Raw genomic sequence first — 288,358 nt, 5'->3', positions numbered from 1 at the left:
TGAAGTGTTCGGGCGTCCGTCATGCTTTTCGTCGTTCACATCTTCTCGGCCTTCTGAGAACATTTTGTACCACCGATAAACGTTGCTTTGGTCCAAAGTAGCTTCTCCGTATGACACAGTCAACATTCGGAATGCATCCGCGCACTTAATTACGTTTTTCACAAAAAATTTTATACAAGTTCTTTGATCCATGTTTTTGAATAGGTAAAAATCGAAAACGAGCCGAAACACGTGCAAGCAAAGCAGCTGTCAACAATTAACAGAACATTCAAAAGGTCAAACTCGTCGGCATGAGTCAGAGACATGAGTACCAACATATCACCGCAAAAGAATCGAAATTCGAATATACGTAACGTAAGCGAAAATTCAAAATTCGCGATACTTTTTGAACACACTTCGTTTTTCATTAATCCTATGACCAGACGATCATAGCGTGGCTCTATAGGCAGCATCTTTTCTTTCTACGGCAGCATGACAATCCGCGTCGTAACAACTGTTTTTTCGGGCTCGCCGGAATGCGATTTCTTCTTCGGCGGCGGTGCGTAGAGAGCGAGAAATGTTGTTCCATTGCTCGTGCATGCCGGACTGTTGGGCAGTACTCTCTGAGAGCAGGAGTGAGAGTGGAGTGGCGAATCATCTGGCTGCCTTCTGTGGTTGTAGTTTTTCAATGTCAAACATTCTTTGCGTAGGTAGATGCACTTTTTTTGCTGCACAGAGGCGTATGCGTAGTTTGGCTGTAACGAGGTAATGATTCGAGTCGGTGTTGTGTCCTCGGATCGAACGTACATCTAATACACTAGAAACGTGTCTTCCATCTTTCACAACATGATCGATCTGGTTTCGCGTTTTTCGATCAGGAAACAGCCAGGTGCTGCAGACTACCATGTTTCGGGCCCCGACGAAGTCGATCAGCCTCTGTCCGTTACTGGATGTTTCGTTGTGCAGGCCGAATTTTCCGACTGTGGGACCAAAAATTCCCTCCTTGCCCACCCTGCCGTTGAAGTCGCCAAGCACGATTTTTATGTTGTGGCGAGAGCCGCGCTCATAGGAACGTTCCAGGCGCTCATGAAAAGAATCTTTGGGCACATCGCCCTTTTTTCCATCGGCGCGTGGGCGTAATTGAGCGAGATGTGTGAAAAATCGCGCTTTGGTGCGGATTATTGTGAGACGCTCGTCCACCGGAGTGAACGACAGTACTTGGCGACGAAGTCTCTCTCCCACAACAAATCCGACACCGAATTTGTGCTCTTTTACATGGCAGCTGTAGTAAACGTCACAAGGTCCTATGTTTTTCTTGTCCTGCCCTGTCCATCGCATCTCTTGAATGGCAGTGATGTCAGCTTTTACTCTCATGAGGACATCAACCAGCCAGTCACAGGCACCTTCCCCATTAAGGGACCGGACATTCCAGGTGCATGCCCTCAAATCGTAGTCCTTAGTTCGTTTACAGGGATTGTCATCAGTATAATAAGTTCTCATCCGAGGTTGTGTTCGTGTTTTCATTGGGGGGGATTTTTATGTGACGGATGCCAAAGCCTGCGCACAACCAGCTAACCTGCGATGCGTCGCCATCTCATGTTAGCTCACTCTCGAACGGGTGTTCGAAAGCTACCCAGAGGATAACAAAGGATACTAATCGCGGAAGTTGGTAGCTACTTGAACCATATGCAGAAAAATCGTCCTGGCCACTCCCAAGTGAATGGCGCTCAGTAACTTCTGAGTAATTATGGCTGTATTATTTGTACTACTGAGGAAATTCAGCAAGTGGGTTAATACAGAGTGAAATGGCGAAACATATATACTGAGAATATATTACAATAAAAAACGAGGAATAAAATTTAATAAAAAAATGTTTGTAGAAATGGATTTTATACTCCTGCCGCTAGTTTATAAAATATGCCTGGCGTTTCCCACTCATTCTCCTCCCATGGAATACTTCAGTTCTTTATTAAAGCCTCATCTCATTTCCACTGTAGTCTATTTCAGAATACAATGCGTTCATTATTACGTAAGCGAAAGAAAGCAAAAAGGAATTCAATCGAATATTCATAAATCTCACATATAAATTCCGCAGCTGAATTAAAATTTAATTGAAAATTTTCTGAGCTGAAGAGAAGTGAAACTTAACAGCGACAAATGGCAATTTAAAACGCGTAATATTCAATTAATAACAACATTTGACGTGGCCAACAACAACAAAAAGTATGATGTGAACCACCAACAACAACAAATTATAGCAAACTATTATCCAGCAGCAATCTGTCGAACTATTAGTAGTACGAATGCAACAAGTTTTATGACGCTCAGCAACTCGCAGCAGCAGCAAACAACAAAGTATTCATCACCAAATTGCTTGATCGGTGGAGTGCCTGCAACAGCAGCTCTAGTGGACAATGCGAAACCGCAACAGAGGGTAGACCAAACTGTTGTTGATGTTGGATGTCATCACACACACACACACACGCATCCGCTTGTATATGTATGCAGTATACTTCACATCAGGGGCCATTTGATGTTCATTGATGACCGGTGATTGGTGATTGGTGATTTTTAAAACATTTCAACATAAATTTTTATAGTCTATAATTATTTGAGCTACAGTTTCGCGACGACACCAGTGGTAGCAACATGAAAGGAGCAACAAATGATTGCAGTCGCCTGCTATTCTTGTAAAATATGATCACTGCTTGCTGCAGCAACTTTTGAGTTTGATTATAAGAATTGTAGCAACACTATAGGAACTCGATTTTCCACATGCAGCATTGGAAAGTAGTCGTTTATTTTCCGTACTGCATAGATAATTGCCACCGCTGCCACCACCAATTGAAGATCAGAAATGTTGAATCATAATCATCACAAAAGCGTACGATAATCAAAGGATGATCCGTGAATAATGTTTTAATAGCGGCAATTCGAACGCATCATTCACAATTTGTCGGTTTAGGAGAGTAAATTTGAGTGGTTTGATTATCACTTTAATTGTGCTTTTTAAATGTTACTTACGGATGTGAAGATAAGTTTACGTTTGGCGGCGAGGTTAGTTGAAAAGAGGAGTGGAGCTCAGCACTCGCTGAATTCGACTTGGGTAACTATTTCTATAGTAATGGGTGTGGTTGTAAAGAAGAAAAGTTAAATTGAAAGTAATTGATGTGACCTGCTGAGAAGGGTACATTTATTCAGCATTGAAAAAGGATCGTAAAATTGGGAAATCCAGTTTTGTCTCTTTTAACTCTACATGTTAAAGTAAATCCGCTTAATGCGAGCTGAAGCAGTGGCATTAGTGGTAAAAGTATGTTGCTTCCTGTTTAACAGTAAAGTGTCTTGGGCGGCCGCCTGCGCCGAAAACGTTGCTGCGTGACTACCATCCGTTTGTAACCGCGTTCGAAAACTCGGACTCAAAACACCAAATGACAGAAAAAGTTGTTTTCTAATAGCGGTCGCTCCTAAATAGCAAATCCCCGAGAGTATTTCTGCCATGAAAATGCTTGCCAAAAATATTCTCATTCATCATTCATTCATAAAACTGTAGGTCCCTCCATTTGTGAAAAAAAAACATCAGGACGAACACTACAATTAGGAAGAGGAGCTCGGCCAAACAGCTAATAAAAGCTTTTAGGAGTGGATAAGTATTTGAGCTCCAGAGGTATGGTCGTCGGACTGCAATACCTTTCATTATTGCATTTAGGGCGTTGCTGCGGTAAGTTTTAACACAAAGCTCTGGACGCTCTGAGGTCCACTATCACGGAAATGATGACAATAATAGACAAAGCTGTGTTACCTCCTGCATGTAACACAGGCACTCAGGTACCGACTGGAGTAGATTATTCCAGCTGATCGAGCTGTATAATTTTTAACCACGGCATGCACTCGCTTTGTACTAAGATGCATGTGAATATGGTTATTTTTGAGTACAGATAAATTATATTTATTTGGAACTTCAATATTCCTGATTTGCAAACCAATAAATCCTTTGTTCGGTGTTTGGCCGATCTTCTGCTCCAATTTGGGGTGTGCGTCTACGTGTAGGCGAGGTCTACAGTCTTATACCACTTCCAATTAGAAGCTTTTTCAAGGCAGAAAAGCACACGGGGGCGGGCAAGCGTCGACCGCCATTAGAAAAACCTACAGCTTCTTCAGACAAAACAAAAATCATTAGGTGCTTAATCAGGACGGGTGACTCATTAAACTCTCTTGTGGGAGCCGATATTGCCTTGGTGAAGGATAACTCGTCTGGTTGGTTATCCTTAATTCTCCGAAAACTTCTGGTAATGGTTGTGTGCGAGTACCTCTCAAAATTAACTCTTTTAAGTTTCTCTAATAGCACGTAACCAGATTTTCCGAAAAAAAGGTGCTTGTGTTAAGCTCGTGGGCACTGTTTTCGCAATTTAACGGATGGCTCCAGCACAGACCACGTTTGCGGCTCTGGCGTCTACGTGGAATCCAGTGGGACAAAACTACACTTTGCTCTTGGAATGAACGCTTCTGTTTTTCAAGCAGAGGAGTATACTGTTCAAGAAGCGATGAATTTTGTTGTGGAAAATAGATGGAGAAGAAGATCTGAAGATCCGCAGGGACAGCAAAGCTGCGCTCACGGCCTTAGACAGCCCCCCAACCACTTCAAAGGTAGTTGAGTCCTGTAATTCCAGACTGATCTACGTCGGTAGACATAATATGCTGATGCTAACATGGGTTCCGTGACAAGATCTCTGACTCCTAAGCTATGATGGGCTCTGAGGCCAACTTCTTTGGCCCGGACCCCATTCTGCCACTCCCTTTTGCAGCCATCAAATCCACGGTTGGCAAACGGGTTACTCTAACCCACAAGCGAGCTTGACAGGCTGAGAGAGGCTGCAGATGGACAAAACTAATGTTACCTGTAATGCCCGACCGACTGTCGCAGATTCTGCTGTCATTAGGCAGGCTGATGACGGGCCACTTTCTATGGGCAAAGCACATGAAAAAGGTGGGCATCTCCGACAGCGCACTCTGCCCAACATGTGGAGAGGAGGATGAGACGGCGGACTACTTTTTGTGCGTCTGCCCGGCATTCGGGCTTCAGGTCTTTGGCACTGATGTGTTAAGAAGCTCGATTGCTTAGATTCAATTAGATTTCTAAGATTTGTCACTGTTTACGATGTCATAGTCGTGATTTGAACCACCGCGGCTGAATTTCTTCAACACATCTTTACGCAAATCGACACGAGTCTTTTTTGACTAATTGTCAAATTATGAGGTATCCAACGAGAACAAATCTTCTAGGCGACTAAATGTTCATACAATATTGAATGATTTTGTCTCTATCTCGCAATATCTCACATAACGATCTTGCGTTATCAATTGACGCACAGTATCGATTGTTTCTGACACAACAACCGGTTTTGAACGATCTTTACGAAATTCATCCTGCAAGGATCGACGGCAACAGTGGAAGTCCTTGTATCAGCTTTTCACAGTGGCTGGGTGTGGTGCTTTAACGCCAATGGTCGAAAGTCGCATAAAGTTGATTAATGCACTCCTGTCTCGATAATCCACGTCGAAAATTATAGTAAATCATTAAGATTAATTCTTCAACTCACTGAAAAAAGCACAAGTAAAGTGCATAAGTTATTTATAACTTTATATTTATTTTATAAGTAAATTCATAGTTATAAATAAATGCTAAAATATGCCAAACTTTTCGATATAAATATCGAATTATCGTCAACATCAACAGGTGGTTTTGCAAACGCACAAAATATAAAAGTAAAAGGGTTGCCTTTCACTCATTATAATTTCAGCACATAAAACGCGTCTACCTTTCTCTAGAACAGGGGGACGAAACTCCTGTACTTAAATTCAATAGCAGGCTCCAATTACAGGCTTGCGGTCAAACACAACATACCATATCAGAGATTGCAGTACATTGTGGCTTAGTAATAATAAAATTATATAAAAGTCGCGGATATATAAGATCATGCAGGTTAGGCTGTGATGAAGAGGAGTAGTCTATGGAACACTTAATCACCAACTGTGAGGCAGAATCCTGGGCTCGTACCTACTATAGGAGGCAGACCTACAATTGCTCCCTCCTAAGGAACTGGCTCGATTCCTTGGTATACTAAATAATTATAATTAAGTAAATAGGGGCTCACAATAGATCAATCTGGTCGCAGTGCATTCAGACCTTAACCTAACCCGTACAACCTTTACCATTACCACTACCATTACGGGTTGCAATTGTCGAGATCGATGTTACTATGAAGAAGCACGAATTCGACCGTGACTGTAAGCTGCATAATAGGTACCTCCCGTTTCTGTTTCATTGGAGAAATGTTAAGTGTGTAAATAAAACAAGGATTTTTTTTGTTAAATTTTAATTGAAATTTGGAAATAATGAAACTTATTTTTTATTGAATTGATTTTATTGAATAAAATTATTATTTGAAAAATATCTCAGAGTCAAATTTTATGCATAAAGGTGCTAAGTATTTTGTTGTATTGTAATTATGTAAGCATTACTGCGGCCTATCATCTGGGCATCATCGAGAATCTGCTCAATAAAGGCGACATGCGTGACTGCGGCAACTGGCAAGGAAAAACCCTACTTAACACCATCTACAAAAATGTAGCCGCGATCATACAAAGCAGACTCAAAAATATCGAACGCTCCTTAAGAGACAAGCAAGCTGGTTTTCGCCCCCACCAAAGCGGTGTTGACCAAGCCAACACACTTGTAAGTTAGGCGTTCGACACTATCAAACGAGACGCAATATGGCTGGCACTGAGTAGAAAGGGAGTTCCCGTTAAGATAATCCTCATCAAATCCCTCTACGAGAACTCCGAACTGGCAGTGCTTCACAAAGGCGATATCAGCGATCCATTCACTACCAACGCAGGCGTAAGGCAAGGTTGTCACCTGTCGCCCCTTCTCTTCGCCCCTTCTCTTCGCCATTGTCCATGATGACGTCGTGGACCAACTGACCGTGCACAAAAAATGCTTCGTATAGAGTTTCTCTTGACATCTTGACGGACCTGGACTTCGCCGAAGACATTTGCCTCCTCTCTCCCACACTCTTTGACATCCAAGCGAAGGCGGACAAACTAGTCGCGCTGGCACGCACTGCCGGACTGCAGTCAACATCGCCAAGACCAAGGCTATGAGAGTTAACCACAATAACGCAAGGCGGATATTGGTTGACGGATGCCCGGTGGAATTTATCGGAAGCTTCTGCTACTTCGACTACATCATCAGGGCAGATGGTGGAGCAGATGAAGATGTCAACTGCTGGCTAAACGAAGCAAGGGCGGCATTCGGGCGAGTGCATACAGTAGGGGAGAGTTCGGAAATCTCCAGGCGTACTAAACTACGAATATTGGACTCATGCGTAGAGTCCGTATTGTTGTAGGGAAGCGAAACATGGCTGGTCTCTAGCACCATCACACAGAGGCTACAGTCTTTCATAAACAAATGTCTCGCATCATCTGCAGAATATTCTGGCCAAACACCATCAGAACGACGCACTGTGGAGATTAACGAACGAGGAGCCCTTCCTTAGGCAAATTAAACGCAGAAAGTGGCGATGGATAGGTCACACGTTGACAAAACCACCAGATAGCATCACAAGAATGGCACTGGGCTGGAACCCGCAAGGGAGCAGAGGCCGCGATCGACCAAAAAACACCAGGAGAAGGTCGATGTTGCGCGAACTAGCAGATGCCGACATCTCAAGGGACGGTGCAAAAACAACAGCACAGAACCGTGTACGAAGGAAGAGTCTTGTCGAGACCCTATGTTACCGAGAGGACTGAACAAGGAAAAAAGAACTATGGCCTTTTACTAGTCGGTACTATACAAAATTTCCAAATAACAGAAAGCGGACGCAAAACAAAATGCAATGACTTTTGTATTGCTCACAGGAAACTTTGCTGAATGTCTACAATATTCGCATGCTTCTCCTTTTACGCAGCACCTCGTTCACCCTCCTCTCTAAATGTTTCCACTTTTTGTCGCATGATGTATTTCCTTAGGTCTGTGAACTTCCTATGTATTAACAGTACAGGACTCCCGTTTTTTAACAAAGTAAAGAAGTGTATACAGCTTCCAAGTTATTTATTGTGTTTATTTTCCCTCATCACAACTGCAAAACATTTTTTGAGTTATGTGTAGCACATTTGGTCCTTGCTACGCATAAACCATTAAAGTGGCTGCTCCTTTGAGTGGCAACAGCGGCGCCTTTCCTGCCGCAATTGTGTTTCCCTGTGATTGAAAAACGATTTGGTTTGGGAATTGGCAAAGCTTCCATTGCAGACGATTGTTGCCAGTAGCGCAGGTATAACAAATGTAAGGCATATTGTTGCGAAATTTATGACGATTAAAAAGAATGAGGCAGCCCTTAGATGCAGTAGGCTGGCGCAGAGTTGTTTCCGTCGTTTATTTATTGTTGTTTTTTAAGTTTTCTTTTAAAATAAGTTTTCGGACTCAATGCGTACAACTGAGTATTCGTATGTTTTTTTTTCTTAATTGTGCACTGATTTGCGGTTCTTTTGAACGCCAGTCGCCGCCACCAGTTTTGTTGGCTTCTAGTTTCATGCATTCGTTTATGCCTCGGTTCCGCAATCAAAAGACTGCTTTGCGACCAGTAAACGACTGTTCGCAAATATGTTGGTGTAATGAAAAATGCATTAAGTTGTAAATACTTGGAAATTTATAACTTCATTTGTGTGGCATTTTTGTTGCATGATAATTTAATGCATGAAGAAAACTCTTTTCAATCTGATAAATCAAGTCAATAGTTGGGCTGGTAAATCAAGAGAAAGGAGGAGATAAATCGAAATATTTGGGAATACATGAAGTGAGTGTGGAACTGATCACGCTAAGCACGATTCTGGCATTCAAACGTGCCTCTCAAGTCATAGTTTTGAGAAAAAGTAGGTAAAGCCACAAAATTTTCTCGCTTTAGAGACTTCAACTTATTCTCAAAGTTAATCTTGAACCCTACACAAAGAAACGTTCGGAGGGAAGAGACTTGGTTCGAATGAAGAAGGCATTGATTGTCATCACAGTAGCTTAGTTTGAGATCGTAGTAGCGGAATAGCTTTCTGCGTGACTACCACTCGGCAAAGTCCCAGCTCGAAACCAGCGTGGGCATGAAACACTAAATTATAGAAAAGGTTATTCCTAAAGGGGTCGCCCCTTGGCAGGCAATGGCAAACTGCCAAGTGTATTTCTGCCATGAAAAAGCTGCTCGTAAAAACCATCAGCGGTTCTGAGATGGCATAAAACTGTAGGTCACCCCATTTGTGAAAGAACATCAAGACGCACACCACAAATAGGAAGAGGAACTCGATGCCACTGTTACAAGTTATCACGCGCAATTGGACCGCTATCTGTCACTCAGTGTGTTGCTAGCACAACCAATATATCATACTTCTGAGTGCTGTGCGATTTAAACAATGGAAAAATTAGTTGTACAAAGATTTTGTCTTGAATTTTGTGTCTCAAATGGAACTTCGTACGCCAAAGAGCAATGCATGTCAAAAACACAGGCATATGAGTGGTATGATGATTTCAACGAGAGCCAAGAAGTGGTAGTTGATCTGTCTCGGTCTGGTCTACGAATGAGAAAAATATCGATATAATCAAAAAGCTACCTGTCGAAAATCATCGTATGAGTCTCAGAGAATTGGGTGAAGAAGGCAACATATTTACTAGGTAAATTCATAACATTGTGGCATACATTTTGGACATGAAACGCGTCGCCACACAACCGGTTCCAACATAGCTTAATGCGGCATTGCACGAAATCATCAAAGTGTGAGAGTTTTTGGTCAAAAACTTAACGAATGTAATCAACCAAACACCGTACGCCCCAACATAACCCCGTGTGACTTCTCTTGTTCCTGAAGCTAGAATTACCTCCCTGAAAAAATATATTTATTAACGGAGTGAATTGAATGCTAAACCTCAGTTAGACTACGATTAATGTATGGCGGATTGATTCAAGCGCAGGCAAAGTTGTATTGCACTAGATGGAGCCTACTTTGAAGGAGACAAAATCAATTTTGATGAGTAAGTTGATATTTTGGGTTTTATATTAGAACTCCGTGAAATTTTATAGAGAATAGGTCTTTCAAAAATCAAACAAAAAAAAACGTTATTCCATTCCAATCGCCTCTTTGGAAAAACTTTATAATTATTACTCGGGTAGAAGATTTCTCACTGACATGAAGAGTCTTTCAAAAATGGCGACTAGGTGTCAGTAGTGAATAATTCCTAGACGATATCGATTTTTTATATCATCTGGACACTTGCCAAGTCAGACAGATGTACAATTTTACATGGTTAAAATGGGATGCTTGGGAATGAATATACCTTCAGAGGCTAGGTCCACAAAATTCATATCTGAACAAATAGAGTGTGAACATTTTTTCGTAAAAACTACTAAAGTTTTGTCGTCAGGAAGGCTTCAAGTAAGACTGCCGTTCAAAGATGGCCGTAAGTTAATCGGTAATTCCTATGAAACCGCGACTCGGCGGTTTCAGGCCCTGAAGAGAAAGACTTTGAAAGATCCAGAACTTCGTCAAATGTATCTGGACTTGATGATTAAATACATCGAATTGGGCCACAAATAATAAGATCCCGAGTGAGCCACACTACTTCACTCCGCATCAATGCGTCCTTCGCACTTAAAGTACGACGGCTAAATTACGTGTTGTTTTCGACGCGTCAAGTCGTACCTCTTCTCAAATTGCGTTGAATGAAATCTTGATGGTTGGGTCGACCATTCAAGAAGAGCTGTATTCAACTCTTCAAATTCTCATGCACACTTCAAAAACACTTGGAATCCATTGGTTGCCGAAGGAAGATTTGTTTCGGTTTGTCTTAGATGACAACTTTACCATTTTACGAGCCACTAAGCGAAATATACCTATTATCAGCTTCGGCTTGTCTTTTCGATCATCTTGGTTTACTTGGCCCAAGTTACCAAGGCAAAAATCTTATTGCAAAAGTTTTGGCTGCAAAAACTAGATTGGGATGAGTCGATTCCATTGCGGCTCGACACCAGCTGGGAAAATTTCAAAGCAATGTACTGCAGCTACCATCAATAAGCAATCTTCGGTTTGTACATACAGAGTCGAGTGCGAGCTACCAAATTCATGGTTTCGCCGACGCCTCCATTCAAGCGTATGTCTGCTGCGTATGCATACGTAGCCAATCGACTGGTGGAATGAAATGTATGCTGCTTACTTCAAAGTCTACAGTGACTCCGCTGAAGACTAAATCTTTTCCGCGTCTAGAGCACTCGGCAGCCCATCTGTTGGCCAAATTATGGTCACGAATAGCGCCAGTGTTGAGTTGGAAATTAGTTTTGAACAATCAATTCAATTTGAATGAAATAGAGGCTGTCTTCACAGTTTAGCGATAGTAGATATAGCATTGGAACGTCAAGTTACGACTTACAAACATCGAACACCCGAGATGTGTCATAAATTTAGTTTGACATTTACAAAATGGCTCGCTTTTCTCTTGAATTATCTCACTCGGAGGCCGGGCGGTAAGACTGCACCATTTTTCTTTATTTATTTTTAACAATAAACATTTTACCGCTGTATCGAATGGGATGCTAAAACACGAATCTAAGGTAAATGAATCTAAATTTTTGCATACCTATTTTATTTTAAAACAACATCAAGGCGCGTTTTTTGAAAGACACTTTACGTATGCCTCCTTCCACTTTCCCAATCAATTGAAGTCTGTTAACTCATCAGTATGGTGCATGTAATTAACGGTACTCAATCATATGTTGCATGTAATTAACGGTACTCGCATGCAAATAAGTTGAATTTGGTAAGATTTGTAGCCCAGCCACCTTTTAGTCAAGCGGAAGTGATGCGAAATATTGGCTACCGGCGCAAATGTCACTGCCACAAATTCTAATTGGCAGCAAACTGAAAAGCGTCACAAAGCGCATAAGAGTTTGAGAGAAAAATGAAAAATAAATGAAAAAGAGATGGGGAAAACACAAAGTACTAAGAAGAATATTGAGGAGCTGCAGCGGTGGCTTTCCGCAATTGCGCCAAGTGTCATGTTCATAATTAAGTTATCGCGCGGAATACTACGATTAAGCAATACTTGTCGCACAACACTAGCAACAACTACATAGAGCAGAACAGACATAATGACAATAAAAGCAACAATAAAAACGTGTTAAACTAACAAAAACAGCAAATCTGAAACCATGCAGGTACGAGCACAAAAAAGAAGCAAAGAAGAAGGAAAGTCACCAAAGCGTATTAGCCATGCACTGACGCTTCAGACACTAGGCGGGCCATTGGATCCTATGCCATGCAGCGTATACCGGTTGCGTCCGAATCGCATTTCCACTGTCGGATTAATGAATGCATGCCAAGCGCGCTGTTTTATGGTCAAACACTCATACATATTCATATCTGATGCATAGGCATACAGTCATATATGTATACATACACACACATACATGCGAGTATATATTTGTAGAAATGTCTGTTTTCTTTTTGCACTCGAATGGCACTGAAAGTTCACTCTTCTTCGGCTGTCGCTCCTGCTGCAGCTGGAGCTGGAGGATTGCTTGATTGCATTACTTGCTTGCATTTTGGTTTCTTCTTTTCATGTCGGCCTATAGTTTGTTGCTGGCTGGTTGAGATTACTTGTGTGCATACTTACATACATATAATATAGATATGTAGCATATGTACTTACATACTTGAACATTGGCGGTTGACATGTGTTGCTTATGTGCTTAACCATTTTGTTGTGCGACGAATTGTTGTTGCTGTTGTCATTTGTGCTGCAATTAAACCATGTTACAGTAGTAACAACAAAAAGTACAGGATGTAATGCATATTGGTAGCTTTAAGTACGCTGAAATCGTGCGGTTCTGAAAGGATTTTCTCTGAGGCAAATTGTAGCTGGGAATTCGTTGTCTTCCGCCTTTGTGAATTTTGAAAGTGTATTTCACCGCCAACACACTACTAGGAATGACTTCCCAAAGCAAATTAGTATGAAAGATTACAGGAATACAGGTTTCGATAAGCAGTTTAAAATACAGGGTTTTTCAGCAAGAACAATGTGTTTCAATAGGGACAAAGTCTAATATTATTCTGGGGAAAAATATCAGAAAGTACCGGGAATGCTTAAATAAAACCAGACAGAGGTAAATTTCAGGCAAATTTGTTTTATCTCCTTCAAATATAACCCGTCCGAAGCAACACACATGTGCCAACGTTTAACCCAGTCCTCCATGCACCCGACGAAGGGGTGGCCTTCAGCTCCTTCGTTGCATTCTCTTTAATCTCCTCTATCGACTAAAATCTTCTTCCACGAAGTGGTAACTTCAACTTGGGAGACAAAAGGAAGTCGCACGAGGCCATAACAGGTGAATACAGTCTTGCACGATGGTATTTACTTAGCGTTTAGTCAAATAATCCAGCACAATTTGGTGCGATGACGCGTTAGCAGCGAAATCCAAGGATTCTTTGCGCACATTTCCGGCCGTTTGCGACATACAGGCAGACTCTAATGTTCCGAGGGCACTAAAAAGTGACTGTTCGATATCGATCGAACAATTTCAAGTTTGTGCTCTTTGTCAAGGTGACATTGCACACTAAAAAAAATGATTTGCTGTTTTTTTGTTTATTCCATTCAGTTGCGAGTTAAAGGGTGTTAACAATGACAAGATGAATGAAAGAGGAAATTCGGTACATTTTACACTTTTTCTGTGACAAAGGTGAATATCCAAGCGAGGCCGCTGAAATTGTGAATGGTGTTTATGGTGTCGTTACTGTAACAGCTAATAAGGTGCAAGTGTAAACTACAAAAGCTGACGTACCTGAGCATACAGGGGCCATGAGAACTACTCCAACTGCTGGCATGGAAGCGCTTTTAAATTTACCACCGCTACATTAGGCAATACAAGAGGAAGCTACTATGCAAGCACTCTCTTTTCATATGAAAGGAAAACTTGAACCAGGAGATCTTACTGGACATTTCAATATCTTGAACAGTGTTCAACATGGAGTATGCATAACCCAGGCGAGTGACCACACGGAACCCGTACTCAATTTTGTAAAGAGATTCAAGGTTATCTTCCCGTCTAGAGGAGAGTGGAACACTAACCCACTGACTCACAAAAATGGTACACAGATGGTTCCAAAACGCTCCAAGGAGGAGCAGGAATAGTTAGACCTAGAGCGCACAAATCTCTAACACTAAGTACAGAAACCACAATTTTCCATGCGGAGCTCTTCGCCATAATGGAAACAGTGGAAATCATATTCAAAAGAGGGTTCGAGAAGGTAAAAACTAAAATACTTTCGGACAGCCAATTGGTGATCAAAACCTTGAATAGCTTCACATTCAAGTCAAAGGTCCTAATAGAGTGCAACAATGCACGAAACAACAAGGCCACTCATAATCAAGTCCTGATACCCAAGGACATGGGGGACACGAAGGGAACGAGAAGGCAGACTTTTATGCCAAAAAAAAGGGGCACAAGGGCTATTTAACAAAAATAATATAAAACAGGTGACAAAAAATGGATCCAAACTAAAATCAAGGAGCACTGGAACGGCACAAGTGTTTGAACTTCAATGCCAACAGAGCAAAATCTGCTCTAACCCTAGATAAAAAGGGTCTCAGATTTCTCTGTTTTTTATTTTTTTTTATACTTTTAATTTAAATTTTTTTATTTATATTTTACATTTTTTTTTATCTTTAATTTTTACAGATTTATTGCAGCTGGAGATCTCAATGCAAAACACATTGATTGGAGCTCAAGACTCACCAACAAAAAGGGGCGTATTCTTATTAACGCAATTAATAAAAACAATTGCAGGTTTATAAGTACTGGAGAACCCACCTATTGGCCAGCTGACGTAAAGAAAATTCCAGACTTGATCGATTTCTGCATAACCAAAAACATAAGCCATAACCAATTTACAATTCAGTCGTGCTATGAACTTTTTTCGGACCACTCGCCGATTTTACTGGAATATGTAAGTTATATTAAATCTATAGATACATATTTTCACATACTTAATGACAGAACCAACTGGAAAAAATTCCGCCACCATATTGACGATCAACTTATATCAAATGTGATATTAAAAGCGCAACTTGACAGAGAACATGCCATTATCCATTTCAACGACGTAGTACTAGAAGCAGGGATCAGATCGGCACCAAAGCAAACAAATAGAACAAATACACCAACAACTGACATTGCTATTAAGAAGCAAATTATAAAAAAAAGGAAGTTAAAAAAATGATGGCAAAAAACAAGATCACCTGACGACAAAAGAAAACTAAACTTAACTACAAAAATTCTAAAAGATACCTTAAATATGATAAATAACAAAGAAATCGAAAACTGTTTGAAGAATCTGACTCCCTATCAATATACAAACTACTCTTTATGGAAATGTACTAAAAAATTAAAAACTCAAATAAAACATCAACCACCATTAAAAAAAAGATGACAATTCATGGGCTGTTACAAAAGAGGAAAAAGCGAAAACATTGGCAAATTACTTCGAAAAAGTTCTATCAAATGACGAAGAAAAGAAAATCAACAACCAAACCAACTTCTACTATGATTTTACAAAAATAAAAAATACGAATACACACGAAATAATAGCTTGCACCAAAAAAGGAATAAAACATAAAAAAGCACCCGGGTATGACATGATTACAGGAAAAGCATTAGCGGAGCTACCAACCAATGCATATACACTAGGGCGGGTCGATTTAAAAATCGCTCATTGCTCTGTGAAAATCGTATTCTAGGGATCAAAATAAGAAACTTTGCCGAAGGAACCATCTCTAAAACGAATTCTGATGTCCCCCAATTTGGGTCGAACGAAAAATCCCACTTTGACCCATTTAGAGTGCTCCAATCGAGTCCAAATGTATGACCGACCCCCACTAACTTTGGACGGCCGATCCACCCACGCCAGTGGCACATCCCCTGGAACTCCCCTGGGGGGTTCCCCATACAATCATTTCAAAATATCACCATATTTGGCCTTTACATGGGAAAAAAAACTAAGAAGTTCGACCCAAATTGGAGGACATCAGAATTCGTTTTAGAGGTATGGTTCCTTCGGCAAAGTTTATTATTTTGATCCCTAGAATATGATTTTCACAGAGCAATGGGCGATTTTTATGCCTCCCCACAAAACGACCCGGCCTAATGTATATACTTGCGAAACGTTTTTAATGCAATGTTTCGCTTACAATATTTCCGAAGCTCTGGAAAGTGGCAGAGATTATTACATTGCCAAAACCGGGTGAAGATCCAACTATCGTGCCATCATATAGACCAATAAGCTTATTACCGACAATATCTAAAATTGCTGAAAAATTACTGCAAGATCGAATAAGCCAATTTCTACACCAAAAACGTATAATACCGGTTCATCAATTTCGATCTAGAAAAAAAAAATTCGACTATTCAACAGATCCATAGAGTTACAAATAAAATCCAATCAGACCTTGAAAACAATTAATACTGTACCGCAGTATTTTTGGAGGTAGCTAAAGCGTTTGACAAAGTGTGGCACAAAGGCTTACTTCACGAAATAAAAAAAAACGCTGCCTTTTGACTACTCTCTCATCATAAAAAGCTACCGAACTGACCGAAGTTTCTATATTAAATATGACAATCAATGTTCAAATATTCATCAAATAGCTGCTGGAGTTCCGCAAGGAAGCGTTCTTGGCCCTCTACTATATGTTTTATTCACCACAGACATACCACCTCCTGACGAAACTAATTCATCAATTGCTACGTTCGCAAACGATACAATACTATTCGCATCAGACAAAAGCTTAACTATCGCTACTGAAAAACTGCAGCGATATACAAACGCAGTTAAGGAATGGTTTGATAACTGGTGCCTAAAAATAAATGAAGACAAAACCGTACAGGTTATATTTACTAACAAAACAAAATTTACTGCAGTTCCAATTAAAATAAATGACAAAGCAATTAGTTAGTGTACAAAACTATGATTAAACCAATCTGGCTGTATGGACTACGGGTGTGGGGAATGGCTAAAAAAACTCATAGCAATCTAAGATTCTTCGAATTTTGACCATGTCTGACAGGTACACGGACTTTTAATATAGCAACAGTAGACGAAGAAATCAAAAAGATAACAACAAGGCTCTTTGAAAAAATACACGCACACAGTAATGCAGAAATCAACAAACTTCTTGAAAGGGAAAGAAACACAAAAAGACGTTTAAAGAGAACCCGACCAAGCGACCTAGTATGATAAATGCTAAAAAAACATAAATATGTAAAAAATAGTTAAAATAGTTGTACAATTGTAATCATTGTATTGTATATTATTTAATTGTATATTATTTCGTTTATTTTAATTTTATCGCTTTTGACACTGGCCATTAACCGATGTATATAAATCCTGACCAAATTGTTAAACAACATACTTAATGTCGACAGATGTATAAAATAAATGGAGACTATAAAAAAACAATAACAAATTTATTTTTTCGTTTATATTTCTAATTTTTCGCGTTAAAACTCGAACATTTTGCTGTATTTTTTAATTTTTTTTATTTATATTTTAATTTTTATTTTTTTAATTTATATCTAATTTTTTGTATACTTTTAATTTTTATTTTTTTATTTACATTTTTAATTTTTCGCGTTAAAACTTAAACATTTTGCTCTACTTTTTAATTTTTTTATTTATATTTAAATTTTTTATTTTTTTAATTATATTTCTAATTTTTTTATGCTTTTAATTTTTATTTTTTCATTTATATTTCTAATTTTTCGCGTTAAAACTCGAACATTTTGCTGTACTTTTTAATTTTTTTTATTTAAATTTTAATTTTTATTTTTTTAATTTATATCTAATTTTTTGTATACTTTTAATTTTTATTTTTTTATTTACTTTTTTAATTTTTCGCGTTAAAACTCGAACATTTTGCTGCATTTTTTAATTTTTTTATTTATATTTTAATTTTTATTTTTTTAATTATATTTCTATTTTTTTTTACACTTTTAATTTTTATTTTTTTATTTACATTTTTAATTTTTCGCGTTAAAACTTGAACATTTTGCTCTGCTTTTTAATTTTTTTTTTATTTATATTGTATATAAAATTGTTGTAAAAGCCCACATATCCTTAAATAACCATAAATGCATTTCGTGTAAATAAATACGTCAGTATATGTATTTGAGTACGCCCCCGCCACCTTATAACCTCTTTTCGTTACGCTTTTTACGCTTTCATACCAGCTTAAATACCTTCAGCTTTTAGCATCATTAATGGCTTTATTTTAATAACCTTGCGTACGACATTTATGCAGACACTTTTCCACATAAATTCGTTTCCTCCAATTTCGCTACCCTCATCGTCGACATCGGTTAACTGGCAGTGTTTACTGCCTTTTATGCGCCAGGTTTATTTTACGCTTAAGTGTAAATTTTCACGTACGAACTTACGCAGCTGATTATTGCACATATAACACATTTTGTGAAAGCTGAAAGGTAGAAGAGGTGGGAGAAAAGTAAAACAAAGATGTACGAGCAACACTTGCAATCAGCAGGAAGTCGGTGTGTGGTGACATTTTTAAATAAAATATTTTCTGTAAATTGTAGAGAGAACTATGAATTTCATTTTACATGAATATAAATACAAACATACAAATATTTTTATCCTTTATGCGTAAACGTTTGCTTCTTTCAGTCCAAACATTCCATTTATGGTTTACTATATGTGTTAATATATTCGTGTGTGTGCGTGTTTGTGTATGCACATGCTATACTTACATCTGCAGAAAGTACCTCAAATTCGTTGCTTCCGTTCATATTTGGTATCACTTAATTGAAATTATTATCCTCCTGTAGTTTAATAGAGCTTCAAATTAAGTTTGCATGTGTCACAACATGATGGGTGAGTGACTCTTATCTACTAAAGGCATACACATAAGTCACACGATTACATTTTTATCTATGTAAAACCATGCACACATATATATGAAAAGCAAAGAATTGTTGCCAAAGCCATATCCATGTGATTGGCTGACTTGCTGCCACTGTGTTGGATATCAAAGTAACCTTATATAAGGTGGCGCAAAACTAATCACCCTTTCGGAAAATTTATAATTTTTGAAAATGGCGTCATACGTCATGTTTGACACTTGTGAACGAGACAACTCCCGTCATACGTCTTTTCCAGGACTTGATGTATTGTGAATATCTGGTCGGTGGTGGACTTTCCTGGTCTAAAGCGCACAGATGAGGTCCAATCCGTTGGTTGATTGTGGGCATCAGCCTTTCACACAATACGCTTGCTAGAACCTTATAGGCGATAATTAGAAGACTAATCCCGCGGTAATTGCCACAGATTGCAGGACCGCCCTTCTTATGAATTGGGCAGAGCACACTTAAATTCCAATCGGCAGACATGCTTTCATCCGACCATATTTTGCATAGAAGCTGATGCATGCACCTTACCAGCTCCTCGCCGACATGTTTGAATAGCTCAGCCGGCAGTCCGTCGGCGCCCGCGGTTTTGTTGATCTTTAGCCGCGTTATCGCTATTCCTCTCGCGACCTTCATGTTCTCTGTATCATGCGCAGTTGCCATTATTTAGCAGGTTTGAGTAGTGTTCCCTCCATAATTCAATCAAGCTCTGGATATCAACAACAGATGGCCTCTTTGTTCTTACAGGTAATCGGCCCGGTTTTGAAACCTTCTGTAAGCCGCCGAATTCGCTGGTACAAATTTCGGGCGTTTTTCCAGTTGACCAGCATCTCAAGCTCCTCGCACTCACGTATTTCGGTCTCTTGTTTCTTCATTCTTATAATACGTCTATCATCCTTTTTGAGCTCTCGGTAGCGATCTCACATGGCTCGCCTGGCGTTCGATTGCTGCGTGACCCTATAGGAAGCATCCTTTCTTTCGCTGAAAGGAAAATGCTAATGAAAGGAAAATTAGCATACACCATCATTTCGTCGACTTTTAAGCTGTCTTTGATATTGACATCATTAGCCTTGACAACCGCGCAGTTAGTTCTGCCTTTTTCAAATTGGATACAGAAGCAAAGCGAATGGGTCTGGTGGTGAACGAGGACAGAACGAAGCATCTCCTCTCATCACGAAATAATGGGCGCATTCGGGAATCGACACCCACGACACTGCTGACAGTTATAATTTCAAGGTTTTAAGAGACTTTGCTTGTCTAGAAACCAGCATTAATACCGATAACAATGCCAGCATTGAAGTCCAACGGATGATCTCTTTTGTCAATAAGTGCTACTTTGGACAATGCAGATGCATGGACGATGACAATATCCGATGAGATTTTTGGACCTTTGCACTTTGGTGACGGCGAGTAACGCAGACAATGGAACGATGAGCTGTATGACCTGAATAGACATAGCGCAGCGAATAAAGATCCAGCGGCTACGTTGGCTGAGTCATGTCGTCCGAATGGATACAAACGATCTGGCTCTGAAAGTTTCGATGCGGTACCAGCTGGTGGTAACAGAGGAAGAGGAAGGCCGCCTTTGCGTTAGAAAGATCAGGTGGAGAAGGGCTTGACTTAACTTGGTGTTTCCAATTGGCGCCGGTTAGCACGTGAAAGAAACAACTGGCGCGCTTTGTTATACTCGGCGAAAATCGCGTAAGCGGTTACCACGCCAATCACGAAGAAGAAGTTTCTAGTACTTAATAAGGCGCACCGAATGCCATTCGGGAACATCTTGGTCGCCTTTCAGAGAGTAGTCCAAATCAGATTAATAAGGTTCAATTAGATAGTACTCATATTTACAGAGTTACAACATTATCCGTTGATAAGATCTCTTTAGCGAATCCACTAACGGCTCGCACCGCGCCAAAGTGTCTACCAGCGCAAGAGCCTAATACGATTACAGAGTCAAGTAATCCGGTGACTGAATAGTAAGTTGCTCGAGTTGCGGCCTCCGTTGCCGAATGGGTTGGTGAGTGACTGCCATTCGGTAGTGCCCAGGCTCGAAACGAACTTTGGATATGAAGCACTAAATAATAGAAACATTTTTTTCTAATAGCAGTCGCCCCCCTCGGAAGGAAATTGCAAAACTTCGAATGTATTTCTACCATGACAAAGCTCGTCAAAACAATCACCTACCCAGCGGAGGTGGAAAACCCAATTCGCACACTACAAATAGGAGGAGAAGTTGGGTTGGGGAGGAGTTGGGTTATTATTCGGCTCTGAAACTGAAATGATGTTTTCAACAGCATTTTCGGGAAACTAAAACCAATATCCGCACCAAACTGCCTCTCTCTGCAGATGCAAGACTGTTTTCAAAACAATTTACGGACTTCCAATCTTCAGATTAGACCTTTTTTTGTTTTTGTTTTCATAGAAAAATGCTTTCCCCCAAATATGACAACGAAAATTAGCCAAAATTAGTCCAAATAACAGAGTTGTGGAAAAGACACACATTGTTTTATATGGGAATCCATATTTTCCTAATACATAATTTATTTCAACCAATTTTTTAACAACGCATAAGAATCATAAATATGCTGATTAGTGTAGTGCCTACGACCCCCTCACATGAGATATACCCATAACTCGAGCTCAAAAGCTAGGCTGCCAATTCTTCAACACCAACATTGTGTCTAATAGCAGCAATAACTAAAAAATACAACAAACACAATAGTCGTATAAGCAGAACAACAACATGCAGCCAATAGTTGGCTGGTCTGGCGTGAGACAGCCAGCTTGACGGCCACCAAAACTCACATTCATCAATGGATTAGCCTTATTTATGGTGGAGCGCAATTGATGAAGCTATTTCGGAGCGACTTGCTGGGCGGGGAGAGAGAAGTAAGTGAGGGGTAGAGCCAGAGTGAGGCTCAAGTTTGAGTTGGGGAAAGAAGAGGAGGAGCAAAAGTAGGCAAAAATGTGCAGAGGCACGAAAATGTGTAGCGGAGCATGGGAATGAGTGGAGGAATATGCAAAGCTTTTGGTTAATTTTTTCTTCGCAACTTTACTTTTTTTCAAGTCAAATTATTAACGATAAAATATTGTTATACTGAGAAATATGTTTTCAAGCAATTGCAGCGTGGACAGCGTACGATTTGACAGACTGAAACCACCAACAACAGGCCGAATTGTATCGCATTGAATTATGAGAATTTCGGTGGAGGAAAATATTTGCCGAAAATTCGTGCTTTTATTATATTATATTAAATATCAGATGTCATAAAAAGCAATAAAAAACTTGTATTTCTAACTTATTTTTCTGATAAATATTTCTGTATACATACATTTTTTTTTCTCTTTTTTTGCTGCAAAAAGTTAAATTGCTTATGCACACAACGTCTTTACAAGATGCAAAGAAGAAAACAAAAAAATGTAGACAGCTTTATTGCGTGAGCAAAGGAAAAAGTGTCAACTGACACAATAACAAAAATCGACTAATACCAGTACAAAAGCAGAAGGTAGTTGAACGGCAGTTAAGCGCCATAAATCGGCTTTTCTGCAGCATTTCAACAAAAGGTGAGGTTTTTCTATACACTCAGCAGGAGTACATGGCATATATTCATGTAAATATAAAATTATACATCTTTACATATCCCAATGCACTCATTCCTCATTCATGGCGTCTAAGTCCTCATTCCTTCCGTTTTTCTCAAGGCATTTTCCATATTTTCTTTATTTCGGTGACAGGAGTACATATTTATTGCCAATGACAGCACTTATGAACGCTTATGAACACATCGAAAAGTACAATATACAAGGTGATTCAAATGAAAGTTTATTTTGTCCAGCCTTAGCTAAAATCAGAGCAGGTTCTAGGTAAATATGTACATACTTTTTTAATTCTCTTATAGAGCTGTTTGGCGTGGGGTTGGGATCAACTCTACGTTTTATAGGAGCCACAAAATGGTTCCACGAAGAAAAGTAAATGGTGCAGCATAGTGGTATCACAACGGACCTGTAAGGTCTATGTGAGTTGGTCGTGCATACCGACTATCACCATAACCTAACCTAAGCAGAGCCCAAACATAGCAAGCAGAGAAGTGGCGAATCGAAGACACCCACAGTGAAACAACTCATTACAGAAATTGCGATGATTTAATGCAACGCATATATAGTGTTGGCCATGTAAGATTTGCTTTTTGAATCGGCTATAAAAAAAAACTAATCAATATTTTTTCAAACTTTTTTCTTTATTTTGAAGATTGAACATTGTCATTTATGAATGAAAAATAATATCGTTCAAATGACTGCCACGATTAGCTTTACAGTAGGCCATTCGATCAACCCAATTGTCCAACGGGCTTAAATCACAGCTCCGAGGCGGTCAATTGATATCGGAATTCAAAAACGGTAGCCAAAAGTTCGAGTGTAACTTTGGCAGTGTGACAAGTTGCACCGTCCTGTTGAAACCAAATGTCGTCCATGTCATCCTCTTCAATTTTTGGAAACAAAAACTCGTTGAGCATGTCACGGTAACGCTCGCCATTTACTGTAACCGCGGCTCCTCGCTCATTTTCGAAAAAAAATGGCCCGATAATGCCGCCAGACCAAAAACCGCATCAAACAGTGACTCGTTGTGGATGCATTTGCTTCTCTACAGTAACGTGTGGATTTTCTGAGCCCCAAATCCGACAATTTTGCTTATTGATGTAGCCACCGATGTGAAAATGAGCTTCATCAGAAAAGAAGAAGAAGACTCACCACTTTGGAAATTGGTTTTCAATATTTCCCAATTTTGTTCAAGCGTATAGCGTCCCATTTCGTAAATGTCAAACCTTTAAGTAAATTATGAAAACATTTGACATGTCATTTGTGTTACCAATCTCAAAAAAATAGGTGGTTCAAAAAGCAAACGCTATATGGCCCACCCTGCATTAACTTAATTTTTTTTATTTTCATCTCAACCTCTATATTCCTCATTTTGAGTGGATAGCTTGAAGGCATCACTCAACCATGACAAATGTTTCAGCATGTGAAGAGTAAATCGGCAAAACACAATCTTAACTCTAAGGGCTCGCGTACCACTTTTCCATATTTGCCTTCAAACTCATTTCAAAGAGGAATATTGAAAATTTTAGAATATGCAATTATATCATAAGAACAGAATTTATTACTCTTCATGATTCACGCAGTAACCGCCTAAGCGATTTTATATTAGTTGAGTATAAAAACTCGCACCTGTTGTTTTTTTCTCCTACTTATCGTCGCCAATTAAAAACATCAAACAGTTCCCACGATTGTCGGATCTACGTTACCGGCACAACTCAGATTTATATCCAGCCAAAAACCTATCACTCCAGCAGCAATCTCCCCATATTTATGGGAAATGTTTATGCCGTTACAATAACAACATTGTCGGTTCTACCTTAGTGGATCGACCCGGATTTATATCCGGCAGAATTCTTTCACTTTAGCCACATTCTCTACAATCTTTATGCAGTTAAATTACACACAACCGAAACTTTAAGTGAATCCAAGTCCTATTCAACTTGGGTTTTCCAGTCTTTCTTCTTTCTCTGTCACCAGCAGCAAGTACCAGCCTCCTTTCATATAACATGGCTTAGTCCGCGGAGCCGCAGGAACTTTATTTGCTGTACTACAGCTATGTGTCTGTAGAGCTCATACAGCTCTTCATTCTATCGTTTAGTTTATGCACCGCTACCAAAGATTCAAGTTCCCTAAATTTTCAGTAGAATGTCTCTTTCGAATAGTCCAGGGAACCGCCTTAATGAATACTAACATCAACCAAGTTTGGCGCCATAAAAAGTGGAGATTTTATTCACCGAGGAAGGAATTAACTGCTCAATTGTGTCCTTAGACTAAAGTAACAGTTATTAGTTGGAGACATTCTACGTTGTATTTCAATATTCCGATACGAAACAAATTAGAACCGTCAAAAGTGATTTAGGCAATAACCAGAGGCATCTTCACCATTAAGGGACCAGAATTTCTAGCGAACCGCAGAGAAGTTTGCTCCGAGACAGGATTTTCACTTTGACTCCCACTGAAGCTGGTGTTTAGTTGCAACCCAATGATACTTAACCGAAATCGGAAGTAGTGAATCGCTGGAACCGTAAGCAAAATAATCGTTTCTAATACTTTTGATGGCAGTCAAGGACTTTTTCTAGTTGCATTGGCTTCGGCAAACCCAAATAGAATTTGTAGTAAACAGTCAAATTTTTCTTTATTAAGGGAATAAATCATAAACGCATTTGGTCGGTTGACTTCGAGGTAGCGTTTTCTGTCAACCCATTTTTCAATGAACTTTCTGGATAACTTCTGACTCTGTCGTAGTAACGACTAGCCCAATAGACGACGAACAGACAACAAGCACGAGCCCAAACAGACGACAAGTTGATATGGAGTAACCAATAGTGGCACACCAATAGATGGTTTCGATGGAGTATAACCCAATACGCAATTAAGAGAGTAACCTGGACGGAGGTACCTGGTGTGTCTAAAAGGCATAAACACGGTTCCACCTTGATGAAATTGCTTTTAGCAGTCCCAGGGTGGAATCAGCCGAGATGGGAGGAATGTTATGGGTTAGTGGGAGCATTCCCCTACATACCACTGGTGTGACGGCACCTTTGATGATGTTTCTGACATTTTCGATTTTAACCTTGCAAAAAAAAAAAAAAAAATAGTCATCTTATGGCCAAAACTAGTCTCTCTAACAACAACCTTTTAGAGCACTCCATAAACAATCAATTCGCAGTTCTTGGGTGACTAATTTTCTTAGAAAAAATAGCTGGTTACTTAACTTTGCGCACTAGAAATCCCAAGTAAGTATTATAGTATGACGCTCCATTCTTCTGAATCCAAAAATTATTCAAGTCAACATTCAACTAAAGAGTTTTAAAGCGCTCGCCGTACACTTGACTGGAAAAAATCTACATCTCACTGTAATTTTTTACTGATGAATTGCCTTCTTGACAATCTATGGTGTAATTTTTTTCAAATAGTCATCGAGTGGGAGTTTCCACTTCTCAATAAAGGTTGTATTTCGGCAGTATTCTATCTTCAACTCAGTCTGCTCCAAAGCACAAGCTTAGAATCGGTAATGAAACAGATTGTCATTTGCGTTCGATTTCTCAGTCGATTGCAACTTGTAAAGCAGCATTCCGAAATCCTTTTTCAAAAGTCTCACCTGCCAAAATCCTCTTTGTAGGCTCCGTACGTCGATAAACCAAGTGAGAATTGTCTCACTTTTTTACAAAAACTTCAATGCTTCATTTGAGCAAAAACTTATTTACAATAAACGCACTGCTTCCGTATCACCGTTTCCCATGTTTTGGGAATGAGTTACAAATACTTCCTAATGCTGTTCAATCGATGGACGTACGCAATTCGTACCAAGGAGAGATATGGCATATGACAGACACGCAAGCTTTTGAGATGAAAAAAGCTGTGAAGCATAACATTTTTTCGAACCACCCTTTCAATACTAATAACAACAACAATAGCACTAATAATCAACAACACAAAAGCAATTTGCCTCAGCACAAAATTGATTTGTAAGAACAGCTTTAATTCTGTTAAGGGGGAAGTATTAAGATGGAAGAGGAGGCTGAGGCTTATGTGGCACAGAAAAAATGCTTTACATAAAGAAGCAAGGCATTCATGCAATCGAGACAACCAGTCGATATGGGATAGATTTGCCACTTAAGAGAATATCGAACACTTCTCTAGCAGCGATTTAGGTCCTGTGTGAACAAAATCGATCGTTGTATGTTGTTGTTGCGCGACAAGGGTGTAAAATAAGAGAAGAAATAAATATTCTATTTGCTTGCGGCAAGCTGACACAAAGTCAACACTGTAGTGAACTTATAAATGATGGAACAAAAGTTGCTTTGCAGTGCAAAATATTTTTCTGCTTACCTTCATTTTATGCGCTTGTGGCATTCCACCAAATGTGGCACGAACAGACAAGTGCAAAACAGCAAACAGCCGAAAGGGAAATACGCACACATGAAGATGACAAAATAACAGAAAGACGGAAGTGGAATTCTCAAGTAGTGAGCCTCATTTCCAAGGCAGGAGTGGTCTACGGACTGACAAATCCCAAACTTTTTTCACAAGATGAGTTTGATAATCTTCTTAGAGGATGAGTCATGTCAACAAACGTACAATGTACGAGACGAGACTAAAAGCAAACAAAAATTGTTTTCCTTGTTCACTCGGGAGCACAGGTCCTCGACAAGACTCTTCCATCGTACACAGTTCTATGCTGTTGTTTTTGCACCGTCCCATGAGATGTCGGCATCTGCTAGTTCACGCAGCATCGACCATCTCTAAGTGATGTTTGGTCGACCGCGACCTGTGAATAGAAACATACCTTGGAAGCCTAATATTGATAGATATTGGTAAAGCATGCGGTCTCTCCGACATGTACGCTATATATCCTTCTGAGTGGCTTTGAAAAGGCCACTAGTGCGGTAGCAAAGAACCACTTTTATCGAAATTTTTGTGGTTTTCCGTATCATATTTAGCCATGACATTACAGTTGGAATTTTTAAATCGCTCCGCGCCAACCCTAAGAAGTCATACAACTTAAAACCTGAGACGGATTCGACGATCCTCCGAATGAAATTTTCTTCAGCACTGAAAGCAATGATAAATATAGGGTGATTTACAAGGTTAAACTGGCTCAGCAATTGAAAACTCAGGATAATCCGTTTCATTAGCGCTTCTCAGTTTGGGTCTTGGAGCATTCCAAGATTTTGTCCGAAAAATCATCTTCTCTGACGAAGCGCATTTTCATCTTGGCGGCTGTATTAACGAGCAAAATTGCCACATCTCGTGATCGGAAAGCCCATAAGTAATAGGCGAAAAGCCACTGCATCCTCAGGGAGAGCAAGTTCGGTACGTATTTCGGAGCGATAGCATCATTCGCCCATTTTTCTTTGAAAATGCAGCTGGAAACACCATTTTGGGCTACGTTAGATGCTGCAGATACATGATAAGCGACTTTTGTGGCTGCATATTAAAGACATAAACTTAGACGATCTTTGGCTTCAGCAGAATGACGCGACAAACCCAACACAGTCCATGTCACAACCAATCGTTTGCGCACCAAGTTCGATAATCGAGTTATTAGCCATCGATCGGGGTGCAATTTGTCGCTGATAGACTGTGGAGTGCCGTAAATGATCGATGCTATGCGAACAATGCTTTAACGATTTATCCTCTTAAGGCGAGAATATATCAAATAACTGGTTAGGCAAAGCCGGGATCGTCACCAAGGTTTTGGAAAACTGAGTTAGCAGGATGTGGCACCGCAAAGCCAGCTGAGGCCTGAATGAATTCGTATACCATAAATAATGAGAACATTTTCTCTTTCGAATAAACGAAGTATCATTTTAAGAAGCCCCTATATAGACCTCCATTTTCTTTTATACAGGGTGAATATAGTCAAAAAACTTCGTAGAAGTGTTAGAAGCTTAGATTTCAACCCATTTTGCCACAATGGTGACTCAAAGTGGACCCTTGTTCAATATGCCATAGGAGCTCCATTTGCGAGATATTTGGATTTTCTGCTTCCGTTCAAAGAAAAGTGAGGCTGATATACATCAAATGCTGTTAAATACTTACAGTAAGACCGTGGGTAAAGAAACAAGCTAGTAATGTGAATGGCTTAAGAGCAATGAGTTTGATGTCGAAGTATACCCTAGCGATGGAGTAAAAAAAATGTTAGAGAAATCTGGTATGAAAGCACTTATTAGAGGTTACGAACATCGAATGTAGTCCGTACATCTGAGCTGAGCAATGACGGACAAATATGCACAGTATCAAGGGTGTCATTGATGACGCTCAGTTAAGGGAGAAGCAAACTTAGAAACACTGAAATAGGACGTTTTACCTCATCAGCTCATTATCAGCTGTAATCTTCAGAAATACTTAACATGCGAGGTGATGCTACAACCAAGATTTTTTTTGGCAAAGCATTCGAAGTTAATAGAGGAAAGGTGGACTTCTTCTATTTGTTACCTCCGACCACTTTCTAATCAAATTCCTATTGGTAGCGAGAATGGTAGAATGTGGATCATGTTCAAGTGACTCTACCAACTTGCAGGCTGTTACTGATCAACTACGATTTGGGTCAGCTCAGTGAGTGACACTGATCAACTGTGATCTGTGAACTGTGCAAGGGATCCGACTTCCGATTCCATCTTGGTACCATCAGTGAAAACAGAGGTACCGGTATGGTAAAAACACTCAATATTTTTATACCTGAGCCATACACAACTGCTACTCAATGACTACTTTCAAGAACTACATAATCGTAGGCAAGATCTTGCCATAGGTCAGTTTATTTTGGCACATAGTTCGTGAGGAAAATCTCTTTTAGCCTTACTATTTAACATAAAATAAACGAGACGAAAAATGCAGTCATATTTATTAAGCGGGGAAAATCATAAGGAAGTGAACCTGATTAAAGTGGATTATTTTATTTGTTTAAAAAGGAGGTATTATTCTCAATATTTTTGAATGAAATGAATCCGCCAATGTTGATAAGGTTTGATCGAAAGTTCCCTCAGGTGATATCAGTAGACCAGTTGAATTGTTTTTTTTTTTTTTGCATGCGCCTTCAACATCAGGTAGTCAGCAAAAAATGAAATGACGAGAAATCGTTCTATTTTATCACTACTCGTCGTTGATTTGTCGTGATATTCTAATGAATAAAACTTTGTTGCTGGTCTAGTGTTAACACCTTTAATGAATTCGCCTTGCCTCCTCAACCTCCGACAACCGACAGCATTTAAAAGCACACATTTTTAAGTTGATTTCGAGCCAATAGGAACTGTGGACACGACGGGTGCAGCCACTGGCACGTCCGTTACCACGTCACCAGCTACCGTAGTAGTTTCTGAGATCCCTTCATCTACAGCCGGTGTAACTGGCGCTTGACGCTGTGCGCGTATCAGCAAAACTTGATTCTGTTCCACGTTAGTTGGACGTCTTGTTAAAGGTTGCGGCGAAAGATATTGCGGGTTAATGCCACGTGCAGCCAAAGCTTGAGCTAAAAGATGTTGTCTGATCAATGCGTTTCCATAGCGTGGCACCTTCACTTTAACCGCTTGAAAAACAGGCTGATTGACCACACCAATACCCGGAAGACTTGCTAAGCGTTCACCATTAGTAGGTAAAAGTATACGGTATTCATCCTCATTGGACTCAGACGAATCAGGCCGGTTAATCACATTAATACCCGGCAGGCCTGGTGGACGTTGACTAGAGGTAGAAGGAAGTGGGTTGTTTGTCTCCTCACTGGAATCCAATGAACTGGTGTCGGGCTCACTGTAGATTAGGTATGGCAATTGAACGGCTTGTACACATAGCAGTGCTGCAAGAAAATTCGAGAAAAAATATTTATTTATTTTATTACGTAGCCAAAAGCAACCTCAAATGTGCAGTACCCACCAGCAGCAAATATCACCAGGAACTTCATGTTATTCTGCGCGCAAAATTAGGCCAGTTATGAGCCTTGCAATGAAAAGGAACCTCTTTATATACGAGTGTGGCCAACAATTGGCAAAATCTGGTGGGACTAAAATAAACTTACATCATCGTAAATTATCAACATCGTAATTGACAACTAACTTGCCAGCCACCAATACAATGCACTCGAAAGGGCAATAGTCCTTCACGGGAATTCAGTGTGTGGTAATATGACTTCTTTGTCTGCCGTTTCCTTCACTGTTCTTTGAAGTTGTTATGTTATTCCACTTGTGGTAGGTTATACAGGGTCTTTCAAGTTCGAGCTTCTTTTTTAGACAGATTTGCAGTAGAAGATCCACAATTTACTGCAATGAGTTTGATCGCTGCGAGCAAGGTGTTGAGATGAATCTACCTCGTCCTCAAGACAGTTTCTGCAGAACGGACTTGAGACAATCCCAAGTCTTACCGCATGAGCACCTAACGGACAATGTCCGGTAAGGATACACACCAAATTCAAGAGATGGGGCTTTGTTAGCCTTACGAGTTCCCTCGAGCGGACCCGATCTACCCGTGGCCAGAAGGATATCGCGGCCTTGCATGTTTGCGCACTAGCCCACCGCTCATTCGAGGCCCATCTTTCCAGGCGTAGACCACTGGTTCTTAAGGGAACCCCAATCCTCTCATTTCACGACGAAACCGTCTCCAAAGTTCCCTGCCTAGCCAGCTCATCAGCCCAACAGTTTCCCTCTATGCCGCTGTGAATGAGAATCCAAATAAGCCTCACATCGAAGTATTCGGATGCAGTCGAGAGAGAAGCCAGACATTCCCCGACCAATCTCGAACGCACAAACAATGAGCCCAAGGCCCTAATTGTCGCTTGGCTATCAGAGTAAATATTTACCTCCTTAATGGTAATTACCGAGGTAAGCAACCAATCCACTGCTTCCTTAATTGCGGATACCTCCACTTGGAAAACACTACAGTGGTCCGGGAGCCTAAATTTAAGTTTGATGGGAGGCTCCTTACAGAATACTCCCCCACCAACCCTTCCGTCCAACTTCGAGCCATCCGTGCCATCAGCTAGTAACTTTGTCGCAACTCAATTCAAGATGTTGTGGGTTCGCCCTCTCAGTGTATGAAATAGCGGAGGTTTGTAAACGAAAATTAAAAGTTGAGATTAGGTTAATGTAAATAGGGAAGGAAGATAATACAACGGATAATAGAAAACAACTGTTTTTTTTTTTTTTGTAAACAATGTAAAAAATTAGCCCTACGGTTACGCCAGCTCAACATCTGATTCTGTCAAATTCACTGACAGCCGAGCAGTAGGAACGCAATACTCAACATTCTCTGAACTCTCTCTCTCTGAACCGAAGTGTGGCATACAGCAACATCCATTTATTGCAAACGAAATTAGCGAAAAGAATATTAAATATAGTCGTGATATTATGCGGCAACTTACGAGGGTCATAGATTACAAGATTTGGTCATAATCGTGAGAGTAACTTCATGGCCGCCGTAGCCGAATGGGTTGGTGCGTGACTACCATTCGGAATTCACAGAGAGAACGTTGATTCGGTGAAACCAAAATTAATCAAAACATTTTTCTAATAGCGGTCGCCCCTCGGCAGGCAATGACAAACTTCCGAGTGTATTTCTGCCATGAAAAAGCTGCTCATAAAAATATCTGCCGTTCGGAGTCGGCTTGAAACTGTGGCTATCGCTTTGTGTGAAGGAGTAGAGCCTCGCTAAAAGCTGTATGGGATGTCACCGCAGCAACTATCAATCCAGGGTTTCACTACTGTCTACTGTCTTATGCATGGAGCAGAATTCGCTCGAAATCCCTGGCATGGCAAGTCTTTTGTTGCTCACAACATCTAAAACCATAACTGTAGCTGACAACGGGCACTTGTGTAGGTTTGGGACGTAGCCATCTGCCCGTCTAGTCATAACCATAACATCTCAGGCACTTCATGGTTTTTAATTTTGTTTAGAAGACGTTTTGATCGGTTAACTCACTGTTCTCGTCTTTGCTCCGACATGAACTGTCTACTGCGCCTAACTTAGGACTTATACCGGAGATATTCATGGACAACTCGACGAATGAGACTTTCAAAAGCAGTACATAAGCTCCCTCGCAAGGGCTCTCATTGGTTTCAAAGACTCCTCGTTAATGATCACTTGCACTTGTTCAATAAATTCTGCAGATCGGACAGTGTCAGAACATTCAATGTGTGTTTTTCGTTTTGCAACAGATTCCGCATTACCGCCTGATGCTTCCAATTTACGGCGAACGAATGAGCGGGAGAAAAATTAGAGATTAAGAAAGATTAACACAATTAAAGATATCTAAATCGGTGTGATTTGCACATAAAGCGACGATAACTGCATGTCTCTTCATTTCTCGAGTTAATTTATAGTTCTCCACGTCTATCTGAAAAGGGGCAAAAATAAAAATATTGGCTTCTGGAAGTTAAAGCCACTTACCATACAAGCATGTTCTCAACTACCGTATATATATACATATATAATTGCGCCTTGATGTTGGTACACAAGTTTCAAGCCGACTCCGAACGGCAGATATTTTTTTATGAGGAGCTTTTTCATGGCAGAAATACACTCGAAGGTTTCCCATTGCCTGCCGTATGCACCCCGTAATATTTGACTCAAAAGAGCCTCTGTGATGCTTAAATATCATCGAAAATTTCTTCAAAACACTCTACATCTGTGAGCGTTCACTTAGAACATAACAAATGATTTATTGTTCAAAAATTGTAGACTCCTTACGACCAACATATTTCAATGAACAGATTATGAACGCTCGTCCAAAATACGCATGCATGTGTTTAATTTTAATTTAAAAAGGAAACTCCAACTGGGAATACCCTTTATATGAGCAGCTTTTATTTTTCACAGCGAACTTATAAATACACATCCCATTACTTATGAATTGTTTATAATTATTTGCAAATTTGTTTGTTTATTCAAAGGGCCTCATAGCGATTGGTTGTGATTGCGTCACAGGTTCCGTTGAGCTGGTTTAATTTTGCCTCTTGCATGGAATCTTTTGCGCGATTTAACCGTAAATATTTCAAATGCGTTTCGTTGTTTTTCGCGACATTCATTCATGATGAATCACTATTGCTGGCTTTTTGTTATTACTTTCCAATGAAAGAACTCAATTTGTTTTTTTTTTGCAGCAGAACTCGTACGTTACTTGCTCTCGTGCGTTGGAGACTGCGGCATAGGCTTGCCGTGTGAATGTGCTATCTGGGAGAGAGAGACAGAGAGAGAGATAAAAAAGCTATTTTGGGAAGAACCTCTGGTGAGATATACAGTCAACAATTTAGCAACTCAGCGGTGATTTGCCAAAGTGTGGGCGTGATTGCAAGCCGATTTCTCCACTTTTAATACCAGGTTTCCTTGTAGCAAAAGTAAACATCTTCCTCTTCTTTATTATGGTATTAAATCCTGTTTATCCACAATTTTATGTAAAAAAAAAATACAATTTGTTTAGTTACAAATTAAAATAATTAACCCTAGAAGGACATTCATATTTTTAGTACACTAAAGACATTCTTCGTCGAAACGACGACCACTCTTTTTAAGCTTTCTTCAGATTGCACCTACACCCGAAAAGAATAAAATATAAATGCAGTATTTTACTCTAAATATTTATTTAATAGTTTTAACGCTTGTTTATTTATTTTAATATAATATAAAACTTAAAATTAAAAATATTCATATTCAATAAAAAAATTTTTTTTAGCTCATAGCCTCTGACAAACTTCAACAAAAAAGTAATATTAATCAAATCAAAATTCATTAATACTTTAAAAAGGTACATTTTATGCTTAAAACTAAAAATAAAACTCTGTTTTATAGGACTTTAACTTTATTTTGCACATGAGGCACAGAGATCAATTTTATGCTCCCCACACAAGCTTTTTTGGCATTTGGCGCATGAAGATTTGGTCATTCGACGTTTGGATGATGGACAAATCGCGCAAATATTTCTTTTTTTGCTTGCTGATACCTCTCCACTGTTTTCTGCATTCTCATCATGTTGAACTAGTCCGCTTTGTATATTTTGTCGAGCTGCCGTTTTTAAAGTTACCACATTAAGTCTTTTATATATGTAAGTGTTTTTGAATGAGAGCAGAGTGTAAACCTTTCATAAATTTTCTGCGACTAAGTGGTTTCTGTCCTAATTGGAATATATTATGGGTGTATATAACATAACTATTTATATAAGCCATATTGAGTATACCAAAAAATACTGCCTTTGGCCAGCGGTTGGTTTTTCGAGCGCAACTCATTACGCTGCACATTTGGTCGAAGGTGTCTACACCACCTTTTGTTGAATTGTAGAACTCGATCATATGTGGCGTCGACAACAAGTAAATTATTTTATTCGGTTTTGAAGTGCTACATTTTCGACCTTTGCTGACTTTCATCTCTGGAGGTATCTCTCTTTTGTTCGACCGGAATGTTTCAACCAATGTTAATTTATATGGTTCTTTTAAAAAGAGATTTAGCCCAGAAGACTGAAGTGAACCAATTATCCATGGTTACATTTCGATTTGTGCCGTAGATGCTTTTTGTTAGCTCTTTAACAAAGTTTTCTGCAAGAGGTAAATTATAATCGCTTGATCCTTTTCCTAAATATGGCTTAGCGTCTACCACGTATTTTGTTCCACTGTCACACATCATTACTATTTTGAGCCCATTTTTCGCAGGCTTGTTCGGTATGTACATTTTAAAACCACATCTACCTCTGAACGGAACTAACTGCTCCTCAATGGTCATATAGGACCCTGGAGTGTAATTCTCTCGACATTTTTGAATAAAAATATCCCATACCTTTCTTATCGGAACAAATTTGTCTGCTATCAGACCTACGCGTACTGCCTTAACATCAAACCGCAAGCAGGACATTAGAAATTTGAATCGGTTGTGAGTCATTGTGGATAGGTATTTTGATCCAGAGTAGGACAGATCAAATAACTCTGCAACATACCGATCACAGCTTCAATTTCCTCATTGTTTGTTTCTTTTCTTCCCACCGATTCAGTGGAATTAATACACGATCGTGCGCTGATTTCGACGTTGGTCCACTCAACAATTTCTTCGATTATGGCGTATGTTATAAAAAGTCTGAAAACTTTTAGTGGATCCACAATAATTTTGCACAAGCGAGCGGGACCACGTACTTGATGTACAATATTTTGTCCATATCTATGAGACGACCACTTATGCCTTTTTTTCCACGTAATATGGTTTTTGAGAAAGTAATTATATCAATCTCTTCAAGCAACAGATTCAACGGGACACCGTCTTCGTCTGCAGAAACCTCTTCAGAAGAATTTTCTTCGTCCCTTAGCTCTCCCAAGTCTGTCTCAAGCTCGCCAATGGCATAATCATCTTCATCCGAATCTATTAAGTCATCGTCTTCAGCAAGAAACTTTTCAATTTCCTTGTCATTTAAAAAGGCTTGTTTTGTCATGTCGAATTGAATTATATGTATAAAAGTTTTTAAGACAAAAAAAAATCCTAAAAACGATATATTATTTTGTTGCAAAAGTCACGCAAAAGACATTCTTCGTCGTTTCGACGACGCAATTTTTTTAAAATGGTACTTACAAGCAACTAGCACAGATGAACGTACGCTCACAACTAAAGCTCAGCAACGACTAAAGCTGTACGAAAAATTAAAGAAAAACAATGAACGGAAATTAAGATAAGCAGTTAAATGCAATCGAGCGTCGTCGAAACGACGAAGAATGTCCGTCTAGGGTTAAATAAATACCAATTATCGAAAAGATGGATGTCCAACACTCATTCCAGCGTTTCGGAGGGCGTCCGGATGGCCTCGTAGTCCTCGGTTAGCCAACCTATTGTCAGACATACGTAGCAGGTGATTTTTCCCCTTCCTTCTTCGTCTTCGGCTCCACCTAACAATGACAAAAGTAAACATATATACATATGTATGTAGATGGTGAATTTCGTTGACTTGAGGCTCGGGACAATGCAAATAAAAGTTTCGGTGAATTCACTAAATTGCTTATAAATAGTTATACCGGGCGTAGTCAGATGGATTTTCTTGAGCGAAAGCTTAAAGTTTACATAAATAATTACTCTATTTGGATAAAAATAAAAATGTGAATTTTAAGGCGCCTTTGGCTTTTTACGCAGTTTTTATTTTTTGAGTTAAAAAAAAAGTTATTTTGGTGAACAAAAAAAAAAATACGTTTTTAAACAAAAATTTTGTTAAAAAAAAATTTATATTTAAAATCAAAAAAATGTGGAACAAAATTGTAGTGAAAACAAAAATAAATAAATATATATTGATAAAAATTAACAAAAAGTTTTGGAAAAAAATATTAAAAAAAAAAATTTTAATAAAAAAAAAATAAATGAATATACTTTGAAAAGCATTATTGTGGAAAAAAAAGTTTTAGAAAAAAAATTGTATTTAAAACAATATGTATTTAAGAAAGAAAGTTTCGGTCGGAGTAACGGTTAACACCAAAAGGGAATTCGCAAAGTTGAAGCAACTAAAGCCTCCCTGTATGAACGCCGTATAATGAAATTCTCTTGAATGAGAGTTGACAGTATTGAAAAAAATTAGTTATACCCAAGGCGAACTGAGTACCTTAGGGGGCGCCATTAAAAAGGAGTTACTTTATTTTTCGTGATTTTGACAAGTGTGACGTCAGCCCCTTTCGCAATACAAAACAAACAAACAAAAGTAGAAGAAATTACCTGTTTGTGAAAAATCAGTTGTCAAGCCAATATTGTGATTCGTAACATTTAAACTAAACAAACTCATGAAAACGAGGTGCCGTGTGTTAAATTGTGAAAGCACAAATAATAAAAATACCTAAAAATTCAGTTTTTCTGCGTGTTTATGCGGATGAAGCTGTGTCAAAAACGTGTGTGTGTGTGTGCGTGGGTATAATTTCTAGTGTTTATTAGTTTCTATTGCCTTCACCTACTCTTCCTCTTTACAAACAAGTAACTTCCTTTTGTTTGTATATTCTCGTAACCTGACGTCACAGCGAATTCGGAAGGCGCAATATCTTATTCTATTGTTCTTGAGGTATAGCAAAGGATGATAGATTTACAAGGATTGCTCTTTAAATGTGATGAAAAAGAAGTTTTTAACGGGAACTTCGGCTGCCACGTCGCCACAATCACGTGGGAGATTCAGCCGAATTCTGCACGATCATTCAGATGTATTCACACACTTGTCCAATCAGTCGTTGTTCAGATAGCAACGAAGTGTCATTGGTTAACTTTTTTCGTATGTCACCAACACAATCTTGGGTTTTTTTGTACACATATCCCAAAAGACATCAGTCCATCAGCTGATTCTGTCAATTTTGCTCATAACCAAATAACGGTATGTTAAAGAGCACACCTCTAAAGATCTTTTCTCCATGGCGAATTATGCTCGATAACTTTGATGTTGCTTTCACATGCAAATTTTTCGTCAAGTGAGCACAGCCTAAAGATGAGCAGAGAAGTTGCGAATCAAAGACGGGTACTATTTCATAAGTTGTTTGAGAGATGCAGAGTTGGACTAGGCTAAAAGCGTTACTTCTAGGAGGAGGAAAATAGAAATATGGCGCATTTAAACAGGAGTAACATATATTTTATTTTGAAAATAATCAAAATTTTCTAAATTTTAGTTAAAATTTGAACACTCAACCTGACAAAAGTTTACTTAAAATTATACTGCAGTATATTGGGTAGGTATAAGGTAAAGTTTTGTTTTCAAAAAGTTTAAACATAAAACAGATTAATTTATTTCAGATAGCCGCACGGGTATTCCTCATAAATTCCACAAAGCGACTCAATTTGCCTAGCCACAAAAAAAATGAAAAAATTAAATCTAAAAATAAAAACATTTCTAGCGAGTGCAGTCAAGGGACTTATCAGTCTATCTCAACTGCTAAACTTTCTTGCAACACATTTTTTGAAGTTGTTCACTTGCTCTGAAAGGCTCTGTGCAAATCCCACCCTCGAAAAGCATAAATATGATAAACTGCGGAGTTCTACGCTTTTAATGTGTTTTTGGCGTGCAAGGCGGTAATTGCCGATAAGCAGCCAAAATGCGGAAATACGAGTATAAAATGAAGAAATGCTTTCACTCTTGTATATACAGACATATGTACCGTTAGTATGTGCAATGGTTATATAGCTGATATGTAGACTGTTCATGGGAGTTTTTGCATTTGCCAAGTCAAAATAAAAAGTGTAAAATTAAAAAAATTAATAGTAACTAAAAATGTCCAGACAAAAGGTTTTCGAAAGTGCCAACGACAGTCAGAAATTTGTTGAAAATAAAAAAAATTTGTAACATTTATAAAAAAATGTTTATGCTCCAATTATGCTAAGACTACTTATGACATGGCTAGAATAATTAATGCAAATTTCATAAAATTATGTGCTAGTCTCTTTCCCACTACCCACTAAGGCATCGCAATGTAAAATACAAATTCAATTCCGATTTCTTTGGCTTTGAACTTATTTGAGCTAACTTTTCTTTCATAATATAAGACATTTTTTTTTATTTTTTTTTCATTATTTGCATACTGTAAGCCACTCACTAAATAATACTTCTCGCAGTGCTGGCGCTACAACAAGCTCTGTGTTTTTGATTTTGGACTCTGCTATAACCTCAGTTTTTTTCCTGCGACATTCAAATCGAATTTTTTTAATACGGAGACAAAATTATTTTCAGTTATTTCGAGATCAGATATGAGTTACTAGTAATTCCAACTTCTGGCAGAAAATTGTTTATGGGTCGAGTTAGTTAAATCAATCTTATAAAGAGTCGCCTAGAAATCGTTCTGATTTTAATAAACTTTTCCCTTCCTGAGCATCTGAATATCATTTTGGAGCATTTAAAAACCTAACTTAAGTTCGGTCACATTAGATCGTTGCTTCCAAGAATACGTAGCATCACTTGGATATGAACCTTAAAGTCCACCATTTTGGTACCACTAAAGGAAGGAAAAGGAAGCAGAAAAGAGCGAAAAGCCAAAGCGAATTTCCGAGCCATAGAATGTTAATATAGTTCGGATGTTAGTGAAAACAAAAATATGACACTCAAAGGTCTTGAACCTGCATCAGATATTCCCCAAAAAATCGTACGAGTTATCTCCACGACATTAGCTCGTGCGCCAAAGGTTAATTGCGAATGTTAATTTCTAAGTAACCAGTTCATTCGAGTCGCCGCGAGCACTTATCTTACCATTTGAAATCTGATGAATACCCAAGGATGATAAATTTACCAGGTTTGACGGGTTAGCTTTGGTGAAAAATAAAATTATGCCAGCAACTGCGGCTGCAACGTCACAGGTGATTCGGCAGCCGAATTCTAGACGATAAATTCACTTTTATTCCCAGTCAAATCAGTCGTTGTTCAGATGGCAACAAAGTAACATGAGCGGGCACTGCATTGATTTTTTCTTTCTTTATCACTAACACAATCATAGTGTTTTCGTCCTCGGCCGATTGTGTTAAATTTGCTGAGAGCCGGTTAACGGTCTGATATTGGCAACACTTCAAGGCGAATTTATTATAGGTGACAGCAACCACATATAAGTAAAACCCTACATGTATTTGTTGTTGCCTTTGGTACAAGCATCAAGTCGAAATAAAATACAATAGGAATGTAAACATACCAATACATACAAACAAAGCATATCATTTTGACGTAAGCCATATCTACGGCGAAAAATTCAGCTGGGTGAATGCTGTCACCTATAATAAATCCACCTTGCAACATTTGTAGACATTTTTCCACGGAGAGATGTACTACCTAGCATACCGTATTTGCCTCTAAGCGAATTTTGACAGATATGGCGACTCAGCGCATAGATATCTGATGGATAAAGCCAGATTAGGACACTCTCCATAACTGAGAGTTCACACTTTCTTAGCCTTCACAGTTCGCTTGAGTATCTGCAATCCACGCATGGTCAGAAGGTCCTGTCGATCCTGTAAGTTCGTATTCTTACCTAGTGCTCGTTGTGTTGACATGTAACCCATCTCTTCAGATTCTCAGAAGTATTCAATAATTAGTCAAAGGAACCACACTGTAGCGGGCCCATATGCGGACCTCGATATCAAAGTACGAGTATGCGACTGAAAGGGAAGTCCGGTATTCTGCCACTATGAAGAAACAATGATTAGCGAGCTCAGGGCGCTGGTTACCGATTAACTATCGGACCAGACGTGTATTTCTTTTAAAGCTCTTGAAATGAAATGAAATGCAATAGGAAGATGTTTCCACTTGGAGCTTAAAATCTTTTGTGTACTCTATTCATCACAGTATCTCATCCAAACCCAGTTCTCTCAATAAACCTTGATTAAAGCTAGGTTGGCCTAAGCGTCCACTTCTTTTTTCTGACCGTAACAAGCCGAGATGTCCTCTATTTCTTTCCGCTATGGCACTACATTCAAGTACATTGGAGTTTCCGGTAATTGGTCACAGAAACGACTCGAGTCGGTGAATCATATTCCTTACCTATGATAATGCCAGTGAGCAGTCTCAGTTTGTCTTTACGGAGGTTTACGAAATGCTTACGTCCTTCTAATAAGAACTTTGGCTGACGTAGCCCCACAGTTTTGGGCCAGCTTACTCTCATAGTCTTGTCTCTTATCTCTTTGCTCCTAAGATATTCCTTAATGGAATCTTGTCGCACTACACCCGAACCCTGGTCCTATTAGTATCGAAGTCTCAGTCTCTCTAGCCAATACATTCGCTACTTCGTTGCTGTGTTCTGGCACCTAAGGGAATCGGATGCGATTGTGCACTCCTGTACCTATATACTATAAATGGCGCTTACGTCTTTTATTGGGTCTTTGGCCGAGTTGCTTTTCTTATTTGCTTGTTGTTCCACAAATGGAGGAACCTACAGTTTTAAGCCGCTTGAAAACGGCAAATGGTTTTTTATGAGAAGCTTTTCATGGCAGAAATACACTTGCAGGTTTGCTATTTCTATTATTTGGGTTTTTGTGTCCCAAGTTTCGAATCTGTGGACTCTCGAATAGCAGTCACGCATCAAATCATTTGACCCAGGCGGCCGAGTGCACTCCTCGTAAATTTATTCTTCTATTCACCATTTCCCCGCTCGCTATCTCTATGCTCGATCAACTTGACGAAAAATTTGCATGCGAAAACAACAACAAAGTTAATGAGTAAGATTCGCCGCTAGCGAGTATGGCTATAGCTGATTAGGCCGCACTGCCTTACCAGCATATGTAATTTAAGGCAGTTTTTTCCGCGTTGCCGACATATCTTCATTGGCTTTATCTATTTGCCACTTGCTAAGTCTTGGCGAAAATTAGAGGCCTTATTTTCTCAAAGCACTCAAGGACTAGTGGAGACTTAACCTCAAAACATGACACAGTTCTTACATCAGCCATCAACCCATTAACTGCTTCCGCGACAGCAGCTACCACCACTTAAAACCAATATTTTGTTCCAGTAGAGAAGATTTTCGATCAAACTGAACGTCCAACTTCGGCCAACAGTTGTCGCCAAATGCTGCACCCCGACGGCTGGGGAAGGTAAAAAAATGCAATCTAACAGTATTCACAAATTCAACTCATTCGCTACTTCCAAACTTTACTCCTTAAACCTGCCTCCTCTGTTGTTCCACAAATATCGGCGATTGCTTGTGAGTGAGGAGTAAATAAAGTAAAGAAAAGCAGTCAAGTCTCCAGTCAGTTTCTTTTTAAGTTTAAAACTGATTTTTTCATTTTTATCTTTTTTTTTTTTTTGTAGCAAACAAGGGTGGTTAAATTTCAAGGGCCGATGTTGAGTGTGAACCACACCTAAACGTCAACGACACCGTTGGACTTCTTTCTTTGGGGTTATTTGAAAGAAAAGGTGTACGTCGATAAGCCAGCAACAATTCAAGAGCTAAAGGATGAGATAATTCGGCACATTAACGGCATAGAACCTTAATTATGCCTTAGAGTCATCGAAAATTTGGACCATCGGATGGAGGTGTGCCGCCGAGGCCGCAGCGGCCATTTGGCCAATATTTTATTCCATACGTAATTGAGCTATACCAATATTATCAAAATAAAGAGAAATGAAAATAATTTCCTAAAAAAATGCATTTTGTTCAAAATCAACCCCGGTCCTTGAAACTTAACCACCCGTTATAACTCCTGCTTCTCCTTTTAATTAACTTTCGTTGCACAACTTCAGCGGGTTTAACTGCTCTAATGTATAGGAATTTACGCCTGGCATACATTTTATGCTGTTGAATGCTCGGCTAGGTTCAAACGCCCAGCGTTAATTTTTTGAATATGAGACAATTGCCCGTGCAGGCTAAGGCGCGCTGTTTAAAGGAGAAACGAAAGAGTGTGGTTGTGATGTGTCACAGCTGTAGTTACATCAAAGCGGGCATGTTGCAGACTTTTAGGCGCAGTGAAGTTGAAGTTAGAAAAAAATACTACCAACCCTCATTTCAAATGGCTTTCTCGCCCGTTTCTATTTACACTTTCCCGGGTTGTGAAGTTGAGGGTGTAGAGTGATGCAACTCTCCCCTACCTTCATCAGCTAACTTGCCGAGGGCAACGTTAATTTTCTAGACTACACACATTGTTCACAATTTATGAAGGTGCGTATATGTATGTATGCATGTGCTCATACTTTAATATACTCGCATTTATATACGTACTATATAATATGCATGTATGTAGGTGTAGTATGCCCTTCGAATACTTGAATATACAGCGAGAAATTCCTATTGATTTTGCAACTTCACAACAAAATAACTTTCAAAGAAAGTCACTGGCGCTATGCGAACATATTCTCGCATAAGACCAATGAATGTCCCGTAACACGTAGAAAATACCTTACATACGAGTATACCTTACATTGGCATAATTAAATGTATTCAAGTGTTAAATTTGTATGTAGGCATACGATGGGTGTGGTGCACAAATTTCCCACCTCTCCATCATCGCAACACGAGAGCGTATGTTGACGTGCATAACTTCGTTAACTCCAAAATTGACTTTTTTCTCACTTTGGTGCTTCTATTTCCCCGTACAGCATGCTCTGTTTTTCGAGTATGTGTATTTGCCAACAAATATTCCATTCCATAAACAACTAAAGGCAACTCAGCCTTTTTCCCCTTTTTACCAACTACCCAAGTGAGTGGAGTGATGATGAGTTTTAGGAGGAGAGGTCATTTCTAAACAGTAAATCGACAAAAGCATAAAAAATTTTGCTGCCGCCCAACAAATTCGAAGGAGTGATTGTGTTTATTTAGTATTTTTGCCGATTTAACTGCTTGAATAGCATTTGCTGCAACTTTTTATAACTAAATCCGATTTTAGCCTCACAATGCAGTAATTTTCCGGCTTAAGGCGTTTAGTGTGCAATTAGGGGCGAAACATGCGGCTCGGGATGAAGGAGTGAGGAAAGTAAATGGTACTATTTATAGGTTAGGCAAAAAAAATTTCGTAAAAAAAAATTGGGCTAAAAATATTCAAACAGTTTTCATGTAGTGTAGAGGACAAGACGACAACAGTTACTTTAATCTGACGTAAGCTCCCTTAGCAATACAAAACAAACAAACAAAAGTAGGAGCAATTGCATGCTTGTGAAAATTCAGTGAATGGCTTGGTAATATTGTGATTTGTGAGATTAAAACTAAACAAACTAATGCAAAAGAAGTGCGGGACTTAAATTGTTCAAGCACAAATTAATATAATGCCTCCAAATGCACTTTTTGCGGAAGACGCCGTGGCAAGAAAGTACAGGGTTGCCCATATTCGACGGACCCATCTGACAACCTTGTATCTTTTGACAGAGATGTCAGATCGCTTAATGACATACCGTGTTGGAAGCGTCAGTCCAAGCAAATTTTTACCATGGAACAGTACACGACACGGCGAATTCGGAAGGCGCAATCTTCTTCTCTATCATTCATATGTAGAGGTAAAAGTTTCTCAGAAATATTTAAATTGACATGGGGTATACGAATTTTTGTTTGTTTTTGGAAATTGACAAGTCTCCAGTAATATGTAAACGGTATTCGTGGGCCAAGATGTTTTTAAAAAAATTTAACATTCTGGAGATACAAATCGTTTGGGATTTTTTAAACAGAATATTTCATTGTTAGTTTTTTTATTTACTTCATACCAACAGAATTGTATTGAATTGATAATTTCCTAAATAAATGATTTTAGAATGCAAGTAAATAATTTAAAAAATGTAATTTCATACAAAAAATTAAAATCATTTAAATAATTTTTCATATGTCTTGCCATTCGTCAGTTTTATAAACCGTGGATTTTCGATTTCTTTATAGTTTTTGGTCTTTAACTAAAAAGAGGGTCTAAAACGTCCGGAGATAAGGAATCGCGTACAAACTATTAAGGGGACGATACCTGTAAACGGCCATATTTTCCCTGATTTTCATTAAAATTATTTAAAATGAGGAAAGCAATATATTTTTTTCAAAATTGGCTTACAGTTTATTTATACATTAAAATAATTTCAATTTTTTTTTTTTTATTTTAATAATTTAAAATTGCGGATGTACACTCAAATCTTCCAGGAAGGTCGCAGCGGGGCTTCTCAATCGGCGGGCATTGTAGCATCGGCGTCAGTGACCTGAATACAAAAAACCAACTTTTTTTTGTTTATTAATGTTATAATTTCCATATGAATTAAAAACAAAAGAAAACAAAATTTTTTTTCGACATTTTACAGGTATCTGTCTCCTTAACGACTGCTGTTTCTTTTTTCCGACACCTTCAGAGGGAATTATGTCCTGTTATGTTATGTTATGTTTTGTTATGTTATGTCATGTTATATTATGTTATGTCGACAATATCGACATGCGTGCACCATCGAACCAAATATTGCATATCACCGAAAGCTCAGAAATTTACAATAATTTTGATAAAATTGACAGTTTTTGTACACAACTAAATTCCAAAAGAAAAGTTAGATTTTTCTGATTTTGTAGTTTTATAGACTACTAGCGGACCCTCTGCCTGCTTCGCTAGGCATTTCAAAATTAGAAATGAATAATACACACTCGATTTAAATTCACTCTATGTGTATTTATTCTTTTTTTACAATATTAAATTAATGTCAATTTTAAACTCAAACTAACACAAAGCCTTTGCGTAAACTACATTTTTTGTTTTGCCCTGAGTTGTGGTATAAATAAACAGAACTGATAGCTTACCTACGCGTGAACATGATACATATAATTGTCCGTGGGAGAAGCATGGATATTCTAAGACAATTCCTTGTGTTTTGTTTATTGTCATTGCAAATGCAAGACGTATTGGAAATTGCAATCTTTTGAAGTCAAAAGCTAAATCTGGTGGAGACAGCGGAATACGCGGAATCAATACGTCTTCACCTTTGAATTTTCCTTTTAAAATTGTTGCTTCAATAAGATTCTTCATGACCTTTTTGACTGCTAATCTTGTTCCGTTACACAATCGATGCTGATTTAAATTTCTAAGTAAAATAATTGGTGCACCAACTTTCAATTGTAAGCGATGAGCGGGCCAGGTAAATCCAAGAAATTTAAAAATTCTGTTGGATAATTTACAGCGTCATCTTGATTTTTAACTGTATCAATTGATTTAAATGTTACAATCTCACCAGCACATCATTTAAAATAATCGCATTCAATTGACCAACATCCTTATTTTTCGCAGCCAGTATTGCCTTTCAGCTAACCAATTGTGATTTTGATAATTTTGCGCAATATTTGGAAAAACACTTAAAACTAATTCTTGTTTTGTGTGTGCGAAATTACAAAAATTATCTGGCAAAGTGATTAAGCCAGTAGCAGCATCAATAGGAATTTGTCCATTTCCTATCTTCAGAAGTTGTCTTGAAAATTCGTCAGCCGATGCATAATTTTGCAAATAAACTCGCAGATTTGTTTTCAAAGTCAAAGTTTTTACGTGCCTCTATAAATGTGTTGTCTTTAAACATGCTTTTAATTCATCTGCTGGTGTTGAACGGGGAATTACTGGCAAAGTTTGAAGAAAATTATCAGACAATAATATTAAAGCGCCACCAAATATTTCTTGATTATTACGTAAATCTTTCAAAGTTCTATCCAATGCTTCTACTGATTTTTTATGTCCCATTGTACATTCATCCCACACAATTAATTTGCTCGTCGGCTTTCGCGTTTTCTTTTCTTGGTTTTAGACTTTCACCACAAAAAAATTACTCAAACCCATGAACAAAGTTATGTATGGATTCAACCGCTGAATAATTTCGTATATTTTAAATCCATCTGAACTTTTACATTTGCGAATTTATATATAGTATTTAACATTTAATTTAAGTAAACGTTTCAATATTTGTCCAAAAACTTTGAACTTCGAAAAATACAGGCTTATGGTTATTAATGGAATCAAATATATTTAACGAATTTTTATTTTATCTAAATCATAAAACGTTCAAATGAAGCTCAAAATATTTTCCCAGTTTAAAAAAAAAGCAATGGGCTTTGATGCCGTGTCACGCATGCATAAAAAGGAAAGAAAAGAGAGGGCAACTATTGCGTTACGAATAATACAGTCGCATACGTCACCCGACATCGAAACAATGTTATTCATGTCTGTGTATATTCTATTCATTTGCGTGTATTCTTATTCCGTATACGTAATGTCCGTATAAGGCAAACACGCAAATATTGTATTTTTCACACTTACACAACGCACGCATACTTTTACCGATTTCTTTAAAACTTCACATAAACCATCTATGGACGTATACCAATGATCTGTGAAAGTTTGATTGAAATCGGTAAATGCGGCGACTAACGAACACAAAAAAACGTCTCCATTTTTATATATAAGAAGATTAAATATCAGTACAACAAAGTGCAAATTTCAAATGACTTAAATTCTCTTAGGACAATTTTGTTTTCCGCTGAGATGTAGAGCATTTCCTTCCATATAAAAGAAAAAGACCGAGCAAATGCACAATCCGTATAAACAAATTTCGATATTTGTGCACATTTATAAAACTAATTGTCATAAAAAATTATATATATATACTCACTCCCCCTATTTCATCTAAGATCCAAATATTTACTTCTAATAAAGAGCTTTAAATGCCTTATCCACACTTCAGTACCCTTAAAGTCAAAGACCTAGTATTGAAACAAATTGTGTGTGTATGTATGTGTACATATGTATATGTTACACATAAGTATGTTTACTAATTTTGGGGGATGCAATTTCTTTTCAAATATTTAACGTCACTCAGCGAAAGTTAAATAAACCATGATTTGAGCAGCAACCCTTAACGAAAATAAAATTCATAGAGGTTACCTCTGGCGATGAAGAACTTAATTAGCTTGTGCCAACACATAACAGAATCGAAATAGGGCTCAAGGAAATTGTTTACCCTCCTGCTGAGCAAATAAGGATGTGATGAAATATGCGGGTGGAGATTAATTTTGAATAACTAATATCATTTGAATGATATAGAGGCTGTCTTTACAGTTTAGCGTTGGAACTTCGAGTTACGATTTGCGAACTGCGAACATCCGAGATGTGGCCGAACACTAACTGAACTAAATAAGCACACAAACACGAATCACTGAATGCAACGGCAAAGGTAGATGTAGACAAATTTTTATAAAAGTCCCAACAATTGGCAAAACAGTGAAAAAAACAGTGGCGCCAAACTCTTTGCAATGCACTGCTTTTTTTCATAATAAGCCTGAATAACTTTAACGCGTTGCTCGATTGTGTATCTTTCCACGATTTAAATTGAGTTACTCTGAAATTGAAAAATGTTAAATCAAATGCAGAAGAAAACCTGACGTTTCGGTGTGGTTCACATTCAACACCGGCCCTTGAAACTTAACCACCCTTTACATACATACATACAGTGGTCACACAATTTATTCGTGCACTCAGAGATACACCTAATACTTAGCACGATTTATACAAAAGAAAAAAAATTGAATATATTCCTAAAAAGCTAATGATAATCGGAAGGCGCCAAGTCTGGTGAGTAAGCCGTATGCACCAGCGGGTCCCAATCGTACGTCTCTACCAATTCCCGGGTCGCACTTGTTCAATGTGGCGGTGCATTGTCATCAAGAAAAATTACTTTGTGACGCCGATCGGCATATTCTGGGCGTTTTCGGTGTATAGCGCCGTTCAAATCGGCCAATTGTCGTTGGTAGCGTGCACCGTCAATTCGTACCAAATCGTGCCACGCTGATCCCAGAAAACACACAGCATTGCCTTGCGGCCGAAGCGATTTAGTTTGGTTTTTTCGTAAACAAACCGCTGTTATGATGCCGGTGACATCAGCCAATCAGCTGCTTATTTCAAATTCGTTGAGAGCCGGTTAATGGTCTGCTCTTGGGCCCATCACTAAAATCTTTTCTCTATGCCTTGTGCCACCGCTGTAACAATAACAAAAAATACCGTTCATCCAACAATTTGAACTAACTGCTTGTCCTCTAGTATTTAGCACCATCTGACAGGGTTACCAAACATGCAAATATTTTACATGTACAAGTATGTATGTTTGTATGTATGTTTGTATGTGTGTATGTATGTATGTACGCAATCAATTTGCGACACAGCGCGACCACAGCATATTAACTCCAACTGACTCCTACCTTAGAGACAACAAACAACAAACGAGAATAGCTAATGCAATATTTTGCAGCTTGTAGCTGCAACTTGTTAATGTTTTTTGGCTTTGTTACGGAATTTTATTTGCATTAACACACATACCGACTCAAATATGCATATGAGACGCATTTCCATGGCGGCAATGCGTGGGTGGCTACAAGCCAGCTTGGTGAATGCCACTGCGGTGGGCGTAATGCAAATTTTCCAAAGCCCAACAACACACAGCCCATAGCATCCATTAATGCATGCAACTTAAGAGCTGTTGTTGCCTCATTGTGTGGCAGGAAGCTTACGCTTGAGCGCTCCTTCAGCCGCTTAGCAACATTGCCCTGCCGCATTGTTATTGTTATTGGCGTTGTGTGTTGTTGTTGCTGTTATTGCTTTCTGGTTGCCTTTGTGGTGATTAGCCTTTCTTGTTATTATTATTGTATATCCCTGGGTTGCGTCTGCACTGCCACCTACTCTGACTCCCCCTTTCCTAATTCCTAGTTACAATAACATTTTATTGCTACACTTGTGCATTGTAGATTGTGTGGTTGTAGTTGTTGTACGAGTATGTACTCTTGCGTACACCCATTCGCTGGTTGATGGTGTTGCTTCTTTTATTGTTGTTGTTTGTGGCTCTGTGTCTCTCAACACATTTGAAGATGAATTGTGGTGGCTGTCGCTTTCGGCGCCCTCCAAAGTCGTTGACTGACGCAATTTTTCACAAACATTTTTTTTTCTCTTTTCTTATTTTTTAATTGATGGAGTTGGCGAAATTGCTCACTGCACTGTGTGTAAATAATCCATAATTTATGAGCACATATCCACAAATGAGCATGTGGAGGTATTCAAAGGGGATATGCACCTATTTACACATATGCATACATACACACATCGCCTCGCAGGCAAGCTCATACTTGCGTTTATGTGTTTGCCCTAAAAAGGTTAGTGGAATAAGAGGAGTACGCCACAAAACGGTTGCTTTTCAATGATTATTTCATTTAACATTTTGTCGGTTTTAGGCGGAAATGCCTAGAGGAATTTTATTGTTGATCGAATGCAACTTGAACAACTGAAATATTTGACTTTAGAAGTACTAATTTTGTAGTCAGGAAAGTCTTTCGCGATTTGTAACTTAAGCTAGTTCTCTCTCCACCTTTATTTTGATTGCCTAATAATCGCACGCCCTTTGCGTTTTTGTGTACGGGTAGGCCCGGATGGCCGTTTAGATAGAAGGTATAAGATGAGCAGTAGATATAAGACAAGATGGCAAAAACTCTAAGCGAAGCCAGAACTTCGTACAAAAGTTCATACCACTTGGTTTTCTATAGCCAGTTACGACACTCCGTAACTAAGTGAGATTGTACTTGTTTTTTTTTCCTTGTTTACTCCTCTCGGGAGCATAGGGCCTCGACAAGACTCTTCCATCGTACACGGTTTTGTGCTGTTATTTTTGCGCCATCCTATGTGATGTCGGTATTTGCTAGTTCGCGCACCATAGACCTTCTCCAAGTGTTTTTTGGTCGATCGCGACCTCTGCTCCCTTGCGGGTTCCAGTTCAGTGCCATTCTCGTGATGCTATCTGGTGGTTGTCTAAATGGGTGATCTATCCATCGCCACTTTCTGCATTTGTTTTGCCTAAGGAAGGGCTCCTCGTTCGTTAATCTCCACAGTGCGTCGTTACTGATGGTGTTTGGCCAGAATATTCTGCAGATGATGCGGAGGCATTTGTTGACGAAAGATTGTAGCCTCTGTGTGATGGTGTTAGAGACCAGCCATGTTTCGCTTCCGTACAACAAAACGGACTTTACGCATGAGCCGAATATTCGTAGTTTAATGTGCTTGGAGATTTGCGATCTGTATGCATCCCCGTACAGTATGCATTCGCCCGAATGCCGCCCTTGCTTCTTTTAGCCAGCAGTTGACATCTTCATCTGACCCACCATCCGCCGTTATGATGTAGCCGAGGCAGCAGCAGCTTTCGAGAAATTCCACCGGGCATCCGTCAACCAATATCTGCCTTGCGTTACTGGGGCTAACTCGCATAGCCTTGGTCTTCGCGATGTTGACTCCCAGTCCGACAAGGCGTGCCAGCGCGACTAGTTTGTCCGCCTTCGCTTGCATGTCAGAGAGGAAGCAGATGTCATTGACGAAGTCCAGGTCCTCGAAATGTCTGGTGAAACTCCATACGATGTCTTTTTTGTGCAGGGCCAGTTGGCTCATGATGTCATCAAGGACGAAGGCGAAGAGAAGGAGCACCTGCGTTGGTAATGAATTGGATCGCTGATATCGCCTTTGTGAAGCACTGCCAGTTCGGAGTTCTCGTAGAGGGCTTTAATGAGGCGGATTATCTTGGCGGGAACTCCCTTTCTACTCGGTGTCAGCGATATTGCTTCTCGTTTGATAGTGTCGAATGTCCTCTCCACTCAACTGATCGTTCTACTATAATCCGAAGTGTGTTGGCTTGGTCAACACAGCTTCGGTGAGGGCGCAAACTAGCCTGCCATATGTTCTGTGACAAATTTTAGAATGTGTAGGGCGAGAACAAGTTCATAGAGGAAAGTTCCATTATTGTGGATTTGTTTGTATATTATTATACTCAGTTTAGTGGCAAATTTCGCTTGTTAACATTGGAGTAGGGAGCTAAGGAAAATGTCATTGCAGTGATTGAATTACAAAAGTGTGGAATAAGTGCAAGTGAGATATACGCATTGCTGAAAGAAACTTAATATTTCGTGAATTTTTGTTTGTCTGAAGTGAGAGTCAAAAAAGAAGTGGTTGTCCTTGCGTGGTTCGAACCAGTGCAGCCATAAGAGCCGTCCGAGAAAGAAATCGTAGAAATCGCCTTAGAAAGCAGAAAATCATGCCTAGGGAAATGAATGTATATCAAGATTAATTAGTGGTGATCTCCACATGAAAGCCTTCCGTCGCTCAATTGGTCATCTTTTGATAAGGCGCTTGAAGAAAATTAGACTCGGCAGATGCAAGCAGCTTCTTCGGCGGCATGCGCTCAAAATATTATTTTCACAGATGAGAAAATGTTCACTATTGAAGAAGTTCTTAATAAGAAAATCGGCAAAATCTACGCTAAAACTTCTTAGAACGCAAAAAATGTTGTTCCAAGGGCCAAATGCTGTTCAGCGTGGCACCACCCACAATCCGTAATAGTTTGGTGGGGATTGTCTTGTAAAGGCCTTACATCTCCTCATTTCTGCGAAAAAAGGGTTGAGGAGGCATTTTAGTGCAGAGGTATGTATTTCGCCCGGCTTTTGAAGCGCTGTACAAAGGAAACAAAAAATCAATTAAACAATTATCATTTGTTTATTGATTATTAATTATGACATTCAAAACTAACCCAAAAAAAAGATTAAAAATGGCAAAATTTTGCGCAGTCAAAGCAGGGGATGCAAAAAAACGGGGTTTTCTGGCGTTCCTAATTCCAACCCTCTTGGTGATCTGAAGAATAAAAATCAAACGGATTGTTAGTCATCATAGATGCCGCTATCCAATGAGCCTTGGACAAGTTCACATTTTTTCTTTTTCACAATATGGAGGCTGCTTGAAAATTTGAAAAATTGTTGTTGCATATTTTTTCAACAATTTTTTTTCGTAATATGGCTGCTGTTTGAAAAAAAAAAAATTGTTTGCATATTTTTTCTACAATTCCGATTTTTGTTTTAAATACTGCATGAAAAGTCATAGTTTCAAGCTAGAGTCATCCGATGAAGGAATGTATAAAGAACATCCTCCCCAAATTTAAAGTAAATCGGTCAATTAGAACTCGAGATATCTTTACCGCCAACTCGACAAAAGTATTTTTGAAAAAAAAAAACGCGTTGAAAGTTTTCAGAAGCTGTCCAATCGGAAGCGATGCAATGTCACCAAAAAGGCTATCATTCATGAAATAATAGGAATTTTAAACAATACTCTTAATTACGTATTCTTAAATGTCTAAACTTTGAAAATATGCAAAAAAAAAATCGATTACTTCAAAATTCTACACTAGAATGCCCCCTTAAGACCGGGACAAAAGTGTACCAGAAGGATGTCTTAGAAGGCATGGTGAAGTAGTTGAGCAGCACTTTCTTCAATGGAGAGTGTTGGATCATCCAGTAGGATTCCGTTCCAGTTCATAAGGCGTAAACCACCGCGCAGTGGCTAAAAAAATTGTATTCCTGGGTTAATAGACGCAGAAGATTGGCCGTCTGGAAGTCCAGATCCGAATCCATTACACTACAGTTTGTGGTCAGAATTGGAGAACATGACCTGTCGAAGACCTAACAGAAATTTGGACAGTCCAAATGATCTTTGGTTCGTGCAGCGACGTCAATATCCATGGGAACCGTGCCGCAATAGCTGAATGTCCTGATCGTTTGAAGGCTTGTGTAAAAGCAAATGGTGATCATTTTTAATGACAATTTAATTTTTTTATTTTGTTATTTACATGATGAAGTTAGTTTGCTTCATTAAAAAAAGTATTATAATTTCATATCTATAACGAACTTAACTTGTAAATACCGCTGTGGACAGATAAATAGCACAAATGTGAACCTTATATGTTAAATTAAGTTTTTAGTGCGAACTCTGCTTTGATCAAATAAATTTGTTTGCTTACATTTATTACCGTTCATCCTATCTACATAAGCAAAAAAAAAACGGAAAGAAAACCAAAGCCGATGTGGATAGAGCTAGAGTACGCAAGAGCAAAGCAGATCCTTTTAAGCCGGCACGGCAAATAATGCTTGAAATAAACCAAGAATCTGGTCTACAGGTGTCCAGAAAGCTTGTAGGAAGACGACTTAACGTAGCTCAGCTGTTTGGCCGCATAAGCAAAAATAACAACTCCTCTCAAAAGGACATATCGAACACCCACTTGCCTTTGCAAAAGCCCACAAAGGCAAATCTATTCAGTTTTGGAAAAACGTACTTTCGACCGACGAAACCAAAATTAATAGGATGAGTCCAGACGGGAAAACTATTGTACGTCGTCCAAAAATCAAGCGCTAAATCCTAGGTTCACAAAAAAGACGATTGCGGCGGCGGAAGCATCATGGTTTGGGGAACTTTTTCCTGGCATGGTGTTCGGCTGATGATTGTTCGCGTGGTTGGTAAAATGGATAGATTTCAATACCTGGATATACTCCAGAATAAAATGGAGCCAATTGTGTTTGAGTTTATGCCATTAAAGTGGGAATTTATGCAGGACAATGATCCAAAGCATACTGCAAGGACAGTGCAGCAATGGCTCAGAAGAGAAAAAATTAATGTAATGGATTGGACGGCGCAGAGCCTTGATCTCAATCCAATAGAAAATTTGATGATTTGTAGGTCGCAGTTGAGAAGGCTTGGTATTCGATTCCAAAGGTAAGATGCCACAAGCTTGTAGAACGCATGGAGCGACGACTTGAAGAAGTAATCAAAAACGGTGGATATAGTACAAAATACTAATCTGGTAAAACAATATTATTACTTAACTATCTGATTTGTTTACTATTTTTGCTTTTATTTGGATTTTTTTAGGATCTGCTATTTATGTGTCCAGAAGGTTTCATGAGTGATTAACGTTCTCGTAAATGAAATCTGAACTGAAATTGTTTTTGGCCATTTTTTTTTGTTTTAAAGTGGAAATAAACAAGATTTTTTATGTTTTATGTTTCTTTTTTCCCAATAAAACATAATTATTTAAAAACATATTCAACTCTTTGCTTTCAAAGTCTAAATGTGCTATTTATATGACCATGGGGGCAACTTATGGCAGGACTAAGTACAGTAGGCCGGGTCGATTTGTGGGGAGGCAAAAAAATCGCCCATTGCTCTATGAAAATCATATTCTATGGATCAAAATAAGAAACTTTGCCGAAGGAACCATACCTCTAACACGAATTCTGATGTCCCCCAATTTGGGTCGAACTTTTTAGTTTCTTTTCTCATGTAAAGGCCAAAAATGGTGATATTTTGAAATGATTGTATGGGGAACCCCCCAGGGCAGTTCCAGGGGGTGTGCCTCTGGCATGGGTGGATTGGCCGTCCAAAGTTAGTGGGGGTCGGTCATACATTTGGACTCGATTGGAGCACTCTAAATGGGTCAAAGTGGGATTTTTCGTTCGACCCAAATTGGGGGACATCAGAATTCGTTTAAGAGGGATGGTTCCTTCCGCAAAGTTTCTTATTTTAATCCCTAGAATACGATTTTCACAGAGCAATGAGCGATTTTTAAATCGACCCGCCCTAAAGTACAGACTTTACATAGGCATTAATAAGGCTGTAAGAGCTCCTGGTTCAACGACTTAAATAGATAAATATATTTTTTTCTTTTATATTGTACTATACAGTTCATAATTGCTACGGTTTTTCCCTTAGTTGGCTTAATCTATTTAAAAATATTCCCACTCAATTAATTAAGTCTATCTATATTACAAAAACAAAAAAAAAACACAAAAACTAAAAAAAAATCCGCGTTAACCTCTAAGACCTTTTAATCATTTTTTTTTATAAACTAAACATAACCCAACATCTCCCAACTCACAGCCTCACTTTGTCAAATAGCCCAAATTATGATATTCTACGCTTATTTACATATCTCGCCACTATCAATGCTTTATCATTTACGAGTATACCAGAAATATGTGTGTGCGTGTGCTTCATCACATACGAATAGAAGCATGAAAATAATATATTAAATAGAGATAAATCTGTGTGTAATAAACTCGTCGCAGATAATTAAGGTAACAATTTGAATGCAATTGTTGGTAATAACTTCGTTTGATGAAAAGTAAAATTACGCTTAATTGCCTAGTAAGTAAAGGCGGTCACGCTTTAAGCGGCACTTCCTGTCCACTATAAGTTACACACACACAGACACACTAGCCTTGCGCACCAACAGAGGCTTTGAACATCAACTCTGTCGGTATGTATGTAATTCGCTGGCTCACTCTCTTGGCCAGCCAGCCAGTAACTTACTGTAGCCAAACAGCAGTAAACTTGTTTGCTGTCAATGATGACATTAAAAGGTGACAATACAACGAATGCGTCTAAAGGCAAATGAACCTACAGACAAACTCTTAAAGAGTTTTAGGTGAATGTGGACATGTAATTTATTTATAACTACTCACAAAGCTATAAAATACGTGTATGTATGTAGATACGAGTTAAAAACAAAAAAAAACGAAAAACAAAAAACAGTCGAAAAAGGTGACAGTTGTGTGTGAGGCTTGTTAGTTGTAACCATTTTGAATTTGAACATAAAGTTTATATGGAAATAAGAACTAGACAGGGGATTTATTTGTATACATCCATACACATACGATTATGTAAACATACACATACACATACATACCTCTCTCTCTCTCTCTCTCTTACTTACACTTCTCCTCTTTTCACTGTTACCTTCTAAGGCGCTCAAATTGATGGACACTGTGAGGTTAGCTGAGGTGATCTCAGACAGACCCGAACTGGTCACTAGTGCTGCCAAGAGATAGAGATAGAGATAGAGAGAGGCAGCGTGGGGGCGTAAGTTTTTTTTTATACTTGTGATGCACTCTTTCATGAGCTGTAATAGATTGCTGGACCTGCGATCTACGATATTCCCCAATGAGGAAAGAAATGCAAAAGCAAGTCAGTTCAGTCGCGATCTATAAAATGATAGGAGGGGCACCATTTCCTGCATTAGAAGCAAGACATGCTTCAAGGCGAATTGAGTACTAAAAGTGGCGGCTTCCCAAAGCAGTTATTTTTTGCGATTTTGACAAGTCTGGCGTGAGGTCCCTTAAAATTACAAAACAAACAAAAGTAGGAGAAATTACATGTTTATGGAAATTCAGTAAGCCATTCACTGTGTAATATTGTGATTTGTGAGATTTAAACTAAACAAACTAATGAAAAGGAAGTGCCGCTTGGTAAATTGTGAAAGCATAAATTAATATAATGCCTCCAAATGCAGTTGATGCAGATAAAAGTTGCATATTCTAATCTAGAGCGAACGAAGGAAGTGAAAAGTAGTTTGTGAGTGTAAGGGTCCCTGAACATCGAGCTATTACAGCTATTACGCCGTATAACACCTAAGACTGAGTAAGAAGTGGACAGAATAAAGTTAATGCGACTGTTGAAAGAAAAATGTTAGTCAAAGATCACCCCTAGATCTTTGAATTCATGAACAGATTGAAGTAAAGTATTATCAATGCTGTAAGATGACTGGAAAACCTTTTGAGTTTTAGCGAAGGGGACATAAAAACATTTCTTAATATTTAGAAAGATGCCAGAGTTACTGCACTAGCGAACGAGCGCATTAATTTACCTTTGCAACATAGGAATATCCTCATTTTTTCAAATGGCCGGAAATATTTTCAAATCATCAGCATACAAAAGAAAGTTAGCTTATGAAAAACAGGTACAAATATTATTAATAAATGGAACGAAGAGAAGAGGCTCTAAAATACTGCCTTCTGTCACCCCTGAAGACACAATGAAAGGTTCCGAACATTCGCACTCAATCGTTACCACACATCGTATATCGGATAAATAAGATTTCAACCAATGAGAGAAAACGGAATGAAAACCAAGCGAGGCTAATTTGCGTAATAGAATTGCATGGGAAACTCTATCAAATACTTCAGAAAAGTTCGTGTAAACACAGGCGATTTGAAAACCTTCAGCAAAAGTTCCAAAGCAGTATTCACCAAAAGCAGCCAGGTTGGAAACTGTCGACCTACCCGAGATAAATCCATGCTGATTGAGCGAGATTAAGCTCTTAGTTGCAAAGTACACTTTTTCTTTTACAATTCTGCGAAAAGTTTGGAAATAATAGAAAGCTTCGAGGTCGGCCTATAGTTGCACACATCATTATTTTTCCCACTCTTGAAAGTAGGGGTGATAGTTGTAATTTTTTCGTTGATAAAAACTCCCGAAGATAGAGCTTTATTAAAAACTAATTTAAGAGGAATGACAATAGCCGGGCAGTTTTTAAGAAAAATTACGGACAGCCCATCCTTATCAGTCTGCGAAGAAGGTTTTAAACCCAAAATCCCATTCTCAATGTCCAGAGAAGCCAGGTTTAAATAGCCAAAGTTCAAAGATGAAGATGAATTATCATGACAAGGAGAAAATGAGTACGTATCATCACTAGTGAAATTATATTTGAAAAAATCGGCAAACAAATTGGCTACGTCCACAGGAGTAGATGCTAATTTGTCATTATAATGAACAGCAGAAGGGACTCGAGCGCTTGACTTTTTAGATTTAACAAATCGCCAAAAGGCCTTAGGGTTAGACTGAATATTCTCTTCAATCCGAAGAATATAGTTCCTGTATAAAAATTTATTTAAACAGTTGAATTTTTTTAAGCGATGTTTGTAATATATATAGACAGATTCTTTCTTAGTTGCTAAAAAATGCTTGTGAAGCTTATTCCGCTTATTTTTAAGTTTTTTAAATTGATAAGTGTACCATAGAAGTTTAAAAGGTTTGCATTGCTTTCGCCTGCTCCTTCTCTCCCACGTAATTCCCTTCGATTTGTTCGTTTATTCATCAACTCTGACGACAGAACGAATTCGCAACCTTATATTATACCATTTTTGGATTTGGCCGATCTGCTATGGTGAAAAACGAACTTGAACGAGTAACTCTGGCTACCACGCCTTCGGGGACTTTACAGCTAAATTGTGCTCGCTCATTTCACACACATTCGCACACTCTTTCAATCAGTCGTAGTTTGGAGGGCAACGAAGCAATATTAGCATGTACTGTGTTGTTGTTGTAAGTTTTTTCGTAAAGAAACCGCTAACATGACTCCGGTGGCATCAGCCAATCAGCTGCTTCTTTCAAATTCGCTGAGAGCTTAACATTGAGAGGTCAACGATGGGATTTCGAACGGTGACATTATTGACGGTGCTTCCATTCATTATTTGCTTCCCAAGTAAACGAAAGTCTTTACTACTTCTAAATGAGGGGGATGCGAGATTTGTGTCTTGCAGTTTTAAAGAGGCAAAAATTATGACCCGACTATTGAAGCCGAACAAACTTTCTTAGCAGATAATTTATAGAATCAGTTAAATATTTTGAAACAGAACTTTTAAGCTTTAAAGCGACCGAAGAAAATTCTGTTCTAATAAAGAGTTTTCCAATAACACCTGTTATTTATCGTGAATCACCTTGTCGGACGGCAATACAGAAATTGATGAAAAGATTCGAGCTGTTGGGACAAGTTAGTGATGTGAAGAATAAAACCCGTGCACGTCGCTCAAGAACAGCCGAAAATATTACTGTTGTAGCCGAAAGTGTTGAAGAAAACCCAGGATTGCCCATTCCTTGACGTTCTTTGGAATTAGGCATTCCAAAAATGTCATTACACCGTATTTTGCATAACGATTTGGGTCTTAAGGCTTATAAAGTCCAGTTAACACAAGAACTCAAGTCGGCCGATCATCAACAACGACGTGTCTTTGCTGATTGGGTCATTGAAATGCATGAAAATTATCCGGAATTCCATCGAAAACTCACCTTGAGTGATGAGGCCCATTTCCACCTCGGGGGCTTCGTCAAAAAAGCAGCAAAATTGTCGGATCTGGGGCTCGGACTTATTGTTCAAAATCCTCTCTATCCTCAACGTTGGAGTTTACGGTCCGCCGGAGTCATTGGACCTTACTTTTTCATAAAATGACATATAATGACATGACAAAAAACATAATTTCCAATCAGCACAAATGAAATAATTTTAAAGTAAATAAATAAACACAAAGCCAAGCAAACGCAAAATGTAAACAAACAGCGCAAACAGCTCGAATAAAAACAAAAGCATTTTTGCTTTACATTCTCTCCATTTTACGCTCTAACATTTTTGTAAACTCTTTCGCTCTTTATTCCGCTATTCAAATAACTCCTGTACTGCGCTCTTCTTCAAGTAGCTACTGTTGTTTTAAGCAAGTTTTTGTGGACCGGTTTTGCCGGCATTTTGCGCGTCTTCTGTATTACTCTACTGCTGGCATAGCCAAAACCTCTTCCTACTTCTTTGCTGCCTATTTCTTTTTATTTATTTGTCTTTGTTTTTTTGTTTTTTTTTTGTAAGCACAGTGCCAGCGCCGCTAGAGACGAAACAGTCAAAGTAACACAGGCAACAACAAACAACAATGAAACAGCACTAAAAATGCCTTCCTACGTGCTTACATTCGCTCCAACTTCTATTCATATCTCCCCATTGTTTAGTTGCGGTTTGGTTTGACTCTGATGCTTTTTGATTTTTGTTTTTGCTTGCGTTGCCTATTGTGCTCTTTATTTTAATAATGTGTTGTTTTTGCTTTCTGTTTGTTTCGTTTCTTTTTTATGCCATGCCAGGGGTAATGTTGTTGTTAGCTATTGTTTGAGCGCGTGTTAACGAACTTTGGAAATTTTGCTGTGTGTTTTTGTTGATTTTTCTTTTTTTTATTGTGTTAACATATAAGAGCAATTTCTTGCCACTTCTTGAGACTGAGAGTGGGAGGATATGGGAGAAGAAGATGATTTTCCTTTTATAGTAAAATCAAGTCGTGTTGACGCTCTTAAAATAATGCTGAGAGAGAATAGATTGAGATCTCGCTGGATTTTAAAATCTTCTTTGCGGCCAAACTACCAAATATTTTTGTAAATATACAGTGACTCACAGCTTATTTTATGCAGGTAATACTTTTTTAGAAAAAAGAAAATGACTCGATGTTTATTAAATTTAATAAAAAAAATGTATACGACTTGTAATGAGATATGCTGTACTGTTTACCACTGCAGAAAGAACAATAACAAAAGCAGAGATTGCTGAAAAAATATAGAAACAAATAGTTTTCTCATCAAAATATGCTCACAGCTTATGGTCATGCCAGTCTACTATTGCGACAAACTCAGTTAACCTCGGTGAGGACTGACTACATCATCCCGACGGTAATATTCAATAGGAATTTTGTCACTCTCTTCCATCTAAGGAGGAATGGAATAAGGGATTCTCACTAAACAACTTCGACACTACAGTCTATACAGATGGCAGTAAAATGGATTGTGGTGTTGGAGCTGGTATATATTCTCATAGACTTAAAATTGAAAAATCTGTGCATCTCCCCAATGCCTGCAGTGTCTTCCAGGCGGAAGTACTGGCAATTGGGGAAGCTTGTAGGCTACTAATCGCAGATTTCTCTTTTAAGGGCAATATCGCTATTCTTTCGGATAGCCAAGCTGCAATCCAGGCACTGGATTCAGCTACTACAAACTCTATGGTGGTGGAACAAAGTAGGAATAGTCTCACCACCTTGAGTGTAAACTATAAAGTTACCTTATTCTGGGTGCCGGGACATCGGAATATTGACTGGCAAAATCAGCAGAACGTTATGACCCACCTACAACTTCAAACAATCGTCAATATTGTTAAACATGAAACGACTGGATGCCTGGAGACTAACGGCAGTCATAACTGGCTTTTGGTCTGTCGGAGAACAAGCAGCCAAAATGAGCATCCCTCACAACACATACTGTTGTAAGCAACCGGAGAAAAAGGCAATAATCTTCCATTTGCTCTGTGAATGCCTTGCCCTATGGAAGGACAGATTGTTAACCCTGGGCCGACCACTGTTCGAGAATCTCGAACAACTGTCTGGCTTAGATGTCAACAACCTAATAAGGTTCTTAAACTGCACAGACTGGATAGAGTCATGCCGTAAATAACTGGTAAACAAGTTGGTAACGAGGTTGTGGCAACAAAATGGTGCGGAAGCGCTAGTTGGATTCTGGAAGAATCATCACAAAAACCAACCAATCAATGCTCACAGCTTAAGAGATGCAGTTCATTTTATATTTTCTCTGAGAATGCAATAACGGTGAAATGTATTTTTTCCTGTTTAGCTTGGCGTCTTAAGTCATTCTCAAAACATTTTTGTAAAGAAAAATTGAAAAAATTAAAATTAAAAAAAATGGGAAAACGGAACTCACTTCAAAAAAGGGAAGACGTTATTCGTCATTATAAAGAGGGCAAAAATCAACAAAAAATTGCAGAAATTGCTGCTATTAGCTCCTCAACTGTCCAGCACATTATAGAAAGGTTTCGCCACGAAAACAGGATAGAAGATAGGGACAGATCTGCGCCAAATAAAATATTTAATGATGCAGATAAGAGGTTGACTGCTCGCAAAGTTAAAGAAAAGTCAGATTTAAGCGCTCCAAAATTAACAAACGAAGTCGAAAACTACTAAGAAAAGATCTGTAACCCTGAAACTGTTCGTAGAGTTCTGCGCGAAGAAAATTTTCATGGAAGGACTGCCCGAAATAAGCCGTTGATTAATGCTCGTAATTGAAAACAGAGAATAGAGTTTTGCCGACTACATTTGAACAAAGACATTTCGTTCTGGGAGTCCGTTGTTTTTGCGGATGACACCAAATTTAACCTTATCAGGTCTGATGGGAAGTCCTGCGCTTTGGAGAAAACCAAACACCGCGCTTCAACCAGTTAAACACGGCGGGGACAGTGTGATGGTATGGGGTTGCCTGTCCTATTCAGGCGTCGGAAATTTAACATTTATTGAAAGAAACATGAATAGAGAGATGTATCTGGTCCTGCTAAAAGATAATTTAGTACAAAAGTGCGGATAAAATGGGCATTAGGGATCGTTTAGGTTCTACCAAGACAACGATTCCAAGCATACGTCTGGTATTGTAAAAACTTTGCTTATCTGGAACTGCCCACATGTAGTACAGACACTTGCAAAGGGTCCAGATCTCAACGTTATTGAGAATTTGTGGTCAGTGCTAGAAAATAAAATAAGAAACCACAATATTTCAAATGCTTCTGATGTGAAACGGGCACTACAGAAAGAATGTGATAAAATTAGTTCCGATTATGCAGCAAAACTTGTCGGAATCTATGAATTCCTGATCAAGGAGATCAATAAGTATTAGTCGTAATCATGAAATCGAAATATTAATGTGTTTATGTTTTTTGAATACTTTTAATTTAGTGCATCATTTACGTTGTGACTTCAAAAGTGTAACTGAATTGTTTTAATTTCGTATAAAGAAATATTTTTTGTTAACTTTTGTTATTAAATAAAACATGTTATTCAACAATAAAAACAATATACGATTTTTTTCTGTAATGCAAGTACCATAAAATATGTTTGATATTTAAATACTTTTTTTTTTGGCTGCATCAAATAAGCTGTGAGTCACTGCATGTGTGAAATCATGGTCAGGGCCGCAAGAAATCTTTACAATATTTAAATCATTTTAGGTTAGAGCTATCTAGCATTGATTTTCGACGCAATAAGCCTGGTAGATTGTTTCAGTATGAACTTCTGGACTTTAGGATTAATACAACCTGAGTTCAGCACTACTGATTCTTAACGAAGCATTTCACATTGTCCCGGAGCTACCGAAAACATTAGTTACTCGTCGCATAATCTGTTCAGCATCTGAGACGCGAGAATTTAGTTTATTCAGAACACAGCGACAGTTATCTGGCACACTTGTTTCCCCCTTTACCGAAAATGTCCTACACTTGCGCAAAAATAGCCCTATTTAGTTTAATATAAAAAAAGTTTCGAAATGCAGCTATTGAAAACCACAAAATACCCAATTGGTCAAATTATTAACCCAGCCGTACTTATCAATCAGGCAGCTTCCTTCCGCCACCTGCTTGCCATTAGCACAGCCACAAACACAAAAACCCCTAATTCAAGGTCGCACAGCTGAATAGCAAGCCAAATTTAAGAGCACCAATCACAAGAGAGCACTCAAATGCAGAAAGAGCGCGTTTCACTTGAAATAAACCAGTTTGTGCGCTCTTCATATTCAGCTCACGATTAAGCGCAGAAAAGTGGATGGCGTTGGTGCTAGTGCGGTAAAGTAGCCTAACTGGAGAGTAGAAAACTATGAGAATTGAATAATTTTTTTTAAGGATTTTTAATATTTTGTTAACACTCTTGAATGGCCAGCGTGCATAAAAGATTATTTTAATATTCTTGCTGCTTAGAAGTTGCATTTAGTGAATGCTAATATTACCATACACACCACAGAAGTCCATAGTTCATAAATCGCTATATTCCACATATGCACTCTTAGCTTTAAGATGCATTTCATTGTTTATTCACACAGTTTGCCGCTTGTTCGGCGCGCATTTAACTTGTCTAGTTAGTTTGGAAGCGACTTTCGACGTGTTTGGTTGATTCTATTAATTTCGGTGTGTTTGTGATAGAGCAAATTTTTTTGCCGCCGGTTTTTAGTTGTGTGCCGCTTATAACACCAAGTGGATAAATGGGTGTATGCGTGTAGGATATGATCGCTGAGCCTATTGCAAAGGGCTAAACGTGAATTATAAATTTTTAACAAATGTTAAATTGATTCTCAAAGTGAATTGAGTTTGAGGCTTGCAAAGACAAAAGTGTGAACGGTTAGTTGGAGTTAGAAAATTAAATGCAAACTTGATTAAAAATAAGAGAGAAATAAATAAATTTTTAATATTGATGTTCCGTAACAGGAAAATGTGTGCAAGCTTTGAAGTGAAGGAGTAGATGAGCTGTTGCACGCGGCTGTTTGATGATAAAGTAAGCCTTTAACATAAGAAAAATTTCAATTTTGAATCTACAGGCTTGACGAAAAAAATGTAGTGCTTGCAAATAAATTTTTTAAAATATCAACAAGCTAAAGATGGTTTGAAAAACAGTTTCATAGTGATTCGAAACTATTTAGAAAAATTGTTAACAAAAGAGAATTGGTATTTTATACAGTTATTTCGAACTTATCGTATTGAAATTGGGAATAAAAGAAACAAATCCTATAAATCGAGAAAAAAATTCAAAATTTTCGAGATCTCACAAATCGAAAAATATTAAAAATTGTGTGTTGCGTTCTTTTGAAAATCGGGTTTAAAATCAAACAAATTGAAAAATATAAAAAAATTGTATTACGACGGTCGAATATCTGTTTGAAAATCTTATGCAGTGAAAAATATCAAAAAACTCGATACAAATATTCGAAAATCTGTTATAAAATAATCTCAGTACGGCGATACCTTATAAACAATTTATAATAAAAATCGAAATGGTGTTTTTTAAATAAAAAAAATACAGTAATATCTTATGAAATTAGAATTTTACGGAAAAAATTATTTTTTTCTTATTAAAAAAAAAATATTTTCTTATAAAAATAATTTTTTTCTTATAAAAAAAAAATATTTTCTTATAAAAATTATTTTTCTCTTATAAAAATATTTTTTTTTATTTATTGCACCAAATACTGCGTTTGAAAATAGGTTTTTCTGTATACAGATGCAATAGTTTTTGAATTTAAAATAACAACAACACTAACGAATGGCAAATAAATTGCCTTATAAACAATTTTTTTAACTCAAAAGAATTTTTCTGCAAATGTAAATGAATAGAAATGTGGAAAAAGCTTTTGAAAATTAGCTTTTCTGGCTGAAGCAGCACTGGAAAAATATGAAAAACTAAGTGAATTTATAAAATAAACAATTTTTGAGAAAAAAATAAAAATTAATGTGCCACGATTCGCGTTCTGCTTATGCGTATGAAGGACTATTACGTAAAAGAGCGAAGAAATCTAAAACAGAAAAAAATATTATTTAACATACTAAATTAATTATTTAAAAGCATAAAAAATACTGAAAACGTAAAAATTTGTAAAGAAGACATCTAAGAAAAAAAATTTTTAAAAGCGTAAAAAAATGTGTAAGGAAGAAATAAAAAAAAAATTATTAAAAGCATAAAAAATACATAAAACGTAAAATAAAATTTTGGATTGCAAAAAAAGATAAATAAAAAATTTTAAAAAAGACATCTAACTCTATTACGTAAAAGAGCGTAGGAATCTGAAAAAAACAACTATTTTTTAATCTATCAAATTAATTATGTTATTTAAAAACATAAAAAATACTTAAAACTTAAAATAAATTTTTGGAGTGCAAACAAAAATTTAAGGAAGACATCTAAGAAAAAAAAATTATTAAAAGCATAAAAAATACTTAAAACGTAAAATAAATTTTTCAAGAAAATTTTTTTTTTTTTATGAAGGAAGACATTTAAAACAAAAAGTTAGTAAATGCATAAAAAATGCATAGTATTTAAAAATAAATTTTTCAAGTGCAAAAAAAAATGTTTTTAATGAGCGAAGACATCTAAAACCAAAAAAGTATAATGTAAAAATAAATTGTTGTAGTGCAATGAAAAAAATGGTTTGAAGGAGCGAAAACATCTAAGAAAACGAAAATTATTAAAAGCATAAAAAATGCATAATATTTAAAAATAAATTGTTGTAGTGCAAAAAACAAAAAATTTAAGAAGATTTGTTTTCAATGATTCAAAGAAAATTTGAAAAAAAAAAACTCATCAATAGTGAACATTTTCTTTGCCTGTAAAAATTTAAATTTGCGAAAAATCGGAGAAATCGCCTTGCATAATATTTCACATATAAAAATTAAAAAATTCCATTAAGAAAAACCGATAAAAAAAAATTGTCGCTGCATAATTTTCTACCTGCATAAATTCGAAGCTAAGAGAAAACGTCTAACAAAGTGAAGATTTTATATTATAAAAATTTCTAAATTTAGGTATCAAAAAGCGCTTGATGAAGTGATTTTTCATCAGAAAAAATTTAAATTTTAAGAAAAAGAAATTTAATCGTTTAAAAAAATTCTAACACTCAAACTAAAAGCGCGTAATGAAGTGAAAATTTCGCCTCTCTAATTTTTCATAAAAAAAAATTTAAATTTTACAGAAAAGCGTCTAAAAAAATTGCAACATTGAAATAATGAAAAGCGAAGCGTAAAGTGAAAATTTTGCTTCGCATTAAAAAAAATTTTAATTTTACGGTAAAGCGTCAAAAAAAATTTCAACATTCAAATAATGAAAAGCAAAGCGTAAAGGGAAAATTCTGCTTCCCAAATTTTTCATTAGAAAAATATAAATTTTGGAAAAAAGTCTAAAAAAATTTCAATATTCAAATAATAAAAAGCGCTTAATGAAGTGAAAAAATTTTAGTTATGAGGAAAATCGTCTAACAAGTATATACATTTGATTAACAAAAAACGCTTAATAAAGAGAAAATTTGTCCGAAATTATTTATTCGCCTTCAAAAATTTTTTTAAAATAAAAATTTCATTAACAAAAAGCGCTTAACGAAAAGTCGTCCTAAATAATTAATTCGCCTTCAAAAATGTTCTAAAAACTAAAAATTTCATTAATAAAAAGCGCCAAATAAAATGAAAATTTGTCCGAAATAATTTATGCACCTTCACGAATTTTAATTTTGAGAAAAATCGCCTTAAAAGTATAAAAATTTCATTAACAAAAAGCGCCAAATAAAATGAAAATTTGTCCGAAATAATTTATGCACCTTCACGAATTTTAATTTTGCGAAAAATCCCCTTAAAAGTAAAAAAATTTGGTAGAACAAAAAGCGCTTAATAAAGTGAAAATTTTCCTTACATAATTCATTCAACTGCAAAAAGTTATCAAAAATTTCAAAAGCCTTGCAAGTGTTTCACCAAAAAATGCTCTGTGTGCCACAGCAAAAAAATATACAAAACAAAAAGTGTTCCAACAACTAAAAAATCCACAACAGCAAAAGTGTTCAAAGTGCACAAAAAGTTCCTGCCGAATCAGCCCAACTAAATAATTACAAAAGCATTCGCAAGTCTGATTCATGCTCAAAAAGTGCATAGCATAAATTTTCCACAATCACTCCATTGCGCCGAAATGTACGCCCCATCACGCCAAATGCCGTCGGCTCGCGGCTACAATGCGCTGTTCTGTGCCATAATCGTCGCGTTCGCGTGCTTCTCGTCGCCATCGTCCGTTAGCGCAGTGCATCGTTACGATCAAACGCCCGTCGAAGCAAGTCCCTTCTATCGCACTTCCGCTTCAGGTGAAATGATTAGCTCATCGGCCATGACGAGCGACGCATTTCCCCACCACAATCGCTGTGAACCGATCACCATATCGATTTGCAAAAATATACCCTACAACATGACAATAATGCCGAACTTAATCGGACATACCAAGCAAGAGGAAGCCGGCTTGGAGGTGCATCAATTTGCACCGCTCGTTAAAATCGGCTGCAGTCCCGATTTGCAGCTCTTCCTTTGCTCGCTGTACGTACCCGTTTGTACGATACTCGAACAACCAATACCGCCGTGTCGTTCGTTGTGTGAATCGGCGCGCATCTGTGAAACGCTAATGAAAACTTATAATTTTAATTGGCCCGAGAATTTGGAATGTTCCAAGTTCCCCGTGAATGGCGGTGAGGCGTTATGTGTGGCTGAGAATACAACTTCGTCTACGCCGTCGCCAACGCGTAGCATACCGAAAGTGACGACGCGCAAAAATTATGCGGACGGCCCGCATCGGAATATCGGTTTCGTGTGTCCTGTGCAGTTAAAGACGCCGCAAGGAATGGGCTATGCGCTCAAAGTGGACGAGAAGGTAAGTGAAAAGGTAATACAAAATGATATAAATTAGAATTCGGTAAGACTGCGAGTTATCTTAAAAGTATTGGCAGTGACAAAAGAAAAAAAAGTTCAGGAAGGTTCAGTTAGCGTTCGAGCTGAATTTATTTCGACTTTCAATAAAAGGCACATGAACATTTTTCAATGATTTTTTTTTATTGAAAAGCGTCAACCTGTACATTAAATATAGAAAACCTTTCATTCCAATGACTTCCTAGGCTGGCTTTGCAGTAGTCCTTTCTGGCCACTCAATTAATCAGTATAATTTCGCTAGTCTCGGAGCTTCTCACATTTCAAAATTTAACCCTTTGGGGACGGAGCCGCTCAACAGGTGAGCGTTGCTGAGGACGAAAGATATTGGAGTGCGCAGTAAAGAAAATAAATACGTTGAACTAAGGCTATATTTAGCCCAAGAAAAATTTTTCATAAAATCAAAAAATAACTATAAACAAACTGGTATCACTGCTAATGTTGAAATGGCTGAGTGGATTCCTTGTTGCACGGATTTCACCTCCAACTTCCAACTACTTGACGAAGTAAAACCGTCATCATCCGTCGTATTAGATTCAAAGAAATATTCATCAGAACTGTCACTATCCAACGTATCATCTCTAGATCGCTTAGCCATCGTGCGTAGGATAAAATATAAAATACTTAAAAAGCCTGCTGGTTCCTCTGTCAATGACGCTGAGAAACTGAATCGAAGAACTGAAACTCGTTTCGACTCCACCGTCGTCTCATATCGTAAGTTTACATTATAGGGAAGATAAGACTTCATCGCTAAATCGCTAATGGCCTCTAATGCCTTTGAATAAACACGAGACTATTTTACTATATCTATGCGTTTCTTATCGCTCAGAACGATAGGCGGCACAAGCCTTGCAGCTATCAACTAATTTGGGCGGCTATAAGCCGACACGCCTCCCCAAAGGTTAAATCATCTTTTGATGTTTGGCGTTACATTCATGCCTAACTCTGTTTCACAAAAATTAGTCGAACAGGCGGCCAATTGACATAAGCCTGCCTTCTCAATTCAATTTCAATATTTCCCAACTTAGTTCAAGCGAAAACCCATCCATTCTCAAATGCCTCACCATGACCTAAATTTCCTTTCTGCTGACAAACTCAAAACATCGAAAGTTAAAATTTTAAACGCTTAACTTTGTCACTTTGCTTTAGAGACTTCAATGCGAGGAATGATCAGTAGAAATATAACCTAGTAAAATGTTGTATCAGGACTCGATTGATTTATTTATATTTGAGATCTCGCAATCTATGAATTAGATTCCACTGACTTTTGATGGACAGCAGAGGAACTCAAAACTGTTGCGCGATTTTCGTTTCCAACTTCAGATAAAGTCGGAAGCTAATTGTAATTTCTACCAAGTTGTCGATAGAAGACTTCCCTACCTTTTATTATACGAAATTGTTTTGGTATCTAACCAGTTCTTGTTCTTTAACTACAACTCATACGGACCAAATAACTCAATGCGTCCACAGTAAAGATCGCACTTCATGTTAGAGCAGCCCAAGTTTCGCTAGACTACAAACTGATAAGCTGGATTTTGTCAATTCGTATTTATGTTTATTCCTGAACCTTGAGTACCATTTTAGTGTAAGATAAATTTCGACAACATAGAAACTGATGACCTAAACTTTTTTGAAGTGAAACTTCTCAGGCGTCGATGGACGAGCGAGAATGGAGAGTAAAATTTCAAGGCCATGCAACGTTTTGGGCATTTCGTTCCGCGAGAGAGAAAAAAGATATAACGTAGAGGAAAAGGAGAGAGAGAGCTATACCTTATATATATCTTAGATACACTTTAGGCTATTTTTCCTGAGTTTCTCCTTGTGGTTGCTAATTTCCTATGATACATAACACTGCCTACTTTTTGGCGCTTGTTTGTTGGTGCAAACTTGTAGGAAATATATTTTTGGTGCCAACTTTTTACCGTTATATTTCCTTGGTGCCTACTGTTTGGGGCGTTTTTTGGTCCCAATTATTTTGGCGTTTTTTTAGTGCCTTCTTTTTGGTGCTTATTTTCCTCTTTCTTTGTCTGCCTTGAAAGTTTCACTTCTGTTGTACGCTACACGCACTTTTCTTTTTTTTTATTAGTAGTTAGTAACCGTAGTTATCCTTCATCTTGAAGCAAGTAAACAACTTAAAATCCATATAATTCAATGAGGGTTGGGATCGCAGAGATGCTCTTTAGTGCTCGTCTTTCTTATATCGTCCTTTTCCTTCTTCCCTTGAGGGTGGGAGGGTCGTGAGTATTGTAATGGCAATTGTAGGCGGGAGACAATAGTCCTCTACTCTGAGAAGCTCCGAAATGTCAGCTACGATTTTACCGTGGACGGTCCAGCGTATTTCTTAATATTTTTCCGAAATATTTTATCGAAATTCTTAATATGCAAAATTAATCATCCAATTTGTTTTTGCTAAATAAAAAAAATATTGTGAGTTTTGGAAATCTTATTTTGACCTTTACGCGCAGCGCGTAAGTGCACTAGTCTGCCATCCCAGAGGTCGTGGGTACGAATCCCACGTAAAGCACGGTCCTCGCACTTGTCCAAATTTACCTATTTTCGCTGTTTCTAAACCAAAAAACAAATCCTCCTATTCCATTCCTCAATCCCAAAAACGTATCCTTTCCATCCTTACTCCCGCACAATAGTCGGGGCATTATTTGAATTGTGGCTGCTAAGTCAACCAAAAAAATTAAAGAAAAACACACAGTTCACATTGCATCAGTTGCGCCAGCAAGAGGAAGCGGGCGACCGCGGTAATAGCGCAGACACACGAAACTTAGCGAAGTCCTCAACCATCTGTGTGATCTCCCTCAGCCAGAAAAATGTGAGACACAGATGGCGCTCCAAGCAGTAAGAAGGCGTTGTTACTAAGCAACGACAGGTGGACTTTCACACTACTTAGGACTGGTACGCTGTCAGTAATCAAAAACAAATTAACGAAAGCAACGCAAGACTGAGCCTTGTCGAGACCCTATGCGTCTGAGAGGAGTGAACAAGGAAGAAAAAACTTCTGTTAGGTGTTTGGCCGAGCTCCTATTTGTCGCGTGCGTCTTGATGTTGTTCCACAAATGGAGAGGGGCTTACAGTTTTAAACCGATTCCGAACGGCGAATAACTTTTTATGGCGAGTTTTTTCATGACACTCGCAGATTTGCCATTGCCGGACGTGGGACGAACGCTATTACATGGAAAACACGTTTCCTATCTTTTTGGAGAGCCGAACCTATGGTCTTTCTTCCCATAGAGTGATTAATTTTGCGCTACCTTGTACATACCTCATGAAGTGCACCGTTTTGTGTATTCTTCAACTTACAAAACAAATTCTTTGAATAAAATCAAAATATGATACTCAGGAGTTTCCAGATTCGACCCAATATTTTTCTTATACGAGAATGCCCGCTGGCATTCCATTTGCTTGCAAGGTAATGAAGTACCCTACAGCATAGCGTAATCCTCTAATGCGGAGGATTAACCTCATTATCGGCACTATAGTCATTTATCCAAAACAAAGGAGCACAAAGCACAAGGAATTCCTATGCAACCACACCAACACTGCCACAATCATGCTCATATGTCACTAATCAGAAACTTAATACCCATTTTCCTTGCTATTGTGCGGTGTAAAACCTTATTCCCATTTTAGTCATTGCGCAACACCACGGCAAATGCACAAAACCCTCAGGTTTGACCTCAATTCCGCTGAAGTACCTTTGCACGAACATAAAAAATTCAACAAGTTTGCAGCAGAACTACCCAACATCATATAACTATAAAAAAAAACTACCTGCCTTTCCTGGTATTCGACATACCTTAGCGACTTTCCTAGTTACCTGTGTTGTTGGCAATCAGCAGTGAATGAAGCAGCCTGCTTAGTGGCGGTGGTATGAGGAGAGATGAACAAAAAGAAGCAAGCGAAATGTTGACTTCATCCCTTAGCTGTGTTTAAAAGTGGGTACCTTTTAAATATACATACGAGTACGAACATATAGTATGTAGAAAAACACACACACGCATAGATGGTTATTTATTTATTTATTTTTTTGTATATGTGGGTAACTCTGCAAATGTATGCATCTCGGACGCACCATTGCCCGTAGCACGTGAAATTAAATATTTGTACCATGCAAATAGTCATCTATATAGTACACACACACACATTGGCATGTAGACAAATTTCGATGTGGGGAGTAGAATGAAGAAGCAAAATAAAATCAGTTTACAAATTTCGGCACCTTGTTAGAGACACTTTCATACCACACACATACATGCATATCTTCTAATGAAGTACCATTGTAGATATGTGACGGAACATTTTTGAGCCTCTCGCACACTTTTCTTTTTAATTATCACTTTTCATTCTTATCTCCAGACTCTTCCTATTTCTTCCTCATACCTTCTGGTTTCCGAAGGAGAGCAACTAACGCCCTCTTTTGGTACTGAATATACCTCAGTTTCTTCTTACTTTTATGATTTGTATTTTGTGTGATAATCATTTTTCCTTTGTGACTCCTCGCATGGGTTACCTCTACTAGACATCTCATGTGTCTTAACAGTTTTCATTCATCTATTTGAACTCTTCTTTCAGTATTTCTAAAGTAGGCCAATTTCATGGGGCTATTTAACCCCTTGCCGTGCCATTTAGCTAGACGAAATTCGGGCCCAAGTGTTCCGTGTCAACGCATGGTAAATATATCAGAATAATATAAACTACTTTGTAACAGCATTTATGAGATTCATGACTAACACTGGTGGCGTACAGATATAAACTAATATTCAATCACGACCTCGGCTCGTGATATTTACGTTTGGCCCGACGATCTATTCACGAGCCTGGCTCGTCATATTCATGTTTGGTTCAAAATTTTCATCACGAGTTAGACTCGTTATAGCACGCCAAGGGGTTAATCCTCCGTTGGGCATTCGGGTTTGAACAGACTTTTCTGACCAGACTTTTTCTACTTGGGACGTGAATTTAACACACTTCTATGATATTTGCTGACCGGCAATTTTACACAGAAACTATGCCATGTCACCGCCTATTTTTTTGTAATTGAATATGAAAGTAAAACATTCTAAATAAACTCCAATAAATTTTATTTATACTGAATGAAATGAAATTAAACTTTGGATATACTTTTTATATAAATTTTAGTAATTTTTTTTGGTATGATAAACTGTATGGCAATCACCTGCGTGTAATGGTACACAACAGGTTTTGCAGATATATCTCGTTTCGCTGCGCTTTCCTTTTGAAGAGCATACTCTACACCTTCTAGTTGGATTTGTTTTTACGCCAGTAACTATTTGTTCTAAAACGTGCTCGCTTAGTTTTCCTGAAAGCCTGGAAGGTGGATCTTTGTAAGGAGCCCTTTTAGAAGTACGAGAAGAACTGCCAGGTGGTGTGCTGCATTCATTTGAATCTACAGAAATCCATTTTCTAGCTACTTCTAGTAGAAATTTTTTGTATCTTACTTTATTTTGCGACTTTTTAGAGTAAATTATGAATGCATTAAACAAAATACAATTGATTAAAAAGAATGCTGCCTTTTTGTACCACTTTATACTTTTTCGATAAATACTGCTGTTCGCCAAATACTGGTCTGCACGGTCAACTCCTTTCATGTGTTTATTGTATTGTATTATGCACGAAGGTTTCACTTTATCATTTGTATAATTTTTATTCCGCTTTTCAGTTGATATCATAGACGCATCATGAATAGTTGATATCATGCGCACCAACCTTTTATCTTTCCATGTGATAAGAAGAATGGGTCCTTTCCGTACAAAAGTCATTTGCCCTCTCTGAAGATTCTTGGACTTTTCTATTAGTATCTTTGGCAAGCCACGGTTCTCTCGTATGGTGCCACATACAAGTATTTTCTTTTCTAATAATATAGCAGCTGTAGAAACGTTGTTGTAGTAGTTGTCTTGATATACATGATGCCAAAAACCAAAATACGGCTGCAAGAGTGATAATATAGTTTCCTGTAGTTTTTGTCCTCCACCCGAATAAATTTGAAAGTTGCAAATGTACCCAGACTCACTTTCACAAACCATTCTCAGTAAAATACCGTATTTTGTAATCTTTGCCGGATTATATGTTTTGAAGCTGAGACGTCCTCTCCATGGTATCATTGCTTCGTCAAGTGATAATTGCTGTTTCGGTGTATACATAGATTGAATTTTTGGAATAAGGTAATCCAGTAGAGGTCTAATTTTACAAAGTCTGTCTTTACTAGGTGCATTTTGTACATTATCACTGAGATGGAAAAATGTAAGGATTTGTTCGAACCTCATCCTGCTCATAGTTTTAGGGAATATTGGTGCTTCAACCAAAGGGTCCGTTGACCAGTAATCTCTCCAATAAGCTTTTTTAGTTTGCCCCATCAATATGAATAACCCAAGAAACTTCTTCATATCGTTTGTTGTAACTTCTGTCCATGGTAAAGTTTTAACAGAATTTTTATGCAATTCTTTCGTTTGGAAGTGATATAAATTGGTTTGAGAAACAACTAAATGAAAAAAGTCGTTATCAAAAAATAAATCCGTTAATTCAACGGTTACACCCGAAATGTTTGAATAATCCTCCAAAGAAGGTGTAAAGTCATTTTCATTCCAATCTTCAAATTCACTTTCACTATCGGATTCTATAGCATTTCTTTTTTGTCGTTTTGGTGGTATAATGTCAGATTCATCACTTTCGGAATCACTACAATTTATTTCGAAATCACTCGGACAATCAGATAAACTATCCGCGTATAATTCATCAAAAAGTTCTTCGCCGATACGTTCCGTCATGGTTGAAATTCTTGAAATTTTACTCAAATTGTGATAGAAATCGAAATACTAAGAAAAGTAATTTTTTTGTTATAGAGCGGACACGACTAAACCCGATACGCCAAGTGTTTGCAATATTCTAATATATCGCCCTGGGTGCCAAAAAGTGAAATAGATAATGCAAGTGCAATGACGAGTTAACTCGTCACCGGTCACCAAAGTGTTAACATTTAATTTTCTATCGATTTTTCGGATATAACCTTTTAAAAACGATCCCCGAACAGAGCGAAAAAAGGGCAGATCCTGTTGTTCAACCGAAGATTTCAAAAAAGGTATCCAACAGAGCCGTAAATCATCAATGTTTCATGGGCACCAGTAGCTCAAGGAACTGAATATTTAAATCTTAACCTCTCGATTGCAAGCTGAGTAGTAAAGGATTACCTAATAAGAGGTGTTATATTCAAAGAATTTTTTCAATATAAATGATCGGATGTTTATTTCATTATAAGGAGGAAAGTATGCCGTTAATAGTGGAAAATAACATCAGACAAATGATCATCACGGCCACGCTTACAGGACAATATCCTTCTCATTAAATTTTCCACTACCGAATTGCAAAGTGGCTGCCCTATGTCCTCGATAGCCTCACGAATTCCATCTTTGAGGTCTTGAATCGACCCTGGGCTGTTGGCGTAGACCTTCACTTTCACGTGGCCCGAAAGAAAAAGTCACAAGGTGTTAAATCACAAGATCTCGGTGGCCAATTGTGATTACCTCTTCGAGAGATAATACGGGCCGGAAACTTTTCCCGCAAAAGATCAATGGTTTCGTTGCTTGTGTGGCACGTAGCGCCGTCTTGTTGAAAATAAACGTTGTCCAGATCAATACCATCCAATTCCGGCCATACAAAATCGTTAATCATCTCTCGATAGCTCAATCCATTCACCAGTAACACATGTTATTGGAAAACCCTATTGGAAAACCCTTCTCGATAAGTAGAAGTTCAACTTGCCACAATATCCAGAACGTAGTTGAGACAAAGTTACGCGGAGCTCACGCGGCAGCTGAAGGTCTTCGTCTGCGTTGGTTGGGCACCGATAATGCCATTCAGGGGTCCTGTGTTTAGGAAAGTGGTAAGAGGCACCCGATGAATGCCCATCGGGATCCAGTAGTTACTGTTTTGTTTGGTGTTGGATCTGGTCGGTGTAGTCGGAGAGATGACTCGTTGGAGAGGTGGCTCAGGCTCTAGCAAATGTTAGCAAGGGAGTTTGTTACGTTAGCACCCAAGCAGAAATTGCGAGCTCAGGATATTGTTGTGCTCCTTGACCGGGAGGATGGAAACCTCGTTGTGAAGATGTTGCAGGGAAGACATTAGCAGATTCCGTGAAAAGACATTCGATGACCCTGAAATAGTGCATTTCGAGCGTATACTGACTAGTAGATTTATGCGTGACGGTAGGATTTCCCGGAGCAAAATCTATGTATAGTATTTATACTAGATTAGAGGGTACTTAGTTGTAGTTACTGAATGACTAAGGACGATCTCGAAGCTTTCTATTAGATCTAAAATTGTCGAAGGAATTGTAAAAGAAAATACGTACTTCGCGACTAAGAGCTTAATCTCACCCACTGAGCATGGATTCATCTCGAGTTAGTTTTTTTGCTGAAGGTTTTCAAGTCGCCTGTGTTTACACGAACTTTTCGAAAGCATTTAATAGAGTTTCTCATACAATTCTGTAACGCATATTAGCCTCGCTTGGTTTGATTCTGTTTTCTTTCAGTGGTTGAAATCTTATTTATCCGATAGACGATGTTTGGTAAGGATTGTGGGTGAATGTTCGGAACCTGTCATTGCATTTTCAGGGGTGCCACAAGGCTGTATTTTAGGGCTTCTTCTCTTCGTTCTATTTATTATTGATATTAGTACCTGCTTTTCAGTTACCAACTTTCTTCTGTGAGGCTGATGATTTGAAAATATTTTCTGCAATGAGAAAGAATGAGGATGTTCCTATGTTGCAGATGGAAATTAATGCGCTTGTTTCGGTGGTGGAGTGACTGTGGCATCTCTCTAAATATTAAGAAATGTTTTTATGTCACTTTCGCCGAAGCTCAAAATGTTTTCCAGTCGTTTTATAGCATAGATACTTGAACCTGAATACTTTACTTCAATCTGTTCATGAATTCAAAGAGGCGGGTGTGATCTTTGACTCCCATTTTTCCTTCAACAGTCAAATTAACAGACAGATTAACTTTAATGTATCCACTTTTTACTCAATCTTAGGTTTTATACTGCGTAATAGCTCAACGTTCTCGGACCACTACTCGTACACTCACAAATTGCTTTTTACTTCCTGTGTTCGCTCTAGATTAGAATATGCAACATATATCTGGAAGCCTAGCCACCAATTTGCAGTTCAGAGAATTGAACGTGTACAGAAGATGTTCCTTAAATAAGCTCTCAGGTCGTTAAAATTCTCAAATCATATCCCTTCCTATAATTCCCGTTTGATTTTAATTTACTTGCAATTTCAAAAAATCGATTTTTTGTTTATTCGATATTTCGAAAGTAAAGTTTCTTAAGAATATACTGTGAAATCATGCGGAAATTCCCAATTTTATAACTTCTACAGCCCATTTATCAAGCAGAGAGCGGTCCGCGCGCTCCTGTACCGCAAACTTAAAACTCATTTACCTCGAAACGACTGTTTTCGGCCTGGTGTTGTAAAAAAACAAAAACTATTCAATCGAATCACCTGAAATTTTAATATGTTGTTCACAACAACAACATCAATGGCTAACACCCGTAATATAATCTTATTGTTATTTCAATTATTTCGCATATTTTTGATTAAAAAACTGAAAAAACCGATTTTTAGAGTGTCAAATTCAAAACCGCGCTATTTTGTCAAATTTTTCTTTTTGTTATTCTAGTAGCGGAACATAGCTACAGTCATACTGATGAATAATTTTTTTGGTGTTTGTGTTTCAGATAAATAGAAGAGCCAAAATGGACAACACCGTCCAGCTCCAATTTTTTGGCAGGGTCAACTTCAGCGACATTTCTAAAATTATTAAAATTAAAACAGAAAAATTTTTTTTTTCTTTTTTGTATGTAAAGAAGTTAAATAAAAAGCCTAAAAAATGTAAATATCCTTTTTCATTGTTTTATTGTAAAAAAATATTCCCGAAAATACCTTAAATTTTCGAGTTCTAGACCACCGATGTGTCCAGAGTTAAGGGGTCCATTAATGTCTCTAGAGAGTAAAGACCTTTTTACTTACCTACACTCTCACTGCCTTTTGTTGTTAGCGTAATTAAAGGAGAACTTGATTGCTCATCCCTATTACGCAGCATTCATTTTCATATTCGTACTAGGTCTCAACGCAATACTTACCCATTTCATCTCAAATTTCTTAACACGAATTGTGCGCGTAATGCTACTATGGATCGCGCTCTGAAAGAATTCAATGAGATCTCGAATTCTATTGCGCTTGACTTTTCGGATTCAAACAATGAATTTTATAAATTTCTAAACTTTTTTTTAAATTTATTTTATGTTTGGCTGTAGCAATTTAAGCTCATATTAGCTCTAAGTGGCCAGTGAAAATACAAAATTATGTTTTAGATTTGAAATAAACGAAATAATAGATCTTTAGGACGCATTGCAATTCGCAATATAATCACTTCTTCTTCTTACTTGGCGCGATAACCGCTTACGCGATTTTGGCCGAATCACTACTTATTTATAATTTACAACACAATTTAATCGTTTGTTGCTTGTGTAATTTCTTCTTCTTCTTGCACACTTGTTCTCATTTTCACATTCGTCTCACGCAACTGCTCCAGTGTGACATCACATCTCTCTGATGGCTGCACTCTGGTATTCTATCATTCTTGCCTCTTTCAGTATATGTGTATGTATGCACCTCTCCATTTAGCATATCCATCATAAAACAGCTGCTCTCACAAGAAAAATGTCTCTTGAAAGCCGCTTGTAAGGCACGGCAGTTCGAGCTATTCGCTGTTTGTTTATTTTGTTCTACATATTGACTCTCGTTTTTATCCTTGCACTCCGGCCGTGTTTTCCTTTCATGTCTTTCAATTAATTTCCTTGTCAATTTTGCGTTTTCTCGCATTAGTCGACCCTTATGATGTTTCAAATCCCTGCTCTGCAGCTATTGATGTTCAACTTTCAGCATTTCTTCCCACATGTGTGTATATATGTGAACATACATAATCGTGTTGATGCATTGAAGGCAGTGCACACCAATTCATATACATACACACATATCACCCATTACATTCCCCAAAGTCTACATGATTTCAGCTCTGTCCCTCCTCTGTCGCGTCTATTTTTAACTGTCTTGTCTATATATCTATATTTGCTTTTATATTTTTTCAAAAATTTTTGTACAATCAATGAGACTCATACCTACCTACATACATATGTTTGCTCTTCGTTCATTTGGGATTATGTAGCGATTTATGTGTCTACACGGAGCCAGACCCAGACAAGCCGTGGTTTGTTAGTGTACTTACTAGTACTTACCTACTTACTCTACCTTCTTGTTGGCTCGCTCATGTGTTCATTCGAGCATACTCGCTCTCGTTGGCTCTTTGTCACTGGGATTTGTTAGTATTATTGACTCACAGTGTTGCAATACTTGCCTTTATGTTGTTGTTATATTTACGGTAACTCTTATACATACTTTCACGATTTATTATTGTCATTCATTTCATTTGTTAAATTTTATCAACGCCATTGTTGTCGTACTTACATGCATACATACGAGCACATACGTGTGTGTGAACCATATCTGTGGTTGCTCGCATCATCTAAGCTGTGTGTGAAAATTGACAGGTTGTCTCAACTCCAGCATTTGTTGGATATTTCAGTCTTTTTTTTTTTGACATTGTCAAAAAGTGTTTATGTATTTTTTAATGACGGTATTCAACGTGTGTATTAGCATGCAGACTGTGATTAGGGTGTTACTTTTAAGTATTTCGATGTTACCACAAAAGCTAGGCAGGCTTGGGGTGAATGGAATTAGTGCTCCATAGAGTTCGTATACAGTGCAAAATACCTTCTTAAGTAGAATTTTACAGTTGTCGAAAATATATTAATAAATTTTGATATTCATTAATCTAGTTAATTTGGTGAGAGCTCAAGACTACTCGGAATGGTATCTAGCTAGAATCGCATATTCTTATCGATATATTAGTTGAAATTTAGTTATGTGGAACATGAAAGCGCTTAGATAATGGCGGCTGGTATTGCTTCATAAAATGTTTTTAAATTTTTGTAAATTCCAGAAGCATTATAAAGGGTGTTTTTTATTAGTGAAAAAATTTATTTAAATTAGCGACGTTTTTTCCTAGGTCAACCAATTGAACATTTCGCGGTAGTTTTAAGGCTTGTTGGTCTAGGAAATTCATCATATACGAACAATAAGCCCAATGAAGGGCAGTTCATATGCAGTTCATATTTGGATCGCCGCAGGGCCAAGAAAGGATAGGATTTTGTTAAGCGCCAAGATTGAAAACTGGTTCAGTAACAGAAAAAATTCATTAGCTGAATAAAAAGTTTGAGATGTGCCAACGTCAGTGACTTATTTTGAGAGTTTAGTTTTCTTAACGGTGAAAGGGGGGACGATATAACAAAAAAGCTAAAATGAGAATGAAAATATTGGGAAAGGAATCGAAATGGCTCATTAAGGTCGCCATTTTTTTCCATGTTTTTGAAAAAACATACCTACCGATCCGCAAAACCTTAGAAATAACCTTAAGGTTAACTTCCACCAGAAAAAAGCATGCTTGAAATCGGCTCTGTAAGCTGTTCAACCATAAATATCCAAAAAATTGTCTACGCCTATCAAGCGTGCAAAGATTGATGTGCTTTAGAGGACTATTGTATGAGAGACGATCATAAACGAGTTCCCGCGAGTAGCACTTAAGGCGAAAAGTAAAATATGTTATGAAGTCTAGCCAGAATAGACGCACGCCCGAACAAGAATTGCAAATTGTTGAAATTTAGTTTGGAAAACATGCCCTAATTCGCAATGAGCATCCACAAGACATTTACTGAAGCGCTATTACACCCAAATAAAAATAATATTTGTTGTATTTTAATCGCCGGTGGGCTCACTGGCCATCTCGTTCGTGCGATTTGGCTCCATTAAAGTATTTGCGCTGGGGATTTGTAAACTTGCGTACCTAGGCCGAAATACAGCCATATTTACTGCACAGAGTGTGTGAAAATCGATCTTTTACATCATGTACGCACCCGTTATGGCGGTCACTTGCCCCAAATTATATTCAAACATGAATGCATAAATTTATCACTCAAATAAAGCCAATTTTATGGATATCAAAATCATTTTTCGATGCTTTATTTCCGTTTAAGCTTCCGCGCCTCTAAGAAAACTCCAGGCCAGGCGTGGCAGACCCCGGAGTAGCCGTTCTGCAGAGAATATTGCTGCTGTACCCGAGGATGTCATGGAAGCGCCGTCGAAATTGACCAGACGACGTGCCACGCAAATGATTATCAGTCGACGGTCTTTACAGCGAATTTAGGTACAAGATTTGAAGATGTTTCCGTACAAAGTCCAGACGGTGCATCAGCTGTTAGCTGCTGACCGCCAATCGCGTCTAACATACGCTCAAGCCATCCTTAATCACCACCAAGAGGAAGATGATTTTTCATCAAAAATAATCATGAGTGGTGAGGCCCATTTCCATCTTAGCGGGTACGTAAATAAGCAAAATTTACACTTCTGGGGCACTGAAAATCCGCGTATAACCCACGAAGAGCCATTACACCCGCTCAAAGTCACTGTATGGTGTGCTGTTTTCGCTGGAGGAGTTATCGGACCACACACTGCACGTGCCACAACCGATATGCTGAAGGATGCATTTCCCGGGCGCCTAATCTCCCGTTTTGGCGATTTGCACTGGCCAGCAAGATCGCCTGATTTGACCGCTCCAGACTACTTTTTGTGGGGCTTTTTGAAGTCGCGGGTTTATGTCAACAAGCCTCAGACTCTTGCAGCTCTTAAAGACAATATCCGTCAAGAATGTGAGGACCTATCGCCGGAAGTTTTGGCCAAAGTGATGGAAAATGCCATAAAAAGGGCTCAAATGGCAATCAACTGTGGCGGCGGCCATTTACATGACATCATATTCTCGACTTGATGTAAAAAAAATTTAAAACACCAAATAAAAATAATCCATAAGAAGAATCAAAGTTTTTCATTTTTTTTTTTTAAATTACAGCCAAAAAACATCACAAGGTTACTTTTGCGCCACCTTGTATTTGCGTTTTATTTCCATTCAAGCTTTAGTGACTCTAAAAAAACACCCTTGTCATGTAAATGTTTCAAAAATAGTATCTAAGATCCCTCCCTTAAACCTAACTTTTTGCGTTTGCTTCCTTTCAAGCTTCTGCGCCTTTAAAAAACCACCCTTTACATGCAAATGGATCCGGGATCCCTCTCTTAGATGAAACTTTTTTAAATGCAATAAATTAAATTTTGCTTGTTTTGAAAACTATAACTAAAACGTGGCCGCCGCCAGACAGAGTTGTTGCAAATTTCGTCTATTTATCGGCATTTTATTTTACGTTGGTCAAGATTGGCCGATCTTTTGGTGAATGCTGTTCTTACATTTCCGAAGGTTCTGCGATTTGCTGAAGTAACCTTAGAGGAAGTGGGCTCTGAACGGATGATCTCCCAAAATTCCCTAATCGAGCAATCAGCCTGGGAAAAAGGCTACTCACAATCTCCATGGTGTAGCGCGCCGTACCGTTTTGCTGCAACCTCATAACCTCCATTCCCAACTCGCTCAATATTGGCATTAAGAACTCGTTCAATATGATCTGATGGCGTTCGCCAGTAAATTGAATATTTCTCGAGTGTGACTGCGTCCTGCTGTTGCTCTCTCAAAATAAAAAAACGAAGTCGCAGTCATGAAAAAATGAAGTTGAAAATTGGGATAAAGTGCTTATCAATGGTAAGATCTGCGACACAAAGTGCCACATTTATAGTCACTTCAAAAGCTCTCACACACCGCCCCTTTTACGATTTTGGGCAAGGCGGTAACGTGTTCCAATAAAAGCTTCGCCATTTATCTTGTCCGCCAAATCGCCAACTCCAGCACTCCAGCAACTGACACATAGCAAGAGAGGAGAGAGGGCGGGGACGTTCAAGCCCAGCCGAAATTTCTCAGTTAGTTTACAATTGTTTTTTGTTTTTTTTTTGGCAATTTTTATGGCACTCTTGGTTGTTGCCATTTTTTTGCGAGCGATTGCATGTGGGCGCCAAAATGTCAGTTATTAATGGCACTCACGCGTTTACGCGACTGACTGCCTACTTGGCGTGAAAACTTTTTGCGAAGTTTTGCAAATTTTTCGTGTTTTGTTTTTTGTTTTGCTTGTTTTAGGAGTGTGTGGCTGGATGGATAGCTGTGCACATACATGCATGTGTGTGTATGCGTGTGCGCGTTGTTTGTCGTAGTGTCGAAAATGCATGTAAAATGTTTAATTACAAGCCTTTAATGACAATTTGGCGTAAAAAAGCATTTATTGCAAAAACCATTTATTTTGTCGGCATTGGGTAATGGTGAGGAGGTTTTGTCGGTGGTAACTGCTGCACCCAATGTAGTGCCAGGCGCGTGCGTACTCCGAATTTTATTAATATTAATTACTTTTTTTGTTTTCAATTTATTTTTGAATGCATAATTTTCCATTTAATACTTTGATGTTCATTTCGTTTCATTCCGTTCCATACCGTGGTATTTAATTTTTTTTTTAATTCCAAAAGATTTTATTTTATTTCACTTCATTTCTTATTTCGTATTTCACTTTATCCAAGCAACGTCTAAAGGCAACAAACTGAGTTTCCGGCCCGTTCCGCCAATAAACTGCAGGTTACTAATTTCACCACACAAGAAACGAATTGAAATCAGATATAATTTAAAACAAATACAGTTTTTAAGTGGAGAAATACTCATTTTTTATAGAATGTTATTATTGACATCAAATAGTATACAAAAACAATTTTTTTACGTATTTTTTTTTGTAGTTGTGTGCCACCAAAGTAAGCGTCTTAAGCTGTCAACAGGATTTTGGCTCTTCAGGACATCTGAAACGAAAACGTTAAACTGATTATTATTCTGTAGGTTTGTCATTCCGGCAGGTGCTACAATGGGAATTTTGTTTTGAAAAATAACAAAATGGCAGACTTTTGAAGAAAGGTATGTTTTTTGGGTGGAAATCAGACTGTAGAAAGGAAAGTTAGGGCTGAAAAGAAACGAAAGTAGCACCTGCCAGAATGACCGATTTTTGTAGCGCATCCGAATTTATTTTTCGATCTATAATTTTTTTTAAATTGTTTAAAGTTCATTTCGTTTCATTTTATTCTACTAGATTTCAGTTACCATTTTTTGTTTTGATTTTAATTTATTTAATTCCAACAGATTTGGGTTTATTTCATTACGTTTCTAATTTATCTACCTTATTCAAAGAACCTTTAGAGAAAGGAAGCTGCGATTCCGGCTAATAAATATCGATTATGAAGTTCCACTACACCACGAACAAATGGAAATCAATTGGAAACAATTTAAAACCCACTAATTTTATGTATGGTGAAATATTTTACAAAAATTTCTCAGAGCAGCAGGAGAGAATTACAGCTTTGTGCCCTTATTTATATTCTTCGCATTATCTCATTTCACCACTCATTAGTAGAGAAGGATGATAGATTACCAGCTTTGGACTTCAGCTATGGTGAAAAAGAAGTTGAGCGAGTAGCTTCGCCTGTGACGTCACCGGGGATTCGGCAGCACAGTTCTGCCCGCTCATTTCACACTCTTTGAATCATTTCATTTCGTTAAGTTTCTTTTCACATCTTTTTGTTGTTGTTGTTGTAGCAGCATAAACATTCCCCATACTTACATACAGAGAATGCTGCTGTAGTGACAGTCCTTGGCCGGATATAAGTCCGGGTCGTTTCGATAACGTAGAACCGACTGTCGTGGAAACGTACATCGTACATAACGTACAATAAAAAGGGAAGCAATGATATATAACACATCTTTTCGTTATATATCATTCCTTCCCTTTTTATTATTTAATCCCCCTTGGTTCATTTTCTTTCAGTTCCTCATTTCATTCCGTGTATTTCATCACATTTCATTTCATTTTTTTCACTATTTTGTCTCATTCCATTTCAATTCAACATCTGATTCACTCACTTTATTTATTTAATTTCACTAAGGCCCAAGTGGTTTTATTTCACCCGAATTCTTTTTTAAATTCAAATTTAATTCAATTAATTTTGTTTGCTTCATTCCACATCATTTTGTTCCATATAATTCCTTATCTTTTTCTTATTTAATTCCCTCTTGGTTCAGTTCCTCATATCGTTTCGTGTATTTCATCTCACTCATCTAATTCCTTCTTGATTTTGTCTCTGTCCTAATATACTTCTTTTCGTCTCGATTCAAGACAATTGACACACTTGAATATTTATTTCATTTCACTTAGTCTCAATTGATTTTATTTCACTCCAGTTCTTCTTTTCATTCAAATTTAATTCATTTCAGTTCATTCTTTTGCCCCCATTTCACCTCATTCCAATATATTCCGTTTAGTTTCACCTCATAATTTAATAAAGTTCTTTCATTTCATTTTGTTTGTTTCATTCCACATAATTTTGTTTCATATAGTTCCGTCTCTTTGTGATTCATTTCCTTTCGTTTTCCCATTTGTAAATATATTTCGGGTCGGTTCTCCTTATTCAACTTAATTCCTTCATTTCATTTCGTTCAGTTCATCTCATCTTATCTCATCTCATCTCATCTCATCTCATCTCATCTCATCTCATCTCATCTCATCTCATCTCATCTCATCTCATCTCATCTCATCTCATCTCATCTCATCTCATCTCATCTCATCTCATCTCATCTCATCTCATCTCATCTCATCTCATCTCATCTCATCTCATCTCATCTCATCTCATCTCATCTCATCTCATCTCATCTCATCTCATCTCATCTCATCTCATCTCATCTCATCTCATCTCATCTCATCTCATCTCATCTCATCCCATCCCATCTCAACTCATCTCATCTCATCTCATCTCATCCCACCCCATCCCATGTCATCTCATCTCATCTCATCTCATCCCATCTCATCTCATCTCATCTCATCTCATCTCATCTCATCTCATCTCATCTCATCTCATCTCATCTCATCTCATCTCATCTCATCTCATCTCATCTCGTCTCGTCCCATTTAATTTTATTTAATTTCCTCTCACTTTTTACCTATGCCTTCACGTACGACCCACATTGCTCCCAACTGTCCGTAGCTCCCTTTTCCGCAAAAAACAAAAATAAAATAAATAAAACTGTCATTTTCATGTGTCAATTGTTTAACGATTTTCACAAGCCTGCCGGCAAAGTGACAGCGCAGCCAACGCGGAAAATTTTCAAACGAAAAAACAAATTTACTTGCAATTATGCAAGTCAGCGCTTTAACTAAATTACAAAATGTTTCAGATTCGTTACTTGAAATGAATGTATGAATGCAGAGCGTGCGATGTTAGAATGCAAAGAATGGGAGCAGCCTTCGCCGCTCGACTGCTTAATTATGTATCGCTCTCACGCTTCACCGAGTGCGTTCGCTAGGCGTGGCGCATGACACTAACAACTGTCAAGCTGTAAGTTGACAATGCGAATTGCTGTCAATACTCGTATGACTTATCAGCAGTGGAAGCGGTGTCTCTTTTTTGTTTTCACTGACTGCGTACGATCTAACATTTTTTGTAATTATAAGTAGATAATATTTGCGATTTTTCAATATTTTTTCGAAGCTTTTTTTTTTCGTATCAGCTTTGCTTGGAACACGTAAAACTGGCTTCATTAGATAACCTCCTAAAGCTGCTGGCTATTTGAATATGGGTTTGTATGTGTGGCATATTAACGCGTGGTTACCCAAATTGTGCACTCACTGTCGCCAAACGCCAGTGCCACCATCAACCACCAGCTGTGAGTGATTGCCCGACATTAGCGTGGTGATTTGGTTAATGTGCGTAAATTTTTTATGTGAAACCGATAGTTAGTTACAAGAAACCAATAATAATATATTTTTCAAATGGCGTCAGCGACACACTGAAATGACAGTTTGAGTGCAACAAGTAATTAATGTCTAGTTGATAAATGCATTTTATTATTATAATTTTTTTTGTTTGTTTCTGACTTTCAAAATAAATGGAGAATTATTTTTGAACTTGCTTCAGTGCAAACTTAACTCTGTGCTTTACCGAAAATAGCTCGGAAATTAATTTATAAGGCGTCAAGAAGCTTTCCGGCGCTCCCAAAGGCAGTTGCTCCAAGACAAAAATATTCATTTTAACAACCGAAATAATGATGCGTCCTATTTCTTCTTAATTCGCATGATAACTACTTACGCGATTTTGGCCGGGTTTAACAAAGCGCTCCAGTCGTTTCTTGCTCGTGGACACACCAAGTGAAGCCAAGTCCTTCTCCACCCGATTTTTTGGAGGCCTTCCTTTTTCTCTGCTACCACCAGCTGGTACCGCATCGAACGAATACTTTTAGAGCCGGAGTGCTTGTATCCATTCGGACGACATGACTCAACCAAGAAAGCCGTTGGATCCAAAGGTCCAAAAATCCTCCGCAGAATCTTTGATGCGTCCAATTATTCCAGCATAATTTCAGATTTTTCTACTGACTGACATTTAGAATATGAACGTGGCGAAGAAATTCGGCCTTTCAATATTCTATTATTGCCCAAAGACTATTCTAGAAGCGACAAGCGTGAAAGGGAGTATTTTGTAAGGGCTGACGTTAGACAACTCGTGGCAAGTTTTGTGTCCATATGTTGCCAGAGTGAACTTCCTCGTTGTGCACCAACGCTGGATATGCTTTACACCCTACACTTCATTTTCCATTCTGCAGATTCTATAGGCATCACTGTAGGAATTCGCAGCATTCGAACGAGGCTGCCACTAGCCCAGTTTGAAATAGAGCGACCGATGAGCCTCGGGATCTCCGAATTCAGAGAGAGAAGAAGAATACCTCAATCCACCTAAGTCTGAATTTACTGCTCTCTTTGGCTCCTTTGCAAGAGATGTAAAAGAAATTATCTAATTAGCGTTTCTAATCCTGCTATCATCAAACTCCCAATCTGATTAACTTATCGGCTAGGTTTCCAGAGTTATTTCGAAAACCAGTCGGTATTCACTAGTATTTTAAAGTTGACTCGGAAACTCAGCTATTATTTTTATTAAACAAAATAAGGGACTTTTATATATCTGATAAGACTACTACTTAGCCAGTTTCCAATAGGACCAGTGAGGCGTCTGAATCGTGATATGCTCCGTGCGGGACACTCGAGCTGCCGCTTAAGGGGTTATACGCAGTTATGAAGCAAATAAAAGACGGGTTGTCAAGGATTTATCCTGAAGAAACTTCAGAATATTTTAATTTGAAAATTTTTGGCGGTTATAAAAGCATCCATCAAGAACGTAACAAAATTTTTTATTTATGAAAATGTTGATTATAGAGCGCGCTGCAGGCGATTTCTGGAACCTCCTTTAAAAAAAGACGATTTACGGTGTACATCGTAACTCAGGATTGGATTATCTGAAATCAAAAAACCAAACAAATTTTGTTAATATATTAGATTATCTAGTAATTAATCGTTCGGCTAATCAAAATAGTGAATTTTCACAAAATGGCAGCTTTTAAAAGAAATGATTTCGATTTTTACGTTAAAATTTGGCCGTAAATTGATTATAAAATGGAAAATAAGTATCAGATTTACAAAAGGAACGTTTAATTACTAGAAAATGTATCTTTAAAGATTGAGTTAAAACGGTTGACCGATCAAACAAGCCGTTTTCGAGATATCGTGTACACCGACTTGAAAAATGCCGTTTTGAAAAAACACGTTTAAAGTTTCAATACCTACCTTAAAACGTGCCGAGGCATCTCTACATATTTAGGTATAACTCCGAAAGTATTGCTTAGATCTACTTCAAATTTCGTGCGTATACTTTTGAATATATATACATTACAAAAATGCAATAAAAAAATCGATTTTTTTGAAAGTCATAACTGCGTATAACCCCTTAAGTGGTAGGCACTCGTTGATGCATTCGCTTTTCGTACTAATCTGTTTGTCGAGCGTGGAGTATTGGTAAAGGGTTTACTGCTTTTTGTTACTATGCAGGAAATCCCTAATCGTCTTGTGGCATGTCATTCTAATCACTTCTTGCGATTTTATACGATTTTATTAATTTCGTTTCTCATGACGAGAAGAACCATGGGTGTGGTTGTGTTAACTCTTTCATCCTATGTTGCTGAGATGATTCAACCACATCCTCCTGATAACTGTTGCAAAAAGAACTTGAAGTAATGCCAAAATTTACAGCGTGGATACCTAACAGACAATATCTGGTAAGGGCAACCACAAAATTCGGTTTTGTTAATATTAGAAGCTCACTCGAGCGCCTCGGATGCACACTTGCAGATTAGTGGGCATGCCTAGCACTCGCTGATTTGACACGAAGCCCACCTTTCTCATAGGTAGTTAAAGGAACCCTAAATCTTGCATTTCACGAGGAAACCACCTCAGTGGTCCTGTGGTTTGCTAGAATTTTAGTAGGAAAAGGTGATATTTTGGTATTTATCTGATACGAGTAATGCAGCTTAGGATCGATTACTTTCAAATTTCTCGTTAAGACGTAGAACAATTTCACATACTCTAATAGCTCAAACCAACCAGATGTATTAAACGGAAAATTAACAACAGTTTTATTCTGGCTTAAGCCAAAACCAAACTATTATTAATAGGTTCCTCATAGCGGTGGGCTCTTTCTGCGCTTCTTATAGATTTTGATATCCGCGGGGCTCGGCTATTCAAGCTTGAAGAGGAAAAATACTGGTGAAGAGTTCTGGGTTGGAAAAAGTGAACAATTTCAATTTATCACGAGATTCTTAGTGGATCATAGGATAGATTTAAAAAGTGTGGCCTAGATTATGAACGTTTCTAGTACACATCGTAATGTCGTTGGACGAATTATTCTATCTAGAAAACTAACTGATAATATTGACATCCCACAACCGGCAGCTCATTTCTTTCCATTTATTTTCTTGTTAGAGCCTAAGATATTAGGTAATACAAGCTAAGGGCAGCTTGCGTTCTAGAATATATTTTCTTTCCAATATCACATGTGGTTAGATCCTATTACCCAAGATACCTGCTGATTCTCTAATGAAGACCAAAATTTCGCTGAAAGTAGTATTCCTAACACTCCTAGGGACCAGCTGTGCGTTTATTCAAGAATAACAATCGTCTAAGATGCTGTTAAGTCCTGACATTCATCTGAAATGTCTTGGCAAATCTTATTGACTTCCAAACCTAGCTTGAAATCAAAGATAGTTTGACACCAAAGTTGCTGTTATACGAAAGATCGCGCATTCAGCGTTTCGCCTACAACTTTTTTCTTTCCTTTTATTTTCGTTTCTTTATTCTATTATCTTCTTTGCTTATATTATATTACCCTAAGTTCTTTCATTCACCTTGGTTAGAATTTCGTCATGGCAAAGTTAAGCTATTTTTACCACATGGCAGAGCTGCTCCTCTTAATTGTGGTGCCCGTGTTGGTGTTATTCCACAAGTGGAGGGCGACCTACAATTTAAAGCAGACTCCGAACGGCAAATGATTTTTGTTAGCAGTTTTTTCTTGGCAGAAATACACTCGGAGGTTTTTGCATTGCCTGCCGAGCGGCAATCGCTATTAGAAAAAAACGTTTCCTATCATTTCGGTGAATGAAAGGATATTCGAACCTACGCTCTTCCAAATGGTAGTCACGCACCAACCCATTCGGCTACGGCGGCCACCAGATCCGGTGATAAGTGGCTCCATTTTGCGGAAAACAAGAACTGTATTAAAACTTTTGAAGCTCTTGAGCGAAGTGCGGAGAGTCTTGCAAGGAGTTTGGGAAGAGGAAAGCTGCACTTCATGCCATTTCGATTTCATTTCATGCCATTTCGTTTCATATCACGCCATTTCCTTTCATTTTGTGCCATTTCTTTTCATTTCATGCCATTTCGATTTCATTTCATGCCATTTCGATTTCATTTTATGTCATTTCGTTTCATTTTATGCCATTTCGATTTAATTTCACGCCATTTCGATTTCATTTCATGCCATTTCGATTTCATTTCATGCCACTTCGTTTCATTTCATGCCATTTCGATTTCATTTCATGCCATTTCGATTTCATTTCATGACATTTCGATTTCATTTCTGCCATTTTGATATAATTGCATGCCATTTCCTTTCATTTCATGCCATTTTCCTTCATTTCATGCCATTTCGATTTAATTGCTTTAATTTCGCTTCACTTCATGCCATTTCTTTTCATTTCATACCGATTCGATTCAATTTGATGCCATTTCGTTTCATTTGATTCCTTTTCGATTTCATTTCATGACGTTTCGATTTAATTTCATGTCATATCCCTTGATTTCATACCATTTCCTTTCATTTCAAGCTATTTTTATTCGTTTCATTCCGCTTTGTGTTATTGCCTTGCATTTCATTTCATCTCATCTTCTTCCATCTCCTTACCTCTTTAGTCTCATATTTAATGAAATTACTCATTATTTGTCTTCTTCTTCTCTCTCTTAACTCTATCGGAGCATTTTCAGCGCACTGCCCACTTTGTGCCCTACAATGCGGCGCCACAAAAGTTTCGGCTCGTTGACATCTCCTGCTGTGCAATGTTTTCAATGTTTTGACATTTGACAGCGCCACTGACTTTTCCAGCGGGCTTTTTTAAGCGACTACAGAAAAAAAAAACATTCATAAAAAATAGGAAACTCGATAAAAGTACAAATTTGGCGCCAAGGAAACAAAAGCAAATGAATTTGTGTCAACTTTGAAATAGCGCTTGAGAAGTTTAGAGATCAGAGATACATTCGTGCGTAGTGGAGTGGAGCGGAGTGTAGTGGGTTGTGCGTGCGGAAAACGCTTAGCTGTGGCCGCGTAGTGAAACAAGGAGTTTGAAGAGGCTGTAAGCATGTGACATAGGGTGCGTTTCGGGGGAACGCGAAAAACTTTTTTACGATATTTTTTATGACTGTTCGCAGGCGGTATTGGGCTGTCTGTTGTGCTTTTAACGCAGAAAAACAATGTTGACACTTTGTCGCTGTTATTTAAGCTGTTGACTTGCAATATTACTGTTATTGCTGTTGTTGTTGGCGACATATGATACTCGAGGCATTGTTTTTCTTTTATTGCTGTTTTGTTGTAGCAAATTGGCGTTGTCTTGCTGCGATTGCCATCGCCTTTGGCCGTTGTAAGCCACTTTGCCACATTGCACTGGAGTTGTTTGTTGTAGCTGTAATGGCTTTTGTTATTGCTTATTTTACGAAGTAGCCCGTGTTGTTGGATTTTATTGCTAATGCCATTTTTTTTCAATACTGTTTTCGGTTGTGTAAAACCAATTTGGTTTTTTGCAAAAATATTGCTTTAGCCGTTTTGTCTTATACATTCACACAAACGCGTCTTCCTTCCTTGTAAGAGTATTTTCGTTTCTGATTTCATTTTCATTTATCGTCTTTGCTGTCTCTCTTTTTTCGCCTTGTCATAAGTTTTGTGTGGGCCGCAAAATCATTGGCCGGCCATTTCCAGCAGTCAGTCGTACAGTTGGCCAGCCAAAGTGGCAAACGTTGTGAAACGTAGAAAATTCGTAGCGAGGAAGTGCTGTGCCGGTGTGCGTCTACATGCTTGGATATTCGTGCGGTGTTAAGTAAATGCCAGCTGAGTGACAGGTTAAATCGCAGGAAGTTAATTGCGCTATGCGGGCGTGCAAATCGTATGTAATCAAATAACGATGTGCGAAGGGGTCTAAACGAAGTCAGAGACGACTAGATGGGAAATAAGGAGGCTAGAAGGTAGTAATGGCAGCTTGTAATGCGTAATGGTTGTTTGCTGGAAAAGGAAATGGCAGGCGATGGAGGTAGACAGGAAATGGATTATGATAATTTAACGACGTTGAGGAACAAAGAGAAAATTGGCTGAAAATGCGTTGGCGGCAATGAGCGAATGAAAAAGGAGTGACAAGCAAGTGTGATGTGATAGCTGATTGCTGAAGCACGCGCTGAAGTTGACGACTTGTCATGTAATCGATACAGAGATTTATTACCTGAGTTATGTAGCTCTACGCTGATACTCAGATTTTTCTGTTTGAAAAGAAAGTTTGCAAAGCAAAATTATGCTGCTTACCCTTACTGGTGGATATAACCAGCAGGTTATATGGTTTGACAGGGAGTGGAAAAGATGGTAGTCGATCGGTGCAAAGTCCGGAGAAGACGGCGGATGCTGAAGGGCTTCTCATTCGAACTCTTGATGTGCGGCATTGACGACTCGTGCAACATGGGGTCTGGCGTTGTCGGGAAGGAGTTTAGTTTGACCATGTCTATGAGGTCTTTTCAGTGGAATAGCCTCATTCACGTGGTGCAGCTGTGCAATGTAGAGCTCCTTGTTGACCGTGGCACTCTTTTTGAGCATTTTGCAGTGCACGATGCAGGCCAGTCCCACCAAACACATATGAGAATCTTCTTTGCAAAAAGATCCCACCCCTTTCCTTGTTTCATCTTCATGTCTAGTTACCATTTCTCATCTCCCGTGACAATTCGGTACAAACAGCGTTACTTAGGACCGCCTGTTGATCAATGGCGAGCGAAATGCCGACAAGCAATTTGAAGGCGACTTTCTTTGTTTTTTTCGTTGAGCTCATGAGGCACTCACGGTCCCAATTTTTTGGTAAATCCCATTGAATAAAGGTGATTAAGAATCGTTTTATGATCGCAGCTCATTTTTTCCGCCAATTCACAACTGGTTTGGCGACGGTTCACCTTCAAAAGAGATTAGAGACATTCTTCATCGAATTCAGAAGGCTTTTCGCTGCGACGACAAAGCCGGCAGTTTAGAGCTTTGCAAATCATTTCCGTGCTCTAGACTCGCCTGTGACACAGTCTGCATACACGTCGCAAATATCCTGGACTGCTTTGGCAGATTTTTGACCTCAATGTAAAGCAAAGAAGACCAGGCGTCGAAAATGTTGATTTCTGCCTCCTGGGTATTCCTTTTCTAAGCCTCAATTGGTCTCTAATAGGGTCTCAAGCCGCATGTCGTACCGTGGATGTACAACTCAGTGGTTTTGCCGATTTTGAGATATGCCTAGTTTGGTGGGAGAGTAACGTCAGTCTGCACTTACTTCCCATTGATCTTCAAGTTAATCCATTGCTGCTCAGAGCGCTATTAGGTTATAGTAGGTTGGCCTTTGGATGCAATCTCTTTTAGGACATGGTAACATTTTGAGGCAGATTTCTCCTTCCGTCTCTGTACTTTGTACTGATCTCTCCATCAACAAACTGGGTTTTGAAAGTTATGCTGGGACTATCTTTCCAAGCAGGCTGGATCGGAAGGAGGGCTTTCACCCCCCTGCAAGGATATACATATGTACCTCTGTTTTCATCGACGGGTCCAAGATGGAATCGGAAGCTGGAGCGGGGGCTTTAACTGCTTTAAACTGCCTAAAACTAGTAGTGTTTCTAAGGCAGAAGTCTTCGCGATCCTGTGACTGTGCAAACTGTTTAGGGAAAGCTGTTGGGAGGGAGGCTCTGTCGTCACCATGTTGCAGTTTACTGTTGGTGAACTCCTGTAAGAAGGAGTTCAAACGTCTCGAAAGTGCAGGAAACATTCCTCTCATGTGGGTTCCGGGGCACAGGAACATAGAGAGTAAATGAAATTGCCGATTAGCTTGTAAGGAAGGCGCTGGTTTCAGCTGCCCTCATCTCAGACGTCGGTGTCCGCTTGACCGTCGTTGAAGGGAAACTGCACAATTTCTTTCTTGACTTGACTTTCAGACTTACGCTTTTGTCTTTTTAATTTTGTAATAAAAATACTTACTAACCAATCAAATTTTTTTTACTCCCAATGTAAAAATGCGAGCACTCAAGTCAAATTTTTAAATATGATCAACACCCACCAAGTAGCAAATGCGCCGGCGCAGCCATTAATTTTTTCGCGATCCGCCTACCACCAGCGACGCTACATGTTTTGCCACCGATACGATCGCGTATACATACATACGAACATGTTTGCTTGTATGTAATCCCTATGTAAGTACACATCTCAGCACACAGGCGTCCGTTGGCAAGCAGACTTGAATAAATACATAAAAAATGTGTAGTCGTAAGATTGTGTTGCTCATAAATTGGCAATGACAAAAGGGCCTTAATTAAATGCAACATTTGCAATAGCCTCTGCGGCGGAGCTGCTGACGCCTCAACCGCTGCTCAGCGGTAAAGACACAACAGCTAAACAAAGACTGACGATGATACACCGCCGGCGTAGTGAACATGCGATCGTTGCATGCAACTGCTAGACAACAAGACAAGAATATCGGTGAAGCGGTCAAGCCAAGTAATCGCCAGCAACCGCCAGTTTATAGCAGTCAGGCAATCAACGAGTCTGGAGACTAACGAAAGGAAACAGCCAAAGGAAGCGCAACTGTAGGCAACGTAGTCAAAGGGGAGTGAAGGGCGCTATAATATGCTTCCACAATATAACTAGAAGAGGAGTAGGTGTTCGTGGAGTATTTTATTAATATCTACTCAAATGTATTTACATACTTATGCCGTAAGTACCCTTAAAATAAGTGCCGCTGGCCACCTTAGCCACTTAAGCGATGCACGCTTCAGTGCTTCGATGCGAAAAAGGGCTACATACCATATTCATAAACGATCGAGCGTATGTACGATGGACGAAGCAAGCTGCTTTGGCGAAAAGCTACTGCGCATGCGCGTCGTCTCTTTGTTCGTTGCATGCATGCAAAACTTGCAACCAACCAGCAGAGCATTGCAAGTTGTAACTGATCCACACATACACTCATACACGCACACACAACTGATCTGCTTACTTGCTAGCCCGCGATCACGTTTCACATTCAAGCCGCTCAAGTGCCAAACGAGAAACCAGTTTCGTTGAGAATTGATAGCTACTGGCCGTGCTGGTTGCATGAGGAGGCCATAAATTATGCTTAGCCATGTTTAAAACGAAGATGAATATAAATATTGGTAAAGTTGGTTGTGAAGAGGGTGCGCAAAAGTCTTATGGGGTTAGGAAATGGAGTTGGCGAACTGGTTGATTGGTTGCTTGAGTGGGATAAGTGTACGAGTGTAGGAGCCCTTTAAGCAGCAAACAGCGCGTCCATGTGCCCGAGTTGTGCGCCTAGTAGTTGATAGGATCTTGTTGATGAAAAATTAGTTGAATGAAGTTTACCAGGTTGATTTTGGTAATACAGAGAAATAATGTAAAATGATTTGTATCGGAAGTTCGAAACATATTCGTCGTATGTACCATAGGTGTACCCTCTACTATGCGTGCTTTAGTGGTCGCTCTGGATGCCGGTTTTCAATTAGTAAAACGGAATTACTTTTCTTTTGTTTTTTTGTTTTTGTTTGTCGGGACAGACTAGCAAGTACAGCGCTCAGACACAATTAAGTCCATTGTACTGCACTCGAGTTCCCTTTTTCTAATTTTCTTTAAATCTACTCGACCTCCGAAGAAATCTGAGTAAATCTTCTGATGCCAAGGAGGCAAGGTGGTCGCTTCTTAACACATCAGTGCCAAAGACCTCAAACCTAATTCGAGCAGAGGCCGGGCAGACCCACCTTTTTCATGTGCTTCGCCCACAGAAAGTGGCCCGCCATCAGTTCAACCAACTGCCTACAATCCCTTCTGACAGGAGGATCTACGGCAGTGGGTCGGACATGACAGGTAACATCAGATTTATGCCTTAAAGCGGTTCTAGGCGAAGGTGTATGGCAGTAGTTGAAAACGAAGACTTTTTTTATAGAAATTATCCCCACTTTTAAGTTGGAAATCTTATTAAATTTATTCAAATGATTCATGCTCAGACGTGTTTTACATGGCAGAAAATGTGCAATACTCGTACTGTCAGGGGAAAAATTGCCAAAAATCAATGCCAATCTTGAGCGACTTCAACTTCAAACTTGCACTTTACTCCACTGAAATTTAATTGGCTGTAAAACTCTGTCCCATGCTCCAAGTAGGAGCGATAATACGTGCAGACAGATGTTTTTTTTTGTTATAGTAGTTCTTTAGTTTTTCTTAAAAATGTCATCTAAAAGCGAATATTATGAAGGAAAACGAAAACTTGATAGCTTTGCAGAAAAATTCTGGATGAAAAGTTGGAAATTTTTTGGAATTTATTATATTTTCGTGAATTTCGGAACTTTTATTGATAAGATTTATTTTATGAAATTAACTATATTTTTTTGAAAAAAATTTTTTTTTTTTAACTTGTGAAAAAAATTTTGTGTGAAAATTTATGAAAAAAATTTTCAGAGAAAAATATTTAAGATTAATTGAACTATGGAGCGTAGGTGTACATATTTTGTTTTATTACAAAAAAAAAAATGTTTTTTTACGCCTAGAAGAAAAAAAGTTTAAAAATTTTAGGAATTTGTTAAATTTTTGTGAATTTCGGAACTTTTATTGATAAGTTTAATTGTATACAATTACTATATTTTTATAAAAAAAATTTTTTTGAAAACTTATGAAAAAAAATTTTGAGTGAAAATTTATGAAAAAAGTTAAAGTTTTGCGAATTTCGGAGCCTTGAATTGATAAGATTTATTTTATACAATTAACTATTTTTATAAAAAAAAAAATTTTGTGAAAATTTATAAAAAAAATGTTGTGAAAATTATGAAAGAAGTTAAAGTTTTGTGAAATTCGGAACTTTTATTGATAAGAATTATTGTATACAATTAACTATATTTTTATAAAAAAAACTTTTTTGAAAACTTATGAAAAAAACTTTGAGTGAAAATTTATGAAAAAAAGTTAAAGCTTTGCGAATTTCGGAACCTTGAATTGATAAGATTTATTTTATATAATTAACTATTTTTTATAAAAAAAAAAATGTGGTGAAAATTTATGAAAGAAGTTAAAGTTTTGTGAATTTCGGAACTTTTATTGATACGAGTTATTGTATACAATTAACTATATTTTTATAAAAAAAGAATTATGAAAATTTATAAAAAAAATGTATGAAAATTTATAAAAAAATATAAACAATTTTTTACGCCTAGAAGAGTTTCGCAAATTTTTTTGAAAATTTATAAAAAAGTTTGAGTGAAAATTTACGAAAAAAAGTTAAAGTTTTGTGGGTTTCGGAACGTTTATTAATAAGATTTATTCTATACAATTAACTATATTTTTATAAAAAAAAATTTATAAAAATTTATAAAAAAATTTTATGAAAATTTATAAAAAAATTTTAAGAAAATTTATGAAAAATTTTTTGAGAGAAAAATATTTAAATTTAACTTAATTATGTGAGCACAAGTGTACATATTTTGTGTTATTACAAAAACAAATATTTATAGATACTCAGAAAAATTTTTATTATATTTTTTTTTGTACGCCTAGTAGAATTTTCCTTATTTATTTCTTAAATCCCTACCCGTTATTTATATTTACTTACATTGACAACTTTATTTATATATACATTTAAATTAATATAAGTATTTATATTTCTATTAAAAAATTATTTTTATATTTATATTCCCCCTTTCCATTTTTCTTCCATCCTTCCCTTTTCTATCCACTAGCCGCCTTTTAATATATTTCTACCGCTAAATTTTAATGATCATCACTTTGTTATTCCATGGAATGAGTGCGACCTGAATTTCAAAAATACCACTGAAAAAAAAAATTTGATAAATAAAATGTTAATTAAAAATAACAAAGACCACTTGAAGCAAAATATTTATAAACAAACATCTTGAAAAGGCAATGAACCAAATACGCGCGCACTGCTGCCGCGCGCCAATAACAGAATAAAGTAGCAATAAGACCAACCAACAACTCAACTGCCTCAACTCGAAACCAAAGAGGCATAGCTTAAGCTGGCTAAGCGCACAGTTAATAAACTTAAGCTCTTCCCGCTTAAATGCGCTCTACCCGCTTTGGCCGAAACAAATTGTGTGAGCCGGCAAATAACTGCGACACCGCAGACCATATTTGATTGCTCGTTCTCAAATATCTAATCACAAAATAATTGACATTTCATTTCCAGTCAGCGGCGGCACTGGCAACCAGAGAAAATGCAGAAAAATTAAAGCATAACACAGAAATACTCGTAATAAGAATCAGTAACAGCAAAATGCTCTTCAAAAAAGTTCTACGCACTTCAAAGAGGCTCCAGTAAACTTCAGCATAAATCAAAATTGAAATGCTTCAAACGCTTTGCTTTCAATCAAAATGCAGATGAAAACCTGATTGACAGAATCTAGTAACTTAACAGTGACAGCATGCATGCATGCATGCATTGCATACATATAAATGCACACACATACACATACAAAAACAACGAACACGGACGTACGCTAACTCTCCACAATGCCCAACGGCAACCAATTTCACACTGCAGTTTGATATGAAAGCAAAGCGAAGACTACAAAATCCGAAATGCCACTTAACTACCAAGAAAACTGTGGTCTCTAAGTCGCTAAGCTTTTGAGCGTGGGTCGGAGAAATATGGTATTATTACAAGCTCAAAAAAACAAGAGAAAAAAAAGTTTTACGTATGACTGAAATTTATTACTCGACAAACAATAGGCGAAGAAAAGCCTAAATTCATATTAGAAGAGTTATTTTGGCAGATATTGTGTGGGCAATCGAAAGCGTATTAATGACAGTTAGAGGAATGAAATAGTAAAGGGTGTTTTTATAAGATGTGGATTCATAAGCTGAAATGTATATACAAACGCTAGGAAAATTATATTTCTTTCTGAATTATAGATAGCAGGTTGGTAGATTAGATGACTCTTGGCACACTTCAGGTACTCTTCAAATAGCACTTACGTGCCGTTTTGATACCATAATGTGGACCACTACCGAAAAATTTTAGGGAAGAGATAACCATCTACAGCCGTCCAGTGCTGTTGATGTAGTGGAGGAGAGAAAAGGGATCTAGGCTGGAGAATTTCTTCAAGCCATCCCCAAAAGGCACGCTGAGGAATTGCCGCCAGAGCCGGAAAATGCTCAACAGTCTCTTTCTCTGCAGGATCTCCACAGCTTCTGCAATAGGGCTACCATAGATAGCATAAGTTAAGTTCAATACCGAACAGAGTTCAGAAACCGATTGCGATGTGCTGGAATGTGTTTTCAAGGCATATCCTTACTTTTAGTTCAACCAATTCGATCCCCAAATGGGTTGGTGCGTAACTACCACATTCGACGGTGCCTCGTTTCGAAACTTCGGGCATGAAAAAGTAAATGATGGATATTTTTTTCTATTTTTCTAATAGCGTTCGCCCCTCGGCAGGTAATGACAAACCTCCGAGTGTATTTCTGCCATGAAAAAGCTCTTCATAAAAAATCATTTGCCGTTCCAAGGCGGCGTAAAACCCTAGACCTCTTCATTTGTGGAAAAATACCAATATAAACACACCACAAGTAAGAGGAAGCGCTCGGCCAAGCACTTATTAGTCTAAGTCATGCCCAGACCGTCCACCTCCTCGTTAAAAGTGGTATCCCACAAATCTGTAGTAAACTCTTCGAAGTGCAGGAATACATAAATAGTTAAGCGATACCTCGATTCTTTGCTCATTACGTTAAAGCCCCTTAATATTTTCTTGCGAAATCATATCTTCGTTCTTGAGAGCTTTAATAAGTTCCGTATTCTTATTTCGGGGACTGTTAGCCAAGTGGAAGGATACTCTGCAGGTGATCTGATTATGCGACCTGCTGTTGGTAGCTGTTGTCAATCAGTGACCAGTTTTATGACATTAATTACTGAAATTGATTTCTGACGTTTGCCCAACAGAACACTAAATTTCATTCACTTTTTCGATATTAGTTTCCGAGACTCCAGTAGTTATGGACCTGCTCCGGATAACCCAGCCGACAAGTATCACGTCAAGTCACCTTGAAGCACAGCAACACTTCTAGAGATAGTTTTATCACTCAACATTTTCTAATGCATTTGCGGCCTCTCTTGCTTATTAGTATTGAAACTAAAGTTTATTCATACCCCAATCTTTTCAAATAAACAATCGCTAGTTGTATTTCCTTCGAATTTCTTATTCAGAATAGAGTTCTGAACTCTAAATCGCCAACACATACCTAAACTTAGGATGTTGATTCCCGGATTTCAAATGTACAACTTCGTCTTTGCTACTGTTTTGTCATTAGGACGAATTGTCTCATTCGGTAAATGGGTAGTTCTTTAAGAGCTTTTAGAAAGCTTGCTAATTGAAAGCAAGAAAGAGATCAGAGGCGGATATTGATAGCCTCTACAAGTCTCTCTACTATTCCCAGGCAATTTGTGTTACCAGCATTTTAGGGCTCACCGCAATTATGGATGATATCGACTCCTTTGCTAAACCACTCAGAAAATTAGCCAGCTTATTATTCGCGAAAGCACCGACCACCAAAAAAATCCTCTTCATTAGTGCTGGTGGAATAGGCTTTGGTCGTTATGTGTTGTTGTTCCCAAAATGTATGAAATTTTTTGTTAGGTCCTAGAATGGGTAACTCAGAGCTACAAAGGCTCAAAATTGACCCTATGGAACAGCTTCGTTGCCCTTGTTCGAGGGCTGGGACATTGTCATTATCATCGTATAGACTTTTGTTCCTCCTGAAGCTTGCGCTCTTATTCAAATCTTCTTTCGTCCAGGGTAGGTTAGGTTAAGTTGATGGGGCACACCTAGGCTCATAGCCCAATGTGATGTCATTCCGCGTACGGAATATCTCTTGCCCTTATCTCTCCTTAAACCATTGTGAACTTATCAAAAATTTCTGGGTGTATCTGCCCCTATTAGGTAGTGCCCCGTTATACTGGAAATTAGTGTGCGAGGACTAGGCTTATTTTGTTTAGCAAAGATTCTACGCATTTAGCATTGAGAGTCGGCCACACTTGTCGGGTCAGTCTGCTGCAAGTGGCTTCATTACGCCATCTTTCATTTGCTGCTCTTTGAATTTTGTCAAAAATAAGTAGCTTACAAACCTGCGAGGGTATGCCTCATCAGTCTATGTACTCATTAGTCAACTTGGCGCCAAGTGTCGCTAGTTCATAGGCCCTGCAGCTACCCGCAATGCCGCAATGAAAGCCAGGCTACCTTTGGGTGAAATGGCTCAGTCATGTCGTTAAGAGATGTACGACACTTCATGGCTGCCTTGAAGGTTGTCGACTGCTTTGTGCTGGATTCTTTTATCTAGAGTTGAGCTAATCATCAGGATTTTATGATGTGCTGGAGAAAAGTAGTGTTCCCAGATTTCCCTCTCTTCCACTTTTGCGTTGATTGATGCGCCACTCTTTGAATAATATTGCTCGCCTGTGGTTCCCCTAGCTGATCTTCCTGTGGCGTTAAAGCTTGCTATTTTTTTGCTCGCTTTAGTGTGCCGTTGGTTATGTTGGGACGAGAAAATTATTTGCTATTTTTTTCTCGCTTTAGTGCGCCGTGGGTGGTGTTGGGACGAGAAAATGATTTGCAATTTTTTTTGCTCGCCTTAGTGCGCCGTTAGTGATGGTGGGACGAACAAATTATTTGCTATTGTTCCGTTCATATATCTTGACTCCGACTGTGCTTCCAAAACAATATTTGAAATTCCATGATTTTTATCCTACTTTTCAGTCCGTTTGAGCTCGAATCCATTTCGTTATTAGCAACTTTGCTGCCGTTGTACGCTTTTTTATCCATCTATTGCCGCTTGTCCTTTTGTTCGATGAGCTCATATTACTTCGCTCCAAACTTGAATGCATTTGCAAAGCAGTTACACTTTCTCTGACTTTCTCTTTTATATTTCGTATGGATTGAGGGTTCCACCAACTAATAGGGAAAGTTTTCATATGGTGTGCGAGCTCCGCAAAAAAAATAGCTTCGGATGTATTCAATTTTTTGAGATGCCAGAGTCAGTAATGGCGAAAGTAAAACATAGGGAGAATTCGACGTTCACTCTGCTTGAGATTGCTCTTTTATTCTGGACGATCTAACCAATGTCGGTTAAACTGCTTAATTCCCTTATTCGTAATGCTCTCTGTCGTGGGTGCTGTGATAAGTCCACAGCAGATTACTGGAACACGAAATAGCGCGTTCTGCTACCGGACCATCTGCTTGCTGCCGCCGTGGACCTCCAGCGAACGTGCCCAGCCCAGTAAGACCGTGACAATAACTTCGGAATCTTATAAAGTTCTTCATTCTGAACGTAGTTCCTCAGCACTTATTTTGTACCGATCCCATGAGGATCGCCATTAGACATTACGTTCGCGAATTGGCAAAACTGTCAGCTTATCAGACAGCTGGAACTAGAATTTGTAGAAGGTTTTAGAAGAATACCTGTTGATAGTTGGACCTGCTATATTCAATAACAAACTCTCATATTTTTTCCTATTGGTATCTGTAAATTCTGAATTGCAGACGATCACTGGCGACCATCCAAACAGACTTTCGCTGATCGGCAATGAAGCTGACAAAAATGCAACAAAAAGAAGATAAGCGTATGAGAAGCAGTCAAGCAAGCTGAAAGCTGTACTTTGAACACCAACTCGCTTTCTCACAACAATTCAGCAACTTTTCATAACTTGATTTTTTGTGGCACATCAAATCCTAAGTGGTAGGCAAAGGCATGCCAGTTATAGCCGCTACCATCAAAATGTGTGCGATAATAGTATCTAATATGAGGCATGTTGCAATAGAATGTGGCAATTAGTGTGGCAGGTATGCAATCCTAATTAAATTAACAGTTAATTATATCGAACACAGCAAGTGCGTATATATGTATATACATAGGCAAGAATGTATGTATGTGGGCATAAAGCGATTCACTTGCCATAGATCATCGGCGTCAAAAAGCGGTTGCTGGTGAGTGTGTGTGCGTGTGCGCGTGCATGTTTGACACTTGTGTACGTCCATATGTCTGTTTTCGCGCCTATCAGTCCGTCTTCCTACCAGCAGCTCAGCGTACACAAGCACATCAGGCAACCGCGTGGCCTTGCCACACCATTGCGGTTGCAACCGCTGCGGCAGCAGCAAATGGCAAATGGCAAGCGACTGAAATGACAAATCACGCGATGACGTGATTTAGTGTTGGTGGCATATGCACGCAAAGCGCCATGTGCAATGGGAACATACATATGTACATACATACATATGTGGCATGCAACATGCGACACGAAATAAAGTAAATCATCTCGCGAGTGCGTTAAGTAAGGAAATAAGTTTTCGATAGCGGCAACACAAACCTAATGAGCTTGACAGATTTGTGGCACTTGACGGGTAGTAATCAGAAGTGATGCAAAATGCTGCGAAAATATGCGCAACAATAATTCCAAGGCACATTGAGGCCATTACTCTACCTGCCCCTCTATTGGTTAATCACATACGCCAACTTGCAACACAAGCCCTTGCGCTTGTCACTTGCAAAGTATGTAATGCCGCACGGCAATAAAATAGCCCATTTTATGGCGCTTGTGGATTGTAATGTTGCATGTAGAATTAGCGAGGACTGGCGGCTAACTATAGTAGATGCCACTAAATGAAGCAATTTGCGCCAGTAAGACAGCAGGTGGCAGCAAGCAATGACCGTCAATTTAATTGCCACACACCAGTAGGACTAACTGCAGTTACTTATATGTGTGTGTGTGTGTGTGTGTGTGTGGGTTTCACTAATTTAAGTGTTGCATTTGCGCATAAAACTCGAAACTCGAAAGAGCGAAACGATCACAGCTCGACTGCGCTACAGTTGCCACCCCGCGTTCTGTGGTCGCTGCATACCACGCGCGCCTTCCAGCTAGGCAACCAGGCTACTAAATGAGCTAATGATTTAGATTTTTTATTGCTAAAAATTTTTAATTTAACATCAGTAAAATTCGATTCCATTGCACTTGACACAACTTGTGGCAACAGACTTTTCCAATGAAAATCGCTTTCCATGCGTTTTTTTTCGGTTTTTTCGTCTTTTTTCTGTACTGATCAACATTGCCCATGTGCGTCTATCGTCGGCTCATGGCATGCAATGTGTAGCCCACGTTTTTCACTGCTGCATTAAAATCGCTAACAGAATAACTCACTCCAAAATTGGTGGCAAGTCGCGCAGCGGCACATCCATATGCATTTCATATACACACACAGCTACAAGTATGCGGTTGGCTTGCGGTTTTTAGAGCAATCATGAAATATTCAAAACGTGCAACACGCATATTTTGTGTCGCTTTGAAGTTGCTACGCGTCCACAGCGCAAGTATAGAGTCCCCTACCCAGCTTCCTTCTATTCGCCGTGTATGTGCCTGCACCTGCTTTGCCAACTCTGCAGCATTGTGTCTCTGGCCGCTTGCCATCCGCGGTGCCAGTGCCGCTAATGAATGCGCTCGCGTTTTGTTATTAATACGCGCCTGCATTTAGTTAATAAATTGTTATACTTTCTAAGCTGTAGCTGTGCCTTTTTTCATCTGATTTGTTAATCTCTTTTCGTTTTGCCTCGCTGTTTTCTTAATTTTACCGTCGACTTTCGGTCGCAGCAGAAATATAAATACGAGCGTAGCAACTGGATAAACCAGCGTCATCAACACGCCTTGTCTGTTGTCATACAATTCAAGTTGCATGTCTATTGAAGATTTCTGTATATTTACTTGCGTTTAAGCTGGCTGGATGGTTGACTACAGCGCATTTCAAGTGTCTACCCAGAAGTCCGCTAGCTGGTGGAGGCGCTACTTTGTTACACTTCTCATTGATGGTGCCCCAATTCCGCCGTAGCCTAATTAGTCAAACCATTTTGACCTGTTTATAAACTTATTGGTTTTCATACCCCAGCCCTATCAAGGATCTCATATTTTACTTATAAGTATAGCAGATCAGTAGACTTACGCAGGAAATGTGCGGTGGTTTTCTCGCTACTGTCCAGGTCAGCGCCGCCGCGGCAGGTAAGTCCTATTTCTCCCTCATGTTCTCTTACCGGCCAATATCCCGTAATGCCAAGTGGCGCAAAAGTCATCATCCTCTCTGAAAGATGCTATACTTTTTGCTAATGGCGTTAAATCTCAACTCCGCTTTGGCATTTGTGCAGCAAACTTGTACAAAATACACGTCACAAAAACGCAGAATAATTGTGTAAACTTTTAGGCGAAATATTGCGTCAATGGTGTTTTGCACAGCGTGAATTTCAGCACAGATTTTCTGGTCATCCAACACCAACACGACGATGGTTAGAAGCTCGCCTTGTAAAGTGTGGAGCAGTGCGAAATACCACCAGCTCTGGCTGCCATCGAAACAGCAGTTCTACTACGAATACCGAAGCTATGGCTGAAGATGTCGTAGAGCATCTCGGACTATCGATGAGATGTTCCCTTGAAGATGTTCCCTTACAAAATGCAGTTAGTGTATCAGATGCTCGAAAAGAATGCCACGGTCAACAAGGAGCTCTACATTGCCCCGCTAAACCGCATGAATGAGGCTATGCGACTGAAAAGACCTGATCGACATGGTCGTACCATACTCCTTCACGACAACGCCAGGCCCCATGTTAAAGAAGTCGTCAGAGCCGAACTCCAAGAGCTCGAATGGGAGGTCTCTTAGCATTCGCCGTATTTTCAGCTGTTGGCAACCAAACGCTTGAATTCTACGCTCAAATCATCTTGGATCTCCGTTACGAGGAAAACAACTTGAACTTATAAGCGACGAGGCCCATTACCACAAAATTATCGACCCATTACCCGAAAATCCACGTATAACCCACGCAAAAGCCATTACATCTACTCAAAGTCAACAACATGGGACAATATTTACACCAGAGGTGTCATTGGGCCTTATTTTTTTCGAAAACTCCACGGACTGAAAACGACTGCTGTGACTGCTACAGAGCCACATTCAACGGATTTCTTCTTTCTCAATTTGACGAATTTGATCTGCAGAAGTTGTAATACTAACAGAATAGAGCAATGATGCAAACTACACGAGGCAGTAACTCGAGATTGGTGAGGGGTCTAGTTCAGTTTCCATTTATTCTAGGTCCGATCTGTCTAATTGCCAGTGGACGCTGCGGTTCGTCTATTGTTGCTCTGTGCGATATAAATCGATCTGCTCCGGAGTTTGCTGGAAGATAAAGGGATACCCACGTATTGGGCAAAGAATTTTCATTTCCGAACTAAAACGAGGCTCTTATAAGCAGCCATGTGTAAGAGCCTGCGAGCATATATTATATTATGACCTATCTGGTCTCTACTAGTAATCGAATATAGTAAATACTACTGTAAAACGCTATCTTAATATCGTCGATAGCCGAATGGATTGGTGCTTGGGAACCATTCGGAAGTGCACAGATTCGTATCACTCGATATGAAACACCAAGTGACAGAAAACGTTTTTTTTCTAAAAGCGGTCGCCCCTCGTCAGACAATGGCAAACCTACGAATGTATTTCTGTCGTGAAAAAGCTCGTCATAGAAAACCTTCTGCCCTTCGAACACTCCCAGCGACACTCCTACAATTGCGATCGCTAGATATGAGAGAGTATTTATCAACTTTGAGAGAATTCGACACTCCCATCGAGCTTCTTCTGCCGTAGAAAATCTGACTTGGACAGGAAACTTGACCAGGCTGTTTAGGACTACCACTTATCTAAGTACACCGACGGCTTTAAGACGGATCGTAAGGTTGGAGCTGGTGTTTTCTCTGGCGCTCTGGGTGTATGCAGATACTCTTTAGAGTTTTCGGGCAGGAGTTCTTAGTGTAGATTCGTTTGCTAACGAAAAAGTCTGCCAACTTTTAGGGCGTAGTCAACTAAGCCAACTTCAAGTCGACTGAGTAAAAATTTTTTACACACCGCTCGTCTTGCTCGCCTTTTATCACATCTATATTAATGTAGCTAAACAATTCAGAATTGTATTGAACAGCAACTGCATTTACCTCTCGGCAGACTAAATATGGGCTCCTGGGCTTTGAAACATCTTCGCAATAAAGTCGCCGATGACCTATTCAGTGAAAATTTCTAGATCACAAGTGAAGATTGAATCCCTCTCCAAGTAAGCTTGGTAAACAGAACCATTTACCTCCACTATTTGTGTACGTCGTCCGTGACAAAACTCATATGGCCTGTGCAGCGGTGGATATAACTGTAAGAGATATCCGATCTGTTTACTGAGCTTAGGCCATATTTTTTGAGACTCGTTCTTACCGGGCGCTGGCCTATTAGCACTCACGCCAATAGTTTACAATAGGCGTGATATAGTTGCTATAATTATTGCAAAGACAAGACATAGGCTACAATTACTCTAGAAAAAATTGTTGTGATAAACTGGTGAAAGTTAAGCACCTTCTGTATAGATGTCAAGCTTTATTAAATAAACGCTGTATCACTCCGTTTTTTGAGAGCAACTCACCGAAGAATTTATCTAACCACAGAATTCACAACATTTGCAACTCTATAACTATGCTAGTAAGTTTCAACAGCTACTCGGGGGACTGTGACATTCAGGCGGTACTTTTGATCACTCATACCTCTTGCGTGTTAGTTTTGCGAAGCCGTGCGGAAGGTCGTAGTCTGAAGAAGCTCCTTTCGAGATTGGATCAAGTTCTGTTTGATTTCGCTATCCTTAGGCCTTTGGATTCTCAACATCGTGTGCTTTTTGTGAGTCATTTATCAAGCTCCCAGGCAGGGAATGTATCAAAAAGTGATCACCTATTACCCCAGAGTTTCTGTTCACTATTTTTATGTTTAGTTTCTATCTTCGGCGTCGAAAGAAAACCATCATCATCTCATCATCTTTTCGCCATTTATAAGCTAGTCTAGCTCGTTGTTTCACCTTAAACGCAACTCGCTGTGATCTTTGATTGGTCCAAAAATTTGTCTCGTTATTTTTCGTTCGAAAGTTTGCAGCATGGCTTTATCTGCTTCAATAAGCGTTCACGATTCAGCTCCATAGCCTAAGACTGGTCTAATGATGGTTTTGTACAGAATAAATTTGTATTGTCTCTTTAATAGTTCCTAATTAAAGAGTTTCGTTAGTGACGCGTGCGATCTGTTAGCTGCTTGAATTCTCTCATCGATGGGGAGATTTGTTGAATTGTCTCTACTCAGTTTGAAGCCTAAGTAGGCCGAGTGAAATGCCGCTCGGCCTTAGGAGATGCGGGCATTCGCTATTGAAGTGTTGAACTCCTTTACAGTTCTATTTACTCGAGCTGAGAAAATCTGCTCTTTTCTTGCTGTGAAAGGGAGCCTGGCTTTTGTTTCAAGCATGTAAATTCAAGCCTATAAATTATTTTATAAGCCTGTCAAGGATTGCAGCGTTGAAGGTATGCGAATGAAATAATAAAATAACAGGTGCGGCTCACTTAAATGGATCCAGCAAGAGGAAAAAAAATAGATAATATTGTACTAGATTATTGAAATCGTTAAACACAATCTCTTCTAAAAAAGTGCACCAATTGCAACCCTTTAAAAATCGCTGTAACTGACTTTTTACTGCTTTACTGCACAACCTGCAACATCTTTCAGTGCCCCCGCACTATGCTGAGTACTTCTGGCACTACGGTGGTCGTAAGTTTATGAGAGTGCACAGCAGGGGCCGTTGTAGTTATTATTGTAACAACAATCAGACAATAAACGACACCGAGTAACCTGCAACATTCTGCAGTAGCACCACTACCTGCAACATTCAACATTCAACCTACAACGGCAACCAACGGCTACCTCAAGCCCTTAAAACTATTTCACTGTAATCCAGCTGCCTGTTTACTGGGCTCTTTGTGGTGTGGCAGCAAACAAATGGTCGGTTGCAAGTTGACCACAAAACGCACACATGCAACTCGTAAAACACGCCAGTGATGGTAGCTGTTGATTTACAAGGGCGCTGTGACTGCTGTTGTTGCTGTGTTGTTGGTATTGCTGCGACCCTGATGCATGCAATCAAGATGCAGGTAACAGTGTTTGCATGCATGCAACATGCGGCCCTTAGACGGCAAATATGTGAGTATGTATTGCGGCATGCATCGTTCGCTTTGTTGCTACATGCTTCGTAGGTCCGTCGGTGCGTCAGCCGCCGGTTCGTTGCCTGGTTGGTTGAATGATTGAACGTGTGAAGTGTGCAATCAAAACATTTTCCTCACATACTCAGTCACATTTTTGCCTCTCACTTGCAAAAGAAAAAGGAAATATAGCAAAAAAAATCTGTAAATACATACATACAATAAACATGCAACATATTCGTATATCAGTACGCGCCGCATGCAACAAATCGCACCTCCTCATACGAGTATATGCACGTATGTGCGTGTGCGGACATTGATAGACATATCAGACGCGCTGTTGTTGCCTACCTTAAGCGGCAGCGCTTCACCTGCCACACTGCCGAGTACTTGTGGCATGTACATTTCACTTAGCTTCCTGCGTGCTATGCGGACTATTATCACCTTTTGCTTCTACGTGCTACGTTTCCCAGCTTCTTACTTCCTAACTCTCGTCCTCCCGCTCAGCGTTGCGGTTGAATGCTGCAGAAATTTTAATTAAATTAAAAATTAATATCGCATTTGTGTGTGCTGCTGCTGCTACATATCGTTTAGCTATCGTGTTGCAAGTATGTGGATCTCGATGTTGGCATGTTGCTGCAATGCCGATGACAGAGATAAGGCAGCAACTTAACACCATAGAGTTCACGGTATTTGGAAATTAATGGGTGGAAAATGAAATGAGTGAAGAATTGAAAGAGAATTTAATATGAAATTTTAATTAGAAGTATTTTTCATGGACATTTTAAAGTCAATTAACGCTTTGATCATATTGGCTTCCTCTGTGCTTCTTGTTTATAATTTCTCTTGTGGAGAGAATCACTGCATCTCTCAAATGGTTTATGAAAGTTTAAATCGTGAAAGTACTGCAGTTATGCTTTGCATCCAGCTCTGTCCCATAAGGGAGACTCTTCATAGAAGTTTATCGAGCCAAAGGTTAAGTAAATTTACATAATTGAATCAAGTACTTTCCCATGAGCGCGGCTCTTTTGTGAGCCCCCCCAATTGCATTTAGTCTGAACGACTCTGTTCGCGAGCCCATGCATTGCCTCGAAACAAGGGATACCTACCCACACGCGAAACTCTCTATACGAGTTCCTCGAGATAGAAGACTCGATAAATAAATATCATTGCATCGAACTCTTTTCCATTCAGGAGTCCCTCGAGCAAAAAAGCACCTCACTATCTATCAAGCTCCAAGTCATGAACCACAAATGAGTTCACTTCGAAGCTCTTGTAGTCCTCCCAATACCATTATGATGCTTCGAGGAAAATACAATTTTCTCGAAAAAGATTGTTAAACCAGAGTCTACTGTTCCAAATTTTTTTATGTAATACATTTTGTTTTCTTGTTCACTCCTCTAGGGAGCATAGCCTCCTCAAGACTCTTCCATCGTACACGGTTCTGTGCTGTTGTTTTTGCACCGTCCCATGAGATGTCGACATTTGATAGTTCGCGCAGTATCGCCCTTCTCCAAGTGTTTATTGGTCGACCGCGACGTCTGCTCCCTTGTGGGTTCCAGTCCAGTGCCATTCTCGAGATGGTATCTGGTGATTTTCTCAATGTGTGACCTATCCATCGCCACTTTCTGCGTTTGATTTGCCTAAGGTTGGGTTCGTCGTTCGTTAATCTCCATTGTACGTCGTTACTGGTGGTGTTTGGCCAGAATATTCTGTAGATGATGCGGAGCATGATGTAATGTAAATATTATTTCGCATTTCATCTTCATATTCCTCTTCTGGCTCGAACATATTTTTATTTGTTCTTATTAACCTTCTTCGTGTAGAAGCTTGGACGATGACAATGACGAGGAGCTTTTCAATAAATGGTAGATATTCGCATTGTATTCCATTTAGCTGCCTTACTCTTACATTTCTCATCAAGCTTGTAAAGGGAATAGTTGATTTTGTATGTGCTACAAGCTTATGGGCTCATTTCTAAGCTGTGTATGGCAGTCCGCATGAATGACAGCCGTGCGAAAAACATACACTCGAAGCTTAGAACGTATAAATGATGACTGACAGTTCTGTAGTTCTGTAGCACATACGACAAGGATATCTCTGCTTCATAGTTTGACCTTTTGTGATGCCATGTGAGCCGAAACCCTTATTACTCTTTAAGCCAGCTCGAAGTGTTAAAGAACCTCTCTGTGTTTTTGAGCCGTTGTGCTCGGTTCACTTATAAATTCTGTCCTACTAAGGGCAGTGTGGGCAGATAGTAGACACCTTAGATTTTCTGTAAAATTTTCACTGCAGTAGGAGAGTTCAGTGCTACTTAGCCTGAGTAGCTTTTTACGATATTTCTGTGTTTTGCTGTGCCAAATTGAGTTTAGCGCTGTTAGAGCTGATGATTTTGTTCATTTTGGTACCTGTTTGTTGAGGAAAAGTTCTCTAAAAGTGGTACAGAAGTGCCCTTTCCTCAAGCTCGTCTGTTTTCTCGCTATCTTATGTGTTCTTCTGCCTCAATATTGAAATCAGATGAGAAGCGTGCTGCTAGGCTAGCATGTTTAGAGTTGCTATTACAAAATAGACAATGGCGGGGGTTAAGCGCATGAAGGGAGCTTGGTTATCTGACTTATTTTTTTGATTTTGTGAGCATTCGATGCTAAGCTGTCGCCATCTTCCAGTATTGCCGCTAGTTTGGCTTTAAAGCCACTGGCTGACTGAATGACATTTGTTCATATCTCTTTTTGTATTCAGTCACGTTTCCGCCAGTTGGTTTCTCTAGTTAGCTTGCGTACGGATTCTGGATCGGAGTAATTTGTTTGCCTAGCTATTTCCAGTACATGCTTCTGCCAATTTTGTGCTCTAGGTACGAACTATCTTCATAGAATTGATTCGAGTCGGTTGGCGGAGTATCTTGAGTCTCTCATTCTCCAGCAGACATGGTTATGCTCTACAGTTTGTGAAAGGTGAGCACTGGTACAGTGGGTCTTTATGCTCGGCACTTGTTCCTCTTTACGTGGGGGGTTCAATAAGTACCCGTGTTAGAAATCAAGACACAATTTAAAACAAATTTTTTTTCAACATAGTCCCTTTTTAGAAATATACACTTCTCCCAACGCTGCGGCCATTTTTTGACGCCTCCAAAAAATATGATTTGTCGATTTGTCTCCAAAATACGCCCCTGTCTCGTCGATGACTTCCTCGTTTCAACAAAATTTTTTCCTCGCGAGTCTTTTCTTCAAGCTGTGAACAAGGAAGAGACGCAGGGAGTCAGATCGGGTGAAAACGGGAGGTGCGGCAGCAATTCTTAACGCAATTCATGCAGTTTGGCGCCGATAACTCCAGATGAAAGTGCTAGTGCGTTATCGTGGTGAAACAGCACCTTCTTTTTCGACAAATGCGGCCGTATCTCCTTCAATTTTTTGTAAAAGCGATCCATTACCTCGCTGTAGGGTTGTCCAGTGGTCGTTCTTACTTTTTCTAAATAAACCATGAGGATTGTGTCATTCGCATCCCAAAACAATCGTCGCCATGACCTTTCCAGCCGATGCGACTCTCTTCGTCTTCTTTGGAACAGATTCACCGGGAGAAATCTATTGTTTTGATTGTTGCTTAGTTTATGCTGTGTAATGATTAATTCCGGTTTCATCAGCGGTGACAACTCGACGCAAAAATTCCTACGGATCTCGCTTAAATCACTCCAATCACTGCTTTGAAATAAACAGCCGCATCCGCTTCTTGTTGCTTGTGAGCAATTGCGGCACCCATCGGGCCGACAATGTTTTCATTGCCAACTTATATTTTACATGATATTCGTTGCCGTTCGGTCGACACATCTATGGCCTTTGTTACTTCGCGCACTTTCATTCATCGTTCAACGAAAATCATGCCGTGGACTTTTTGAATGATTTTTCGGTAACCACGTCTACTAGGCGACCTGGTCGCTCCTCATCAAAAACGGATGTTCCCCTAGGTTTAAATTCGTTGAACCAATATCTAATTGTGGTGGTCATAGATGGCAAAGCGTCCCCATAGACATCATCCAACTTCTCATTTACCTCCTCGCATTTTTCCCCATCCAAAAACAAAGAGCGAAATACGGAACGATTCTACTCTTTTTCCATCTTAGCGAAAATCACAAAACGCATCTTACTCGAACAGCTGCCAAAACCAAACTAATCTATCAATCAGTCTGAAATTTCTTTTGCCGGCGTTCGATATCTGGCAGCGCACGATGGTAGCACCAAATTCCCTCAGAAACGCCCTCTGTCATCAAACACGGGCACTTATTGAAACACCCTCGTAAGTTTAGTAGGCTCACCATCTCCAGTAGCTTCCTTGATCACTAGTTTTATAGTCTATTATCGACCTCTACTTCAGTTACCTATCAAATTTTCTCTTTCTTAAAGGCAGTTAATTAAAAATTCCTCTGGAACAAAAACAACAGCAAAACTTCGATGAAATGCTATGCGCTAAAGAAAGAGCCATTTACGCAACTGTCAGCCAGTGAAGTGTTTTGCGACACATAAAAACCTCATTTTCGTAATTAAAAAATACGAAGATGATGAAAAAATGGAGAACAAAACGACAAAGTTAACGTCAATAGAGGGTCATTAAGGTGACACTGCGACCAATTCAAGCGGCATAAAAGAGAAACAACAGCATAATGAGAAAAAATGTGATAAAAAATCAATCGATGACAAATGAAAGCGACACATATGTACATAAAAAATATCAATCAACCAGAGAAGGTACAGAAAATAAAATTTAAAATAAAAATAATTTTTTTTAATGATACAGTAGCTTTAAAGAAAAGACTTAAAGACCTCAAGTAGAGAAAAGATATCTAAAGTGAGAAAGAAAAAGATAGAAAAAAATGTGTTGAAAATAAATGAAACGTGGCTTTAGGCGCGTGATATACAAAAACTGTCGTCGCACAGCTGGCTGATCAAACTCATCGACTCGGTTTCGGCGGAAGCTTCATACATGAATGTATACGGCCAATCACTCACTCACTCACACATTTGTGTGCTGCTTGCGCTATTCATTGGCGTAGATATCATAAAACGTTTTTAATTGCCCTGTCATGCAGCGTCGTTAAGTGGATATTTAAATTTTCGTTTGTGCGCCTTTAAGTGAGCCGCCCGACAATGGTGACACCATTGCCGTTGTAGTTGTTGTTGTTTTTGGTATTGGTTCTTCCTTTGCTTTTTCTTCTCTTATGAATGCAAAAAAAAAAATTTTTTTGTCTGTGCGCTTGTTTGGATAATTTTCATTAATTCATGGACGCCAATATTTCGCCACTTACGCCTGCAAGAAGATCTGTGCCCCTGCTGCCTATATACATACATACATACATACATTTGCATGTATGCCACAAAATGTTGCAAAAACTTACTGCTGCTTGCGTCTGTTAGTTAGCGCCCGCATATCAATGACACTTTGCTTTCTTGCCTATCCGATTCCTATACAAACCAAAATCTGCGAAAGCACTTTTGCTCAGCTCACCTGCAGTTTTTGTTTGTTTACTTTTTTATTTTCTTTTATTTTTTTTATTTTATTTTATTTCTGTGTCATTTAATCTCAGTAAAATGTGTCAATTTACATGAAAATCGTTTTCTCACATCTGTGGGTCTTCCCCCTCCTCCATCTATGTATGTATATATGTAGGTACATCATCTGCTCAATTGCCATTCCAATTCGCACAACGCCACATTGCACGTTTATTTCCATCCAACCATCTTTCGTTTCTTTATGATGCCACTCTTTATTTATGCAAAAAAGAAATGTGGTTTGGCTTTTATGGCCTACATATTCGCATTGACGGCAGCTTAAGTGTCATTATGTTTTACGTTTACTTTTATGCACCAATACAAGCATGCGCACACACATAACTATATACATCTTTTTGTATGGCTGTTTGGCTGTTTTCTTTATGTGTTGCAAGTAATGTTAGTGCCACCATAAATTGCTTGAACTTACAGGTCTTATTTGAAAATAGTCGCAGATAACTAATATACTTCTGTTCTCGAGCCATGTCAAGGCCAAGCTCTTTACATACATACACTTTAGTTATCCGATGTTCGATATTACTTTTCTAACTTGCGGAGCAGTCATTTCATGGAGGCGAAGCTCTGTGTTTTACGCTATTTTTTTTAACTCAACTTCTCTCGGTCACTGACCGAAATGCCGCGAAATGTCTTGGATGAAGTGAAGTTGAAGTCGCCTAGCACCCGAAGTTATTCAAAGTTATTCACAGCCACATTGAAATGCCAGGAGATCTGCGAAGCGGCCCAGATGTTTTTATGACAAACTTAAGATCTGAGGACGCAGTGTGTTTATATTGCTTGGGTGAGGCGGATAGCACTGAGCACTTTCTCTGTGAGTGTCCTGTCTCTGCTAGAGCAAGACTGCGAGTTTTGGATTCCGATGTCGTGAGAATGAGTAATATTCGTTCTCTAAAACTTGAGGATATTTATAAATTGTCCAAAAAATCTGGAAAATTCTCACAGGACCAACTACCCCTGTCTCTGTCTTATTCTTTCCTATCTCTTTCTCTGTTACTTTTCTTCCCTACCCCTTGACTATCTATCCTCTTTCCAGAACTCTACATACAATGCGATTTTTAGCTTAAGTGTTTTAGGAGCCAACAAATCTCTTGGTGCTCCTTGTCTCGACCAATTCAAATTTCAATTTCAAGATCCTGAGGACAAACATTTTTATAAATGCTGTAGTGAGCTGTTGACTACCTCAAAAGTCTTATCACTATTCAAATAAATAAGTAGCCAAGCGGCTATCAAATCCCTGGAAAAAATTGCTGTCTCCTTAAACGGATGGTTGCGCCACTTCCCCGCACATTGTCTGGGTTCTAGACCTACGAGCCACTAAGGGAGTAATAAACCGAAGGTGGGTGATGAGTTAGTTCGTTGTGGCACCATCTTATTTGATACTGGCAACTAGTAAGAACTGCTAATGATCGTCATGTGACGTGACCACACAAAGCCCCCCCCCGGGCACTCTCACTAGAACGGGCGTTCGCCTACCAAGTGTGGACTTTTCTTCACTCTGCTTGCTTAGCTTACACGCTATCAGATGCGGTCTCCTTAGAACGATTTCTATGAAAAGCGCCGCTGTTTTAATGAGGAGAGTGTTGTGGATCAACTCGCTGGCTCTCTCTCCCTCTCTTTCTCTGTCACCATCTTAATGAAGTGTTTTTTAAAGGAACTCTTAGAGGACCCTTGAACATATAGGATCTGATGAAATTTATTTCGAGTGCGGTATAGTCACTCTCATCGTCTAACTCATCTATCAGTAGGCCCAGGAAAAGTGCTGTTTCGACAGGTTGGGTCTAGAAAGAGAAGAGTGTTAGATGAGTGGGTTTGACAGGGCATGTTTAGTATCGTGTCGTGTGCCTTCACATGCCGTATATATATTGAGTATTCCGGATTTATTCTGAATAATTAAGAATTTAACCTAGTACAATACTCAAATCATAACTGAGACAAAGTTACGCGGGTCTCACAAGGCAGCTGAAGCTGTACGCCTGCAATAGGCAGTGGTTCGCCTCGGATAACGGCACACGGGAATCGGGAGCTTAGGAAGGTGGTGAGCGTCTCCCGATGAATGTCGTTTAAAGTATGTCTATATGCTGTCCGGTTCAGTAGTTGCAGTTGTGTTTTGTCCTCGTCAGTGTAGTTCGTCTCGTCGGTGTAATTGAATAGATGCCTCCTGATTCGCCTAGGAGGCGATTCAGGCTCTAGCAAATGTCTACAGGAGTGGTTTCTACAGTAACACCCAAGCACCCAAGCAGAAATTGCCTGTTGAATGTTTTGCTGTACTCCTTAACCGGAAGTATGGACGCCTCGTTGTGAAGGTATTGCAGAGTGGATATCGGTAAGCATCCCATGGCTGTGCAGACTGCAGTATTTTAGCAGGTCTGGAGCTTTGCCCTCTATGAATCTGTAGTGCCAGGTAACCAAACGGGCGCAGCATAATTCAGAACAGGGCAGCCAATTGCTTTAATTGGCCCCAGCAACATTTCTTTAGTTTTACCCCAAGTGCTATCGACTAACGGTTTGAGTACCTTGTTGCGGTTTTAGAACTTAGTGGCAATTGCGAACACTTCGGGTATAGGATTAGGCTCAATGCCAGCATTGAGGAGAAGTATTGGGAGTAGTCTTGCTGGATGGAGCTGCTGCAAAGACGATAGAGAGGGTCAGGATGAGTACTGGTTTACTGGGGCGGCAGTTCTTCGTCGGAAAAACCCTAGTCATTCCTCTACGTAAAACCGGATATCATGGGAATGTACAAAATGCTGCATCCGTCTCTACTAAAATGATTACTTATCACTGATACTATATTAATATATATATAATATTATATATAATTGGCACCTACACACTTTCTTCGGTGTTTGGTCTAGCTTCTCCTCCTACTTGTGATGTGCATCTTGATGTTTTTCCACAAATGGAGTGACCTGGGAGGTACAGTTTTAGGCCGACTCCGAACGGCAGATAGTTTTTATGAGGAGCTTTTTCATGGCAGAAATACTCGCGGAGGTTCGACATTGCCTGTTGAGGGGTGATCGCTAACTGAAAAAATTTTTTTTCTACCATTTTGATGTTTCATGCCCGAAGATTCAAACCTGGGCTCTTCCGAATGGTAGTCTCGCATTCATTTATTCAGTTGTGGCGGCGTCTAGATGGTACGGCAATAATTATTAAACGAGAAAAAATATTTTTTCGCCTTACCTTATCATATAAATGCTATTTATTCTCATTTGCGATTTTTATGGCTGGTGTAAAGTAATTTTTATGTTTTACTCAACCGAGGCCATTGAATTGTTTTTCCCCCTAAATAAGTGCTGTTAAATGCCTGCGCAAAATGTACTTACCCAGCTGGCCAACTGCTCCATATACTATTACAAGACGTCAATAAATTGGCAAACATGCGGCCAAACTATATGAGGCATATCAAACTCATTAAGCTTGTCCAACGCGACCGGAGGGTCCAACATCAAAATGTTGCTAAAGTTGCACCGCAGTTGTAATAAAAATAAGTAAGCAAAAAAGGAATTGCCAGCGCACAGATGCTTTAAAAAAAACAAACAGAAAGCAACGGGGGTCCCAAAGAAGTTGTTTGCTAGCAATTCGTTGCTGCATACAAGATGTTTATCATTTTTCGTAATTCGATGCTGCAACGCAAGGCGAATGAGTTATGCAAATGCTGAAGCGGTAATGCAACACTGCGTGCGGAACGCGCAAAGTGGCAGTGTTGCATTTGGGCGGACTGCACATGCGATGTTGCCAATTTTAGGTAGACTCAACGTCTCAAGCAATTTTCGTGCGGTGAGTTTGTAGAGGGATTTTGTTTTTTCTTTTTATTTCTTTTATTTTCGTCTCGTTGATTTCTCTTTGCGAGTAGTAGTGGCTTGCAAATTCAGTCAGCTAAAAAGGTAAACTAAATAATATACATTTTGCTAATCAAACCGTTTAACTGCGCCTGTCAATCACCGTTTTGCGCTTTGCAAATTGTTTTGTGTGGCAGCATCGAATTACATGTCGTTGTTGGTTGCCACTGCTGTTGTGCTGAGCAGTAAGTTATTTTCCTTGCCTCTTGATTGCCATGTTTCGTTTTATTGTCGCTTTTTTTTACTTTTTTTTTGGTGAGTCTGTATTTTGAATGCCACAATATGCCTACAGTCATTGCAGACACATCCGCTTGCACGTTGCCTCCTCCAATAAGCGCTTCTGTGAACATGCAACAGCTAAAGCGAAGAAGTATTAAAAAGAAGAAATTCAAAAATACCTACTTGTGACAGTGCAGCAGTTAAAAAAGAGTGAAGAGACTTACGAAAATAAACTGAAACGTACAATTTTACCATTTGCTGTTGCTCTTTTTCAAGCCAACGGACAGGCGGCAGGCTGATAGGCGGACACATTTGCAGTCTCCGGCAGGACATGCGGACATATTGGCAGGCAACAGCAGCAATCGCTGCCATATAATTTGGCTGCGATTTCTTCGTTTTAATTTTCGTTTTTTCGTTTTTTTTTTGTTGCTGGTACCGGCTGTAATTCTGCCCCTATACCATTTTTATGCACTTCCAATACGAATCGCGCACCTTGGCATGGGCAGGGGCGTGGTGTTGCAAGTGCCGACAAGTATGTGCTGGCGAAATATAAAAACTTAACTACCTAGTACGTGCACGAATCGATGACAGTAATAAATTGTAGTGAATTTTTATTCGATTTTGCACTTGCGCCTGAAATGCTCACTTCAGTTTGCAGTCGTATGTATGTGTGAGTGCATTCTCGTACTCGTTTGGTCTCTCTCTCTGTGAGAAGGGCTGCATTAATTGATGGTCATAGTCATAAAAAGTTGTAATTGTAATGGAGCTATAAAATTTTAAAAGCATTTTCGTTGCCACTACCTTTGAGTGGTATTTTATTTGAAGCCAAATATTTGTAATTCATTTACATATGTATTGGAAATTACAGTTCTGTGGAGGCTTTATAGTCTTCTTCATTCTATCATTTCGAAAATATTTTTACTGTTTTGTATAAGGAAGAATTTTAAATAGTTAATGATCAAATGGGAGGTGGCTGAAATTTTAATGAAAATTAGAGCCTAACTGATTGCACTCAAAGCTATGGGATTTTTGTGAATGTAGAAGAATTATATCGCGCCAATTAAGAAGATGAAGAAGAGAAGAATTACACATTTTGCTCTCAGCTCGGTACAGTGTGGAGGTTTAAAGAATCCACGATTTTGTGAGTGATCTTGAAATATTGGTTTGGGGAATAATTTCATAGCATTTTTGCATTTTCTTTTATTTTACTTTATTTTACGATTTGTTTGCTCTTTGGCAAAGGGTGAGTATTCATTCGATAGAAATCTTTCGGCTCTACAAAACTATGTTAATTTTAGTTTAGAGTTTTTTAATTTTTAATTAGTTTTGAGGCTTAGAAATGGAATACCCAGCAGGCAAAAATCAATATTTTCGACAACTGCTTTTCGACTTCTGTGCTTTTCATCAAGGTCAAAAAGCTGCCGAAGCAGCCCGGAACATTTCCGACGAGTATGGAGAAGGTGTCATAGACTAGTCTAAAGCACAGAAATGGTTTGCAAAGTTCAAAAATGATGACTTTGACGTCGATGATACGTCCCGCAGCGGAAGGCCTTTTGAATTTGATGATCCCTCAAATCACTTTTGAAGATGGATGGCCACCAAACCAGTCGTAAATTGGCGGAAATAAATTCTGAATAAACTGCGATCATGAAACGATTTTCAATCACTTTCATTCAATGAGATTTTCCGAAAAATTGGTAGCCTTGGAGCCTGAACGCCTTCCGAGCTCAACGAAAAACAAACAAAGAAAGTCACCTTCAAATTACTTCTCAACATTCCGCCCGCCATCGAGCAACACACGGTATGTCCAGCACCTTTTGTACCGAATCGTCACGGGAGATGAGAAATGGTGCCCATACTCCAGGAGAGTCAAGCCGGATCTTTATCCACAAAAGACTATAATGCACCTGGATAGATTTCCGTAGAAAGAAAAGAGAGATAGGAAAGATAAAAAGAGGGTGGTAAGACGGAAAAATTAGTTTGAGGTCACTCTACCACAAATCTCTTGGATTCATTGATGAATCTTAAGAGATCCAGAAGGAGAAGAGTATGAACTATATATAGGGGTTTCCAGTAAGAGCGCTTCAACTTTTGAACTTTTTTGAATAAAACACAAACGGTTTGACTTTTTTAACTAATTTTTTTTTTATTATCGAGTTTGAACATATACATTTAAGTATGAAATTCGATTTCTTTTGCATGACCACCGCGTGCATGTTTTACGAAGTCCAATCGTTGAACCCAATTTTCGACCACTCTTTTGCATAAATCGGCCGAAATTCCAGCAATTTCGCGTTCAATATTGGCTCTGACCTCACAAAACGCCACAAATCGTCGCCGGCTTGTTACTGTAGACCAATGACTTCACATAACCCCAAAACGGGACGGCTTGTTAAATGGACCGTAAAATGGCCGTAATGATCTTAAAGTAGCAGCAACAGAACGATTATTTTCATAAAAAATTTGCACGATTTGCAATCGTTGCTCAAGTGTGTAGCGTTCCATGATGAAATGTGTACTAATGAAGTTTACAAATGACAAGCGAAAAATAAAAAATATTGCGTCGTTCGCCCTCCCTATCGAAAAAAAATTTAAGCGCACCAATTGAATAACCCTATATCCTAAGTCTGATTCTGGAAAACGCCGGGCAGTTACAGCGAAAATGCTCTGCAGTGTCGTCTTCCTCCAGACAGGATAGGTGTATCGGACTGTCGACAACTCCCATGGCAGCAATATGCTGACCACAGGCGTTGTGCCCGGTGATTACACCCACCAGCACTCTCAGGTCCTTTCTGCTGAGTTTTAAGAGAAAGGTCGCTGATTTCCTTGTTAGTTATTTCACAAAGCACTTGCCTACTCTGCACGAGTTCAACGCAGACCAACGTCCTCTGTGGGTAGACCTCATGAAGTTGTCAATCCATAGTTGAATCGATGCAGAATTGATACCTAGAACGGGTTCAGGGCTTAGTGGCATACTGACAGAAACTTAACTAGTCATTTTATCAGCTAACTCGTTCCCTGTAATACCACAATGTCCAGACACCCAATTAAGGCTAACTTTATTGTGTTTTGCAACACTGTTCAGTTTTGTCTTACATTCACCGACTAACTTCTAAGAGCAGCGTGGGTTAGCAAGGGCTTTCAGTGCAGCTTGATTGTCACTACAAATTCCAATACTGCTACCCCCCACTTTTTCTCAATTACCCAGTACGCCATGTTCACGATGGCGTAGACTTCCGTAAGGAATACCGTGGAAATCTGTCCTGTGGCATAGGAGTACTTAATACTTTGTTTAAGTACCACACAAAGTCTGTAGCATCACTGGTTTTGGATCCATCGGTATAGAAAGTGTGCTGAAATGCCGTTAATAGATTCTCTGGACTTAACTATTGGTCTCTATCTGGGTTCAAAACATCATACTTCCTACCAAAACTAACGAAAGGCACCAGATTGTTCACTGGCGTCAAAAAAAGTGTGCACCGCTCCGACAACTGGTGGTATATCTGACAGTGGCCAGTGCTTTCTTCATTGTCCCAGACTCCGTTTAACTTGAGCCTGTACACCCGCCGCCTTCATCGCTTCCTTTCGAATTTGAAGACCTAGAGGTTGCAAGTTCAGAATGGCATTGAGGGCATCACCAGATATCGTACTCATAGCTTCTGTGATAACCAAGCACACACTTCTCTGTAGTCTGTTTAGGGGTTCTACTCTGGAATTAACCATTGTAGCCTTCCACCATACTACAGAGGCGTATGTAATAATGGGTCTAATCAGGGTGATGTACAACCAGTTTACTATCGCCGGTCTTAGACCCCATGTCTTGACAAAGGTTCTCTTACACTGCCAGAAGACTTTTAGTGTTCGATAGACCTTCTGCTAGACGACCGACTACCATCTTTTCTGCCCCCTTGCAAACCTTATGAAGGGCGTTACATTCCATAACGAAGATGCTCTTAAAAACTGGCTCAACAAGTTCTCTGACACCAGACCAGACGATTTTTGGCAGAACGACATCAACAAATTGGCCAAGAGGTGGGAAGGGCTGGTAAACAGCAACGCTAATATACCGTCCCCTTAGTATAACAATAGGCTATGTGCTCATAGGCTATTATTTTTTTATTGAATTTTTGGATTCTCCATCGTCGATTTTATATGTGGTCAAAATTTTGTCAAATTCTAGTTCCACAAGGTGGTCAAAACGTCAGTCAAAAAATAATAAATATTTACAAACATAACGAGATTTGAGTGACAGCTACTTTCGACAAAATGTTTGAAATTCATTTTCTCAAAACATCAAAAAATGTATAGGCTATTTTAATACTAAGGGGACGATACAATTGATTAACTTATTGATATAATCACTGGTTTTTGTTTAAATAAAAGTCTTCGGTAAAAACGCTACGAACTTATTCCCCAACTTTCCACTATATCTGAAGACTACTTCCTCACCGACAGTGTAATTTCCAACACTTTGGCTCATTCATTAGAAAAATCTAATTTATTCACCAGTCAGCCTAATCTATTAACTCATCTCTTACACTACAACAATAACAGCTTTTATGCAAAATAACTAGAGAGAAATCTTAATTATGTCTGTGTGCTTGACTGCACATGCATCCGGAAAGCTTTCAACTAAGCAAATAATAATGAAAATCAATGGCCTACATCGAAATCGATGACTGCAGCAGTAAATGGCTGTCTGCCTGTGAGGCGCATTGCTGCTGACACACCCATTAAACAATTGCAAGCTACGCCAGGATGCGTACAACAAAGACATATTTGGGGGGTGCGGAGTAAAAACGAATATAGAAAGTGAGGCAAAACAAAAATAGAGCACAAAAAAAAAACAGAAAATGGAAAACAAGTGTAAAGGACTTAAAATTTCATGCCTTACGAGTTATTGGGTGTTGGCGGACCACATGACGCATGCGGGGGTGGTGCAGCGCATAAAACATAAAGCGAGAGAAACAATTTTGCTAAATGGTACGAATGAAATATTCTATGCGGGCTAGACAAGTGTTTATTGTGCTCGTAGTAGGCAGTAGAAAATTTCTAAAACCGGAATGTGTTCTTTTTTTTATGATATTTTGCAATGCATAAAAGCTAACAAATGCTTGCAAATAAATGTATGAATGAAGCAAATCATGCTGGGCGTGTGCAGAATCTATGTGCTATTGTGTGTGTGCCTATTTCAATCCTTCTTTTTTGTGCCATTTGCCCTCTGCATATGTAGATAGAGCGCTATCGAAGAGGGCTTAAAATGTGTTAGACTATTTCGAGGACGAGTGCTTCTATGCGAGAGCAACTAAATCACACCACACGCCTGAGTTAAGCACTTAAAAAAAATACACTTTTGTATGCACATACATACAAACACATAAGCACAGGGATGTAAATCTTGCATTCGTATGTAGCTATGCATTTCAGTGACTATTAGGCTTAGTGTGTTTTGCAAGTGTTTGCATATTACGTACATATGTTGCATGCTGGTTCAGCTACCCAGTTGGGATTTCTTTCGACGAATTAATTATAACTCTCTGCGTTCCCTTTGAAGCTATGCGTAACAACTTAGATGGCGCTAGAGATGTTACTTATCATTCAAGACTTATCATATAGACCCCAGGAACTAAGAAGGCCTGTAAGCTCATCTACATATCGAGTGTTTTTTCAAGTGTTTGAGAACTTAAAATGATTATAAAAAACAGAAATATTTTTCGAATAATTTTTTTTTACCTATTATAGTCTTGCAGATAATTTCACGGCATTTATTTTTTAAATATCATATCTGGCATGTGTCCGTCGCGGCTACGATTTTACTTAATGATCAAATAGAAGGTGACTGAAATTAGAATGAAAAGGGGAACCTAAGTATTTGCACTCAAAGCTATGCGATTTTTGTGAATTTAGAAGAACTATAGAATGTGCTCTCAGCTGGATGCAGTGTGGAGGTTTAACCAGTGTGGAGGGTAATCCAGAATTTGCTGAGGATCCCGTGAGTTAACTCGAAATATTGAGTTGGGGAATAAATTCATAGCGTTTTTGTATGTTCTTTTATTTTACAACGATTTGTTTGCTTTTTGGCAAAAGGTAAAGTAAAGGGTAATTCGATAGAAATCTTTCTGCTCTACAAAACTATGTTTATTAGTTTTGAGGCTTAGAAATGGAATATCCAGTAGGCAAATATCAACATTTTACGTACACGAAAGACAAAGGTGGTCAACAAGTTGAGAACGACGACAAGTCGACATTTCGGCCTCTTCTCCAACACTTTGATCTATAAACTTCGCAAGCAGATTTATTTTTTTTTTTTTTCAAAGAAAAATTTCTACTATTCCAGAATAACGCCTCGTTCTGGCGTTAAACGATTCTTGGTGACTTCCCAAATCTTACTGAATAGAAATGTCAACACAGTTTGCCATACTTCTCAGCTGTCAAACCATAATTATCGATATCGGCAGTTCTCATGCAGCTAAAAAATTAATCTATGCAATAAGGATATTCCAATCTTCAGGGAAGACGCAAAAGTTAATGAATCTGATGCTTCTCTCAACAACTCTCCATGAGAGCAGCCTTAAGCCTACTCAAACGATCCAACATATATACCTTCATCTAGTAGGTTTTCCCCATCCAATATTGACTTGGTACTCTCGAATATACCCACGTATATATCTCAGCCTTTAACGATAAACAAATTTGATTCCGATCACCTACCGGTAAAATTTGATCTCAATTTATATTTCAAGCGTATCGACAACTTTATAATGGATTACGATAAGACAAACTGGAAGATTTATCGATCCTCATTAAAAAATTCTTTATGTACTTGGTCAACCAACCTTGATTTAATTGATTCCACGGAGGATATTGATAAAAACGTAATAATGTTCAGTGAAAAAATAATAGCAGCAGTACGAAGTTCAGTCCCACTTAAAACTTTGAAGACCAATTTTCTCAAACTACCCCAATACATTTTAAATTTAATAAAAACTAGAAATTATTTTCGTAGACAATGGAGTCATTACAGACAGCTCTCTGACTACGAAGCAGTAAAACATTACTCTGTGCAAATCCGCAAACAGATCTTTCAGTATAGAAATGCCAGCTGGAATAAGAAACTTAGTTCAATTGAAAAGAGAAGTAAGCCATTCTGGAACATTTGTAAAATAATGCGAAGAAAACATTCAGAAATCCCACCTCTGCGTGAGTCAAATAAGACATTAATCTTAAGTCACGAAAAAGCAAATTTGTTTGCATATAACTTTTTAGAAAATCATAAGGTGTCCAATCAACTAGGATCTCCACACGTCTCAAATTTAGTTGATACAGCTATAAACCAACTAAATTCGCAAGAAGTAGACACTCCACTAACTGAATACGTGGATTCAGATTATGTTCAGGATCTTCTGCATGATGCACCACTGAGGAAATCTGCAGGGCATGATGAAATAAAAAATATTATGCTCAGACACCTACCCAAAGAGGCCGTGATATATTTTACTTTTTTGATAAACTCTTGTATCAAATTGCAATATTTTCCTAATGCGTGGAAAACTGCTAAAATAATTCCAATTCGCAAGCCGGGCAAGCCAGCAAACGCAGCTGATAGCTACCGCCCTATTAGTCTTCTAAGCAGCTTAAGCAAGGTTTTTGAAAAAATTATCAAAAATAAAATATCCGTGTTCCTAGGCACCCATAAGATTATACCAAACGAGCAATTTGGATTTAGACAACATCATAGTACGACTCATCAGATTAAACGAATCTATAATCACGTCAAATCTAACTTCGATCACAAGAAATCAACCGGTTTAATGCTTCTTGACGTTGAGAAAGCTTTTGATTCGATATGGCATGATGGTCTTATTTACAAATTAATAAATTTAAAATTTCCGTTACCACTAGTAAAAATCATAAATTGCTTTTTAAAAAATCGTTACTTTTGCGTGTCTCTGAATGACGAATACTCTGACATGATCGAATTACCCGCTGGAGTTCTCCAGGGATCGGTACTTGGTCCTTTACTGTACATTATTTATTGCTCTGATTTTCCCAAATTAGCCAATTGTTCATATGCTATGTATGCAGACGACATTGGCATATTTTATTCGCATGCGTTTGGTAACCAAATCGTAACCAAACTTCAAGATGCACTACAAAACATGGCAGACTACTTGTGTACTTGGAAAATAAAATTAAACATTGGTAAGACGCAAGCTATCTTTTTCACTAGAAAAAGAAGTCATTGCTTTATACCAAGTACAGGTTTGAAATTAGGTAGTTATGATATCCCGTGGGCCAATACCGTACGATATCTGGGGGTGATTTTTGATAAAAAAGTATCTTTTTGCCATTATGTAAAGTACATACAGGAGAAAGTAAATTTGGCGATTAAAATGTTATATCCCCTATCGCAAAGTCACATGTTAAGAAACTGCAAATCTGCCAAAATAAGGTACTCAAAATGATGCTACGACTCCCATGGCATTTCTCCACCAGAAAGCTTCATGATGAATAAAAACTAAGATTTTGTCAGATCAAATACAAAATTTGACTAAAAGATTCAAAATTCGTTCCAGTTTTTCGGACAATCTACTAATAACTGAACTTTCTTAATGTTCAATTAGGTCCTGGTACTTAAATGCGTACAGATTAACCCTAGCTTGTAAGATGTATAGCGGAGGTTTTTCATAGTAGTTTTTCCTTCGAAAAAAAGAAAAAATCGTTTAAAAACCAAACCTGTGATAAATATACAAATATAATGATGTAGAATTAAGATTTATATCATATTCTGTAAATTGTGCGATAACATAAATATTGTAACGTTTTCTACTTAATAAATTCTTATCTAAGCCTGTGAAAGTGGCGTGCATTAAGTGACTGATGAGCGTAACAGACCTTCGTCCATGAAACTATGTTTTTGTTATGAATAATAAAATGTTGCGAAGATCCCTACAACTGAAATTGAAGTTTTAAAAGGTCGAGCCAAGGAGCACCAGGAGATTTGGTGGCTCCTAAAACATTCAGGCTAAAAAGCCCATTGTATTTAGCGCTCGGGAAAGAGGGTAGATAGTCAAGGAGGGAAGAAGAAAAGTATACGAGAAAGAAATAGGCAAGAATAGAGACAGAGATAGAGATGGTTAGTCCTGTGAGAATTTTCCAGATTCTTTGGCAAATCTGTAAATATCCTCCAGTTATATATATATATATAAAAGAAAATAATTTAGCGAGATATTAAAAATTGACACCAACCTTGGTCATCTATTTTAACAGAAAAGGAAGTGATCCCTGCAGCTACTCTGGTGTCATATCTAAAGTCAATCTGTACTGTTTTTCATGTCACAGAGGAGCTTCAAGAAGCGAAAAGCCGGCCAATTTTTAAAGATAAAGGTTAGAAACAACTATCGCTTTTTTTAAGCTGGGAATGCAAGAGTGATCTTTCAATGTAACACGCACCCACTACAAGTCTCTGCACTAGAAGTGCTACTTTGGACTAAGTAAACAATTGAGTAGTAAAGTCCTCTCTTGAGTAGTTAAGGCTCTCATCATGCCCATCCAAACGTATGACAGAATATATTTGGACCTTTGCACGTTGACGAAAGAAAATATCGCTGGCGATAGAAAGAAAATATCGCTGGCGATAGAACGATGACCTGTATGAGCTTTACGACGACATAGACATACATAGTACAGCGAATAAAGATCCAGCGACTTCTTTGGACTCATGTCGTCCGAATGGATACAAACGTTCCGGCTCTGAAAGTATTCGATGTGGTACTAGCTGCAGGAAAGATCAGGTGGTGAAGGACTTGGGTTCAATTCGTGTGTCCAACTAGCGCCGGGTAGCACGAGAAAGTAACGACTGGCGCGATTTGTTAAACTCGGTCAAAATCACGTAAGCGGTTATCACGCCAATTAAGAATAAGAACTCGCCTAATGTGAAACCTGATAAATTGGTTACCTTCTGTGCCACTTATGTACCTCGAGAGCGTCCTTCGTCTTAGCAATGCCAGGCCTGAATATTCCTATAGGAAATGAGGGCTCGTTTCGGACTACTCTCTAGGCAGCAAATTCTGTTATATTCAATTCTTTTTTTCAATTCTGGTCTTGGTGTATTTATATACATATATTTGGGCCTCACACAGTTTCCGCAGTCCGAATTGTGGTCACGCCAAAATCCTATTAGACTACGGTAACCGCCCTTGGTCTATTCACACTTGCTATTTTAATTTTTTTGATGTCTAACCTGGGCACAAAAGGTCCTGAGGTCGAAGCGCAAACCTTCAATAAATCTAAATCTAATCTAACCATCACATCCTCTCTAGTTTGAGAAAGTGCCTTTGAATTACTCTTTCGATTAAAATTAGTGAGCATACCAGTGCCGTAACTATGGATTCATTCAAGTGGAAATCTATCACTGGTAAGCATTCCATTCTCTCTTGAGTTTCGTTGTTCCTATTTATCACTAGGACTTCAGATAATAGTGATGATTATCGGCTGGGTAACTTCATTTTCCATATCCTTACTAGTTTGGATTTGATTACAGGAGATTAGAAGTCTAATAGCACCATCTGTCTGTCAGAATATGGTACTAGTTTCTTTCCCTGTTCCTATCCTCCTGACATAAGACCTTGCATGCTTTGCAAACCTTACACTTCCGCTGAGTTAGTGCTAGCGTGGTTTTCTACCCAATAAGGACTGAGCGACACAGTTATTCGGTACAATTATCGGCTCAAATAGCGCAGTTCATCTTCAGCTCCTCAGTGTGTAAAGAGATTGAGATAGAGAGATCTTTGTCAGCATCGTTTTTTAAACTCCATTTTCACCTGGATGGTAAATGAAGTTGAAACTTTATGTAAAAATTTAGGCTAGTTTCTGTACAGGCTTATAAGATTTACGTAAATGAATTATGTGCATTTCAACAGCTGGAGCTTGGGAGCTCGGAGTTTTCGAAGTTAACTCGGATTTGAACTTTTAGACAAATGTAAGCATTTAATGAACTCGTCGGCCAGTATTAATATCTTCCTATCGATCAGTTAAACTATTCGCTCTTCCGCATCGAGAACACAATTGAACGAATCATTGACCAGAAAATATTGCTACCTTATTCATCAAATTTTACTCCTATGACTTTTTCTTTTGCGGTTGCGGTTCACCAAATCGCAGCGCATCCGATGGCTAGGACACGTTTGCAAAATGCAAGATGAGAGAAGACCTCGGAAAGTTTCAGATGCGCGCATGCTTGTTAAAAAGCGAGGAGGACGGCCGCGGAAATGGTGGTTAGACGACATTGAGGACGACCTCAGAAGCATAGGAGTAACCAACTATCGTAGTTTGGCTATGGACCGAGATGCATGGAGAAGAATTCTGGAGGAAGCTAAGGCTCACAACGAGCTGTGATGCTATGAATGATGATGATGGTGACTTTTCCCTAAAACTTAACAATTCGCGTCGAATTAAATTTTTGCAGTTAAGTTTGCAGTTTTCCAGCTGTACCTAAAACAAAATTCGCTAGCCGCGCACCAGTAAACAATTTTTGGATTATCGAATAAATGTAACAAATATATATATTATGATACTTTGAACAGGCCAAAGTAAATTATGTTAATTAAATCAGAAATTATTAAAGATTTCATTAACAAATTCGCGGTAGAAATCTGACTTAGTGTGCCTTTCACTTCCTTCTACTTATTTTTTCGTACTTATAAAAATGTCTCACTGGGGCTTGCCCTAAGCTCGTCAGGCCATATCAATAAATTCTTCTTCATTTTCACTCCAATATGTCTGCTGCTTTGCATACGTTAAATTGACTACCCATGCACCCATACACCCATATGAGTATCTACATATTTCAGCATCTCTCAGCTTATAATGCGTCTCATTCTGGCTGCAGTGCTCTCAATTTCATATCTCTGCTGTGTGTCGCACTTTGAATTGTAGAAAATAAATGTCGATCCAAATGGATTTCCGCTCCACATACACGCATATATACATATGCAAAATTAGTACATTTCTTTCGCTAAACTATGGCATTGTACTTACTTGTATACGTATTTACGATATGTATTCTTCTGTGAATGTATTTCGCCTTGTGATTCATTCAATTCTAATTCTGTATTGTTGGCACCGAGTCTATGCGCATTTTCTGTAAAGAGCTATTAGATTACTTCGTCAGGAGGTTGGCTTAAAGAAAGTAAGAAATCTGATAAACTTATTTAACACTGAACGCCTAGGTTTTTTTTACGAAATAATAAAAATATTGCTTCGTCTTTTCGAAAACTGTGCTATACTTTTAAAAAAATGTTGGTCTAACCTTTGCTGTCGAGGCTATCAATGCATATATACCCAGACAACCAAGGGGCTCTGGCAGGTTTTGGTATGGACTCCGCAGTATAAGAACAGATCGAATAAGAAAATTAACTTGCAAATAAGGATACTTCCTTTCACTTTGGCTATCCTAGAAGAGTTTAGGCATGCCGACAGTTTCTTCCAAACACACTATAAAGACACAAACTCGAGGTGAAGAAACCTTAATGTCTGTAGTATATAAGTATATAGGCCAAGAGAAGAATGTAGGAGATTCGCGCGCTGAGTTGAAGAGGGTTTTTACAACTAAGAGGGCAATCCAACAGAGAATCTCTTTTGCCAAGACTTCTAGACTTTAGGCAATTGAGTCGTAAAGTCCACATTTGGTAAAAACAAAGTAATTATAAGGCTCCCATCATGCCCATCCTAACGTATGGCGCACCAAATCTGAACGCTGTCAATATCCGATGAGGCGTCTCTTGAAATGGTTGAGAGAAAAATTCTGCGAAAGATTTTTGGGTATTTTCACGTTGACGACGGCGAGTATCATAAGAGATGGACAATGAGTGGTATGAGTTTTACGACGACATGACATAGTGCTGATAAAGATCTAGCGGCATCGAAAAGTGGGAATCTCGTCCGAATGAATACAAACACTCCGATTCTCAACATATTCGATGCGGTACCAGCTGGCGATAACAGAGAAAGAGGAAGACCTCCTTCGAGTTGGAAAGAAGCGGTGGAGAAGAACGTGGCTTCACTTGGTGTGTCCAACTGGTGCTGGTTAGTACGAAAATCAAGAAGAAGAGGCTGTTTTGAAAGCATTTTATTGGCATTTATGCGAACTGACTAGCAGCGCCACTTGTTCTGCGATTGCTCCCTACTCTTAAGTAGGAGGAAATAAAAGTTCTAGACAACATACTTTTTGATAATATGGGCGCAACTGTAAGGCGAAAGATACGAAATACCTTCTAAGCTCTACGCATCTGCGCACGGGTTGTAGCTAATAGCAGGGCAGATCGAGTAAGGAGCCCAACCGCGGGTCTTAATATGCAACCAATTCTATCCTACCTAGTTTTTGTTGAAACCTCTAATTTTGACAGCCCATTGACTGAGTAGCTGAAATCTCTCAATTTAAATGAAATACTCGTACCTCCGGTTTGGATTAATTAAAAAAAAAAATTATTCTTTTTGTGACTAGTTTGCATTACATTCATGAGCCACAGTTTAGTGGTTTACATATGGAGCCAAATAAGTCGCAGGTATCTTCGATATTCTGTTTATTCTTTATGTATTGCAATATATTATTTCTCATATAATCTCCCTTATGCCTGAAAAGCACTAAACATATAAGTTTGATAGTATTTTTTAGTTATAACTTCATTCTACTAACTACATCATTCGAGTTCTTACTAAGGGAAGCTAGGGCGTCGGATTGACTATTTCCTCAACCAAATTTAAGGGTAATTCAGATACTCAATTTACTTTTGTTTCACTCACCTGCTATAGAGCTGGGCCTTATAAATCGATTTAAACTTATAAAATAATGTTAGATCCTCACTTTAAGCTCAGCCGTGAGCTCTGCTTTTGGTTAGCTCTATGATTTACATCTATTTGGATATGATAATTGCTAGAACTACCTCTTTTGCTGACTCACTAGGGCCGTAGCTAGAAGCCCATGAATTATAAAGCTAGAAAATAAGAACATTTGAGCGCCTGAGCGCAAAAACGATGTATAATATTGGTTTGTGCTCATCAAATCGCTGCGCCAGGTAACCAGTATTTCTCTTTAAAATGAGCATTTCACAGCCGGCTATTGGATTTGTTATTTACCTATGCCAGTAAATATATTCTGCACTGTACAAAGGCTCCTTTATCTGTAGAGAGACGGGACTATGACTACGCTAAATTAACCAAATTTGTTAGCCAAGCTATAATTATATGTAAATACTCGTTTATACAATAAAAGGCATGAAAGTCCAAGATTTTCGAGCAGTAGTAGCTGAGTGATGACCACTTGTTTCCACCGTACTTAGCCGTAATGTTTTCGGAGTTCTTTGAATTTATATTATTTATTTTTTATTATTATTTTTTGTTTGTGCCTCACCAGGAAGTTTTGCCAATAAATTATGATTAGCCGGAAACTGTTAAATATTGAATTATGTCTTGTGCTTGTCTACGTATGTATATACTCGACATATGCATCTATGTACATATGTATGTTTCATGTATTGTAATAATGAGATACACCAAAACTAGTCAAACCGTTTTTAAAAAGGTAAAAGTAGCAGATCCTAATCCTAGCTTTTAGGCTCTCAGAATTTCATTTTTTTTTTGTCGGAAATTGAGGCACATGAATCATTTCTTCTACGAGTATGTAACTGACAATCCAAGCAGTTAAACAAGCACCGAAAACTGAGTTCGCTAACATAAATCTTATCATAAAGTCAGTGATAAATAATTGCCCAAGAACAAGGTAACAAAACTGTAAGAGGATGCAAAGAGTTCGACAAGAGACAACATTTACTATCTACAAACTCTACTACGTCTACGTACATACATATGCACATATGCATGTGATAGATAGCCACATACCATACATCAGCAGAGTTGGTCCACAGCGACAGGCCAAGCATGGCTTTAGGAAAGTTAATTATGCTCAACAGCCACTAAAACTGGATGAGGGGTCAAGAAAGTAGAAATTGTATGTATGTCGGAGTGATCTTTAAATTTATTGATATAATTTCGACAAACTTATTGCAACAAGTGCGGCGAACAGGTTGCTGTAGAACTTTAAAGAAGTCTTTTGAAGACGATTAGCTTCTTCAGTGATTTGCGTGATATGAAGAAAACTAAATGCCACCAACTGGGGGTACAAGCATGCAACATCTACGAAAGTGGGCGCAACAAGTTTGTGGCAATTTGGTAATGGTTTCAAACACATATTTAGTTAACCGTTTGGGTGGGCAACTTATTTATGAGAATCAAAAAAATAAATAACAATAAATAAAGGCATGAAATAAAGATTTCTAAAATATGTGAAGTAAAATAACATAAATTAAATAATAAAAAAAAAATTTATTATAAAATAAATATAAATAAAATTAAGAGGAAAAAATTAAAGGACATGAAGTGAGAAAACATAAAATTGCAATTGCATGGCATGACATTTACAGTTGTTGTAATATAATTTAATTTAATTATTATTGATCCTAATGTAATATGTATCAACATAGTAAACATAATATAACATAACATGACACCATATTTTTTATTAATTATTGTTACATAACTTAACGCATACCAACATAACAAAACATAACATAAAAGTATATAACTTACAGTAACAAAGCAAAAGGTATTTAAATTTATAATTAACATATCAATTTAATTAAATAAAATGCATTCAAATTTTGTCAACACAATGCAACATCACAGAACATAATATAGCATAACATAACATAACTTATTTAAGACCACAAAATTTATTGCATTTAATTTATTTTTATTATTATGAGACACAACATAAAATATAGCAACATAACAAAACTTGAAATGACAACACAATTGCAAAAAAATTGGGCATAATAAAACTTAATACAATATAACATTAACATAAAATGTATCCACTTAACAAAACTTAATATGACATAAAAGGATAACGCAATTTATTGCACGGAAATCTAATTTAATTTTTGTTGAACTGAACATGAAATATCGCAAAATGCAAAACATAACATAATTTAGAGCAACAAACCGACAGACATTTACGCAGTACACAATTTTTTAACATATTTCAACATAACAAAATAAATGGTGATATCACACCTGTCTCCTGACAGTTGTTCGAGACTCTGGAACATAAGAAATATGGCATATCACAATTTACACTATATAAACTCATTTTAATTTAACATTATTATTACATTCAATATATTGCAACATAACAAAACATAGTATAACATAATATGGCATAGCATAACATAATATGACATAACAAAAATTTTAAGTAAAAAAAATCATTTTAATTTGATATATTCATTATTGCACATAGCATAATGCAACATAAGAATACATAATAAAACATAACATAACATGTCATAATTCGCAGCAGAAAAAATTAAATTTAACTTAATTTATTTTAGTTCTTATTAAACATAACGTCACATAGCACAACTTAAGAACACATAATATAGCATAGCACAAAAGAACTTAATTTGCTATAATAAAAATTGTATTAAAATTTAGAATAAAAAAATAATATAAGAATAAGTGAAATCATTGTTATAGCAACAACTCAGCAGTGATTCGCTATAATAAAAAATGGTGTAACTTTTGCAACGTTAACCGCTTAACCATACGCCACATCCTACTATATTGTCCATCTATCTCCGCCTTACGGACCACAACACTGGATAACGCAGATCCAATCAACATTCTCTCCATCCCTTCTGAAGGAAATATAATAAAAATGTCAAATTTTCTTTAAGCTATAAATTTATTTCAATTTATTTAGTCTTAAAATTTATATTTACTCACAAAGCCGATAGCCCTGGTAGCTAGAGCTTTTATATTATCATAGATTAATCTATAATTTAAATTATATTTTGCTAAATAATAATACCATAAAAAATGCTATTAAATTTTAGAATAAAAATATAATTAAATATTATAAATTGAAGTAAATGCATTTACACAGCAACAGTTCGGCAGTATTTAGTGAAGATGTTTCAGCGCACATTTTCTGTAACAAGGCCGTTAATGTAGTGACATGTTGCAACTTGTAATTTTTTCTCCTTTATTTGTATTGCTGTACGAATTTAGAATTATTGAAGTTGCAAGTAAATCTGAAAAACAACAACAACAACAACACAAATCTGAAAAAAATACAATTTCAAAATTTTACAATTTGTTCCCAGTCATCATGACAGCTGAACAACTAAAGGCATGTACTTATCTCTATGCCACTTCCTCAAATAGGCAAAAACATACACTAGTCAACAGTCATTCAACCAGCATCAGAGCGCATGCACGCCAAGTGCCTGCTACTTGATGTGGCAGCAACAAGTATGCGCCTGTTGTTGAACTTTTTTCAGGGCAAAGAAGACTGAGTACAGCGTAATTGCGTTTTGGCTTAGCTGTAACATTCATTTCTGATAAATCACACAACTCACGCACCACTGCAACACGCTTTGTTGCATACTTGCACTTGAACATCAAGAAAATATTGAACAGTTGCGAAAATTCAACAAGAAATTAAATTGTTTGAAACATTTTACAAGTTTTGTCTGCACTTTGCAACAACTCAGTCACCGATGCTTGCCACCACCTGCCGCGTGACGCCGTTCACTTAAAGTGGCACACATTTTAAGCGCACGCATACACTCACACACACAAACACATTCGCACCAATGTCTGCTACATTCAAAATAGTTGCTACAACAAGTTGCATATGCAAACGCGTTCATCTACCTGTCGCTGCTGCTGCTTGCTCTTCTTCCACCATTGAGCAGCCCAAGAGAGAAGTCGATTGTTACAACATTAATTTTTGGCGTCACAAAGACGACTCCTTCACTGCTTCAATGGGAGTTTTGTTACGCGCAAACAAAAGCGACTAATATGCTAAACCGTTGAAACCGTTGGAACCGGTATAAGCCGTTGCAATCCACAAAAACAAGTGCAACCAACTCTTGCCAATATCTGCATACGCCTTTCTTTACAAATGCGCGCATACCAGTTTATGTATTTGTATATGTATGTGTGTGTTGGTGTATTTTTATAAGAATTTAGTGGCTTGATTTCAGTTAGGCAACTTACAAAAAAAAACTGCGCACACAACATACCCATTTTATTTAAATAGAAGATTAACCATGACGTTGGTATGTCGTGCGCAATTTTTCCATTAAAAGCAGAAGAAGAAGCATACCGGGAGAGAAATATGCCAAGGAGGCGGAAGAGAAAGCATCAGGTGACAGCTGAAGCTGCTGATGAAGACTGTTGAAATGGTGACTGGCTTAGCGAAACAAGCCACTCATATAGTTACTCAGACATTCGGCTATTCTAGCGAAATAAGTGAGTAAGGCGCACAGGAGTGTGGGTAGAATGAAGGCGGTGAAGTGTAAAACGCGTCTACACCTAAAACAGTGGTCTTGAAAATAAGTTATACTTGGTAAGAAGAGTTAGTGAGTTGTAATGTGATGGAAAGTATTGGCTGCACTGACTTGCTTATAGGAGCAAAAAGGTGCTGCATTGGGAAGAAAAAGCTTCATTCTAAACAGCTGGAACGGGTCGCTGGGTTATGGTGCTCATCAGTGTCTTTATTAAATAACCACACCTCGTATAAAGAAAGGAAAGGTACATATTTTTCTTCTTAATTGGCCTGATAACAGCTTAAGCGATTTTTGCCGAGTGTAACAAAGTTTCTTTCTCGTGCTAACCAGTGGCAACATCAAGTGAATCCAAGTCCTTCTTTACCTGATCTTTCCAGCGCCGAGGAGGCTTTTCTCTTCTTCTGCTACCACCAGCTGGTACCGCATCGAATACTTTCAGAGCCGGAGCGTTTGTATCTATTCGCACGACATGACCCAGCCAACAAAGCCGCTGGATCTTTATTCGCTGCGGGATGTCTATGCCGTCGTAAAGCTCACTTGCGATATTCGTCGTCGCCAAGGTGCAAAGGTCCAAAAATCTTCCGCAGAATCTTTCTGCCAAACACTTCAAGCGACGGTCGTCTGATATTGTCATCGTTCAGGTTTCTGCGCCATACGTTAGGACGGGCATGATGAGAGCCTTATAGAGTGTTTTGCTCGTCTAGAAAGAGGTTTACTACGCAATTAGCACTTTTTGGCAGGAAAGGAAAGGTACACCAATAGGAAACCTCGGGCTCAATTAACAGGCCACGGTTGATGGCTTGAGTGAGAAGCTCCAACAAAAGATACTTCATTATAATATCGGGTGTTTTTTAGCTACATGAGAGATATCGATAACTATGGTTTGACAACTAAGAATAGCAAACTGTGTTGACATTTCTGTTAACTAAGCTTTGGCGAGTCATCATGAATCGTTTAACGCTGGAACAACGCCTCCAAAATAGGGAAATTTTCTTTGAAAAAAAAAAAATAAATCTATTCGCGAAGCTCACAGAGCGAAGTATTGAAGAAGATGTATAAGAAGAATGACCTTTTGCTGATTGGGCTCATTTAGATGTATTATTCAGATTTATTGGAAAAAGTAGTCGAAAATTAGACTAATCGAATAGGCGATGTAACTCATATAAAAAAATAAATTCCATAAAATTACGTACCAGATTATTATAAAAAAAATAATTTCAATAATATTTCTATTTTGTATTATTATTTTAAGTTCTCAAGCTTATTGACAAGTTTTGACAATTTATTTGTTTATTATTTTATTCAAGGCGCAGTCATTAAAGGTGGTAGCAGTAGAGCAACAACAATGTTTTGTACGTTTGATTGCCAAAGAAAAGTATTGGCAGGGTTTAAAACAAAAAATTAATCCGCCTTGTTTCATTCTGGGCTGACAGCCACATGGACACATCGGCTGATTTATCGATACCATCTTCAATAGATTTGCCATGATTTTATTCTAATCATTTTTTATGAAAATATAATTTTTTTTTTTTTTTTTTTTTTAATAGAAATACTTTATTTGCAATCCATCTTAGAATACAGATATTCAGCAAAAGAGATCTTATTACCTAATGACAGCATAGTATTTACACTGGTGCAAAACTACATAGAAAATTATAGAATTTTTTCTTTTTACAATTCTTATGCATATTTTATGTTATTAGATTTAATTTTTACTGGAAAATTGTATAACTTACTTCATGTATAACTTATATTAGAATTTTAAAATTTATTGGAGCATTTTAACAATTTCATATTTAGTTCTTTTTTTGTTTTTTTTTTATAATATTATTATTAAATTGACAAATTTAAAGGAATGGCAAGTCTAAGACATTATTACGCTTGACCTACAAAAATCATATAGATCCCAACTTGAAAATTTGTGCAAATAAAAAAAAAATAAGTTAAAAAAAATTTCTATAGAATTTCAATTTAATCATTTTTTAGAATTTTAATCAGAATTTTCAGAAGAAATTCCCATACGCAGTTTTGTAGTCCATTAAATTTTAGTCCAATAAAGTGCAAATTTGAAGTCACTCAAAAATCGCGTTAATTTTAAGCATTTTTTTTGCTGCCGATCTTGTGTATTTTCGCCATTTAACAAATGCTGTACATAAACAAAAAAATTCTTAAAAATCAACGCAATTTTTCAGCGCAGTGCTGCAGGCCGATTTCTGTAGCTTTCCAATTTGTGCTTTTATTTATTTGAACAAATTGGAATATTTTAAATTATTTAGGTTTTGTTGCATTTTTCGCATATTTTATTTGCTTGCCAAATGCGCAAAGCTCAGCTGTATCTATGAGAGAAATAAAAAAAGTCACTGTAGTTGCAGCTTCCCTCTCGATTGGCCCACAATCACTCAAGAGTAGATTTACATGAATGTCAAATAAAATATAAAGAGGCGAAAACAAATCAATCAACTGATGAAAAATTTTTATGTGCTGGAAATTAATGAATTAGTTTTTGCAGCATACCTTTTTTTTTTTAACAAAAGATATGAATGAGTTTTCAAATATATGGTATTATTGTAAATAAATGCGGAAATATAAAATTCAAGACTTAAAAAACTGCTACCTACTATTATAAGGGTTGTTTGTCTTAAATGATTTTACGTTTATTTAAATTTCAATTTATGCATTTCAAAACATCTTCCTGCACATCGCTGCTGGAAATAAAAAGCGAAATCCTGATTATGTAATTTTGCATAGGAGGTCCTTTCGAAGTTAGAACAAATTTTTATAAAGACGCAATGACTATGATTCGTTTTATACATATTTCAGTGTATGCAATGAAAATTAATTAAAACTCAAAAGGAAAAAAAACCTTTAAATTTCGTTTCTAACTAGGGAACCAGAATTCATCGAACATATTTCACACCAAATTGTTTTTGAATAGCTTCAACTGCTTCACGTGGAAAATTACGCCAAAAAGTTTTAAATGTAACATAATTCAGTTGTATTTCAGAAAGCGTCAAATATATTTCAGTATAGTCAACTGTATATTTGGCGTCAATTCTTGACTTACAAAAATATGTTTCTTAGGGCGTATTCTTGGTAATCTCTGGAATAGATCAAATGCATTCCGACCTCTTATACAAGGTGGCGCAAAACTAATCACCTTTTTTTTATTTTGTTTTAAATAACATTTTTACTAAATAAAAAACATATTTTGAGTCGAATATGTCAAATGGACTCCGACTGCTAATACAAGGTGGCGCAAAATTAATCATCCATTTTTATTTTTTATTTTGTTTTGAACAACTTTTTTACTAAATACAAAAAAAAAATAGTTTGGGTCGAATATATCAACTGGTTTCCGACTGTTAATACAAGGTGGCTCAAAATTAATCATCCATTTTTATTTTTTTATTTTGTTTCGAATAACTTTTTTACTAAACAAGAAATATATTTTGAGTCGAATGTATGAAATGCATTCCGACTGCTAATACAAGGTGGTACAAAATTAATCATCCATTTTTATTTTGATTCGAAAAATATTTTGAGTCGAATATGAATACAAAGTGGCGCAAAATTAATCACCCATTTTTATTTTGTTTCGAATAACTTTTTTACTAAATAAAAAAAAATATTTTTTAGTCGAATATATGAAATGGTTTTCGACTGCTAATATAAGGTGGTATAATATTTGCTTTAAATAATTTTTTTACAAAATAAAAGAAAAACAAAAAAAAATATGTTGAGTGAAGATGTTACATTTTGAGCTTTACGCGTTCCACATATCCTGCCTCTTATACCCTCCAGCTGTCAAGTTCACAAGTGGTAAATAGCGCCACCTTTTATAATATAAAAAGGTAGAATTTTATTATACAATACAATTTAAAATTCAAGCTTAAAAGCATTTCAAGTAAAATTACTTCACTTACATTCATAAATGACGTAATACTGAGATACATAAAGCGAGCGAGAGAGATAGAGAAAAAGAGAGAAAAAGAGAGAGAGAGAAGAGGGGAGAGAGAGAAATGTATAAATAATTTGAAAAGTAAAACTTTTCACACAGAAAAAGGGGCATCCCTAATACGCTTTTATCATTTTTTTAGCAATTTTGTAATAATTCCAGTGAAATGCGCAACATTCAGCCACTCGGATATATTTGTCAGCCATTGCATAAAACGTGGTTTTTTTGGCGTACTTTGCAAAAAAACGGCCTTTATTAAAAAAAAATAAAATAAAACAGTGGCAGTTCAATTAATATTTTCATGCAAATTTTCATATTAAAAGTAGACAACTCACAGAAAAAATATTATACAATAAGTATACATATACATACATAAAATGCCACTCACTATCAGTTAAAAGTTAAAACGAAAATATTTATTTGTCTCGAATCAGACTTTGATTCCATACTTATCGCTTTTCAATTATTTAACAGACTTCATTATTTTTATATTAACTTTTAATTCAAATCAGTTACAGATTATAAATGTTAAATGGTGTGCAGTATAATGCAAACATTTCTCGTCTTTGAGAAGGAACTCTAATCTCGGGTCAGTCCCCTCAATGCGTCATTATGTGCTTTATTAATATTCTCTGCTTTCTTCATATTTCTTCTCATCATTCAATTAGCTGCGATTGTTCTCGCATAGTTGAACGAGTTCTGACTTCTGTTATGTAGTGCTTTGAATCATTTTGCTGGCTTAGTTATTGCAATGAAAGCTCGTAAATTTGGTGAAAGCTGCGGCTAAAGTTTTTTAAACTTTACACAATCAAAATTCTTGGCTTAGAGAAAAATGACACAGGTTTACAATTTCTTTTTGTTCTTCTTATAGATTTTCGAAGCGATATTGCCATTTGTGTTTTTCAAGCTTGAAGTGAAGTTGTTCTTGAAAAACTTTTGTAAAGGAGTCATTAATTATTACCCTAAGTAGTCGGTGGCCACCGTAGTCGAATGGGTTGGTATGTAACTACCATACAGAGAACGTTGGTTCGAATCTCCAAGTTGTAGTCACCAAAATGAAGATAAATTTGTTTCTGATAGCAGCCACCCCTCGGCAGGCAATGACAAACCTCCGAGTGTATTTCTGCCATGAGAAGGCACCTCATAAAAAAATATCTGTCGTTCGGAGTCGGCTTAAAATTGTAGGTTCCTCCATTTGTGGAATAAAATCAAGACGCTTGCCACAAATAAGAGGAGGTGCTCGGCGAAACAGGCAAAAAGGGTATAATTGATTAATAGGAAAGCCAATTAATGATATCAAAATACTCGGTTTTTAGTCGGTCACTTGTTTACTTTATTTAAGTATCATAAATACAAAATGAGTTATTCTCATGTGAATAACTTTAAGCTTTAGTGGAGCAGGAGCCATAATCCAGCACGCGACCAACGAACAATTAGACCAGTTGTTTTTTTTTTTGAATCTTCATTATTCCTTATAAAGATATAGCTCATCGTCTAAGAGAAACCTTATACATCCATATCTCAAATTTCATAAGCAAATTATAAGAAATTTGTTAATTTATGGAGAAAATCCGCAACACTGTCAGCGAAAAAGAAATTATAAAAAGCAACGAGATTTATTAGCAACTTCAACTTGCACTTTATTATATTAAAATTTAATAAGCTATAAAACTGCATATCAAAATTTTTTCTAAAAATTTTAATTAAAAAACTAAATTAATTTAATTTTTGGTTGGTTGGTTAATTAAAGTGGTGATTCATCCAGAATCCAATTGGCGCACCCACACCATTTTCTTGCTAAATCGCTACCAAATTGCTTAATGAAATATTTACAGCATACTTGACGTGGAAAATTACGCCAAAATGTGTTAAATGTAACATAATTCAGTTGTACTATTTCAGAAAGCGTCAATTATATTTCAGAATAGTCAACTGTATGTTTGGCGTCAATTCTTGAGTTATAAAAATATGTCTCTTAGGCGTATTCTTGGCAATCTCTGGAATAGATCAAATGGATTCCGACCCCTAATACAAGGTGGCGCAAAATTAATCATCCATTTTTTAATAACTTTTTTACATCATGCATTTTTAATAACTTTTTTACTAAATGAAAAAAAGGTTGAGTCGAATATATCAAATGGATACCGACTGCTAATAAAAGGTGGCGCAAAATTAATCATTTATTTTTACTTTTTATTTTGCTTTGAATAACTTTTTTACTAAATACCTCCGATTTGAGGTTGAATTAGTTTTAAAGGTGACACACATATGGCGCTATTTATCACTTTATCGCGTTGGCAATACTGAATATATATTCATGACAAAGCCTCATCCCTAGGCTTTGTTTATCAGTATCTGTCATTTCGCTGAAGTATAAACAACGCAGTGTTTTCGTGCTCCGAGTATGTCAACTTTCGTGCCGTCGAAACGCAATTTGCGGGAAGCTTTGCTTTTCTGCTTCAATTTGAAAAAAAAAATACAGCCCAAGCCCGTGAATTGCTGCAGGAGGCCTACCCAGACCATACTCCGTCGATTTCAACATGTGAGTACTGGTTTCGACGATTCAAAAGTGGTGATTTTCACACCGAAGACAAGGAGCGTCTTGGCCAGCCCAAAAAGTTCGAGGACGCGGAATTGGGGGAATTGGTAAACGAGGACTCGTGCCAAACCCAAGAAGAGCTTGCTGAATCATTGGGCGTTCATAAATCAACCGTTTGCAAGCGTCTAAAAGCGATGGGAATGATCCAAAAGCAAGGACATTGGGTCCCGTACGAGTTGAAGCTGCGCGACGTCGAACGGCGACTTTTTACGTGCGAATTGCTGATCGAGCGACAAAATCGGAAGGGTTTTTTGCATCGGGTGGTAACTGGCGACGAAAAATGGATCCACTACGATAACCCAAAACGCAAAAAATATTGGGGTTTGCCCGGCCACGCATCAACGTCGACGGCCAAGCAGAATATTCACGGCAAGAAAATCATGCTCTGCATTTGGTGGGATCAGGTCGGCGTCGTATATTTTGAGCTGCTCCAACCGGGCGAAACAATCACGGGGGATCGTTATCGACTGCAATTGATGCGTTTAAGCCGGGCATTGAAAGAAAACCGGCCGGAAACGGTAAAAAGGCACGACAAGGTTATTTTGCAACATGACAACGCTCGGCCGCATGTTGCTCAACCTGTCAAAAAATACCTTGGAACGCTTGGCTGGGAAGTGTTACCCCACCCGCCGTATAGTCCAGACATAGCTCCCTCCGATTATCATTTGTTCCGGCATATGAGTCTCGATTTGGCGGACCAGCGGTTCTCCTCGTACGAGGCTACCAAAATATGGGTTGAGTCATGGATAGCCAAGCAGCGGCCAGAATTTTGGAGAAACGGCATCCGGAAATTGCCCGAAAGATGGGCGAAAGTTGTAGCTAGCGATGACCAATACTTCGAATAAAATATTTTTTACCGTTTTTTCACAATAAAGCCCCAAATCTTCCAAAAAAACCTTTAAAACTAATTCAACCTCCAATATTTAGAATCGAATATATTAAAATCATCATAATTTTGATATTTTATTTTGTTTTGAATAACTTTTTTACTAAAAAAAATTAAAGCAAATTACTTTGAGTGACGAGCATCTCCATTTCCATATCTTGCCTCCTTGTATACTTCAGCTGTCAAGTTCACAAGTGAGAGATAGGCGACGGTATTTGAAAAAATTATAAATCTTCCGATAAGGGGATTAAGTTTGTGCCACCTTTTCATACTTTTCACGCAAAAAAAGGGGCAACCCTAATACACTTTTATCATTTAAATATCTACAGCATTACTAAATCCAGTCTGTGTGTCTAAAAACCTTATTAGGTTGTTGACGTCTAAGCCAGACAGTTGTTCGAGACTCTCGAGCAGTGGTGTGCCCAGAGTTGAATTCTCGCCTTCCAAAAGACTGTGCATTCACAGAGGAAATGGAAAATCGTTTCGTTTTCATTTTTGGAAAGATTGTGGAATTTTTCTAATTTTTTTTTACACAGTTTGAAACATAGATTTATATTTTTGTATGATGAGCTTTACCTTAATAGGAAAAAAAAATAAACTCAAGCAGTAAAAACTGGTCAAAATATATATATTTTTTGGAGCGGGCTGTAGAGCTTTTGTTAGTAACTGTGAAGGCGAGTCACTTAAAATGCTTAGAAAAATTCGCTATCATTGGTCGAAATGCTTTCATTAGGCAATTCTGATGCTCTTGGAGCAGTACTTCGCAGTTAACTTTCTTTAAGAAAAAGGAAAGGTACGAGTAACACATGAAACTTTATCAGGGATTGCAGACGGTATAGAAGCATAGAAGAAGCTGGGATTTGACTCCTTGAGACTTTTATTACGGGGTGCGTTTAAAAAAAAATTGCAATGTGAACCACCTAAAGACGTTTCAAGAATTGCAAAAGGTAATCCAAGTTGCCATTAGTGAGATAAGTGCCGAAATACGCAAAAATATATTAAAAATTAGGAAAATTGAATTGTATTTTGAATGAAATTGAAGGTTTCATAGAAAAAAAAAAATTTTATGAAAAATATTCGAATTTAATCAAACACGAAAAAGCTAGATAAGCCACCTTGTACATATATATGTATGGGCATATATGCAAAGCTTGTACTTACATACATACATTTATGTACTTCTGCATACGATTTTTTATTTCAGTGGTTTTTTTTCGCAAGTTATCAGTGTTGAACTTTGTAATTTCACAAACAGCAGAGCGGCAGTAAAAAAAAAAGATAAATAATCTTTAATCTTTTGCTGGGCGCTGGCTTTGCTGTCACAACGACGCGCAAAAATGCAAATAAATTTGCGAACATTTGTAATGATTTTTCAGCATTTTTTTTTCTTCTTTTTTATGTCGCCAGTACTCAGTTGCCGCAAATTGCGCTTGGGCTTTTGTGTTGTAAATGGGTTTCGCTGTTGCTTGTTGTTATTTTTCTTGGTTTTTGTTTCGTGCCGCTTTGAAACTCAGCGGCGAGATGTACGGCGCATCATTTATCGCAGTCGTTGTGGCTGTGGCTAAGAAGAAGCAGAGCAAAGTCAAAAAAATAAAAATTAAAAAAAAGAATACACACACTAAGCCACTCTGTGCTTAGATTGTGGAAAAAGTGGGCGTGGTGTTGGCACAAAGTGCATTTAGCGAATGCAAAGTGAGGAGGTGCGAAAAAATTTGAAATATTCATTGAATGGATTAGCACTTGTCGCAATGGCTTACAACGGCAACAAACCAAAAAAAAATAAAAAAATTACCGCCACAACTGCCAGCAGAAGTAAATGAAAGAATATTATCTTATTACAAAAGAACAAAGACACAAAAAAACTTGTTAATAAACAACAACAAGCTATCGCTGCACAATGACTGCCATTGAACCCATTTTCGTTGCATGCAGCGAGATTAATTGCTGCTGCACATCAAAACGCGCGCACGCGCTTGCACTCCGCAGGCTGGGCTCCTTCACGCGGCTCACTGACCGCCGCACTGCTGGTTGCACCATCGCAGGCTATACTTTTGCAGATTTTTATACGCACAGATTCATGTGTGTATGTGTGTGTGTGTGCCGTTTGTTTGCATTTACATATTTTGCTTGTGTAACTCTTGCAATTGCAATAACATTAAGCTGCCTTCGACCCGTGTCCAGTCGGGTAGAAAAATTGCCTTGCATAAAGTGGTAATGGGACTTGCAACTTATGCCCAGAGTGGAGTGAGAACTTTACTACGGCCATGCGGTCCTCAACATCCACTTCAACGGCGCACTTTTAAGGTACTGCATACTGACTTCGTCGCAAGAGGCAAGTAGTACTCTTGCTTTTGTTTATTTTTGCTTGTGTTGAAACATGGCACAACATTTAGAAAATTTCTTTCTTCCTAATACTCACACTTGTTTCTTTAAGTTATTCCCATTAAATTGAAAAATTGTTTGGCAGTGCCAAGGAGCTGTAAACGCTTCATTATCAATGAGCGGCTAATGAGCTGTTACATTGAGTTTGGTTGTTGTGAATTGAAATTTAATGACAACAAGCGCTGGAATGGGAAATGGAATATGCAAATACAATGCAATGATGAGTAGAGTACTGAAACTTGAAGGCATATCACAAAAGTGCGAAAATTAAGCTTAAAAGTAGTGGAGCCCAAAAACTGACGATCAACCAGAAAAATGTTTATTTGATCTAAATCGTAAATGCTTAGCTACATTTCTTTCAGCGTTGAAATGAAATGAACGCTCAGAACTTTCTGCTTCACCTAATAATTAAAACTCTCCCACCAGTGAGCTTCATAAATTCCGTCTTTGATCCAATTGTGATCACCTCTTCGAGAGATAACACGGTCCGGAAACTTTTCGCATAAAAGATCAATGGTTTCGGTGCTTGTGTGGCACGTAGCGCCGTCTTGTTGAAAGTTTTTAGGTCTGATGGAAGTTGAACATTTTCAACACAAGAATGTCACGAAAACTTTTAGAATAGGCCTTCTCAGACAACACAATTTCCGATAACGCACAAAAGTTCGTCATTAATTTGTTTCTTCCTCTTTCTTAATTCTTATTTTGCATAATTGCCTTTTTACCACCCTATTTTGTGGCGTATTATAATCAACGGAATCCCGCGGATCATTTTTTTTTATACCAAGATCGTATTTTAATCTCTTTTTATTACAACTATTTGGATAAAATTAATTCAAATTAATAATTAAAACAAGTGTGAAAAGTAGTTTCATTAAGTATTTGAAACTTCGATAAACACATTAAAAAGTTGGTTTTTAAATAGGTAACTCACGTTCTTGTCTTTAATCTAGTTCCTCTGTCCATTAAAACTGGTTCCTGGAATCGACGAACCGCAGCAACAGCAGCAAAATTTTCTAATGCTCAAAATATTTTTTGGTTTTTGTTCAGCCGCTCTAAAAATGGATACTTAAACCTGGCAAATGCCTATTGAGCTTACTAAGTATTGTTGGCCAGCCTTAATTTATTAGTGAAAGGCACGCAACCAATAGCTTGCATTTGATCTCCCTTAACCTCCACATAGAGAAGTTTAATAGAAAAAACGGTCTATCAGCAGTCGCCCTTCGGCAGGCAATGGCAAATCTCCGCGAGTATTTCTGTCATGAAAAAGCTCCTCATTAGAAAATATCTGCCGTTCGGAGTCGGCTAGAAACGGTCCTACCATTTGTGGAAAAAAATCAACACCACAAATTGGAGAAGGAGCTCAGCAAAGGAAGTAAGCGCCAATTATATATGCATATATAAATCCCAGAACTCATTTTTTCTTTGATCTTGGGAATTATTTCGCACGCATGGAGGATAATACAAAAGGCGTCGTTATCGCAATAAGAAACGTGGGTATCGAACTTTGATTTAGACGACGTATTATAGATAGAATGCTCGGACTAAGTGTTAAAGGTCAGAATACCATTTCTTAGTGTAGTCACTGAGGTGTGGATCGTATATCGCGAAGTCAGTATTTGCATTCTTTCATTTAGGCGGTTTGAACTCTAATTCTCATATTATTTTCTGCTTTGTAAAAGAGGATCTTGTGCAAAGCTTTATCGTTCATTCAGCTCGGGATGAGCCAATGCTTTCTTAACTATTGTGTTCCATACGTCTCGGTTAATCGCATGGTTTCTTCGTGCGTTCATTCTACGTAGGACGTCTTACACGTCATGGCCTTCCGACTCTTTTACTTTAAACCTTTTGTTGTTGACAAGCACATTTTGGTTTCTTGCCGCACATCCGAACGCTCTTAGAGCAAACAGTTGCGCCAGGGTCGATGCCGCACCTTGCTTGACACCCGCGAAAACATCGAAAGGGTGAGATATTTTTCCTTGTACCTTAGATACTGTTGTTGTTAGAGTTATAGTAACTAGTGGGAGGAGCTTCAGTGGTATTCCTGGCCGACGTTAAACGAAAAGAAGCTTTTTCCTGTCGATGCCGTCAAAGGTGTCTATGAAAATACAGTCAATGAAGACAGAGTCCGGGCTCATTTAATTATTTAAAAAATGGTCACACTGCGAAGCATTTATTGTTCATAAGAATACTGCTTTCTACTGTCTAAGACTACCTCGTTATTAGACTCTGTAATGACGTTAAGATATTCATCGCTAAATATGATCTTTTCAAAATAAGAGTATGCAAGCATTCCGTTTTTTCTACATTTCATTAGTATTATTGGAAGCAGTATGTCCTCGAAGTCTACTGTGCTTCCAAAAGATATGAAGAATATATTTTAATCCTGCTTTCGAAAAAACAAATTTAATAAAAAGCAAAAGTTTCTGGAATTCATCGTGAATGGACAGTGGGGATCCTTTTGCGTTCGTGCATCAGTGCAGGATATTACGAATGACTGTGTCTTGCGGTTTTGTTCCCTACTCTACAGTATCTTCAGATTTAACGCGAATAAATTTGCAGTTTAACGAGATGATAGTTCAGCCTACAATTTTCTGCCAATGTTCCGGTGATTGTTCTTAGATCACACTCTCTGGTTTTCAAGAAAACGATTTTGCCGATTAACTGGCCAACCGTGGATCAGCGGTTCCCCACAGGGACCAGAGCCAATAATGGGAATCAGTTCCGCAGGAATCAAGAATTGGATCAGCGATTATGAACGCAATTTACATAAAGAGCGATGGTCCGTTCTAGAACGCTGCAGAACTGCAAAGTGTTTTGTGACAAGTCCGAACAGAAAACTGTCAAGCTTTCTGCTAAAACTTGGAAAGAAAGACGTTTGGTTGATGGTCGGTATTATCACAGGACACAACCCATGGAATCAGCATATGCCCACCATTGGAATCATTGCGGACCCAATGCGACTGTCATGCTTGGAGGAGGCGGATAGCACTGAGCCATTTCTCTGTGAGTGTCCTGCCTTTACTAGAGCAAGGCTACGAATTTTGGGTTCCAATGTCGTGAGAATGCGTAATATTCGTTCTCTAAAACTGGGGGATATTTACAAATTTGCCAAAGAATCTGGAAAGTTCTCATAGGATTAACTACCTTTTGTCTCTGTCTCTATTCTTTCCCATCTTTTTCCTTTTGTTACTTCTCTCCTCTCCTCCTTGACTATCTACCCTCTTTCCAGAGCTCTAAATACAATGAGCTTTTTAGCCTGAGTGTTTTAGGATCCACCAAATCTCTTGGTGCTCCGTGGCTCGACCTATTCAAATTACAATTAGATAAGGGCAGGTCTTCTTTAAACATTTCCTGGTTGTAGGATCCCAAAAATACTCTGAAGTTCACAAATTCCTAAAAGCTTCTTCCTTTTCTTGTGTTAAAGTAGATGGCGCCTCCTTGCCTAAGCCGCCAACGTATCTGGACCTATAGAGAAAGTTGATGATCCGTCTTTTACGAACTAGTAATTGTCCATAAAAGGTGGTGCGTGTTTAGACACTCTACTAGCCGTTTAGGTTTCGATATAAGGGCCCGTATAAATAAATATATTTTTTTTTATCATTTCGTTTATTGGGTTTGTGATTATATAAACCTTGCCGACTAAATTAATAAAGTTGACTTATCTAAAAAGTATTATTAAGAGTATAAAGATTCAAACAATTCAATTTAATTAACTTTACGTAAATTGGAAACTGACAGCGTACAGCAATAAGCTGATTCATAGTCCCAATGCGCGTCTTCGTCACATCAAATCTGTTGCGCTAGTTTTAATTTGTGCACGCCAATGGTCTACATAACAATTTCACAAGAAACTCTTTGTGTTCATAATTCTATGCACAGATACTGTGCACATAAATCTACACTTTACTCGACCACAAGTCCACTTGTTTGCAATAAATTCCACTTTTAAGAGCCTTTCATTTTGCTTCAAGTATTTTCTGGTAAACTTTAAATCGTCATTTAGCACAGAATACCAGAGAGTAGCCAACAAAAACACATTTCCGACTATTTTGGTTTATTTTATTGTTGTAGCCCTTTGTGTTTTTGCATGTAACCACAAATTACCGACGAAATATTGTTTCCTTTCAATGTTTCCCTTTTGCTGGCAATGCAGCCTTTTCAGCTGAGAAAGGAAATTTTAAAGAATTCGACTCTTTTTTCTTGCTTTGTTTGGTAACTACAAAAAAAGCAACAACGATTAAATGGAATTCTACATATACAAGTATATAAATATATCTGTTCTGCGACTGTGCAATTTCGTGGTGGCAAGCCGAATTATAGGCCCACATGCGGTCAGCCGAAACAGCCGCAAGCAGACGTTGTTGGGACACAATGAGAAGCAAATAAGTTAAGAAAGAAGAAGGCTGCAAAAAGTAAATTGGTAAAACGGCAAAGGCAGCGTATTAAAGGAAGTGCGTACAATCGAAGCGTTGCGCACAAAATAGCCAGGATTCCGCTTTAATCAAGTGTCGAAAAGTGTAATTATTTGCGCCTCTTTTTTCAACACAAAGGTATCGGGCAGAAGATAAAGCCTTTCTCCTCCAATTATTTTAAGTTTTCAGTGGGATTTTTCTCTTGTCCACTTTGTTGGTCTTTCATCTTGCTGTCTTCGCCTCATATGCAAAATTGTAACCTTCCTGTCTGTATGTGTTTGTGGCATAAAAAAGTATAAAAGATTCAAAATGTTTCATAATTTATGTTAAATGCTCTTTTTCATTGTCAAACTTTTATAGCAGGTACTAAATTACAACCCAATGAATGTCAGCCGTTTTTCATATTCCATTTTCCGGTTTCTATTTTGCTTCGTTCTATTCTTACAACTCTTGTACTTTTTTCGCTATTTTTTATGCCACATGTTTGCTGTTCTTTCTCTTTTGCTTTGACACTTTGCTGTCTGACCTTTTGGCATTCGTTTGGGTATGTCGTGAATTTGATAACTAGCTGGCCTTTTTGACTTTTGTTTCCTTAGTAGATTTTTCATTATTTCCGAAAACAAAGCTACTGCTACTGATATTCAACCATTCATTGTTGTTTCATTTTGAAAGGAATACCCGCAGAAACTTTGGGGGAAACGAAAGGATCCCTAATTGCCTAATGAAGGGTTGAGTCTTTTTGTGTAGTAAATAATTTTTTTCAGCACCTAAGGCGGCTTTATTTAGCATATTTAATTGGGTACAGCCAAACATCAAATGATAAAAAAATAAAATAAAATAAAATCACCAATGAGCAGGTGGACAAGGAAAATGTTTTTGCAGATAGTCAAAAAACTCCGTGAATGGCCAGATACTGCTGTTGTGGTTGTGGCATCATCTCTAATTTTTACGCAAGTCGGTGTTCCTCAAAGTGCTGTCATCGAGTAAATTTAACGGTAGGCCCAGAAAACGTATTGTTTCCACGCAGTCGGACTAGAGGAAGAAGAGTGCTAGACAATCGGTTCTACGCAACAGCTATGAGTTTTACTCGACTTAGGATTTCATCGACTCTATTTGGATTGGAGAAGCTCAGTATTTGATGACTGAAACTGCTTGACATAGCAGGTTCCTGCAGATATGAACAGCTGACTAAACTAATACTGCAGCCGGATCGCAAATTTTTGTACTAAAGTCAATAAAATTGTGGTAGATCAAAAACAGAAAAGGCAAGGAAAGAAATCGAAAACTTAACTCGAATCGAGTCTTCATTGAAGACAGAAATTGCTGTTTCAATACACGAAGCACACGCAGCCTAATCTGCGCCGTCATAGCTCGAAACATCACATCAATCGGTAGCAGCAGATTAGGTTAAGTTAGACCCGAGTGTTTGCCGATGGACTTTACTGGTTCATCTATAGCCGTGATGCAACGCACTGAAATTATATAAAGTTTCTCTTCCCGTTCAAATCAACGCATGGAATCGACGCATCTGAGCAATCTATTCATGCTCATCTTAACTGTATCACACAGATCCACAAATAATTCTGAGCCACTGTGTTTTCGTTTTCCCTTTCTGAGTGCGGATCATTCGAATCGTGAAGAATCTTGAGATTTATAACTCTTTTTCAATCGTACAGCTACCGCAGTGGAAGTCGTTTTGAAGGACTCTCAGCATTTCCTCCTATCTCTGCCTGTAAGCAATTCCATAATTGTGGATAGTTCTTTTCTGTCCAACTTGAAAAGCTGAGACGAGGGTTTCATGTTTCTTTTTCATGGCATAAGTTGAATTGTATTACAGGCGTCAAGGGGATTTCCATTTCGTATTGGCATCTTTTAAAAAAACTTAAAATCCGTTTGGGTCATTAATTTTATTTTATTTTTCTTTAACAATTCTTGGCGCATGCTGATGTCATAGACAGCGATCGCGGTGTCGAACTCGCATCGAGCAACTCTGAGTACTAATAAAGCAAGAAGCAATAACAGGAACAGTCAGTTGATCAGAGTTATCAACGTAAACCCTGAGATCCAACGGATCTCTATTCTATTTTGAAATGAGTAAGCGACTGAACAGTAAAGCTCTGTTCACTTGTCTTAGTTGTAAAATGCAGTCTTCCAGATATCCTCTTTAACTGCATTTTATTTGTCGATGGATGGGGTCCGACATTGACAACCAATATTTGAGAGTGCCGCTATTCAAGCAGTGATGCTTTCAAGCCATGCGCTTTAGAAAATTTATGATCCTTTGCGCTTTAACGACGGTGAACTCTATGAGGTTAGCATAGTTCCTCTCTTGGATTTCCATGATATGCGCCAGGTGGCGGTAGGAAAAAGAAACAAAAATATTGACTTAAACTTAGGCCAAAAATAAAGTTTAGCACACATTTTTTAAATCAAACTAAATCGACGAAGCGTTTAAGATGTCATTTAAACGTAGGGAAGATCAAGTTAAATATTTTATGTAAAAGTTTCATGAACCGAGCTAAACACAGCTGCAAAATGTGAAATAGTTCATCGAACCCTAACGCAGTGAAAGTTTTCTCTATGAAAGCTTGAGTGAAAGCTCAAAGCTCGTTAAAGTGAAAGTTTTCTCGACTTCTTGAGAGAGAGCTTGTGTGAAAGCTCAAAGCTCGTTACTAAGTAATAAGTTTACGAAATAGGTGACCAATTGAAGTTGAGCACAAACTTTAAGCTAAAGAGAGGTATTTAGCCAATTTTGAAAGACTTTTCAGCAACCAAAGTTAGACTATGAATTTATATGATACAAAGGATAGGGCCAAGGAGAGCGAAGAAACGCTGATCTGAAGTGGATTGCACATTACTAATCCTTATTAGCTCAAAATGAAGCTTCAACTGAAATTTGAACTCTTCCAGCTAATATTAGGTAATACTGAATTCATTGAAACATAAATAACACTCTGTCATTCCAACTAATTTGCGCTTTTTCGCCCTCTTCTCGAAAAGGATAAAGAAAAACTATCACTTTAACCTTTGCGCTCATCCAAAGTGCATGACTCCAGTTCGCACTAGGAGGGTAAATTCCGACTGCCAGTGACATTGAAACACAAAAGCGACTTAGAGACTGTTTTTATTGTATACCTAAATGAAAATATATACGTAAATCCATGTTTATTAGGGCGGGTCAATTTGAACGAAACGAATTTTTTTGACATCGTTCTTAGCAGCTGCGGATTTAACAGGGAATTATAAGAGGAAAGTGTATTACTGTGTAGCTCTAAAGTCAATTTCGGGATCGCCAAATATTGAAAGAAGTTATTAGTAATTAATACGAAAATAGTGAGGAATTTATGACTATGAACACAGGGAGTAGAAAAAAGTGTACCCCGCGTTGAAAGGTAAAAAGGATCTAAAAACAAAGGAACTGTAAATACGCCATTAATTGAGAAAAAAATTAAAGGTTGGGCACAAAAATTTTAAAATAATTTTTGAAATATTGCAAAATTTTAATTGTTTTTAGCTTTTTCTGGAAGTTTTAGTTTGATTTACATATAAATAAACTACGTACAGTCACTTTTCCTATTATAATATTCAAAAAATTATAAATAATTTTCTCTTTGGCGCAAAAAGGTTTATATAATTTATAGTTTAGTATATAAAAAGGAGATAGCAAAATTAAATGTTTTCGTGTTAAAAGAACCTCAAGTACAAGTTTGCATTAAAACAAGGAGTTCATAATAGATGACGCACTTCTGAACCCACCCGATGCACAACATAACCTTTGAGGCATGAAGATTCTTTTTCGCTGTCGATGGACCTAGTTCACCTGGTAGCTCCAACTTTTTCGAAGCTTAGGGTTATCATCACCAGTGACGATGGGATGCAGAAAATCTTTTTTTTTCTGCCGTTCAAGGAGCATCTCACACGTCACCAAACGTCTCTCGATATCCATCTCCTTCAATTGATGTGGCTCCCAGTTGCCTGCTTTCTGGACCATTACCAACGCGTGCAAACTTTGACCGACGGTTGATGTGTCAACATCAGCCGCACTTTTCTTTTTTTCGGAACGATAGTAGACATTTTTGACGTCAGTTAAAAAAGGATCTTTACGCTTCAAACGAATGTCAACTACTGCGATCGAGACTTCACTTATACACCTTCAAATCACCACTATATTGCTAGGATGAACACAAAAATAGTATTCAGCAGCGACACCTCTTTTTCAAGGGCGGAAACTTATTCCCACACCCAATATATTAATCTTCATACTGACTACGTGCGTAGTGACTATGCGGAAAGAAGGAAATCACTAAGAGTGAATGTGGCGGATCGTGCCAGCAGTTTTAAAGCGACAAATACGAATATTGAAATTGTCGCCAAGTTCAATTACTTGCGCATTTTTAACTCCCACCGGTTCTTCTATGTCGCTGCGAAACATGGTTGATGACGGACTTGCTCGCCGAAGTTTTCATCAATAAGTTTCTACGCCGGTCCAGAACAATGTCGGAGACCTTTGCGATGAGGGCAAGCCCTATCTAGTCTAAGATAAAACTTAGAAAGTGGAAATGGATCGGGCATAGCATACGAAAGGACCCAACTGAAGTCTGCAGACAGAACGCTTGAAAAAGAATTAAAAGCTACCGGAAAGTCGTTTAAGGAAATCAAAGTCAGGAAACTAAGTCATGGCGAAGGGCCCTACGCAATGGAATTGCTTTGTAGTGGTCCAATGTTCCATTCGAGATAAAAGAAACTTATGATAGTGATGAGGATATTGACTACATATTAGGCCGGGTCGATTTGTGGGCAGGCAAAAAAATCGTCCATTGCTCTGTGAAAATCATATTAAAGGCCAAAAATGGAGATATTTTGAAATGATTGTATGGGGAACCCCCCAGGGTAGTCCCAGGGGGTGTGCCACTGGCATGGGTGGATCGGCCGTCCAAAGTTAGTGGGGGTCGGTCATACATTTGGACTCGATTGGAGCACTCTAAATGGGTCAAAGTGGGATTTTTCGTTCGACCCAAATGGGGGGACAACAGAATTCGTTTTAGAGGTATGGTTCCTTCGGCAAAGTTTCTTATTTTGATCCCTAGAATACGATTTTCACAGAGCAATGAGCGATTTTTAAATCGACTCGCCCTACTACATATAGTATTAACACATAGGTTGAAAAGTCCCTGACCTAACGAAGAAACGTTTTTTTTTTTTGTTGAAAATTAGCTTTATTCATCAATATAATTTCCATGAAAAGCAATGCAACAGTTCCAGCGCGTCTCTAACATTTCAATGCCACTTTTGCAGAACGATTTATCTTTTGCCTCGAAATAGGCCTCAGTTTTAGCGATAACCTCTTCGAGCGAAATTTCTTACCGGCGAGCATATTTTTCGGCCTGCGAACAGCCAGTACTCACTGGGAGCCAAATCTGGCGAATGCGATGGATGTGGGATAAATTAGAAGTTCGATTCGTGTAGTTTTGCATTTTTTTTGATTGACTTGTGACTCGGTGCGTTGTCTTGATGTAAGTAAACAGTAGTAACTTTGAACAGAGCTTTCTCATAGTCAAATGCTCATGCAATGAAAAGCCAACACGTTGGTTTGATATATTTACGATGTCAGCTAACTAACGCAGATTCACTCTACGATCATTCAATATGATTTTGTGGATTTTTTTGATGTTTTCTGATGTTACCGTCTCCTTTGGACGTCCATTGTGCATCATCGGTGTCTCTGCGACCACGTTTGAAGTCAGCAAACCCACCTTTTATTGTTGTTTTTGTTGAGCAGAGTCTCCATAACACTTTTCAAGCCATTGCTTCGGTTGAACGGTATTTTTTCCCCATTGAGAAGTAGTGTAAAATTAAAACACGAAATTCATTTTGAGCCACTGTTTTGAAAATAGCAAAAGTAGCGTCACTCTTAACACAATAACTCACGAACTAATATCATGAAATTTTAAAAGCTGTATTTTTAAGTTTAGTACTAACTGAAAAAGAAGTGAACGAATTAAGGCTAGTGCCATCTATGTTTTAGGCCCGGCACTTTTCAGCCCATGTGTTTAGTTCATTAAATATAGCTTCTTTTAAAATTTGTGGTGCTCGAAATTGACTTTAAAGCTTTGCTCAAATGGACTTTTCTTCATAGATTTGTATGAAAAATCCGAATGTGCTAAGAATATTGTCGAAAAAAATACTCACCCACCCTAATGTACATATTCATATCTCTATTTGTAAGTTTTCTTAACTATGTATGCATGTTTAAGCACTTAACAAACACCTAAAATATGCGCCACCACACCACTGACAGCCAACAAATTGTCCGACAATTTTGACTTCAACTTTCAACCGCTGAATGGCCTAGCCTGAGGCACTAAGAGACAGACAGACTGACCAACGCATATCCGCAACAAACTGAGCTACACACTTGTGCAGGAGCACAACACTGGCACTGGCTGCAACATCAACCACCGTTATAGCAACAAAATTAGTTACAACAAGTGAAGCTATGCACAGTCAATATTTAGATGGGGAGAGTTAGGTATGTAAATATGTACGAAATTCAATCATATGTCTGCTTTCAACCCCTGGCCTTATTGCCGTATGTATGATACATACACACATACGTAGCTATGCCGTGGCATGTGTTGGTCATGCGATCGTAATTTTCGCCTTTTGTTTGGTGGAGTTGGATGCGTGTACGAAGATGTATCTACACACATACATAGCCATACATACACACATAAATGAGCGTACAACGAAATAGCCACCTTTTTGAACGCATTGCATTGCCAGTCAGTTGCTGCAGATCTCCCACATCATCCACTGCATACGAAATATTCCATCCACTTTAACTCTAAATTGTTTGTGTTTGTGTTTGTGCCATCGAGTTAAATGCTTAACATTGTATCGAGCATACTGTCCCTTCTTCCAAACATTCATCCATCTGTGCATCTATATATCGTTAGTAACCATCTGCCTGTCTGTTTGTCTCTCTGCTAGGCATTATCGTCTGCCAGCTCGCTGCCCACCATCCACAAGTCGCACACTCAGTGCTTAGCTCCAACTACATGCTTGAACTACCACCAACAACTCAACACAACCGCTCTGTCTCTAATATGAAGACAGAATAGTCCACCCACTCCGTCCCTCAACACATATGGCATGCCGCTTACTAACAAAATGGCCCGCCTGCCAAACAATATGGCAACATGGTCTGCATGGTCGCTTAGCCAGCGGCCTAAATCGTTTCAAAAGCAAAACAACTGGGCCGCTTTGGCTAAAAAAAAACGAAATATTTATCAATGCATAGAGCTTCGTCTGCATCTCCACTTGGATGTGTGCGTGCTGGACAACAAACCTCGTCTGGAGGCGGGAGTGCAGCACTTTTATCTACAATAAATTAAAATCTGCTTAAATGCCAGGTTGAGTACCTAAAACGGCCCAGCAAGAAGACTGCCTTCTTGCCCAACTACTCGCCATCGCATCATCCATTGCTGATTTGTTCTCTTCCTGGGATGCTTTGATAGTTTAACGCCAGCGGGTGTTTTTAAGTAATCAAAGATTTCAATGTTGCTAGTATGTAATAATTTATGTTGTTGATGCTGCATGCACGTTTTGTTGCTTTTTATATTTGTGATATTTATCGTTACTGCAATTGCTGTTTGGTTTCTCTTGACGTTTTAATGTCGATGGCCGTCGGGTGGTTTTGGCATCAGCGATGACTGACATTCATTGAGTTCGAAGAAATTCTCTATTGGGGGGAGCGAGCAAAATATGCCACACATTCAGTTCTGCAGGCAGTTTGTCGAAGAGACAATAAAACATTGATTTATTAGCTAAGAGGAAATTCTAGTTCTTTTCAATTTGGTGCTCTCTTTTCATTCCGGGAATACATAAATGCGCATATATTCATTTTTTCAGAAAAGACATCGTCGAAAGCTTTAATATCGACCTGTTCCAAACTGGAGTCGTACTAAGAAACCTACCACGTTTTACCAATCGCTGTCGCATTACATGAAGAGAGCTACCGACGGCCGTTGGCCGTAGAGACTCATACCGAACCTGTAAAAGGCGGTGAATAGAAGACACGCAACACTGATTATTACCTCACCCAACTAATCACCGGTAACGGCTGTTTTCTGGAATATCTATATCGCTTGCAGCTTACAGATAGCCCCTACAGCCCCTACTTCCCCAGCTGTCCCAATTCATTAGAAAGCGCAGAGCTTGTGACCTCTCACAACATTTTTTTTAGCGCAGTAGTGAAAGGCCATAAGCTCTGCGCGAGTATCTTAGAACATCCGCTGATAGAGATCGGTCTTGTGCAGGACTTGTGCAGGAGCATTTGAGGTCTCAATCACGACGAAACTGCAACACATTGATCGGGAAACGAAAACTGAACAGCAGCAGTATATCGCCGGAGACGAACTGTTTTAGACAAGCAAAGGAACAGACGCTTGAGATATTATCAGAGCTGCTTCTCTTAATTGGCGCGACAACCGCGGGTTATGCGATTTTGGCTGAGTTTAACAAAGCGCGTCAGTTTCTTTCTCATGCTAATCGGCGCCAGTTGGACACACCAAGTGAAGCCAAGTCCTTCTCCATCTGATCTTTCCAATGCAGAGAAGGCCTTCCTCTTCTTCTGCTACCACCAGCTGGTACCGCATCGAATACTTTCAGAGCCGGAGCATTTGTATCCATTCGAAAGACATGACTCTGCCAATGTAGCCGCCGGATCTTTATTCGCTGCGCTAGATCTATTTCGTCGTAAAGCTCATACATTTCTTCGTTCCATTGCCTGCAATACTCACCGTCACCAACGTGCAAAGGTCCAAAAATCTTCCCCAGAATCTTTCTCCCAAACATTCCAAGCGTCGCTTCATCTGATGTTGTCATCGTCCACGCTTCGGCGCCATACGTTAGGACGGGCATGATGAGGGCCTTGTAGAGTGTGAGTTTTGTTCGCGAAGAGAGGACTTTACTACTCAATTACCTACTTAGTCCAAAGTAGCACTTGTTGGCAAGAGAGATTCTACGTTGGATTTCTAGGCTGACATTATTTTCGGTATTAATGCTGGTTTCTAAATAAACGAAGTCTTTTACAACCTCGAAATCAAAACTGTGCGATGAGGTGGGTGCCGATACGCGTGTGTGCCGACTGTTTGTTTGATGACAGGAGGTACTTCGTTTTGTCTTCGTTCACCACCAGACCCATTTGCTTGGCCTCTTTATCCAGTCTCCACAAGCCCACAGCAGAAAAACTTGGCTTCATTCTGATGCAATATCTTGAGACTCCAGAGTGGAATTTGACCGAGGTGCAGGATTTCTATAGCCTTAGTAGGAGCATGCCCAGGTACCACTGGCGCTACGGCTCCTTTAAAATATTTAAAGCCTTCTTGTTTTGCCCTTCGTATCTGCCTAATGAATATATTCCTCAAAGACTGTTTTTTTCGCTAGCAAGAAAATTTTATACGATTTTCGTTAATCCGCTTTACAATTTTTCATTCGAAATATAATCCCTTTTTTGCCTTTCTACCACTCACGCGTAGCTACTCATTTAAGTATAATTTCCTTTTAACCAATACCTTCAGCTTAAAATGAACTCAACAAATCCAGCGTTACACCTTTTTTAGATGACACACCAAGCCACTACTTTCAGTCTATTGAAATTTGGCAACATTGCTGTGAGCTGGCAACTTGTGCCTTCGTCACTTGACTGAATCGTTTGCCTTTCCATCCACCGTTTTTTGTTATTTTTTATATTTTGTGACTTTGCCACATGCAACGCACTCATTACGCCACATTCATTGTGCATTCTCATTCATTTGGTATAACACCGTCAATGGACACGTTTCCACATTTTTGATTCCCCCGGGGAATAGCAAAGCAGCAAGTACCCGCGTGCCACAAAACTCAGGCCTGCATTGTGCGGCACAATAGTAGATACACTCCTGTGTGTGATGAGACTGAGTCTTGAGTGCATGGTTGTGCTTGTGTTAGTAACCACACGCTTTGGGCCTTCGACATACTTACATTGTTTGTGCTGCTGCTGCTGCTGCTGCTCTTCAATTTTATCTCTCCTATATTTTATTCTTTTTATTCCTTCTTAATTCACACTCGCACACACTCCTTACACACACGCGCACTTGAGCAATAACAAAAGCAATTGAAAGACTGACAGATGAACGTAGAATGGCGAATAAATTATGCCACGCAAAAATCGCACTTTAAGATACCGCGCGCCGATTCTAACAAAACGATTCGCTTTTGGGCTCCCATGAGCCTGAATGCTTAGCATGATTCCTCTACAGCTCTCGAATAAAAGCAAAACCCAAATAATGTAAATGATAAGACAACACAAAATCTACTGGAATACTATTGCGTATTTTTATACGCACTGCTTACAGAAGAAGCACTCATTTTTGCTCACCGTCTATCGGTTTAGTGCCTGCAGTGATGTAGCAAACATATTTCCTCTGAATCACGTGAATTTTATCTTAACTTCGTTGTGCTCATTGCGGATCTGGAAAATGCGTGCTTGAGCAGCTTTAGCTGCATCGCCTTTGGCCACATAACTGCTGCTATAATTTACTTTTGCCCACCTCCGTCTTCCTCTTCTTCGCCATATGCGGCTAGGGCATCTTACTTCTATGTACGAGTATTTACATACATCTTCCAGCTCTACTCCACCTACCTACTGACTGCTCTTTGGGGGCATACTGCCATCTTTAATATTTAACTACGCTTAATTTCACTCTAAATCACACTCCAGGGGAGTAGGTTATGCCATGATTTCCACATTGTCAGCCTCTCTGTCTACTTGCCCACCTTCTCTCAACTCTCCCGGCGGTCGTTTAATGCAACCGAGTTTGCTTATTCTACGCTGCAGCAACGTTCCACTTTCAAGTCGCTTGTCGATGAATTTTGAATTTTTAATGAGCTCTTCTTCGGGCAATCCTTCTCACCCGCTTCCCTTTCACTAGTTCACCTAAACAGCGCATATAATGAGTTTCCTTTCCACGATGGTGGTAAAGCACTTTACTTGTTTGGTATTAAATCTATTTTATGGCACATTAAAGTAGAAGTAGTTAAATTTCATAAACACTGCCAAGATTTGTGTCGTAAATAGGATAGACTAAAGTACGTGTTACTGAAATTGGTGTCCTGTGGCGAGTGTAATCTTTGATGGTTGATTTAAATGCGATTGTTGCCATATTTTACATCTAAAACCCAAAGAAGTCAGGAGAGGAAATAGCGAAATAATTTTTGAGATTTATAGATTCCGCTTTTTGTGTGCACGTTTCACATTTGCCCTGTGGGAGCAAGATATCGAGAAAAAAACAAAAACACGAAAAAAAGACATCACTGGAATTTTAAAATCAGACTACTAGAAAATATTCTAATTTAATATTCGGATCACCTTAAAGGAATTTTATTTAGAGAGCAAAGGAGGGAGAAATTTAGAGGGAGACAGAATCGAGTATCACCCTAACCAATTGGATTTGTGCGTGACTATCATTCAGAGATACTGGTACTGGGTACTGGTAGTTCACCATGAATGTGAAGCATCAAGTTATAGAAAAAGCTTTGGGGCAGACAATTGTAATCGCCGACAACATTTTGCCATAAAAAAACCTCTCATAAAAACCGTTCAGGACAGCACAAAACTGTAGCGCCCCCTTTTTTCAGGCCAATATGAAGCGACACATCAGAAATTGTAGTAGTAACTCGGCAAACACTTATCTTTTCTACCGTAAAAGTCACAGTCAGAGAACTTTGGGCATCATGGTACTGAGAAATTTATCCACGAAAGGGAGAAAGATATCCACGTAGCGCGTAGATGCGTTCTGAGTTTTTGAGTATTAGTTGTACATTATCAGTTTTTCTCAAGTTGTCGCAAACAGCAAAGCTTCATCGACATCCTCTTCAGGTTCTTTAACACCTACACGAATACTGCAACACATCGCTTCGGACCTCTCTTAGAATGAAGTATTTGTGTTGAGTAATACTATATTACGAGCCCTGAAGATCTAATGGGATGTACAGTATTTAATAATAAACCCGACGATTGTCTTTCACCCGCCCAGCCAATACAAGGAACGCAGTCCGTATGGCGTGCGGTTAATTTTTTTTGCCGGTGAGCTCTGAGTCAAGAAAGGTGAGGGTTTGTTTAGCGTCGAGATCTAAATATGCTCGGCTACATGAACAATTTATCAGCTACATGAAAAGCTGTCAAAGACTTCGTTTATCTAGTAACCAGTATTAACACCGCTAATAATGTCAGCCTTGAAGTCCAACGGTGAATCTCTCTTGCCAACAAGTGCTTCTTTGGATTAAGTAGGCAATCAAGTATTGTAGTAAAGGTCTCTCTCGACGAACAAAACTGACACTTTATGAGGCTCTCATGATGCCCGTCCTCACGTATGGCACAGAATTTTGGACGATGAAAACATCCGATGAAGCGCCACTTGAAGTGTTTGAGAGAAAAATTCTCCGGAAGATTTTGGGACCTTTGCACTTTGGCGAAGACCTCCTCTGCGTTGGAAATATTAGTTTCAAAAGTGTTTGGCTTCACTTGGTGATTGCAACTGGCACCGGCTAGCATAAAAAAGAAACGATTTACGCGCTTTGTTAAACTTAGCGCGCCAATCAAAGAGAAGGATAAAAGCTTGTCCATAATTTATTGAAAGCGGCTAGTACGAGTATCGTTTTCTGCATGGTAAAAAGCGGTCCCGATGAATCAAAAGTTGTGCAATGAGAGTTGAGATATTAGCATAAGCATCCAAGTAGTTCATTAACCCCTTGCCGTGCTCGACGAAACTTGGGCCCAAGTGTTACGCGTCAGCGCGTGGTAAGCAGAACAGACTGATGCGCGAGATGAAATAATAGCAATTATGAGACTCTTGACTAACTCTGGTGTCTCAGATAGAAATTAACATTCAATTACTACCCAAGCACGTGATATTTATGTTTGATCCGACCATCTGTATACGACCTCGGCTCGTGATATTGACGTTGTATTCACGAGCCTGGCTCGTCATATTCATATTGGGCCAAAATTTTCATCACGAGTCAGATTCGTTAAAACACGGCAAGGGGTTAAGGGCGTGGTTTGCTGACATGCTTTTACAAAAATAGGCCGATTGTACATTGATTCTCGTGAACAAGCATTAGGGTTAACGCCCGCAGAAGAAACCGGCTAGAAATTGATTCCATCAGTTCGCTGGTAGGAAAAGCTCTGCAGCTAAAAAATGTATTATTCCTACTGAGTTTACACCAGGTTTCTTCTGCTTCAAGTGCGGCTCTTCGCATCACTTCGAGAAAAGCGATTTGCTTGTAGCCTATGAACTCACAAGAAATCGCATTCGATTGTTAAAATCAACCCCTTACTTCAAATATTAAAGATCAGACTGTCCAACTAATGGGCGGTAAAGTGTGTTCCTACTCAAGCTCTGCCGTAAAAATTCACTTTTCCTTGCATCCGAGAAGGCTTCTTGTCAAAAAAAGAACCGCGTCTTTTCCCGCTTGTTCTGAGTATTAGAAACCAGTATTTCCCAAATGTGGTAGGTTAAGAAATCTGTTGGCCGACGCACTTCTCCAGCAAAAAAATACATCACCTCGTTTCGCGAAAACCGTTGCAACCATTTGTTTCAAACTATTTTGCTGTTGTTTCAGATCGGTCCTTTCAAACACTAGGAAGTAAAGCAAGCTTTCTTCTGATGTTGACGCTCTCGCAAGAAATTACATCTCCTCTTCCCCGGAAAAGAGCTGATTGTTAAGACTGGTAAGCTTTGCCCAAGGTCGGGGAGTCAGGTGATGGTTAGGGTTTCTATAATTCATGTATTACTGCCGAATTTGGTACCAATTGATTATTGAGAAGGAAGGACATATTTGGCGGGGTTAAGTAATTTTTAGTACTTATTATAAACTTTTGTTAGAAAAGTATATTTATACATTTTTTGCTAATTTAATTTTTTCTCTGTCCTTTTACAGGAATTACGCGATTGTGGTGCGCCGTGCCATGCCATGTTCTTCCCGGAGAAAGAGCGCACTGTGCTGCGTTATTGGGTCGGTTCGTGGGCAGCTGTCTGTGTAGCAAGTTGCCTCTTTACGGTAAGTGTAAAATCTATCATTTTTGACACGTACTTAGCTAGGGCATACGGCATCAGCTAATTTAGTTATTAGCGCCAATTATGATTAATTTCTTGCGTTGATTCAAGTGGAGTCAAGCAAAGTTCAGTGGGTCGAAAGATTCCAATTTCACAGAAACATCATAAATCAATGTGTTAATTGTAGTCGTTTGATAAAGGAGGCGAAGAGGAACGGCGAAGGGAACAAAACATAAATAAGTAGCTTTCGTTTGCCAGCTGGCATCAAACTAACAATATTTCAGAAAAAGGCAAAGGCAACGGAAGCAAAGTGGCGCCAAGTATCAAAGCAAGCCAGAAGAGAGGCAACAGGACGTGAGTGGTAGGCAACACACAAACACCCTGAACACGTGCATGCTGAAGAATACTTATACAAAAACATCCTTAACGTGACATATTACCTGTCAACGTGCATTTTTCAATAACAGCAGCTCAGTGGCAAATCCGGGCGGCAGCTGCAACTTGTATGTCAACGGCATATCAGTAGCGATAGCAGTGAGTGTCGCAATAAGTACTAGACTTTTAAAACACATACATATGTATGCACATACGTATTGATGGATGTGATTCCAAAAATATTGGCAGCAACAACGACAGCTGAATTTGAATAAAAAATCAATTCTATTAAGAAAAGAAAAATGGTTGACGGTGAAAGTACCAGGAAAACATCAAAAACATATAAGATTGGGTGCGACTTTCCAGCAGTTCGCTACTTTGCCGCAGGTGTTTGATAAGCCGTGCAACAAACAAGGATTTAAAGGTGACACAGTAGCGAGCTTATGCGTGTGCGTTTTTGTTGGGGAATAGCGAAACTGCGCAGAAAGTTAACATTGTTTTCGCCGCAAGCCCGGAGACACTTGTCACGAAAATAAAAAGTAATAAAAAGGAAAAAAAATGTTAAAAGATTTGCACTTACGAGGGGAGTTCAAAAATTTTGCAAAATAGAGGGATTAGTGAGCAAAGATTTGAATCAAAACAACAATAAATACTAAGTTAGTTTTACAAGCCTTTGAGATATGGAGAAAATTGTATTTATAAATTGTAAAATAATCGTTTATAAATATAATATTAGAAATGTCAAAATTTGTGAGTGAGTAAGAAGTTTTGTTATCTTTTCACGCCGAAATGGCTGGGTGGATTTACATAAAATTTAGAGAATATCTAGCTTAGAGCCTGGGTTAAGACATAGGGTATTTTTTGAAGAGAGATGCCACCTATTTAAAAAGATAAATTAAGTAAAATTAACATGTTAAAACAAATACATTAAAATATTGCTATCAAACGAATAGGGGTTCAGAAAGATTCGTTTTAGAAATATTTTAGAAAAGGGTTGCCATCCGTTTGAAAAATTAGATATAAATTAATTAAGGAGTTAAGTGAAATTGGAGTATCTCACTTATGTAAGCCAAATTGACTTGAAAACAGTTCAGAAAAGAGTTGCCAGATTTAGAAAATGTAAGAAATTTTTATGTTCAAATCAAATAAAGTGTAGCAATATCCACATACTTCAGATTTAGATTTAGATTTATTTGAGGTTTCCACTTCAACCTCATGGTCTTTTGTGGCTTCTACTCTTCACAGTACGTCAACCAGACCCAGTTCCCTTTTCAAGCTTAAGATTGAACTAGGCCGGACCCAGCGTCTGTGCCTTTCTTCTGGCTGCAATGGGCCGAGATGTCTCAATCTGCTCCTCGCTTTAGTGCTGCATTCAAAGAAAAGGCGCTTTGAAGTCTTCTGGGCTTGGTTGCAGAAGCGACAAGAATCGGTGCAATAAAGGTGACTTCGGTGACTTGTAATAATGCCCGTGAGCATTCTTTATTTATCCTTAGGGAGAGTTATGAGTGCTCTAAACCTCTTGTGAATGTACCCCCCGTTAAGGATTTCGTCTAGCCCCACAGTTTGGTGTCGCTAATCGCCCTTAGTCTTAGCTCTTCGCTCCTAATCTTCTACCAGTTGGTGTGTTGTCCCATAGCAAGAAAGTGTTCGCAGCCTCTCTTGCTTACTTATACCCCTGTGTCCTGGGATCCAAATTAGTCGGAAGCGATTTTGTGTTCCGAACAGATTCAGTTTCTCGTTACACTCAAGAGCCAGTGAGGACGTAATTTTATAGGTTGACAAAGACTTGAGTGTCGCCTGACTGCCGCCAAGAGTGGCAATTCGCTCATTCCGGAAGTTCCTGTCTAAGCTTACTTATACCCCTGTGTCCTGGGATCCAAATTAGTCGGATGCGATTTTGTGTTCCGAACAGATTCAGTTTCTCGTTACCCTCAAGAGTCAGTGAGGACGTAATTTTACAGGTTGACAAAGACTTGAGTGCCGCCTGACTGTCGCTAAGAATGGCAATTCGCTCGTTCCGGGCGTTCCTGTCTAAGTTAATCAGATGGCATACAACTCCGCTTAGAAGATGCTTGGAAAACTACCCATCGGTACAGAACGCTTGGTTCTGTGGTCATATATTCCAACGCCCATGCCTTCGGGCGGCTTTGAGCCATCTGTGTACCAGTGCTGGTGTACTCCAGTTTTCCTTGTCGTCTAGTTCAGTTCTGAACATCTTTTCGAATTTGATGATTTTAGTAATATTATCTCTGGATAGCTGGGCAAGTTGGGCTGCATACTCAGCAATTCCATATTCTTGGATGACATCACTTTTCCTTTACCGAAGCCTTCCCTAGCACATCGTTTAATTAATAACTTTCCTTGTAGATCAGTTAATAATTGACGTGCCTTCTTTGCTCTTTTCTGGTAATATAAAACGCAGAAAGCCTGACTTTTTTTCCACATAGCTTGAGCTGCGACTTTTGCTAGACAAGAGGGATGTTTTTAGCAGCGGAGAGATAAGAGTCAATCAAATACTCAAGCAGCTGAAACCACGGAGGAAACGTTTTCTTGATGTCAACAGCTGTGCATATGGTTACGCAGCATGCTTCTGAAACGGTCGAGGCAGGAGACTCACGCACGTCAACTCGCTGTTGCTCAAGATATATATTCCTACGAACTTATGGGTCACGGCGCTTCACAAATATTAGAAAACAATATAACTCACGTTTTCACATGACTCGCTTTGACTCGCCCATGTCTGGGTTTTCATCCAGCTTTATGGCGCAAAAGGATGCTCATTTCTTCGACAGTCTGGGGCAGTGCGCCAATTTAAATCCCATCAAACTTCTCCATTATATCAACAGCTCTAGCTGGCTGTAGATATCTTTCTGTTGGGAGTCTCATAATGGTATCAAAACGACGCTTTAGTGCTACTTGCGAAGTGCCAGAGTGGTACTTAAACCTCTTCACCTGTCTACCTACTACCATGCAAGTTTAGAAAAACTGAAAATGCTGTACAGAAACGTGAAACAGAAACGGACACAGTGTAAACTTAAATCCCAGCTATTTTTGCCTATTTTACAACCCTGGACGAAACGTGTTTTTATATCGAAAAATATATAAATAAACTTTATGAAAGCGCTGAGAAATGTATTAAAGGCTTAAAGGAGAATATAAGAAGAATAAGAGTTGAGATCCTACGTGATGTCTACTTTAAATCTCAATAAAGGTCAGTCTCCATCTGGTATTGCTAGGGACCAAAAGATCTATGTGTGGCTTAATGCCAGCCGGGTTAACCTAATTTAACCTAAAAGAGAATATATCGAAACACGAAAATTATTTCATATCTAATTTCACACGCATTCGTTTTCTTTCTGTAAAGTTCTTCACATCCCTCGTATGGTACAACACCTACAGTGACTTGTAAATAATGGTGTATGCATTTTTTACACGATTATTAAATTTAGAAAACATATGCGCGTGGCACTTACCTACGTACTAAAAATTATTATGTATGTTAGTCTTGTTTCATGTGTGTTTCTTATTTTTTAGCTGTCATCATTTCTATTGCACTCTATTTTTTCTTCCAATATTTGGACGCATTTTGTCGTTGGCGTTGAAATATATTTTACTGTCAATTTCAGTCAAGAAAATCGAAAAATGTTTCGCTGTTGCGCGCCTTGTTTTATGCGTTCTCTTGGCAACATTTTCGTGCAACTGAAAACATTTTGTCCTACACGCTGGCCGTCTACACTTATAAGTATTTACATGAGTATATACAAACACTCCTACTTACTCGTATGTAAGAGTCCAGGGTACAGTGTATGTGTATAGTTTGTTTAAATTTTTTCTGTGCTGTTATGTAAATGACAGTTATGATGTGGGAAATGAAAGTTGTAAATGTTGTGTAGATTGATTGATGGCTTAGCTATTTCGATGTAGGCTACGAACCACAACACTTTTCTCTCAAGATGTTTGTGTTCCGTTTTCGTGACAAATCAGCTACTAGATTATTTTCGACACAAATGATAAATAATATTATAAAAAAAAATAGATTTTTGGAAATTGAGGCTTAATTTGGAGAACTTGGGGCAGCATTTTTTCCCCGAAATATTGATCGAGAGAAACTCTCATATCTACAAACTCGCTTAGACTCCAATCTAGATTTTAAGAATATAATTTCTTAAAAGTATTAGCGAAACCCCAGCCCATTTATTAATGAGATTTGGTATGCTGGTAGTCCTAAAGCGTTTACTTAATATACTGTTTGTTTTTGTTTTTTTTAGAATTACGTGTATTTTCTTTTTATAAAATATTATATATCGGCGTTAATATAGCTTTTTCGCAAAGCCACGAGCTCCTGTTTTCTGTTTATTTCCTCTCGGCCGTCAACTTTGTCATATATTGTTGAAAAGTGCTTCAGTTCACAAATGATTTATTAAGGTTTTGTTAACTTCTTGAATACAGTTTATTTGATACCAGCAACAACATCCAAAAACTTTTTTAAGCGACTTTTTTACCCAGTTGAAGAGTTTTTTTTTTCCTTGAAAACCCACTTTTTTTTCTACCTTCCCCAAAAATTCGAATTTTACGTGTTTCTCTCAATTTTCTTAGTTCACATCGAAGATAATTACATCAAAATTAATAATCTTTTTTTTTTGTTTTCAGATGAAAATTGCAAGTTGTATCTTGTACAGAAGTTGGACACAGGCGCTCTGGGAATCTATTGATAACTCGGCTTACAATATATTGTTGGAAATTGTACACATTTTTTTTTTTTAGTTCAAATATATATTAAACTATTCCCAAAACTTCATTTGGCTAATTGTTTTTTTCTCATCCTACAACGCTTCGCGAAAACTACTGAATTTAGGACATCTAATTGGCCCGCCGGCCTTAAAGCTTCGTTAAATACATTTTTTTTTTGATTTTTTTGTATATTTTCGTAGTACATGTTTTCATTTCCAAAAAACAAAGTGGCAACACCAGCCAATTTTTGTGTATTAAAGCTTTTTTAAACACTTTTGACCTGATATCTATCTTTAAGTATTCAAATAAAATGTGTCTGCGCCAGATAAAATTTTTTTTGTTAAAGCTTCAATTTGATACCCACATCTTAATATTTAGTTAAGACTGGCAACGAGTTGCTATTTTGGTAATAAAATTCAGGTGGTAGCACCAACTATAATTTTAATTAAAGCTTTGTTTTAATTTTTTTTAACACATTTTATTTGAACACTTCATCCATATTCCAACCTATAATTAAATTTCGTTATTAATTTAAGGGTTTTCTTTAAAATTAGATGACAACGCTATTTTAAAATATTATTGGATTAAAGCTATGTTACCGCTGTATTCATATATGTAAACAAATTTTTTAATTAATATTTAATTTTTATTTTATTTACACAAACAACAAAAATAAGTAGCATTACCTGCTTTAAATATATATTCTTAATAAAGCTTCTTTAAACACCTTGAAAGTGTTATCAGTAATTTTTTTATAATAGCTTTGTAATACACTTTTTGATTTATAAACAAAAATACGTGGCCACACCAGCTAAAACTATTTCTTTTAACACCAGGTAAAAACATTTTTTTTGCAATACACTCTGGAATTTATAAAAAAAAAATAAGTGGCTACACCAGTTCAAATTTTTTTCTTTATTAAAGCTTTTTTAAACACTTTTCACTTTTTTATTATTTAAACGAAATGTGTCATAATATGCTATTCTCTGACAAAATTTATGTGGCCATACCAGATAAAAATATTTTTTTACTAAAGCTTTCATTCGATGGCATTGCGATAATTTGCTATTTTTGCAATCAAATTTAGGTGGCAACGCTGTAAAAATAATTGTTTTTGGAATAGCATTTCCTTAAAACTATTTGTCTCTATGTCCATACTGTAATATTATGCTAATGTCTGTGTATTAATAAATTAGTTTTTTTATACAAACAGGTGGCAACACCCTCTTAAAATTAGTGTTGTACACAAACCATCTATCATCTAAAAACTGGGCAGTAATTTTGTGGTTGGTTATTATTCACAAAAATGTGTGATAAGTGGTTATTCTCCGCTCAAAAATATGTGGCAACACTAGATAAAAATATTTTTTTAATAGGACTATGAATAAGTTCGTGCGGCTTTACAACAGATGGCGTAACTTGATTATTATTCCATCGATCCACATTTCCAAACATTCATTGGAGAGCTACTGTCGTAAGGCACAAACGTCAGTATAAGTTTTTTATTTGAAGCGTAAACAACAATATTTTTACCACACTTGAAAATGTCGAATTTCGTGCCAAATAATGTGTTTTTGCGGGGAATTCTTCTTCATTATTTTAATATGAAGAAAAAAGCAGCCGAAAGTCATCGTATCTTGGTGGAAGTTTATGGTGAGCATGCTCTATCTGAGCGAACGTGCCAGAAGTGGTTTGCACGCTTTAAAAGTGGTGATTTTGGCTTGGAAGACGAAGAACGCGAGGGTGCGCCGCCAAAGTTCATGGATACCGAATTGGAGGAATTGCTCGATCAAGATCCGGCTCAAACGCAAGAAGAGGTTGCAAAAACTTTGGGAGTTGATCAATCAACCATTTCCAAACGTTTAAAAGCCATGGGAATGATCCGAAAGGTAGGCCATTGGGTGCCGTATGAATTGAAGCCAAGAGACGTTGAACGCCGTTTTATGGCATGCGAACAACTGCTTCAACGGCACAAAAGAAAGGGTTTTTTGCATCGAATTGTGACTGGCGATGAAAAGTGGGTCCATTACGACAATCCAAAACGTCGGGCAACGTATGGATACCCTGGCCATGCTTCAACATCGACGTCGGCGCAGAATATTCATGGCCTGAAGGTTATGCTGTGTATCTGGTGGGACCAGCTGGGTGTTGTGTATTATGAGCTACTGAAACCGAATGAAACGATTACGGGGGATGTCTACCGACGACAATTGATGCGTTTGAGCCGAGCACTGCGAGAAAAACGGCCGCAATACGCCGATAGACACGACAAAGTTATTTTGCAACATGACAATGCTCGGCCACATGTTGCACAAGTGGTCAAAACATACTTAGAAACGCTCAAATGGGATGTCCTACCCCACCCGCTGTATAGTCCAGACCTTGCGCCATCCGATTACTATCTCTTCCGATCGATGCAACATGGCCTGGCTGACCAGCACTTCCGTAATTACGATGAAGTCAAAAAATGGATCGATTCGTGGATTGCGGCAAAACCGACGGAATTTTTCACAAAGGGAATCCGTGAATTGCCAGAAAGATGGGAAAAAGTAGTAGTAAGCGATGGACAATATTTTGAATATTAAATTTGTAACCATTTTACGTCAATAAAGTTTCAAATTTCGAAAAAAAACCGCACGAACTTATTCATAGAACTTATTGAAGTTCCCATTCCATGGCTACATCTAAATACATATTCATGTGAAATTGCGATACGTTGCTATTTTTGAAATCGAATTCAGGTGGCAACGCTGTAAAAAAAATATTTTTGGAATATATTTTTCTTAACAATATTTGCTTCAATGTCCATGCTGTAATACAAATGTCTGTGTATTAATAAATTACTGTTTTTATGAAAACAGGTGGCAACACCACCCTCTTAAAATTAGTGTTGCACACAAACCATCTATCATTTATAGACTGGGCAACAGTTTTTAAGTGATACGCTTTCGAATAAATTTACTATTTTTCTATATATTTGCATATGTGTGTGTGGATATATTTCCTGCCCTATTCAATGTGACGAGTGTGAAAAGAATAATAGAAACAAAACGTGTACACGTACACAAATTTACACCTAACATCCTCAAAAATACTCGCAATGCATAGGAGATAAAATATTTAGCATTTCTATCGCTAAATCCTATCTGCTAATAACTTCCGCATCAAATTAACACACCCCGTTTGACTAATACTCTATTATTAAAAAAATACAAATTTAACACTCCCTAAAAGAACGGTTCACGGAAATATCAACCTACACTCTAAAATCATAGTGACGGCTTTCCGCTTGGAAAATCTCCAATCCTATAATTTACAGCATTTTAAAGTGACTAAATTTCCACTGACAACCAACAAACAAAGCCAAAGCTTTTCATACATAAATTCAATGCAAGAGTTAGTCCAAAAACACAAAAAAACAAAAAAACCAAGATTGATGAGTGCCAGCAGTACACACCTTAAAAGCGACTTGTGTCGAGATAATTTGTAAAATTATAGCTTACCACCGGCTTTTAGGTGAATGAATAACATTAAAATAATATAATTTGCATTTTTGGCAGCTTAAGAAAATAACTGGCATTTTTTATTTTTATTACTTTTTGATTTATTCTCCGCCTGCGGTATTTAATTTATAGATATTTTTTTCTTCTTTTTATTACCTTTTATTTTCACCTTTCCCTTCCGCATTGACTATTTTTCTTCACAATCCTTTGCCGCTTGTCCCAAAGTGAGCTGATGTTTCAGTCAGTCTTCATGGGTTCGTTTGCTCACTTATGCGTCGTTCCCATAGTTGTTCATGCCGCCTCCCGCTATCCACCAAAGCCGTGAGGCAAACGCTTCCCTAAGCGCTTTTTTTGTTGAAATTTACAAATTAAATTGTTTATTTATGCCAAATGTAGCTGCTCCATCAGCAGTGGTAGTGTAGTGGGGCCCCCAAACGTGTAGACTTTGACTTCTTCCATTACGCGCCGCATTACATACTTGTACGTGTATTTGTGTATGCAGTTCATTCTTCCATCGCCTCTTAGGTATTACCGCACACAACTTACTGCCGTTGTTGTTCTGTCGATTTTCATCATTGCCAAAGAGTTGCTTACAAAGGAATCAATTTGTTATTCTATACACGCCACAAGCTGTGGCATAACAGTTTGCTGCATTGTTTTGTCGTTTCAATTTCCATTTACGCTTGGGATCGTTCGTAAAAAAAGAATAGAATTTTTTTTAAGATTTGTGTGGAACAAATGTGCGAGAATTTGTCGATGGTACTGCGTTGGTGGAGCATTTGAAAAATTGTGAAATTATGCGGCAGCCAAACGTTAATTTTCAAACAATCAGCAATCGGGCCGCCACTGTAGTCTAGCAGTAGTAGGGGGGTATTAAATGGGCGATTTCTGTAATATTTTAAATAAAGAATAATTTTTGTTCGAAAACAAAATGCTTGCCATTGTTTGAGTGGAGTCGATGGTAGTAGATTATACTAATGGCGGTAACGCCCGCGCGGTGTATGTACATGCATACATATGCATATATCGGGTGTTGCTTTAAGAGCGCGAGAACTTAGAATGATTATACAAAACATAAATGTATTCGAATAATGTTTTTTTTTTTATTATAGTCTGGCAGATAATTTCATGGTGATTATTTTTCAAATATCATATCTGGCATATGTCCGTCGCGGTTATGAGTTACATGCTCCATTTTATCAGTCCAATTTTTGACTACTTGTTCCAATAAATTTAAATGAGTCCAATCAGCAAAAATGCAACGCAAACGATGGTCAATTCACTTCAATTATGGCACGGGCTGTGTTTTATAAGCACCAAAGCCAAGATTCTTTTACGTACAACTTTCCACTTAGTTCAAGGGCAATGGCCAACAAGTTGAGAACGATGACGAACCGACATTTCGGCGCCTTCTTCAACAACTTCGCTCTACGAACTTCGCGCAGGGATTTATTTGTTTCAATGTAAATTTCCACATTTTGGAAGCATTCAACATTTCATGATGACTCGCCTAATTTTACTGAACAAAAATGTTAACACAGTTTGCCCTTCTCTGCTGCCAAACCATAGTTATCGATATCGTTAGTTCTCATGCATCTAAAAAAAACACTCTATATCGGAGTACACAAATACGTAAGTGTGTCCACAGTCGTGCCGGCATATAAATTAAAGTTAATTGTCATATTGGCTGCAAAAGAACAAATGAGTTGGCGCGCTGAAAGTAAAGAATAAAAAAAAGGTGAAATAAAGGCAAAAAAAAAAACTGCCATGCAGGAGGGCAAACAAAGCAACAGTCTATATAAACGTTACACTCACCTCTTTTATCCATTTCAATTTACTATGCACCTTTCGATGCTTTTGAAGTATGAGGCGTGAATTTGTACACCATTTAGCCAGATAGAGATAAGCCATCGCATATTTGTGGGCAGAGAAATACGAGTATTTTGTTGGCATTATTTTTTCTCTAAGAAAAGTATATACGAGGGGTGCCTTTTATATTTCGGGATTTGGCAACACTGGTGTTGGAATCTGGCAACTGACAGCTGTATCGCAAAGTTTGACATTTTTTGGCTTTTACGTACTCAGAACGTTTTGAAATACCAGCGCTATTTGTGTTGTTTACAGTAACTTAAAAGATTCACCTCGGTCCAAAAATGGAATTAAATCGTGAACATTTTCGTGCGACTATTTTTTACAACTTTCGACGTGGATTAACTCAGCAACATTGCATGGATGACCTTAATTCATTTTTTGGCGATGAAGCTCCATCAAAGACCAGTGTTTATCGATGGTATGGTGAATTCAATCGTGGTCGTAGTTCACTCCAAGACGAATTTCGTGAAGGTCGTCGAAAATCAGTTGTTGTTCCGAAAACCATTGATGCTGTGCGCGAACTGATATTGCAAGATCGTCATGTGACCTATCGTGAGATTGAGACAATCTTAGGCATTAGTGGGACCAGCATACATTCAATATTGGATAAACATTTGACTGTCAAAAAAATTTGTTCGCGTTGGATCCCACACAATTTGTCAATCGCTCAAAAAAAGGCTCGTGTCGATTGGTCGAAGGAAATGCTCAAAAAATACGATCGCGGGGCTTCGAAACACGTCTATGACATCGTGACAGGTGATGAATCATGGATTTACGCGTCTGAGCGCGAAAGTAACAGCAGTCGACTGTATGGGTGTTTCAAGATGAGCCAAATCCAACAAAAGTTGTTCGCGCACGAAGCACTTCCAAGCAAATGGTCGCCTGTTTTTTCGGAAAAACTGGACATGTCGCAACCGTACCACTAGAACAACGCAGAACAGTAAATTCTGAGTGGTACGCAACCATTTGTTTGCCAGTTGTCTTCCAAGAAATTAGGAAAACCAATCGCCAGAGACGGATAGCTCTTCACCAGGACAATGCGAGCTCTCACACATCGGCTCAAACAACTGCATTTTTGAGCAGCCAAAACATCGAATTAATGGGTCATCCGCCGTATAGTCCTGACTTGGCACCGAATGACTTCTTTTTATTCCCGTACGTAAAAAACAAACAGAGGTTAACGTTTTTCGACACCTGAAGAAGCGGTTGAGGCATTCAGAATGCATGTTTTGGAGGTACCTCATTCAGAGTGGCAAAAGTGCTTCGACAATTGGTTCAAACGCATGCAAAAGTGTATAGATCTTCATGGAGAATATTTTCAAAAACAATAAAATGATTTTCGATGATTAAAATTGGTTTTTGTTCTGTAATCCCGACATATTAAAGGCACCCCTCGTATTAAACAAGTTTTTTAACTACCGTATTTTTTTCAAAAACAAGACACTGTCTTACTTTCTTTTTTGGTACAAAACACGCGCTAGAGCTTATTTTCGAGGGAGGGCAAAAATAAAAGTATAATAAAGTATATATATTATATTTTCATTTAACATTTATTTTACACAGTATACCGCAATTTAAATTTATTCAATTAGAGTCATGCCATCTACTTCTGGAACATTGTCATAAATAAATTTCTGAATTATATTCTGATTTTTTTCCAAATCCATTTCCTGTTTAATCATTGGTCCGAATCTCTCTCATGCCTTGCCATATAGCTATCGTTAAATGAATACTTCTTGTCTAACTAAGTAGCCTGTTCGTAGTGCATTGAACACATCACTATCAGTTATTTTGTCCCGTGGATTTTTAACCCAATTCACAACTTCTTGTAAGCCTGGTTTTACAAAATTTCCTCGATGATTTCTCACCATTCTATTTTCAATATATTCATTGATTTTCATCCGCAAATGATCCTTGAATGGCTTGTTTATTAATGTCAAGTATCCAATCATTCCTACCGCACTCGTTATTTGATCAATCTTCCTGTCAGCAAGAAAGTTTTCCATGTCTTTAGCGCGATGAGTACTGGCTGAATCCCAAACTAGTAAACTTCTATTCTGACCCCTCAACGGTGGAGGCAGCATAAAATCAACCCACTTTCTTAAAACGCTTGGGTGCATCAGGCCTCTTCACTTTCAACACGTTGAATCTTGTCTCTTTTACCTTTAGTGATTAAAAATTGCGATACTTTCTTGCCTTCTAGACGAATCGCCAAACTAGGGGTAGCACGTGCACTATTGTAACCGGTAGAAGGAACGTAAAATGAATTGAAGAAACTTGAGGTGAACTGTCGTTTGAGCTCCTTGGCCTAGGAATACCGCGGTCTCATCCATAGCAATCATGTTGGAGAGTTGGTATTTAAAAAAATTGATGCCATCAACAAAAAGCTTAAACGCAAATGCACACTTAACATCTACATTGTCTTCCAGCTTAAACAATGCTGTTGATCTCTGTTAGAGACAATTCATATCGTTTAAGGAAGTTGTCCGATGCTTTAAATTCTTCTGTGGATATATCAAATTCAATTGCTGTTTCAAGGGGAAATTTTTGAATATCAGCGCTACTCACAACCAACGCCATTTCTCTCCTGCCAGCAATCCATTCCCAGGTGCAATTGTCTAACTCAGAAAATAACGGCTGCCGACCGGATCCAACTTTGCGTTTTTTCTTATTCCCTTGGTCCACCAGATGACACAGGTAATCGTAGTCTGCACGCCATTTATGAACCAAACGAAGATCCAGCATCTTCTCTTTACAGAATACTACATGATTTACACCCTAGAGTCTTCCACGATTCCCTATTTGTACGCCATGGAATAGCTCCTTCGTTTTGTACTCATTTTTAGCGAATTCTTTTTGTGACAGTATTTTAACTAGGGCTTATTTTCGGTGGATGTCTTATTTTCGGTGGATGTCTAATTTTCGGAAAAAGACGGTACGCCCAATTTGGAGAAACAGAGTTTTAATCCGAACTTGGTGCCCATTAAGCTACCACTCATTCCAAAAATTGTGCTTTTCAGACCTTGAACCTCTATAAATAATTATTACCTACTATTAGTTTACTGCGCACTGCGACCAAAAGAGTTATAATATATTTTGTAAAGCCTGCTGAGGTGTCCCATATTTAAAAGCTTTTTAAACATTTTAGCCCATTCTGGGGTTTATTATTCCATAATTGATATAAATGCTCGGCAATACCGCCAAGATAGTCTAGCCTTTTTCTCCTTAGTCCTTGACTATCACTAAAATGCGCTCTAAATTTTCAGTGCCCTTTCCCAGTATGGACAGATGATGGTCTCAGAGAGACCAATTTTATTTAAGTGATATCTCAGGCTACAGTGGCCTGTCAGATAACGAGTCTAAAGTCTTAAGTCTACTCGGCTGGGCGAAAGTAGCTTATCAGAAATTCCCCTGTCCGTAGTGTTCCGCTTGTTGCTGACCGATGGAATTTCCTCACTATTCAATGATTTTTTTCTTCTCCCACTTTCTGAGAAATTTGTTAATGTGGCCTTTTGTAAGTTAACAGAAGGGCTCAGGGCCGATTAGAGGCATCTTTGCTCTTCTCTTAGCGAGATGATCAGCCATTTTATTTTCTTCATATCCTTCATGTTCAGAAACCAACCTAATAACACTGTTCTGAAGATTTCCCTAACGTGTTTTTTTAGTGGGTGAGGTAGTGTTCAAAATGCCTTCGCACTTACAGCGACCGTTGTGTTGTCTACCTCGCCTTTTGGTGTGGCCACTAAAACAACACCTCCTCTCCTTCTGGGGAGACAATCTTCCCGGGACTGCTTTCTACACTACTTTGGGAGGGCCCAGAGCGGCATCCATAAAGGACCAATTCTATTTACGCAAGTCTGGGTCCACGATATTTGTAGCTAGCTTTCATACTATAGGCTCGTCTTCTTGTATTTCTAACTGCGCGACTTCGCTTTGTTGCACTGTGTTGGGGTCAACCTGTTTTCGTAGTACGTTCTCAATGTATTTCTTTACCGCGTTCCAGCTTCCCTTGCGTTCGAGCATTTTACTGATTATATTGCTCGGTGCGATGTCGCCAATCTGCTCCCTCAGAGCATTTATTTCCGCGAGCCATCTGTTACAACTATGCACATGGAATCGGTTACCTTGCCCATGCGGTGTAGATATCTCCGGAAGTATCCGTGGCCCGAGAGGAACTGAGCTAAGAAGTGGTTAATTTTTCCGAAGTTCCTTTGGACCCATTTGTCAATTGATGAAATAAGTTTCGCCGTCCATCTGCCAGTCAGTACAGTAACCCATCGGCTTTGACACCGCAGCATGATTTGGCATCTCCGTTCTGAGAAGCTACTGGTGACGTGTTTATTCTTGGAGTCCCACGCATCCATTCGTTCCCGGACTATGAGTCGACGAGTATTTGCCCGCTGATCACAAAAATTGCTGCGCCTGATACAGTGCGGTAGGCTGAGGCAGTTCCCTAACGTGTTAGGAAGGTACAGATTGCAGTTGCTAGAAGGGCTTTCAAAGCCGCCTGACTATCCGAAAATATGTAAAGAGTCCTTTTTCCATTTTCCTACGGCGACATTCCCTCACACATCTCTCGATTGCACGTATATCTGCCTGGAAGATTTTTGGGTAAAAACCCATGGAATCGCTGTGCTATTTTTCTCAGCGCAACTGTACATTCACACATTTATGCATTAATTTACATAAAGTGATTGTGAATTGTAGCCTACTGTCAAATGAAAAATGATGGCTGTCAGAAGTAGATACCACTTTGGCAGCTGTCAATTTATTTGCGAAAATTGGCAACGGCGCATGGAAAAAATGATGAAGCAAAAAAAAAAAACATCGCTTAATTAGTGCACCTACGTTGTCACCAAAAATATTCTAACATATCAATTGTCAAATTAGCAAAATGTCAACCATGACAACTTGGGCAAAAATACAATAAAGCAACAACAAAATATAATGAAAAATAAAACCTCAAGTGGTACACTCAAACTTCTTCAAACTAAAATGTTATGCTTGGATTGCTTCAGCTAACCTTCTACAAGCCACATCATTAATCCTTGTCTATGGTTCACCATATTCGCCTGCTTGGCTATGCCGTACGTACTCAGATATGTTCTTATGTCCGAACAGCACTTGCAAAAGTCAAATGTGTTGTCAAACTAACAAATTGAAAAATGAACAACAACTAACAAGCTTTGCGCACGCATACCGCTAACGATGTCATTTCCTTTGAAATATGTATGTATGTATGTATGTAATACTTTTAGTGTGGCTGTCTGTTCTGTCAGTCACACAATACAGGCCGCATAACTCACAAACAAAAGCTTTGTTTGATGACTTCACTTCGTTAGTGAGGCTGTGGCTGGTGCATTTTCCGATGCTGCTGCTGCTTTGCTTGATGAATAGTCAGTCACTCCATCATTTCAGCTTTCACAATATTATACAAATCATCCCACTTTCCCCAGACATCAGATATGTAAAGCGTGGCTAACTAACGCCCCTCTAGTGAGTATAGGCTTGGTATTGCACTATGGGACATGGGACGTGGGACATGGGGAAGAGCATAACAGTGATGTATGTTTGTTCAGTCCGCGACAAATGATGGAACTTCAACATTTTGACCATTTTTGATAAATTTTCTTTCTTTTCTTCAATGTGTATTTGTTTTTTCTTTATAAGAGCATAGCGTATTTTCTAATGAAAAAAACAAAAACAATTCAAAGTCTCAAACTTAATACAAAAAATATATTCATTTCATGAACTTTTCATCCCAATTCCACGGTTTTTTTTAGATTAAAACGGGAAAACGTAATAGGTACATATTAAATGTACGATATTTTTTTTTACTATTGATTAAAGTTCATTCTAAGGTTTATTAAAAATGTATTTACTTGCTTTTAAAGAGTCGGCAATTACTATTAAATTTTGCTTTCGATTATGCTACATTATATTATTTTCTGAGTGATAATTATTTTTTTTTGTTTTTTTCTTTTTTTGTTTTGTTATATTGTGAGTTCTGTTGGAGTTAATCGTTTTAATCTTCGTTTTCCCAATTTCTCCTATTGTGGTAGTTTGCGCATTTGTTCATTTTGATGATTTGTTAGTCCTTGTATATCCTTGATGATGTATTTTCTAATTGTGTCATCTATTGTGTCAATGTTGAGATCGCTGTGGATCAAGTCTGCTTTTGTTATTGTTCGAAGTATTTTAGATTGGGTCCTTTGAATTATTTTGATATTGGTTTTTTTTTTGCTGTGCTCCAGATTTCAATGCCATTTTTCCAAATGGGTGAGATTATAGATTAATATTTCACTACTTTGTTGTTACGGCTTAATTTTGAATTTTTAGCCAACAGCCAGTATAGTTGTCTGAATTTGTTTTTGATTTCTTTTCGTTTGTTTTGTATATATCGTTTCCAATTTAGTTTTTCATCTATAGTTATGCCAAGGTAATTTGCACTAGGAAGGATTTTTATTTCATTGTTAATTTGTGTTTCTTAGGCTTTCTGTTTGTATATATTACTTGTACCGTTTTATCTTTGTTGACGTCTATTTCCCAATTATCGAGCCATGACACAGTGTCATTTATTGTTTGTTGAAGAATGTCAGTCGCGTTTTTTTCTATTTTATCCGATGCCATTAAAACCGTGTCATCCGCGAATGTGGTTGTTGGGATCGGTATATCTGCTGTAAATATCAGGTACAATAGATGCCCTAGGACACTACCTTGGGGTACACCTGCTGTCATTTGCATCATGCTTGAGCATTCGTCTTCGAACTTTATAAAAAAATGTCGGTTTTCCCAATAACTTTTGAGAATGGTGAAGTGATTCCATGGTAATATTTGGCTGAGCTTATGCAGTAGGCCTTTATGCCACACCCTGTCAAAAGATTTTGCAATATCCAGCTATGCGCAACCTATATTTTTCATATCATTTAATATTTTGTTTATAACTCTGTGGACTTGTTGCACAGTTCAATGCTGTCGTCTAAATCCAAATTGGTGGCTTGGTATTATATTTTTTTCTATCAGAATTTTGTCTAATCTGGCAAAGAGTATTTTGTCAAACACTTTTGAAATAATGGGCAATAGACTGATAGGGCGATATGATGTCGTTTCTGATGCACTTTTACCTGGTTTGGGGATTGCCGTTATTTGAGCAACTTCCGTGGGAAGCATTGTGTCCTTAATATGCTGTTGAATATTTGTCGTATATATTATATGTAATTGCTACATCAGGTAGTTCTTTTAGTATTTTACCATTCATTAGATCGTAGCCCGGTGCTTTTTTACTGTTCAGATTTTTCAAATGATATCTGATTTCTGCTGAGGTTGTAATTTTCATTATCTTTTCTGGGTTACTCGTATTTACATTTTGTTCAATGTGCTGATTGTCTTTTTCGTTTGAGAATATTGTTTTAAAGTGTTCAGCTAGTGTGTTTGCCTTCTCTTTATTGGTCTTTGCCCAAGTTCCGTGTTGTGTTTTGATGGGAGGTTTATGTGGAACTACTTTGACTAAGTTTTTAGTTGCTTTCCATAGAGATACATGTTAACTGCCGTGGCTCCCAAGTTATGTATGTAATTCTCAAGCTTTTTATCTTGGTGTTGTTTTAATAAAGTTTTTAACTCAGTTGTTGATTTGTTAAGTTTTGCCTTATCTTCGGGATGTTTAGTAGTTTGCCACTTTTTACGGAGCTTCCTTTTTTGTTTTATATTTGGTGTCCAAATTTTGACAAACTTTTTTAGATTTTTTTTTTTAAACTTTTGTACAACCTTTTTCATGGCAGAAATACACTCGGAGGTTTGCCATTGCCTGCCGGGGGGCGACCGCTATTAGTGAAATGTTTTTCCAAATTTTGGTGTTTCACCGAGATTCGAACCAACGTTCTCTCTGTGAATTCCGAATGGTAGCCACGCACCAACCCGTTCGACAACGGCGGCCGAAATATACCTGTAGGTTCCTCCACTTGTGATGTCAGTTTCATGGCACACACAAAAAATGTTGACTGCCTTTCCGTACAACATTCTTACGGTATCCGGCACTTCGCGCACTTGAGTCCGGTGATCACTTTGTGGAACTTTTTCGCAGTAACCACTTCGTAAATCTTTTTCGTTGTAACCAAGGCCATTTAGAGGCTCTGCTCGAAGACAATTTAGACCTAGCTTTAAATCAATGTTGGTTCCCACTGAAGGTGGGAGATCGGAGATTTAGATATCAGTGCCTCAAATTTTATGGAACTTATCATTTCGGCCGCTTCTCTCAAAGAGCCTTGCTTTTCTATGGCCATGATTTAACTCTGATTTGAATTAGCTCTGAAACTTTGTGAGGCATACTTGTTAGACATACATAGTCTCAGAGACCTCCTACACGGTCATCGGCATCCACTTGACTGTTGTTCAACTGTTGAATTGCAAAGATGGATCTCCATTTCATTAATCTGCTATTTCGAAAAACCTGTGGCCACAGTACGACAGACGGAGAACTCAGAAAGTCCTGGGTACTTCACGCCATTCAATTTCCAAGCTCTGGTCATTGGACGATCGGCACACACGCGGGAAAGCTGGGTGTACCATTTAATCCCCATTGCAGAAGCTGTGGGGACCTTTCAAAGATAGGAGATTATTCAGTATTTTCACTGTAATTGTCCGGGTTTGGCAGCTAGACGATTAATGTCACTGAGTGCTCGTTTTCTCGACTTCTCCATTACATCAACAGCTCTGGCTGGCTGTAGATATCTGCCTGTTAGAGGTCTTATAATGGCATCGTAACGGCGCTTTAGTGCTACTTGGGGAGTGCCAGAGTGGTACTTCAACCATTTCACCTACCTACCTCAACTTACCTCCTGACGCCAGCTCCCTTCAATTATGTGAGCATATCAAATGCCCCTCGTACCTAACAGTCTAAACAACTAACAAAACGACACACACGCTAAAAAGTGAGGTTAAGTTTGTAATTAAGAAAAGTCATCAACTGAAATGCTATCCCCACGTCACGGCTTGGCATTCAGGCTTAAAAGAGTGGTAGAAACAACAGCGGGGAGTGTTGGGTGTTATCAACGACAGATAAAACAGCGCAAAGCTACCGCTGTGGTAATGTGGTTTCCTAATGCTGTTGCTGTTGACGTGCAATTGTCGCTAGTAGCAAGCGAGAGATAATGCTGGCGACATCATAGCGTCGGCAATGTTGTTGGCAACAGCATAAGCATTTTGGTCACAGCTAAGCTGCTAAGCTGGGTGCAACAACATCATTATCGCGGCGCCTTGACAATTATGATGATAACATTATCGCGTTGCATGAACTCCAGCAGCAGCAGCAATGGAAACTATTGAAACGCTAAGCATAAATAAAACTTACATACAAACATTATCCGCATATACAGCTTTAGCTTCAGCATCACCGTTACATCCAACAAATGTCAACTCCGTCACCAATCAGTGAAATGACTATGAATGACAACTCCGACAACGTTGACTAAATAGAAATGCACTGCTGTTTGCTAAGGCTCCTGCTTGCAGCTTGGCTTCTGGTTACGTACTTTTTGTATGTTTGCACTTACTTATCCCTCGTTGCATTTGCTTTTATGTATTACGACTATTTGTTATTGCATAAGAGATGTATACTCGTATTGCCAGGAAGATAGGTGCGATGTCCTCGGTTGAACCGCATGGCAATATCAATAATGTGGAAACGTTGGAGGATAGCTTCACTGACCTAATGCATTAAGGTGACTCACCGAAAAGTAAACCAAAACAAAAAACGAACAAAAAATGCTAGTTTTCTAACCGAATAATTAACTCTCAACTGCATTTTATAACTTTCAACAAAAATTTGGGCTCAACACATAATTTTTCGTCAGCTGGATTGTTTTGCGAATGCCTCTAAAAATAAAAGTTGTTTTTAATATCACAAACTTGTATAGCTTCTTTTTTTAGAAAATCACCTGAGTTGATAGGAAAATGTGCATTTTGACTGTCTATATTAAAAATTAAAAAAAAAGGTTTCCAAAATCCTGCATCATTGCGGCTTTTCCTAAAAATCTCATTAAAGAGTTGTTCAAAAGTGTACAAATTTCATAGATATTTTAGCAGTTTTTTGAAAATTCCGATGCAGATCTGCTAAATCTATTCTCTTCTATCATCTAAGGTCATTTGCTAGAAGGTATCGTAGAATATAATTTTTTCTTCGTTAAAAACTTGATTTGTAGAAATATTTTCAATGCGATACAACTCAAGAAAACCCCTGTTGTTGGCGAAAATCATTCCATGGAAGTCGTAAAATCAGCAAATTGGCTGGAAAAAACAGCATCGTTTTTTTTTTGTATTTTGGGAGACGCACCTTAATGTAAAAAGGTATGCTTCGTAATTTGATATTTAATAAGATTTTTTTAATTGCAAACGTAATTAAAAAATGGAAAAGACATATACTTGTGTACTCATATATACCAACTTGATCAAAAAGTTCCTGGAAATTCAAAATTTAAGTACAAGAAAAAAAATGAAAATTCAAGTTTATTCCTCAAACGTGCTTTGTGTTTTTTTGTCGGAACAGACTAGCAAAAAGTCTTCAGACACAATTAAGTCCATTGTACTGCACTCGGGTTCCCTTTTTTGATTTTCTTTACATAATCTACCTGACCTCCGAAGAATTCTGAGTAGATTTTATGATGCCAAAGAGCCAAGGTAGTCGCTTCTGAACACATCAGTGCCAAAGACCTCAAGCTGATTCAAGCGAAGGCTGGGCAGACAGACAGAAAGTGGTCCGCCGTCTCATTCTTTTCTCCACATTGCGGGGCAGAGTGCACTGTCTGAAGTGATGCTCACCTTTTCCATGTATTTTGCCATAGTCATCAGTCCAACAGGAGGAACTGCAGCAGTCAGTCGGCCGTGACAGGTAACATTAGTTTTGTCCATCTGCAGCCTCTTTCAGCCTGCCAAGCTCGCTTGTGGGTTAGAGTAACCCGTTTGCTAACCGTGGCTTTGATGGCTGCAGAAGGGAGTGGCAGAACGGGTTCCGGACCAGTGATATTATCACTTTCAAAGTACTTTCCATCAACTGCCACGCACTTATGCCACTGTTTGATCCAGCTCTCAAAGCATTTCTAAAACTCTGTTTTCGTTATAGCCATTAGAGTCGTCTTCCATTTTTCCATTACTTTCTTTCTGCTGTTAAAATACGTTCCTCAAAGTGGGTTCTTGACACAATCAAACAGAAAAAAATCGGAGGGAGCCATATCCGGTGAATTCGACGGCTGTTGGATGGTATTCGTTTCGTTATTGCTCAAAAATTCGGGGATAGTTGCGACACCGTGCAAAATCCACCAGTGGTTTTTCCATAGATTCTTTCGTTTTTGGCGTATTACTTCACATAAACGTCTCATCTTGCCCAAATAATAGTCTTTATTAACTGTCTGAATTTCTGGCAAAAATTCGTGGTGCACAATACGGTTGTTATGTATCTTTAAGTGAGCATCGCTTTGGTTTTTGACAGACAGCGGCGAGATTTGTTTTTGGTATTGGTTGATTACGAGCTTTCCACTTCCTCGTCTGATATCTGGATTGCGTGTCGTACTCATGAACCCGCGTCTCGTTTCCAGTAGTAATGCGTTTGATGAATGTTTGGTCGGATTCAGCCTTGGATATCATGTCTTTGACGGTTTAATTTGATACATTTTTTGCATGAAGGGGAGCAGCTTTGCAGCAACTACACTAACTTGAACGAATCCACAGCCATTGTTCAAGTCCTCTCAGTTCTCTGCGGGTTAATTTGAGGTTATTGATCAAATTTTCTCAACACTCACTTCAATATGCTTTCATCAGTTTTCGATGTCGACGGTCTGTGCCACTACGTTCATCATTCTCGATAGTCTCAGGATCTCTTCTGAAGCGTTGATGCCACTGTAAAGAAATTTGCACAAAATCGAAAATACGAGCAGAAATAGATCTACTCAAGATGGCGTAACTTTTAACAACCTAACAAAAACACAGAATTCAAATCTGTTGTCTTAGAGCGTCACTTGGCGGTTGTTCCGTGAACTTTTTAATCAAGGTGCTCTCTTGAAGGGTGCAACTTCAAAAGATGCAAACAACTTATAAACCTCCTCAGAATGCACTGAGCTAACCTACACGCATCTTCACGGTTCATGCATCCTCTGAAGGAAGCACATATTCGGGATGTGGTCGGCGATACATGACCAAAGATATCAGTGCACCCACTCCTAGAATAAATTGCGACGTCCTCTTGAGAATAGAAGCGAAATGTTTCCTTCCGTATGGCTAAAGGAGTTAATGGAAGCGTCGGGTCTGGCTGAAGTATAGTGAAAAGAGGAGTACTCAATAGATTTTCAGGTCGAAAAGCATAACTATTACTTGTATCTATCGAGAATGGCACTGGACTGGAACCCGCAAGGGAGCGGTCGACCAAAAACACTTGGAGAAAGTCGATGCTGCGCGAACTAGCAGATGCTGACATCTCATGGGACGGTGAAAAACAGCAGCACAGAACCGTTTATGATGGAAGAGTCTTGTCGAGGCCCTATGCTCCCGAAAGGAATGAACAAGGAAAAAAAAAAAAAAAAACACTGTCCAGCACCAATATTTGTGGCTTAGCTCAACTTGGCTGAGGTGCGATAGATCAAAAGTGGTCTTTAGTGTGATATGGGCTACTCGTAATGCTCGGTTTCGTGAAATATTGTGAAAAGAAGAGAGTGTGGAAGAATGCAGAATAGAGATAGGTTCATTGTGATCTGCCCAGTAGTAATACCGGGTAATGACACAGAATTTATTCCAGAGTTCCCTTAGTAGCGACTTTACTTCGCAACAGTGCTTGTTTAGTCCTCCACCACCTTGAAGGCGTTAAAAGATAGTTAATAGTTTTTCTGTCATCTTGCAAGCTGCCCAGTTCTAAGGTAGCTGAGAGGGGTGTCGATGTGTGAACCGTTAAGAGATAATACGCTTGCCACGGTTTCGGTCAAAATGTGAATCGCTCGTGCACTTCCATGCCACTTCGCTTATCTTGGCTCTGCGTTGCCGTACACAAGGCGATTATGTATACTATTTTCTCGAGCCATCGCACTATATTTGTAAGTCTTAGCAATGAAGCCATCCCATAATATGATGCCAGTTTTTGCATTTCATTAGTTTTTTTTTAATTCATTGTGCATTTCAATTTCATGTTACAAATTTGATTTAGGTGTGTAATTAAGTTGTCTCTCTGCAAGAACATAAATTAGTTTCATAAAATTTGTTCTACTGCTTTGTTAATTTATTTGAGCAAACATGAATGTAATACTAATAATACCATTTATATTTCTCTTTTCTCTTTCTCCCTCATGCACACACACACGCACAGGTGCTGACTTTTCTCATAGACTCGTCGCGTTTTCGCTACCCGGAACGTGCCATTGTTTTTCTCGCCGTTTGTTATCTCGTTGTGGGTTGTGCGTACGTAGCCGGTTTGGGAGCGGGCGATTCGGTGGCATGTCGGGAACCATTTCCGCCACCAGTGCGTCTAGGGCGGCTGCAAATGATGTCGACTATCACGCAGGTGAGTCAAGAGCGATGCTTTTTGTTGAAGAAGTAAATTATTTTATGCTTTGAAAATATTTAGGTAATAATTATCTTTTTTTTGTAGTGAATGCTTAATATTAGAAGAATAAAAGATTTAAAATAACAGTAAAGAATAGTGCGTTAGTTTTCTGAGTATTATATTTTGATATACTGTACACTAGCGATTTTTACATTTATTTTCCTAAATGCTAAAATATTCTTGAATTTTTTTAAATTATTTATTAGATTTTTTATTACTTATAATATTTTTTTTTGGTATTCGTAGTTATTTTGTATTATTCATAATTATTTTTTATCATTCATAAGTTTTTTTTATTTATAATTATTTGAAATTATATTTTATTATCTAAAATTATTTTTTATTATTTACTAATATCTTTTATTATTCATAATTATTTTTTATTATTTATAATTATTTTTTTTACTTACAATTATTTTGCATTATTCATAATTTTTTTTTATCATTCATAAGTTTTTTTTTATTTATAAATATTTATAATTATTTTTTATTACTCATAAGTATTTTTTATTTTTTATAACTATATTTTAGCGCAAGAATTTTAAATTTAAATCAATTTCATCTATTTTTGACATTAAAATGTAAATAATGCGTCCACATTTGATTTAACAAACAATTTTTGGAATAATTTTTTTGAACAAAATTTTTTGTAAATTTAATTTGCTTTCAGATTTAATACTTTTATTTATATATTTTGTATTAAATATTTTCTTTTTTCTATTATATTATTTCGAAGTAGAATATTGTTTCATTCAAATTAAATAAATTTTAGTCCTAAATTACAAGTTTAATTTAATTTAATTAAAAAATTATGGAAATATTTCTCAGACGCCTCAAAAATTGTGAAATAAAAATCTTATTTTTTAAAAAAATTTTCTCAGCAACAATTTTTGTTAAACTTTGTTTTGAAATAGGCTTTTGATATAATTTAATTTAATTTGTGTTTGGAGAAAAATAAAAAATTAAAAACAACTAAACCCTGCATCAACTTTTTAAGAAATCCAAATTTTAATGTTAATTGAATGAAATTAATACTTTTAAAAATAAAATAATCAAAGCAATTCCATTAGTTTTCAAAGAACGAGCATTGAAGCTAATTTTTCAATTTAACAATAGCCGAATGGGTTGGTGCGTGACTACCATTCGCAATTCACAGAGAGAACGTTGGTTCGAATCTCGGTGAAACACCAAAATTAAGAAAAACATTTTTCTAATAGCGGTGGCCCCTCGGCAGGCAATGGCAAATCTCCGAGTGTATTTCTGCCATGAAGAAGCTCCTCATAAAAATGTCTGCCGTTCGGAGTCGGCTTGAAACTGTAGGTCCCTCCATTTGTGGAACAACATCAAGACGCACACCACAAATAGGAGGACGAGCTCGGCCAATCACAAAAAATATATAATATAAAAAAAATTTTTAATTATTTTTTGTATACTAACATTTTTTTTATAATAAAAAAAATTAAACACAACACTGGTATATCTTTAGTTAATTTTTAAAAATTTCAGAAAAAATAAAATTTTTTTGTTATAATTAATTTTATATTTCAAATTTTGTATTAATTTCTCTAAATGCATACTTAAATTTTTATAAAATAAAGTTTCTTTTAACTTAATATTTTTTATTAATTAAAATTTGATTATAATTTTTTTGCGGATTTTCCTCTACGTTTTTTTATTTTTAATACATTTTTGTATAGTAAGAAAATTTTTTAATTATTATTTTTTATAATAAAATATTTCTTTAAATAATAAAACAAAATTAAACACAACATTGGTAAATCTTTAGTGAATTTTTAAAAATTGCAGTAAATTTCTAAATTCCAATTTGATTTGAACTATTTTTATAATATAGTATAATTTTTTAACTCATTTTTTTTTAAACTATGCTAATATATGATTAATTTCCCTGTTTACTTTTGTTAAGTAATAAAAATAAAACTTTAATTTAACGAATGATTTTTACTAGATTTATTTAATATTAATTATTTTAATTTATTTACAATATTCAAACTTTCCACTTTCTAAGTTTCCAAAATTTCTAAAAAGGCCCAAAAAGATTTAAATTTCCATTTTGCCTTAACTTATTAATTTTTAATAATTTTTTTATGCATTTCATTCAATAAACTATTTATGTGCTAATTTTTAAAATTCATCAAAATATTTAAATCAAAATTAGTAATAATAATAATAATTTTGTATCTGTAGTGCGTCCAATGACTGACACTTCGACCTAAAAGATTTTGTGTGACCTCCAACATGTTTTAGTGGTAGTTAATACCAGTCTTATTGACTTGCACTACAACCAATAAATGCATTAGATCAGGCTATATTTAACCTAAGTGTTCCCTGTCTCAGGTTGGGAATTGGTGGGAAGCCAAATTCCTTCAGCAAATTCTCCGCCTTGCACCGTAATTCAGAATATCTGCAGAATATGAAAATTAGCAGCTGAAATACAAATTTAATATATGAAAATGAATTTTTTTCATTTTAATAGATATAATTTCTTATTAGTATTAGAAATTTATAAGCAGCTGTATTTGTATTAATTTCCACAAATTTATCAAAATATGCGTATTAGAGTTCCATTATTTTATTACATTTTCTACTACTTTAATATTCATCATTAACATTATTTCAGCATTCAAAATTCCAAATAGCAGAAAAATATTGCAATGATTTTCACAAAATGCCTATCTCGCTCTCTCTCGTTTTGTTGCAAATTTAATTAAATTTCCCACATAACTTCACTTATATCTACTTATAGTTTATTACGTGGCTCACATTCTGAATCATAAATAAATATTTTCATTCCATTAACCAATTATGCTATTATTTTCCGCCTGGTATTCCTCTCCACTAAAAATATTTCATCAAAATGCAAATGATTAATGCAGCAAATACTTTTTAGGCAATATTTTTATTAATGTCTATTTTTGCATAATTTTTCATCACTTCAGTAATTGATCTGTTTTTGCTTTATTCTTTCTATTTTTTTTCACCTCCAGGGCCATCGTCAAACCACCGCTTGTACCGTTTTATTTATGGCGCTCTACTTTTGTTGCATGGCCGCCTTTGCTTGGTGGTCATGTTTGGCGTTCGCTTGGTTTTTGGCCGCCGGCCTTAAATGGGGTCATGAGGCGATCGAAAATAAATCGCATTTATTTCATTTGGTCGCTTGGGCGATACCGGCGTTGCAGACAATTTCGGTGCTGGCATTGGCCAAAGTTGAAGGTGAGTACACAGACAAACATCTATGAGTATTTGATAAAATTTGATTAAATTGGGGGAAGTCAGTACAAAAAAGAAAAATATGGAAAAATTTAATTCAGACTGGCAAAAAAAAAGAAAAGAAAATCTGTACAAAAAGTAAGCGCAAATATGAAAAAAAATTTAATTTAAAAGCAACGAGGAAACTGAATTAAGTAAACGAAAAGAGTAATGGAAAAATATTTCAAGTAAAGAAAAGTTTTATTTGTGCGGAATTTCATAATTGGAATTTTAACTATTTGTGAATTTTTCGCATGAATTTCTTTGTATGTGTTGTTTATTTTCACTTCCTGAGGCGAAATGATTTCGACAAATATTTAAAGTTGAGCAAATCCGATGCTAGCTCTTTAAATTTAGGAATCGATACTACGCTGTGGGTGCACTGAATATTTTAGCTTAGCTGATTTGTGGGCAAGCATCAAGCATTTCATTGAGAATTATATAATGAAGATTTTTATTTTATTTATTTTTTATTTATATCCTTGTGCACTCCGCTCGGGAGCATCGGACCTCGACAAGACTCTTCCCTTGTACACGGTTCTGTGCTGTTGTTTTCGAGCCGTCCCATAAGATGTCGGCATCTGCTGGTTCGCGCAGCATCGACCATCTTCAAGTAATCTTTGGCCGGCCGCGACCTCTGCGCCCTTGCGAATTGCAGTTCAGTGCCATTCTAGTTTTGCCATCTGATGGTTTTCTAAACGTGTGACCTGTCCATCGACGCTTTCTGCGTTTGATTAGCCCTAGGAAATTACAATAGCAAACAAACTCTGCCTGCATTTTAAAGCTGCACAAATCGACGTTGAGTCCGGTCTCTACCAACACCGGAGTGGAGTGAGAAAAAGAGAATCCTCTTTATAAAAGAAAGCAAGGATTTCCTCGAGGAATCAAAAGATTTCCAGAAACTTGGCCGATCCGTTTTTTATCTGGATGTCTTACAGTGGTTACACTACAAACAAGCAGTGCATCCAGATAAAGTCTTAAGTCTCTTAAAGCAAGTCAGTGGTGGGAATCGCAAATTTACAAACTGTAAAAGCAAAAATTAGTCATAAAATTCTCGTGACTGGTGACTAAACACATTCAGTAAAAGGTCAAAGAAAAAAATTTTAATTTCCTAACCTGCCCAGATCTTTTCGCCTTGGGGCCATTGCCCGATGAAATAATAAAACACTTCCTAATAAATACACGCACAAAATCGACTCGCACTTGTACTTGTACCAACAATTATCACCGTTTTGTCTTATATTCTAATCCACTTACAAGTTTTATTATCCCAAAAGCTCACAAAGTAAATTGACCTCTGACGCCAAATTAATTAAAAATTTCAAATCCTCTTTATTACTTTTTATTCAAACGCTTTACTGGACACCTGCAGAGTCCCACCTTTTCCTTTAGCTAACACTTAGTAAAAACAAAAACGTGGAACTTAAGAGACTCCCAAAGTCACTAATGCGGTTTCTTACAGACGAATTTGACTATTAACCAAATGGTCGGCAGGACTGATACCCCGAATGCTGACCGCTGTGGCAGTTGTAGATAAAGAAGATGCAGAACTCCGCGCGCTTCCCCCACACTTCGAAGAATGTGCTTCATATTTCTGTGGAACCAAGTTATAGACAGTCTTGGAACTGATCAGCTGGGGGCACTAATGAGATTTACCTAAACTCCGGAATGGCTTAAACATATCTAGAGCGAGAGTTTAGACAGGCAGATATTTAAATCTCTACAAATGCATTTCAGTGTAGTTGTCTATATTTCTATCCCGACAACATCCTTCTCCGGCATATAAAAGCCCACTTCTTCTCTAACAATCATACCAAGTATTAAGTCATTAAAACTTGACAATTACTATCATCAGTCTGTTCACTTGTTTACTTTACTCGTCATTATAATTAGTCATAATCATTTGTATATCGATACACAGGGTGGTCCACTGCTAAGTATATTTCGAGAGGGAAGTAGGGTGAATAATATTTATTTTGGTATACTATGGCCTTACCAAAAACACAAGTATTCCCATTACTTAAGGAATATCTCATTGCAAAATCCCTCATTGAATCCAATAGAATATTTAGTAGCCTTGACTTATATTTGGCTTTACTCAGATCTCGTTCTGGTGCTTTGAAGTCTTAGTCATACATTCTTAGTTAAGCCAATTTTTGTGAATCTAGTCTGTAAAACTTTATACAACCACATCCCATAGGCTGACTACCTCAGCTGGTTTCTTGGTAGTCTATGCTATTAATAGACTTATCGATGACTTTTCAGTTCGGAGTCATTGCTCGCTAGAAGGCTTTTAAAATAGTATATGGCTGATCATACAATTATCAAAGGTAATGCAAAATATTTTGATTTTTTGTGGGCTGTGTAATGCCCCATCCTGCTGAAGTCAAAGTTCGTCTAGGTTTACATCTTAGATTTCACCCTTCAAAAAGTCGTTAACCAAGAATCTGTAGTACTTACCGCTGCCTGAATTGGAATTATTTGGAGAGTAATACCATTACCCCAAATTCTATGAGAAGCTTTCATCCTCTGCGTATCTCCAAACCTTACCGAACGTCTCATTTCATTTCGCAGATACCTATATACGCATCACCCTGTATGTGTGCATAATTCCATCATATTTATTATGTACCTATTTTAAAAAATTGTACTCCTCTGTTCAAATAGAGACAATAGCGTCAGTCAGGCTTTCATGGCTTATTGACCAGTTTGCATGCATTGGCCTTTGAGTCCTAAAAAGCCAGCTACGAGCGCTGGCTTGTAATAATGGTAATGCTGATTATCGTATTTTGGTTGCGGCGAGGTTTTTTGTTTTAATGAATTTTACGTATAATACTTATGTTTACCGTTGTTGCTGTTGTAGCTTAAGGTTTTTTTTTTTTGTTTTTATAACCTCTACGAATTGTTGCTTTAATGAAGGCCTCGGCTGTACGCATTGGAAATTTTATCTCTTTTTCACGTTATATTTCGTTAAAGCTGACGCGCGCGCTGTAATCTGAGTCTATTTTTATGTGATTTACAATTTTATTTTTATTTTTGTGCTGCAGCGCCTTTGGTAATTTTATGTTGCTGTATTTTGGTTGTTTGTGTGGCTTTCGCTAACCTTTTGCTATTGCTGTTAGGCTCCATGTTGTGGCGTGATTTTTTTTATTTTTTGTGCTTTTTATTTTTGCGGGCCAAAAGGCAAAAGTCATTAAATTACCGCAATGTGTTGTGTTCTCGCCATCAAATTATAAATTATTTAATGTGGTTTAAATGAGCTTAAAATGGCCTAAAGAGCAGCTACCCTTTAGTGGTAAATGTATACGGAGGGTTGGTGCTTAAATGTAGGTGCGGTTCTGAGTTGACAAACATTTGGACGCCTGTGGGTGTAAGTTGCAAATAGGGTATGTGACATCAACAAAAGAAGTGATATAGGCAAACTTTAAGTTTATTAAGTTATTAGTATTTTTCTTCTCGGCTCTACTTGATTTCATTTATTGAGCTCGTGGGTTTGCACGCACTTTGTTCTTATTATGCAGAGTTGTTGAATGAGGCCTGGGCACATTATGTCGCCGCTTTACCATTCATTCTCGCGAGTATATATTTTCGAGGACTTGACTGTCATTTTAAGATTTACAAACTTTATTTCAATCTGGAGTTTCAACAACTTGCAAAAAATTATTGATTTGGGAGAGTAAATTTGCCCTGATTATGTGAAACCGGCAAGGCAAACTATGGGATCCTTACATTTCAGATACATATTGTGTTCAGCAGTTCTATGTAAAAAATAACGGGAAACATTTTCGTGGAACATTTTAACCCTCTCACTCCTCAATAGGTGAGCCGTTTTTGTTAGAAAGAACAAAAAGTACTCATAACAGTGGGATATACCGGATTTAAATGTGCCACAAAAATATTTGTCATAAAATTCTACTATAAATCTTCTAATACATCAAAGCCCAATACTCAACTGAAACGCCAGAAATTAGACATAACAGAAAATATGTACTGTAACATGGGTATATTGAAATGTTATGAACAAAAAAATGTTTTGAATACTCACTAGCATTTTGAGCTTCTTTTCTTTCTTTCGCTCGAAAAATTAAAAAGTCAGGTTTTTTGCTCTTAAATGTTCCTAATCAATCATGAAGAAAAGAAAACAAACATTTTTTTCTCCTAATTAAAAACTAAGTTTTCTGAAATATTTTTTGTTTCAAAATTTAAGTTTCTTCTTTGTTTGAAACATTTTTTGTTTGAAAGTTTAAGTTTTTTTTGGAAAAAAAAATATTGCAAAGAAAATTAAACCTTTTCCCCTAAGTAAAAAAACATTAAAAAGTTGTTTCGTTGACAGTTTTTTTTTTAAATCATTTTTATCGCTAACAGTGTTTAAATTTATGGAAAAAGAAAACAAAATTGTTTTCCCTAATTAAAAAAAAAAAAAAATTTGAAGCATTTTTTGTTTGAAAATTTAAGTTCTGTTTTTTAATTGCATTTTTATCGTAAACAGTGTTCCAATTTATGAAAACAGAAAACAAAAATTGCTTGCTCCTAATTACAAAAAAAAAGTTTTTTAGAACAATACTCTTGGTTGAAAATTTAATCTAAAAAACAAAAAAACAAAACATTGCAAAGAAAATAAAACTTAAAAATAAATTAAAACAGTTTTTTTTGTTTCGTGTTTTTAATTAAAAAAGTTTTTTTTTGTTCAAATTTGAGTTTTTTTTAAGTGCAGTTTTATTGCACATAGTGTTACAGTTTAGGAAAAAAGAAAGCACAAATTTTGTTCCCCTAATTAAAAAAAAGTTTTTAAATATACAAATTTTTGCCTAAAAGCAAAACTTAGAAAAAGTTGTTTTGAAAAAAAAATTGCCCCCAAATTTATGAAAAAAGGAAACAAAATTTAATTTCCCCTATTAAAAAAATAAACAAAAAAAATTGTAACCAGTGTTAAAATTGTTCAAAAAAGAAAACAAAATTTTGTCCCCCTATTACAAAAATAATTGTGTTGAAAAAATTACATTTATATCGGAACATTGAAATTTATGAAAAAAAAGAAAATGAAACATATTTCCATCATTCTAAAAAATATTTCAAATTAAAAAAAAAATTATTTTGAATTTTTTTTTTGAAAAATCAAGTTTTTAAAAACAAACATATAATTTTTATGGCAAACAGTATTGAATTTATGAAAAAAGAATATAAAACTTATCTTTACATAGATTGAAAAAAAAACAATTGTAAAGGTTTGAAAAAAAAACAAAAAAAAAAAAAATTATAAAGTTTGAAAAAAAAATAATTGTAGAGTTTTTTTTTAAACAAAAAAAAAATTAAATTTTTTTTTTTGAAAAAAAAAATTTTTTAACTTGAAAATTATTTGAATTATACATTTGCGAAATTTGAAAATTAATTTCATAGATTTTTTGTTAACAAAAAAAAAAAATTTAATAACTTTGGTGCACACAAACAAACAACTTGAGTGCTACCGCCAAATCTTACTTCGTGGAGGTTCCATCGCGAAAATCTCATTGTCAATTATATTTTTTAATGTTTATTATAACTAAAAGAATAAATAAAAATATTTATAATATTATTTTGTAAGCAGTCGGTAGGAATTATTGTTCGTGAAATATATAATAAATAAATAAATAAATATATTGTAATAAAAATTTTAGGGGCTGTATTGACAAATTTTGAAACCAACTTTGAAGCTTACGCTTGTGGTTGCGTTTTTTTTTCAACTACCGACCTTTACCTGACCTGATCTTTAACTGGAGTACAACTATTTGAAAAATCACCGAAAAGGTAGAAATTTTGTTTGATATCTTAATTTTCCACTAGTTGACTCTATGTTTGGCTCCTTCTACGTTTCATTTTTTTCCTTGAAATTATAGTAATTTTTCTATTTTTTATTTTATTTTATATTTTTGTAAGAGCTTTATACTCTTTGGTTTTTCATAAGTGCCAAACATTTGTACATTTCTTTTTGACGATTTTTTTTTAAGTTTATTCCCTCTTTACCTCCTCCCTCCCAACTTTGTACCCTCTTGTTTTCCTTTAATTTCATTTATCTTGAAGTCTCAAAAGATGCAAATTAAATTTCTACATCTATTCACAACTTCTCCTCTTCAGCTCGCCTTAGTGCTATGACTGTGAAACCCAAATTCCTCAAGCTCAAAATTCTAAATGACAGGTTGCGATTAATGAATACTAATTTGCCGAACGCCTTCAGCCAATCGAACCTGTAAGAGCGAAATAGAAAAATTAACAAGCAAATTATTTTATTTCTACGCGCTAAAGACAATTATTTAGAATGATCCGAATAGCCAAAAGAGCTGGTTAATAACTCTAAATAGCCGTTTCGGTTCAAAATCTTGTGCTGTGGCTATGTATGTACATATGCAGATATTTACATTGCTAGAAAAACCCGAAAAACTGTGGCTCCATCAGCGAAGCAATCCATCATACTTAGCGAACCCAAATACCATTAAGCTTCAACCGCAAATCTGCCAAACTAGTTTAGCTGAGCGCTCATCTCTTTACAACGATTTAATATGTGAATACGCGCAAGACGCCACCCAGTCGGACTGGGCTGCTACAAAAATGATCCCTTTGCATCCACTTTCAGAAGTAGTTCCAAAAAGATGTAATCTTCAATGTGCTGCGGGCATTTCTTAGGCAGAAGTTAAGCGCTGTTAACTCCATATAAACGAGAGATACTTTTACATAACCTGAAGTGGTTTAATTTTGAAAACCACACTTAGCTAAATCCAACTAGGCAGTTAACTAATCCATCACGGCGCACTACTTCAAACATCAAACTCACATTCCGCCTGCTATTTAGCACTCATTTAATCTCATTTATTCTTATTTCGGTTACATTACATATAGTACACACATACATACATCTGCTTTCCACGCTGGCAAAATCAAACTTAAATATCTTGACTTATTAAAAATATTTTTCTGAAGTGATTACCAAGCCACACGCAGTCACACACTTCACACTTACGCACGCGAAAAGATACCAAACTGGACGAGTGAGCTGGTAGGATTGACTCTGAGGAATCATTCGAGCTGCTAAATATCTACATATATACATACTTACATGTATACTTACATACATATACGTGCACACATGGATATATACTAAGTCACGTCGGAACGCTGCGAAAAAAGTCAACATTATCTGCGAACTCTTCGCAAGTAAATAAACATTAAAGTACGCTTTGTACGTGCGAGGAATTCTTAATTTTGACACGTTTTGCATTTACTCTATTGACTATGTATGTATGTATGTAAGTACAGCCTAACATTTCTGAGTATTTGTTTATCCACGATGTTTAATTGTTGACAGAATTTCAATGTAGGCAAGCGAAGCGTGAATTAAAAACTCTGCGAAAACTCGACGGCTCTTTATGAGTCAAGCTAAAGTGGAAGCCATAAACCGATTGGTGCCTAATAAAATGAAGAAGCCATTAAAGGTCTTAAAGTACTGAGCAATTCTGGGTACTATTGCTAATGAAAGTTTCCATGAGTTGGATTACTTTACTTTGCAATTCGTCAATTCGTTTTAAGCACTCATGAGACGAAAGCATAGGAAAGGCGTCAGGCTCAAACTCCAGAACGACTGTTATCTATACTTGAGGCGCTGGCGCTAAACCTAATGATGAAGCAGGTGGAGCTCTCATGAGACCTAAACCAACGCATTGCGCTAAACTAGCAATAATTCTCAGAATTTCTTCCTTTGAAAGGGGAAATGCTGCAGGAGTAGATTCCAGTTCTTAAGATATCTTTATTCCTGGTTGTGTCTTAAAACTTAATGATGGTGTAGGGAGAGATCTCACGTATTCTGAAGCGACGCCATTCTCTTAAATTCTTCCTCTATTGCTCAATCTGCTAAAATTTTTTCTGTTTGCCCAACTTCGTTTGAGACCGTCCACGAAAGTACCCTGAAATGTGTGACGTCTTAGCCATCCACTACTAATGGGGTATAGGTTTCTGGAAAAGGGTATGCTTCTAAAAAGCTCGCTTATGTCTGTGTCATAGTAAAGCTTTTACAGCTCATCATTCCACCGCCTGCGATACTCGCTGTCACCAACGTGAAAAGGTCCAAAAATTTTCCGCAGAATATTTCTCCCAAACACTCCAAGTGACGCCTGATCGGACGTTGTCATCGTCCAAGCTTTTGCGTCATACAATAGAACGGACATGATGAGAGCCTTACAAAGTGTTACTTTTGTTCCTCGAGAGATGACTTTACTACTCGGTTGCCTACTTAGTCCAAAGAGCATTTGTTGACAGGAAAGATTCTTCGTTGGACTTCAAGGTTCCTAGATAAACGGATTTCTCTTACAGCCTTAAAATCAGAACTGTCAACAGTGACGTGGGTGCCGATATGCGACTTTATTTTTTCCTCGTTCATCACCAGACGCATTCGGTTTATTTCTTTACCCAGTTTGGGGAAGGCAGAACTAACAACGCGGTTCTTAAGGCCGATGATGTTAATATCATCTTATAAAAAATTGTGCCTGCGCAAGTAAGTTTTTCGGTTCGAACGATCTTTTCGGGCGACAGGGTAATAAGAATCCCCTTGTCTGAAACCTCGAGCCACTCTTAGCAGGTTTCAAATTTCTTTTTGATAGAGGAGGAAGTAGGAAAGATCGAGAAACACATCGAACGCAGGTGCCACTCTGGCTTAAATTGGACATGTCTGAACTTTGATTACCAAAACTATCCTATTCTTTAAGGCCGGCGGGCCAATTAGATGTCCTAAATTCAGTAGTTTTCGCGAAGCGTTGTAGGATGAGAAAAAAAACAATTAGCCAAATGAAGTTTTGGGGATAGTTTAATATATATTTGAACTAAAAAAAAAAATTTGTACAATCTCCAACAATATATTGTAAGCCGAGTTATCAATAGATTCCCAGAGCGCCTGTATCCAACTTCTGTACAAGATACAACTTGCAATTTTCATCTGAAAACAAAAAAAAAAAAGATTATTAATTTTGATGTAATTATCTTCGATGTGAACTAAGAAAATTGGGAGAAACACGTAAAATTCGAATTTTTGGGGAAGGTAGAAAAAAAAAGTGGTTTTTCAAGTGAAAAAAACTCTTCAACTGGGTAAAAAAGTCGCTTAAAAAAGTTTTTGGATGTTTTTTAGTTCACATAGAAGATAATTACATCAAAATTAATCATCTTTTTTTTTTTGTTTTCAGATGAAAATTGCAAGTTGTATCTTGTACAGAAGTTGGATACAGGCGCTCTGGGAATCTATTTATAACTCGGCTTACAATATATTGTTGGAGATTGTACAAATTTTTTTTTTTTAGTTCAAATATATATTAAACTATCCCCAAAACTTCATTTGGCTAATTGTTTTTTTTCTCATCCTACAACGCTTCGCGAAAACTACTGAATTTAGGACATCTAATTGGCCCGCTGGCCTTAAAAAAAAATTTCAACTACTGAACAGATTGTTGGACATCCATAACATTCCACTCGTGGTCAATCCAGCACAATGATTCTTCAACAGACATAAGTCAAAGCGTTATAAACATGGGCTCAATCGAGTGGGACTAGAATGAGCTTATCGGTCTATGTAAGCCTCACTTTAGTTCTTACAAACCCAAATCAATCAACGTTAACCCAAAGAAGGCATCAAATTGGAATTTTTAATTAGGACTAAGAGGTCCTACAATCGTAACAGCACCTATGGACAGCTTTACTTTTCTTAATTAAGGCCTAGCCAAGGGCGGACATTCACATAAAATGTTCAAAGATGTCAATTCGATCTCCAAACATAGTCGGCATTCTGGTTCACTACATAGTCAAGCCCACTTACTGTAGAAGCAACGCAGCCGGAATCACCCGTGAGGGGAAGTCCTGAGGATTCACGTCATTCATAGCTCTGTTTACCGGTCGTTGGACGATCGTCTGACACGCGGGAAAGCTAGGTTTACCATTTAACCCCCAAAGTTTCAATTCCTCATAAAAATATTTTCAAAATGGCTTTTAATGAAATATAAATCATTAACTACAACTTCCGTAATTCATATGGAAAACTAGCTACTTCCAATGGCTTTTAAAACCCTCCACTAATTTAATGAAAACTGAAATTGGCGTAAAATTGTATCACAGCACTCGTCCTCGCATACGTAAAATAATAAAATAATGATTTCTTTGATTATTATTTTCCTTTTCTAAACGTAGTCTGGTAAATTTTTATTTTCAACCCTTAACAAAACAAAATTTTTGGCAAATCAGCAGAGCCATTAAAATCTTTTCCCGACCACTTGACGACACAGCAAAAAGTCAGGTCTATCCCATTGAGACAGCAATAAACCCAAATTGTAATGGGGAACTATAAACAAGCAGTTGGCAATGCAGCGTCAAATACAGTAGCGGGCATAGCAAACTACACAGCTAAAATTCCACATATTCTTAATTAGTTTTTATAACCAAATGTTTGAGAAATTATTTGTATGCAATAGATATGTGCAATAAATATGAGATTTACGCAAAAATAAAGAGGCATGGGACTTTGTGACGCATTCGAGTATAGGATGGTTTTTGTGATAATCTTTTTCTTTTGTCGAGTTGCGACCGCTTTTAAAGTTACAAAACACGAATTCATATATGTTTCATGGTCAGTCTAGGAACCCTTTGCCGGAGGATCAGATAGAAAATAGTCGTTTAAGGCGGTTGTACTAACTTTCGATGTTCCAAAGCTAAATTTTTTTGTGGAACCTGCTCTCATTTCTATAATGATTTTATGTAGCTTCTTCAAATTTTAAAGTATTTTCTGTTGCTGCAAGGTTTAGCTAAACATTTCCCAGCAGTTGATCTAATCTGGTAAAACTTTGTGGCCTCTTCTCGGGTAACAGAATCTTATCGCCATGCCACAGGATTACTCCAAGCTCGAAATAGAGAGTGTGACCTGGGCCTTTGCTTACAAAATCTCATTAAGCGGGAATATTTACGAGTATAAATCATGTCCGTTGACAAGGAAAACTCATCTTCAAAAGTAAAGTCGACGTGCGATATGTACGCACCTTTGAATTAGAGCAAATATGGATCGTGCTTTTAAATATGATAGTTCATCGAGTGAATCCTGCACTGGGATGCATAACGACTAATTTACGTTCTGCTTGTAAATTAAGTCAACATTTTTGGGACTTCTAAAAGCTTTTCAAGCATTTTTTTTATGAAAAGGATCTTTTGGGCTTTCTCGTGATATATTAAACCTGATTATTGTGAAATGGGAGTTTTTCTATATTATATACTTTTTAAAACTTTGTACGGGTATCTCTTGCCTCTAAGGCTTTTGAGGAGTTCTTCTAGTCTTCTAGAGGACTTTTGTATAGGCATCCATGACACTTTCAAATTACTTATTGTGAAACGGGAATTTTCTCTCTACTCTTTCGAATACTTTTTACGAGTATCTCTTGGGTTTAAACGCTTTTGAGGAGTTTTTCTGCACTTTTCTTATCAAAAGCCTCGTTTGGGACCCTATGGGACTTTTGGTAGAGGCATTCGTGACATTTTCAAATTACCTATTGTCAAACGGGAATTTTTCTCTACTCTTTTGAAGACTTTTTACGAGTATCTTTTGCCTCTAAAGGCTTTAGAGGAGTTCTTGCGCACTTTCCTTATCAAAAGGCTCGTTTGAGAGCCTAGGAGACTTTTGGTATAGGCTTTCGGGGAATTTTAAACCTATTTATATGGAATGTTTTCTGTATGCTTTTAAAGACTTATAGAAAAGATACTGCAGGTCTTCAACGCAGAGTCGACTTTTATAAATTCCTTTACTGCCTTGAACCATTTTGAAACAATTACGTAGACTATTTTACTTCAGAAAACGATTCTTCCTCCAAGTCTTATTTCTCAAACATCCTGACGATGACTTTCCCCTCAACACAGACAGGGTTATTTTCTCACTTTTCGGGAAATCCTATGGAGGATTTGCAGTTTTCAATTTCGTAGCTATCATTCGAATATATTTGTTTTAGTGCTTGCCTTCATCAACATATATTTATGAATAAGTTTCACTTAGGCCTAGAAGGTCCGTTGCGCCTTCATCTTGAACGTTCTCAGCCTACCTCACTTAGAGTTAAACTCATTTGTACATTTAATACCAGCAAAAAAGTTCATGCATGTATGCCGATTTCAAGTCCGCCAAACAACCGAAGAACTACTGTTGTAAATGATGGCATCGTAACCTCGCCAGAGTAAAGAATTTCTAAAAATAGTATTCGATGCTTCCTGTTTCCTTTTCATTACCGTAGCTTCATCAGAAATAATTTACTGAAAGACCTATTCTACTGGCCTGCGTTCCCATTTGGCAATGATGATCCCAGTCATATGACATTTCATTTAGAGGCGCTCCGAAGAATTTATTAAAACCTAGTCAGTATTTATTGGGTATTTACTTACGCATTACTTTAAAATACCAGTTTTTGCGTTTTATCGATTTTGATATTTTTTTATGATTTAGCGTGTACAGAAATTTTGACAAGAGAATTTGCTCCATGTTCCATTCGTTACACGCCGATCAGCAGTTGTCTAAATTTATTTGCCCGCCACGGTACAACACGTGTGCCCTTATCCATAAGTTTACAGCAGCAACCCTCCAACGCAAACATTTTCGTCTGCATTGCCAAAAATTAAGTTTGATATGAAATACAAATTTTGCGCAGTCATTTACCCCAAAGAAAATGAGAAGAAAGGGAGCAAACAGAATTCGAAGTCTCTGAGCCCAACATAAAAGCAGCCACAATCGGTAAGTTTATTTATGGGAAAGCAAGTTTACTAGCATAAATGTTAGGCTTTTGATGTCGAGTATCTTTGCGCGACATACCTAGATACATACATACATTCATACATACATACATACATACATACTTGGAACGTAACCTGGTAGACTAATTTTGTGAAAATCTAGCAAACTCTTGCAAAATTGCCATTTCACTTTCGTTTTGTGGCTATCCAGCAGAATTAGATGTGCATATGTATATGTGTGTGGGTGAGTGATGAAGAAAATTTGAAATCTGAGATGCGATATTTGTTGAGGGAAAACTTTTGCCAAAGTAGAGTAGGTAAATAAAATTAGAAAATGTACGTGTGTGAAAAACAACCGACTGTGGAAAAGCTTTAATAGAACACTCTGCTGACATGACGAAACTTTTATGGGGTTGCTTGCGCCTCTATGCCTGTGTAACGGTAAGGAGTTTCACTCACAGCTGACGGCTGCTGATTTTTGCTGTAAATCAAAAAGTATTTCTTTTATTATTTTCCTCTTTATTTCTGGGTAACTTTATAACTTTTTGTTGTCAATTTTATCTGAGTGCCATGCTGGTGATCCGAGGCTCCGGCGCGAGTAGTGAACAAAATTTGTTCAACAAAATTGTGTGAGCTTTCATTTATCTCTCTACACCCACTATATATAGAAAAAGCTATCGGCTAAACTAACCTAAACTCCATTTTTACCATATGATAAGACAATTTAACAATACAACAACTCCGGCTCTGAAAGTACTCTATGCGGTACCAGCAGGCGATAGCAGAAGAAGAGGAAGGCCTCCTCTGCGGTGGAAAGATCAAGTGGAGGAGGCTTGGTTTCATTTGGTGTTTCCAACTGGCGCCGATTAGCACGAAAAAGAAACGACTCGCGTGCTTAGTCAAACTCGGCTAAAATCGCTTAAGGTTATCACGCCAATCAATAAGGAGAAGACCATAATTTTGTGTGCCCCTTTTGAAAAATCCTGCTAGCAGCTGCATGCTTACTAAAAAATCAGCTGAGATCCTTTGTCCATAATTGCATGCCCAGTCATATGTTGGTCTATTCCTATAGTCCAAATTTCAAACCGTCACCTGGCTTCATCAAAAGCGGCTAAAAGAACTGCCGTCCAACCAGCCTTTGAAGTCTAAAGATTCTGCGCACCTCTCGCACTTAAAGTTTCTCGCCGTGGCAAAAATTTACGCAGCTCGATATGTGAGCTCTTCACTTTAACTCACCAAACTGTTAGGTTTCAGCCTAAAGCTTTTTGAAGTGTATCGAAAAATTTCCTAGAATCCATATGCACCTCATCTTAAATACACTCTTCACATCCTCATCAATCATATGAAAATCCTCGGCATCTTCTGATTTCACGGTTGCTTAAAAAAACGATTCGTTGAAGAGCTCACGATACTTTTATTGGTTCCTGTCTAAGACATTCATTTTTTGCCTCAGACGAAAGGTACTTCAAGCTTAGCATAAGCATCAAGTAAAAATGCCTCTTATATACATAAATATTCAAAAGGTTCTTCTGAGAGCCAACAACCTGAGTTTATTGGCCGGCTGGAGATTTCTTCCTCTTGCCTTTATTGGCTGGAGATTTTTTCCTCTTGCCTTTACTGGCTGGAGATCTTTTCCTCTTGTCTTTACTAGCTGGAGATCTTTTCCCCTTGCCTTTACTGGCTGGAGATCTTTTCCTCTTGCCTTTACTGGCTGGAGATCTTTTCCTCTTGCCTTTACTGGCTGGAGATTTTTTCCTCTTGCCTTTACTGGCTGGAGAACTTTTCCTCTCGCCTTTACTGGCTGGAGATTTTTTCCTCTTGCCTTTACTGGCTGGAGAACTTTTCCTCTCGCCTTTACTGGCTGGAGAACTTTTCCTCTCGCCTTTACTGGCTGGAGATTTTTTCCTCTTGCCTTTACTGGCTGGAGAACTTTTCCTCTCACCTTTACTGACTCGAGATCTTTTCTTCTCGCCTTTACCCTGTTTTGCAACTTTTCACCGTATCAGATCTACCATTTCAAGTTTAGGAATATTAACATCGGATTTGTAATCAACGATCCCAAAAACCCCCGAGTTACAAGTTTTAAGTAAATTCGAATAAATTTTAAAAAATTTCTCCGCCATATTGGATCCGCCATTTTGAATTTTGCAAATATGATATCAGATTCGTAATCAGCTACCCTGAAAACCCCCGTATGTCAAGTTTCATAAAAAATAATTAACTATAAGAAAATTTTGACCGCTATATTGGATCCGCCATTTTGAATTTTGACAATCTGACATCATATTTGCAATCAGCGACCCAGAAAACCCCCGGATACCAAGTTTCATAAAAATAATTAATTTTTAAAAGATTTTGTAAGTTTGTAAGTTTGTAAGTTTTGTTTTTTAAATGTATTTGTTTAAATATTTCAATATTAGCAAAATATTTTAAAAATCCGCAACGACAGAGTTGTTAGCAATTTTATCCTGAGCAATTCAAAAAAAATAAATTGCAAATCGGTCAAGAAATGTGTGCTGTAGACTGTTTTGAATAGTAAATTCCAGTTTTGCACCACTGTGCGCCGGTTTTCCTCGTCGGTCGGTATTAAGTATTATCTTATTAGGCTAATGGTGGTACCAGGTCATGAACTCGCTAGAGAGGGCAATCCAAAGGCGGGTTATTCGAGAAAAGAAGATGTAGAGATTCGTTTAGCTCCAGTCTGGTATTGTGCCGGTGAGTTTTAGATCCACTTAGCAAACGTTTTGAAAGACCGGATCTGTAATATTCTGCGCCGTTGCATCGGTGACGGCTGAACGAGTTTCTTTGGGTGAACAGGAACCTTCCCTTGATATTGATGTGGCTCTTAACCGCACACTAACCTATAGATATCTACATAATTGTCAAAGTTAATACTATCAGAGGTTTAGTGTTGCTTAAAAGCTGTTTGAAGGATGTTGAGGTGAAAACATATTATTATTTGAGTCGCAGCTGTTTTTCTTACGCAAGGCTAAGACTCAATCAAAATATGATAGATTACCAGGTTTTTTTTTACCAGCACAATTGTAAGAGTCACTTTGGCTGCCACGCCTTCGGGTACTCGTTAGCAAAATTGTTCTACCTCATTACGCACGTATTCACGCACTCGTCCTATAAATCGTTGTTCAGATGGCAGGAAGTAGTTTAAGCGCAGGCTGTTCTGATTTCTTTCGTATATCACCAACATAATCTCAGTCTTTTCGTAAACAAACGACTGTAATGGCTCCGGTTACGTCAGATAATCAGCTGATTTTTTCAATCGCTGAGAGTCGATTAACGATCTAATATTGGCCACATCTCTGCATTCGGTACATCGTTGATTATCTCGATTTTCACTGAGTTTATACTCTCAAGACTCTTTCAGAGGAGAACACAAAGATTATTTTATTAACCTTAAGACGTCAACTTTGGAAATATAATATATTTTCGTTTCTGTATATCGTTTTTTCTCTGCTCTCTCTCTCTCTTCAAGCGCTCCACATGCGCAAGTCTTGTTTTTTTTTAGGGGGAGCCACTTTAACTTATTATTATTATTATTATTAAATTTGTATAATAACAAGTTATACAAATATAAGAAGGCAGCAGCACTAGCAGCATGGGCCATCGGCTAACTTATTTTAGCTGGTCACACAATTTTCATACTTGAGAGAGCCATAACAGGCGCATTCTGTTTGACGAACGTTGGGTTACCAAGACGATTCCTTTGCGGACGTATTTAACTTCAATCGGAATTCTGTATCTGACGAAATCTCAATTGTTCATCCTTATAAATCTGGTATTTCGTTTACTCTGTTTAATTTCAGTATCCCTCCACCGTTTTTTTTTTTCGTTTAAGACATAATGAAAGCTTTTTCGTGATAGAGAATTGAGCAGCATACGACCGCAAATCATTTCCGTTACAACGAATCTTGGTTTCGTCATACAGAATGCACCTGATAACACCAATTTCCGAGGGAAGTTTATTTCAAATGAAACGCAGGCTTGCCTCACTACCTTTGCCTATACCTGTAAACAAGCTGAAATCCTTTCAGACCAAACAAATGGATGTTTCGTGATACAGAATCGGACTATTAGCGAACGAAATTGATTTGTTAGACGGCGAATACATCTTTCTTCATACAGAATACGGCTGATTCTACCAACGCATGAACGAAACAAAGTTTCGATTAAAGTTCTATATCCTTGGCTCTACTCAGTAGCGCTGAAAACAGCTAAAAACTTTCTTTTCCTGCTAAGTCGAACATCACGAACAGACTGCGGTAACATATTTGTACTGGTATACATTAATATTTGGCATTTTAGCACAGTATAAAACATACCATACACACCTACTTCAACGTGCTGAAGCGAAATTCAGCCTGCCTCACCTCAGACCACAGACCCAGAAACTTTTAGTTGTCCATTTGAAACCATTTTATAAACTTTTCTAAATCCTAATAAAATTTCAAGGCAAAAAGTTTAAACATTTCTTTCAAATTAGTTTTGCTGGGGAGCAAACTTTTGCCAGTTTTGATGAAAAAAAGTATTTCTAAATTTCACGTAGAAAGTTTCATTTATTTTGCAAATAATTTTTAATAAAAGTCGCAAAGTCTCAGGTTTGTTGCATAGAATATAAAATAATTTCTGTTACTAATAATTAGCAGAATATTAAATGCAGCCACTCTAAAGCGCATTAATATTAATCTATGTATGTATGTATGCATGTACGTACGGGAAGTGGCAATTTTACGCAGGCACCCAGCGATACGTAGAAGATTAGACCGCTGCTGTTAAATCCTGCTTGCAAATTTCCTAAGAACTACTGATCTATGTATGTATGTGTCTGTACATCCACACATGCAAATGAATGCCTCTATCGCGGAAGAGCCATACGCAAATTTCTACCAGTCATACCCTCCCCAATATTCATTCTCATAAACAACTCAACAACTCAACAAACACCTTTGAAATCCAACCAATGAACTCCTCCTCGTCACTAACAAATTCTGCAGAATTCTTTGACGTGCCATCGCTGTGTGGCGCATTTTAATATTTTTCTTCCAAAGAAATAATAAGAATTGCAGGAACGTCAGATATTTATTAAAGCAAAAGGAAAAAAAAACACAGTGAATGTTGATGAAAAAATGAGGTGTCAGTGTTGTGTTGGAAAAGAAGAAGAAAGAGGCATAGGCCTTCGACTGACTGAAGTTGATATTGAGCCAGCCGCAAGCATGACGAATTGTTAATTTGTAAATTTGCATATTTCGACACGCACACGTTTGTGCCACACACAATACAGCAACAACAACGGCAAGCACAACAATGGCAGGTATAATAGCAAAAGTCAGTAATGGATTTGATAAAATAATAAAAGAACGACAAGGTAATAAGAAAACGAAAACAGTGAAAAGAAAATCGCATCAGATATTGGAGAAAAATAGGCGCAATATGAAAATTAATTTCAGATCAAGATGGTTAAAAATAGGTTAAGCTCTCATCCGCAAGGATTTTTATAAATTGAAAAACAAAAAAAAAATGTTTTTATTTAAAATCAATGTACATTGTTTTTTTAGGATTCTGCACCAATCCTACGCAAAAGTTTTTGCTCCTCATAAAAAATGTCATGCAAATGCGCAACACTGTGGAGGAAATAATTTAAAAAAAATCAAAGAGATTTTTTAGCAACTCAAAAACTTGCACTTTATAATTTTAAAATTTAATAAGCTATAAAATTGCATACCAAAAACCTTTCTAGAAATTCGAATCAGAACCGTGGAATTGGGATCAAAAGTTTGTAGAATTTTTCTAAGTTTCGTATAAAATCTTGAAATTGGATTTATATCCTTTTTATTACACACAAATAAAAAAGTAATGAATAATCAAAGCCAAAACAGTCAGCGCTTGTAATTTTGTCGCGGGGTGAACCATATACGGAGAAACTCGTAGTCTTCGAGACATCTTCAAACATAATTAAGTTTTAAACCAGAAAACTGCGCGTATTTTATATTCAGTTTTCTACTAAAAACAATCCAAGTGTTAGAACATTTTTCTTTCCCTTTTTTGACATTTTTCTTCTCCCCATTTATTTTTGAAGCCCACAAATGTATTTTTGCACACGCTGAGAGACCTTTGTAAGTACAGTTCAAGTGTGTCAAAGTGGTTAAAATCAATCAAAATCTTCCTTAGGTCGTTGGTTTTAGCCCATAACTGGAGGCTTATAAAAGTTTTAAACAAAAGAACGGCTCACAGTGCGGTCTCCTCATACAAGAGAGTGCACAAAATTTTATTCTTAATAACTCGCTTTGTTATTGTAATTATTAGTATTGTAATTGACGGCCACCATAGCCGTAGCTGAATGGGTTCGCGCATGACGCACATTTGATGGGGTCTAGCTCCAAAATTCACTATGAAAAAATTTTTTTCGGTGTCTGCTCGCAGGCAATGGCAAGTTTCGGAAGGGACACAAAATTGTCCCTTCCATTTGTTGAAATAAATCAAGACGCACAACGCAAATTGGAGGACGAGCTTGGCCAAGCATCTAACAAAAGCATATACGCTTTGTTATTAGTTTTTGAATTTTTTTCCTACTTTCTCCAAGTTGAGACATCATAAAACATTTTTGATGTAGGATTAAGTATTGCTGGCTTGTGTTTGATAAACGAAATTCTAAAATTTTGTTTGGATAACGATTTTTATGATTTTTTTTTATTTTCACCATATTTGCTTACTTGATAAACAAACCTGTAACATTTTTTGGGACAAATTTTTTTATTATAGTTTTTTTTTCTTCACCATACAGGGTTTGATTGAAAAGTAATGAGCCTTCCCGCGCGGAGCGTCTGCCAAGCGATCAACCGAATCGGCTGGTGGGGGAAAATTATCGTTACACCTTCCCCTTCCACTAGAAACCGGTCTCAGTTCGCTGGCAACAGCGGTGCAGTCAACATGGCTCCGCGCGTGAAAGCTGTTTTAAAAGTGTGTTAGGGTTTTGCAGTGGCGAAAAGCTATCGTTGGAGCAACGTTACTCGACCAATAAACAAAACGAGTACCGAAACCATTGGGCTACTCAGAGAAGCTTACGGGAACCAATCTCTGTCCAGTGTCCAGGGTAAAATCGTGGCACAAGTCGTTCAAGGAAGGCCCGGAGGACGTCGAAGACGAACAGCGACTCTCTCTCTTTGCACCTCCAGGAAGCACTGTAAACGCGGCATTTTACAAAGAAGTGCTCCTTCGGCTGAAAAACTGCGTCGCCCGGGTTCGGCCCGACCTCGTCCACAATTGGACCTTTCATCACGACAATGAGCCGCCGTACACTGCCTTCCTCTGCACCTCTGCAATGGCCAAGATGGGGGTTCCGGTGCTTCCCCACCCTCCCTACAACCCAGACCTGTCCCCTCCGGACTTCTTCTTGTTCCCGCGTCTGAAAAGAAAGCTGAAGGGGAGGCGTTTCAACTCCATCGAGGCGATCCAAAAAACTGTGACAGCCGAATTGAACGCGATTCCGGCGGTGGAAGGACCGCTACCAGCGGTTTTGATAAACAAAACTATATTATTTTTTTGGGACAAAGTTTCTTTATAATTTTTTTTTATTTTCATTATATTTGCTTATAAATAATTTGATAGTGAATATAAATATTTGTTAAACAAACCTATTACAATAAATTTTTTTGGACACATTTTTTTTTTAATTTTTATTTTCACCATGTTTGATTGAATTTTGATCTCGCACGCACTTTTCCTCAATGGCACATTGCAATCCGAGAACGTATAGTTGTTGAAAAATGATGCTAAACATTTTAAATGAATCCATAGTCTAACAATGAGCCAACGGCGCAACTTGCGCGTAAATTGTAGCTGTAGACCTACGCCCACAATTTAAGTTACTCCATATGTAGTAGAGCATCTGCACCAATTTTTTGAAAATCGAGGTGGTAAAATTTTAAGGAGAGTGCTTTTGACATGTTTTTGCCCACACAAACATATTAACCAAAAGGCAATCACTCACACACACTTCTCAAATAATATTACCTCTCTACCATTCTCTTGAAGCTAATCAGCGTGGTTGATGCCAACTGCTCAGACATTAAAGATCAGGAATAATAAAAAAGTAAAAAATTTTAATAGAGGGCACTCATCGACCGGTAATTACACAGCTTCATATGTATTCCTGCGAAGAAAATCTAGTTATAAAACCTCATACAGTTTGAAGGTAGCAAAAGACGGTCCAACTCTTCATTTATAGGCACAAAAAGCAGAAGGAAAAGAGCAGTGGAACCTCACGAAGTCAAAAACGAAACACTAATACAAATTATTTTAAGTAGCTCGATGTGTTATATGGTTCCAAGATGCTCCTTTACACGTAGTACATATATGTATGTATGTATGTTTGCATCTCAATATACATCTCATATTCACCCTATACCTGCGCGTATTTCACAGCTTTTTTATGGCTTTATTACCTGTTTTATATCTCGCTTTGCCAGCATTCGCCAACAAAACGGTACGAACAATTCTCATACATACATACATACACATACATACATACATGCATATAGATGGTTAAATACTAATAAGCCACAAGCATGCAGTCTTTATGTGTATTTTATTGGCGGCAATTGTTTCTAATTAATTACACATTTAATTTGCTTACAACAGTCAGCCAACGCAATTATGGCGTTCATCCGAAGCGATTACAAAAACAATTTGCAGCTTAAAAGTATTGTATTTCTGATTTGTTGTTTTCATTTTGTCTTTTGTATTTTTATATGAACAACGGAAGAATGGCGCTAAGAGCGAACAATAAAAATGAATCAAATGTGACAACGGGTTGTTTATGATTAAGTAAGTTTTTTGTTGTTAAAAATCCAAGTGAATGTTCACATGTTTGTTCATTGAATTGGTGAGAGTGGGGGTACGTTCATTGTAATGAAAAAAGTAGTATTAAAAGGGCAGATCCCAGGCAATCAATTTGCCGATAGCCAATCAATGATTTTGTTCAGAAATGTATACTGAATAAATTATTAGAAAAATTTATGCCGCATATAATGGGAGAGTAGTCCACGCTTTGTACGATGATGAGCATAACTGAAAGCATGTTGATTTTTTTTTAAATATTCACAATGCCTTTCGAGTTAATTTTTTATTTTATTTTTTCTACTTTTTTTAATTTTATTTTTTGTATTTTTGTTTTCTTCAAAAATGGGTCATGCTTTAACCAAAACTATGCCATATATCAAATTTTCCAACTTTATGCACAATTCAGAAAAACTAACGCCAAATTGTATAAATCGAAGTCCCTCGTTTCAATTCAAATGGTGTTTTTTGGGTGTTTCTTTAAAAGCATGTTAAATGAAAGCGAAAAAAGATTTTTTATTTTTATTTTCTAGTATTTTATTTTTCAATCCATTATTAAAAAACAAAAAATATTTTTCGACCATACGAGATTCGTTCAAAAAGTTGTTGGCCTTCAAAAAATGGTCTTCCAAAAACAGGTATGTCGCTGGCGACACGTATTCCGGACTCACAGTTCAAAAAGATAAAAACGTTCTTGTTCAATATGAATGCCGTTATCGTGTGAACTACGATCTTTAAAAAAATGTGACAAAATGGCTATGTTCAAAGATGAAAAACCGTTTTTTGACCCTTCTTTTGATTTTAAAGATTCCAAAAAAAGTGCTAAACAATATTTTTCCCGAATTATCGTAGTTCACACGATAACCACATCAATTCTACGTCATTTAAATTTTATTTCATCATAATCGGTCCGGTAGAGATGGTATATGTGTGTTCATTGCCCATGTGAAGACCATTTTTTTAAGACAACTTTTTGAACGAACCTCCTATGGCCAAAAAAAAAGTTTATTTTTTAGCAATGGATAAAAAATGTTTTTTCGTTCCCGTTTTACACCCTTTTAAGGAAACACCCAAAAAACACCATTTCAAATGACGCGAGGGCCTAAACTCATTATTTGAAAAAAAACAAGCCCGTAATAGTCGGCATAAAAAAAGAATTTTAAAATCATCGCAATTTTTTAACCGCTTAAAACTTTCGCTTGTTTTATAAGGCATAGCACTAAGTTCGCGTTTCATGCAAAATGGCTGTCAAAATCCATACAAATTACATTGCCATGAAATATGCGTGAAATTTCATATGTATCTCATGGCAAAGTTCATGTAGTGAAAATACCGCGCAACAATTTAGCAACATGATGCGAGCAACATTCACATCTATTTAATATGCGTTTGTTATTTAAAATTTAGCGAAAATCGGCAATTCGTTTCCTAATGAAGTGCCTGAGTTGGAATACTCCAAAGATGTGGCATTTTTAGGGAGTAAAGATTGTAAAAGAGTTTAAGTAAATCTTTTTTATCTTCATTCGCGTTAATATATATTATTTAAAAACAATTTTCATACCAAAAATTGCCAATTGCTTCTGGGGCTATGCTCACGTTTCATCTCATTTGGCAAGGCAAGCCAAATGCATGTTGCTGGTGAAATTTTAGTGCTGTGAAGTTGGTTGGTTGGTTTAAGGGTGACCCCGCATCGGAGTGCCACATAGACCGCAAGTTGGGTCCGTTGTGTTGCCCTAGAGATCATTATATTATATGATTTCCCCACCTAACCGAGATTTTTATTATAGATTTTGGTCAAAGATATTAATTCGTTTCGAGAATTTAATGAGAGATTCGATTTTCAGGTCCGAGAGTACTGAAAGATTGTCAACTGTTGGAGAGCCTAGAAGAGCTAGCCGACTTCTGGCTAGGCCGGAACAACTACACAGCAAATGCCTGCTCGATGTTATGCTGTGAAGTTAGTACCAGCCTTATTTCTATTTTTTTTGATTATTTACATTTTTATAACTTCGAATTTTTTAAAATAAAATATTCTTTAAAAAGACTAAAAAAATATTTTTAATTTTGGTGTATTTTGTCAAAATTATTAAATTTTTATAGTCTTGTTTTAACTTATAAATTTTTATAAATTTTGTTTTGAATTTCTGGTATACTATAGGGAGGTTGAATTAGTTTTAAAGGTTTTTTTCGAAGATTTGGGGCTTTATTGTGAAAAAACGGTACAAAATATTTTATTTGAAGTATTGGCCATCGCTAGCTACAACTTTCGCCCATCTTTAGGGCAATTTCCGGATGCCGTTTCTCCAAAATTCTGGCCGCTGCTTGGCTATCCATGACTCAACCCATATTTTGGTAGCCTCGTACGAGGAGAACCGCTGGTCCGCCAAATCGGGACTCATATGCCGGAACAAATGATAATCGGAGGAAGCTATGTCTGGACTATACGGCGGGTGGGGTAACACTTCCCAGCCAAGCGTTCCAAGGTATTTTTTGACAGGTGGAGAAACATGCGGCCGAGCGTTGTCATGTTGCAAAATAACCTTGTCGTGCCTTTTTACCGTTTCCGGCCGTTTTTCTTTCAATGCCCGGCTTAAACGCATCAATTGCAGTCGGTAACGATCCCCCGTGATTGTTTCGCCCGGTTGGAGCAGCTCAAAATATACGACGCCGACCTGATCCCACCAAATGCAGAGCATGATTTTCTTGCCGTGAATATTCTGCTTGGCCGTCGACGCTGATGCGTGGCCGGGCAAACCCCATGATTTTTTGCGTTTTGGGTTATCGTAGTGGATCCATTTTTCGTCGCCAGTCACCACCCGATGCAAAAAACCCTTCCGATTTTGTCGCTCGATCAGCAATTCGCTCGTAAAAAGTCGCCGTTCGACGTCGCGCAGCTTCAACTCGTACGGGACCCAATGTCCTTGCTTTTAGATCATTCCCATCGCTTTTAGACGCTTGCAAACGGTTGATTTATCAACGCCCAATGATTCAGCAAGCTCTTCTTGGGTTTGGCACGAGTCCTCGTTTACCAATTCCCCCAATTCCGCGTCCTCGAACTTTTTGGGCTGGCCAAGACGCTCCTTGTCTTCGGTGTGAAAATCACCACTTTTGAATCGTCGAAACCAGTACTCACATGTTGAAATCGACAGAGTATGGTCTGGGTAGGCCTCCTGCAGCAATTCACGGGCTTGAGCTGTATTTTTTTTCAAATTGAAGCAGAAAAGCAAAGCTTCCCGCAAATTGCGTTTCGACGGCACGAAAGTTGACATACTCGGAGCACGAAAACATTGCGTTGTTTATACTTCAGCGAAATGACAGATACTGATAAACAAAGCCTAGGGATGAGGCTTTGTCATGAATATATATTCAGTATTGCCAACGCGATAAAGTGATAAATAGCGACATCTGTGTGTCACCTTTAAAACTAATTCAACCTCCCAATATATGATTAAAACAAAATTCTTAAAAGGAGTAAGAAATTATTATTGTACAATAAATTAACGAAATTTTCCTTAAATTTAATTTTTCTGCTTTTTTTCTTCTTGTTTATTTTCCTAATATTTTTTTTTAATTTTTCCTTTTCCTAATTCTTAAAAAAAGTATAATTTTGTTTTTTAATATTTGGTAAATATGTTTTTGCCATTTTTGTCAAAATTATAAAAGTTTTCTTCAAAATTTTATTGGTCTCATTTTTAGCATCTAAAGGGTGATTTTTTAAGAGCTATAGGAAATTTTTTCAAAAAAACACACGTAAAATTCAGAAAAATGCATGAAATTTTTATTTAAATCGATAGTACAGTCCATATAATTTAATGTTTGAAGATTATTTCATGCAAATGTTGACCGCGTCTGCGGTGCAAATGGTCCATCCGCTTAGTCCAATTTTGGATACTCTTCCCAATGTTTCGGCCGGTATCTCACATATAAATGCTTTAATGTTGTCTTTTAATGCGTTAATTGAAGCAGGCTTGTCTGAATAGATATGAGCTTTAACATAGCCCCACCAAAAATGATTTAAAGGCGTTATATCGCACGATCTGGGTGGCAAATTGACAGGTCCCGAACGTGAAATAAAATGTTCACCGAACTCGCCTCTCAACAAGTTCATTGTTACGCGTGTTGTGTGGCATGTGGAACCGTCTTGCTGAAACCACATGTCATGCAACTCAAGCTCTTGCATTTTGGGCAAAAAAAAAGTTGGATATCATTTCACGGTAGCGCTCACCATTCACAGTTACGTTACGATTCGCAGCATCTTTGAAGAAGTACGGTCCAATGATACCTCCAGCCCAGAAACCGCACCAAACTGTGACCTTTTCTGAATACATTGGTAGCTCTTGAAATTCTTCTCGCTGATCTTCACTCCGAAATCGACAATTCTGCTTATTTACATACATACGTACACATTGATCCAAAAATGAGCTTCGTCGCTGAACACAATTTTTCGACTTTAAACTTTCTTAACAGAACACGCTTTTTTATAATAAAATTCAATGATTTGCAAGCGTTGTTCGTTTGTATAGACCAAACTGAAGATGTTTGACAGTGAAACAAAACACGAAACGTGCGTCAGTTGTTTGAAAAAATTTTTACTTTGTTTTTAATTTTTGGTAAACAAATTTTTGTAATTTTTGTCAAAATTATAAAAATTCTTAGTGTTAGTTTTAATTTTTACATTTTATTGACATTTTTTTACTTTGTTTTGCGAATATTCATTAAACTTTAGTAAAGGTTTTTTGTGAATTTTGTCAAAATTATTAAATTTTTTAGTCTTGTTTTTAACTTTTATATTTTTATAAATTTTGTTTAGAATTTTTAGTATAAAATATATTATGTTTAAAAAAACAATTCTTAAAAAGCAATTAATTTTTTTTTAATATTTGTTACATTTAGCATAAAAACAATCTTCTGAAATTTTGTTTTTACTTTGTTTTGCCGTTTTCGACAAAATTATTAAATAATTTTTAAAATTTGTTCAGTATTGCTACATGTCAGTCTTGCTAAAGTGCAAAAATCTGCTTTGCAAACACGTAAATCCTTATTCCTCATGCAAGGAAGTGCAGAATACAAAAAAACGCTGTACTTCACCCGCTTCACTTAAATATATGCGAAAGTACCTAACACAAAACCATACGACTCACATATATTGGGTAATATGAAAGACCACGCAAAGGTCGAAATATGCACAACAACTCGAATGCGTGAGTGCCGAGCAATAACAGCCAACGACAGTGCAGACGCATGTGGCGGCGATGTATACAAAGCGGGCTACACCTGTACGGGCTGCTGGAATTACGCGCGCGTTACTTGATTATCTTGCGGCAAAGTCGGCAAAGACTGGAAGACGAAAATTTCAAAAAGTGGAGACGCTTACGGACAGTTCACCTGGCAGGCAAGAAAACGAATTACCCGCCATGCAAGGCGGCGAGACTATCACGCAGAGCGGCAAAGTATGAGCTGCGGTAAATTGCCACAGTCATGGACTAGGCACAAGCGGCGCTACAGTACCACTCGTACTTAGACACAGCCGCAACAGATTGCACATTTACGTCGAAGCTTGCCAGCACTTATTTCCAATACTCGTATTGCTGACTGGCAGTAAAGCTGCTGAATTGCTGCATTAAAGTTGCTGTTTTTATTAGTGATTTTGTTTGTGTATTTTGTTATTATTATAACTGTTTGCGTTGGCACCCTAACAGCTGGCACCGGCAAGCCAGCCAGTCAGCCGGTGAAGCACTCAAGCACTCAAAGAGTTGTTGAACCACCAACTATGGTATTATTTATATGCAAGTAGTGTTGCCATCACTACCTCCCGCTTCGGTTTCCACTTGCTTCAAAAGCTTTTGGATAGCTGCCTTCACTATCTGCAGTCTTGCCTCTACTGAATTCTTCCGCGTTGTGGCACGTCTTCAAATGCCGTAAATGCTTATGGAGAGTGCATTTTCTTGTTGCGATTGCAAGCAAATGCCAACAGAGCGCGGACGTCGTTGGTTGGGAGATGTGTTGAGGTAGACGGCGGCAATATGACGAGGCACAGTTAATAGGACTATGAATAAGTTCGTGCGGTTTTTTTTCGAAATTTGAAACTTTATTGACGTAAAATGGTTACAAATTTAATATTCAAAATATTGTCCATCGCTTACTACTACTTTTTCCCATCTTTCTGGCAATTCACGGATTCCCTTTGTGAAAAATTCGGTCGGTTTTGCCGCAATCCACGAATCGATCCATTTTTTGACTTCATCGTAATTACGGAAGTGCTGGTCAGCCAGGCCATGTTGCATCGATCGGAAGAGATAGTAATCGGATGGCGCAAGGTCTGGACTATACGGCGGGTGGGGTAGGACATCCCATTTGAGCGTTTCTAAGTATGTTTTGACCACTTGTGCAACATGTGGCCGAGCATTGTCATGTTGCAAAATAACTTTGTCGTGTCTATCGGCGTATTGCGGCCGTTTTTCTCGCAGTGCTCGGCTCAAACGCATCAATTGTCGTCGGTAGACATCCCCCGTAATCGTTTCATTCGGTTTCAGTAGCTCATAATACACAACACCCAGCTGGTCCCACCAGATACACAGCATAACCTTCAGGCCATGAATATTCTGCGCCGACGTCGATGTTGAAGCATGGCCAGGGTATCCATACGTTGCCCGACGTTTTGGATTGTCGTAATGGACCCACTTTTCATCGCCAGTCACAATTCGATGCAAAAAACCCTTTCTTTTGTGCCGTTGAAGCAGTTGTTCGCATGCCATAAAACGGCGTTCAACGTCTCTTGGCTTCAATTCATACGGCACCCAATGGCCTACCTTTCGGATCATTCCCATGGCTTTTAAACGTTTGGAAATGGTTGATTGATCAACTCCCAAAGTTTTTGCAACCTCTTCTTGCGTTTGAGCCGGATCTTGATCGAGCAATTCCTCCAATTCGGTATCCATGAACTTTGGCGGCGCACCCTCGCGTTCTTCGTCTTCCAAGCCAAAATCACCACTTTTAAAGCGTGCAAACCACTTCTGGCACGTTCGCTCAGATAGAGCATGCTCACCATAAACTTCCACCAAGATACGATGACTTTCGGCTGCTTTTTTCTTCATATTAAAATAATGAAGAAGAATTCCCCGCAAAAACACATTATTTGGCACGAAATTCGACATTTTCAAGTGTGGTAAAAATATTGTTGTTTACGCTTCAAATAAAAAACTTATACTGACGTTTGTGCCTTACGACAGTAGCTCTCCAATGAATGTTTGGAAATGTGGATCGATGGAATAATAATCAAGTTACGCCATCTGTTGTAAAACCGAAACGAACTTATTCATAGTCCTATTATTACTTGTTGGCAAACAGCATAAAGATGTATGTACGAGTATATGTATGTACAGGGACTTCGAAGAGTGATCCTGAAAAACGGGTTTTGCGCAGATTTTAAAGAATTTAAACCACAAAAGTTTGCCTGGTCTTCATAATTTTCCTTCGATTGTCTATGCCTTGAGTAATTCGTGGAAAGTTATTTGGAAGTGATTGAATTTAAATTTTTTAAAATTTGTGCTGAACAGTTGGGTAACCCATCCCTATTATTTAAAGTTTTGTCTTCATTGTGAGTGGAAAGCAAAAATGACCAAAACAAAGAGTGTTAAGAAAACTTTGATTCAATTTTTTTTTTAGAGCTTTACCAACTGGCGTCCACCTCAACGTCGCTAAATAATTACTATTTATGAAACAAATGGTATTTATAAAGCTATTGGTGTTTAAAAAAAGTGTATTGAAACTAATTTTAATTAGCGTTGCCACCTTTTTTTATTAGAAAAATAAAATTATTCACAAAACTGCATTAAATATTGCCATACAGATCGGAACGAACGATGCTTCAAAAAAGTTGTAAACAAAAAATTTTTGGAAAAGCGCTGCCACCTCGTTTTTGTGGTTAAGTATATGTTTGTTAGAAAATGGATAAGTGTATAAAGGAAATGTTTCAAAAGAAAGGTTGAAGCTTTAATTGAAAAATAATTTTAACCAGCGTTGCCACTCTGTTTTATCGGCTAGAAAGAAGTTAGTTACGAAATGGATTTAAATATTAAGATATGCGTATAAAAGGAAATGTGTTCAAAAGAAAGGTGGAAGCTTTAGTAGAAACATATTTAAAGCGGTGCTGCCACATGGTTTTTGTGGTTGAATATAAGTTTGTAACAAAATGGATTTAAATATTTGGATAAGTATATAAAAGAAAAGTTTCAAAAGAAAGGTTGAAGCTTAAATTGAAAATTAATTTTAACCAGCGTTGCCACCCTGTTTCATCAGCTAGAAAGAAGTTAATTAAGAAATGAATTTCAATATTTGGATAAGTACGAGTATATAAAGGAAATGTGTTCAAAAGAAAGATGGAAGCTTTAATAGAAAAATATTTTAAGGGGCGCTGCCACCTGGTTTTTGTGGTTAAATATAAGATTGTTACAAAATGGATTTAAATATTTGGGCACGAATATCCACCAGCGTTCAAAGAAAAGGTGGAAGTTTTAATTGAGAGATATTTGTAAGTGGCGTTGCCACCTTGGTTTTCATGGTAGAGGACAAGCTAGTTACAAAATGGATTTGAATATGTGGAGATGTGTATCGAAGGAAATTATTCAAAAGGAAGGTGGAAGCTTTAATGGTAAAAATATGTTTAAGCGGTGCTGCCACCTGATTTTTTTGACTAAATATAAGTTTGTTTTAAAACGGACTAAAATATTTGGACACGAATATCCACCAGCGTTTACAGAAAACGGGGAAGTTTCGATTGAGAAGTATTCTTAAGCAATGTTGCCACCTTGTTTTTTATGGTAGAGGGCAATTTAGTTACAAAATGGATTTAAATATATGGATTAATTATGTGGAGAAGGAAATGTTACAAAAGACAGGTGGAAGCTTTAACAGAAAAACTGGTTAAGGAGCGTTGCCACCTCGTTGTAATGGCCAAAGAGAAGCTAGTTACGAAATTGATTTATATATGTGTATCCAACAAAATGTGTTGAAAAGAAAGAAAAAAGCTTGGAGAAAAAGATATTTTTCAGTGGCGTTGCCACCGAATGCCACCAATTTTAATGCGAAAATAGTAACTATTTTAATTATACAGTTGAAATAGGTAGTTATGCCATACGAAATGCGATTAGGTAAAAATATTTTTTGTTGGCGTTGCCACCTAGTTTTTTTTATTTATCAAGTATTTGAATTATTTTGAAAATATACCACATATCTACTACTGATGAATACATATAAACAATTTTCAAACTTTTTTAATTTTTTTGTCGATTTTAGAAATTTGTTTTATAACGTCACTTTTAGTTTTTCATGCATATAGAAAATTAGTTTAATTACAATAGTTTTTTAATTTGATAGTTTTGTTTAAATGGAAATTGTCAGAGAATTCAAAAAAGCGTTTAACTGCTAAAAAATTTTACGCCACTAGCTGCATAGGGGTGCAGAGAGCGCTAGATAATGGCGCATGAAAAATCAAAGCAGTTTAATTATTAGAAAAGGATTGTTTATGTGGGCGACTATTTATCCCCTTGAGTTTTTAAATAGTCCGAAAGCTTTAAATTGCTTTGAAATTTGATGTTTCGTTAATATTACCGAAAAATTTTATTCAAAATAAAAAAAAACCTTGTTTTTATGAACAGTTTTAAAAGTCCCTGTATATAAATACTTCAGCGCATCTTCACATTTTGTGTATGCCGCACGCGTGTGTATGAAGTGTCTGTTGTTGCAATACGCGCCAAGCCAAGAATTGTGCTGCAAAAATGCGCTGGTTGTCGTTGCACGTTGCTTGTGTTGCTGCTGCAGTGCGTTGTTAAGTTTTTTCCTCATTAAAAAGTTTCTTCATTTCATACTCAAACTTGCTGTTGCAGCTTCGCTTGTTGCACACATTGTTGTGCTGTTTCGGCAAGAGAGTTGTTGGTGTTGGTGGCTGGAATAGCTTGGTGTACTTCAGGCGACTTATTGTTGTTTTTAAAGTTTTTGTTGCTACGAAATTCGAATTTTATTTTTTATTTTTTTGTTGTTTAAGAAAATTTGTGTTATTTGTTGTTGTGGCAGAGAATTCTTGTTTTTCAAAAGATTTGTTTTTGCGCGAACATTTTTTTCTCATGTCATTTGATGTTTTATTGCCGTTGTTATTTGTACGCTTCTCTGTCGTGCTTGTTACATTTAATAAACTTGCAACGCATACAACATTGCTACGCATATTGCAACACATTTATAGTAATGGCTTTGTTGCAGCAGTGACATTCTGCATTCTGTTTACTTACAACTCTCCGCTCAATTCTCCTGTCAACATTTATGTACAATTTTCGCCGCTTACTTTGTTTGCCCTCGTTTTTCCGCCTGATGATGATGGCTTTGGATAATTTTGTTTTCTTCATTGCAACAACTTTTTATATGATTGATGAGGCGCAAATTGCTGTTGCATGCAAGTGAATTGATGATAATTACTTAAGTGCAGAATTTAGTAGTCTTGAAGAGTGGAACTCGTTGATTCAATTGGACGTGAATAGTTGAATTAAATTTGTGTATTTTCTGGAGATCTGTACTGGTTCGAAAATTCAATCCCAAAAAATATTTGTTTTGTAAAAAGTATTTCAGAAACATACTATATTTTAATAAACTTGCTATGTCAGTTTAAAATTTCTCTGTACTTAAATTCTGGTATTTACCTCTTTTCTGTTCCTCTTTCCCTGTCATCACAAGTTACGTATGTAGAATCCCTATTCAAGATAGCCCCATTGACCTTAGGGATAACCTAACATAACCTGACCTATAGTCTTATAGCAAACGTGATTTCACGGCGTTTTCAGAATTTCATACATCGAAAAATTATTCATCTCGCCGTTATACTAGACCTTAGGGTCTTTTATGTCCATATACGGCAGCCTATGCAAGGGCTCACATGGACGAAACATCAAATTCGTCCGTTTTAGAAGCATTTTGAGGTGGGAAAATAGAAACAGAGAGAGGAAAAGTTAAGGTTATGGTAAGGACAGGTTAGTTAAAGATGAAGCGGTTGTCGAAATTGAGACATACTCAGGTTCATAAACCCAGCTATCGAATTTGATTGGTATCCATACCGGACATTGTCCGTTAGGTGTCCATGCGGTGAGGCCTGGAATTACTTCAAGTGTTTTATGCAGAAGATGTATGGAGGACGAGGTAGAATCATCTCAGCACCTTCTTCTCAGTTGCCCTGCTCTCGTCTGGTTAAGTTGAAGTTAAACATCTGGTATCTCACTTTCTCGCTACACCAGCGGTTATTGCGGGTTTAAATATCACACATCCGGTGAAATTCATCAGTACCCTGAAGCGGACGTAAGCTAACGTAAATCGCCACTTTTAGTCGTCATCCTCTAGTCCAAGTCTTTTTTCTACCTGTCTGGTTTCTTCCCTTCTCCTTTTTCGTTCCCCTCGCCCTGTATGGTATTTCAACGGACAAATTTAAAATTTTTGTCGAAGTGGGCCTCTCATAAGGGCAGTCATTTTAACTATCTACTAATCCAGTGATGCTCAATGTCGCACGGGAAACTTGTCGTTTTTTTCCTAAAGTCCGTGTATACTTAAAAAAAAAAATGTTTTTTTATCGCTGTGCCGAGATTTTCCAACTCAATAAAAAATTGTCTACCTAAAATGGCAAAATCTACGGTTATGGAAAAAATCCGAACGATTTTCAAATGCGTTTTCTGCTTCGCATTACTGATGAAATACTTCATCAGTCTGCTATATTAGCAGGCATAGCAAAAAAAGTAAGAGCCTAGATGTCTACATATAAGCACCACGAAAGTGAGACAAATGAAACAGATGCTGAGCTGATTCCAGCACTTCCTTCAAACAGCTGCAGCAGCAAAAGATACACGAAGTAATGCCAGGTCTGACTGCCTGGATGCCTAGGAGGAAATTTGCGGAAAGGACACTTGCTTTGTTGACCTTAAAAGTTCACTGGAGGCAGGGGATCGCTGACTTACCTGTGACCAGAAGGATCTCACGAAGCTCACCTTTTCAAGACCAGACCTCAGGTAGTCAGAGTGGAATGTCAACTCTCTCTGAGAGAATCCAACTCACAGGTATCCTACCCACTTAACTCAACCACCCAGCAGTTTCCGGCAATCTATCCGTGACTAAATAAGATGAACAGTATGGCGCGACTGCTGTGAAGTGCTTTAGGCAGAGATTTCTAGACAGAAATTCATTTCTGAAAGTAAGTAAAAACTAACTTTTTTATGTAAGTATAATTATGGCTTTACTACGCCATCTCGCGTCATTACTATAAAATTATAAACGTTTACTTTAAGATTGGCGGCCGCTGTAGCCGAATGTATTGATGCGTGGCTGCCGTTCGGGAGTATGTAGGTTCGAAACTCCGTGCATGAAACAGCAAAATTATAGAAAAAGTTTTTTCTAGTAGCCGTCGCCCCTCGGCAGGCAATGTCCAACCTCCCAGTACATTTCTGCCATGAAAAAGGTCCTCATAAAAAAGCATTTGCCGTTCGGAGTAGGCTTAAAACTATAGTTCGCACGTGCATACGACGGCTCATTTTCCACGAAGAGTCAAGTGTCGCTAACTCACCTCTCTTTCGCTAAACTATCTTCATTAAAAAATATTTTCTTAGAACTCCTTCCTGCCAATTCTCTTCTTTAAAATGCGATTTTTGTCATCCCTTAAAAGTCGACTTAGTTTAAAAATTGCTTCAACTAGATTTATAACCAAAAAATCTAAACATAGTGGCAGTCGCTCAACAACTCAAAAGAGGAAACGAGTGGAGTGTGAGGAAGGAAAACAGTGGAATTGAAATGCTAGTATGCCATTTGTGCAAGAAAAATATAACTCCCACGCCACAAAAAGGAAAAGTGGTGAGAAGAAACTTCTTTGTATAGAAAAAGCGGGTTAGAATATTGAATATATGAAAAAATCAGTGTTAGTAGCACCGCAAGGGAAAATTAAAAAGAAAATAGCACGAGATATACAGAGGGCTGCAATATTATGAAAACAAGGAATGAAAAATATGCCAGCCATAAGAAAAAATATACAAAAGTATGAGTAGTCCAAAAATATAGCAGGGAGAGAGTTCGATCCAGTTGCATGGCGTGGCAACGGAGTTACTCGTAAGGAGCATCAAAATATTTCTGTAAGAAGTGAACTTGATTTAACCACCCTCGAAATACTAAGAAAATGAAAAAAAAAAATTTACTGCTCGCATGATGATGATGATGCGTCAGACGATGTTTCTCACCCCACAGCCAGCCTGGGCCATACTCGGTTAGAAGGAAGAGGCCAAGCACTGAAGCTGTGCCAGCAAATGCACTGAATCATCAGCATTTGTTTGAATGATGAGATGAGTTCATCACTGGGCGGTGGTGGTGGTAAAGTTGAAGGGTGTGTCGGAAAATTCAAAATAAAACGCATCTGTTAAGTAAATTTGTGGAGTTATTTGCCAGCGTAGCAAACATCCTCCAGCTACAGCTACGCACCCCAACGAGTGAAAGGTATCTTTCAAAATTTATTTTATTTATTTCAATAAAGTTATTGCTTGCCACAAGCATACAAACGCTACAAGTAATGTTACTTACTAAGAACCCTTACGAAAATAGCAAAGTCTTCAAGCGATTGCTTAGTCATCGGTAGTGGGCGGCGGTCAAAAGGGACGGATGGCACTTCCTTTACAAAATTTGTTCATTGTATAGAATTTATTTTATTTTACTTCCTTTTATTTTTCTTTGGCTAACGCAGCTCGTTTGTTATGGCTGTTTCCTTTCTATTTGGTTGATTTCTATGGATTTCAGTTTTCGTAACGGCAGCGCTCGATTGAGTGTTTTTTCTGTTTTTGTATGCATTGGCCTGTCTGGAAATTGTTTCGCTTGTCTTGTTGCGCTTCTCCAAAGTGATTTCAACCCGGAAATTTCGCATAAAATCCATTTAAAAGTGCAAATCAATAAATGTACTACATCCGCGTAGAAATTTGTATTAGTATGTGTGTGTGTGTACGTATGTGTGAGTACAAGTACGTGCATAACCCAGTAGAGGTGGAGATCATCGTTTAAGTGGTCGCGGAGTACTCTCTAGCGGTATGCCACTGAACTCTCATACTTCTGTGTGTGTAAACAAGTTACTATATATTGGGTATTTCGTGTGGAGGCGAATAACACTAGTTTACAATCGAAAAATGCCGAAAATATCCGATTCCTATGCTTAAAAAAATTATATATGAATCGAGAATTTTCATATTTTAGCACAAACAAATTTTTTTTAAGCACTTAATTTATGGAAACCCCTTTTTCTTACTATGAACTGGAAAAGGCGGCCGCCGTAGCCGAATGGGTTGGTGCGTGATTACCATTCGGAATTCACAGAGAGGTCGTTGGTTCGAATCTCGGTGAAAGCAAAATTAATAAAAACATTTTTCTAATAGCGGTCGCCCCTCGGCAGGCAGTGGCAAAAATCCGAGTGTATTTCTGCCATGAATAAGCTCCTCATAAAAATATCTGCCGTTCGGAGTCGGCTTGAAACTGTAGGTCCCTCCATTTGTGGAACAACATCAAGACACACACCACAAATAGGAGGAGGAGCTCGGCCAAACACCTAACAGAAGTGCACGCGCCAATTATTTATTTATTATTTATTGAAAAATGTCAATATAAATCGAAAAATTTCATATATTTCCAAAAAAAAAAAAAAAATTTTTGGCATTTAATTCTTACTTTAATTCGAATTTTTTTTACAATATATTAATCGGAAAATTTCATATGTGTGCAAAAAACAAAAAATTGTGGCTCATAATTTTTGGACACTTGCCTTATTATAGAAAAAATTCATGTATTTGCAAAAAAGAAAAATTTTTTAGGCATTCAATTCTTACTGTAAATAGAAAAATTTCACTATATGTAAATCTTAAATTTACATGTTTTTGCAAAAAACAAAAATAACTTTTAAGCATTTAATTTTTGGAAACCCTTTTTCTTATTATAAAAAGAAAATCAAAAATTTGCATATTTTTGCAAAAAAAAAAAATTTTAGGCCTCTAATTTTTGGAAAACGTTTTCTTACTATGAATCGAAAATTTTGAGTTTTTTTCCAAAAAAAAAAAACAAAAAAGTTTTTTAAGCATTTAATTTTTGGAAAGTGGTTTTCTTGCTAATAAATCGAAAGATGTCAATACAAATCAAAAATTTTAATAATTTTCCAAAAACATTTTTTTTAGGCATCTATTTTTCGGAAACCCGTTTTCTTGCTATAAATCGAAAAATTTCACTATAAATCAAAAATTTGCATATTGTTGCAAAAAAAAAAAAACCTTTTTTTTAAGTATGATCTGGTTCCTGCTTTCTTTATTTTTTGTTTTTCGATGCAAACTAGAGTACAGATATTAGTAATTTTTTTTATCTTCCTTTTTTCTTCAATCCAAAACCGTTATTTGGCGATATTTCGAAAACTATGTGAACTGTTTTATGTAGAGTTTCGAACTCAGCAACCGATTTTACTTATACATAGAAATTTGATGATGTGGTTCTTCTGAAACAAAAATCGTTAGTTATTTGTAAACCTGTGTCAAGAAATTACACGAGCAGAAAGTGAGTAAAACCTTCCATTTTACCTCTTAAACATGCAATAATGGCGTGCTCTCGGAAGAATCGTTTCGTAAACGTTCTCAGCGATAAAAAAGGGACTCGATCTACAAACCTCCCTATGGAGTATTTAATATTTAAACCAATATCTTTTTATAAAATGAGGTTTTTGGCTTAGGTAAAGTTAAGCCGCCGTAGCCGAATGGATTGGAGTCAGACTACCATTCTGAATTCGAAAAACGTTGGTTCGATTCTCAGTGAAATACCGAGGAAAAGCTTTATTTAATAGCGGTAGCCCCTCGGCAGGGCCCCTGGCAAACCTCCTAGTGTATTTCTGCCATGAAAAAGCTTCTCATAAAAAATAGTTACCGTTCGGAGTCGGCTTAGTAAAAGTTTTTTAAAGCTACTTTTTGCTTGTATCTCTACAAGTTCACTCCTAGCAAACATCCTCTTCGAAAAACTTGACTTTTGAATTTTAAAATTGGTTGCTGCTGGGTGTTCCTTTTAAATATAAGAACAGTACAAAAAAGCGGGCGATTAAATTTCAAAAAACAAGCGTAGTCTGCAGCTTATAATTTTATATAATCAAAAACTCCTTGATTGCACTCCATGATACAATTTCACTCCTCTCTCTTATGTTTCTCTGTTTCGAGAATCTCGTTTCTTGTTCTAGAATCAGCATTAAAAGATAAGTGTCGATACGAAGGTAACCCAAGTGTGTTTTCCAGAATGAGTAATAACCGAATACAAAATAAACAAATAAATCTCTGTGCAAAGGTAAGCCCAAGAGAAGAGAATTTCATTCAGAACGAATGAAAATCGAGCACAAAATCAACAAATCTCTCTCTCGCTCTTGCTCCGAAATCATATCAATCAATCTTTAATTTTTTGCTGAAATCTTGTAGAAACTAGTACTCTTCCATTTCCGACCTTAGTGGGTCACATCTCTGATTCTGCTGGGAAGCATATGGGGCCCATCTACGCCCTTCCGTGTAGTTCAACTGACTCGCAAGTGAGTTGACCAAAAAAGGGTAGAAGCAGTAAAGCAGTAACAGCATAGCATCGAAAACAACGAAGATCTATATAGAGTTGGAAAAACAAAAATTTTCTTCTTCTACAACAAAACAATAGCTTTGAATAACAAAAGACGAAGTTATGGTATGCGTTTAGACATCAATAGCCTACCACACAGTTGAAAAAGATAGTCCACCATGAAGCAGCAGGCTGGCCACACAAATAAATTGTATGCCATAAACACTGCATTTGTACCCTTACCGTTTTACCATCCCCACACAGCGCCATCAAAATAATCCCATCCGCCATGGCGCTGTTTCCTTTAAAGTGCTTTTACCTCATTCCGAGCCATTTTATTCCGTTCCTTCTAATTTTACGCTTCTTACTCTACTTTTCTACTTTCCTTCAATCGATTTTACTTCTCTGCTCCTTTCGTTAAAAACTTTACCGGCTTACTACTGTTTTTTTTTTTTTTTAATAGAATATCCGCCATTTCTTTACCAGATTTTACGCTTGGGGTACGCCTCTATTTTGTTTTTTTTACAATTTTCTATATTTTATGTTATTTGCTTCCGGGTTGAAGTCGCTGCCAAAATCTAAGAGGCACGGCAATCTGGGTCTCTTTTAAAAACTTTGAATTCTGCTATGAAGTTTATAAAGCAAAATTGTAAAATTTCCAGTACTACCTGAATATTGCCGACTTTCTTTCCTTAACCACATCAAAAAGCCATACAAATAAAACAGAAGAGTAAAATGCAAACAAATTATTTTGTTTATAAATAAAATGGTAAAATTAAAACAAATCAAAGCAACCGCAGTGCGTACGTAGTGTTTACGAGTAAAGTAAATTCACAAATCCCAAACATGGAAAGCAAAGCGTCTTCGCTGGCAGTAAGGAAACGTGGTCGTCAGCAGCAAGAAAAATAATAATCGTAAACAAAATATGAAAAGAAAAGTCATAAATTGCGTGAAGTTAATAAGGAAGCAATTCATTTGAATTGCGCATAAATTTTCTTTGATATCGACGTGCGCGTGGGTGTGCGCTTGTGCGTTTAAACCTTCTACACAAAAAGCAATCCAAACATGTCTAATAAGTTTTTTAAAAATATTTCCTTTTTTGGTGGTCATGGAATGGAAATTAGGCCGTAAATTTTTAAGGAAAGCCGAATTTAAAGAAAAGCCGACTTAGTCAGTTAGTTAAATACCTCATTTTTAAAATCTCAGGTTATGCGGACTGCCCATCAATGTTTCATAAGCAAATTATTTGAGAGTCAGTTCTTCCCATTGGTAGGTGGCGCTGATGCCTAGATCCCTAGACGCACTGAAATCTTGTTTATGGTATGATTTATTATTTGATCAGAATATCCGTATAATATAGGGTGGGCCATGTAAAATTTGCTTTTTGAATCGGCTATAAAAAAAAACTATTCAATATTTTGGAAATAGGTTTTCAATATTTCCCAATTTTGTTCAAACATATAGCGTCCCATTTCATAAATGTCAAACCTTTAAGTAAATTATGAACACATTTGACATGCCATTTGTGTTACCATTCTCAAACAAATAGGTGGTTGAAAAAGCAAACGCTATATGGCCCACCCTGTATATGAGTATTACCTACACAAGTAAAAATAGTTTGAGATATTTTGAAAAACCATATTTGAGTTAATAAGAAAAAATATTTTTGCAGCCGCTAGGCTTTTTGACCTAAACTAATATATGTTTTGAAAGCCTTTTTTTCTATTCTCAAAATTCGAGAGTGGCATTACCGATTGTGGCTAAGGATTCTGCATAGATTTCTCATAGTCTTAGGAAAAGACGGGCATAAGCTAGTATTTAATATACAAGAAAACTATTTGTGGATGTAAGTGCAGTAGAAGAGGGAGAGACAGACGTCTCCTGTAAAATCTATATTTAGATTTCGCTAGAATTTCATTGCTTAATATTCAATGTATACGGGTGATTCGCTCGTTAATTTAATAGTTTTATTTCGAAGGAACCTCCTGCATTGTTTCCTAATACGTAAATATTAAGTGATTGAAAAAAGTGTACTTGTGCAAATGGTTGAAAAAGTTTTCTGACAAATTTTCCGTTGCTGGACAATGGAATAAGTGCCCACTTGCTTGTCCGACTCGACAATTTCGGACCAAATGGGTTGAGCACCTGAAGACCTGTAACTTCACCACTGGTGTGAGTATACTCTGGTCCACCGTAAGGTGCTTGTCAAGCACAACGACGAAACACAACGATAAATGGCTATCACCTTCACCGGTTGTACTTCGTCGGACTCGAAGAGGTGCTACTTTAGCCGGCAATTCGTGCTGTTTTCTCCGGCTAACAGATACAAGTGGTGGGCTACCAGACGGTTGCAAAAGCTACGGAACAACAGTGCGCCACTTGCATTCTCCTGTTATGAGGCCCAGGGGGCCATCAACAAAACAAAAGCATCAAAGTCATTGGCCCTCTACTTGAACTTAACAAGCCGATCCTGAAAAACCAAGGTCCATTGGAGTACGGTACCTCACAAAGGTTTTCAATCTGTCTCTCAGGGTTTTCATTCACTCTCATCATGCCTGATAAGTGGAAATGAAGGAGAGTGATCCCACTACTGAATCCTGGGAAACCCGCCAATCAAGGGTGATCTTATCGGCTGATAACTCTCCTTGCCCCAGTAGTGAAGACTCTTGAAGCCCAGCCTCAGCCCAGCCCCAGTCCATCTCGCCCCAGCCTCACATCAGCATAGCTTCCGATGAGTGCACAATACCACCAAAGCATTCACCGCCATAAACAGCCAGGTAAACCGTGGGCTCAACCAAAACCGCCTCTGCGGGAGGAATGTCGTATTAGCGTTGGACCTGGAGAAGGCTTTCGAGACAGCCATTCCACGCTACTAGATGACATTATACAGTCGATACTCCCACCAGGGCTGAAGAGGTTGTCTGCTAACTATATGAGTGCTCGACACTCGTCAGTAATCTTTCGAGACCAAATTTCTAGGTGATTCGCAGTTGGCGTCCTTTCACCAGAGGGAGTATCTCTGGTCTCCTGCCGTGACGATTGCACAATAAAGGCGTTGGGCAATAACATTGATGACTTGTGTGAGGTATCTACAACTTTCCCCCACAAAGTCTACGGTGACCCTCTTTACCACCTGGACAAAGGAGGTCAAACTGGAACTCAAGGTCGAAGTCGACGACACACCAATTACGGCTGTAAACAACCCCAAAATTTTGGGAGTAAACTTCGACAGTTTGCTGTCCTTCTCTGTGGTTACAAACGCAATTGCCACTAAAGTCCAAAATCGCAAGAAGGTCCTCAAATCGCTAGCCGACAGAACAAAGAAATGTTACTATCAATATTTAAGTCATGGGCCGGCCGGTTCTAAAATACGCTTCGCCTGTCTGGTCGCCTGAAACTAGTGACACGCAGTGGACGAAACTTCAGACATGCCAAAATACTGCTATTCGGACAACACTTACATAACGAGGCACAGATGCTTCCTATAAATGAGCACAACAAACTGCTTAGCAAATAATTTCTGCTACGGTGCTACAGCAGGTTTCACCCATGCAGACACCTGCTTGAGCCAGAGCCGCCTCGTAGGCACGTCAGAAGGCACCTCTTTAACTACGCCGACGAGACCCAGGACAAAGCGAATCGACAACTACTGGGCCGGACAGTGCTTAGATAAACATTAAACGACATTCATCGGTAGACCCTTACCACTTTCTTAAGCACCCGACCCCCGAATGCCGCAATCGGAGTCCAACCACCACTCGCAGCAAATGACGAGCTCCAGCTGCCCCGAGAGACCCGCGTAACCTTGGCACAACGACGTTCTATAGTAGATATTGTAGAAAATTAAACTCTTACCTATCCCAAATTGACCCCGACATACCAAACATATGTCCAGCATGTGAATGCACTTTGCACGACACTAACCACCTTTTCACATGCCCCATCAAACCCACTCATCTAACACCCCTCTCCGTCTGGATCCAACCTGTCGAAACTGCAGGTAGTATTGTTGCTATAACAACAACAACAACTCGAAAATTTCCATGACTTTATCAACATTTCGGAACGGAATCATTGTAATTACTGTTCTGCTGTTAAATTCGACAATAAACTGGTTTCATAGGTAGCACACATTTTTTGACCGCCTACTCCAGCTTTGGACCTTTCTCTCAGTGGTACGCAGGTATGTATGGAATTCTCTTTTTTTCACCTTCATTTTGGAAGACTTAACTACTGTTAACACAAAACTGTCAAACAACTTTTTTGGAAGAAAATGTCAAGGTTCCGCGCACTATTTTCTTCAATTACCATGCATCAGGAGTTCTTACCACAAGGTCGTACGCTAAATAAGGAGTACTGCCTTGAAATAATGCGCCGTCTGCGTGAAACAATACGAAAAAAACGCTCGGAATTGTGGAAAAAAATGCATGGCTTTTGCATCATGATAATGCTCCTGCTCACTCGTCTTTGCTTGTAAGATATTGTTTGGCCAAAAACAACACCGTTATCATGCGTCAGGGACCGGATTTGGCCCCTTGCGACTTTTGCCTGTTCCCAAGATTGAAGAAGCATTTGAAAGAACGGCATTTTGAGACGTTTAAAGAGTTAAAACCGAATAACTGAGAGAGCTCAAGGACATACCAAAAAGTGCATAACAGAACTGCTTCCAGGATTGGAAAAAACGCTGGCACAAGTGTATTATATCTGGGGGGGGACTACTTTGAAGGATATAAAATAGAAAATTTGTGTATAAATTAGTATTTTTTTACAATAGAAAAATAAAAATTCATCTTATTTTTTGAACACTGAAGGCATCCAGCAGAAAACGTTCAGAATTTTGTAATATTAAATCATTTACTTCATCTTAGGCGCATCCGTTTGATAACTTCATCAATTTCAATAACTAAGCAATACAATTTTACAATATTAAAGTTGTTGATTATTTTGCTAAGGAAAATTTGTTTGCGTCTCACATTCTCACTGCGTCTCAAAAAAAAGGGGGGGAAAAAAACAAAAAATCAGCCATTTCCTTTATGTACCTAAATATAAAATTTATTGGTATTCCTTTCTACTAAATATTTGGCTGTCAGAGAGTGTATGCTTGCTCCGCCCATATTTCTGTTCATTTATCTATTTATGTACATAGGGAATATATTAGGATTTTTCCTGACTGTTGCTTTAAATTGCGCACGCGGCAACAGTTCAAAGCAGCCACAAAGAAAAATTCAAACCAGAAATGTTTATGACCAATAATAAAACGAAATATCTTCCATGTATTCTCAAACATGTTCCACCGCGCCTATATTCATATGCGCCTAGATATGTCAATATGTACTTACAGAGTGTAGTCGTGTGTGTCCTCAACGAAATTGCTGCTGTGCGCGGCGCCTAACTTGTGGCACGTACATATGCCACAAACATTTTCTAATTATTTCGCTTTGAAGCGAAAGTAGTAAAATTTTATACACATTTTTATTTATACGTGTGTATGCGTAGAAGTGTGTGTATATGTGCGTGTGAATAAATTTGTTCGACTGTCGTTAAGCCATCCATCAGCATGCCATGGCAATGCGCGGAAATTTAATAAAATGTGGCAAATTGACAAACGAGCAACAAAACAAATGGGATGACTGAGAACAGATGCCTTGGAGCGCGCTAAATTTAACTTTTCTAAAAACAACTTTTTTCAGCAATGCAACGCACATGACAGCAGAGCTCGGATGCCTTTCGCAAGTGTCAGATATGTTTGACATACGACTTCATTTGCACAAAAAATTATAAATCTTTCTATGGGGTGATTAATTTTGCGCCAGCTTGCATATAACCTGCAGCCAAGCCTACTGGTTCTGAACTACTTGCCACCAGTGTGCTTTGCAGCTGTAGCAGTTGGCCGTCTACCTTTTTTCAACGAGAGCAACTGGTAATTTTATATTTGCGATTTTCGACGAGATCTCGGTTATCAGAGTTACAATCTACCAGTTAACGAACTAACAAGCCTCTGTATCCAACCATTTTACCACTTAAGAAACTAATCCACAATAAACACAAAAATCCTAGTACAATTTGTGGTGAAAATCACCAGTTTTGGACGAGTTGAAAAAATAAATAAAAATTGATAAATGAAAGTTCTCAAAAATATTTTATTATACATTTTTTCTTATCTTTAGTTTTTCGACTTAATATCGTCACTTTTTTTGCCAGAAACCTGAACGTGTATAAATGAAAATGTTGGGAAGAAAAGTTTGAAAGTTTATTGCTCGTAAAATTACAAGGTTTGGTTTCTAGTGGTTTCTTTGTGCCATTGGTATTCTGTGTTTTGGTATAACATAGAATATCCAAAGGTTAGTCAAGTGAACTCAAAATTCGAAAATTTTCCTATCCATGCTTCAGGCGTAAGGAAGACGTTAAGATTTTTCTGCGAAAAATTATGCAATTCCTAATTTTTACATTTCTAAATCATACCATCCAAAAACAATTTCTTTTTCATTTAAATACTCTTGAATCCCCAGTGGGACATAGACTCTGCATTCACTAAAAGCCCGAGGAAGTGCTCAAATTTATTAGAAGGCTTCAATTATAAGCCTGCGGTTAAGCATCATCATCATTGTTTCCTTGAATCCTTAGCGGGGCATAGGGCACCAATAACACGAGCGAGCCATCTCGTTCGAGTACTGAGAAGCGCCTGCACCTACCTCTAGTTTAACCCGAGTTGAGTTGTCTCACAGCTCTTTTCCAGGTTTCCCTTACTCTCTGAGGCGCTCTTACTCTCACTATGTGTGGGTTCCATTCCATTGCCTTATTCGCTATGTTAGCGGCTTCTTTGCGTTAAGTGTGACTTATCCACTTCCATTTCTGTCTTCTAATGTCTAGCGACTCCATGTTTGCTTTTTGGAGCAATTCCTTGTTTGGAAATTTGTTTAGCCAAAATATTCGGAATATAATCCTTGGACAGCGGTTAACAAACACTTGTAAGCGACTGGTTATAGCGGTGGCGATTTTCCACGTAGAGCTACTGTATAGCAGTAACGACAGCATATTCGAGTTGAAGAGCCTAATCTTTAATCGGGAACTCAGGTTGTTGTTTCGCCATACAGGGTACAACATCTTGAATACCTCTCTGGCTTTTTCGAATCGGGGGCGTATGGCTACATCCGTGCCACCGCCCGGGGCAACTTAGCTGTCGAGGTAAGTGAATTCTCTCACTGCTCCCATAGGGCTACCTGCAATCACCACACATCCACCCATCTTTTTTGCCAGACTCATCATCTTCATCTTGTCGAAATTGGTTTTAAGGCCGCAAGCCTAGCTTTCCTAAGAAGCGTGGAATCTTAACTTTGGTTTGGCGAAGCGCCAGGGGACGTATGTCGTCGGCATAATCGATTAGTTGTAGCGTTCTATGCATCATTCATCTGAGACCGCAATTATGAAGAGAGCTTAAGGCTGCTACGAGGACGTCTGCTATTACTAAGAGGAATAACACATGCGTTATATAGGTATATAGTATCCCTGGCGAACTTCGCGTCGAACTTCGAATGGATCCGATAGCTTACCCTAGCATCAATATACGTTATTTTAATTATTGAAATGATTTTTTTCGGGAACGCCTCGATGGCGCAGGGCAACCCACACAGGCATCGATGATCATCAAATTAAGGTCAGCTCTGACCTCTGCGCATTGCTCGATGACATTTCTAATAGCGTTTATACTATGATCAGTACAAGAGAATCTTGATCGGAAACCAGCTTGAGCGCAGTCGATTGTAGAATAGTCGGTTCTGCAGCAATCGGGGTGCGCCGTGAAGAATTCAGCAGGAATGCCATCAATCTTTGAAAGCGGCTTTTACTGCGTCGACAGTGGGAGCAAGGGCTCTTATTCAAGGCTGTATATCCTCCTTTAAAGTGCAAAATCGCGTATGTGAAATTATCCAAATTTTGCGGGCGAGAGTAAAAATTATCTTATTTCAAAGCGATTACTTTCTTATAAAACCAATTCATTTTAGGCTAGTTTTACAAAATGTCCTTTTAACCCAACTACTGCTTTTTAACTAGAAATTAGTTTCCTGTGACCAAGTCTCGTTCTTGGCGCAAATGTCGATTACGCGGTCTTGCACTTTAAAAGGCGATAAGTATTTATGCACTCTCACGCATATTAATTTCATTTTTGGGTTGCACATTCCTCTAAAGCCACATGACTCCATAAGCGCACCGATACTTAATATTTATTTAAGAATAAAGCCGAAATTGGGCAGAAGTATATCGAAAACGCACTGCAGGAGGCAGCCGTGAAGCCAAAAGTAGCAGATGGTAGATTATCGTATTAATGAATCGACTCAAATGATATTACACGCTATAGGCGCTGCGTGTGAATATGCCTTTTGTCGACTGTGGTGCTGCCCTGTATGATAGTCTGAAGCAAATTACTGTGTGTACATAAAGTGAATAGAGAGATAATCATTGATGAGGTAAGCGCTAGAAATGTTAATACGAGCGGTCATTGTTGACTTCGGGATTTCGGAATATTTTTAATGTAACATCGGGATACCGAAATTCGTTCCAGAATAAAACAAAAATGATTACTGATGTTTGTTAGATTTCGGGATGCTTGTAATGTAACAGTGGGATCCCGAAACTTCTCACGGGATATGAAAAAAAATTATTAGCGATACCTGCTGATGCCGACATTTCGCGATATTTTTATTGTACCATCGGGACACCGACATTCGCTCCAGAATAAAAAGAATAATTATTGGCATTTTTTTAATCTCGCTATTTCGGGATATTTTTATTGTAACATCGGATCCCTGAAATTCGTTCCAGAATAAAAAAAAAGTATTTTTTTTCATCTCGAGATTTCGGGTATTTGTTAGTGACATAGGGATCCCGTAAATTCTTGCGGGATATATAAAAAAATATATTAACGATGCCTGCTGTTCCCGAGATTTCGGCATATTTGTGTAATACATTTTTTAAAACGGTTTTATTCAAGGTTAGATTTAAAAACATTGGCCACATCTAAACATTTCTCACAATTTTTCCTTGGCCTTAAAGCATTAATGCGGTTTTAAAAATTTTGAAATGTGTCTAGAAGAATTGCAAAGTATTTAAAGTTGAGTGTTCCAACCTTCATCTCCAAAAATGCCAATTAACGCTTTCATATATGCTAAAATTGGCAACGTTGCACACAAAATTGGCAACGTTGCACGCTCAATTATCAATGCTTCAATGTTAAAAAGAGAAAATTCCGTAATTTGGTTCACTTTAATTTTTTTTCAATTGTTTATTCAAATCTTTCTACACTTTAACTTGGAGAGCAATGAATTATTCCGAAAAATCTACTGCACCTCTCCCCACTTCAATATCCCTTCGTTAGCCTCTTCAATATAAAGTTGTCTATAAACCCCTCTTCACAGAACTACTTGCACAAACATATAAATTTAGTGCAATTTATTTCTTAAAACTCTTCCAATAACCCTTAAACCCACCCTATTCACTTTCACCCTCACTCTTTGGCACGCGCACATTTTCCCTAATGCGCTTTGTGGTGGCAAGACAATTCACTGTCAGCGACATTTCTTTGAAATTCAATTTAAGGCATTATTTCTGTACGTCTTTCCGCTTTTCAGTCTCATGCATTCGCTCCTTTTCCATATGTAAATTTTCGCCATTATTTTCATACAAATGTAAATCAAAGCTGGTTTCAATAAGTCGCCTTCTCAACCCCTTTTTGTGAGGTTTATTAAATGCGTAAGGTTATGATTGCGAGGGATTGCAATTTGATTATAAATTCTTTTCATTTTTTATGCACACACATGAGCTTGGCACACGACACTGTTGAGCTAAGAGTTGAATAGAAATACAAATAAATTGGAGCTTAATACGCACACAAACACAATAAATGATGAGATACTTCGTAATGGAAAAAGGTCACAAAAAGTGTTGAATATTTTTGCATGCACTTGTAGGAGGTGTTAGGGTGAGAGTAGTTTTTTGCGCTTTTTGCTATAGTTGCCTGTCAGTTGACAATATTAATGTCTTTTTTATGCGTCTGGCAATGGCAAAAAAGAGGTCAGACAGTAATGTATTATTGCACACACAGACTGGCTGGCTAAAATTAGTTATATGTGAAGACAAGTGATGCTTATGGAAATGTGAAAAAGTCGGTAAGCAATCCTTGGGTAAGGAAGACCTCACTTTGCATTCTCATTTCTATGTTATCACCAACTTTTTAGGCATAACAAATCATATGATTTATTTATTGACTCGCTTTTGAATCGAATCCTAACAATCAAATATTAATCTGGTTTATATTTATTAATTTATGTGAAAAAAGTCCCTTAGATTACGTATTTCTAATAAAGAAGCAGCCCTAACAGCAACTATTTTCAATGAGCCGACGAAAGGGATGTTGATATTCGTCAGAAATGAGTGCTGCAAGTTATACTTGAAGTGATATGTGAATAGAAAAGAACTAGAATCAAGTTTGCACTTCGGCCAAAAGATCTTTTGTGCGCTCTACTAACAAAATGCTTGATACAAAGCTAGCTCCCTCAGTAAACCTAGGATGGAGCTGGGTTAAGCTGAGCTCAAGCTCATTGCGCGTTGCAACAGTCTATAGCCTCAATTAACATTTCTGAATAGTTTTTTAAGATGCGCGACCGGTTTCTAAGACCTTTAAAGCAGCCAGTCTGACTGCCACTACAGACTCTAATTTTATTCCATCGCCACCTTTCGCCAATTATCCAGTATATCTACTACTATTCGTCTTCATCTTGCCTGCGTCTGTGTGTGAGTGGGATAGTAGAAATGCAAGAAGCATTTTTTTATTTTCCTAAACCAGTCTTGAATTGGCGGAAAAAATCAATTCATTCAATTGGATTTATCGAAAAACTGGGAGCCTGGGTGCCTCATGAGCTCAATGAAAGAAAACAAAGAAAATCGTCCTTGAATTGCTTCCCAGAATCTCGCCCGCCAACGAGCAACACGTCGTCATAAACAGCGCCTTTTGAACCGAATCATCACAGGAGATGAGAAATGGTGTCTATACATCAATATGAAGCAAAGAAAGGAATGGGTAGCTCCAGGAGATACGTCAAAGCCAAGAATCAAGCCGGATCTTCATCCAAAGAAGATCATGATATGTGTTTGGTGGAGCTGGGAGAGCATGTTGCACTGGAAAATGCTCGAAAAGACTGCCACGGTCAACAAGGAGCTCTACATTGCGCAGCTACACCGCGCGAATTAGGCTATTATACTGAAAATACCTCTTCGGCAAGGTCAAAGCATACCCCTTAAAGACAACGCCCGGTCCCACGTTGCACAGGTCGTCAAATCCGCACTCCAAAAGTTCGGGTGGGAGGTTCTTCAGCATCCGCCGTATTCTCTGGGCCTTGCACCGACCGATTACCGTCTTTTCCGCTCTCTGTCAAACCATATGACGGGCGTTACCTTCGATAACAAAGAGATCCTTAAAAACTGGCTCAACAACTTCTTTGACACCAGACCAGGCGATTTTTGGCGGAACGGCATAAACAAATTAGTCTAGAGGTGGAAAGCGATTATAAACAGCAACGGCGAATATATAATTGATTAACTTATTGATATAATTATTGTTTTTTATTTAAATAAAAGTCTTCGGCAAAATCGCTACGAACTTATTCTTCAACCCAATACTTTATCCAACTTTTCTCCAATTTTTTCGTACTCTCCTAATACCACGCTATGCCGAGATCACAAAAATAAGGGTTTGTTTCGTCAATGGTTTCTTCATTCGACCCAAATCTCTTGGCACCGGGAAATGTCTTCATATTGGGTAACTGCAAATAGTCCAAGGAGGATAAATCTGAAGAATTTGGAATTTCGAGAAAGCAATTCCTCTACTAATTCATGCAATTTCTTCTATGTGATCACTCATGAAATATGGGCGGGTTCTTTTAATTTAAAATATTGGATTTGAGTTAGGAGCGCCATCTGTTTTTCATTTTCATTTGTGTCTGAGTTAGATATTGCTATCACCTTATTCTCTATCTTCTTAGCATCCTTTTTCTAAAAATGATTTTTTCTTAAAATTTTTTTGATCATAAACAACTGAGTCTTTTACCACCACAATTTATACCTCTCAGTTGCCGCCTATTGATTGTCCGCACAAATTAGCTTATCACTCACATCCGACAGCGCGCATGCGCCTCGCCATTTGCCACCATTCGACAATCAGCAATGTTTATTAAATTATAAACTTGAATAATTTAAAAGCAGGCCTTAATTAGTTGCCGCAATAATTGCAAATATGCAACACACGGCGGCATGTATTTTTGCATCGGCAACACTTGTGGGCATTTAAAACTTAATTAAAAAATGTAGAAAAAAATAAACAAAAATAATTGCACATTTAAAGCTGCCACAATGCGGAAAAATTTCGCCAATAATTGCAAAAATATGATCACAATCATAAAAGGTAAACACACAGCCACGAACGCATACAAGCCGCTGCAAAAACTAGTAATAAATTGCCATAACAACAAAGTGGCGTCGATAGCAAAATGCCATTTGCTTCGCAGCAGGGAATATAATTAAAGCAAAATTTGTCGAAATTTATATGAGCCAGTTTTCCGTAGAATTGTAGTTATTGCAGGCACGTATGTGTGTATGTTTGAGTGTCCTCCATAGACTTTTGCTTTTCTAGCTCTATCTGCCTCTATCTAAGCGATGGAGCTCAAATGAAAATCTGATTTGTTGCTTTTCTTTTTTAACCTATTTTACAGGTCGAGTAAAATCCGATAGGTGGCGCTGAAGTTGAGATATTTCTCTAAAACTTTTACAAAATGCGTAAAGTATATTTGCAAAGATTCGGCTCGTACGCAAAATATGCAATGTGGCACAAAATTAATCATCCAATCTGGTTTTGGAATAAATTTTGTAATAAATGGAAAACAATTGCTTTTGAGTAATTGAATTCTTTATTCCTTAACGTGCTCCACTACCGTAGCTGTTTAGTTAACAAGCGACAAAAAATTTGGTTTTTCGGTATATTACAAGTTTTTTTATATCATTTTTAGTGTTTATTGTTTAATTTACACCCTTTTTTTAATGTGAGTTTTGTGCAAAAAACAAATTTGTTGGAATATATCGATACACACACGCACAATCCAAAATTTACTCGTTAGGTGACGCTGGAGTCGGAGTAGATATTTACAAAAGAACGACAAAAACGTAACAGCTCACACCATTAACCCAACTCGACTTCCAGTAAAAAAATATAAATATTATGCACTCCAGCCTTGAATTCTTATTAGACACACAGATCTCTCGTTACATTTCCCACTATTGCAGTAACCTGCAGACCAATTTTTGCAAGTGTGTGGACTTAATTTAGAAAACTCGTGCTTTTTGCTGTGTGTTGCAGTTACACGTGTCGGTAAATCGAATATCGACCCATTAAGGGGGGCCGCTCATCAGTGGCTTCAAAAAAAGGTGTTTTTTCTCAAATTTATTTCGAGGCGAAAAAAACGACATACAGGAATAATCTTTAGCATTTATTTGAAAGCATGATTCAAGAGTAATAAACAATTTTTTACATAAATAAGAAAACAAAACGGCGGAAATATGAGGGATCTCGCAAAGCTTCTGAAATGAACACGCAATTAATTATTGAAAAAAAAAATGCTTTTTTTCGCTATATTTTCTCTATTTTTTTACAAAAGGTGTTAAATAACATTATACACTGAATTTTTTTTGTATTTTTTTAGTTAATTAATTGCGCATTTTAATTATCTTTTTATAGATTATGGGTTTGAAACGATAACTTTCGTTGTTTTTTTTTTAAATCTTGCCCGCCATTTCCAAAAACATGGTTTTGAGAAAACGTGTTTCAAAGTTTTCAGAAGGTAGACAGTATAATCACACGAGGGACACAGGCCTGTAACTCTGAAATCACTTTGAATTGCGCTATAAAATTTTTAGGGCATATTCCCCTATAATATATCTATCGATTGCAGTAAAAAAAAATCGATTTTTTGAAACCGACTGATAAGAGGGCCCCCTTAATTCCCTTCAATTCCAAATGGCAGTACATAAATTACTATCTATCCGCCTGAACTGCAATGCGTTTCCGATATTTTGCAAATAAAGGCATATAATTTTTCGTATCTTCAATCGAAAATCGTATATTTTAATTTGTATTTTTTATAATTTTTTTTTATTTCTAATATAGAATAAATAAAATGTCTTTAGTCTAAGAATATATGTATAGAAATTTTACATATTTTTATTTATTTGTTCTTAAACATGTATTTTTTAATTTTTTAGAGCCAGCACTTTTTATGAAATATTTAAGTTTTATAAATTTCATACTTTTATTTTTTTGATAACTTTATTAAATATTTTTATTTATTTCTTTTATTTTCTGAAACTTGCTTGGATATACTTTTTAATACCTTTAATCGGAAACAACATCATTCATTATGTATAGGGTATAGCAAAATTAATTGGGTAAAAATTAAGCTAATACTAAAAAAAAAAACATTAATAAAAAATACTAAAACATGGTTTTATTAAAATACTTTTTTTTAATCGATACTTTTTTTAAATCGATATTTTTTTAATCGATTCTTTTTTTGTGAGTAGTTATTTTTTTAAACAAATCTGTTTCTGAATGTTTGAACTTTTACGAGTAAGAATTTTTATAAAAATTTTGCATCTACAATACAAATTCGATAATTTTTTTTGTGATTATTTTTTTAAACATACCTGTTTTTGCGTATAGGGTATAGCAAAATATATTGGGTAAAAGTTGGGCTAATATTATAAAAAAAATTTATTTTAATAAAAAATAATAAAAAACTGGTAATTTAAAAAAAAATTATATTTTTTTGTAATCGATAATTTTTTTGTGATTACTTATTTCCGAAACATATTTGGTTTTGAATGTTTGAACTTATACGAGTTAGTATTTTTATAAAAATTGTTGTCTCAAATTCGATATTTTTTTGTTTTTGTGAGTATTTTTTTAAACATACCTATTTTTATATTCTTTAGTGTTTTAAATTTAGCAATTTTGATAAAAAAATTGTTTTTAATTGTTTATAGTTTTTTGATTATTTTGTGATTATTTACCTGATTACATACCTGCTTTTGAATTACTTAGATTTAGTTTTTGTTTTCGGTAACTTTTTTTATTTTTATAAATTGTTTCATATTTTGTTTAATCTGTTTTTGAATTTTTGTTTTTATAGTTAGAATTTTTTTTAATAAAAAAATCTAATTTTTGAATTTGATAAATTTGTTTGTGATTATTTTCCAAACATATCTGTTTTTGTATTTTCTAAATTAACAATTCAATTTTGTTTTCAATTTGATAATACTTTCTGGGATTAGTTCCTTAAACATATCTTTTGGAATTTTTTAGTTTTTTAAAGTTATTAAATTCGAAAAACATGTTTTCCCAAATTTGATATACTCTCCTTTTTTATGATTATTTTTTTTTTAAATACTTGTTTTTGAATTTTTTAAAGCTACTCTTTGCGTTTTTATATTTTCAGTGCAAATTTCGGTCGCGCTATTAGGCATTTCTCAACAAGTTAACTGTTATTTCTGACACTAAATATACGCCCAAATTTGGCGTACGGCTTACATGCTGCTTGGGAGTTGAATTGTGTGGCCGGCACTGGTTGCTCAATTAACGCAGCAACAACAATAACGGCACAACACTTCGATCACCAAATGAATTAAGACATTAATTGTTGCAAGTGTACAACTTTGTCATAATTGTTGCAATTTTTGCGGCAGTTGTTATTATTTTCAACAAACGCCCAGGCGTTGCGGCTAAACAAGTGCTGGAAAGTTTCGAAAAAAATAAATAAAATAGAAAATAATAAAAAACATATTTTCAGAAATATAATCTCAAAAAACAGCAACACGATTTTTATCTGCTTTGCACATTTGTCGCGGCAATCGATGTTGGTTGCCAATCGGCCGCTACTCCTAATAGCAAAGTGTCTCCAGCAACAAATGCTTGACTCGAGCCATTGGTTGTTGTTACTACTATATTTTCCTGTTTGTTTTTATTATTGTTACAGCACGACAAACGTCATTTTTAATTACCCTGGTTTTGTGACATTTATTTTTTATTTTTTTTGTTCGCCTATTTTCCGCACTGTTCTGTCAATTCACATGCTGTTGGCGGCTGTCGATCTGTCAACTACGAGCCGCCATTTGACGTTGTAAATCATAGGAAATTGACATTTGACTCGTATCAGAAATAGATCTGTTTTTGAAGGCCGTCGCAAATTTTCCATTAAACATTCAGAACACCTTTTTGATTTTAGTACAACGAAAAAGGAAAAATAAAATAAACTTTTGTCAATTTATTGCTGTCATTTATTTTTTAATCAATATTTTTTGCTCTACTTGTTTAAATTGGCAATTTATGTTTTGAGTTTAATTTTATAGCAAAAAAATCGGGTAGCTCCAGGCTTCACTACAAATAAATACCGGCAAAACTAGAAAAGTTGAGAGAAGGGACAGTATAAAAAATTGGATATTATGAACTGCAATAGGGAAACACTACAGAGGGAAACCAAAATTAAGAAGACTATGCTCACAACGCCACCCAGCTGTCAGATATAATGCAGGCTACCTGACAACTTCATCGATGGCTGGGAAGAAGTTGGAGACGAACTTCTCAAAAGAGGAATAGAGAGAGAGAGAGTTCCAAACACAAAAGTGTAAACAGATTTCAGTACTGTGGCCAGTTTTAGACAAGCTCAGTTGACTCTAGTAACCACTTTCGTTTTAATGCCAGGACTGAGTTAAAGCTAGCCAATACAGTTGGTAAAGGTGGAGACCTAGGTTTTACAGGAAATTGAACGCAAATGCTTCCAACATAGTCCCAAGTCTCTTCAATAAATCTGGATATCTGCACAGAAGGGGGGTAACAAGTCTTTCCTCCTCAATTTCATTTCTGCTACTAAGAGCAGCAGAACTAAGCTACATCCAGTCTCCTGCCGTGAATGTAATTAGATAATGGTCTAAGTCTAATGACTTAATTCTCCTTGACTATCTACCTTCTTTCCAGAGCTCTAAATATAAGAAGCTTTCTAGCCTGAGTGTTTTAATGATCTCCAAATCTCTTTGTACTCCTTGGCTCGACCAATTCAAATTTCAATTTCAACGTCTAACGAGAGCAAACACTAGCGAGAGAATTTTACATTACTCGATTTATGCAAGAGTTATCAAAGATGCCAAAGTCGAAATGGCAGCACGCATATCTGAGAAAAAGCGATGCTTTCGACCTGAAGGTATAGCTTGCGTTACAAAGTCGAGAGCGAATTCAGGCAAGATTTCAGGCAGGAAAAATCTCCATCCGAACCCGACGTTTCCTCTTCACAGATCTCAGCAAAGAATCCTAATCATTGTTAAATTTCGCTTTAAGGCAGACCCTTTCATTCAGTGGCAGTGGTAAACCTAGAGAGAATGTTTCGAAATTGTCTTCACAGCCCACTTCCTTTGTCAAACTGATGCGGCAGGTGCAGGGTCTTTGCAAAAGATGCTCTAGCTCATATCTTTTGAAGGCGTCTAGTTGCTAAATTGAAGTGACATTCTTTTAGGAGATGCGACCATTCGTGGTTCGTGTGACGTCAGTGAGAAGTTTTGACATCCTCATCGGAAGAATTTTCAATCCTTTCGGAGTTTGACAAAAGATTACCATGCTATGATCTCCCCAGAACCTTCGGAGAAATTCACTCTGTGCGTCGAAGGAATTCATCATAACTCCGCAACGGAGAGGATTACTCCAGTTATTTTTGAGCTCTGAGTCTGGGTTTTGAGGCTATTAAAAGAATGACTAAGCAAAGCGTAAAAAAATAAGCTACCGAGTAAAAAATTACTCCGCATGACCGTTTATGAAACTGTATTTGTTTCAGATAAAGCCGTGCAATTAATAAAGTATTATTGACTAGAGGCTGCGAAAAAGGCCTCGGGTGATCACTCCCGTTCGTACTGAGTCTATTGAGCTGCACAATTTTTCAACAATACGAATGAAGCGCCTTCGTTAGAGTTTTAGTCTACAAGCCTTGGAGACCTCTAACGAGGTTGAGAAGAACTGAAAATAGCTTGATGTAACTCCTTTCCTCTTATTTTATTCCTGATGGCGCTTAAGACAGTCGTTTTCATATAAAAAGTACGGTAGCGTAACTATAATATCCTCAAAGTTTTGTATTTCTCTAGCCCTGTATCTCAAAATTTAGCGCGTGTACGGTGCGATTTTGGCAATTTTTGCTCAAATCCAAAGTTTACAGTAATCAAGTAAAAACTAAGTAGCACTCAGGCAATATTTCTGCTTGCACTTAAGGCCAAAAGAGAGGGTTTAAAGGATAAGAAGATTAGTGAAGACTCAGAACTCGTCTGCAGACTTTCCAGATTTGTTTAAAAATTTTGGCAGTTTGTAGCTCGTCCATTCTCCGTACGTTCAATTCTGAAATGTACTAAATCTGGTGAAACTGGGCAGATAGTGGCAAAGAAAATATTCTGTACAATCTTCATTCTTCTGGGTCTTCGAATATACCTATATACCATTTATTTTTCAAGTGATGGCAAGTAAATCTGTAAGAAATCAAAATGAAATATTTTACAGCATCAGTAATTTAATAGTCATACCTCGTAATCAAAAAGTTTCGAGAATGTACTCATTAAATTATAAAAAATCCAGGGAGCCATATCAGGTGAATTCGATGGCTGTTGGATTCTATTCGTTTTATTCTTGGTCAAAAATTCTCAAATAATGAAGACACTTTGCAACGGTGCGCTATCATTGTGCAAAATCCACGAGTTTCCCACAAATTCTTTCTCTTTTGCCGAATTGCTCCACGTAAATGTCTCATAATAGTCCTTATTAACTGCCTGACCTTCTGGAAAAAATTTGTGGTGTACACTGCTGTTGCCATCCATAAAAACCGTGAGCATCGCTTTCGGTTTTTTGACTGAAAACGACGTATTTTCTTTTGGTATTGGCTCATACGAAGCTCTCCACTCACTCGCTTGATGTCTGGATTGCTTATCGTACTCATAAATCTACGTCTCGCCTCAAGTAATGATGCGTTTGATGGATGTTGGGGCGAATTTTGCCTTCGAAATCATGTCTTTGGCGATATCAACGCGATGCCTTTTTTGCATGAAATTCAAATCCTTTGGAACCAACTTCGAAGCAACACGGCGCTAACCCAAATCATTAACTACAATTCGCTGAATGGATCCATAAGCAATTGTCAGCTCCTCTTCCAGCTCTCTGATGGTTAATTTGCCGTTATTGATCAACTTTTCTTTCACTTTATTGAGGTTTTCATCAGTTTTCGATGTCGACGGCCTACTACGCAGAACGTTTGTCATTCTCGATGTGTACACTATTTCTTCTGAAGCGTTCATGCCAGTCGTAAGTGGCTGTTTTCTTCAGAATATCATTACCAAAACAGTTTAACAACATTTCGAAGGTTTTTTCGGATCCATTTTTAACGCAAAATTTAATACAAACTCGATCATTTCTAAGTTTTTTCCACCATTGAATCCATTTTTAACGCAAAATCTAATACAAAATCGTTCATTTTCGATAATTTCTAAAGTTTTTCCACCATTGAATCCCTTTTTAACGCAAAATTTAATACAAAATCGATAATTTCTAATTTTTTTCCACCATTGAATCCATTTTTAACATAAAATTTAATACAAAATCGTTCATTTTCGATCATTTCTAATTTTTTTCCACCATTGAATCCATTTTTAACATAAAATTTAATACAAAATCGTTCATTTTCGATCATTTCTAAAATTTTTCCACCATTGAATCCCTTTTGAACGCAATATTTTTTTTTAAATCCTTTTAAAAATCCATTAAAACGGTAAAAAATTGAAAATACTTACAGAGGTAGATTTACTCAAGATGGCGTAACTTTTACAAATGTCAAGCAAAGGTAGAAATCTTAATCACAGATGTGAAAAAGGAACACAGAACTCAAATCTGTTGTCTTAGCGCGCCACCTGGCGGTTGTTCCGGGAACTTTTTGCTCAAGATGGTATAGAGTGTCGAAAACTCAACCATTTGTACCGCATCTAAATTCTCGAGCAGACACACCATGTTTGTTGTTATAGTTGTAATAATATTTTCTGATATTTTTTTCTTTTTCTGTAAAGTTTTGAATGGTTTGCTTGTATTGCCAATTTATTTCTTATTAAATATTTTTTTTTTGTTTTTAATTTTTTACCCAAAATTTTCTTGCGCAAATTGACAGCTACATATGGCTTTTAACCTGATTTTTATTTCTATTTATACATAAATGGCAATTACTGATTGCTGTTTGTATTCGCCAGTCAGTCGTGCTTGAGTTGTTGACAGTCTTCGCTCAATAAAATTTTGCGCATGCGTGACAGCTGATACCTCCACTCGTACATGCAACTGCCATATATTGCAGCAACTCACTCATTTACTTGCCTACAACTTGCACTGACTTCTTGCTGTGTATGTAAGTGAATTGGTGTATTTTACTGCCTAAAATAGTGTTGCACATAAATTTTCCAAAAACTGATAGTTATATAAATTACCTAGGAAAACGATTACAAGCTTGTAGTTTTTAATTACTGCATATTGTTTGTGCCATAAGCGGTGTAATGACGCCTTGTAGCAGGTTTTTTTCACATCAGCGATTTTTTTTTCAGTTGCTCATATTTTTTTCTCTAATCCAAGCGCAGTAGCGCAGCTTAGCTCGCCAGCCAGCCAGCCAGCTTGTCGTTCAACACCGTCTCGCGCCATTTAATTTAATAAATAGTTGTAGTTTTTTTCTATTAACAGACTAAGCATTTTTCAAAATCACTATTTTTTCCTAAGAGCTGCATTTACTTTTTTTTATTTGCAAATAAAAAACCACACACATTAAAAGCGACACTACTTTGTTTGGTATTTTTCAAAACCTCTAATTAATTTGTACCGCTAAACATACATACATACTACACATGCACACATACACGTACATATGTGTATATGCATCTATGTTTCTATGCACAACATCTACTAATAAAAATCTTGTTCCAGCCCGTTTCAGCAAAAAAATTTTAAAGAAACAAAAAAAAGTAATTAAAATTAATATTTATTCAAGCTGATAAGCAATCAAATTGTAAGGCGTAAGAAAATGTCGTAGCGAATTAATTGGTTTACTTGTTTACCGCTTGACAGCCGGTGATGTAGGGGAGCGTTGGGCGTCTGCGGGCTTTTGTACGTTCGAGCGTTGTCTATTTGTGTCTGAGTCGGGTCATGTTGCCGATAAGAAATTCATCAAAATGTTTCAATTAAATGTCGTGCAGATATATATATACAAGTGCACATATATTTTTACATACATACAGATCACATATGTATGTGCGTGTGTGTACATCGATTTACAAGAATTTTGCTAATTTGCTTCAGGGGAGCGATTAAGAAATTCAAATATTTGTATGGACAAAGATTTTGGCTAATTGTGGTATTTAAACTTCGTTAAGAGGAAAACTGTCAATTTATTATATTCTTGCAATTTATTGGATTTTCTACTATGCTCTCCTCTCTTTCTCTCTCAACTTCTTCCTGATTGGCTCTACAACGGAGTAAGACAAAAATGATAGATTACCAGACTCGGCCATCCAAAACAAAATTGCGAGAGTACCTCATTACGGCTGCTACTTGACAGCACAGTTGTGCCCGCTTACTTCACACAAATTATTATTACTATTCGGTTCGGGAATAAGTTCATAGCGTTTTGAAATTTTCTTTTATGATATTTTACAACGATTTGTTTGCTGTTTGGCAAAGGGAATTATTCATTCGATAGAACTCTTTCTGCTCCACAAAACTATGTTAATTGCATTGTTCAGTTATTTAATTTTTTATTAGTTTTGAGGCTTAGAAATGGAATACCCAGCAGACAAAAATCAACATTTCTGACACCTGCTTTTCTCTGCTTTTCATCGAGCTCAAAAAGCTGGCGAAGTAACTCGGCACATGTAGAGAAGGTGTCATAGGCGAGTCTTTGTTTTTTTGTTGGGACAGACTAGCAAGCACAGCACTCAGACAACATTAAGTCCATTGTACTGCACTCGGATTCCTTTTTTCTAATTTTCTTTACTTTCTTTCTACTCGACCTCCGAAGGAATTTGAGTACATCTTGTAGTGCCAAGGAGCCAAGGTGATCGCTTCTTAAAACATCAGTGCCAAAGACCTGAAACCTGATTCGAGCGTAGGCCGAGCAGACGCAGAGAAAGTGGTCCGTCGTCTCATACTCCTCTTTACATGCTGGGCAGAGTGCACTGTCTGAGATGACTACCCTTTCCACGTGCTTCGCCCATAGAAAGCGATCCGTCATCAGTTCAACCAACTGCTTACAATGCCTTCTGCTTAATGGCAGGAGGATCTGCAACAGTCGATCGGACATGACAGGTAACATCAGTTTTGTTCATCTGCAGCCTCTCTCAGCCTGCCATGCTCGCTGGTGGGTTACAGTAATCCGTTTGCTAACCGTGGCTTTGATGGCTGCAGAAAAGAGTGACAGAACGGGCTCCGGGCCAAGAAAGTTGGCCGCAGAGACCAAAGGTTCTGCTAAATCGAATCTGCAGCAGGAAAAAGGTTTGCAAAGTTGAAAAATGGCGACTTTGACGTCGATGGCACGCCCCGCAGCGGGAGGTCTTCTAAGTTCGATGCAGAACGTCTCGAATCACATTTGAAGCAGATCGGTCGCCGAAATAGTTGGGAATTGGCGGAAAAAGTGAACTGCGATCATAAAACGATTCTTAATCACCTTCATTCAATTGAGTTTACCAAAAAATTGGGAGCCTGGGTGCCTCACGGTCTCCTCGAAAACAACACAGAAAGTCGCTTTCAAATTATTTCTCAGCACCTCGCCCGCCATCGAGCAACATGCGTTTTAAACAGCGCTTTTTGTACAGAAACGTCACGCGAGATAAGAAATGGTACCTAAATAGTACATCAATATGAAGTGAAGAGAGGAGAGGATGGCTCCAGGAGATACGCCAAAGCCGAGAGTCAAGCCGGATGTTCATACAAAGAAGATCAGGATATGTGGTTGGTGGGACTGAGAGGGCATGGTGCTCTGGGAAGTGCTCGAAAAGAATGTCGCGGCCAACAATTAGCTCTACATTACCCAACTACACCGCGTGAATGAAGCTATTCGACTGAAAAGACCTGATCTACTGCTTAAGTAATTAGCTGAAATGCTACTTTTTCCGATCACTCGCGCGGTCAGATCAATTAGATACTTCTCTAGCATATCAGCCTCTACCCTAGCCGGATGTCGTTTGTTAATATTTTAATGTTTTCAGATAGGCTATCTTTCACAAAGCCTTGAGCGTTTTCAACCACTCGCTAACTGCTTTACTTTATCTGCCTTAATGCTGCAGCCTTAGTCTAAAAGAGGATGGGCAAGCTAGCGGCGCCTAAAGCAAAAGGTTATTTGACGGACGAACGCTTTATTTACAAAAAGATATTCTAAATACGTAGTAAATAAAAATAATAATAATAAAAAATCATAATAGATAATAAAATTATAATAGCCGTTCCATGTGATTTAGCTGCTTTAAGAAAGCAAATTTCACTGGCTTTCCTTCACTACTTTTATGCCGCCTCATTCCGTTTGAAACTTTTTGCAGCTTCGCTTTAAAAGTCATCAATTGTGCGACACTAAAATTGCAATCAGCACTCGACTAACCTAATGAATGAAAATGAAAACATTATCTTCACTTGCACCACTTTTGTTGAATTCATGCTCCGCCACATAAATAGTTATAGCCACTCACAAACACTTCTCAAGTTCAGTTTCGTTCAATTTCCAAAACGACAACGCCGCTTAATTATGAAAGACTATTAACTTTGCCACAAAGTGTATGCATATAAATTCTGTTGGCAACCACCTAAGCAGCCAGCCGCCACAATATTCGGAGTCGATGCCAATGCTCATTTTGTCTGCCAAAGTTAATTTCCCATTGCCATTCCACGTGTCCGTGGCAGCATCATTAACAATAACGCCAAATAGGATGCCGCCACTAAGAAGGCGTTTGCATGTGTCTGCCCTGTTGATCTCGACTTAATGACTTTTTGACTTTTCGAAGGTGCTCCCGCACACACTTACGTTGCACTAACACAAACACATGCGCGCACTTGCTCATATGCACATCTCCGCCACTTAAATGGACGCATATCGAAGTTTGTAAGTAATTTCTGTTGTGGTTAAGCGCATCGAAGTTTGTGGCAAGTAATTTAAATATAATATGTTGCACGCGCGAGCATGAATCCGAAAAGAGCCAATAGCTTGGCATCTAGCACACATTGCTCGCCCTATAATGCGATGAAAAGGTAAAAAGTCAGAAAAGGTGTCACTGCGTTTGGCAAAAAAAAAAAAACCTCGCTAACAGCGAGTTTGCCACAGTTGCACATACGAGGCATGCGCTGGAGGCTACGGGGAATGAGCAACTCCAGCGGACTGTCATAAAATTCCACTTATTATGTTGACTATTAATTTTATAGCTTAGTTAGTGGTTTCGCGTGTTTTACGCCACCAGCGGGACGCAGCCAAATTCATGAGCTTAGGCGACTACTATTACAGGTTGGTTGAAAAGTATTGAAGGTGAGAAGTATTAACTAAATGATAGTGAAATCAAAATTTATACGCCATTTGAATATCTTATCTTTCATATGAATGCACAAAAAAATTTATTTTGATCTGTCAATTCATTCTTTGTTTACCAACCATTTGAAGTTGAACTTTCAATGTACGAGGGTTCTTTGAATCGTGCATGCAAAGTCGAAGATATGGCACTACTGGCGCATATCGAGGTAATATTTAATTAGTAGTATCTCTTGGAAGAACACACACCAAGTTTTAGCCCGATCGGTTTATTTCTTTGTATTTGGCATTCATTTGCAGGGAGGAAATCGAGTGATTTTTCTTTTCCATCACAACAACGCACCAGCTCACGCCTCAGCAGTTGCCTACGCAAAAATGATGGAAATAGGGTTCCAACTCATTTCACGTCCCTCCTATTATCCAGACTTGACTGCCTCGTAACCGTCCGGCTACAATTTGTTCCCTAATTTGAAGAAAATACTGGCAGGAAAATGATTTTATTCAATCGTGGAGGTGATTACAGAAACGAAAGGATATTTTTCAGACTTGGAAAAATGCTATAACTCGGAAGGCATCAACAAACTAGAACAGTGCACAAAATGTATAAGCCTAAATCGGAAAATAATCTAAGTCGAAAAATAAAAAAATTTTACCCGAAGCAATTAAGTTTTTTTTTCACAGACTTCTCAAACGTCCCTTTTTTTTCTCTACAAAAAAAGAAGCCGCGATGAAATTTCTTTTTTTTTATTGGCAACAGAGATTCATAAAAAAATGTTCATAATTTAGAAGAAATGTGCTCCTTTATTTCCAACGAACAGTTTTAAAATTTAAACGTGGTCGTAAAGCTTCGAAGATGCGCCGCGTAGTGAACGTCCCAAAAATGCAACAGCACCAGAAATGAATGGGGAGGAGTATGACATTTTTGTGAAGATCAAAATTTGAAAAAGGGCCAGTTTGCAGTGCAAGTTTAGCCCCACTTTCCAGCTAAATCAAGTTTAAACGCCCAATACTACAGCGTTTCACTCAGTTTAAAAATTCACCACAGTTAGACCAACATTGAAAAACAGAATCTACGCGCGAAATTACTGATATCATAGACATCCCAGATGAACGAGCGCCCCCCCCAATTTAAATGAAGAAGCTGTTCGGAAAGTTAGTGCCGCATTCTACGCTATCTCGATCGACATCTGGTGATGCCCTCAATGCCATTCTGAACTTGCAACATCTAGGTCTTCAAATTCGAAAGGAAGCGATGAAAGCGGCGCGCGTACAGGCTCAAGTTAAACGGGGTCTGGGGATATGAATAAAGCACTGGGTACTGTCAGATATATTACCAGTTGTCGGAGCGGTGCACACTGTTCTCGATCGGGTGCCTTTCGTTTTCTTCGGTAGGAAGTATGATGTTTAAGATTAATGGTTAAGTCCAGAGAATCTATTAACGGGATATCAGCACACTTTCTACACCTATGGATCCAAAACCAGTGATGGTAGCGGATCTGAATGGTACTTAGACGAAGACACTAAGTACTCCTTTGCCACAGGACAGATAGCCACGATATTCTTTACGGTAGTCTATGCCATCTTAAAGGTGTCATACTGGCTAATTGAGAAAAAGTGGCGGGGTAGCAGTATTAGAATTTATAGTGACAGTCAAGCTGCACTGAAAGCCCTTGCTAACCCACGCTGTTCTTCGAAATTAGTCGGTGAAGGTAAGGCAAAACTGAACAGTGTTGCAAAATACAACAAAGTTAGTCTTATTTGGATGCCTGGGAATTGTGGTATTACAGGGAACGAGTTAGCTGATAAACTGTCCAATGAAGGTTCTGCAAGTATGCCACCAGGTATCAATTCTGCATCGATTCAACTTTGGATTCACGACTTCATGAGGTTAAGCCGCAGAGGACGTTGGTCTGCGTTGAACTCGTGCAGAGTAGCCTAGTGCTTTGTAAAAGAACCAAACAGGAAAATAGCGACCTTTCTCCTAAAACTCAGCAGGAAGGACCTGAGAGTACTGGTGGGTATAATCACCGGGCACAACGTCTGTGGTCAGCATATGGCTGCCATGGGGCTCGTCGACAGCCCGATATGCCTATCCTGTCTTGAGGATGACGACACTGCAGAACCTTTCTTCTGTAGCTGTCCGGCGTTTTCCAGAATCAGACTTAGGATATAGGGTTGCGATATACTGAGTATAGATAAAGTTCATACTCTTCCTCTTCCGGATCTCTTCAAATTCATCAATGAATCCAAGAGATTTGTGGAAGAGTGACCTCAAACTAATTTTTCCGTCTTACCACCCACTTTTTATCTTTCCTATCTCTCTTTTCTTTCTACTGAAATCTATCCGGGTGTAGTACAATGATCTCCTGACTGAATGCTTGAACTTGTCCAACCCCCCACAAATTCAATCTTGTGCCGCTTTCGTTAGCAATTCAACCAAAAGTTTTGGAACAGAATTTTGCAGAGCTTTTGGAAAATCGTTACTGAGATGATACAAGATTATTGTCGAATCATGGAAATTCAAGCTGCGGAAGATTAGCTCTACTTTTTATAAAGAGTTCAAAATAATTGTATATACGTATGTATGTTAATAATTATGCACAGAATGTTTAAATTTGCTCAGAGTTTTCTGTATTTTAACGCTAATCTCTAGATGAAGGACATAAAGTGCATACATTTGGAAAAAGCGCAGAATAATCGGGAATAAGCAGACGAGAAGCAAAGTTGCAAAATTTTTGCTCTCTGATTTCAAAGCCTACTGATTTCTCATTGTGCTGCGCACTACTCTTTCGCATAGGTGCATTTTGCCTTAGCGGCTGAGCAGTGCATGGCCAAGATTTGCTAATAATGAATTCGAAACTAATTTCTCATTTCTGCTCCCTTACTTTTCAACCAACCTGTCGGAAGAGTATAACAAAGGCAAGCAAAGTGCAGCTTTTTTTTGCTCAACTTTTGCGCATACATGCGAGTGAGTTCCCTACCACTGCACTTAACCCAAGTGTCAGACTTGGCGGTTGATTGCTTAAATGCCTAATACATACGTACAAGTCCTCAGCGGATTACGAACTATGAATAACCTGTTGCAAATACATATAATTTTCTGCAATCTTCATATGAGTCTGCGGCACTTTTTGGATAGTTTGTGGTGGCAACTTTTAGACTTTGTTTGCGATTTCATAATAAGGTTTCAGGTTTGCAGAGATCCACACTTCATGGGTGTTGTAGCATCGTTAGTCATGCAGTCGATGTGTCTCTGTAGTGGTTGTTGTTGTTGATTGCTGTTTACTATTGTGGTTTTTGTCACAAGTCGCCTGTTGTACTTCCTCCTTACACGCCTTATACTTTGCATGAAATTATATTAAGTTGGGTCCTACAGGTCGTTGGGATCATTAGGAAAGTCATAGGTGGTTGACAAAGTATGCAAATATTATATCATTTAGGCTTGCTTAGATGCCGAGGCATGCGGTGAAAATATTTTGTGTCAGTAATTAAAACTTGAGTTGATGATAGGAAGGGCCGATTTATTTATGGTAGGCGAGAGTGTGTTTTCTTTTCTTTTTTTTTTTTTTCTTTTTTTCATTTATTTTTGCAATGGAGTTATTTTTTAATTAATTTTTACTTTCAATTAGTAGCAAATATATTTTTTTCTTTTTCCCCATTTGCTGCTCAGTTACTTTTCACCTCAGATTGGGGCACTGATTTATGTTATATATTCCGCTACAACCTGAAAAAGTGTTTTTTTTTTGTGAATTGTGGCTCTATTTCATTAAAACATCAACATTAACCAAAAAAAAATACTGCCCTTCGGAGTCTTCAATGTCTTACGAGCGCTCTTGTGATATGTGGAATTCTTGGCAAAATAAAAACTGCTCGTCTTTTGAAACCAAGGAAGAATGCAACGAGTTCTTTGGGACCTTCAATGGAAATGATTCGCTTTTCGCAAAACCGCAAAACAAAAGAAAATCAGAAGAAGCGGGTCTGATGAATACACGACTGCGGTGGGATTTCCTATCCACAGTTTCGCAGAGGGTCTTTAACCTCATCCCTGATGCATCAGTGCTACCCAGCAGTGGTCAGACCAATACTACTCTATGGTCCCTTGCAGTGGTGGACCGTGACTACCTGATTTATGCATAACGGGAACGCTGAGAACGACTTCAACTGCAGTTCTTGAATAGGTACTTGACCTACCACCGAGAGATCTTGCAGCGAGTTCTGCAGAAAGACTAGAAACCTTAAACGAACTCTCATACAGAACCTACAGTAAAAGCTCAATAAACCCGAACAATATAGTCAATATGGCTCCGGTTTTTACAGGGAGAAAAAAAGGTGCAAGATTACTATCGAAAAAGAAGGATGGCGCGAGGGCTTTAGGTCCAAACGCAATACACTAAACTTTTAAAGTACGGTTCTGAAATGACTATTGGAGTATATTGTCCAGATTTAGACTTATGGTAGTAGTATAAGCTTCCAGATCACTGCAATGCTGAGGTTTCCGCAGTTGGAAAGGCAGCACACTACAGCTTATGATACTACTGGGACCCACTCCAAAGTCAACTTTTACATATAATATATAGTCCGCTGCCAGCAATTACGTCGTGTAGTATAACGTCTAAGATCGGACCTTCAGAGCCCGAAGGCAGTAGAAATGTTGTTAGTGAATTGTAGCTACGGATAGGAATCTCGAACAGCGAAGAATGCAGGAATGGAGGGAGCAGGACTCAAGAGAAACTGTGAAGCAGCTGCTTTGCGATTGTCCTGCGTTATTCAAAACACGCTTAAAATATCTAGGGCCAACACAGTTTGATGGATTGGAAGATATCTCAGCAGTAAGTTGAAAATGTCTCCTTAAATTCGCAATAGAAGCAGCCACGACGCGGATGGACTACTTCAAAACACAAAATTAATGAACTTCGTCTGATATGGCTATGAACGGCACCGGTCTATGCGTGACTACAAGTCAAGCAGTTCAATCTAACCTAGCCGGTGGAGCCACCTGAAATCGGGTGAAGAGCCATATGAAAATCGGATGAATTTTTAGGATGGAAAATTCCGTACTTAGCCCCAAACTCACGTCGTTCTTTTGCCAGTGCTCTCTCAGAACGAATCAAACGTTGACGGCAAATCTGGTCATGAATGCTTGACCGGGTTTTAATAGTTCATAATATTGTAAAACACATCTTTCTGCTCACACTAAACAGCCAACATCATCTACGCACCATGAGTATGCGACTTGAGGGTCAATGAGTCTGCTTGCCGGTGCCTCACATATGCTTTTTTGCATTTAGCGCTGTAACCATGAGTGCGTTTCCTGCCACCAAGTACCACTTGCTGCGGAAATGGGTTTTTTTAAGTTAGTGAATGATTTTTGATGTGCAAAATTATCTTTCGTTGCACCGAAGCTGCATCATCTGTGGCTCCAGTCCCTTAGCTTTAGCTAAATTTTAATGCCTTCAGGCACTAGGAAATTTAGTCTCTCTCCGTCTTCCAACGAGCTCTTCTTGCGATACGAGCCTTTACTCAGTAATGCCTCCATATCTTTGTCTGGGAATTTCTTCTCTTGGCTAAACCGTTCATTGTCTTCGATGTCAAAGCTGCACTACAAAACGTTATATTTCAAAGGGTAAAGAAGTATCGAAATTTTAATCTATTTGAGTAGTGCAGAGATAAAACAGAAAAGCAGTGATTTGAAACTAATTTCGAATGTCCGTTACGACGATATTTAAAACTTGTCTTTGAAAATAGTGCTTTTTAAATGTAGGAACTGTACCATTAATTTTCAGCTTTTTGCATTCTTTGTCCCAAAGCGCCGATTTTTTTTCAAATCAAATTCATCTTTAAAATCCAGTCCAACAACTGACCTTTTTTTCCGTCGAGCTTAATTTTGCGGTAAAAGAACCACAATTGGAAAAATAGGGCTTTGACAAGACTTTTCCATCGTACACGTTTCTGAGCTGTTGTTTTTGCGCCGCCCCATGTGATGTCGACATCCGCTAGTTCGCATGCGTAACATCGACCTTATCCAAGAGTTCTTTGGCCGACCGCGACCTCTGCTCCCTTGCGGGTTCCAGTTCAATGCCATTCTCGTGATGCTCTCTGTTGGTTTTCTAAGCGTGTGACCTATGCAGCGCCACCTTCTGCGTTTGATTTGCCATAAGATGGGTTCCTCATTCGTTGATCTCTACAGAGCGTGGTTGCTGATGGTGTTCGACCTGGATATTCTACAGATGATGCGAAGGCATTTGTTGAGAAATGATTGTAGCCGCTGTGTGATGGCGTTAGAGATTAGCCATATTTCACTTCCATACAAATAACGGTACTGACTTCACACATGAATATTCGCAGCTTAGAGCGCCTGGATATTTGCGAACTCGTCACATTCGCCGTGCTTACTGTGTTTAGCCTGCACTTGACATTTTCATCTGCTACGCCGTCTGTCATGATAGTGCAGCCGCGGTAGCATAAGCTTTTGTCAAACTCCACCGGACACCCGTCAAGCGTTATAGGTCTTGCTTTGGTGTGGTTGACTCTCATAGTCTTCGTCTTGGCGATGTTGACCTCCAATTCGACAGTGCGTGCCAGCGTGACTAGTCTGTCCGCCTTCTCTTGCAGGCAAGTTTAAATATTATTAAATTTTTCTTGATCGAATGCGCGATGTTGCTAATAATACTGACAACTTCGCTTGGAATGTAATGCTACAATATTTCATAAAAAGTAGCACCACCGCAATTTTTGAAGTTCGAACCTAATTTATGATACTGATCGCCTCCGAACGGTGGATGGTTTTTATGAAAGACTCGGATGTTGGGCTTTGCTCACCTGAAGTGCGACCGATGTGAGAAGAAATTTGTGCTGCCTTTTGATATTTTGTGTGCGAAGTAAGCGTCGAATTCGCGACCGAATCGTAAATCAATTTGATTAGGAGCGCACGCCAATGTCACGAAAGAGTCAATGCTCATTGTTTGAGTTGCTACTGAAACCAGTCGGGGTTTTTTTTTTTTTTGATAAGAAGGCACTGATTTTTTTCTTCATATTTCTTTTATTTTTGCAACGACGACACACTTTCTAAAGGTTAGAAAATAAAGACTTCCATTACTCAAAATATTTTTTTTTTTTGTAATTAGCAAAAAATGTATTCAAAAATAAAATTTGTTGATTAATATTGCGCCACCATGTATATTGTTAGAGTGTTGATTTAAAACATCGCCAATAACTTTAATTTTATGATATGCCACTTTACGATGCTGCCTACTTGGATTTATAGCTGGTTGTTAAGCTGCTGAGGATTTGGCTCACAAACATCGTAGCAGCTACAGGGGGGAAAAAAAGACGCAAAGAATTTATAAATTTACAATGCGATTTATACAAACCTTCTAAGCATAAATCCAAATTTGTAGAAGCAAAACACAAAAACCGACAACGAAAAAAGCACGAAATGGCAAAAAACCTTTGGTAAATTTTATGCAAGTTTTTACCTCATGAAACCGTTAAGACATTAAACATTTTTATTGCTGTGCCTTTTTATAGCGTAACAACTTCTCCAACTACAGCACTTCAATCAAAGTTTATTAGCCCGTTTCGCGTAAATGCTCAATCGTTAAATCCATTGCCTTCGCCTCTGAATAGTTGCTGTTATTATGCAAATACAGTTAAATGCCTTTTTTCATTTCATTCTCTTAATATGATCGATGTGTTCTACGGTTCATCTACTTAATGTCTATTGTGTACTAAATTACATTTTTTTTCTTCCGCTAAGAGTTTTGTCTATTTCTTCTTTCACACTTTGCAGTTCATTACATAGTTGCTGCTCATGATTTTTGTTGATTCGCTTACACTGCATACCTGTATGTATGTGTTGGCCATTAGAGGCTACCTTTTGTTTTTGTAAACGCCACTGGCTTTTGCGTTTGCTTTTGCTTTTGATTTATTAGCCGATATCTTAAATCATTGCTCAAGTTCTCGCTGCGTGGAGTTTAAAGCCTTTCAAAAATTGACTTGAAAATGTCAATTGTGCGACTCGGAAATTTCAGAAGTGGAATAGACAATGACACACTTGGGCATAAGTTGAAAACCACTTTACGATTTTCCGTGAAGAACGCTAACAGTTTATCGCTTTAGCCATAAACATAAACTCATAACCGATAGCATTAATTATTTTGCTCAAGCAAGACAAAGAAAAAAATCAACTTAAAAAACAAGTTTCATTTATGCGCGGCAGTCAAACAAAATTTAAATAATTAATTATTAAAGAGCAATTGCGAAGATTTAGAAGCCTTTCGCGTCAAATTAAGTTGAGCAATGAGTGCACGCAGGAAATTCTAAAGATGTCGGCCAACCAAAGAAGCCATACTGGATTTTGCATGGATTTGTGGTTAGGTTTCTTGACGGGGGGTTAACGTGCAAGCCCAACATTGAGGAGAGAATTAGGAAGGCAGCAATCGCCTTGTATGGTTGTAAGGGCGCTATCGGGGTTTTCGATTAAGTTACTTTTCGGCTTTATAACACGATGTATAATTGGCGCGTATATCCTTTTTGGGTGTTTGGCAGAGCTCCTACTCCTATTTGTGGAGTGTGTCTTGATGTTGTTCCACAAATGGAGAGACCTACAGTTTCAAGCCGACTCCGAACGGTAGATATTTTTTATGAGGAGCTTTTTCATGGCAGAAATAACCTCGGAGGTTTGTCATTGCCTGCCGAGGGGCGACCCCTATTAGAAAGAACGTTTTCTTAATTTTATAAGACAATTATAAAGGCTAATTTGATGTACAGGAAGGATGACATCAGTTAAGAAGCTAGACGGGTTTAAAAAATTTGCTCGCTTCGGACGGCGGTAAATATCTGCTCCGACAGCCAAGCCGCAATTAGGGCCCTGGGCGCGTTGTTTGTGTGTTCGAAATTAGTCGGGGAGTGTCTGACGCCCCTCTCGATTGCATCGGAATACTTCGACATTAGGCTCATATTTGGGTGGCATAGAGGGAAACTGCTTGGCCGATGAGCTCGCTAGACAGGGTACTTTTGAGACGGGTCCATCCAGAGGATTGGAGTTCCTTTAAAGAGACAAATACCTGTAAAATTTCGAAAAAAAATGTTCTTTTTCATGAAATGTTATATAGTCCTTTAAGAAAATGTCAAAACAACTTTAGAGCGTAAATTTAAGTATTTCTTATATTATAGATCGTCAACCGTGACGACTCTATTCTTTGCGTTCGAGCGCTGGGAGAGGTATAGTTATGTATTCAAACTAAAGAGGCGATTTCTCAAAATTATATTTTTCGAATATGGCGATCTCCCAGAAATTTTGCACACATCTTTTTTATGATATTACTTTCTATGTGAATTTACAGTTCTTCGAAAATTTTGTAATAAAATTATTTTTTCGAAGCCAAAATAGTAGAAAATTCGCCCCAAATATCTTTTTTTTTTAAGCATTTTATTCCGCGATTTTTTCCATTTCTTTTAATTCATATAGAAATTATGACATTATTAAACAAAAAAATATATTGACTTCTTCATTTTAAATAATTTTAATGAAAATCAGGGAATATATGGCCGTTTACAGGTGTCTGCCCCTTAAGAATCTGTGAACTGCTATTGGAAAGATGGGTCTCTCATCGTCAACTCAGCGAGCGCTGGATCTTTAGCATCCCAAAATATCTATTTATCCTCTTCCTTTTTTTGTCCTTGTTCACTCCTCTCGGGGCACAGCGCCTCGACAAGACTCTTCCATCGTACACGGTTTTGTGCTGTTGTTTTTGCACCGTCGCATGCGATGTCGCAGAGCATTGATCTTCTCCAAGTGGTTTTTGGTCGACCACGACCTCTGCTCCCTTGCGGATACCAGTCCAGTGCCATTCTTGTGATGCTATCTGGTGTTTTTTTCAATGTATGACCTGTCCATTGCCACTTTCTGCATTTCTTTTGCCTAAAGATAGGTTCCTCGATCGTTAAGGGATTAAATTCTCTTTTTACTTCAGCCCAATACCTCTCGATTCACCAAAGTTCTGGGCAATTGGGAGGCTTCGCTTTTCGAGGCACAAAAACAATGTCATCATTTTGCTCGTAGCATTTAAGAGCTGCATTAGTGTAGTAGCCTGAGACAAGATCAGGCCAAGGAAAGTAGAGGAGCCATGTTGATGTAAAAATAGCCAAAGTGTATTTTGCATGCACTCCTCTTTTGTACGTACACTCTAGTGTAAGTTTCTGTGTTAATACTGCCTCCACAATTGCAGATGGCCTGCTAAACGCGTAATTCTTTGAGAAACTTTGTCCTCGTTTGTGCCCTAAACTTTTCCGAATATTTTCTCTAGCATCGGCAACATAAAAGTCTTGGTCACGAAAAAGTCAGAGAGCCATGGACGTTTCATCGTATAATACGCAGAATTCTGCATGAAGTCCGTGTACAGCTTTTTGGCATTGCGATCCACTACTTTTTGCGCTTTGTATGTCTTCAGACCTGCTTCTGCTTTAGCTCTACGCACAAATGGCTTCGAGCATCCCACCATCCAAGCTATATTTCTTCGGCACAGAGTTGGATCTCTCTTCAGCATGTTTACCAATTTTTTCGCCTTGTTACATTCACCGCAGCCTCTTTTACAGGTAAAAATATGAATGAAAATCACCTCAATTCATTCTTTACTAATCTTTTATTATTCTGCTTTCTATCGCCATTTAAATCTTCAAGCGACTAGTAGAAATTGTTAACTTTTTGAATTTTTTCTTCAGTCACTACCGATAGTATGTTCATCGGGCTGGTTCGTCTTCACAGGTCTCTCGTACTTATTGAACTTTTTTTTGTCATTGTATCCATTTTTTTACAATTGTATACGCTGCCATAACCGAATGGGTTCATTCGCCACAACCATTCGGTAATGCCCGAGTCGAAGTCCCGGGCATGAAACATCAAATGATAAATAAAACTACGAATGTATTATTGTCATAAAAAATCTCCTCACATGCCGGAGGCGGCATAAAACTGTAGGCCCCCCAGTTTTGTGGAAAAAATCAAGATACTCTTTAGGTAGGAGAGAGGCTCCGCCAAACCCAAAAGAAACGGGTCTGAACGCCAATTATATAAAGGAAGGTGGAGAATCCTCAAGAACCGATGGCATTTCTTAAAACATCTGCTACGGCGCAAATCTCTGGTTAAGAAGGAATTTAATCATAGAACAGTCAGCAAATTGCGATAATTTTCAGTTCCTCAGTTAAATCTCAGTGAAAATTTAGTATTTTTCTAAGTGCATTGACCTTAAAAAGAACGAATATTTCGTAATCGAAAAAAGGGGCAAATATATTCCAACTAGTCTTGCATAATCTGCGTCAACGCCTCGTTATGCTACTCACTGCTCGCGCAGCACAACTACGGTAAGACTTATTGGCTTGAAGTTTGCTATGCTATTCATAAAGCGCTGGCTTGGCTTACGAAAATGGCAAAATGTAGTTAAAGTCACTTCAATGTCGTGTAAGTAAACGAAAAATCCTGTACCCTTGTCGCGCAGCTACATGCATTTCTTTGTTTTTCTGTTTGTTGATACAAGTACACAGTTTTTCTTTTGTCTTCTTTTTGGAGGTATTCAAATTTTTACCATATACGATGCACAACTTCGTTACTGGCAAACCAATCTGTGCGCCATGTTGTTTGCCATGTAACTGGTCACACTTCTGACCGTTCTTTGCTACTCACATCCTCAACGTAGATCAGCATCAGCAATAGCCTGAGCCATTTGCGCAGCTCTACTGCTTCCTTAAGTGTTTTGTTTTTTCCTTTTTATTTTTCCATTTTTATTTTTGGTTGATTGTAAAGTTTTTTCTTTTTATTTCATTTATTTCCTTTATTTTATCTAACTCGTTGCAAAGCATACTCCTTTAACCCCTTTTATGGTTGCGCTGTTACGGTTTGCTCATGTAATCTTGTCGCATGTACCAGATACTCGTACATAGAAACACTCTTCCTTACATCCACTCCAACTTGAACTGCGGATATGCCGAACTAATTCTTAGCAGCCCTAAGAAAAGAAAAGAGTAGATATAAATAAATTCCAAAAAACAAAAAAAACAATCGGGCTAACAACAAACCATTAGAAGTCACAACCAAGTCAGGCATGAAATCGTGATTTTCTAGTGCACCGTAAAAGTCGTTTTTCCTTCGTTAACTTACCTGAGATGCATCTGAGGATCTGGGGTGGCACTGATTTCTTGTGCAAAACTGATGCAATCAACAGAGGCCATGCTGATGACAACAGCTACGTCGGCCTTAGCTTAGAAAAAAAGCATCCGCATTCGTCCTCTATGCTTTCTGCAGCATGCACCCACCGTCAAACACTACTTGGCGTACACTCACTAAGTTTGTTGTGTATTTCTTTGCTACAACACCGGTGGTGGGAGGCTTGTCGCGCGCATACGCCATCTCTTTCGCGCGTTCAATGCTCTTTGTATTTTATGCGCCATTTATACGCTTCGTTTTCTGCACGGCACAATTGCAATGTGACCTCGGCGCGCGCATAGAGTGGCGAGTATGGCCAAAATTTATGTTCGCTCATTTACTTTGACGTGTTGGTGTTTATGGTATGTGCGCGGGTGGTGGTGCTGTTTTTGCGTGTATTTGCTAGTTGTTTGTTGTTTGTGCCTATGCCCTCTGCCTTGTTTTTTCCATACGACGCAATAATCTCGTGTCTTTGTTCGCGTTTGCCGCTACTCGATCGTTTCGTTTTGTTATATCGCGCTTTTGCGCGGTTCTTGTAACGCTTCTTGTTCCCGTTGTACGCTTGTTTGCTCGCTCTTCTAAGCTTCATTTAATTTGCTTTTTTGCATTGTTATTAATGTATTTGTTTTTTTTCGTGCTGTTGTTTGGTTGCTGTGTTGATTGATGCCATTGCTACATTAATGAAGCCGCAAGCTTGATCCGCAATCAACTCGAAACCGCTTTATTTCCTTTCAAGTCTAACTTTCAGTGAACTTCGGCCTGTTGCGTTTGTAATTTGTTGATCTTTTCGATTTTATCGTTTAATACAATTTCTTTGGTCGATTTCTTTCTTCTTAATTTTTAAGCTTTACGCCACGCGATCGCGCTTGCTTATCCGGTGTTTGTTTGTGTGTGTGTGCCTTGGTTGATCACAGCCAGCTCTTCAAATGGCTTAAATTTTTGCACTGATCTTTTCTACGATAGTCATCGACTATTCTTCCGCTTGCGTGCTGCGGCGCAATCGTTTAATCCGCCACATTTGTGAGCAGCACATCGAGTCGCCATAGCTGGCGATGTGCTTGCGCTACATAGAGTGCGGCCGTCCGAATTTGCCGCTTCTGGTTGTACGCAATTTATTTTTTATTTCGTGCATGAAAACTCTTCCACTTTGGCGGCTCGAGTCATAAATCGACGTGATTTTATAGACATGCATCCATATGTTGGATGAGGCGTGTAAAGCCTGAACTGAACTATGGAGCTACCACACACCACGCGTAGACCGGCCGATCAGATCCGGTGTGGTCATTTGGCCAAGAGGCAATAATTCAGTTTCCTCCATTAAGCTGACTTGGTGATTTGTTTTGGACTTAAATTTGTGTGCATATTAAATTAAAATCAATACAAATTTACTACTCATGTGAAACGAATATTTCTAATTTTTTGCTTATTTTTCTTTACAGGTAAGATTTTGATGTTGGAAATGGAAGTGCATGGCTAGCACTAGCTAGATTATAGTAATAAACGCAGTAAACAAAATGCCGTTAAACACTGAAATTTTTAATTAAAATTCCATATGGAGCGGAACTCGATTTCTGGGTAAAAATTATTTAAAATATCTTATATTTATTTTTCTGAATCTGCTCGACATTTTATCGTCCACAGATATTAACTTACAAGGTCCAACACTCGGAGTGTAACAAATTAAAAAGGGCATAAGTGTAGTTTGAAAAATTACTTTTGATTCAAAGTAAAAAATGTGTGAAAATAATACAAAATTAAGAATCGATTTACTTTTGCTCGATATGACAACCTTTTGCCTTGACTATGGCCTTGAGAGGCATGCCATAGAAATGTTTGTCTGCCGGCGGCTTCAAAGCAACCTCCAGAATACTTTCCCGATAATATATATTAACCATTACCTGTGGCGGGTGCTGCCTCCTGGTGGGCAATCGATGACTCAAATTCTCGTATGAACGGTTGGGCTAATAAACCCTATCGTTTTGGGAGTTTACGAATTGCGCAATTTGAAAAAATTTTTCGTCAGAAAACACAATGTTCGGAAATTGACCGCTTTCGGCCAAGCGAACCAACTCCTTTGCTCTCTCAAGCCTGACTTGTTGCTGCTTTGGTGTCAGATCATGCGCCTTTTGGATCTTGTAAGGCTTGACTTTGAGATAATTTTTCAGTATGCGGTGGATTCTACGGTCAGATATTTTGTGTTTTTTCACCACTTGATTGACACTTCGTTGGAGATTCCGCTCAAGTCGGTTCTTCACTTTTTGAACCATTTCACGTGACCTTCCAGTCTTTTGATGACCACCTCTATGACGTTGCGCGAAGCTACCAGTATCATTGTAACGAGTAATGGTGCGATGAACAAAAACTTTATTTACTTTAAGGTGCATGAGGTCACGAACAATCGCCAGTTGTAAAAAATTCAGAAGGTGTGGCCAATATGAGGCCGTTAATCGGCTCTCAACGATTGCCTGCCGAGGGGCAACCGCTGTTAGAAATAACTTTTTCTCATTTTGGTGTTTCACGGAGATTCGAATGAAAGTCACGCACCAACACTTTCTGCTACGGCAGCCGCCTAATAATACATATCCGCTCGCTTAAGGGGGGAAGCTGGTCTAGAATTTTGAAAAAATCGAAAAATTTTTTTTTGTCTTAAAAGGTGCTTTAGGGTCTTAGAAATAATATACCAAATGAGGGATGCCAGCAAAAATGTCTAAATGCCCAAATTTTTCATTCGACGGCAGTGCCTCGCAGGTATGCCCCGAACGCTACTTACAACTTTAAACGCGTTTTTCTCGAAATCACTTTTTTTAAACTGGCCGAAGACATAACTCGAACAAATCTTTACCGATTCTTACGAAATTTTGACAATACATTCGAAATACCTTTCTCCGGAGACGTACGTAGGATTTTTTATTTATATTACATAGTTTTTTTTTTAATCAACAATTTTATGTCGTTCTTTATAGTGAAAATTGTAACTTTTTGTTCAAACGTGCACCATTTCGCGAAAAAACAAAATATCGAAAAAATCCTACGTACGTCTCTTTCTGTTGTTAAATAATATAGAAACTAAAAAAATTTTATTTTTTGATCCAGGACAAAAATTAAGGAGTTTACGTCTTCGGCAATGGACCCACTAGAAAAAAAGGCGCCTTAGGAGAACTGCTGGACAGCGGCCATTTTAAAATTAATTCAGACGAAAAATTTTGTATTTGTACCATGAAAGCTATATTATTAAACCTATTTCACAGATTTTCGATTGATTCCTCTGTTGAGTCAAAATAAATCCATAAAATATGCCCATTTTTTGCGCTCTAGACCAGCTTCCCCCCTTAACTATGTGATTCCAGAATAAATTAGCATGACGCTTAAGCTAGCTACGTGGCCAAAATACTGTTTTTTCTCCATGACCAGGTTCCATAGCTTTTCGGGCAGCCACTAAGCGCTGAGCCTATGGCTTGCATGCGAACTTTTCGAGTATAAAAGAAATGCTTTAGATGCACTTCCGAGTAAATGAGAGTTTCAATCTCTAATTGATCTTTGTTTCATCCTGTCCAGCCACAGTAATTGACGCTTAGTGATTGTTAGGTAGCATTCTGCCGATATGGGCACCAGTTTTGCCTTGTTATGGAAGTAAATCTTATGAGAATAAAACCTTAAGGGTGGTCTAGAGTTCGAAAATTTTGTCTATTTTCAGGAATTTTTTTTACAATAAAAAAATTAAAGACGATATTTAAATTTTTTAGACTTTTTATTTTTACATACAAAAATGAAAAAAAAAAAAATTTTTTTTATAAATTTAATATTTAAAAAAATGGCGCTGAAGTCAACCCTCCCGAAAAATTGGTCCTGGACGGTGTTGTCCATTTTGGCTCTTCTATTTATCTGAAACCCAAAAATAAAAAAAATTGTTAATCAGTATGACTGAAAAAAAATTCACAAATTGGCGCTGTTTTGAATTTGACACTCTAAAAATCGTGGTTTTTTCAATTTTTTAATAAAAAAATACGAAATAATTGAAAAAATAATATGATTTTAGTACGGGCGATAGCCATTGATGTTGGAAACAAGATATTAAAATTTCAGATGATTCGGTTGATTAGTTTTGTTGTTTTTGACTACACCAGGCCGTAAAGAGTAGTTCTGAGATGATTGAGCTTTTGAGAGTGGATAATACGACCATTGATGCCGCCGCGTGACGAATCTGAATGTGCCTGCTAAAACGGCTATAGAATTGAAAATACTGGGAATATGCTTCCACAAATTTGATAGTATATTATTAAAAGCCTCGAAATATCAATAAAAGAATAGATTTTTTGAAAGTTCTAGACGACCGGGCTCCCTCAAGTTGCCAAATAATTCGCCTTACCTTGGTTTCTCTAAAAAAGGGTTAAGGCGGAGCTCAAAACTAAAGCAGGTGACGATTAATATACTGCCTAAAAGCTTCCATCTTAATTAAAATATGAAGTGAGAACCCCAGGGCAAACGCAAATATAGTCTTGGAAATCAACTCGTTGCTCCATTTGACTCCAGTGCTACCAATTCAAGCAAACCTTTAGAGTCCCATAAGCGGATCTCCCAGCTCTGCTTAGATTCGCCAAAAGCGCTGACATCCTACATGATTTCTACTTTCGGTATTCGTAGTGGTCGGTCTCCATCTGGTATCGCTAGGGACCAAACGTGCTAGGCGTGGCTTATTGCCAACTAGGCTAACCTTACCTCACCTTATAGTTTATTGAGCTTTTGCTTTATTTTCTTTACAGTTCCACATTTAACTGATAATAAATCACCGCCAGCTCCCTAAATTAATCTTATTCACTGAATACTTTTCTGACAAAAAATTCCAACATTTTCTTCTGTTTCAGCTCACCGCCTAACATTTTCGCACTCCATAAACAATTAGAACAGCAGAATAGATTTTTAGTACATTTCCATTGGAATGAACATTTGAGAATCGTCATGTAAGCAGGCGTCAGTTGTGGTGATGCAATTAAATTAGTACAACGGAAAATCGTTTCACACATGCCACATATATATAATATGTTTACATGTTTACATGTGTGCGTGCATGAAAATGGGTTGAGGCACTTGCGCTGATGAATCGACCAGATTGACGACGTTCGTGGTGTAGCTGCAGATGATTTTCGATTGTATAAAATTAAAAGATCAAAGCAACATTGGCTCAAACAGACATAGGTGACGAGTGTGGGGCATGCAGTGACGAGGAAGTGGCATATAATGTACCCAAAAAACGCCAACCAACATACGCACACACATACGAGTATATGCTTGATGGTTAGGCGTGTTTTCCACTTACGAGTGTTTGGTTGTGTGTTGAATGCTGTTGGGTGCCTTAGCGTCGACTTGAGTGCTACATACAGACGAAGGAGTAGATATTTATTTATTTATTTTTCGCTAGGCATCTTCCAAGTTGAGTGATGTGCATTTTTCGTGTGCTTTGTATTATAAATTTTTTTTATTTACATTTTTTTTTTTAATTTTTTTTTTTCTTAATTCTAAAAAGGCTTGCAACGCCCTAAATTTGCCGCAACTGACAGTGATCTATGCAGTTTCTACACTCTTTACACTTTTGTGCCTACAAATATTTCAATGTATTGTGCGGCGATCCAACGTCTTGCCTTGTTTCGGATCAGCTGTCGACTGACGTTCATTTACTTGAGGGCCGCTAAATAGAGTTGTTGAATGCAATGCTGCTGATTTGTTGAATGCAAAGAATCTGAGAAATGCTTTTCAGCAGTCAAAGCTCGAAGATCAATTAAGAATTGTAAAGCATTTTTACACACTCATTTTTGTTTTCTCTCAGCATTTCTTTGTAAGCATTCGTATGGCTGTGTTTGTTATTTTGTGGATCAAATAAATAGGTCACTTAAAGCCGTAGAGTTGTTTTCAAGTTAACGAAGTAAATATTTAAGTATCCATCAGGCAATTTTTAATTCAAACAACCACCACTTTTTGCACTTTTCTTTTCACCTATTAACGAAAATTGAAATTTTCACAACTCATTAGTAAAAAGTGATCAGATTGGCGGTACTTTTCCAACAGGGTTTTTGTGACAGATCGCGCGTGACTACTGTCAAACTAAATGCATTAGTTTTTTAGTATTCATTACCATTTTCTCATAGAAAGACTTTCGCCTCAACAACATTTACGAATTGTACAAATGTATTACGAAAATCGACGCTCTTTGAAAAGTGTTCATGGCGCACTCAGGCCAATTTATGGTGTACTCGTACATAACCGTTCAGCGATGTGGCCGATATTTGGTTTTTGGGTCCTGGTGGTCTAGAGCTCCAAAATTTAGGGTATTTTAAGCAATTTTTTTACAATAAAAAAATTAAAAACGATATTAAAAAAAAAAAAAAATTTGAAATTTCTATACTACCGGGTCCCCTTAATTAATGGCTATCTTAACAAGTGAAATTGCCGTATTTGGGCTCAAGACCTACCGAAGCCATTCAGAAACAGCCATTATATCCCTTGAAAACAACCGTTTAGTGCAGCCTATGAGCTGAAGTAATCATCGGCCCATATTCTTCAAAGAATGGCAAACGCTATTGCGCTATGATAAACGTCTTTTTGATGTTGGAAATGGAAGTCCGTGATCTCCACAGGATTTAGATCTAACAAGACGGCGGACACCGCTACTTGCCATATAGCCCGTGAAACAATGGATTTACTGAGTCGTTGTTTCGGTGAGGAATTTATCTCTCGTCTCGGACTAGCGGATTGGCCAGCAAGATCGTGTGATATCACACCTTTGGACTTTTATTTGTGGAGTTTCGTTGGTGCTTTATGGATGAATTAGCTTCGATTGAGGTATTGGAAGGCAACATGCCTAAAGTTATTCATGAGATACCGTCCGATGTCCTCCATCGAGTCATTCAAAATTGGTGTTTACGGATGATTGAATCGCGGAGCATTTGCGGCCAACATTTGAAAGGGATTATCTTTAAAAAATAAATGCCATGAATGGTTCTACGCAAAATTAATCAAAACTGCCCAATCAGTTTGAATTTTTAATGTTTTATTTCAAGTTATCTCTAAATTGATCACCCTTTAGAAGGAAGAAAAAAATGAAATTGACTAATAGGTCGATCACATTCAGATAGTCATAGTATAAAAAGTCAATAAAAAGTAGCCAGCCAGCTATCCCAGAAGTTGTATTTTGTCTCTTCTGCTCACTAGGGCCTTCTATCCTCTAAGGTTGAGGTCAACATAAGCTACGACCCATCAGCAGTCTTACAATGCCTCCTAGTGATCATTGTGATGACGGCTTCGTTGACCAAAAGTAGGAGAACAATACACAAATAGTTACAGGGTAAAGAAAACCTGGCCAGTTGAGCATTCGCAAGTCATTCTGGATTGTGCTTAGTCGAGCAGTTGGAGCGTGACTTTTATTCACGAACTAGTTTTGAAGTAGTTAGAGGGCTGGTGTTTCGCTTGAGGCAAGTAAACTCTTGCTACACTCTAGCTATTCCCACGACGTGTTTCAGAGAAAGAATGCGCACACCCCAGATTAGAATACCCGAGAAACAGTTCCAAAGAAGAAAGTGAAAGTTAGGTAGTGCTGGCTAATCTGTAAAATGATCTCACTTAGACCTCTAGGAATCGTTGTGTTCCCAGTGCCATGTATCTGGAGTCGAAGCTATTGTTTTATCTAATTCTTAGTGAACGCAAGTTTTTATAAGGCGATCAGCCGTTTGTCAGCAATATCCTTCAGGGATGAAAAATATGCTGATCCTAGGCACATTTGTTGAGTCCTACAAAGAGCAGCGAGCGGTGGCAAAGTAGGTTTTCTAAAGTACCCCTAGCACGCATTGTTCTGGTCTAAACCTATTTTGGCTGCGTGATGTGGGGTGAGACAATGTCCCGTCAGTGGTCCAACCAATATTTTGCAGTATTTTCTAGGCAAAAATGAAATAAAGTTTTCGTATTGATCGTTAGCATAATTTTGGCAGTTTTGTCTGAGTTTGAATGTGCCCATATCGACTGCGTTTCCAAAGCTAGCCCCGTTTTCCGAAAGGAGAGTGATGGGCTTATTTCTAACCTGCTCAAAGATAAAAGATACTCATTATCTTTGATTTAGTGTGCATATTTTGAATAAGAGTCAGTTTCAAAGCTAGCAGTAAAGATTATACTGTGTGTACTCGTGTAGATTTTATTTTCAGCAAAGGTAAAGATTCTGCGAAAGATTTTTGGACCTTAGCACGTTGGTGACGGCGAATATCGCAGGCGATGTGACAATGAGATATATGAGCTTTAAGACGACATAGACATAGCGCAGCGAGTAAAGTTCCAGCGGCTACGTTGGCTGGGTCATATCGTCCGAATGGAAACAAATGCTCTGGCTCTGAAAGTATCCAATGTGTATACTAACTGCTGATAGCAAAGGAAGAGGAAAGATCAAGTGGAGAAAGTCTTGGCTTCACGTGGTGTTTCCGAATATCGCCGGTTGACACGAAAAGAAACGACTGTCGCGCATTGTTAAACACGTTCAAAATCGCGTAAGCGGTTACCGCGCCGAATCAAGAAGAAGAATGATGTACCATACGATCAGGAGCATTATAGAGACACTGGTGTCTAAGTCTCTGGCACTAGTAATTTCCTTTATAGAGACAATGGTGTCTAAGTCTCTGCCACTAGTAATTTCCGTTTCTAAGAACTGAAAAAAGTCATAAAATTAAATATGTATAACGAAAAGTCCGCTGCATATGCGCAACCACGAAGGCAGAATGTTGCACAAACACTCGCTAACTACGTAAGTACTTCCACCTTCAGACCTTTTCCACATTTGCATGCAACTCAAAAAGGGCCATTTTTGTTTTCTGTTTTAGCGCGAAGTACAGTCACTTCCCTTGTCGCAGCCTGCCGTGATGTTGTTGTCATCGTAGTTGCTGTTTGCCACAACTACTTTGCTGCGCTTCGCAGCTACTTAAGTGGCATGAAACAAGCACTGCTCACAACAACATCAGCTACTCGAACTTGGCGTCTCTTCTTACTTATCTCTGCATTTATGCCTCACATATATATTCCACTTTTGTCTGTGGATATACATTAGTAAATGTTGTAGTTATTGTTTGGCGCGCTTAAAATGACCCTCAAAATGGTGCAACGGTATTTCTAGCACTTGAAACTGTGCAGCAGGGAACGTCAAATGGGACACTTTGTCTCTGAGACAGTGCTACACCACAGCTTTAAACGACATAAGCTGTAGGGGCCGCATGTGGCACAATAACCAGTAGCTTTCGCAAGTATAGTGGAATTATTCCCTGCAGAGAAACAGACAACTCTCTGATGGATGTGAACTTGTAGATGTTCGATATTTTCGAATAAATGGAACAATAATAAATTGGGCAGGGGGAACACGGCACCTTTTTTGTTTTTGTTTTTTGTTCAGAGGAGGTTAAAATCGAATGTGTCAGAAACATGATTAAAGGTGCCGTCACACCAGTTTTATGTGGGGCATGCTCCCACTAACCCTATAACACTCCTCGTCTCTCGGCTGATTTCACCCTGGGACTGCTAAAATAATTTCATCAAAAGCCGTGTTTATGGCCCAGGTTCCTCTCTTAATTGCGTATTGTGGTTATATGAGGTCGATAGTCTTCATTAGTTTGTGACGAATGGCAATGGGGCATCCGAAATTTTCAATATCCTCACTCTATATCGACTAGTCGTCTGTTTGAGTTCGTCTTAAGGTTTTACCTCAAGCGTTCAAAATGGCTTCTTTGGGCGACGCATATGTTGGGTATTCTATATAGGCCGCATTCGCTTTGCTTCCACTTTGCGCTTTTCATTCTAAATTTCGCAGTTTTATTACTATCCTTGCTGCAAGCTGATTTACTGCTTCCCATATCTCTCTCAAGTTCAGCATTTGCGTTACAAGGTTATCTGGTGTGGGGACGACGCCGAGGACATTTGCGAGCTCGAAGCGTTCTTCATAAAATCTGGCGCAGTAAATAGTCACATGTTCTGCACTCTCATCTTCGCTCTCTGGGCAGGTCGAATTATCTGCTAGATTAAAACGGTGGAGGATCGCAAGAAAGCCACGATGTCCGCTTTGGGTTAGATAGTAATCTGTTTCGTCTTGATTTCTGCTTATCCATTCATCTAGTTTAGGGATCAACTTATACGTCCATCGACCTTTGCTGGAGGGATCCCATCTATTTTGTCACTTTGCGACCGTACGTTCGCGCTCGGTTATCTTATCTTCAGGTATCGGTTTGTGTCCACGTGAGTAATACAGTCGCTTAAATTCCTCTGCTCGTATATCAAAGGGAACTTTACACGCTATAACGCAGATAGCATCATCAGATACTGTTCTGTAAGTCCCTTAGCTTGTAGTAACTCCTTTGAACGTCTCGGTCGGCCTCCTGAGCATACTGGGGCGGCGTATAGGGGAAAATAATGTAGGACAGCTGAGGAGAGGTATTCTACCTCATCCTCCAGACAGCTTCTACAGAAAAAACTTGAAGCAAACCGAAGTCTCACCGCGTGGATATCTAATGGACAATGGACTTGGTAAAGATACCCCAAGAGCAGCGGCTTTAGTTTAGCCTAAGAAGTTTCCTCGAGCGCTCTCGATCTTCGGTGGCTAAAAGGATTTCGCGACTTTGCACTTTTGTGCACTAACCCAGCGCTGGCTGAGTAGACGCGAGGCCCATATTTCCAGGAGCAGACCAGCGGTTCTTAAGGGCACAACAATCCTCTAATTTCGCGTTGAAACCATCTCAAGAGTCCCCTGTGTAACTAACTCAGCAGCCCAACAGTTTCCCGTACAGCCATCACAAATATCGCTACCCGCCGCATAAGTGACGTAGCGGTTCGCAATTGGGACCAGCAGTTCCTATTAACTCAGAACCAGAAAATGGTTTCTCTACAGGGCCTACATGTGCCCATATATACATACATGCATATTTATTTTATTTTTGTTGCAATCGTTAAAGCCGCACTTCCACTTCCAAGCGACTCTTTCAACAGCCGCCAAATCTTGCTCGCTGCTACTTTTCTGTTTCTTCTTGAACCCATTCAATTTAATGAATGCAACCTTTGCATGTGCGTGTGTGTGTGTGTATTGGCAAATAACAAAAATACAATTCTCGATGTCATTAAATATTCCTCGCCATTCTTTCGCATTCCATTATCTAAAACAACCAGCCATTATGCAAAATCTTCAAATACTCGGAGTACATGATTTTGGCATATTTTTTATTGTTGTTTATCGACAAGGCAACAATTTAAAACCTTGAAATTTTCTAAAATCTGTGCCCATTTCGTTTGCCAAAAGTGCTGAGATATTCTCTTCGTAAAATTCAATATACACAACGGCCGCAATTCTTTGTTTAAGTGAATTCTACGAAGAGTTCTTGTTGTAATTGGTTGTTCATTAGAAAATATTTTGGTTGTTGCAAATATTCAGAGATGAGTAAATGTTTTAGAATTTTGTTTGGGTAATGGTTGATTTTGTTGCTTGTTGGGAGTTTTAATGATGTATTTAAATCATTAGCTCCAAAGATTTATTGCTCCATTGTTTTTGAGGTTTTGTAGAGAAGCTGCCATTCTAGATTAAAACAGCGCAAACATAAATTGCGGCCAATAAGCGAAACACTCGGTTACATACCGCCTCAAAATGAACAAACATGAAAAATTTAATGTCGTAATCAAACGTGCCTTCAATTTTTGTACGTCTTTTAGTTAATACGATTTGACAGATGCCTTGAAGTGAGCGTTTGTTGCATCGATCTGCTTGCTATTCGATCTTACCGCAGATCCATTTCTTATTTGTTTCGCAATCTCACTAGCTGCGTTGTGGAGTTATGCGCCGTTGTGTTGCACAGGTGATCATTTAATCCTGTTCAAGGTAATCGATGCTAGTGAGACAGCGCGCATCCTCAAATACAGCTTGTTGTCCACTAGACTCGCTTTGACCTTTTCCAGCTTCCATTCATCACGAGAAGTCCGCTACGTCGACTGCTTGTTTGTCCGTCTTGCTGTGTTGTGAGAAGTCCATATTTATCCGCGGTTACAAAAGGATATAAAATCAAGTTCCGATGGCGATTGAACATCGAGCTTGACGGACTCGTTATGCCCAAGCTAAAAGGAGGCACAATCCAGATATCCAAAGAAATCAAATATCTTGGAGTAATCCTCGATAGTAAACTCCTGTGGAAGTAACACTTTGAAACAAAGACATCCAAAGGACTGACAGTCTTCTGGCCGTAGGGTCTTTTTCATAGCAAGATCCTGTAGATCTATACGACTATAATAAGACCTATTACTATAGACCACCTATGCATCAGAGGCCTGTATGAGTAGACTTTCTCTCATGGGAATCAAAAGAACCTTATCGAGACTACAACCCACTGTGGCCCTCTGTTTCACCGGAGCTTTTCCGGCTACTTCAGGCCCAGCACTAGATGCTCTGGTTAGTCTACCACCACTTCATGTTTTCATCCAAGAAGAGCCCTTCTAAAGGCTGAAACACAATGGGGATTGACATGGTCCCTGCCCGGCATTGGACAACAGAGAAGGCATGGACAACGATCCGACATCCAAGCCATCAGGAGTTGTGCTTGAAAAGAGATACAGTGTAGTGCTGCCAGAGACTCAATTGTGGTCAAACTCTGAAAATGAGCCCGGCAAACACTGTTTTCGCACTTTCGCGGATGGCTATAGGACCGAGCACGGTTCCGGCTCTAGTAACTACGTGGACTCCAGTGGGATAAAACTACGCTTTGCTCTTGGAATGCACGCATCTGTGTTTCAAGCGGTGGTATAGAAGCGATGAACTTTGTTGTGGAAAACAGATTGAGAGGCAGATCTGTATGTGCAGTCACAGCCAAGCTGCGCTCATGGCCTTAGACAGCCCCTCAACCACTTTAATGGCAGTCGAGTCCTGTAAATCCAGGCTGAACAATGTCAGTAGACATCCCGTGATACGTGGGTATCGCGGGTAACGAGATCTCTGACTTCCTCCCTAGGATGGGTTCTGAGTCCAACTTCTTTACTCCGGAGCCCGTTGTGCCACTCCCTTCTGCAGCCATCAACTTTACTTACTTTAACCACACAAGAGAGCTTGCAAGCGGAGACTGGATAAAACCGATGTTACCTGTCATGTCCGACCGATTGTCGCAGATGCTTCTGTGTCATTGAGTAGAAGGGACTGTAGCCAGCTAGTTGGACTGATGACGGATCACTTTCTATGGGCGAAGCACGTGGAAAATGTAGGCATCTCAGAGAGTGCACTCTGCCCAGCAAGTGGAGAGGAGGCTGAAACGGCGGACCACTTTCTGTGCGTCTGTTCGGTATTCACTCGAATCTTTGGCACTGATGTGTTACAAAGCGACCACCTTGGCTCCTTGGCACGACAAGATCTACTCAGATTTCTTTGGAGATCGGTTAGATTTAAAAAAACTTAAAAAGGTAACCCGAGTGCACTACAACGGACTTAATGTGGTCTGAGTGGTGTACTTGCAGGTTTGTCACGGCAAAATAAAGAACATCGGAATGGGTTAGAGGAAGCAACGCTATCTGTTATAGTTTTCGCGAACTTATTAACCCATTCTCGTATGGAGGCAGTTAATTCTGGCGACTCAAAAGAAATTTTTTTTCACAGCTCGTGATGCGGAAAAGAGTGACGCAGCCTTCAAATTAAAGCTGTCCAATTCCAAATTAGAATAATTGGCGCCAGAAAAAAATGAAAGTTTATATGAAAAATTGTGAGAAACGGGCTTTTAAAGTAAAAGCGGCACCTGGGGCAAGTGCTTTGATAGGAAGTCTAATAATGGTGGTAGGCAAACGAACGAGTTGCCTTGTCGACTGCTGTGATGATACGATAAGTAGTTTTAAGGACTTAAACCGTAAAAAAATGTTATTTGCTTGAAAAATTAAGGGATTTGCAGAAGTTAGTTAAATCTTTATGAATCATTCGGAATTACTGCAGTTTTTATTTACTTTTATTTGGGTAAACGCCGTAAAGTGCAACATTAATAACGAACAACAATAACAACAATGGTAAACACCTCGTAAAACTCACTTGCTTGCCATTCGCTGCGTTGTGTCGGCGCATTGCTAATGTTTGACTCGCATGTTGCATGTAAATCATCATCAGTGGCAGGAGGCAACGGAAATCAACAACAGACGATGCCGACGGTAATACCAAACAACAGCAACAACAGATGGTAAACAATATGCCGCATATGCAATATGAATGCAATTCAATCGAGAGCGAAATGTGGCAAGCAAAAGTGTTGCACGCGTGCGCCAGAGGCATCAACGCTGCACACGTTGCGACGTTCGCTTAGCGGCAAATTGCGCGAGAAATTGAGGCATGGTTTTTATCTCAATGGCGTTTTTTTTGTATTGGCGGCGCTGCCAACAATAACGATTTACAGCTGTCGGATTGCGCACAACAACAATAACAAAAATGTTGCCATTATGATTGCTAAGACAACAATTCATTAAAGCAATGGAAATGCAACAATGATGTTGCAACAACAATAACCGAAGCATACCATGCATATGAAATGAGGCAGCAATGAAAGTGAGGTGGGAAAGGACAGCGCGAAATGATGATGGATTGCACTGTGGTGGCATGGAAATGCGTGCGTGCAACAATTGTGTGCAACGAATTAAAAAAAACCTGCGAAAATTTATATTTGCTTATTTCTAATATTTATTTATGGCATATAATTTGCTTGCCTCGCTGGTGTGCGTGTGGGTGTGCATTGCATCTAAAGTCACACGTTCGCATCGTCGTGAAATCGTTTGTGCAACACTTGAATTCAACTTATTCAACTATTGGCATTTGTTTTCTGTCTGTGTGTGTGTGCGATGCGTGGGTAAATACCGTCACCAGTCAATCAACTAACCTTTGTTGCACTCTCCACACCAAGACGGCAATCAACGGCATGCAACGCGCGATTCTGCTAATGTTGCATAATGTTGCAATGGCGGCGTCGCGTTAGTCGTCGTCGTCGTGCCATTAGCTTACCTGTTTTCGCTTTTATTTTAATTGCCACATGCAACAACATGACGCGCGAATATGAAAAATATTACCAGCAGGTCGGCAACATTTACACACATACATACGCGTGTATTTGCCAGCACTCATAACAGTTGCGAGCAGCTGCAACACCAATAACGAAAAAAATTATGCCACTTTAATGTGAGCTCTACGATTTTTACCCAGAGGCACTTGGAAGGATTGGCTTCACGCCAATTTTAAGTGCAACGCGAATGGTTGGTGCAATGAAATTCGTTGGTTGCATGCACGTTGCCGTGTGCATTCGCTTCAATAATTGCGCATCGCTGATTTATTTAAATCTCAAACGCAGATAAATCACAAAGTAAATGTCTGGCTTTCATGCGATTTTTGGCAAAAGGGCATTTTTTCGCGTGATTTAGTGATTTCGGTGTGTGCTTTGATATCCGGTTGTTAGATTTTATCTTATTTTAGATATTTTTAAGTGGTCTGAATTGTATATTGAAGTAAAAAATATTGCAGAAAAATGAAAATTCCTCAAAATTATGATGGAGAAATGGATGATGGAAAATATTTTCCGCTCTATAAACATTACTGGTGCCTTTAACGCACGTCTTTTCGTGATTTTCGTCTACTTTTTCGAGCACGCGAGGTCATATGTCACCAATACACTCCATATTTTCTCCAAGGTAGCAGTAGTTTTCAGCTTGGGTGCCCAGATCAATAACAGTCAAAACCTTAAAATTACACTTTTGTGCTTGCTTTGCTATTGAATCACTTGGATTTTTAATTTTTTTTCTGACGACTTTTTGCACTTTATTGCATATGAAAATAAATTTCTTGTAGAAGAAACTACGCAAGAGAAATTTATTGTATTTGCAAAAAGAATTAAAAATAGCAAAACTACATTTTTTCTAAATTGCGTTTGACCTCAAAAACACTTTTCCCCAACCAAAAAAAACCGAAAATTCAGTGAGTTATAAAAAGCGTATTTATTCAGTTTATATTAAGAGGTTAGGGGTAGTCAGAGCCCCAAAAAAAAATGATGATTTTCAATCAGTTTTTCTGCTAGTCAGTTGCTTTATTTTGCAAAAATAAAAACATAGCATTAATACATCATGACTTGACTTTAGCAAAATTAAAAAAAAAAAAATATTGATAATTGTAAAAGTTTTCGCTGTTTGTGCGGAGCCCGTTTCTTCAGAAGTCCCTTCCGGTGATCATCACAAGTCCTTGGAGATATATCTAAAATCAATCGGACAAGAGATCGAAGCTTTCTTTTTCCCCCAAATTAACAATATGGCGGTCTCAGGAAATATTTTTCAGGTTTTCGAGGGAAAAACCGACAATAAATAAAAAAAAAAAAATCGACATTTTGAAAAAAAAAATCCTTCGATCATGCACACGTTTTTTATGTTTTTCAAAAGCAGTATAAATTTTATTTAAATCTACCAAGCGGTTTTTAAGTTACAGTGATCACCTGTTCAAAAAATATAGTTTTGAGAAAATTGCATTTAAAGTTTTGCTATCGATATCCGGAGGTCCGGAGCGCCCTTTGTGAATTGTTGAATAACTCGAAACGTATTTGTCGAATTCACTTCAAATTTTCACACAATATTTTTAAGATATTATACTTTAATAAAATGCAAAAAAAAAATTAATTTAGTTTAGTTTTATTTTTTTTTTTTATTTAAATTTTTTCTTTTCCCTAGTCCAATCTTAGTTCTTGCAGGGTAGCCAAATGTCGTCGACGATTCTTTAGTTTAGTTTAGTTTTGTTAACTGAGGTTGATTGTTTGGCGATTCATTAGCATAATATGCTTAAGTAAGTAGGTTGCTAACCCTACCACCCTAACTTGGTGCTGGATAACTCCTGTGCTGGTGTTTCTCTGCTTTGGTCCGCGAGTGGTATACTATTTCGTACTCACCCTGCATAATGCTGAGCCTTCCCCGATCTGACGCGTCCTATGGGATACGTACAACAACTCCCGATGAAGTTTTTCTTTTGCTTTGTTTAATTTTATATCATTTCATCCCCTTGCGGTCGTCCAGTGCTTGAACGCTTTCCTGGTCCAGGAGCAGCGTGACATGTCTGGAGTTTCCTGAAGGCTCTTCCACCTTAACTACCCTCCAGTTTTCGGTGGGTAGGTTCAGGTTTCCGATCTTCAGTAGCTCCAGGATGGTTTCCGGATCGAATGGCTCTACAGGTATTCTTGCTCTGCCGCGTGATTTTTTGGGAATATCGCTGATGAGCTGGAGATTCGCCCCGGGCCATACCTCGCCGAGTCGGTCGAGGGCCTTGCCGTACAGGCTGACAGAGCGTTGATCTGAGCACGCGATCAACTTGACCCTTGCTTGGAACCATCCCATCTGCTTCAGAACGTCCAGGTAGCCCAACTGAAATTTTCTCTCCACAATCTTCCAGTTTTATGAAGAGATGAAACCGTCAGGGTGGCTCTTATCCACCACCGCCATGAGCAGACTATCTCTGCCAACTTCGCAGAACTTGCGTAATTTGACCTCAGAGGAAGTTTTATGCTTCTTGGGGTCGTTGGAACTAGGAGGATCCTCTGAAGACCGCTGCTGCTTAGCTGCACTCGGTTTTTCTCTGGACGCCTCTTACTTCCGAAGGAATTCCCGGACACAATCGAGAGTTGACTTCAGTTTCTGGCAAAACAGCTTTGGTTCTCCGCAGGCGAGTCGGTTTTGGAGGAAGTAGAAGCCACAAGGGAATGTGGTGGTGTCTCTTTGACGGTTTTGCTCTTAGTGAGCACTTTCGCCACCGAAGGGGTGGTTTTTGACCCCGCCATGAGTTTGGTGGAGCCAATTTAATTTGTTTTATTTCTTTTTCTTTTTTTGTTATTTTATTTATTTATACCTTTTTATTTAATTTAATTTAATGCAAATTAATTTTATCTCATTTATCCTATTTTTTTTTTTGGTTTAATCTGGTTTAATTTTTTTTCCTTTTTTTTTCAATTTTATTTTATATATTTATATAAAGTATTATATACTCTATCCTATGCTGTTTTATTTAATTTAATTTTTTAATTAATTATTATTTTTTTTTTTATTTCGTTTTCTTTTTTGTTATTTTATCTATTTACACTTTTATATTATTTAATTCGATTTAGTTTTATTTCATTTATCCTAACTTATTTTATTTTTAAACTTTTTTTCAAATTTAATTTTACTTGATTTAATTCTTTTATTTTTATTTTTTCTTTTTTTAATTTTTTCAATTTTACTTTATATATCTATACCTTTTTACTTAATTGAATTTTATTTTATTTTATCTAGAGGAATTTAGTTTAATTAATTTCTTTTAATTATTCGATTTTCATATATAATTAATTTTATTTTGTTTCATTTTATGTTATGTTTTTTATTTTGGTTTATTCTTGGGTTAATTATTTTAATTTAATTTAATATTTTAAATTTTTTCAATTTTACTTTATTAATTTGTACCTTTTAATTAATTTAATTTTATTTAATGTTATTATTCTGTTCTATTTTATTTTATTTTATATTATTTTTGTTTTTTTTTATTGCATCCCAAAAAAGGAGTGTTTTACATTAATTGGCAATAATTTATAACAGGTACAAAATATTACAATTAAATATATATATAAATATTATACAAAATAGTTCACAAATTTACTAACAAGAAAAACGTTTACTGTAAAAAGTTTCGGACTATAGGGCAAGAATTGAGTAAGGCTGCTTTCTGCATGTCGAAAATTAAATATTCTGGGAGTTGAAGAGTTTTGACATTGTCTGCTAAGTTTTTATGCACTAGTCCGTGGGCTGAGATGATAATTGGTAGTATGTGCACCTTCCTTAGCTTCCACTGGCGTTTGAAATCAATGCCTAAGTCAGAATATTTGCATATTTTTTCTGCATATGTTTTTTGCATGTTTCTGTTTAGAGGAACAGCAATATCAACTATATAACCAGTCGCTTGAGATTTATCAATAAGGAAAATATCTGGCCTATTGTGGTCTCTTGTGGCAGTTGTTAAAATTGTTCGGTCGTAATATAGAAGGTAGTTGGAGTCTTCTTGAACAGGTTCTGGGGTGTATCTGAAGTACGGTATTTTGCT

At 37.9% G+C, this 288,358-nt stretch overlaps 2 protein-coding genes across 2 annotated transcripts; one reads left to right on the top strand and one right to left on the bottom strand.

Annotated features, from left to right (window-relative positions):
* Nucleotides 1–29,305: 29,305 nt before the first annotated feature.
* LOC128862062 (uncharacterized) lies at nt 29,306–30,573 on the bottom strand. The gene is made up of 2 exons (XM_054100469.1): nt 30,450–30,573; nt 29,306–30,372 (listed from the first exon to the last, which is right to left on the bottom strand). Exons 1-2 carry the CDS (start codon nt 30,475–30,477, stop codon nt 29,804–29,806), a joined length of 597 nt encoding a protein of 198 aa, XP_053956444.1. The 5' UTR covers nt 30,478–30,573; the 3' UTR covers nt 29,306–29,803.
* A 33,715-nt stretch (nt 30,574–64,288) lies between these two features.
* On the top strand, nt 64,289–270,748 carry LOC128860181 (frizzled). The gene is made up of 7 exons (XM_054097477.1): nt 64,289–64,530; nt 64,618–64,684; nt 66,873–68,578; nt 166,745–166,864; nt 190,681–190,875; nt 193,923–194,148; nt 270,696–270,748. The coding sequence occupies exons 3-7, from the start codon at nt 67,853–67,855 to the stop codon at nt 270,731–270,733; spliced, it is 1,305 nt and encodes a 434-aa protein (XP_053953452.1). The 5' UTR covers nt 64,289–64,530; nt 64,618–64,684; nt 66,873–67,852; the 3' UTR covers nt 270,734–270,748.
* Nucleotides 270,749–288,358: the final 17,610 nt, after the last annotated feature.

This window comes from Anastrepha ludens, chromosome 4 (genome assembly GCF_028408465.1).
Source record: "Anastrepha ludens isolate Willacy chromosome 4, idAnaLude1.1, whole genome shotgun sequence".
Taxonomy (NCBI): domain Eukaryota; kingdom Metazoa; phylum Arthropoda; class Insecta; order Diptera; family Tephritidae; genus Anastrepha; species Anastrepha ludens.
This window is presented reverse-complemented; position numbering and strand designations above follow the sequence as displayed.

What these genes read in the sequence shown, in the direction of transcription:
- LOC128862062 (XM_054100469.1), bottom strand. Translation starts at nt 30,477, where the DNA reads ATGAAGTTCCTGGTGATATTTGCTGCTG. An exon ending in CCTGGTGATATTTGCTGCTG is followed by an intron (nt 30,373 to 30,449) that starts GTGGGTACTGCA and finishes ATTTTCTTGCAG; the next exon opens with CACTGCTATGTGTACAAGCC.
- LOC128860181 (XM_054097477.1), top strand. Translation starts at nt 67,853, where the DNA reads ATGTACGCCCCATCACGCCAAATGCCGTCGGCTCGCGGCTACAATGCG. An exon ending in CGCTCAAAGTGGACGAGAAG is followed by an intron (nt 68,579 to 166,744) that starts GTAAGTGAAAAG and finishes GTCCTTTTACAG; the next exon opens with GAATTACGCGATTGTGGTGC. An exon ending in GGCATTGGCCAAAGTTGAAG is followed by an intron (nt 194,149 to 270,695) that starts GTGAGTACACAG and finishes TTTTCTTTACAG; the next exon opens with GTAAGATTTTGATGTTGGAA.